The 288,358-nt window shown below is 42.1% G+C and overlaps 7 protein-coding genes and 1 long non-coding RNA gene across 15 annotated transcripts; 1 reads left to right on the forward strand and 7 right to left on the reverse strand.

The window, feature by feature from the left end:
- Nucleotides 1-7,430: 7,430 nt before the first annotated feature.
- BCL2L10 (BCL2 like 10) lies at nucleotides 7,431-10,578 on the reverse strand. The gene is made up of 2 exons (XM_027732133.2): nucleotides 10,086-10,578; nucleotides 7,431-8,602 (listed from the first exon to the last, which is right to left on the reverse strand). The coding sequence occupies exons 1-2, from the start codon at nucleotides 10,485-10,487 to the stop codon at nucleotides 8,471-8,473; spliced, it is 534 nt and encodes a 177-aa protein (XP_027587934.1). The 5' UTR covers nucleotides 10,488-10,578; the 3' UTR covers nucleotides 7,431-8,470.
- LOC120325007 lies at nucleotides 10,550-12,978 on the forward strand. The gene is made up of 2 exons (XR_005566765.1): nucleotides 10,550-11,127; nucleotides 12,027-12,978. It is a non-coding gene; the product is annotated as an uncharacterized LOC120325007 (long non-coding RNA).
- GNB5 (G protein subunit beta 5) lies at nucleotides 12,865-34,969 on the reverse strand. Its single transcript, XM_027732111.2, has 11 exons — nucleotides 34,756-34,969; nucleotides 30,580-30,716; nucleotides 28,887-28,928; nucleotides 28,031-28,107; nucleotides 26,383-26,515; nucleotides 22,465-22,608; nucleotides 19,246-19,337; nucleotides 19,076-19,124; nucleotides 16,480-16,576; nucleotides 15,284-15,450; nucleotides 12,865-14,961 (listed from the first exon to the last, which is right to left on the reverse strand). The coding sequence occupies exons 1-11, from the start codon at nucleotides 34,865-34,867 to the stop codon at nucleotides 14,950-14,952; spliced, it is 1,062 nt and encodes a 353-aa protein (XP_027587912.2). The 5' UTR covers nucleotides 34,868-34,969; the 3' UTR covers nucleotides 12,865-14,949.
- A 7,926-nt stretch (nucleotides 34,970-42,895) lies between these two features.
- On the reverse strand, nucleotides 42,896-76,237 carry MYO5C (myosin VC). The gene is made up of 41 exons (XM_039390081.1): nucleotides 76,082-76,237; nucleotides 73,794-73,904; nucleotides 72,786-72,951; nucleotides 72,371-72,515; nucleotides 71,805-71,961; nucleotides 71,118-71,261; nucleotides 70,095-70,176; nucleotides 69,418-69,525; nucleotides 68,787-68,893; nucleotides 67,883-68,148; nucleotides 67,362-67,443; nucleotides 66,892-67,032; nucleotides 65,700-65,825; nucleotides 65,200-65,283; nucleotides 64,217-64,351; nucleotides 63,761-63,858; nucleotides 63,133-63,219; nucleotides 62,935-63,046; nucleotides 61,775-61,986; nucleotides 60,888-61,053; nucleotides 60,364-60,510; nucleotides 59,611-59,775; nucleotides 59,282-59,375; nucleotides 58,656-58,719; nucleotides 57,263-57,443; nucleotides 56,586-56,679; nucleotides 55,639-55,702; nucleotides 55,471-55,551; nucleotides 54,897-55,077; nucleotides 53,877-53,970; nucleotides 53,055-53,106; nucleotides 52,682-52,847; nucleotides 52,342-52,429; nucleotides 51,537-51,632; nucleotides 50,394-50,548; nucleotides 49,215-49,304; nucleotides 47,762-47,912; nucleotides 47,059-47,341; nucleotides 45,825-45,999; nucleotides 45,296-45,376; nucleotides 42,896-45,037 (listed from the first exon to the last, which is right to left on the reverse strand). Exons 1-41 carry the CDS (start codon nucleotides 76,235-76,237, stop codon nucleotides 44,885-44,887), a joined length of 5,340 nt encoding a protein of 1,779 aa, XP_039246015.1. The 3' UTR covers nucleotides 42,896-44,884.
- An 819-nt stretch (nucleotides 76,238-77,056) lies between these two features.
- MYO5A (myosin VA) lies at nucleotides 77,057-175,390 on the reverse strand. 7 transcript variants are annotated; one of them, XM_027732094.2, is made up of 41 exons: nucleotides 175,264-175,389; nucleotides 155,675-155,785; nucleotides 154,447-154,618; nucleotides 149,251-149,395; nucleotides 133,560-133,716; nucleotides 129,368-129,511; nucleotides 128,498-128,579; nucleotides 126,922-127,029; nucleotides 126,346-126,452; nucleotides 123,295-123,560; nucleotides 122,652-122,733; nucleotides 120,077-120,217; nucleotides 119,210-119,335; nucleotides 117,129-117,212; nucleotides 115,804-115,806; nucleotides 113,546-113,707; nucleotides 112,982-113,079; nucleotides 112,208-112,294; nucleotides 112,005-112,113; nucleotides 110,397-110,608; nucleotides 109,343-109,499; nucleotides 105,575-105,814; nucleotides 104,811-105,059; nucleotides 103,617-103,710; nucleotides 102,760-102,908; nucleotides 101,915-102,028; nucleotides 99,632-99,775; nucleotides 98,806-98,859; nucleotides 97,860-98,087; nucleotides 96,786-96,794; nucleotides 95,120-95,220; nucleotides 92,386-92,584; nucleotides 88,764-88,857; nucleotides 87,539-87,685; nucleotides 87,010-87,164; nucleotides 85,712-85,801; nucleotides 84,841-84,991; nucleotides 83,737-84,019; nucleotides 82,744-82,918; nucleotides 81,313-81,393; nucleotides 77,057-80,404 (listed from the first exon to the last, which is right to left on the reverse strand). In XM_027732094.2, exons 1-41 carry the CDS (start codon nucleotides 175,288-175,290, stop codon nucleotides 80,252-80,254), a joined length of 5,490 nt encoding a protein of 1,829 aa, XP_027587895.2. In that variant the 5' UTR covers nucleotides 175,291-175,389; the 3' UTR covers nucleotides 77,057-80,251. The 7 variants fall into 7 exon arrangements, with proteins under 7 accessions (XP_027587895.2, XP_027587894.2, XP_027587896.2 ...); XM_027732093.2 differs by having other exon boundaries at nucleotides 99,632-99,778; XM_027732095.2 differs by lacking the exon at nucleotides 115,804-115,806.
- A 3,144-nt stretch (nucleotides 175,391-178,534) lies between these two features.
- On the reverse strand, nucleotides 178,535-190,367 carry ARPP19 (cAMP regulated phosphoprotein 19). 2 transcript variants are annotated; one of them, XM_027732061.2, is made up of 3 exons: nucleotides 190,203-190,367; nucleotides 185,452-185,574; nucleotides 178,535-182,052 (listed from the first exon to the last, which is right to left on the reverse strand). In XM_027732061.2, the coding sequence occupies exons 1-3, from the start codon at nucleotides 190,245-190,247 to the stop codon at nucleotides 181,882-181,884; spliced, it is 339 nt and encodes a 112-aa protein (XP_027587862.1). In that variant the 5' UTR covers nucleotides 190,248-190,367; the 3' UTR covers nucleotides 178,535-181,881. The 2 variants fall into 2 exon arrangements, with proteins under 2 accessions (XP_027587862.1, XP_027587864.1); XM_027732063.2 differs by lacking the exon at nucleotides 190,203-190,367 and adding an exon at nucleotides 187,655-187,994.
- A 3,774-nt stretch (nucleotides 190,368-194,141) lies between these two features.
- On the reverse strand, nucleotides 194,142-241,953 carry FAM214A (family with sequence similarity 214 member A). Its single transcript, XM_027732054.2, has 12 exons — nucleotides 241,626-241,953; nucleotides 211,141-211,325; nucleotides 210,106-210,308; nucleotides 209,540-209,665; nucleotides 207,421-209,266; nucleotides 206,628-206,744; nucleotides 205,590-205,669; nucleotides 204,696-204,804; nucleotides 203,693-203,851; nucleotides 201,798-201,866; nucleotides 200,764-200,963; nucleotides 194,142-195,390 (listed from the first exon to the last, which is right to left on the reverse strand). The coding sequence occupies exons 1-12, from the start codon at nucleotides 241,639-241,641 to the stop codon at nucleotides 195,237-195,239; spliced, it is 3,264 nt and encodes a 1,087-aa protein (XP_027587855.1). The 5' UTR covers nucleotides 241,642-241,953; the 3' UTR covers nucleotides 194,142-195,236.
- A 24,938-nt stretch (nucleotides 241,954-266,891) lies between these two features.
- ONECUT1 (one cut homeobox 1) lies at nucleotides 266,892-286,953 on the reverse strand. The gene is made up of 2 exons (XM_027732108.2): nucleotides 285,699-286,953; nucleotides 266,892-271,841 (listed from the first exon to the last, which is right to left on the reverse strand). Exons 1-2 carry the CDS (start codon nucleotides 286,777-286,779, stop codon nucleotides 271,549-271,551), a joined length of 1,374 nt encoding a protein of 457 aa, XP_027587909.1. The 5' UTR covers nucleotides 286,780-286,953; the 3' UTR covers nucleotides 266,892-271,548.
- Nucleotides 286,954-288,358: the final 1,405 nt, after the last annotated feature.

Genomic DNA, 288,358 nt, shown 5'->3' on the forward strand with positions numbered 1-288,358 from the left:
TCAACAAGGGAAACTTCAGAATTTCATTGAACAAAACCCATTGATTTTTGCCCTTGTTTATAAGCAGTATGCTATTTATGACTTGCCCAGAGTGCTCTGTAGCTCAGTAAACCAGCACACGGAGCAGAGCAGTTACCACCACTCCACGAGCTAGACAAGTGTGCTGCAAGCTGGGCTTCCAAACCACCACCAGCTGAACAGACTTGTTTGATCAATGTCCTGAAACTGGTGCCACCTCCATTCCCTCAGCATCCTCTTACTGCTCAGTTGGCATCCTGCGCCCAATCCTTCTGCAAGGGCCTGGATGAAACCATCACCTCCACAAGCTGGGAAAGCTGGAGTAATTCCAGAGAACTGGCACCAACCCCGCAGCAGGCAGGGAATGGCTTTGCAAGTGTATGCTTCATGGTCAACCCCTGTAGCCACACTTGCTGAGCAATTTCCCAGCAGCAGCAGGGAGGAGAGTGAGCTTCTGCCAGACCTTCAGCAGCCCCAGATCACTCTGCAGAGAGATCAAGCCATGGTGCACACTGAGCCAGACCAAGGGATTTGGCATAAGCACTCTTCCCACAGCAAAACAGGCACTGTCTGTGATCAAGTTTAGCTCTGTTGACAATGGCTGTGCTTACTCCCAAATAAAAGCTGAGCATACAGCCTTGCTCAGGACAACTCCTAGCCTGCAGGCACGTGAAGGCTTATGTTCCCTTACGTAAGGAAACCAGCACCAGCCAGGGACACCACGTCAGACCCATCCAAAACATCCAACGCTGCTGGAACCTGACAACTCACATTACTGTGCACAATGCACAGCTTTATGGCCTTCAGCAGCCACACGAAGGGGACGGCAGCCGTGCAAGGTCAAAGGCATGAGGGCTCTGCTCAGTGGGAAACCACCACCATGAGGCTTTCAGAAGTTCAGCTAGACAGAAGAACTGTCAGCAGTGGGAAAAGGGCAGCTGCTGGTCCTGCCAGTAAAAGCAAAAAAGGAGAAATCAGCCCACCACCGCTTCCGATCGGATGTGACAGCTCTGTCTGAGGTCCTCAGCAAACCCAGCCTGTGTTGCAAGCACAGCAGGAGATCCAGGAGCTCCCAGGCGAGGGGAAGTGGAGAAGTGGCTCCAGGGGCACAGGGCGGGGAGCCACACAGAGCACCCCTGATTCTGCACTAACCCACAGCCAGCACTCCACGCTGGCTCACACACACCTTGGGAAGGAGCCCAGGTCCTGGTTTTGTGTGTGCCACGGCCCTGTTAATGCTGGTGTCCCATCCTGGCAGCCTTCCCTGAGCAGGGGGTGGGTTTTTCCAAGAAAACCGGAGACAGATCGTTCCCTATAGCTGGGGAAACCAAGAGCCTCTAGCACCCCTGTGTTGGCCAGGGCAGATGGCTGCAGGCAGCCTGTTCCCAAACACAGCAAAGCGTTCCCACCAGGACCCCACGCCCCTTGGAATAATTTGGGTTTTGTGGAATTCAGTCACTTAAAAAAAAAAAAACAAACTAAAAAAACAACAGAAAACCCTTCCCCAGGCTTGCAGCAATATTTTGTCTGTAAATATTCTAGAGAGCAAGGTCACATTCCGAAGGGAGCACAGAGCGGGGAGGGTGGGCAGAGGGGGATGTGAAGCAGGGAATGCACAGCCCCCAGCACTGGGCACAGCCAGGCTGGGGACTGGGGAGAGCAAGAAAAGGGGGGTTGGGGGAAGGGGCAGAGCAGAAAGGGGCTCTAGGAGTAAGAGGCAAGATGATTTCACCATTCTTTCACCAGCTGTCCTTGAAGAGGGGACAAACCTCCATCCTCCCACACTGGCACATGTGCCAGGTCCCACAGCTGGCAGGATGGTGTGTGGCACAGAGCTGTGCAGGGCTCAGCCTGCCCTGCTGCTGGTGGCAGCATGTGGTGGTGGGCATGAGCTGCCCTTATGGTGCGTTGCTGCAATGATGGAACCATGAGCAGTTCCAGGCTGTCCTGCCCAAGAGCTCCTTGCAGGAATGGCAGAGATGTGCCAACCCCCATACCCCCAGCACTCACTCAGTTCACACCAAAGGCATTGATGTCTGGGCTTTTCTGGACTGCTGCTGGAGCGGGCTCTTGGCAGCAGCTTCAGTGTGGCCATCAGTACTGCCCACAGCTGCTGGCCAGGCCACAGCACCCAACTTCTGCCTGCCAAAGGGCAACTCCCCCAGGAGAAAGGGGATGCAGCTCCCACCCAGCTCTGTGGTGCCAGCTTGGGCAGTTCAAAGCCCTTCGCCAGCCATGCAGCAGCAAGGGGAGTAGGAGCACTCTGGGAAACCACCCACAGCCTCGATGGAGTATGGAGCAGATGGCAGAACAAACAGCACCGGGATTTCTGTTTCACATGATCTTTTGCCCTGCTCACTCCCACACTTCACCTTTTCCTCCCATGGAGCAGGCCTACGCCTGGAAAAAGCAACCAAAAAACCTGGAAGGGTTTCAGAGTGGCAGGTGTTCTCTGAACATCACCAAGGACAATACACAAGGCCCCAGAGGATTGTTCTTTAAAAACATACTCAGGCTAGGTTTGTGCTATTTTGTGCCCTTTCCAAAAGAGTTTATGAGTAATGAATTTTTTTTCCTTTTTCTAGACCAGGGGAAAGGTGATGTCAGTGTGGCAGAGAGCTGCTTCAGGACTGGCAGTGAGAACACTTAGGGACGGCGGGTTCTTCACAGCACAGTTGTGAGTGACCTGTGCTGAGGAGCAGGAGGGGTGCTCACGCTGGGACTGCCAGCCAGGCACTGCAGGTACATATCCTTCAGGGCATGTAAGAGTTTGGGGGGAAAAAAAGGAAAAAGAAAAGAGGAAAATATTAAAACCTTGCATATGTTTTACAGACTCCTCACACACCAGAAAGCTCAGGGATGTCTGTGGAGTTTTAGGACGTAAACCACTTACTGACTGGCTGGCAGCAGGTCCAGGTTTCCCCCTCAGCAGGCAGTGGCTGCATGACAGCTCCACACTCCCATCACAGGGATACTGTCCTAGCCCAGCCATCCCACCTCACTTAGGGCATGAGGATCCAGCACAGCCTGGGCAGGAATCCAGCACAATCACCTGTTGGACCACATCCCATGTTCTGCTTGAAAATGCCACCATCCCGGTTGAGTATGAAATGCTCAAGGAACCCCATCACTTTCAGACTCCCAATATAATTAGGTTCAACATTTAAAGCACTTGTCTGTAGCAAAGCACCCACCATCCATGTGCTGGATATCAGGAAACAAGTGTTTGCCTTACCTGTCAAGCACCATCAGCTCTCAGCTGCCACTGGTCACGCCACTGCCGTTTTACAAGGTTACACGACTGGTGGAATTTGTTCTTCCTCATGCATTATAATCATTAGAAAGTCATCTAACAACCACCCACCCAGTATAGCACCCATATGATCACTCCTTCACAGGCTTGTGCTTGGCACCAAGAGGCAGCACGCCCATGCTGCCGGGGCAGGACAGCACTGGGTGCATCTCAGCACGGCCATGCTCCCAGCAGGCAGGCTGCCGGGACCTTTGGGAGCACAACCTCTGCCTCAGGAGAGGTGGGAAAGCCCCAGGCTGGCGGTGGCACAAAGCAGCTGTGTCCAGCCAGATGAGCAGGAGGGTCCAGCCTGTGTGCCAGGAGGTCGGGCACCAAGTGAGCTTTTGCTGGCAGATCCCAGAGAGACAGGAGTTAACGCTGCCTGTCCTGCACCAACTCCTCCCCAGAGCCACATGGCTCTGCCTGTATTTCAGGAGTTCCCAATGGGCTCATCATAGAGCTTCACAACTAATGCTTAGAAATTAATTACAAGAGTCTGGGATTGTTATAAAGACAATAATACCTACAAGGAAAAAGCCAATCAGCCATTAGCTCTGCACACTAGAGACAGTGCTCTCTCCCCAGCACTTTGATGAAGCCAGGTGCTTTTGCCCTTTTACTATTATGCATTGCAAATTAATAGTGCCAGCAAGAACTCCTGGCTTTGGTGCCAGGCTGCAGAGCAGGCTGCCCAGGGCAGAGTTCCAGCTACCATGTCCAGTCCTCCCAAGGCACAATGCAGCAGGGACATCTTCCCTGTGGTTAGACTGAACCTGGACACCCTTCCCCACACACCCTATAAGGGTATAAGCCACATCTGAGAACAAAAAAAGCCAGTACCCAAACACCCTAAGCAGGGTGTGGGGTTCCTGCTGTTACTCACCATGTGCTGAGCTGTTCAGAGACAAACAAAAGAGCAGGTTGGGTCAAACACAGGAACTCCCTCAAGTGAACTGCAGTCACAGGTAAGAATCATTAACGGGATTAAATCCAGAGAGCACAAAATTTCTGCAGTGCCTACAGTGGCTTTCTGCATATAGCCTTTTCCAGCTCCCTGTGGTGTCTCTTACTACAGGCCATCACTGATTCAATCACCCCAATGGCCAATGGGGTCTCAACTGAATTAAAGCAGCCATTTTAATGGGTTTAATTCTTAACTGACATAAATGTGTAACACCCATCAGTTCTGACACAAAATGGGTGAACATCCAGAGACTATGAGATCACCAATGGGCAAGTATCAGTTCCAACTGGGCAGAAACACATCACCTGTTTGAAAGGAGACCTCCTTGACAAGGGAAGCCAGGTCCTCTCTTCCTCCTCTCATTTGAATTAAACAAATAGACCAAGCCCAGGCAGAGAAAAAATTCAACAAAACAATCCCATTAGTTCAGCACAGAGTTGATTTTTAGACTTCCTACATTTGACTTCAAGTAAACCAAGATTTTATGTTTATATTTTTAATCCTGTTCTCATTTAAGAACTTCAGTTGGTGACAGGATAATTGTTAACAGTTTGAAGGCAACATTTTAAAGCACTCCTAATAATGGCAGTATTTAAGAGGGAATCACACCGACACTTTTTAAACCTGAAAGCAAGTAATTTTCCAGCTGTGCCTACTCTCCCCACATGGCATCTTTTCCTGGCAAAGACAACCCAGTTCGAGTCTGGTACGGAAAGCAGCCAGAGAAATGGAAGTGAAACCCAGAAGTTTGTTTTCATTATCTAAACTGAATAAGCAGAAGAAGTGAAATTATGTGAATAAATGCCATGCACTTGACCTTTTTTCTTTCCAGTGATTCTCTGGGGGGTTTTTTGGCTGCCCAATTACTAAGTCATCTGTAACAGGGCTCTCCCATCCTACCCAGGCTTGGGTACCACCCTGCAGGTCAGACCCATGCTGCATGCAGGATACAGGACCAGCACCAATTCCTCCAGCCAGACATGCCAGACCAGATTTTTTGCATACCACAGCAAAGCAGCTCACCAACTGCCTTATAACACCATTCTGCAACTCACGTTTTTCAAGCTCTAACAGCGCCTCATTTTTTCCAAGTCAGAAAGAAACCCACTCGCTAGTTCAGCACCCTTAAGAAGCCTGATGAGTAGATTGCTTTTTCCTTTAATGAGCAGGCAGCTGGGCTCCTGCAACAGCACTGCAGCCTTGGCCCTGGTTACAATGGAAGCCCCTTCAGAAGGGAACTGTGTAGGCAGCAGGTGCAGCGCAAGCAGATAACGCCAACAGCTCCAGTGAGACCATTGTGAACATCCCTATAAGCTGGGAATGCTGCCTTCTCCGCCCCTCAGCCCTGCAAAGGTCCCTGTACACAGCAGAGCAGGAAAGACTCAAAACTGGTATGAGCAGCCAGGGGATGAAAGAGCTCAGCCAGCATCTTCACTCCTCTCCTTTTCCCTCAAACACAAGACCCTGCCAGCACCCAGTGCCTTGAAGCAACCCATGATTCTGCAGGCGTGGGCACGCTGGGGCCCCAGCAGAACCTGCAGCAATTACCACGTGCTAATCTTTAGATAGGATGAGCCTGTTGCATCCACCACATGCCCGGGAAGTACAGCAGCACTGGAGAGCCCAAAGATGTCATGAGGATTAGACACAGCCTTGTACTGAAACACCACCTACTCTCCTTCTGCATTTAAAGAAAGGAACAGCAGCATCTTGTTTCCCTTTTCTGAGGCAGAAAAGCGGACGAGCAGCAGTTTTGAATTGAAATAAAAGACTTCATTGAGACAAACTGTCAGGTTGAAACTGAAATAAAAATTAAAAAAAAAAATCAAGTCACGTAAATGTAAGTTAAACTGCCCTGAAATCAATGGGGTTTATTTTATCTTTGTTCTTCTTGGTACTGGAGAGACATTTGACCTCTGTTTAAAGCATTCCTTGCCCTGTTGTTTCCCATGCTTTTCATCATACATTCCCCTAAGCATCCCACGTTTTGGAAACTACCTTCACTTCCTAGCACCAGCCAGCTCACTTCCTCTGTAGACAAACTCCAGGCACTGCAGCCTCCTAGATGGCTGGAGGCAAATGACCAAGAGCATCCAACTGCCACAGGCAGGCATCATCCCTGTGGGAACTTGAGAGAGGAACCGAGCACAGCAGTCCCACACACTCTTAATCCTTTAGCTGAGGAGGCAGGCCAGAGTTTTAGAGAACTGGAAGTCAGAGAACAAGCAGACATTTATTCAGAGCGGGCAGTGTGAGGGGGAGGACCACCAGCTCCTTCCTGCCTCCGCGGGACTTACCGTCCCTGAATGTCCCTTTTTGTCCTGTCCCCACATCTGTGGCTGGCTGGCACAACGCTGCTCTGTCCAGCGCTGCAGGCCTGCCCCAGGGCCCAGTGGCCAGCAGAAGGAGAAGCAGGGTGGCCACTGCTGGCCACAGAGATGCTGAGCTGGCTGCCAGGCTGATTCCCAAGAGGAAGCATGCCACCCCACTCTTCCCACGAAGAGGCAGACCTTCTCAAATGGCAGGGCGGTGGGCCCACAGGCAGCCAGGGAGGGAGGCTGAACAACAGGCTTGCACTGTTTAACAGGCATCAGAGCCACCAACTTGGAGACAAGAGCATGAGACTGCTTTTTAAAAAAGTCCCACACCCTCAAAAATTACAGCTGCTCAGTATTACTAATCTGAGAAGGTTGAATTGCCACCTATTGCACAGCTGTCATCATAACATGTATCAGAAATTCCAGTTTCAGTAAAAAAACATGCATGTGTGAGAGAGAGAGGCAGCAGCAAGCCTTGGCAGAGAAGAAACGAGCTCTGTCACTCTCTACAAGCAGGAGCAGCTCTCAGAGGAGCCTGACTGCACTCAGCTATGTTAGTAAACTTTGGAAAGTTTTGGCCTACAAAACCACCAGGTTGTTTCCAGTTGCAGCAGTGAAGGTGGGCCTTTTGGACTGGATTTTCCCCTTAGGCTTTGTCAGCCCTAGTGTGGACTGCAGGACTGCATTGAAGACTGGTATCACACTGCTCTGGTGCTGCACAGCTCCTCATTTCAGGTCAAGGCACCAGCAAGGTGAATACAAAACTGATTCATCCAGGTAACCACCAAAACACTCACTGTCTGAGCACCATCACCCATCAGATCAAATAATCAGAAAGTTTTTTTAAAATAAAAATACTTAACATTTATTCACCTTTGAAGTCACCATAGTAAAATTGTACACGCTATGAGTAACCCAGCAACGTTATTAAAAAGCTACCAGAAACATAAGGCAATTTGTACAACCATTGAAAGAAATACACAGCATGTTGAAAACAGAGTGAAATATTACTCAAACAAGACAACGCTTGATACACACTAGAGTGACAAGAACCAGCATTAAGTTTTAAACAAAAATAAAGATGTCATGGCTACAAGTATTATACAGTGATAAATACTTCAAAAATATATTAAGATATATGGAAATTCTCATTTTGTCATGGAAATCCAGAGAAATTCCAGCCTCCACTGGATTTCAATATACCAATTAAGGTTTAATATTTAAGTTCCTTTCCTTTCAGTAAGAACCAGTACTGCAGCCATTACTGTCCTGTATCAATACTTATCTTCTTGTAGTGTAATGAAATCAAGCCTTATGTTACATTAAGCCCTAATGCCTCTTGCATCACAGGCACCAATTGCTCTAAATCAACCAATGAGTTGCCTTTTGGTAACAAGTGCTGTGCACAGCATTTGAAGCCATAAACCACGTTAAATCACAGTCGTTGTTCGCCCACTTTACAGTATTAATGGAAGGCGGGTTTGAAGACTTGCCCCCATGTAAATAAGACATCTCGAACAGAGGGTTTAGTAGCAAGTCCACCATAATGTTTTCCTAGCATAACATCAAGCACTCAGAAGTTACAGTACATGAACCATGCTATAGTTTAGGTTACACCTTCAAAAAGAAAGTCCAGAGGATGTTTGGAGACAACAACTTTTAAACACGCACAAATAGTGCTTTAGTACACGTTTGTTTGTGCTGTTACTGGGTAGCGAGTGAAGCAGTTTATAGCCAAGGGTTTGGTGAGGCAGTTTTCTGAGCCAGTTTAAAAATATAGACTTCTTCTTAGAGGGTCTGTTCTATAGAAAATAAAGTGAAATCTGGTAAATTGTCAGTTTTGAGAGTACTTTCCCGTGGCAAGATCCGTTCATCGGCCTACCGCACCAAGAGGAAAGCCAATCCTGCCATCCCAATCCCCGCTGCGGCTGCCATGATGGCATTGCCAATGGTGCTGCTCTGCTCAGCCGCCTCGGAGCCGTGCCTGCCGAAGAAGCGACAGAAGCCATCCTAGAACAGCAAGAGAAATGACATTGAGTTGCTTGGCTTGCTATTAACTGGATTTCTTTTAACAAGCCTTTGGGCACAGTTTGGTTCACGCTCCCAGCGCAGGGTTTGTCAGCTGTAGAAACCTCTGTTTTAACCATAGAAGTCCAAGCCCACTGCCTTGGGTACACACAAAAATGCTTTGTGAGAGCCCTTGCACAAGGCAACTGAAAGAAGTAGCTACAAGCATTTGCTCAACAGACAATTGCAAACTTCCTATTGAGATGCTCGGCCTATCATTACATTATTTTTGCCCTTTTAGGCAAGTTTCTGACGGAAGCTGCCAGCATTGTTCCCCCTTGAGTTTCAGAAAGCATCTGAAACACAGGATATGGAAATTTCCACTTGAGAGAGACAGTAGGCCCAAGCTGGTCCCATTTTGGTGGACATGGGGCTGATTACACACTCTCTTGGAAGGGCCGGGTGGACACTGCTCAGAGCTGACCTATGACAGAGCAAAGCTGGCAGCTGCTCTCCCAGATCGTTGTGATAATCAGAAGTGGCAGCAATACAACTCCAGATGGTCGTGTTTGAACTCTGCTCCGCAGATGTCTATGTAAACAAGTTATATTCTTAATTTCTTCCGGAACTTTGTTCTTTACACTTTAATTTGTGCGAACAGGCAGTGCGATTTTGCCAAGTGACAGTGTGCACTGCAGCCAACGACCACACTGTTCTGAGCAGTCAGATGGACCAGTGACCACTGGAAAACCAAATTCATTTTGGTCTCTGGAAAAGTCAACGAAACCAGAGGCTGCTTCCCCTCCTTTCTATTTTTAGTGCTTATTTGTATTGACACCAAGTATTCCACTAGGACTGAAAATAGGAAATGTGGACAGTTCTGCGGGATAGCTGACATTTTGTGCAGAAACGCAGGCAAAGCTGCACGGACTCCTTAAAAACCGTACCTTCAGTGTGCATCTCAAGGGACAGAAAGTCCACACCTTCCCCGGGCCCGACCTGACCTGACCGGCTTCGGGACAAGCAGGAACAAGAGCCTGGCGGGTGAGTGCCTCCACACACAGGTGTATTTAAGAACAGGCACATGGGCAGTTTTTCCTTACACCTGGGAGGGGACCTGTGCTAGCCTGCTCACCGACATCCGCAGGCTGCGGACCCAAGGGGGAAGGCAAACCTCGCCCCCTCAGCCAACAGCATCACTCCTGCGGTTCCAAGAGGCTGCACCCCGAGGGATCCGGCTGAGCCGCAGAACAGGGCACCCCCAGGCCCCTCGCTGAGCCACCAAGAGTCGCTGCGGCCAGGAGCCCCCGAGGATGCTCCGCTGGTCCCGCCGTGCCGCGCACGCCCATCGCCGGCAGCGACCCCGGCACGTCCCCTCGGCCGTACCCCACCGCTGCACGGCGCCCGGGGACCGCCCTGCCCCGCTAACCGGGGAGGGGGCGAGGGTTCCCGGCACCCACCCCAGGCCGCCCCCGTCCCCGCTCACCCATCCGCCGTGCGCCTCCAGCCACTCGCCCCGCTCCTCGGCCAGGTAGGCGGCCAGGTGCGCGGCCAGGCAGCGCGGCCCGTCTCCGCAGCCCCGCTCGGCCAGCGCGGCCGCCAGCGTGCCCGCGAACACCACCAGCGCCAGCAGCCGGCCCCAGTTGAGGCCGCCGTCGGCCTCCAGCTGCGCCGCCACCCGCCCCAGCAGCGCGGCCGCCTCCCGCGGCTCGGCCCGCGCCAGCGGCGCGCACGAGCGGAAGAAGGGCCGCTCCTGCCGCTCCAGCTCGGCCGCCGCCCGGCGCAGCGCGGCCGCCGTGGGGCTGGGGGGCAGCGCGGCGCCGCCGCCGCGGTGCTGGAAGTAATCCTCCAGCAGCAGCGCCGTCTCCTCCTTCAGAGAGCCCGGCATGGCGGCTGCCCACGGCGGCGGCCCCGCAGCAGCAGCTGCCGCCGACTAAGAGACGGGGCGGCCCCTTCGCCCGGCCCGGCCCGGCCCAGCCCGGGCGCTCCCCTCCTCCGGGGCGGGGCCAAGCGGGGCGGGGGCAGCGCGTTCCCCGCGGAGAAGGGTCCGCCCGCATGCCCCGGGAGGCGCTTGTGGAGCAGAGCTGCGGGTCTCTCTGGGCAGCCGAGGTTTTTTTTCACATTACTGCCCCAAACCTGTATTTTTTGCACCAAAGGAGATGCAGGTTTTCCAGGACCATGGGATGAATGCATTTGTGTATTTACTCAGCAAATGCAGTGGTGTTTGCTTTTTGATGGGCATATAGGAAAAATTTAGGATTAGGACCCGTCACGGGGCAAAGGGGGGGCCCTTCACACTGTTGGTGTAAAATAAAATGGATGAGAACAACATTGGTGTCATTTGCACAGCACCATGGCGCTATCTCAGCGAGACACCTTGCCTGCACCCCAGCTGTGCCCTTCCAGCTCTGAGTACCATCAGCTGCTTCACAGACTGGTGGGACTCCCATAATACCACCCCAAGACTGATGGTAGATCCAGCACGGGGTACATCCAGCCTGTGCTTCCTGGCCAGTGCTGGTTTGCAGGTGAGGTTCTGATGGTGACCTGGGGCAAAGTGAGGCTGTGACCCACTGTCACTGCACAGCCCTGCAGTGGGAGAAGCATTGCCACAGCTGCCTAGGACCGGGTCACTCTCACCTCTCATCCCACAACCGGCTCAAGGTGACCAACATGTCAGCACAGGACTGCTTGGCTTCATTCCACCTATATTGAGATACAGCTGTCTCCATTTTACATCCCTGTTAGAAAATCTAAAAATAGATGGTTGGAATCAATCCTGTTGCAATTTCTCAGATCGCTGTCAAGAATTGGAGTCGCTCCTAAGGCGAGCTCTTAGTTTTTCATCCCCGTATTTGGCTTTTGTTTTGTTTTGAAGCAGGGAAATACAATCTGTGTTTATGTGCTAGAGCAGTAGCTGGAATGATATCTTTACTTTTCACAAGAGCTTTACACACATGCTTTTTTAAACTATTTTTCCTTACGATTGTTAATCCTGGAGCAGGAATTTCCTATTGCATTCCTCACAGCAGGAGAGCAAGAGGGAGAGGCTGCTCTTTCTCTAGCAATATCCTCTTCCACCCTTCCTGTTTATATAGCATTTTTGTTTAACAGGACGGAGCCGTCCGATAGTGACTGCCCCAGCTATAGCTCCTTCTCTCCATATTATGAAATAAAGGTGTTTCTCACATAAATAGCTTGACAGACTAAGGGGGGGTCTCAAAGTGCTGGGATTTCCAAATCTTCCCTGGCCAGTCTTTAACAAGCAAGAAATACAATGGGTACTTCAGTGTCCTGTTCCTCTATCTGTCGTTTATCTGTCATTTATGATGGGAAGTTGAGTCATTTATCTGATGGGAAGTTGAGGCCTGTCCTGTTTCATGCTTTCACCACTATCTCAGGAACAAAAAAGATGATTTTTTCACAGGTGGCAAGACCATGCAGCCCAATACACAAGTCCATAGGCAGTGGCCCTGAAGTGAAAGAACCACGGGAATTTTCCTGTGTAAGAACCAATGCTAGATGCGATGTCAGCCTCATTCTCACTGGATCTGGTCACAGTTTGAGCACTGATGTCACTCAGAACAAGCTGGCTCAGCACTTTCCCCAGCCCCTGAGAGGAGAGGAAATGAAACAATGCACCTAAATTAAGGAGGTGTTTTTTCAGTGTCTAAACTGAGCACTTCCACCAAGCACCTTCATACTGACCACAAATTCTACACTGAGGTGGAGAGGACAGCTGGCCCCAGCACAGTTCTCTCCTGACAAGGCAGAAAGCTGAACTGCTGCATCTCAAGGTGATCTGCACATCTGGTTCACCCAAACAGTGACAACCCCAGCATTTCAGCGACCAGCTTTCTCTGGCATCCCACTGCAACTCGAGGAGAATCCTATGCTCCCACAAACACATACTCTGCATTTTCCAGATAAGGATCTGGAAAGAAAACATCACATTAGCTGCGATCCTTCTGAGCAGGAAAACAACCTGAATTCTGGCGTCCTGAATGCATGGGGAGCTCAGATGGTGTTTCAGGTACTTTCAAGGACTGCTCACTCTTAGTTGCTGTGGCTCTCCTTGGGTATTTCCAGAAAACATTCCAGAAGCAATTTTCTGGTAGATCTGGGCTTTGCCCTAGATTTTGCTGGAAAAATGATCTAAGGAGCTATATGGTACAAAAAGTGAATGTCAAAAAAAGCAAAAAAACCAACAAAACATAGCTACCATTGCAAGTACCTAACAGCTGGGAAAAACTACTACATACATGTTCTCAATATGTAAAATACAATTTATTGTATTTAGGCTGTTCATAAGTATCAACACAACAAACGTAGTATGTTTGAAACAAACATCTCTCCAATAAATACTATCTAAACATTAATATTAATCTTTTGATCAAATGTGTACAGTGTTTTGACTCAATATTGCACAGTGAGCTCTATATGACATTTCCATAGTGCATTCAGTTTGTTACAGGGATAGTTTGCCACAAATATTGCAAAGCATCAGAGTTGACTTTTCCAAGTGAAAACAGCTAAACTATTCCATTAGGGATGGAAGGCTGAGATAAATGTCAGTGTCCTAGGTTAATTGGTTATGGATTCACAGAACCTAATGTTTTCATAAATGAGGAGACTTTTGTTTCTTATATGATTTTTTTCTAAAAAAAAATCCACTTTCAAATAGAATGAGGATATTATCATCAAACTTATAACTCCAGTGATCAGTGAGCTTCTTTTCTCTTGTTTCAATCTAAATATGAATCATATATTTGATATTTTCAGAGCTGGATCTCACCACTTGCATTTCAAAGGCCAGACTGTGCAAGCCCCCAGCATTATTCCAGCCCTTTGCTCCCTGTATGCCTCTGCTCAAGTTAGACTCAGTACCTGTTGGTATGAGCAGAGCTGACACACTATAGTCTCAATAGTTTTCAATGTATAAATGCAGATATAATCTCACAATGGTTCTATAATTAATTCTCATATTTACCTGATTAAATCTTGATTCTACAGCATCAGCTCTGCAGGGGGTGGTCCTGCCAGTTTGTGTGGCATTCCCATGCTCACACAGAGGGTTGGGTGCTGCCAGCAATGTGGCCAGCTGTCCTGCTTCCCTGAAACCCAGAGGTTCCTGGATCAGATGGGCTCATGTGCTCTGGTCAGCACGGTATAAAACATTGGCAGGACTGTGGCTCACAGCAGGTTTTCAACAACTCACTGTTATTGATTCTCAAGTCCAAAACTATGTCTGTGGCAGTGGGAGATGACTGTTAAAATTAAGAACTGTATGATTTGGTTTTTAAGGTTTGACCCACATTTGCATGAACTTACACTGCTCTGACATTGCAGAAGGACCTTAAAATGGGATATACTGCCTTAATATACATTTAAGCTACATTGCCCTGCCAAAGTGGTATGAACTGCTCAAAATGCAAATAAGAATCATGATCATAGAACGACTATGACTGACTCGGAAAAGATTTGACCATAGGTATAATGGTGCTTAATGCTTAGCATGTAGCATCCCTTAGTGCTTAGCATGTAGTATTTTTTTAATTAAAAGAAAATTCACTCACCAAGTGATACAATTAAAAATTTCTAAGAAACTACTGGTTAAGTATTACCTCATGATTACGTAAATCATGTTTATATCCCTCCTCTTTGCCGTTTATCAGTTTGTATATATTTAGATTCTTTATATTCAGGTAACAGAGATGATATACTTATTTCTATCTAAAAAGATAGTAGAAAAAAAAGGGATTGAAAGAATTTCTTTTCTGTACAAAAAAATACATTTTTATGACAGCAGCCAGTACCTTCACAGTAGGTCCTTTGCTCCTCTATACCACCAAGGTTCAGTCATCCATAACACCATCATAAAGTATCAGAATTGTTTTTCTTTCCACTTTTCAACACTAAAATTCAATATGCTACTACGGAATGTTTCCAAAGCCTTATGCTACATCCTGATAAAATCAGGACTTTTTTTTTTTTTTTTTTTACTTTAAAAAGAAACTCAGTTCATGCAAATAAATACACAATGTGCACTGAAATAGTCAGTTCTCTGATACAGGAGACTTTGCAGAAAAGTCCCTTTATAATTAACTAAACTAGTTCTAATAAAAGAATATTGTTTCAAAACAGAATTTAAACCATTTCGTTCTACTACAAGTTGATGTTTGCTAAGTGTTCAAGCAGACTATATTTTCTACCTAGTTGTTTTAATCTGTTGGTTCAGTGTCACTCTTTTGTAATGTAGTGAATATTTGATTTTGAGGAACGGCTTCTTTATGCAGTTTTTGTAGTCCAGGGTTTCAGTCTTCATTTGATTCTGCAAGCAGGATCTCAGGTTAAGCCCAGATCTGTAGAAAGTGGAACAATCGTTTGTGACAGTGACTCTTCTATCAAACTTTTAATTAAAATTTGGCAAGGCAATCAGGTGAGCGGTACAGAGTATCAGCAGCAGTGATATTTTTAACCCATGAGTCCAAAACTTAACAGTTCTGCTAGCACTTTGTGGGGATTTTTACTAGACTTTCCAGTTCATGCTTTACACCGTGTTTTTATACCCTCGTTAGGTCCTCTAGAGTTAGTTATCCTGTAACAACCCTACCCCCTCACCCCCTTCTATTAACCCATCAAAGAAACAAAGAAGCACTCAAAGTGGGTGCTCCCAGCACTTACTCGGAGCGTGTGATCCCAGGAGCCTGAGCAGAACGCCGTCCCGTCGGGAGACACCCGCAAGGTGCTGACGCGATTTTCATGTCCAAACAGGATGGATACACGGGACCCTTTCAGCACATCCCAGACATTTATGGTGTAATCATTATAGCCTGCAAACAGCAGGCGACCTACAGAGCGAACGAGATTTTACACAGTGAGGTCTTAACGTGCCTTGACTGCAGCAAGAGCCTTCTGCAAGACATTCATCCCCCCGTGAGACACAACGCCGCTTTCCCGTGCCGCCCTCTGAGCACTGCTCCCCCCAGACTGGCTGTGCTCCTGTGGGACAGCCCTGCCCCACCGCTGAGCTGTCCGTACTAAATGCTGAAACAATTAAAAATAATGGGTTACAAACACAGCACATTTTACTTAAATTACACAGAATGTGTTCGGTCAATACAGATGGGAGATGACTCTTAATCGTGACAGACTGAAGAGCGCTTTAACAGCTATTGCAGGGTCATAATACTTTGCTCAGTCTTTGCACAAGAAGTTAAATATAAGTGGTCGAATGATTAGTAGGCAATTTGGTAAGTGATTCATTGCTAACGGGACGAGCTGGGGTGCTTGAGACCGTGACAGAGGCATTTGCCTCAGTCTCAGAGGGAGGGCAGTTCACCACCCACTCATCCCCCACCCAGGGTTACTGGGGAGCTCTGCATTTGTGCTGGGGCAGCAGAGAGAAGACCCGAGCTCATGGCTCAGGATCCGTAGTGAAAAGTGGTAATGTCTCTTTCTTCATGCCCCTCTAACATATTTTTACTATTAATCATTTACTCTCCTTTTAAAAACTATTTATGTAAGCGCGCTTAATAGTTTAGTTGCATTTCATGTTTCCTTTGAAATGTTTTTCATCATTATTGTGAAATTCTAGCCCAGCTGTAGTTAATGGTAAAATATTTCCTGCCTTCAGTAGGGCCAGGAAAATACTTTTCATCACTACAACGAAGCAGTAGCCAGCTAGGTTATTTAAAGAGTAATTATTTTTACAGAGGCAAAAAAAAAAAAAAAAAGCTTCCATGCATTAAATGTTTCTTTTGGCACTTATTACTTTTGGTAACTTTTAATAACAAATGCTTTATCAAATTAAACTGAAAAATTTTTCAGTTCCCCTCAAAATCTCAACACTAAGTTAACCTCCAAAGTTCAAGTCTCACCACTGAGAGAGAAGTCCACACTGGATGCTCCAAAAATGATGCTCTCTTTGGAATAAATTGCTACTTCTCTGTCTGCACGAAGGTCATATAAACGACACTAGGATTAAAACAAAACCAACAAACATGCCTCAGTAAAGGCTGGAGGCACTGGCTAAAATATTTTGAAAAAATGGGAGTGGGAAGTGCAGCCTAACAGGCATCACAGGAAGTGGCTGCTTGGCTTCTTTCCTTCTGCTATTTCTGCCTGCTGTTACTGGGACTCCTTTAACAGGGATCTAAGCAACACAAGGCTGTTTTGTATAAACTCTGTGAAGAATTTGCTTTTTCAAACCACTTCTCTAAGCCTCCTGCCTGTCCTGCTCTAAAGAGATGTGTGGTGGGCTTTGGACCATGGCTGCCCACTGAAAGTCCCCACACCCTCTTGCTTCCTCTCTGTGGTTTCCTACATATTAGGGCATCCTGCTACTGGGGAGGTGCATGGGGACACAATCTCTGAGTCTGGGAGACAGAGGATCAAATCTCTAATCATTGCTGAGAACACGGACCACGAACTAACGAGGCTATAAACACACAGTGTAAAACATGAACAGGAAAGTCAAAGAAAAAGATGGTAGCCCTTGCTCTGAGTAAGCTAGGATAGCAGTCCCTGCCCTTCTATGAGGCCTCTTTGTCTGAAAAACCTACAGGAAAGTAACTGAAGTGAAATAATGCCTTTTTGTACAGATCTTTGGTTTTTATTTCTCATGGAAAATCCCAAATCACCTCTAACAAGCTATACTTCCTGTTTTTATCATTTGCCAGCAAACTTTGACTTGTTTAACATGGAAATCATGCATCAGACTTCACTGCCATGCAGAAAGGCAGTCTGTTAGCCCTGAAATCAAAACACACTTTTGAAACTATTTCAATTGAAACTCCTCCTCAATAAGTTAAGCTTAAGCAAATACTGGTCAGATGGCTTTGCTACTACTAAGAGTTTACTATTGAAAAATGGCTGGTATTCAAGCCTGCACATAAAGAAGAGGCTTTTTGATTCCAAGGCAGTGGGGAGCTGCCAGGTGTGTGAAGTCCAGCTCACCCAATGCTCCAAGCTGATGAATAATTTCATCAGACTGTCCTGATGGGGAGTTGGGGTCACTGCAGGTGACAGCACTGTCATGTGAGCACACCTTTATGGTTTACCTCCAGACAGCCAGGATTATCTGTTACTCAAAATCCCCAAGTATATAAATCAGGTCAAGGATACCAGTCTGTAACACTGAAAACACCAACCTCTTCATTTAAAGAATGAGGTATAAGGAAACTGCCGAAACCTCTGTCAGAAGTACAGAGGTGGAATTTCCCATTCTCCTGCTTAAGGCAGGGGTGTCAAGAATAGTTAAGAAAGAAAAACCCCATCAAATAAACTAGTAAGAGCCTGTGATACTGGGCATAAAAAGAAAGTGCTCTCATCAGAATTTAATGATGGACAATTTCTCCCTATCACACTCTCAGCATCTCAAGAGCTCACAGTACCACATCCAAGTGTACAAAAAGCTGGGCTCACCACAGATATTAATTTACAATTGCAGTTTTTAAGACATAAAAGCAGGGTACACTCTCTCCAGAAGAGCCCTGGCAGGTCTCCACATCCAATGAAGATAAAAGGAATGTTTCTATTGAGTTTAGCTAGTATTGGAGCAGACTCAAAACATGCTCTGAGGGCAGAGTACTTTAGATAAAGTCTTCACCCTCACCCAACTCAGTGTGATGTTTGAATAAACAGAAGAAATAAGGTGCCAAGTGCTTCCCAAACATCTGCTCTCAAGTTACACTTAACTGCCGGCTCAGTCCCTGCAGGGTTGTGGTGGGGGCAGAGCCTGGTCCCCCATGGGGACCCATCAGCTGCAGGGAGAGCCACCAGCCATATGCCTCACTCAGGGTGGAGGGCACCAGGTAAATGTCATTTTGCTTACATTGTGCTGACCCAATTTACCTGTCAATATATTCTGTGCCCCTCCTAGCAGATTGCTCATAGATAACTAGGGTTCATTAAGAACTACTGTGTGATCCAGAATGACCTGGATGCAGTGACTCACTGCAGTGAAGAGTGCTGGCAGTGAGTCAGACCGACAGGGAGGAGATGAATGTGATCAAGGCCACCCTGGGGCTGCAGAGCCAGCTGCCCACATCTGCCCTGCTCTGTGCTGAGCCCACAGCCCCTCTGCTTGCTAGGACAAGCTGCTTCTCCTGACACAAGCTTCAGCATTTCAGCTGGTTCCTCCCATGCTGTGACCAACAGTTACACAAAGTCAAATATCTTCCGGTAAGACAACTATTTTTGGTCATGAAACTTCAAACATAGAAAATCTGAAATGAATATTTGGACAGTACCTCATGTAGACAACTTTGCAGAAGTGACCTACAGTGTTACTAGATTTTCCCTATAGCATACATAGTATTTAATATCTTATAGGAATTATTATTTCTGCAACTATGGTGTCACAGGCCCAGTTTAGTCACTGAAAGTCCTCTGTGGTTGTGACCTAATCTTCTAGGAGAATCTGACTTGGGAAGTAACAGAATTTCCCTAAATTAGGTTGCTGAATTAACATACCGTGGCATCGTCTGAACCAGAGGCAAAGGCATCTCCACTTGGATAATATCTGTGCACAAGTAAAAGAAGACCAGAACACATTACATTACTTGGATGAGGTCAGACTTCAAAAATAGAACCAGAACATTGCTCAACATTGCAAATGTGTCCTCTCCCAGAAACAAACTGACCTGACACTGTTGATATCTGAATCGTGGGTTTCAAATGACTGGATGCACTGACCAGACCGCATGTCCCACACCATGGCTTTCTTGTCACATCCCTAATAAGACAAAAAAAAAGACAGCAAAAATCACTACAGCAGAGTAAATGGTGATATTCACCCCTCATGTACCTGACATTTGTCATCAAGCCCAGCTACTTTTAAAGGCTCTGAACATCACAGCTCTGAGGGGATTTAACCAGCAAAGCAGCCCCAGAGCTGCCTGCACTGGTACCCCCAGCTGGTGCAGTTGCAGGTAGAAGAAGAGGACATCATGAAGGCTGAAGCCTCAGGACAGTGGGGTGCAGATAGCACTGGGTTGTCTGCACAGGCAGCCCCACACTGACCAGCACTCACAGCCCTGCTCTGTTTATGCTGCTGCCCTGCCTGTGTCTGCAGCCCCACCATGCCACAGAGCTGCGTAACTCACTCTTTCCCTTACCACATAACATGCCCAATATAAAAGGTTAATACCCAGCATTCAAAGTTTTATAACTAATTCTTTTCACACACTGAAACAGAAAATTAAATAGGTGCATCCAGAGGGGCTCTTGTCCAGCCTCCTACCAGAGTTAACCCCTGTCAGGGCTCTGCACCCTCAGGCTTGATGGTGTGGTTGGGAGAGAAAAGCAGCATAGCAGCACTTCATCTCATGGTCAAGCTCTAAGCTGCCCTTCCAAACTGTGCTTTGAAAAGATCATTTAACACTCAGTGCTCAGCACCCTGAATGCTTTGGGCAAGGGCCTCGCCCATCTTGTCTGCAATGTCCTTGGGGCAGGAACCATCTCATACCTGTAGGCTCATGCTCTCAGCAGCAGCGTCTCACTGCTGCCACAGTCACAGTGACAGGAAGAAGAACACGGTCTTTTCTTTTAAGAGTGACAGAAGATTTCAATAAATCTGCCCCTTCTGAGGGGCCGGCAGTGGGCAAGGCTCACCTCTGGGGGCTCGGCTTCTCAGGGGCTGTGTAGGAAGCACAGGGCAGACCAGGTGGCTGCTGCTTGTGCTGAGCCAGAGTGCCCTGCCCAGCAGACCATGCCACACATGTTGTTTATTTTAATCAAATATGATTGCTAATTAAACTAAACAGTCTCTTTACAATTCATATATTTCTCTCTTTTTTTTTTAATTCAAATTCCATTGTCAAAATGAAAACCCAATGTTTTTACTAATGATGTCATGATTTATGTTCCTTTGCACGGAATTGTGGTTTGGTTTAGTTTCGGGGAAACCGAACAGGATAGAGAATATTTTGGACTCAGCATATTTCCCTCTCAAGCCCCATCACAGTCCAAGCCCAGCCTTTCATATCACTTCCATGTGCACTTGTCCCCAACCTCTCTGGGAGGCTGGGGACAAGACCAATCTGACAAGCTGGTTCTTTGACTCCTAAGGTTTTGAAGGAGAAACCAGCAACCACCTGCGGAGAGATGGGCCCCCTGAGTGATATCCAACTCAGCCCAAGGAGCAGAGCTCAAGAGGGCACGGAGCACAACAGCCTGGGACACAGCCCTGAGCTCACCCAGGAGAGCTGGAATTTCGAGTTAAGCTGTTAAATGTAACATCACCCAGCCTCTATGCTGATGGACTGACATTGCTTATTCCAGCTCAGGGTTACTGTGTTGAAGAGGCACAGCATACAGGGAGTCTCTCCATGCTGCCATACCTTCAGGTTGCACTGTTCTGCCTATACCTGCATTGACACGACGTAAGACAGATCTGAAGAGGTGTTTTGCATCTGATGAATTGAGTGCCTGTAAGCACAGACATACCCAAGCTGCTGTATCAACACCAGTATGACATATTCTCTTAGCAGTACCATAGCTGCTTGTGATTCTTTGCCCTATAATAAGCTGAGCTGTTCCCAGGGAGAATGAATCTATCCTTTCTGGGAAGCAAACTCGGTGACAGGAAAACCCGAGAGAAGTAATGCACTTGGATGGAATTAGCTTTCAGTCACGCTTCAGAGCAGCTGTGCTAGCAGCAGGCAAACTGGGCCAGTGTGCTGGACCCTGCTCCTGATGGGCCAGCCAAATCTGATAAAACAGCCATAACAGAAGAGATCCAGGTTTATTGTGCAGGGATGGGACCATGACTCCAGGCACCCCTAATCCATGCTTGGCACCCTCTGGCACAAGGGCCATTTCCATCATCAAGCACAGGATCGGCCCTGGGCCAGTGCTTGTGGGGCTCAGAAACCAGGTACCTTCAGCAAAGTTACTGGTAGCAACCTGCTTCCAGCAAGAGAGGTCGTCTCTCAGCTGCTGCCAGCTCTCACCTGCACACTCAGTCTCTAATGTGGGAAAGACCAGGATCACCTTGAAAAGGAACAGAGCCTCATTTCACTCACCTTTATGCCTTGCCTGCCTCACTGCCAGGCTGTGTGCCAATGGCTCAGCTGCCTGGGAACAGCAATCCCTCGGCAGCACGACAAGACTTGGAAGATGCCCTGGGTACTTTCCCAGACCAGTCCAGTCCTGCAGTCCCAGTGAGGCTTGTGTGTTCCTCTGGGCCAGGACAGGGAGCGGGCAGTTTTTGACTGATAAAGGGGCTTTAAATGCCTCTGGTACCGCTGGAAGGCACAGAGGACTCAGCAACAGCTGAAGATGTGGCCACACCTCATGTCCCTGCTCCAACATGCACGAAGGTTTAGCCAGTGTCCAAGCTACCCCATGACTTCTGGGGAGTGGTTGAGGGACACAGTGACATGCACGTCATTTGCAGCTCCACTTTGATGCCCTGAGCACGACCTGATGCCTGTCACACCCCACCTCACTCCAGAGAGCTGGGCACAAGAAAGGAGCAATGTGTGGGAAGTCCTCTGCTGCTCCAGGCTCCAATCCACAGGGATTCACACCTCCTCTGTGGCAGGAGCCCACTGCTCTAACTCTGAGCCTTTCCCTTCCCTGGAGAGGCGTTGTTTTGATCTTGAGCTGGATTGCTTTGGTGTGGGGTGGAACTTGCTAAGTAAGCAGAACTGCAGTCAGACTGGCTGGGTGGGTTTGACCCCACTGTCAGGGGTTTAATTCGCTCCAGCTTGTAAAATGTGCTTGCAATGAGTGGATTGCACTGGGGCATCCAACATATACTCCAGCACTCACTCAGTAAGATCAGAAGCCTCCTGCTTTGCTGCCTTTTCATTTCCATATTCCTTAATTTTATATTATGAAAAGAAGCTCCTGCTTACCCCAGAGACAAATGTATTTCCTGTTTCAGAAGGGGCCAGGTCCAGGCACAGGACATCAGCTCCATGACCATGGAAACTCTGTAGAAGCTGCCCACTCTCAACATCCCACAGAGCACAAGTTCCATCTCCACTTGCTGTCAGGATCTATAGGATGTGAGAAGAATCACAATACAAAAATCAACAGTTACAAAGAAACAACTGACATCTCACACATACACCAAAGGACAGCTTTAAGTTAATGAAATATCAAAGCCATAAATCCACTGTGAATCTAAGTACTTTTCATGGCTTTTAGTTTTAAGGAAAGAAGTTAAGAGTGAAAAGGAGAGCTGTATTGACACCACTATACCTACACAATGTTTCTACAATGGCCCCTTTTGTGCAGTGGGGTTTGCAGAACTGATGCCACTAAGGACATGCTGGCATTTCCTTATTCTCCAAAAAGAAGGTAGAACCATACTGGTATTCCTGTCTGCCCCTGTATTTAACCCTATCCATATACAGGCTGCTGGAATTCAACCCAGGCAAAGGGAAGAATTGTTGGAGCTAAGTTTACCTGTTTAACTCTCTAATTTATTGTTTTTTTCTGCTTGAAATAGTCAGGTTAAACCCAATTAATTTGGCTTAAGACATGGATTTTCTGAAAGGGCTGTAAGCCTGTCTAGACAGTTGTTTGATAAGTCCATCAGCTCTCGCTTGTTCAAAACCATTTGTGTGTGAAAGGGCTTGAACAGACACTGACCGAACACAGCCCACAGCTTCCCATCTGCTACAGCACTTGTAGAAAGCGCATGTGATCAGAGCTTGTTATTGTGACTAAATCCTGATGATGCTCAATTGTTCAAAATTTCCCCTTGGCACCCGAAGCTGTTATGCAATCACAAATTTCATAGGTTGACAGGGTTCCTGTGCACTGGTGAGGAAGGAGACAAGGGTGAATGAAGGAGGGCTCTCGGTTTTGTACACAGGTTTTTCTCATGGTTGGTGAGGAAATTCAAGGGATCCCAGCGGGCAGTCAGAAGTTAAAAACAAAATACTCTTCAAGAAGAAAATGATCACGCAGTCACGAACCCATTCACAGAGTTGCATAAAGGTTAAACACTAAACATGTTTGACAGATGCTCCAAAAACTCTTCCCGTAAACAGAGGTCTGCAAAGCTGCAGAACAGACTGTTCTGAATCCTGCAGTAGAGAGACGCTAATGCTCTCAGATGATGATAGCAGAAGAAAGTCCTGACTTGTCTTTCTGGCCAGCTTTTGAGCCTGGATCAATGAACTTCTCTATTCTGAGAAATATTTGTACTTGGCTGACGAATGAAGCCTTTCAGCTCTGAGGATTTGCTCTTGCAATACTGTGTAAGAAAGACACGAGGGGAATAGGAGTAGCTAAAGGTGTAAGGGAAGGGTCTGTTGGCAACCCAGAGCTTCAGCTAATACTTAAAGAAAAAGGTTATGGACTCAACTTCAGGGTATTGCTATTGAAAACCAAACCAACTCTGAAAATCTAAAACCAGAAGGGAATTAACAATCTTTGCTGTTGGACTCTGGCTTGCTGCACTAGGGGCTCCTACAGCGCTGGATGGGGATCCTGCCTTGCCTGGCAGCAAGAGGCAGCACTTGCACAGGGCAAGGGACAGCAGGGACACAGCCCCTGCTCGCTGGGAGCACAGGCACCAGGGTTGGGAACAGCGGCGAGGGGAGAGGGGCCATCTTCACCTCCTCCACCACCACAGGCGTCATCCTGCTTCTCAGCCCTGCCACACTGGAGCATGGCTGCCTGCCCTATGCAAAACACTTGAGATCCCAATTAACTGTTGCTATTAATACACATGGAGCATTGTCACGTGGGGAGTATTATCACACTGCAGAGCTGCAGATACCTAATTTAGGAAGCGAGGCTCCCTGGCTCTGCTCACTGAGGTGGGGGAGGCTCTCTCAAGCAAGACTGATTTGGGGCACTGAGAACAAGGTGCATGGGTCACCCAGCTCTGCACTTCTGCACTTGTCTTGGCCCAGGTGGGAACGTGATCAGGAGTAAGGGTGGGACCCCTTCTTTCAGCATCCACACAGCCTGAGAGTGGCTTTAATGAATGATAAACCACCCCTAAACCTCCTCTCTTTCCCTTGCACTGCCAGATGCACATGGGCACATCAACCCCTAAACTCCAACCCAGCCTTTCGCTCCTTTGAGGGAAAACAGAGCTGTAGTTTAAGAAAGCAGTCAAGGCAGAGCAGCAGCCCTGACACCACCTAGCAGTGGGAGCTGGGGGAGCACTGGGCTGGGGGACACCTCCACCTCACACAAGAGCTGCTCCAGGACAGGGACCGCGTTCCGCCAGTGATGAAAACTGCTCTGAACATAGCTGGGAAAGCTCCCGCACCATGTGCTTGTTGCACTGTGCACCTTCAGAGCTCCTGAATAGTTCTAATTCTGAGGCCTTTGTGTAAGTGGAAAAAGATAAGAAATCTGGTATTCTCTAGGATCTCCTACATAACAGTGTCCTAATAGAAGCTTGGCCAACCCACTTGCTTGCATTTGTTTCAATGATAACATGCAGTGCCATAAATGATCATTTATAAGCCTAGCAATCATAAGAAAATTTCTTTTTAAAGACTTCAGAAAAATCTCTGAATCACTAAATATAAAACACCTGTGTATTATCTAACAATAGTTGTACATTACCTTCAATATCAATGCAGTTTGCTGTATTTAATATGAAGAAAAAATACCTAACCTTTCTTTTCTAGTATGAAAAAATAAATTGCTATTTTTCTATCATAGGATTTAAGCACAATGCATTTAGGTATGGAGAAGAAAAGAGGAAACCGGTTTTATGTCTCATGAAAAACCTTCCACTTAATTTAGACTGCTCTAATTCAGCGGGGTTCCTACACAGTAAGGTCAGGGCTAAGCAAGTCTGAGCACTGGGTACCTCCACCACTTGTTTCCATGGCAATGGACTTAAATTAGCACCTCAGAGTCATTACAGAAACCAGAGAGCGACAAACAACAACATACTCTGGGGCTTCACATGTCCTGAAATAGAAGCAATGAGAGCTGATATTTCCTTCAGAAGAGCTCCAAATATCTGGAAGAAGGGAACACGATAATCCCTTTCCAGCAGCTCTGTTGACACCGAAAGCAATGAAAATGCTCCATTCTGCTGCAGAGCTGCACTGAGCAGAGCTCTAATTAAATTCAGAAATCAGAGGACAAGGGGATTATCCTGGCTCCTTTCATCATCTTCCGTGTTCCTGCAGAATGAGATCTTTGAGATATTCACTACAGAGTGGCCTGGTCTCAGAAGATCTGCATTTAGTTCCTGGCTCTGCCATTGCCTCCCACTGTGGGCCTCTGTGCTCCACCCCACCGGCTGCGAGACGGGGACAGCATCACTCCTTTCCCTCGAGGGAACACACCACTGCACGTACAGACAACAGGGATGCCCCTATGGGGCCAAATGTATTACTTGGTACAAATAAAAAATACTAAGAATGAAAGTAAAAGCAAAGTTGTCCGGATGTCCAGGACAAAGGAGGCAAACAACACAGTCTCTATCAGCTGGTGTAGTATGTACCCAACCCAGTCCTAAGCAAACAGTGTTTTTAACTATTTGCAATAGTCTGAGCCCCTGAAAGCACAAACTGGCACAGATCAGGTGAGCAGAGAACACACAGGTACCAGCGAGCTCCCTCTGCAGAAGCAACAGGCCTTTGCAGGGTGCAGCCTGGCCACGGGCTGTGAGGAGCATCTCCTTACAGCAGCGTTTGCAGTACCTTCACTGCCCCCGAGAGGGTCTTCCAGCAGCCCCTGCATGGAGCAGGATATGGATCTGGGAGCAAGGAACATCATGTGCACCGTGTACGAGTGCAGCTCATGTTAGGTGGTGGTGAGCAGCGGGAAGGGAATGCGTTTACCTGCATGTCTGAGTTAGTGAAGCTGCAGGCAGACAAGTAGTTTGTGTGCATTGCAACCGATTTCTTCTTTGCAGCCATATTTTCATTTTTTTCAAATGTCAGAGGGTACACAGAACACTTGTTGTCCAGGCCACTGAAGAGAGTAATAATAGCAATAACAGAGAGAGGAGAACTGGTTAAAACTGCAACGACAAAAGGCGAGTGGTGATAAGAAGGAAACCACCTGTCAGTGCTGCGCTGCCAAACCCTTACAAGTACCGACTTCCCTGTATTGTGCTGTGTGGGATCTCCCTGTGCAGGGAAGCCCCAGCTGCCTCACCAGGCTGGCTGCTTTACAGAACTTGAACAGCTGCGCCTCAGTATTTTTTACCCTTACCGAGTTTATAAATGCCACTGAATGAAACCTCACGAAAGCATAAACTTGGAGGTGACAGCAGTCACCTCAGGGTTAATGTTTCACATACAGCCAAACTGCCATTTTTCTGCTGACATATGTCATTGCAAAGATCAGTATTTAAGCATAATTATTGATCTATCTTAATAAATTTGACCTGACTACAGAAGAGACGGTACAGCAAGTGGAGAGTGTGAAGACAGACCTTTTAGAAGAGTTTGGAAAAAAGGCAACAGAAGCACTGACGTCTGTAGCTGATGTGTCCCTCCTGGACAGTTCTACCAGTTAAGCTGTGTCAGATACAGGACTCATTTCTAAAGGCTCTGATCCTTTCCTCGAGCCGTGGTAGATCAGCCCTGCCCTGGTCCCTGGGATCCTGGCACACCAGCAATTGCTGGTTCTGTGCCTTACATTACATGTACAGCACTTAACTGACAGCACAACAGAAATATAGAATTAGGTAGTGCAATAAATGCATATGTGTATTCCCTCTCTCCCTTACATATGTGAATACAGAGTTTTCTTGCCATTCTTTGAGTTTTGTCAAAAACCCAGTTTCCAGACTTGCTCTCCACATATGATTATGGAGTCTGCCTGTCTGTCTCAGTCTGCTGCTTTCTAGATTTTCAGGCCACACAGTGAAGTCTCCCTTTGTTCCTTTCTCTTGCCCCAAGCTTGCTTTGTCTGTCTGATCCACCCAGTCACTTTTAAAAAGATGCTTTGCCAACATTTCATGTCTTTGTTTTTTCCCCTGCGTGAACTCAATGTTGTCAAACTTGAGCCTTCCAAGAAAAACTTGTAAAAGATTATCAAGGATGGGGTTTCTTTTCCCCACCCCATCTTAGCAAGATCTATTCACATACTGGTAATTGTTAGTGATGAACCTCTACCTCATAGAAGAATGAGTGCAAAGTAAGAACAGGATTAAAACCTCTTTCCCTTAGAATATATATCCAACATAGACAACCACACTGGAACAGGGAAGTAACATGCATGCAGAATTCCTAACCCATGATATAAATGCTGAAAGAGGATTATTTTCCATGCTTACACAACAAATGTTATTGCACTGAAGTCAGTGGAGATAATGTGTACAAGCCATTATAGGAATAGAATCAGAGACACTGAGTGTAGCCCTTCCACCCACAATCGCAGCACGCAAACTCCTATCTGTCAGCTTCTGAAGGCACCAGGACAGCACAAAAAAAAAATCAAACTTCTCTGTGTAAGCAGCTGTGGAAACTGGGAACTTACCCACAAGCAATGGCACATCCAGATGGGGCATATGCACATGCCATCACCCAGGTACACGGCATCGTCACCGCGTGTTCCTGAAACACAGCATCTCTTTAGACTGCGATGTCACTGTTTCTCTAATCATTGCAAGGAAAACAGCACAGAGTAATAAGTTCAGTATTTCTGTAAGACATTCTTAGGGTCAGTGAAAAGTAGAGGTGTTTCCCCCAGCCATAACTCACACGTCAGGCTGGGACAACTCTTACTGCAGAGCTCAGCAGAGTAGCAGGAGGATGGCTAGTCCTTCTCTGACGCTTTCCACCTTATTCATGAGCACCAAACTGATCACAGAGCATGTTTTATTTGGGTTATTCAGGGCTGTAAAAAGTCCCCATTGCTGCACATGAAAAAGTGAGTTAAAGGCATGTAGTTTTTTCTCATCTGTGTGGCACATAGTGCCACAAGGCAGCCAGGCAGGGCTTGGAGGAGCAGCAGCACCATTTCACAGTGAATACCACAGCTGAAGGATCCCAGGTGATCACACAGGACATATGGTACAATGGTTGCTCAGGAAGGACCTCTGTTTTGTTGGCTGGGCTTTGCCCAAGCCAGGAGCCCTCCCTTGTCAGCGAAGAGGCTGGATCAGAGTCTCACAATGGAGACCATGACAAACCCCAGTGCCCTGATAGGGACTTTGCTCAGAGACAGGTCAAGGCAGCTGACTTGCCCTCAGCTCCTTCTTTTTAGGTGCTAGTGGAGATCTGCATATTATCCCATCATCCCACTCTCCTGTGACACCTGTGGGCCCTTCATCTCATTCCACCGTCATTTGCCCTGGGCACAGAAATCTGAATTTTGCTGAAGTTTCACTTACCTTGTTGGTAGTGAAGGAATCCCACACAATCACCTTCCCATCCTAAAGGAAAGCACAGAGAGAGAGAAACTGAGGCCTTACAGAGACATGGCTGTAAGCCTGCTTCCCACTTTGGGGAAAGCACTGCTGCTCATTTCTATCCCCCAGTCTGTTATGGCCTGAAATTTTTGTCACCATCTTAACAACAGCACAATGGTCACAGTGAAGCATCAAGGAGACACTCCTCAACAGTGCCAGTTGTATCTACGACAAGAAAAGCATATCTCCTCCTCACCAAGATGACTCATGTTGGCTTAAAAGACCAATGTTTTTCCTGTTTTCTTCCCTCCCTTTTAGTGGGTTCATGAGAACTCCTTTCACTTGCAGCACATGCCACAACCAGGACCATCCCCTCAGGAACCTAGTGAGCCCTCAATTGCCTCCTTTAAGCCACAGTGTGTTTTTCCCAGCCTGTAACTACCACCTGCAAAGCTGGCCACCTCTCCCAAGTGATACCTGTCAGTGGCTCACTACAGGACCTTACAAATACAGAGGTGACCTGTATCACAAATCACTTAACTAGGTGGCAGCACTCATGGGGACTACTTATGGGCATTGCACTGTTTATTCATCTTCCCTTTCCTTTCCCTTCCTGGTTTTCCCTTTACTTCTCACTACACTTATATAACCTTTTATTATCCATTGATATGATCTGCTAAATAGCCATCCTAAGAACCCTCTACAGAGAGCAACACAATCACTTTGGGTATGGTAGCTACACCTGTGCCAGCTACTTTGCCTTACGCACATAATATTGTTATCCTCCCTGTAAGCTAAATGTTTATTACTGAGCAACAACTGCTGCTGTACCTGGACTTATATAGTTCTTAAAACAGAGTAAAAAATGCATTTCAACCTGCCTGTTCAGCTTTCTGATCTACACACTAACATTGTAACTACTTTAAAAAAAGGTGACATTAGTTATTTAAAATTATTCTCTTTGCTGAGATCACCATGAATGGTAAAAACTCATAGTAACTGAAGGTGGCTTGCAATGCAGATTGCCTATTTTTATCCCTCAAGTGAGACCCCTGACAGATTTCATGTAGGTCAATGAACAGCTGTGAGATGCAACAAGCACACTGAGTGCCATACTGGGCTCAGGAAGAACCAGGGGATCTAGAAAGTAATTATCTCATTACCTCCTCCAGCTTAGGAGACTGGTCTTGAGCAGGTGTTAGGACTGTTTCTCAAAATGCCCAACTAAATGCAGTAATTTTGGCAGGATATTTGAGGCTTTCAAGGTCACATCAATCATACAGACTGCAGAAGAAATTTCTGTGCACAGAAATCTCTGAAAGAATCAGCATTTCTTCCCTTCCCTTTATTTTCTCTGAACACGTAATCTGAGAAATTTACTACATATTTCATCTGTAAAGAACGAGGAAATAAAAGTGGCCTTACATGAGTTCTATTTTCTATTATAGTAGGGAATATGGGGAAACTGTGTATGACTGGACAAGAACAATTTAGGGTATTAACTACAACAGGGGTAGCAATGATCAGAAGCTTAGATTTAAGCTTTCTGAACAAATACATTGCCAATAAACTTCTTTCAGGGCATCTTGAAAACATTTACACTATTCACAGGTATCATGTGCAAAGAGTGGCACACAGCACAGCCAGAAGATCTGTATACTGCCCAACAGCATACCTGGGAAGAGCTCACAATTCTTCTCTTGTCTTTGCACCAGTCCATACAGAGAACTTTATTTCCATGGCCCTTTAGGGTCCTCCTGGTCTTCATCACAAACTGGCCCAGCGCCTCCACACGCTCTGCCACCTGATGAACTGCAAACAGCCGGTGGTTAGAGAGCCCTGCATCAAAGCTCTGCCCTGGCAAATCTCTGTGTTTAGGAGTAATGCCCCTGGAGGAATCAATCCATGAAGTTTGAGTCCATGGTGCAAGGCAATGAACTCTGTTTCAGAGGTGGCAGGTGGTAAAACCAAGGTGGGCGGCATATGAACATATTTACCAGATAAAGATAAGGATGAATTCACCCAGGGCTTAAATTCCAGGGATGTAGCAGCTGAAGGCCTTGCAGACCATCACACCTAAGTATAACTGGAAAACAGATTACCCCTTTGCCCCCTCCTACTGGGAAATCCTCAGGCCTGAAAGTGGACAGCCAGCCCCCAGTGCAACACATGCTTCAAAGTACTCAGCAGAAGTGAAGACCACTACTGGGTCTTAGAGGAAAAATCATACAGAAGAAGGGGGTAGGCATCAAATCTCCAGAGTTTTAATGGTAAAACAGTTGTTCTGGGTGTGAGACTCCCAACTGCAGTTGGCTCTCAGCACTGTGTGGTGATGGAGTGTGATACAGGTACTAACTGCCCTTCTGGTGGCCAGGGGAGCCCCCAGGGCCAGGACACAGCTCTGAGTGAGCAGTAAGCTTGGCATTTGCTATAAGAGCACACTACCCAACTTTTCAACAGTATCTATAGACATCACGGACTTCATGGGATGTATCAGCTTTTTCTTTTACAATAGAGAGCTTTCCTGAGTAGCATCCTCTGATGGAGAAATCAGTTCTTTCACACCTCATTTAATAGCAGTACTTTCACCTGATATTCTTATAAACCAAAAAAAATTGCATTTCCATTTGTGCCAATTGACTTTGACATAAAGCTGCACAGACACGTAGCTGACACAACTAAAAGGTGTCTCATGCAACCCTGATGCCTCATGCTGGGGTTATCTGTACATGTCTGGGACAAAGTGTCATCTGAGGAAACCTATTTGCTTTGCTCCAGCATTTTCATCCAGCATGGAGCTGAGGAGGGCCATGATTATTTTGGCACCCTGTAGCAGCTCTTCACACAGAGCATGAGGGAGGGTGAGATTTACTTCAAGTCTCATAGCAGAGTAGGGGTCCTGAGGCAGGAGACTGGCACCAGAAACAAAAATTACTCTGTCTAGAGAAGAGCTAATAGGATCCAGCACCTCTCTGCGTTGTGTGTTTGTCCACACTGAAACCTAAGATGGTCCAGCTGCTGTTAGCAATGGGGGCAATGCCTGACTCAAGCCTTTCGAAATTAATGCTGAAGCTCATGTGCTTTAATGAGCTGGTGCAGGAAATCTTAAGCTTTTCACTGCCAAGTTGGACACTGAGGTACACATCCCCCATGTCAGGTGATGCTCTGGAGCTCCATTGCCACTTCACCCTTCATCACTTTTCTAGGGCTGCAAGAAAGCTCACGGGCTAGGAAGGGCTGTGACAGTGACAGAGCAGGCATCCTGAACTTCGAGACCATTCCCTGGCACAGGCTCAGGGAAGCAATTTCTACCTAAGGAAGAGACTGATTTCTAGTGGATTACCTTTCCAAGAGTTGTCTTTCAAAGCCACCAGCCCCACAGGCTGTGCCAGAATAATGTTCTCACCTGAAATCTCTGCTCAACCAGTCTCACAGAGCCTGGGGATGGGTGCTGTCCACCATTCCTTACAACTTGTCCATAGGTCAGAAGCCAATTTCTGAGAAAGTACCATATAAATCCACTGAGGAAAAGATACATTCTCCCTATCATTGCCCATAGAAACCTGCCAAATGATCCAATCAAAAGACATGAAAACACAGGACAGGAGGTTATTATGGCAGCTGGAAAGATGCTTGTGTCCAGAACATATCTGAAAAAACAAATGTGGTGCAGACAATGAACAAAGCGTTTCCATTATGTCAATGCAGCTGAGACTCTGTGAAATTGTCTGGTTTAGCCTCACTGATTCTCTGAGGACGCTTATCTCCAACCACAGCCATAATAATCCTGCTCCCGTCCAGCACAGGTTCGAGAGTCAGATAATTATTTTTAAGCATTCTTCAATATTGTTCCAAGATAGTTGAAAATCATGCACTCAGACAAGTAGATCAGCTAAAGCCAGTAAGTAGCTTGAGTAGTTTTACAGAGGTCCAGATAAAACTGCCTATTTTTCTTAAAAATATTGTTTGGCCTGAACAGGAGGTGTGGACTTGATGCAGGTACTATTGGGTATTTGATCTTTTCCGTGCAGGAAGTCAATTAGGTCTAATGATCTGTCTGGCCTTAGAAATTTATAGACTGCACAAACAGAACAAACTTTTCTCTATGCCTAAAATTTTAAGCTATAGCACTGAATCCTTAAAACTGCAAGACTGCAAATCAAATGTATATTTGGTATTTCCTTTTTCTGTCCACATTTTTGAGAGCTGATGTTCCAAACCAGTTGAACAAATAAGGGCAATTCTATTTCAGCCAGTTGTTTGTTTTGGGAACCACACAGGGAAAGTCACAATCAAAAAAAATGCAAAAGATACAATTTTAGATTAGGAAAAAAAAACAACCACCCAACCAAGCAAAACCCAGAAAAGATGCTTTATTCTGAAAGTTACAAGCTCTGCAGAAATAGTACTTGGGAATATCTGAAGTGTAAAAAAGCTCTGATACAGAATTAATATAAAATATCATGAGGGAGCATTGCTCTACAGCAGCATAATACTTCTGTCTCAGAAATCCTGTCATGGCTATGCAAACACACCTTTCCAATGGAAGTTTACAGATTTCACATATGACAAAGACATGAGTATCTTATGACTATCAATGGCACACAGAGTTATGGTATCACTGCAACCACAGTTAAAACTCTGTGTGAGCAAAAATGGGTTTAAGAATATTCTTAAGAGGTGTGTTAAACAGAGGCCCTGCTAGTTCTGATACAGAAAATATACTGTAGAAATATGGTGATTTATGGTAATGTTTCTGTAATGAGGCTATCTCCATTTGTTTAATAATTCCAATTAATAGGACATTCATGTAACATATGATTGTCTCATTTGGACAAGAAATGCTCTATTTACTCCAGGAAAAAAAAAAAAATTTAACCCTTCCTCACCTTAAATTTACAAATGTTTGTCAGTCCCTCATTCTTAGAAAACATGAAAAACTGAATCATTGGATACAGGTTCAGATTCCTTTTCAATGTTTAGGACATCAAAACAGATAAAAAAAAGTTTTAATGATCCACTAATATTTCTAATAGAGTATGGTGTGTGATTTCAGAGGAAAAAAGTAATTTATATGTTTTTTAAAAAACACACCCCAAAATGCCCAAAAACCATGCAATAGATTATATCATTGTAATTATAAAAATGAAATTATGAAAACGAAAGGATTTTTATCTGTCTGGACAGGTGAATTAATACCTACTTGAGGAGCTCCATAAAGTAAGGTTAGCTTATTTTTCTTGAACTTGGAGGGAGGGTGATAGTGGGAGGGCAGAGTTGAGGTCTGTCCATATAATTTCTGTCACGTTATCCCTGGATCTTGAAGCTGCAGCTGAGAACGGTGAGTTACAGCATTGACAGCTCCAGCACTGACTCACCCCGCACCTCTGAATCAGCACTGCATCCCTGCAAGTTGTTTCCCTGGGGGAAGGGGGGCAGAGGAGCCGGTCTTTGAAATGATGCTCCTTTTTAAGCCCGTCCACACCTTGGGTAAAATCCCGGCCTCATCAAAGCAAATTCCTATCAACTCCCAGGCGGCTGGGGTTAATCTTTGTTCCTGACACCACATCGAGCGGCCGCAGACACATCCCGGGCTGCACCGAGGGTATTTCAGGGTCCCCGCCCCTCCCGGCCGCCCACCCCCGCCGGAGGCAGCGCAGCCCGGGCCGTGCCGCCGCGGTGCTCCGGGGATGCTGCGGGGTCCTGCCCGCCCCGGGCGGCCCCACCGCCCCCTGCCCGGGGGGAGCGATGTCCCGGCGCTGGGGCCGCGCTCCCCGCCCGCTCCCGGCCAGGCCCGTCCCGCGGTGCGGCCCCGCGGCGGCCCCCGCGCCCCGCGCCCGGCCCCACTCACGCTCCACGTCGTGCAGCTTGGCCCGCTCCTCCTCCAGCTTCCCCTTCAGGCTCTCGGCCTCGCTCTTCAGCGATGCCAAGGTCTCGTTCTCGCGCAGCCCCTCGGTTGCCATCTTTGCGGAGGAAGCAGGGAGAGCGGGGATGAGAGCGGGAGGGAGGAGTTTGCCCGCCCGGCTCTCGGGGATGCTGCCGAGGCTCCTGCTGCCTCAGCAACGGCGCCGGAGCCGGCCCGGGCTCCCCCTCCCCTCCCCGCTGACGTCCAGGCCGGATGGGATGCTGCCCAGCCCCGAGCATGCACACCATGGGGACCAGCATCCCCAGCCCTCTCCAGCATCAGCATCCATCCCACTGGCCTCCCGGCCGACAGCCGGGACCAGCCTCACCTCCTGCCCCGCTCCTACCCTACTGTGCATTCCAAGCCCTTTTCACAGCCTAAAGGCTTAGTTTCCCCAGAAACACACGCCAAAGAGTGTTTCTGCTTTGCATCCAAACTTCTTTGTACAAGTTGCGCACTCTGTGGGGGAAGGAGGCAAAAAAAAAAAGCCATCGGTCATTTTAAAACATCAGACTGGGAAGACAGAACCTGTGCCAGCTTAGATCCATCATTCCCTGATACTGAGATGGGTAGGGGTAGGAGATTCAGCCATGCAGGTCTGTGGCCCAGCTCCTGTTCCAGCAGTACAGATGCAGTGGTAAGAACCCTTCTCTCTACTATGCTTTGCATTCCTCATTTTTAAATTTGGTGTTATCAGGGTTTCTTTCTTTTTTCTTTTTTTTTTTTTTTCTTTTAACTCCGCTTTGAACAAGCTACTTCTTTCCCCTGCTCTTAGGTAAGCATATTATGGTCTGTGGCCTTCCCAGCTCTTGAAATGGACCAGTTTCCAAAATTCCAAAGGGTGAATAAAGAACCCTCCAGTTTGGTGTTGGTGTGAGCCCGGGGGCACAGCTCTGTGGGTTCTGCTTGGGTGCAGAGCAGGAGCTGTGCTGGGCACAAGGAGCAGCTGGTGCTTCCAGGGAAAGAGCCATGGCACATAGCCTGGCAGCTCCTTGTTCCCTGGGAGTTCCTTGAAAATGTCCTCTTGCTACAGAATTGTCCTTGATCTACAAGGAGTAACTTCATGCATATTGACTCCCATTGTCTCCTTTTAGCCAGAAAATAGACAATCCAATGGCTATTGTTCAATCTGGAGATGGGCCAAGATTGGAAAGGGAGATAAGAAAATGACTGTTTGCAGCTGTTGTTTGGACTCTGGGCACATCCTGGATGGAGAAAAGTCATTTCCCACACTGGGCTTGGAAGTAATGCTGCTGTCCAACAGGGATGCAAGGGCAGAGCTGCTGAGCTCTTCACCATCATTCTGGAGCTGAACTCAGGCCCTGATCTGGTCATGTCCTTAAGGTCTCCTTTAGTCAATGGATCTTCAGGCAGAAGCTGGGTTGCTTTGCTGCAGAGTCAAAGGCAGTGGATGTATTTTCAGACTTCTCATTGTCCACAGAAACTGGTGTGACGTAACCCCACCAGCCTGATGGCGATGCAGGCAGCCCTGAACTGATGAATCCAGTTGCATTCAGAATCACAAAAGCAAAAGTAGGTGGTGTAAACTATGGAATCCACATAGTGCTCAATAAAGGAACATCCTTCAAAGCCTCCTACAGTAATCAGCACATTGGAAATGCCTTCCAGCACAGACATTGCCAAGGAAATAAAAATTCCATATTTTTAAAGTGATACTAAAAGAACAAAAAACCCATCCCAAATGTCTTTTAGGAAAGTGACAGAAAGCTTCTTGTATTGCGTTATCTTCATGTCTGAAAAATTAAACCTACCTGTATTAAACTCAATAATACAGCTGTGTCCTGGGGCACTAGCAGGGGAAGACTGTGAAGAAGAAACTTTATTTTTGAAGGATTCTAATCTATGACAAATGCCTTACTTCTGACACCTGGTAAGTGTGAAGAGGCCCAGAAGTTAAATCCAACAAAAGCCATAGGAAATTTATTTACCTTGGTAGGAACGCATCAGCTCTCAGGAATTTGGCGTAGATAACACCTATGTGTCAGATACTTGGCACAGTCCTGACAGTGAAAAATTCAGAGTTTCTTGCCTTAACTGATGTGAACAGTCTCACTGCTTTAGGGAATGGGATTAAAAAGTCTACAAAGAACAGCTCAGAATGTGAGAGTCCTTGGGAACCACACGTGTAGGCTGATACATGGTACTAGTCCTGAGATGACAGGGGTAAGCAGATCCATAAGGTGAAAGGGAAGCCTGTACCAAACACAGTGAGCTGTAGAAGTGTGTGATACATATCATTAGTTTGAATAAAAAGGTAAAAAAAAAAAATATTTAGTTCATCTGACCAACTACTGCTTAACTACCCATGCTCTCATAAGCTAACCATGCAAAAACCACAGGTTAGAGTAAGGCCAGTTGGGAGCTTTTAATAAAATGGACCAGGGTTGAAATAATTTAGAGGATAACATAGTACTGGATTAATGAGTGCCACACATGGCAAATACATCAGATTGTAGTGATGAGATGATGGGATGGATGAAAAAAGTTGGTACTGTTCTGATAATAAGGACACTGGGGAAAATGAATGATCCATCAGTGTGTCACAAATTGTTGCCTATCTCAAAAGTTAGGCCTTTAAAATAAGTTTTCATTCTCACTAATTCACCAGCTGATCTCTTTTAAAATTGTAAGCTAATTTACTAATAGTTTTATGGGGAAATTAAACCAGCAAACATCGATTGAGTTTCTACTGATTAGCACCAAACTCCAAGGCAGGCAAAACCATAGAGGGACAAGATTATTTTGTCTAAAACAATTGAAGCAGGATGACCTCAACACTGAGAATCAGCAATTTCTAATTCTGTTATCCCTCAGCATATGTTGCTTTTGGGGAAATCACAAAGACTGGCTGATGAAAATGCATCTGTGCATCTGCTGGGCTGGAATCAGGAGTTTCACAAGCACATTGGGAAGTTGCAGAAAGATCAGCCAATTAGACACTACAATATGCACGTGCATCCACAAACACTTGCACAAGTGTGGCAAGGATATATTGTGCATTTTGATATAAGCCAGAGTGCTAAAAAATCAATTCAAAAAAGTAAAGAATATAATTTCCCTACCCATGTGTATTTCAGCACTAGTGCAAAGAGCTCTCTGTGTTCTGAATATTTGGTTTTAAATTTTTTGCTAAATATAAAGCAAGCTGAGGCCAGATCTACCAGATCCTACTGCAGTGCTAATAGGAAGCCTAACAGGCTGTTAGGTACTGAGGCAATTCTTCCTGAAGTCTCAGTCTGCTTCTAGCCAGCAGCTGTTCCAGTGGGTAAGAGCCTAACGTCCATAATACAAATAATAAGGAGAAAGTTGGTGGGACTGTAAATAACAAACAGCCTCTTTCCTGTAATTCCAGCATGCATTTATCAGGTCATGCAAAAATTTATTGGATAAATAGCCAAGAAGGCTGTTGGCCAAGAAGGACCTGAACAAAGCAGCAATTTCAAAGTCAGGAGAAGCAAATAAACCGGGAAGGGACTGTCTTTTGTCTTCCAGTCATTACATCTAAATTTCCTCCTAAACAATGTAAGGCATGACAATGTGCTGTGTCAGCCAGTGAATTGTACACATGCACCACCTAGGCCACCAAATCAGTGCTCTCATCTGCTTGTACAACAGTGTTTTGTAAACACAGCTTGCTAAACCTTTTAGCATTCCTGCAGACATCATTTAATCTGACAGTCAAATGCAACAAACAGTTGGACCCCATTCAGTCACAGTAGAGACCAGTTCTGGGGAGGAAACAGTGATGGATGTCTTCTCCAACTGATAATGCACAATGGTTTAGGAAGATGAAATAAAATGCTGCCAAGTTGGACAACAAAATCCTTAAGTTTACAAAAGGAGTTTTGCAGAGGAGCTCTTCAATAGCCACGTAGGTTCATGACCTTAGCTTTGTATTTCACCTAAAAAACCCCCACGGTGATCTCTCTAGAACAGTGCTTCCTACCAGGATAGTGGGATATAACCTCACCAGTAATTACTGGAGATTAGAAAGCCTCCAATATCGTTCCTTTTCAGGCAGGTATGTGGCAGGACCTGCTGGTCAGGCCAGCAGGTTTGCTAATCTCCTCCACTACCAAGTTCTGTGGTGCATGCCCATGGTGACAGAAGACACTCCACTCCTCTATCCAATGAGGATTAGCTTTTTCCCACCTTATTCTAATAGTAGGTACTTCTAGCTCTCACCCAGGTACTGCACATAGCATAGGAGACAATGTGGTTGCAGTGTGAAATGTGGGACATGAAAGAATTCTGACAGCACTTCACTGTGTCTTGTTTGTACTGAGACAGACTAGATGAACATCATGTTCCTAGTCACTAGTGAATGAGTTTATTGTAATGATATGGCATTTTTTTTAAAGTTCTGTTAAAGGTAAATGGGAAACACTTAAGAACTTAGGCCAAGCAGAGTTGCACACATGCATCTCAGAGAAGAGCTTAGACAGGCACATAACATTTGCACAGCTGAGGAACGTGGTACCATAAGGGAAAAAGCTTGAATTTTTTATGGTTTTTCAATCAAAAATTATAAAACATCCTTGAGCCCCAGGGCCACCTCTGTTGCAGGGTCATGGAAACACCAGGTGTCTGCAGAGGTGTTTGTTTGGCAGTCTGTGGGCCTAGCAATGCTTATTTGCAGTCCAGAAAAATCCAACCTAACAGACCAACCCCCGTTTTTTGCAGTCTTTCCACACTCTGGCTGATAGAATCAATAACGTACCATTTCCACACATAGCGAGCAGTAGCTGAGTTGTTCTGATTTGATGTAAACAGGCCTGAGGGGCTTCTCTTTGGAGCACTTGTCACAGGGACCAAACACAATTGCTAAAAAGGTCTGGTCACACATCTTTGCAGTTTGTGAGAGCTGAAAGAGATGGAGAAGAAGGAAAGGGTGCATTCCAGTCCAGCACAAAGCTTCTCACTACTGCTGTGCTAGCTAATGCAGCCTAGGCTTATATAGACATCTGTAGGCTGGATAATCTCCCTCCATGACTAATCTTTTGAGAATGATGAATTGTCACTATATACAAAACAGTCACATGCTCTGCAGATTCTAATTTTACGCAGAAAAATATAAAGCAAAATATATGTATATATACACATGCCATTATAATATGTGCTGTGCACATGGATCCACTACATGTGGGAAAGTAGTTTCAATTTTTACTCAACGTCTGTCAGCAGTCAATAACCAGAAATGCATAACAACAGCTGAACTTATGAGAAACTCCACTGTTTGATACTTATTGTTTTTCCCCTGCCTAATTAAATAGTCAGTATTATACAGTATTTTTAAAGCTGAAAAGATGAGCTAGGATTCCAGCAGCAGCAGCTAGAAAATATGAACAATATGCTTCTTGAGCAGAAATTGATGCTTCAAGCACACTGACAGCTGGGTCATTATGAAAACCCTTTTGTTCTGAAGCCAGGCACCTCTAGGATCAAAGAACTATCATCAACAGAGTATTAAAAACTACTTGAGAGTCAGAGAAACAAACAAGAATAATAATGTAGTGTCATTTTTCTCTGCACATTTTTCATAGGGAAAATAGGACCTTTCACCACTTCTAAAAATGGACGCTGTTAACATTACTTAGACATGTACATAAATAATGAATTTTTGGTAAACAATCAGAAGAAGCTATTGCAAGACAGATTTAAATGGAACAAAAGAAATTCAATCAGCTATGCAGATTTCAGAATTTGTTTGGCTGGCCATTATATAAAGCAAACTTTACTCTGTGTATCTGCCTCCATTCTGCTGTTTATTCTTATGTATTTCAGTGGACTACATGAAAAATGAGATAATAAACCCAGAAATCCTGCCCACACTTAAGTCAATAAAAGTTTTGCTGCTGTCTCCAGGGGATGCATAACTTCATCCCAACACATGCAGGAAGCAATCTGTCCTGAAAAGAACTACAGCACTTTAATCTAAAATCTGCATGGAGCTTTCAGTCAGCTCTATGCAGTCCAGGAGGTTTATATTCCATTTGATGAAAAGCAGCAAATATGTCCTAAAGTTTTTAATGTGTTCTTGTGCAAATGTGAGCCTGAGAACACAAGCTGCCATCCTTTCAGGGAGCAGGTATTGCTCATGGCTTTTAAGTGACTACAGCTCCTGGGCTCATTTCTGCTAGATTCTTAAAACTGGGCATTCACAACTGAATAACCTGTTAGTCCAAGGTTCTTAGAATTAGTGGTTCCCACTGAGGGCAACTCATGTGATATAATCAGGGATTTATATACTTGGTGTGAAGCCATCTTATTTGAACAAAACATCATCACTAGCTCTAGAGACTTTTGACAAGGATCTGTTAGGCTTGGAATGAATACTCTGGGCAGAATTAATCTTTGATAAAGTGTGAGAATTTCCAGTAATAACATACAGGGTAATCTACCTCCCTATCAGTATTTTACTTCAGATGAGATTATGACACATTACAGAATTTTGCTATAATAGAAGCCATCAAAACTTCTGAATAATTAAAAATCAGTATTATATCTGAGATTGTCATAATGACAGATTTGTATATTATTTTATAAAGATATTTAAACCCAAAAGGTCTAAAACCATTGCAACTTCTTGCATTGTAGCCTGAAATTTTAACCTTTTTAGGTTTTTAAAGTTACACTAGAAATCTAAAAATGGTAGCATGGTGAATCATTAAAAAATATGTTACTTACAGAGAAATTCTGTGCAATGAAGTTTGTTGATAAGTAAGAAAAATTACCCACCTTTTCAAAGAGCAAGAACCTGGAGAGTCTCAAGATGACTAAATAAGCTCTGTGCTACTGCTAATGCAGAGAGACAACCTTCCTACTAAGTCTACTTAAAGTGTATTTACAGCTCAGCCTCTCCAGTTGCATCACCTCGGATCAGCTACATGCTGATGATTACTGATGATAAAGACTTTAACTGCCCTCCTTCAGAATATAGAATAAAGGACAGAAACTAGATCTTACCTGCCTGTTCCATACAGCAGCAATTTTTGGGTGGTTTCGAAACAGCAAAGTTAAAACATACTGGGGAGGTGATTGACAACTGATTTTTCCAAATAGCAATTTGACATTCTGATGAATAGCACTGTTGATGTTTATCTCATATTCTTAACAAAATTTAAAAGTCAAACAAATTGATTAGTGTCCATGCTGGTTCCTCCTTGGTTATACTTTTACTATTTATCTGTTCTAAGACAATAAATTTAAAATCAATAGGACTAAAAATTTCTGCTTTTCTTGCACTCTTTGAAAAAATTTTGGGGAAATTCATGAAAACATGTCTGAAAAATTTAAAAAATGCTGAAGGTCATATCTACTATTAAGACTCTATGGAAGTCACTGAAATTATGCCATTAGGTATCTGCATTTGATAGTCAAGAGGATCTGAGAGAAAAAGAGAAAAAAAAGTAGGTCAGCCCAGCAGAGACCTGGGCAGAAATTTCTTTATTATAGTATTATTTTGTAATTCTCTTTTTTATTAGAGTATTATGGAAGCACAGGACTGAAAGGGACCACCTATGCTGCTGAGTTCTATTCCCAGAAACTGCAGGAGTCACATGTCTAAACACATGCAAAGATGCCAAGAGCAGCTCACACATCTCTCCACAAACCATTTCAACACTATGTCACTGCAGTAAGGATCACCATTCAACACCTGATGATCCCTGTGGGTCCCTTCCAAAGCGGCATATTCTGTGATTTTGTGATTTTCCCATTTGAACGAAATAGCTTTCACTTTTACTGTCATTCTAGGACAGTTAGCCTCAGTAACGCCTCTTCCATGTATCTGCCTTCACTAAAACTGCTCCTTATATTTAGAAGAATTACAGAGAACAAAAAGAATTTTGTACTTACATACTGGCTGAAGGCATTAATGTCAGCAAAAGCAAGGTCAGTTTCTGAGAGCATACAATAGACCCGATTATTTTTAACTTTCTTTAAAAATATATTTTGCTGTTTGCATACACAGTGTTAATAGCATACTTCACACAATCCTCTTAAAGTAACCAAGCATCAAATTGTCAGAACAATTTTTTCTTGATCAACAGTTTTTGTCATAAAGGACATCTATGCCTTGATGTTTCTGTGTGATGTGGCTGAAAGAGTGGGCTGTGATTTTACTCACATCATCCCAGGTAACATTCATTCATCTCCAGTAACTGTAAAAAAAGGCTATACACAAATTACAGCAACAAAAGTTGCTTGCATTAAAATATTTCCAGAAATTCCTGAGGAGCCAAGGAGAACATGCCATGCTGACAGGAAGATACACAATGTTACAGCAAAGCAACTGGACCATTAAATAAATGGTTATGGTGCAATACAAGACTGACTGTACTCACTAATGTTCACATAGTTCCAAGTAACTTCTTTCAAATGATTCCATACTGAGAACATAGCTGTTCATTCACACAGAGCACTACAAAGTGATTTAAAAGCTACTTTATTTAACACACTAAAATACCAGTCTACCTACATATGTGATCCTTTGTACAGCTTTGTTCATCCTTTGGTTGAACGAACCAAAAAATTTTTCCTTCATATATTTTGAGTATATGTCTGTGGATATCATGATGAGTATTACACTGTACATAGTAAACACCAAGAACACTAAATAGCAAGAATGATTCCTTCTTTATATTTACAGATTGTTCTGTGAAATTAAACAAGTAGTACTAACACTGTATAACAATAATAAAAATAAAATCAATTGTTCTTTCCTGCAATATTTAAATTAACTCAATTAGAGTCCATCAAATATTTCAAAGCTTTAGTACTTGATTTTAATAACTACGTCTAATAAAGTAGTTTAGAAAACCAGCATTATTTACTGAGGAATTTCTAAGGATAGTTATCATTGTGGTGAGGTGAATGCTGTTTCCCCAGTTGTTCTGACAGAGTCCAGAACTAAATAAAATTACTTTTACTCCCTGATTACACGGAGAAGACTGAACAAAGCAAAAAGGAGACGACTACTGCTTTTAAGGATCCTGAAATTGAAAAGAAATAAATAAAGATGAAATGTAAGGAATTAGGCTTGGTTTATCAGTAACAGCAGACCACAGTAACTGCATCTGCTCCTATTCAGTCTCTGGACTGGAGGAGGGAAACCAGCAAAAAGAGAAAAGGAGAAAGGTGATGTGCACATGTGCGTACTCAGTGTATATTCTGAAATACACTGCACTATAGATGGAACCAAACCAGGAGATGACTCCTGTCTTTTAGAGAACCAAGCTTATAATTCAAACCTGGATCAAAACATGAACTTTATATCTGACTTTTCCATTACAATAACTCATATTAAATCCAAACTTGTCACTGCAGAGAACAAAACTGAAACCTGTCTTGAAGAAGAGCACTCGAGTCCTTGCTTTGGCCAAAGATCTGTGCAGAGTCCCCAGGCTGCAATGCAAGCAGAGGGAGCCTAGCCAGCATGCCCACGAAAAGACAATGTGGGTTTGTAAACAGCAATTCTCTTGGATTGATCTCTGTTCCCCAGTTTCAATGTAGTCTTCTGGAAGAACTGTTGTGAAAGACTACTTTTGTAGTGAAAGAAATAAGGATATAAGAAGTGAAGATGAAAGCTACTCTCAAACAGATCCAGTATATCAAGGCAAAGAATAGAATTACCTTGGGAAGAAAAAAACCCTCTTGTTACAGGAAGCAAAGACAAGGAAAATTGTACAGCAGTAACATCTATCACATGGCAGTCTTCCCCTCTGACTGGTGCTGACAGGGCAGCAATACAAACCGGTCAGATAAATGCTTTTCTTGTCAGGTTTGGACTAAAAAACTGTGTGGTAAGCTTTGTGTCCAGTTGATGATATAAAGTCATCACTGTAGGACTGAAATGGAGGGAAAAGAGTAAGAACAGAGAGAAGGAAATAACAAGCCAAAATTATTCCTACTGTTTAAGTCTTGACTGAAGAAGAAGTCTCTAACAGTTTAATTCACTGCAAGCTGCCATACTATCCACCAGCAGGTGAAATGAACCATGAAAGTCTGCATGTCTTCACACAGTCTCTGAGGAAACATCAATTCATTGCTTTTATTAAACCCTTGTGAGAAAGCCAAGTTTGAAGCTGCTGGGGACTTGTATCATTTCCAAGGCATGTGGAGAGGGGGTGAAAGGAAACGTCACTTGAAAGAGATACTTGGTATCGAGCATCAACTGTGGAACCTCCTCACGGTTGTTTAGCATAGCCTGAAATCATAACAGAAAGGGTAAGAAAATACTGTATTAAGAATCAAAGCAAAAACAGTCCATTGTTTTCTTCCCATTGCAAATCTTGCTTTTACATTATGTTAAGCAGACTTGTTTGCATCACTTCCAAATGCCTAGAAGATGAACAACGTAGTAATAATATGATGTAAAGGTCGGGTACAACTACCTAACATCAAAAACTGTGTGTGTGAAGTATCTTGAAAGCTGAATATGAGAAATAATAGTTGTAGCTCTTACCTGGACTTTACGAACAAATGATGGAGTCACTCTTTTCTCAAAGTCGTCTATCGGAGTGTATGAGTTGAGGATCTTAACTATCTGTTCAAATTACAAAAGACTATTTTACTAATTAAGGTTTCAGTAAAACATTTTACAGTAAAGAGAGAATTTTGACTAGTCACCTAATTGTTTACATATATGATGATTGTTATGACTCATTTCCAGAGGTGTCAGCAGGATCAAGGAGATGTAGAAAAAGCTGAATTGATTAAGGGAAACAATAAAAAAAACCCTGTGGCAAAGTAAAGAAGATACATTGTGGAATAAAAATGCGGGATAGAACAAAGCAGGCAAGTATTCACCACAGTTAAAAATGCTAACAATCAGAAATAAGGAGTTAAAATTACAGTTGAGCTAGTGATGATTCAGAATGCTGACGAATGTTATTTTTATCAAATGAAAGGTCAACAGCCTTTTGCAACAAAATATTTTAGATGGCTAAGATTCTGCAATCAGTGCTGCCAGAAGAAAACAGATAGTTCATTACCTGCACAGTAGAGAGAGATGTGCAGTGCTCACATATTTCCTTGGCATCATCATCTGTGATCTTTTTAACCTGAAGGAGCCAGGCTGCTTGAGATAGTGGCTCCAAAGTTTCTTTGGCATTGCTGCTTTGAAGATTCTTGTCCTTAAGCCATTCTTCCAAGTAGCTGATATTACATCTGGGTTAAACCATGAGCAAAGAACAGAAACGTCAGGTTCGCCTTGGCAAGCAAGTTACTTTAAAGACTGCTAAAGAAGAAATACTCCTCTAATGCAGTGTTCAAATTAGTACATTTCAAGTTAAAAACCATAACCATAGCTCATAAAACCCAAACAACTAAAAGCTTATTGAACTGTCAGTTTACTCCTACTCTTTTGTATATTTCAAATTGGTGTGGGGTTTTTTTTAGAGGGGATTGTTTGTTTGGTTTAGTTTGTTTTTTTGTTTTTATTTTTTTATTTCTCAAAAGCTTGGCTAATAGAGAGTGAGTTATTAGCTGTTGTTTACAGAAAACTACTATTATATATACTGCATTGCCTATTGCACTGTATGTCATGAAAACATTCATTTACAACTGAGTTTGTACAGGAAATTAGAAAAGTCTTTGCATGTTACAAAGCAGGGCCAGCCTTACAACTCATGACCTAAAGGTTAAAGCAGCTTTCTTCCAGTAATTTCCCAGATGGGAGAAGATTTTACTGATTTTCTTTCACATTAGTCTGCAGACTGACTAATGGAGAATAAATGAACTGTATCTTCTGCAAAACAGGAGCATGTTTTCTTGGTGCTTGTAACAAGACAGATGATGCTCAATCTACATCCTCAAAGGCTCTGTCTCAGTGCTTTTCTTGTCACAGAGCATGAAACATGCAAGTCAGCTTTTGTCTCTCTGCCAGCCAGGGGACACTGCACCTGTTTACTACAGTAAGAAAGAATTAAAAATACTACTGGTCACATCACAAATGAGCTAGCATGGAAAGAATCCTAACCATGCCTGACTATAAACTTCAGATTGTAATTTTCTCTGCCTTTTCCTCCATTAGTGTTTCCATGGAAAGAACAATTTATAATTGTTATGTTGAGAAAGCTCAACCCAAAATGCAAAGATTTACTTTTTCAAAAGGAATAAAAAAACCAATAGGCTACTTCCATCAGAACGGCCACTTAGAGACAAAGGATATTACATGAAAGTGTTAAAAATTCATTCTCAAGCTTGTTGAAACTTTACTGGCTTTACCTTATCTGCATTCCTTTTCTACATGAGCACATGTCCTTGCGGAGGAAGAGACTATTGAGGGTGACAGCTCCAATTAGAAAGAAAAGCTGCTTCACTGCCTGCTTTAGAAGCTCAGAGTCCAAGCCATTCTGACACATAGTGCTATAAAAATAGCTGAGCTGTTGCAAGATAGAGGTCATTGTGTAGGTATCCGTGTCATCTATACTAGAAGAACGTTTACGGAACCCTGTAGGTTTCAAGCCAGAAATTCCCTGAAGACTTTCATATTCCAGCATGCCTGGTACTGAAATGCAACAGAAAATAACTGATAAGAACAAAACTCCCAAGGATGCTTTCAGTTACATTAGTTATTGAACAAAACCTACTTGCAGGGTATTTTAAAAGTTAAATGATAAAAGAAAAATGGGATACTGAAAAAGGCTTCTGGAGCACACGTTTTTTAAAAAGCCTTTTGTTTTTGTATGATGTTGCTCAGATTCGAAGCATTATCCCACGCCAGGAAGTGTTGTGAGGAAAAAGTCTTTCCAAACCCTGTGGGGATATACCACTCAGTGGAATTTATATGTGTGGAAACACACATGCTGGAACACATGTATAGATCAACAGGAGAAAGAAGTCTGTCCCACCCTTTGCCTCCATGTATAAGCTTTATTCATACAGTTCACAAGCTGCATTAGGTGTGTCTGGATTGGTGCTGTCTTACCAATCATGGGCTGAATGTTGTTCTCCATGACAAGAATGAACTGGTGGTATATTCGAATGGCCAAATCACTAAGAATTTGTCTGTATTCTGAGAGATCAAAATGCTTCAAACAGTTCTTATTCTGACGTGGAGTGTTACACTTCATAAATTCCTACAAGTGAGTTGTAAACATAATTATTAGAATCACATAACATTATAACTATAAATGATTCCCACAATGTAATGTATGTATTAGAGTAACTCATTCCACCTCTGGCTGAACACAGTCTCAGAATGAGTCAAAGCTACAGGTAATTTCAATGGATGCTTCCAGTACTTAATTTTCCAGTTTATGCTGACATTTACTCTGTTCCTAAAGCCAAGGGAAAGACATGCATAGACTTCAATGAACTTTGGAACAATTCCTAGATCACTTAAACAGAAAGAAAACTTCCCCTGCCCCCTTGTCAAAAAAAAAAAAAAAAAAAAAAAAAAAAAAAGGCAAAAATATAGTTATTTAAACTATGATGTCAAAAAAAAAATTATTGCAGCAAAGGGATATTATTTTCAGACTTTTCATTAGCAAAGTTCTGACTTCAAAAAGTCTACACGGAATCCTAACTTGTGTGAAGTCTTGAATATTCATTAGAAATATATATTAACAGTAAATTTGGATTCCAAATCAAATTTTTTGATTTGGAAACCTTTGCCTACTGCTGCAACCAAATTATAAAACACTTCGGTAACTAAGTTTAAATGTTTTCTGCGCTGCTCTGCAGCCGTTCCCGGTACGACCACGAGAGGGAGCGTTGCTGGTGACCCAGCACACACTGGGATGCCGAGGCTTTGAGGCATCTCTTTCCTTTAATCCTGAAGACTTTATTCTATTGTCTCTAATTTCATTCAGTCTATCTGAATCTATAAAACCTAGCCAAAAAAATATAGTAAGAGTTTTCAATTGAAAATAATTAAAAGAATTTTGAATCTCAGGATAAAACTTAGCTTAAAAAAGCAACTGAAATAAGGAAAAATCTGAACATTTTATTGTTTTGTTTCTTTCCCAAGGTTTTCTTCTATAGCCATATTTTGGTAGCAGTAGGTGCTTGAAAGGTCCCAATAATAAAATAGTAAAACTTTTTTTTATATTATAGATAGATAGATAGCTGGATATCTTAAGTCCAGCCTACATTAAACTCATGTGAAATAGTTCAAATTAAGGAGCAGTTCTCAGGCCATGTCTTTAACCTACTTCAGCACTTTGATGTTTCTTTGATTTCACTTCATCTGTTAGTTCTATACTGGTTTTTTTATTTGTATAAGACATATAATACCACTGCACAGCAATCTGAATATCTAAATACCTGGATGGAACAGTGGTGAGCTGGTGAATAATCATCTATTATCACTATTTTTAATTCCAATTAAAGTTTATTAAAAGTAAAGTAATGACATTATTTTATTAAATCAATCCTACCTCTTCCCCACTGTACTGTTTTAAACAGTTAAGGAAATAATATGTATTGGAAAGCCAAAAGGACAACATCTCAAAGTCTTCTGAATGTTCCTGAAAATAAGTAAAGCAATCTTATTATGGTATTGTCTCATGAAGTTAATTTAATAACTAAACTTAAGACCATTACAGCGTTGGCATAATGGAGTCAATCTACAGCAGAAGGAGCACACAGCACCTGTAACATCCTAGGTGAACAAATCATTTGTGTTTTCAGGCACACATAGCAAAGATCCCTCTTTTATTTGGTAAATACTGTTTAAGTATTCTGATATGACAGACTGGCTAAATGAATTAGCCTGAACAAACAGTTCTTTGCACATTCCTATGGATAGTGTAGTGTACTGGAGGGCTTCCTGCAAAGAAGTGTGAACAACACCTGCACACCCCAATGAAACTGAACTACAAATAATTAATTCTAACTATGTGCAAAAAAGCTTTTCTAACGGATAAACTGTGCTATAAATTTGTTTCTAAACAAACTATAGGCATTCTCTGTACAACATGTTCAACTGCATAAACCACAGTCTATTCCTGTCTGTGCTTGCTTGGTGTTTCCAGGCATAAATCCACAACAAAGCATTCACAGAGCTGAATTTGTTACGCAGATGAGACAACAGACTAACAATTCTTTACAACTTAATTTTTGTAAACTGGCTGGCAACAAATTTTAATATTTTGGTACTAGTGTTGCAGTACCAAATGACATATCAGAAAAAAACTATTACACTAGTAGAAGAGCAGTGTAAAAACCTCTAATAATTCTGCTATCTGCCTGCTACCAGACATACTAACCTTCATTTCTGTCCATCTGACTTTTACCAGTGCTGAAAGCATAGGTGCATTTCACCTAATTAGCTGCTCATTGTAAAATGAAAAATACTTTTAATTACTTTGTCAAGAGGTTCTTCAGATAAAAATAATTTATGTTAATGCATTCTGTGTTCAGCACAGCTGAACCTTACCTGGAGACTTTACAGGGATACTACTGCAAACTTCAAAGAGTGTCACTAATGATCATCATTCCATTACAGGACTAGCAGCAATGGAAGTGTTGGCATTCCCCAGGTACTATGCATGCATCTGATGCTTTATGTTAAAAATAAAAAAGTACAATATATTACAGCCAAACACAATTCCTACCTTAACAACTTGTTTGATACCATCAATGGTTACATTCATGAAAGACTTCAGCATGTCAGCATCATTCAGATAATCTGCATACCTCACACACATGAATAGGATGTGAGCTGGCAGGCCAGGTATCATATTAACTACAACTCCACGTGGCTTTAAATCTGCATAGAGATTATATAAGAATTATATATTTATAAGAATAATATAATAATAATCTTATATTTATTATATAAGAATTCAATGATTCAATCTATCATTCTGAAAAAGAAGCACTATGTGGTTCATGTCTTCAGGGACCAGACACTTCATAATTGATTTACTGATGAATTGCTGGTTTCTGAAAATTTCTGTAACAGTATTGCACACATAATAGTATTAATTAAGTTTTTCAGAGAGTTAGGAGAGTACTGTAGCAAATTCTGAGGTCTAGCATGGGCTATGCCAGGCAGAACAACTTCAAAAAGCAATTTGCATTTAACTACCTACTGGAGGCCCCACAAATTTAGGCATTGTTTAAAGACACACCTTTGTTCACAAAGATACACACATTCACAAGGCTGAAGTAGCTGATAAGAAAAGGCAGATATTGTTAATTTAATAACGGTACCAATGTGCATAGAAAATCTGCTGAATTTAATATTGATTGTAAGGTAATGCAAAAAGCTGATTTGGCAGCAAAATTGATATGGTAAAGTAACACAGATGAAGGACAAAATTCTTCTACAAGACAAACATGAAAGTACAGTTCCTTTCAGTGAAGAGAATGATATGGAAAGGACAGACAGGAGAGTAACCATCATACATGGATGTAAGCCCAGTGACTTACAGACTTAGTAGATGACCAGGAAGAACATAAATTCAAGTCCCTGGTGTGCTCTTGAGATTTAGAGCTTTAGAGGTGAATAAATAATAAAAAAGATAACAGAGTCAGCATTATGTGGAGTCAGACAAATGATTTTTACACAGATAAAGCACTTGAAATGTCTGGCAATAGAAAAAGAGCAATACAGAGCCTCCAAGTTGTATTGGTGGTAAGGGAGTGGGGAAAAAGGCAACTTTGAATGTAAGTGAAATATGGCCTTGTAGTTTTTGTTGTAGTGTTCTGAATATTGTTGACAACTTAGAAAATGTCAAGTTTTACTAAAATACCAAGGATCAGATTTTGAATGATCCTTTCTTCATCCTCTTTTTTGTACTCCATCATTCCAATGTACTCTTTGGACGAAGTTGGCACATGAGCTTCAGCTGTCAAACACAAAAGTACTGTTACTTCCAGGTTAGTGGCTGAGCTAATGGTCACATCAGAGCAAACTATTGGGGAAAAGCAGTTTTCTCTATAATAGAGTACAGGCCTGTTCACATTAATGTTCTTAGCTTATGCTTCCAAGCACTATGAGTTAAGTATTTATATTGTTCCTGAATAGTTTCGTTGGATTCAGTGGAATTACTTGTGTTAATAAGGCAAATAAACAGCAACAGTACATCTCTATGTTAAGGCACCTCTGCAATATTCATAAGAGGTTTCTATAGCAAACAACTACATTGTATATAAGAGCTTTATACAAACTAACTTCATATCAGGAACCACCTGCCACTTGAAGGATAATGGGAGGAGTTACTCATCCCACGCAAAACTAACTTTGTTGGCTCAGAGACAGTTTGTGTGAGGGTAGGTGTTAACTTCTGTTGACAGAACCTTATGCCTCTGGCTTAATATTTATCATATAGTCTGGGTCCCATATGTGTCTATTATTTAGCCTATTACAAAAAACCCCAATCAAACCAGGAAATGACTTTTATGTAATTTCTGTTGGTGGTTCCCCTGGCACATTTTCCTGAGGTTTTGAATTTCTAACCCCACCCCAAACTCCACCTCTTTAAATACATTTTTCTTCAAACAGACACTGACCATGCAAAGCTATTAAAAAAAACAGATCACATAACAATATCTTACCTTTTTCAAGAGTTTTGGTAAGAGTTTTGATCTGATCCTCCAATTTTTTTATTATTCTATCTTTCATGTCTAATTTTTCTTCAAGATCCTGTAATAATCCAAGTCAGTGAGTTCAGAGTAAACACAATTAAAAATTTGTTTTCTACTGCTCTATGTTATTGCCACAATTACAGTGTGCTATGATGTGCTTTTACTTATATTTGGTGGAAGAAACACCTTCATATTTTTTTCTCCCTCAATTAATTGAGAAAACATCCTATCCATACCACAAAATCATTATTTTATTCTTTTTATCTTTCATTTCAGGTACAATTTCTTAATGACAATTTCATTTCCTCACCATGTTTTCCACATGGAATCGAGTTGTCACTTGTTTTATCTTGCTTTGTACTTCATCCTGGACTTCATCTTGCACCAAACCATTGCTCAGACCCTCAATTTCTTGGGCTGTGCCCTTCAGAGTCTCTTTTTGTTTTATCTCCACTTCATTCTGAGCCTCATTAGTTCTAAAAATAGGTAGATAAGAAGTCTTGTCTCTTAATCTTTTGTTAAAGCATAGTTATATCATACTCATCCATTACTTATTAACTGTACACAACACTGTAAGGTAAATCTTACATGAAATGTAATACTTTAAGGTGTTTAACTGACTCTGTTACCACAGCTTATAGTGACTACATTTCTTAAATTAAAAAAAATAAAATCAAAATTACCGTCTTTGTGTTCTAGTCCCTTCTAGCTCATAATGCAGCCGATTAGACATCTCTTTCATTTTTTTTTCAGTAATAAATAGCAACAAAACCCAAAACAAAAGAGAAACAACAAAATCAAAGTCATTTACTGTTCTGTACTGGTATTCAGTTAATCTCTTCTTACGCTCATAATTTTGTTCCCTCTAATGAAACGGAATGACCTGCCAGATAATGTAGCAGAGAAATATGGGACATAAAGAAATTTACACGGGATGAAGAATTTTCATGCTACTAACTTCTTGGAGGTGGCAGTAAAAATACTTCTAAATTTTAAGTCAGTTGCCTAGGAAGACACTGCAGCTAGAGAGACTCAGAATGCTCAGCAGAGTATGCTTTCCTAAATTGAGAAGAACTTTCAAACAAGCAAACTCAGCAAGAACTTTTCCCTCTGACTCTGAATCTTCAGCACTCTCTTAAGTCCATCTCATGGAGTATGCCTTAAGTTCCAAATCATCTTTCCTTTTTATGACTGTTTCCAAAGGGCATACTGCACTCCACATATTCTCTGCAGAGCCCTATTGAATACATTTGTAGACATCCAAACTATAGAACTGAATGCCCTCAAAAAGGTAAAAAAAAAAAAGCACATGCTTGCATGTATTTTATTCTTTAATAAGAGATATAAAATATACAACATATTTTTTCATTGTGTCTTACATTTTACTAAGAAGAAAAGTAATACAGCAATGAAGCTGTCACAGAATATTGCTTCAACTTTTAAAAGTTCAAATATAGGGAATCCATTGAACAACTGAAAGACAAGGGATCATACTGGTACTTTACCTTTCAACTTTTCAGTCTGCTCTTGAAGACGGTTTTCAAGATCTAATTTTTGATTTTCAAGTTCAGAAACTTGCTGTTTAAGATCTGGGATCACCTTTTAGAGGAAAAGGAGATTTGTGTATCTCAGCATCTTCCTTCTTTTCAAATGCCTGCAGTAGTTCCTATAACACTTCAGGAGCTTCAACTGAAAATAGTCAAAACCAGAGGAGAGACTCTGGGGGAGCACTGCTACCTGCTTGCCTGACTTGTTTAACTTTGCTGGAGGCACCTGCTGCTGGCCACTGTTAAAAATGAAATAGTGAGCTAATCAAATTGTTTGACTGTCCCAGTAGTACCATTGTTCTGTTCCAGTTTAAAGGAAATTACACTGTGGCTTTAATTTCCCCAGCTCAATTAATAGTGGAAAAAAGCCCTCAATATGCCATAAAATGTTTTTTTTTTTTTTTTTTTTTTTTTTTTTTTTTTTTTTTTTTTTTTTTTTTTTTAAATAACATTGTAAATAACTTTTTATTATATTTTTAATTTTCATAACTTTGTTTTGAAAATATTTTTTCAATTATTTTTCAGAAAAATTATGCGGTATATGCTATTTTCTGGAATAATATCTGTTCCTTGTGTCAGACAGTTTTGCACAGCACCAATTACCACACTCTTCAGCCGTGCCTGCAGTTTGTTTGGTGTGTTTTGCTACGCTCAGCTGCCCTCTGGCGGGGAGAGTCTCAGAACTTCGAAGAGGCTTCTGAAGAAAAATCTCAAATGAAGTTTATGCAAAAGAAAAGGGAAGAGAATCTCTGTGAGGCTGCCCCAACAAACTGTAGAGCTGGACAAGAAATTTGGCTGCTTCCTTACGCACCACCCCAAGCAGACAGGGAAAGAGCCTTATGGATGTGCAATCTTAGATGGCCCCATTTGTTTGAGCCTTGAGGATTCAAGGACATGACTGCAAGATTTTGAGTGCTCTGTGCCACAAACACATTTGGATTGTACTACTACACTTTGATTACTACACCTTGATCTTACCAGGTTTTCTGAAGTCAGCCTGCTAACTTCAAGTCGAATACCATCATTTATGTCATTTTCCTCCCGGAATAATTTTTGTAGATGATTAATATCTTGACTAAGGTGTTCAACTTTAAAGTTCAAACCTTCAATCTCCTTCTCATATATTTCTTTCTGAGACTGGAAATGACTTTCCAATACTCTGTTAAAAAAAAAAAAGGGAGAAAGAACATGGCAGATGCAGAATGACCTTGGTGAAATGGGTCAAGTTTAATATGAAATGAAAACCAAGTACTGTGATTAACACAGAGATATTCCATTACCTCACCTGTGCATTAAGGGAGCTGAAAGTTATGCATGATATCTCAGAGGAAACACATTTCCTTGACTCATACATACACACTTACTCATTGACTTTAACTTAAAGATTGTTAAACTGATTTTAAGCTGCTCAGCCCATCATATAATGTAGTGTTTGTTCATTTCTTAAACAGAAGTTCAGTGCTGCACTGTCAAATTAGTTATTCACTGATCTTCCAATTTATTTTCTAGATCACAGTTTGGAGTTATGAAAACACTGAAGAACTGAACTAACCTTGTAGCTTTTTTCAAGCCCTCGTAAGCAAACCACAGTTCTCCATCCTCATTTAAGTGTTCCAAATCCTCCGCAGAGAGTCTGGAATGCAAGGCAGTACCATGAGTGTGCACGTGAACAAAACGCATCTCTTAAGGTTTTTTTTAAGAGACCTCAGGACAAAATTACCTGCTTCTCACATCTTCAAAATCATAACTTTCAAGAAGCTGCTTTGTAATTTCTGACATCTTTTCTGTAAAAAAAAAAAAAGAATTTTATTACATGAATAAACTAATAAAGTTTATTATATGAATTATTTTCTCTGCACATTTCAAATTACGCTTAATTACAAAAATTAAACAAACCTCTTCCTAAATCTATGAGGTTCTTTCCCGTTTCTTGGTTAAGTATCTGATTTACTACAAGAATACAATGAGGAACTTGGTTTTACTATGGGACATGCAGGTGCATTAGATTGGTGTACCACCAATAGTGCTTTTTTTTTCTAAACACACCAAACTTTCAGTGCAAAGTTACACCTTTCCAGTCTGAATCTGAACAACTGCTAGAGCTGTATAGATGATTTGTCATCTAGTGCTAGGTTACTACATTAAATGCTGCAGATACAGGTTTTCTCTATGAACAAAGTGAACAAAGTCCACAACAGTGGTGCTTCTTAAGTACCTTTTCCCAAAGGGAACCCAACTCAGCAAGTTATTTAAGCATATTTGACATTATTGGACCTAAGGCTAAAGATGAAGGAAAACTTCATCAGGTAATGTACTGTTTCCACATTCTTAGGTCTCTGCAAGATATTTGTTAAGCTTTAAGCGAAGTTTAAATTCTAAGTGAAGTTTAAATTATTAGTATTGATTTTTAAACACAAAGGAGAAATGTCTGAAATCAGAGGTTTTTCAAAGGGGTACACCAGATCTCAGTATTCAGTGATCACTTTGTAAAACTCACCTGTTGAGTCTTTTTTTCCCCCATGTGAGTAAATATATGAATAGAATGAAATCAGTATTGGATGGGAAAGAGAACAGGAGTTTCGTCAAAGCTAACACAGAAGAAAGCAATTTAAACTGTCTCCATGTCATAGTTGGTAAGTTCTCTGCATTATCTGGTGTGTATCTTACCCCTCAATTCTCGCTTCTGTGAGTGGGCCTGCTTTTCCACATCCAATTTTTGCGTCTGTAGCAGCTCGATTTCCTTTTGTAACTCAGGTATTTTCTGAATCAGAGAAAAATTATAGACTGAGACAAGTAGTGAAAAACAAGGGCTGAGTAACAATTAAATCATAAGGATAGTTATAATTAGGAACGGGTTCATACGGTAAAAGGCTTGAAATGTGTTCTATTTAAAGTATCTGGTTCTCAGGCATCAGAGCAGAAAAAAAATGTGATGTACTGAAAAAAATATGTGTTTGTGCCATGGAATTGACTCAGAGAAAAAAATGTGACTTTACACAAAAGTACTATTTTCAGGTTCAGTTTATAAACTACATTTATGAAAATCCCCTGAGAAACAAATACATTATCAGGAAAAGGAAGGAAAAAAGATCCACAGATTTAAATGCATAAATATTCAAGCACAATTATTCTTGAAAACATGCACTGCAGTAACATGTATTGTGTACTACATGAACACAATGTTACATAGTGGTGTATCAAATATAGTTTATTAATTATAACTTGTTCTAAAAGTGCACTGAAAATAAAAAAAATAGTGAAGATAATCTATAAATAAAACATGCACATTCTCTACTTGCTTTATCTAGCAAAGACTCCAAAATGAAATATGCATCATGCTTCACCTGTGCTTGTTTTGTAAGCTGTCCTACTTCCATTTTCAAGCCATCCTGAATGACACTTTCTTGCTGAATTTGATGTTGCAGCTGAGTTTTTTCTTCTTTCAGAATCTTAATTTCTCCCTTGAGCAATTCAATCTCCTTTTCATAGTCCTGCTTCTGATTTTGGAAGTTTTTCTCAAGTATCCTACAGAAGACAATGGAAAGGTGGTTTTATTTTTGTACAGTCATAAGTGAAAGGGTGGGCTTTGTTTTAGTTTTAATTTGAAGGACATGTCTCATTGAAGAAAATTTAAATGAACCATAATTACTTGAAAATGCATCCTATATGCTCAGAATCAATCTACAAAATGGATGATAATGGGAGAAGAATGTCCATAGACTTCACTACATGTAATTCAGATGTTGGGACAGAATTAAAGGCAAAACTGAGTTTATTCCACTTCAAGGTTAGTTCTCTAACTCTGTGAGTTAGCCTGCCTGAGTAACTTTCTACTACATTTATGGCCACAGTCAGCACTGAAGAAGGACAAAGAAACAGAAAGCCCTGTGTCCTGCTCAGTAAAACACTGCAAGCAGTTTTCCATTTTCCACTAGTCCCTGATGGATTGGACTGGCTTCCAACATAATATAGATAATGGGCAAAGCAGAAAAACTAGCAAAAGAAGTCCTTTTAGTACAGTCTGAAGTAATTGGCAGCTGAAATCAGACTGGGCTGGAATATGACACAGCTTCCAGACCTCAGGACTGTGATTGATTGCACTCTGCACTTCAGAAAACAGCATTTTTCTGGTACCTGAGGTTCTCTGTCTTACACTGGAAAAGAGTTATTGGGAAATAAGTACTTGATCTAAGAAAAGTATGCTGCAAAGCAACAACCATTTATTGAAAAATAACAGGATTTTTACTACTGCAAATGAAACACCAAAGGGAGGGGGAAAAGTTCTTTCCTTTATATCTTTAACCAAATGTCCTTTTACAAACACTGCCTTTCCTTATACTGAATATTTCAATTCTGCCCTTTAAAATTCACTTCACAGGAATTCTGACTGGCATGGCCAGCAGCTGCTCTTCCAGTCCTGACCAAATTCTGAGGATATTTCTAAAGAAACCATCAGATCAAGGTTGCCTTTCAATTCTTAGAAAGACACATGAAAAGACAGGAAACTGAAAAAGCAGGAACAGTCTCATCATGATTTCCTGCACATGACTGACCTACGAACTAGCATGTGCTTTCCTAAACTCTGCATGAAGTACTTCAGGACTAGCATTAATGCCCAAGAACTTGGATAGATTCATAAGGGATGTCAACATAACACATTCACAGCAGGAGAAAGAAAGGTAGGGAAAGAGAAAAAAATGAATGCTGTTTCAAAGCAATAAAATTCAGATTACATACATTCGCTGTTTTTCTTCTTTTTGTACATCATTGAAGAGTTGCTTTGTGAGGTCATCCATTTTCTCTGTCAAAAGATATTTCAATGTCTCAAAGACTTTCATGCAATTATGTACATTTATTAAAACAGTATGACCACAATGAGAAATTTTTGTTTAAGTAAGTAATCCTTAACATATTTTGAGGCTGAAATTACTCTCTCGAGTGCCAAAAAATCATCACAGTACACTTTATAAGGAATGCTATAGAATAGAAAAGGTTCTGAAACACTAAATTGTTATTCCTCTAAAGTATACTTGATCTCATGTGCTGCCTGTGTCCTTTGGAACTAGATTCCTAAAAGGAATCAATTAAAGGAACCAAGGATGAAGCTACACTTTGAAGGAATACATGTCCATAAGACAGGAAGCATAAGAGGAGGACCATTTTTGCTATTGAAAGAACAAATTTAATTTAATTATTAAATAAAAAGCATTTGCACTACACATTCTAAACATGAATTTCAATTAATGTAAATTCAGCATTTATATTGCTCTTATTAATACAAAAGTAATTTACTTTTGCTGAAAACTTGACTTTACAAATTTACCCCACTACAATGCCTTTGAAACTCCCTTTAGTTATTGTACCTTTCATTTCCTCAGTTTTTTCTTGGAGCTTTATTTCTAAGGTCTCTTTCTGTTCTTGCAATTCTTTATTCCGATTCTCAAGTTTTAAGATTTTCTGTACACACAAAAAGCAAGCATAATATACAAATTACAAAGGAGGAAAAAATAGGTCACAGAAGACGTTACATTTTAACAAGCATCTATGGACTTCCTTCCTTCTCTGCTGCCTCCCACACAAACACAAAAAAGTATAGTTACCTAGCAACTCTCAAATCATGCATCTGATAAATCCAGTAACTGAAAAAAAAGGATTTAAAAATAAAAGCACCCAGATGGCAATTATAATTTACCTGTTCACTGTCCTCTTTATACTTTTTCCCTTTCTCTTCGTATGTTCTCTTTTGAGCAGTTAACTTTTCGAGATCTGCTTCGAGTTTCTGAATTGTGTCCGTGTCACTCATATGAGCTGAAGCCAAATTGGTCAATCGTTCCAGCAAACCATGATTTTCTCTACTCTACAATGAGCAGGACAGGTTAAAAGGAAACAAAAAAATGCACACCTGAAACTGTTCCATAGAATTTTGAAGGGAGCACCTGACCTACTTCTGCTCACCATCCCATACCAGTCATGATTATTTCAACCAGGGACTGTTTCCCTCAATTAGATTAAAACTACCATTTTAAAGATGATTTGGCTGGTATGGCTCTCAAAAATAAAATGCAAAATAAACATAATGTGGAATTCCCAAAAATTACTAAATATGTTGTACCAGAGCAGTATCTCACACATCCTTCATACTAACAAGTAACCCCATCCAGAGACCGGACGGACTACTTAAGAAACAATTAAAAAAAAAAAGTTCATTGCAGATTCTTCTCATTTGCATAACTAACCCACAAATATAAGGAAATCCTAGGGGATTCTTTCTAGCCTGGATGTACGAAGTCTAGTAGTTTATTATAAGGGACCATACCCCTTGCATATTCTCCCGTCTTCTCAAGTAACATACAGATGTTTAAATTCACATAAGCCTCTAGTCAACATAAGCACTTTTACTAGAACAGATATGATAAAGTACAAATCATAAACTGGTTTCCCTCACCTGTTCCTCTATCTTCTTCTGCAGTTGCTGCACTCTGTATGAGAGCTGGATATTCAACACAAAGCGCCGAATATTCTGGAACCTGCGCCTGGCAAGCCACGCACGGGCGTATTTCTGAAGGACCACAGCCTTCTGTTCTTCACGCATCTTTAAAACAAAATATTAACATCTGTCTGTAATTATCTATGGCTCTGTCAGCAGCAATTACAACAGTCTGTGAGTCTACATGCACCAGTAAGCACGATGCTTCTCACGGACGTATCAAAATACTGAAATTACCAGACTGCAGACACATTTGAGCCACTGCAATAATCACACAAAATGATCTGCATTAAGTATAAACCAGACAATGTTCTTGGTATCTACTGTGATTCAGTGTTTTTATAGTAACAATATAAAAACAGAGTAGAAGATATGAGATATGCAAAAGGTAAAGTATTGGGGATCACTGTCCTTGTCTCCATTTTTCTTATAGAGTAACAGCTGTTTCTAGTCACTGAAATTAAATTTTTGATGGGCTGTACCTTCTGATATTTTTTTCTTGCTAGAAATCCTCTTGTATAAGCTTGTATTGTTACAGTAGCCACATGGATGAGCTGGCAAAGTCTACGGACCAGGTAACCCCGACAGTATTTCTGAATCGTTATAGCTGCCCACGTTTGCTTCAGATTTCTTGCAGTTATAGCTTGCCTTGATTCAAAAGACAACAAAGTTTACTTAGGTCACATTAGATTTCTCGTGCTCATTCCTTTGGTCAGTCAAATCAAACATACATACACACACACACACACAAAAGACATTGAAAAAGGATATTGAAAACAAAACAAAAAAAAAGATACTGAAAACAGGCATTTGCTATCTAAAATAAAGCTTTTTCTTCAAGCAAAGTGAAGGAGAGGGAGTTATCCACAGCCTTTGACATCTGTCCCCAAGCTGTTGTTCTGGTCTCTTTTTGAAAATTTCCAAGCCTACACAGAGCCCTCTTTCTCTCAGTCTGTTTTGTGAATGACTGGTGCAGTTTCCTTGTTGCATAACTCCTTGAAATAATTTGTGCATACTAATTTGTAGACCCCATAAACTGATTTTCCTTTCTGCTCCCTGATATCTTCTCTGGCCCTGAAGCTCAGCAGTAACCCCTTGCTGACAACTGGCTCACATATCATCAGCTAAGGACTGAGCTTACAGGTAGAGAGGCCTCTCAGGAATCTGACAGACAGCATTAGAAACCTGTTAAGAGTACATTCTTCGTATCAGCTGAATAACTTGAACATTTCCAAGTCCACAATTACAATCCAGTGAAAATACAGCCTGAATTGCTCTTTCATAAAAATGACACTCTGGGCTTTAGTTTGATCTTCTATCTGCCTTCAGACACACCCCAACAGCAAATTCATTTATCAGCCAAGAGTACCGTACTGTCCGCTGCCCCCGGAAATACTGCTGGATGGTGACAGCTGCTTGCTTCGTGTGAAGGTATTTCTTCCTCTGCAGCCAGCCTCGAATACTCTTTTGGATCATGATGCATGCATGTCTCAGCTTATCTGATCGCAGTTTTTCTAAGTAAGCAACCTGTCCTGCTCTGAAAAAAATTTTTGTTCTCCCAAACTGATACTGGTTATGATCCTGAAAAAGAAAACAGTAGGTATATTGAGTTTTTAGTTTATTATTGTAGCCCAGACATTCTCTTCCTTTTATAAATTGTCACTTCAGGCAAGCTCTTCTGAAATGACATGATCTTGCTACAGAAGAATATCCTCTCTGTCCTCTTTGTAGATAAGAGTATGTGGGGAGAAAATCCACTTAGCAGGAAAAGACCCAGAGAATTACATCAAAAGTTGCACACTAGTGATCTAAAATTAAAGGGAGGCTTTGGACTTATCATCAAAGCCTTGAAAACAACCTCTTCACCCCCTTCTACAAGTCTCCCAAGGTTCCATGGGCTCAACACTACCTTTTGATGCACAATTCCAGCCTTGAATCAGTGACCTGTGTGAGCAAAAACTCAGGGGTGAAGCTGCTTTCAAGTTCAGGCTCTTACCCTTGGCCTGTGCCAGAGCTATGCAGCAAGTGTGCCTGTGTTTGGTTTTACATATCCCTGAGTCTGAACTCACTCCTGACACGCTGACTTGAGTTGCTGGCTTGACTGAGACCAGCCTCACCACTACCAGCTCATCTAACGAATAGGAGAGATGTGCAAAATAGAACATTTTTAGAACAGTTCTCCAACATGCTGCATTCCACCATCAAAAGCCCTCTTGCGCTTGTAATACTTGACAAATCTATACCATTTACTGTTCACTGGTTTATAAATATAGGTAGAATATCTTCCATTTTGCAAGTGATAATGTTAAGCACAGAGTGCTTAAATTCTCTGTCTATGGCCACACCATGACTGTGCCACAACACAAGGTTACTGACTCACAAGCCTGTGTACAGCACACTAAATCAGGAAAAACAGTAATAACGTAAATATCTTCCCTATTTGAGGAGAAATACTACTCTTGGCAAAAGAGACCTTTTATTACTAATAGAAGCTGCAGTACACCTGTGGGTTGGTGCATACAAACTAACCTGGATTAGCCGCTGCAAAACAATCTTGCAAATCTGCTTCTTGTCATTGATGGAGAGCTCCTGCTGTGTCATAAGAATGCTGTAACGGCTGAAAAACTCAATGTAAGTCCACCTGGAAAATGAAAAGTTAACTAATTAATTTCATTTAACAGACAACTAAATATTTTTTGACCCAAGGAGGCTCACTGCCACCCCTACCTGGATGGATAGCTCTGTGCACTAATTCGAATAGTTTCCAAAACACCACAGGCTCGTAGCTGCTGAGTAACTCTTTTTGAATCAAACCTAAAAAAGCAGAGTTATATTTTACATTTCTGCTGGGTTTGGCATGCTGTAATAATTAGAACCATTCTACTAACGGGATTTCTATTTCAACACTGTTCACACTTTTTCTGATTTCTAAAGCTTTTTTAAGTACTTCTGTGGACAAAAGGTATGTTCACAAAGAAAATGGCAATGGGTTTTACTCCTTGAATATAAACTGGTGCTAGTCCATACCATTCAAAATATCCATCAACTTAAACCAAAGGTGGGCAACCTTACCCCTAAAAATGTTCTCACAAATACACAAACACTAATATACAACTTAAAAAATATTAGGATAATAAAGAATTTTTAAGGTATCAATAACTACTACTGAATTATTCTATTTTTGTAAAATGACAATTTTTTTCTACTTTAGTTATCTTGAAAGGAGAAATATGTTCCATATGGGAAGTTGCTCAACAATAAGAATTTAACTTGCAGACATGTTGCTACAGTGAAATGGAAAAATACTCTTAATTTTAAAGGTAATGGAACAGTTCAACACCACTAATGTACTTACTCAAAAGGCAACTTCTCATCATTTGGCTTTATGCACCGTACATAATGAGGGGTGGTTGCATTGAGTGTCACCATAAGCAAAGACAAAGAATTCCGGAACTAGAAAATATCAGACATAACAGTTTTGCTGATGAAACATTTCCAGCTAAGCAAAAAGTCAAATCTTAGTCTTTTAATTAATTATTAGGTTTTGGCTGGACACTGGGATATATATTCTTAGTGTTTACATCTTAAATGCAGGAAATTTAATTTGATGTACCTAGGAGTCTCCTATATTTAAGTTAAACACACCTACTCATACCCAGTCCTGGAGCACTGCACTGTGGGTGGTTCTGGCTGTCCTGAAAACTGGACAGTCCCCCATGAACAATAACAGGATCCAGTATCACACTCTCAGACTGCCCAGTACACTTCCTTGAAAGCACAAGCATCATAGACTGGCACGTTTCTGTAGTACCTTACTGCCAACGGTTGTCCGGAGCTGTTTGTTGGGTGACTTGAGAACAGGTCTTGCAGATTTGATGTTTATAGTTGAACTGAAAGGTGAAACGGACACTGGATTGTCTTGAAAAAAATTTGCACACAGATGAAACTAAAAGTGTGGTGAAAGAATCAGAGTTAAATACTGTGTAACTGTAGCAACATTTAAATAAAAACAACATTTACTACAGCATAAAGTGCAAACCCCTCAATGCTTAGGCCAGGTATTGCAGGACTTGGAACTGGGTATTTAAGCCACAAACAAACAACAACTGAAGAAAGAGCTGGAATGATTCTGAGCCTGTTGCAAAGCACTTACACGTTTCACAGACAAAATTCAGCAGCTGTTAAGGTAGCCTGCAAAAGCTATTTCAGTATGAGCAAACACGGACATAAACACAGAGCAGAGTTAAAAATAAGACCACTTAAGGTTATATTTTCACAACATGTAATTCAAAATTATGTTTTTTTGGTCAGATGAAGCTAACTTCTTAAGTTAACTCAAGGCTGTAGACTTCAAAGGGACAGGACCTTCCAGCAGACGGGAAGTGGCAGGCACATACAAGACATCTGATGTTTTCCTTGCCTTGGCATTCTCTTAATCTCTTTTGAAGAATAAACAAAGGCAGTTGTTAATGATAAACTACCTATCAAAGCTGCACATAATGACTACAGGAAAAAAAAGTTTTTCGGTTACAAGGATTACAAAATGGCCTTCAAGGGAGATATTAAAAAAACCTCCAACATAACTGGCAAAGTAAATGCACATATACGAAGAAGTTGAACACTGTGGTTTTTCATCTTCTATATTATTTTTATGTTAAAAATATATCCTTGGATAATATTAAAAAAAAATTAAGACTAGTTTTATATCAAAACAAATATTTTAAAACCAGATCTGAATTAATTCCAGTAAAATCAGATATTCAAAAAATTAGTCATTACTGATTGTTCACAAACCTTGCTCTCTTTCAAGATTTCAATCAATACTTCATGTACTGTATCTCTGTTTTTTTCCAGAAATCCTTCACATTTATATTCTACCTGTGCAAACAGGCAAAATCATTAACATTAATTTCTTTCCTCCTTTCTTCATTATACTATGGTTTCAAATCAAAATATCAAAAAAAGGAATACTACATTTGAAATGTAAATAACTGAGATTAAAATGTGTATAGACTACAATTGTAACTATTCTATTTATACACTCTACTCTTTTTCTGCTTTTTTATCTTGATGATTTATTTTTATACTCTCAAATTCATTATCTTAAGCACTTCTTATGTTTAAATAGCACATTACAGACACTATCACCAATAAATAAATAGCGCTATGTATTGAAGATCAATTTTATAGAAGTTCCAAACAAGTGTGGTTAATATTTCCTATTTTCTAATTCTGTTTCTTTTCTGAATGAGCTATTTCTAGAAACACGGTGAAACGGGTTGTTTACACTCTACCTTATCAGCAAAGTGTTGAATGATGAAAGACGTGTTTGACATCCTTGGCTTTTCAAAGAGTGCATTTTTAATGACAAAATTATTATACAGCTTTTGAAGCCAGTTTTCATCTTTTCCATGAGGTAACTGTAAAAGTGAGAAGGGTGATCTCTTTAGCAAACTTGTTGAACTGTTAAGGGCAGCAAAAACACTTACTGTCAATAAATACTCCAAATAAAACATCTTCAGTGAATTATGAGGCCTGACAACAACCAGTTTTTGCATCTTCAAACTAATCAGTGGTTCTCTGTAGCAAATCATTTTATGAAAGAGCGTTGTATTAATCCACAAATTTGCTGACTAGAGTAAATTCTCTGGTGAGTCATAAATAATTTTGTCCTGAGAGGATGCTACCTGCAAATGGGGACAATGTGACCCCTGAGAATGCTAGTGAGCAGAACATGTTACCCATATTACTCCACGGATTCCAAGAGGTACAGATTGCCAATATCACCCAAACACCTTTTAGAGACCATTTTAACAGGGTTTAACCTTCCCTGCCTGTTCCTCCCTGGCAAAGCTACTTCAGTAGGTTTGGAAGCCTAAAGGAACTACATATAACATAGAAAAAAAATAGATTAGGAATTTCTACAGTCAGGAGAGGACACAGAGAAAAAAAATAGTAACACTGAAGAAAGAAAAGTAAAGATGTAGGTTTGGTGCATTCAACAAGTACTTATTAAAAAGTGAGACTGTTGGGGGTTTTTTTGTATCAAAATTAGTGATTTGTAGAATACCTTCATTTTCAAAATACTGGTGGAATAGACCCCTGGAGATTGAATAGTCCAAATTCCTGCTTGGATAACTGCTGTTTGAACTAAAATTCAGAAAATGTCAAAGGATGAAGATCCCACTGCACCTCTGCTTAACCTGTTCTAGTACTGCACTATCCTCACAGTGAAGAACTCTAATTACTGGATTGTCTTCTAGCTAAGGATCTAGTTTCAGGTTCTTAGTTCTACAAGAGCAAAATAGACTAAGAGGTTTACAATTAAAATTACCAAATAGAGGGCAAATCTTAATGTTCCTTTTATGAGGAAAATGCTCTACTTCCCATATAAAAGGACAAAATATGGATTATAAGCCCAACTTGTAAAAATCTATGTAGGTTTTTTTTTTCTATGAGCTCTAAATGTAAGAATTTTTAAATTACCAAGCACTCTTCATCCAGAAGTTCTAAAATTCCCATTTTAGCTTCAATAAGGTCAATGACAGGCTGGTTGTCATAGAAGTCTATTAAAGTCCATGGGATATCTTCCTTCATATATTCTTCTTGTTCAAGTTTAAAGACATGCTGGATATGTGAAAATTATGCAAATGTAAGGTTATGACAATTAAGGAAGAAAATAAATACAGTGTGTGCATGTGCACGGTTGTATACATAAGACAGAAAAAATATTTTGGATTATATTACATGTCTGTCTTGTAAGAAAATAAACCCAGAAATTTTCATATGTATATGTGTATTTATGCATACATGTAAAAAAAAGTTTATTACTGGATAGTCATTATCCAGAAATATCCATTACTCAAGCACAAATAGCATTTGCTAATATCCATTATTGATAATCTAAAAACTGAAGTAAAGTAAGCTAAAGAACTGTAACAAATAAAAGAACATACCAGGTTAAATTGCTGCTGTAGCTTTTCATTAGCATAATTGATACAAAATTGTTCAAAACTGTTCACATCAAATGTTTCAAATCTGAAACACAATTCAAATAAGAAAAGAAAACATCCCTCGACATCAAAATCAAATGGTAGTATCCTTAAAAGATTTCAAGGCTATCCTGATGTTTCCAAGAAAATTAACTAAGCCATAAAACCAATGAAGATGTTAAGGCATTTCAAGACTTCTTTAGAAGTTAATGTTACCACACATAACAGAGCTAAAAAAATCCAGAGTTAAATTTAAAAGTATCATATCAGAAGTTAAATTTAAACCTCATTCACAGAAGATACTAATATTTATAGTAGCTGAACATTTCCACTACTCTGGATGCAAAAGAACTCATATGACCATGACCTTTTAGTAAAACAACCCCCTCCAAATCCATTACCAGCACAAACTGAAAAATGCCTCTTATGAACTCTAAAGAAAAGGCACAACTTAGAAGTTAATTTGTTTCCAGAGACTGTCTTACCCATAAATGTCCAAAACACCAATAAAAGTATGTTGCTTGCCAGAGAACTGCAAAGCTTGGTTAATTCTTTCCACAATAAAGTCAAATAAATGAGAGTAGATCTTCTTTGCCAGAGCATCCCTTGCATTAACAGCCTGAGCTCTTGTCATTGGCTTTATTACAGTCTCTGAGGTTGTGATAATCTTTCGGTGGCACAACCATCGGGACATTTTGTCACAGTTTAAATCCAGAAGTTCACAGAATATACTGAGATGTTTATCTTCCATCTTTAAAAAAGATTAGTAAATATTATTAGATTACATTTATTACATTAACTGTTATCTAGACAGTGAAATCCTTGCACTGCTGACATCAAACTATGATTTTTATTTTTAGATAGACAAGGGGCTGTGTTTACTACTTTGTCTGGCAAAATACCAAGATGAGCTGAAGCAAATAATACTAGATAGAACTCCTGATACAGGAGAGAAAAACTTGGACTGGGTGAGATGCTTCGGATTAAGACACTGAAAGAAAGTTACTTTAGTCTGTGTTTAGGTGTTCTTGCTTTTTGGATTTGCACAGCTTGCTGGGACACATTCTGAGAAGCTTTGACAAAGCTCTGTTTCCTGTATCCTGCAGAGAGTCCCAAATGGCTTTTCCAACAGCTGTGGATCAATTGGATATGGGGTACTCTTAGCCACATTTTGCCTTTTGTTAAGACTTTCTGAAGTTGGGCACAAAACAGCATCTGTGTTGACTCTCGCTGTGCCTCTGTACAGATGAAGATGGAGAAATCAATCAAGTTTAGTACACCAGATTTAACGCTGCTCAGAGCCCCAGATATGAGAGAAACTATTGCTAAAGGACTTCTGGCACAGAATATAATAGAAAATGTTGGTATATGAATGAGCTACTTCCTTACACTGATGGATGACCTTTCATCTCCAGCAGCTGCTATTTCCACGTTGCCCAAGTGTAGGATTGCTGCCAGCATTTTAAAAACATCCATCTGAAAATCCCCATTCAGACCTAAAAAAACAATTCTCAATTATTTTAAATACCCAGAAACAGTACAATTAATTAAAATAGAACAACGATGGACTACTTGCTTTGTTGTGTAGCCAAGAATTGTACAGCATCTCTGAGGAGTACTATGCAAATCCTTGGTTCTGCCAATTTTCTGCCTGTCTGATCCGATGAAAGATTAGGCATAAATTCCTGTACCTCCCCAAGTGCCAGCTCAAGTCTAATTTGGCTTTCACATAAGCCATACAGGGGCAAAGAAGCTTCCAATTCCACTTCTGTCACAGCATGTTAGCTTAAGGGCCAGGAAGACTCCAGCCGTCAGTGATTCTGACCATTAACAATTAACACCAATTGCTAATTGCTCCTGCCTAGTACTTTTAAAACAGACTAACAGCACAATAAATAAGCTATGAAAGAAATTATTTTGGTAATTACTACTAACATTTTGGATAGTTCAGAAACAAACCACTTTTGCCCATTGCATAAAAAAAGAAAAATCTATTGAAAATACATCCCCAACAATTTACCCAGTAAGGCAAATGTCTTCTGAGTTTCCACCATATTTGCTCTGTCATCAACTCCTTCTATTACAGTGCTGCCACCCATCCGTGTGTAGTTAAATTCTTCTGCGCTTCCTATAGATAAGAAGCAAAGCTTGTAATCCTGCAAAAATTAGGGACTGGGGATAGCCATTTGTTAAAACTCTTTACACCAAAAAATTAAAGAGGATGGCAGATGACAGCGTTTCAGTGATGAGCTGGAGGTCCCCTTTTCTCTGAGAGAAATCCATGAGCGTAACTCAGTTAAGCTGACAGAAACTAGTATTTATAATTCCTAGAAATCTTAATATTTCATCTAATAAACAATGGAGACTGAGTAAACACATACCTAAGGTCTGCTTCTCCCAGTTTCTCTGTAGACAAGTGAATCAAGCCCCTAAACTGTCAAGGCACCTGTCACTACAGAAAGTATAAGGTTTTCAAAGGCACTTAGGTACTTGATTGTGCACTACTTGAGTTACTAAGGATTTGCTACCAAGTTCAAAACAAACAGGATTAATAGCTAAGTGACTTAAAAATGCAGGTCCCATTTTAAGGCTGTGAGATTTATGCTATAAAGCACTTAACATCCTCTCATTTGAAATCCCAGCCTTAAAAATACTGCACTGCAAAAATGATGAGTAGATTATTTTCTTGAGACCTACCCAATTTAAGATGTTTATATTCAGGCTGCATAGCAGATGCACACAACTGATAAAATATATGGTAGTTTCTCTCATTCTCTGACTGTAAAATAAAGCAAAGAATAACACTACAGAAAAAAATAATTAACAACAGAACAAAGAAGCAAACAGAAAAACATTTGATATTCAAGACTATTGTAAAGTGATAATGATGCCTGAGGGCTAAATTCTGCTGCAACATAGTCTGGCAAAGAAATTGCTCTATATTAAAACGGCACATCTTAGATTTCAGCATGATCTTTGAAAGTGATACATTCAAGTATACTTTATTTCCATTACCAATATGCTGAGTTCTTTCCCCAAGGATGTTACTATAATAATTTCTTCAGCTCCAACAACCATCTACTAATATGAACTGGCAAATACTGTAAGGAACAACTGTGTAGGAGTGTCAGCTGAAACACTGCCCTGTGGTAACTCTGAAACCCCTCCATTTTCAAATCATCCTTCAGGCAGAAAATATATAGAAATATTTTTCAGTGTACTTAAAAAGTTGCAATACTATTAATAAAGAAACCTTTGTGAAAACAGTTTTATAAAATTAAATGCTTTCTTTAGGATATCATCACAATTATGCCCTGACCCTGTAGTGAGTCACATGCAATAAACCCTGGTCTTATAAATTTTCAGCCATTTTTTTACCAAGACTCTCTCTACCCTACCTATGCTGCTCCTTTCCAGATACAACTGGCATGTGTTACTGTTGTGACAGCATGTTACAGATTTCTCAAATACTTCTTGCACTTATCTCAGGGAATTGTCCCTGAGATGCATCCTTCACTTAACAGAAGGAAAAACACGAAGTAAAATGGTTTCTTTTTATAAATAATATAATCTCCTGTTAAAAAATAAATCAAATGCTCATTAGACACACTATTCAGAACTTCACATAATATTTTCTATATGAAATCAGGAAAGTATAGTAAAGTATAGTGCTTTTGTAGCTATACTGACAATGACTATTTTAAACTTTATTTTACCCACCTGAAAGACAACTCTGGATTTCTCAAGCAGGTATGTTCTCATGTTAGCTCCAATGATTTGGTAACTCTGATCAAAACTGATTTCAGTGTATTTTCCAAATCTACTGCTATTATCATTCCGTGTGGTTTTTGCATTGCCAACAGCCTACAAAAAATTATAAACTTTAATGATTTGATTTACTTGGGTCTCTCATAAGAATAACTTTGACAAAACTTGACTCAACTGCAACTTTCTAAAATCAAAGGTGCTCAGGGATCAATCTCAGCATTGAGTTGTGTTACTTAAATTTTGAGGCCCAAAACTGAAGACAAACCTCAAGTCAAACAGTATAATGTTACATGAGAAAGTATGTTTTTCCGTTATAAGGAACCTTAGCTGGTTTCTATTCCAACTAATAAAAACAAACAAACAACTTATTCAATACTGTTTTCTCATGATCTAATAGGTGGCCAGACAACACTCTGGAGGCAAACTAGTGCCTCCAAAGGGCCACTGGTAACTCAGACAGGACCTTCCTGAAGGTGACTACCTCTGTCCATCAGTAATATTCAGAGGCTAAACTTCTAAATTAGATATCTAACTCAAGCAGATAAAACATCTCGAAAGACTTCAAACAAAGATTCCCAGCAGCTCATGGAATTCTTTCCTTGATGAGTACAGGCTTGACAGACACCCTCTGAAAGTTACCTCAGTTATTGGATTGGATGCCAATACTTTATCCTCCACGTGTGCATTGCTGCTTGACTTGCTCACAGTGGCAAAGTACCTCATAGTGTATCTTGCAGACACAGTCTTTCCAGCTCCTGATTCCCCGCTGACTATAATGGACTGATTTTTGTTATTTCTAGAACCAAATAATCAGACAGTTTAAATCAGACAGTTCAAATCAGACATGTCTAAAATCATGTATAAATGCAGGAATTATAAATTTGAAACAGATGTTTGAAATCACAGCTATGGTCAACTCTCATATACATTTCCATCTTTCATCTATTCTCTTACACCAGTTGTAATCTCTAGGTTGGTGTCATTGCTATTCACTGAGCTAAGTCAGTGTTTTACCCCCCATCAAGAATGAAAATAGTTATGAACTCTAGAAATTCCTCAGCTGGTTAAGGAATTCGTCCTCCTTTAGTTAAGCCACCTATTCAAAGGTATTCTTAATAGCCAGTGGCACATACACAGTTAAATGACAATGAACACTGCCACTAGACTTCAAGTGTTATTTATGTACATTAAACAACATACTCAACCTTGCCATTTGCTTGTATGCTTCTTCTGCCACAGCAAATATATGTGGATCCATGTCCCCCATGTTTTGCCCACTATATGCATGGATAATAGCATCTCCATATATTGGCAACTCTTTATAGGGGTTTATTGCAACCAAAATTATTCCTACAACCAAGGGTGCAAAACAAAAATAAAACACAGGTTAATTAAATGAAATGCTCATTTTTGGCAACAGCACTTAAACTGATACAAAGCAGCAATATTTTATAAACTAGGTAGGAGATACTGATCAACAAACAAGTCTATGCTCATACATAAAACCAGTTAACATGAGTTAAAACATACTTGAGGAAAATATTACTCACATCATATTGAAAACTAACCCAAGATATTTTTTAAAATTTTTTTTTAAATACTGCATTTTACTTTGCTTACCACTATATGTGTAGATAAGTTTGGACTCCACAAAACGAACTTTGAGATTGTGTAGAACAGCTGGTTCATGGAGATAACTGAGTGCAGTGAGATCATTTTCACCAACAAGTATGTCAGGATTTCGTAGGGGTGGCAAAGCAGCTGGATCAACAGGGTAATTCAGTTCCTGTCAACAAAAACTACTTGAAACATCATAAAATGCATTATGTTTGCATAAACAGGAACTCATCTTTGACCTTTACACAAAGTTACAGAGTTGATGGAGCACTGTCTGATCTATTTCATCAATTCCATACATCCCACTGAAACTGGGGGACTTGGAGCTCTTTGTTGCTTATGAAAAAGAAAGTTACATTCTCTTTATTTACGTTATTTTGTATTGAAATCTGTAAAAATGGTAAACACGTTTAGCTCTCTAAACACATGCATATTTCAAGTACAGATAAAAGCAGCAGACCAGCTGCAACTGAATGAAAGCAAACACCTGGTCAGAACTCAAGGCAGCTCTATAACCACCCTTACTTGCAACCATTCAGTTTTCTTTACACAAAGATTAACACTCACTTCTGTTTCTTTCAACAAATCCATTTAATCATTCATTTAATACTTGTCTTTATGGAACAGGAATACAGAAATGCTGTTTTCAAAATATTAAATCTGTAAAGAACTTGGATACTAAAATTAACAGATCTTACATAAAGCAACAACTTTAGGGAAGAAAGAAGTACCAGCTAGCTCTGTGAGGATAACTGCTTTCCTCCAACTTAAGATGAGTTTCAGGGCTTGTTTCAAAAGTGATCTTTGAGGTATGTGCTATATACTTATGTTATACAGATAGTAGAATTGCACTCCTCATATTTTTGAGTAGCAGCTGTTTACTGTACAAATTTCAATATGATAAAAAAAGAAAATATGGACATGTTATTTAGATCTCATAATGATGAGTCCTATATTTCCACATAAATATATTTCAGCAAACCCCACAATAATTCAGGCTTTTCTCCTTACAGTTCCATCTTCTAATTGCACATGGAGAGAACGGTCTCCAGCTTTGTAGTTTTTTGTGATTTCTGCAGACTGCCAAACTTCTTCATTATCAGGGATCCAAACCCTATTGTACTAGAACAGAAAAACAAGATTATAGTTAGCTTAGCTATTATCATGATATTTGAATGTAAATATGCTGTTCAAACCATCTAGTTCTCCTTTGCTAAGGTAAAATGCTGAAGCATAAGCAAATTCTTCAAATGTTCTGCCTGAGAAGCCATCAGAAGCAGCACTTCTTAAAAGGACATAACACAGCTGTAAACCTCAGTAAGTAAGGAATTACTTCAGTGATGTGGAGTGTGTCCTTCTCATCCTGACAGGGTTTGACAAAGCAATCTCATCCATCCCTACTTACACAAGCAACCATAATGTATAATCTTTCAGCATCTTTATGTTTTGATAGACAGAACCCTTCATTTAATTCCCTTACCCTCGCTATATTCACGGTCAGTTTAAACTGTTTAAATAAACCCATGAGAACTGCTGCAGCTGCTTACTTGAAAAATTAACATTAGTCAAGGATTTCATGGAGTGTTAGCAGACCCACAGATACCTTGGGGACTCATATACCTTCTCATTTTGGTGCCACAACTGTTAGTTTTAGCACAAGTGACTTTTTTCCTCTCTTAATTTGGGATAAGCCTTGGAAGCTCCAGTAGATCCTCAGAACATGAGGGTCTCTGCCCCAAGAACCCTTACTGAATGATGGTGGGTGCCCACACAGGTCCCTACAAACTGCACTGTACAACAGCCTTCTTAATTCTTATTCCCAAGGATCAACACCAAACAATTCAGGGTAAGAGGGACTTTTGCAGGGACATTCTGCAACTTAGCTTGTCTTGCTCAGTGACTTCTCCAGGTGAGTTTTCAGGATCCCCGAGGACAGAAACTGATCTTTCTAGTCAGCCATACGCCAAACTGGTTTGCACATCAGGTGATGATCAACCGAAACCTCAGCCTCTTCCATGATACCTCTTTGCTGATGCTTTCAGCAGGATTGCATTTTTTCATGCAACATCCAAAATCACAAGGACATTTTCTGAACAACCCCAAGCCCCTATGATGTCAATGTTTTCGTCTATCCCACCAAAAGAGATAAAAGCCCAGCTTCACAAATATCTATTTAATGGCCAAATGAAAAACATGGCTAAACTAGTTTTCAGTTTTCCATGTGTACCTAAGTATAAATTTTCTTTTGTGTCATTCCTATGGTATGTTGACTTCCTGGTGTACAAAAATGCTTGTTAAATTGAGTTCTTTCACAGAATCAGAGAATATGCTGAGTTGCAAATGACCCACAAGGATCACTGAGTCCAACTCTTAGCCCTGTAGGACCCCACCCAACAGTCACACCACGTGAGAGTACCACCCAAACATCTGGAACTCTGTCAGGCTTGGTGTTGTGACCACTTCTCTGGGGAGACTGTTCCAGCACCCAACCACCCTCTGGGTGGTTGTTGTTTTATTTATTTGTTTTTATGCAAGTCGGAATATCACCACCAAACAGCCTCAGGGGCACATAGTGCGTTCCCATGTAAGAAGGTGAACTGCACGGACGAGAAAGAGAGGGAAAACAACGTGACAAAAGCACTGATTCTTCAGAAAAGGCCCCTGGAGTTGCAGGAGCCTCCATTGGCAAATGCACCCAGCCTACAGAGCTGGCTGTCTCCAAACCCTGCCTCACAGGTAAACAGAAGGGAGTTTGCTCATTCCCGTGTCGGGTTACACCCGCGCTCCTTCCTCCCTTCAGCTCCCTGACAATATTCCAGTGAAAACTGCCGTTTGTTCTTCCAGCGGCTCCGATTGCGGCACCAACACTAAGAACGAAGAGCTCTGCAGCACCGGGCTCAATGGGAGCTCGTTACGGCAGCTGCTGTTGCAACAGAGGAGACATGGGCTTATAAATCACTAACATATCCATGTTGGTTTTGCTATTTAAAGCTAAGCAAACAAATTATACGCCACGACAATCCAGCGACTTACAGGAAAAGTGGGGAAAGTTGTGCAAAAACTTCAGCAGGTGCACCAAGGAGGAAGAATCTTTGTTTCAAGGCCAAGTTCTGCCACACACATTCAATATTTGCCCAGCAGAAAGCGCAGCGCTCCGAAACTGAGTGCCCAGGGGAAGGGCTTTGTTAAACCTTAAAGTTGCCTAACCGCTGGCTAGCACAGCAGAGACCTACTCCTGAAGGCCAAGAGTCTCAGAAAAAGGTGTGTTTTCCGCAAAAAGGAGTATTTCTCCCCGGTGCCCTGGGACCTGTGGGATGATCCCAGTCAGCCAGCGCGGACAGCCACAGGCGGTCCCGACAGAGCGCGATCCGCTCCCGCCGGGGCTCGGCACGGCCGACCCGCCCCGCTGCCCCCCGTGCCCCGCTCACCTGCGTGTAGAGCTCGGCCAGCGCCATCGGGACTGCAGGTTCCGCAGGTGGCCGCGGTCCGGCCCCGGCCCCCGCCCCGGGGCGTGGGGAGCGGCCCGGCCCCGCTCCCGGCCGGCCCCGCCCGCCGCAGTGCCCTCAGTGCCCGCTCACCCCGCGGGGCTCGTCCCGCGGCCACCGCCCGGTTCTCACTGCTCTGCACCTACAGTGGAGCTGAGCGGCACTCCCAGGTACCGCACTGGCACAGCTGGCACCCGGAATACACCTTTAGGGAGCGGGAATAATGTCCCTTCCGACGGCCAGAAGGGTCCCGAGGGGAGCGGTCCGGACCCAGCAGAGAAAACCAACAGAAACATTTATCATCTTCCTACAAGGCGTTTCTTTAGCAATCTTGGAATAAAATAAACAAATCTGAATGCATTTAGTAAGCTGAAGGCACTAACCGGTATTACATCGAAATTGCCTTTATGAGGAAGAAGATTTGAATAACCACAGAGCCAAGTTTTGGCAGGTGGCCCACCAGCCCTCCTTGCCTGGCACCAAAGGAGCTTTCATGGCACAGAATGTAATGTCTAAGTGAAGGACAAATCTTATTTCAGTAGCAGGTAATATTAGGTGACAAAATATCATAACAGAAATGAGCTACGTCGAACAAAGTATTTTGCAATACGCACAGCAGTTTATGGCACGCTGCTGCTATCTGGGTGTGTATTTACACATCCTCAGATTTTAACCAACTCCCCTGGCAGTCAACACCGAGCCTGCCATGGAGGTAGAGGGAACCATGTGACTGTCTGAGGACTATATCAGCACACAGCTCAGGAACTACCAACCAACCAACCAAAAAAATTCCAAAGCAAATAGTACAGTTGTACTTTTATTTGGACATTTTCCAGTGATAGCTATTAGGCTACAGTTTTTATGATGCATACATTTACTAAGTACAACATCAGACACTACCACAGATCAGAGCTCAGGTCATTCTGACAATGTTTTGTTTTTCATCTATGTACTGTAGTGGCATCGAGTGAAAACCTATGTTTAAAGGCTTTTATTTATCACATGAAGTATCAGCATCTTAAAAAATCCAAGTGTTTACTCATAGTTTTAGTATGGTATTTGAAATGTGTTCAGTTTAAATCACGCATAGACTTTCAAATTGCAAATGCTGGTGTTTCCAAGTTGGGAACAAATGTTACCGGATAGCAATCCACCTTCAACAAAGAAGTTGATCTTATTTTTTTTCTGTGATAGAACAGATTAATCACATTTAACAGACTTAAGCACTTTCATGATCCATCTCAGATTGAAGTGTGAGAAGTAATTTTTCAAAATTTGGAGAGAAGACTGTATCCTAAACATCGGAATAAAATTATCACTGGAATAAAAATACACCAAACTGAATGAGGTAATTATTGTGCAAAATCTCTAGAATAACTGTATATAATTCTAAGGGGTCACTGACAAGTATTTTTCCAGCATCTGATAAAATCTATCATCTCAATAGATAATAAATTAAAATATAAAAGATATGTCCACATTAAAAGAGCATAACAATGATTCAAAGGAAAAAAAAAGTTGTTAAAATAATTCTGCATTCTATTCCATGGTTAAAGAGATTTTAGTCCTAAGGTGAAAGATATATTATACACTGACACTAAAATTTTACTTTTGAAAAGTGCATGTAAAATACTGCCATGTAAAATGTTAGATGAATTACCAACTACACATCTATTCCAACTCAAAAATATTTTCCTTTAAAACATGTCAAGCAGCATATACTTTTAATGTGATATAAAAGTAATACCAGTCAAACCACTGAGTTTAAGGATAATACCTATAAATTACTAACCACTACTTTTTTTAAGGAAACAATACAATAAGGCTTTTTACAGGTAAACAAACTTAAAAAATAAACAAAAATACATTTAGGCATACATTTTAAACACTTAAAACGCTTAAGTAGTGGATACATTTCCTGATCTACAGTATGAACATACTGTTATGCCAATTGTTTGTTTTTCAATAGGAGAAAAAAAATTTGTAGGTCAGCATGTTCTCTTGTATTTTCTTTCCTAACCCTGTTACTGGGTGAGAAGGCTTTCCTATTACATTCTCCCAAGTACAGTACCCCTAACAGTCTGAAAACTACCTTACACCTTATGTGGAGCCACGTAACAGTAGCCGTAGTTTCAGAAATCAAGTAATATTTTTAAAAAGAGTGTTTGGTATACCATGCAGAGGAAAACAATCTCAATCATTTAGCAAAGATCATTCAAAACATTTTTGCAATGCAGTCATAGCTTCTTGGAAGTACTGGCATGATCCATCAAATGTAATATGGGCTGTACATATTTGAAAATAAGATTACATGAGCATCTTAAAATGATACTGACAAACTTTAGGTTGTCTTTACTTCTGATTTTAGCAACCATACAAACAGCATGTCTGCCTCTCAAGTAAAACAAAACCGAAATGTTTCAGTCTGCTTAACAGCAAATCTTTTTTTCTGTGAATTTGCAGGCAAACAGATTAGTACCAAACAGTCTAACAGTGTACCTCTAGATTATTTATCAATATTCTAGAAGAAATTAATGTCAATGCTAAGATGATAATTATTATAATACATTAGAAATATTGCACAATGCAATTAAGCAATGTGTGTGGCTTTTTTTTTTTACATGTATATTTGAGCCATACACCACAGAACTGGATCCTTAAGCAAGGCTTCTGCTGCACATTGTGAAATGTGAATTCTGTATAGCAGATCCAAGATGTGTGAGACAGAAAAATCTTTCCAGTAAGATGTGCAATATCCAAAATAACTCAGTCTCTCATTATGAACCCTGGATTTCCAACCATTAAATCAGCATGAATCATAGTCAAATGACAGCATCATAGTCAAAAACTACTTAACGTTCTTGTTAGTCAACCTTTCAAAGAATGAGAGCCTTGGGCTACTGCAGAAATTTCCCATTAAAGTTTTTCCTCTCAAATTCCAGCGTGAAAGAAGACTTTTTATTTAAGTGGCAACAAACGAAAAGAGATTATACTCAAAATACACTCAGTCAACTCTGGGGTCTACGAACAAAGGACAACATTTGACAGACTATATAATCTAAATAAATACTAAAATCATTACTGACTTCTGATCATTTGCTTCAAGATTCTGTATTTTTAGCTACCTACTTTCAAAAATAACTAGTTTAAAAATAATGAAACATATAATTTCCAGTGTGCTACTTGTGCTTAGTTACCATTTTCCTCTACAGGTGTTATTCGATACCATGTGCAAAAATCCACTTAAAATAACAGACTGCTACAGACTGTAAAAAATGAAGTATCTTATTTTTAGTGCTTAGTATGATGCTGTCGTACATTTGAAAGAACAAAAGAATATGCAGCAGCGATTTAGTATGTTTGGTAAACCACAGTACTAACAAATGAACACCTAAGTTATAGCATATAGTGAGCTGTAAGACTTATCACTACAATTTATGTCAAACTGACATAAATGAGGAAGTGGTTTAAGAAATAATTTTATATATTGCCAGTTTGTGTTTTTCCATTCCAGTTTTTACAAATTAAATGTAACAGGCTCCCAAGTGACTGTGTATTCTACTACAAAATGCCTTACTTTCAAGTCTTCCATGTTCAGGACTGTGACTGTCCCTGTTGGTTCCCGCCTATGAGAAGATTACATATGGAGTTTAATTTACACTATTTAAATATGTTACTAAAGATCTAAAAATGTCTCTAGACAGCTGAAGACACAATTTTTGTCCAAGCCCGATTTCCATACTCTGGAAATGTATGAATCAGTGAAGTCCTCATAAATGCAATGACCGAGCACAAATGCACATCCTTCTCTTAGCCTTCAGTCTGTGATGCTGTTGTGCAGTTTTCCAGCTACCTTAACTACAGATCTGGGCTTATACAGGCTGTTTGTTCGGAAAATGTGTTTTTAGTGGCTCACTATGTTTTAACAAGTAAAGGTATCAGGCAACCGGTTCTCCACTTAACACTGACGGTACATCCTTGGGATCAGACACGTGATATGAAGCCCAGGCCCAAGCTGGCTGGGATCTGAATGGTTTCTAATGCCAGAGAGGATGGATTAAACGGAAAAGTAACAGGAAAGATGTGTTTAGCATCCATGAGCAACTGAGGAGAGTCCTTCCTGTCTCGCAGACGCACCTGCAAAGATAAGAAAGTGATTACATTATCACTCATTGATAATAATCATCTTTCAAAGAGGGAGTGTTTCATCTGTGCTCAGACACACGTGTGTGTACAAACACACGCTCCACAGTAACTTGAGCCAACATATTTGCAAGAATTGTGACACTGAACTGTAGTTACGTTCATTGGCTTCAGTTCTGAATATCTTCCCCTTACAATGCAATCTGAAAGTGTTCAGATTCCCTGCAAAAGGAAGATTTAGCCCAGCATCTGGTAACAGTGTCTATTCAGTAAGTGATCTATTCAGCAAGTAACTTTAATTCAGGAATTAAAGTTTTATCTCAGTTCCACCTTCCCAATTTCCCTTATCCTGCTGAAACGTAATTCAACTTTTAACAGACCAGAAAGATCATATTTCTTTCCTTTATTTTGCTCTACTGTCTGCTTTTCTTTGGAGTTTTCAAAACTTTTAATTTTCATCAATATATATAAAACCAGAAGGGGTACATTAAGATCTCTGGTATGAGCACAGGCCTCAGTTTTCAAAGCAGTTGGAACTTCTCTTGAAGATACAGGTCTGACTAAAGTAAATTTGCATGTATAAATGTTATCACTTGAAAAGCTGGCATACATGTGTATTTAAATACACAAAGGTGTATAAGCACAAAAACCTCTCACCTTCCAAAACCCTCATACATATGACAGAGAAACTAACATTTTCATGCAAGTCTGGAGGCAGTAACCTGTGACTGCTTAAAATTTTAAGGCTGACATCACCTTTTCAACATAGTTAAAAAGCAACAGCTAAAAAGCATAGTTTAATTCATAATCCTGAATGTATTTCAGGATGCAAGCTATTTTGGCTCATCAGAGGTTTTCACAGACATAGTCAAATGATTTTTGATGAAAAGATAGAGACATACCTGTATTGTACGTATAAATGATACCAAGACTCTCTCTTCAAACTCATTAACTGGAGTATACAAATTCAGAACTTTTACAATCTGTGAAGAAGAACAATCACTATTAGGTTCATTTTACTGCTCACTCAACAGATGCATCCATGGTTATGAATAAAATAATTTTAAAATCAGCTATTTAAAAAATAAAATTATTTACAAGTATCTGTTATTTTTTGCTTTATTGATTCATACAGAATTCCATCACCTGCTCAATGCTATGTTATACAACTGCCTCCTTCAGAACATGTGTTCTTCTGAGGTAAAAACTCTAAATTTCTACAAATGTGAGGAAAATATCAAAGGATGGAAAAATCACATGAGAATTAACTGATTGTGTTTCTAGCCCACCCCCCTCCCCAGAAACATTATGTAATTCTCACCCTAATTTTGACACTGTAATTATGACCTTCTGTAGTCTTACAACTTCACTGTTCTTCAAGAGTGAGCTATTTCTCTAAAAATAGGGCTAAAACCACCAAAGGCCAGAACTGCATCACAAAGACTTTAAATAATAATATGGGCTTAATGTGTAAAACCTATTAAAAATTCTCTTTGCTTTTTTACCATTCTCTTTTTTAAAAAACAAAACACTCTGAACACTTTGTTAAAAAGTTAAAACACTTCAAGCACATGGAATTCTAACTTCTTATTCAGTAGAAAATTAGGAGATTTTCCAGTAATGTGAATTACTAAATCAAAACAGCTGTATCAATGCAACTGCTCACGCTGACACCATTATGAAAAAATAGAGAAATTTCTTCCTTTTCTTGGTGAGAATTGTTCAGTAAGCATCAAAGATGCTTGGATCCCTTTATTCCTGTACAAGCTGTATGCAAATGTAGCATGGTTTAAAAAAAAAAGTGCAAGTTATTTGTACAAAATCTATGCTTTCATGAACAGAGGTCTGTTTACAGAGATACACTGGGTTCAGCCTTCTGAGGCTAATGGGTACAGTAACTTAACACTTTTGTTTGCAGACTTGGAGATAACAGCTCTGTTTGAATTGTCCATTAACTTGACTGGACACTAACTCTGATGGCAGAAAGATCATTTCCTAGTATCCCAGGCAGAGCTGTCTGGACTACAGAGATGTCTTTGAATAAGAGTTTTCTCAGAGGATTTTCACAAACAGAGATTATGTATAGTACTACACCCTGAACATTCTATTGAGACTCCTCTCATTTGTTCTAAACTTATCTTGAACATAAGATGGTAAAAGGGTCTGGTCCCTTTTTAATCCCTCCAATGTAATCTGTTTCAGTTGTACTAATGCAAAATGAAGTAAGAAACCTCCAATTCATGTGTGACAGCAGTGTTGGCAGGCAACAGCAACACCAACAGAGCAGAGCTGCTCAAGAGTGACAGCAGGACAGACAAGGAGAGTTTCCTTACCTGGGCAGTAGTCAGTGCATTGCACATTGAACAAATGGCTTCTGCATCTTCATCCGTTTTCTTTTTTACTTGCAACAACTGTGCAGCCTGGATGAGGGGTTCCAGTGTTTCTTTAGCCCCACTATTCATCAAATTTTTATCACGTAGCCATTCTTCCAGTTGACTCACATTGTATCTGTACAAAGAGGTAAGAGTATCAAGACATTAACCCTTGATTATTGCTAAATGGAGAGCATATGCAATTTCTCTTTCCCAGTGTTTCTTCTCTGTCCTTACATGCTTTTCCTTCACACTTCTAATTTCCTTTAATTTTGCCTTTGTACTGTTTTTATCTGATTAAGGTAGGAAATTTTGATTTTCATAACAGTTAGGAACTATGGTCAGACTTTCAGTAACTAGCTTTTCTCATTTGTTTCTGTTCCTATTAATTGTAGGAATGTGACAAGAACAAAGGCAAATGAGATTTTGTTCGTGTTAAAGTACAGTGAGGCTTTGTGAAGTCACCTGAGGGACTGAAATGCCCTGGACAAATTTCCTGACATATGCCAGTAGAGTCCATTGGACAACTGATGCCAAAATGATTAAGATGGCTTTATCTTAGAATGCAGCACACTAGGGTGGATGAACAGGTATTCATTGCACCACCACTATACAAAAAAATGCAGCAGGTATGTTTGCTATTCTTCTCTAAAAACTGAGAGAGCAATTACCAACCTTTCACCTACAGTTTTGATTCCCACTTGAGGATGAAATACTTTTGGTTTCCTTCTACCACATGTACTTGGAAGTCAGGTAAGATGTGGCCTAAGGCAACCAAGCTCTTTGTAAACGAACCTCACAAAATCAGTTTAGCAGCATCTGAAACTGTTTGTGTGTGGGAAAATAAATATTCCAGATGTATCTGCGGTTCCATCAAAATGATGTTCAACAATGTCAAGAGTTCACTACAATTTCCAGCAGTGCACACAAGAAAAGTATAACGAGCTCTCCCACCTTATCTGCATTCCTTTGCTCCACGAGCACATGTCCTTGCGCAGGAGAAGGTTATTAAGTGTTACGGCCCCAATGATGTAGAACATCTGCTTGACAACCTGTTTGATCAGCTCTGGATCCATTCCATGCTGGCACATCACTGAATGGAAGGAGTTCAGCTGCCGAATGATGGAGTCCAAAGTGTAGGTTCCTTCATCAGCAATGCTGGACGTTCTCTTCCGCAGTCCTGTTGGTTTCACCCCTGAGACACCTTGGATGGTCTCATGCTCCAGCATCCCTGAAACTGCATTTGAGTGGCAACATTATTATAATGACTTAAACCTACTGATACTCAAGTGTATTGTGGAAGAGAGCAAAACACAAAGAGCAGGCTAGGCTTTCTGCTAGCCACAGTTTACCATGATTTCCAGAAATTGCGTGTCCCACTATGTTCTGCAAAATCTAAATTTACAGGGTTTTTACAAAGAATCCAGCATGTGTGTTTGAAAGAAATATCTAACTCTAGCTCAGCAAAATACTTTCTTCCTCCCAGGATCATATGAGCAGCAGAGTCAGCAAAACCAAGAGCTGCTCCATTCTTCTAAATGTTGTGATTGGAAACTATAATGAAAATTTCTGTAAGAGTAGTGTCTGAACAGAAAATGGAAAGTACTTTTAATGAGAAAAGATCTCTGAATCTGAGCTTCACCACTGCTAGTTATTTCATTCCTCATTGCTGCCCATAATAACAACTAAATATTTTTTCCATATTATTTTCAATTATGAGTTCTCAAGTAAATTGTCTAATTTTTCCATCGTATATTTTCCAACAGACAGAGCAATAAATATCAGATTGTCCTGACAGCTTTTTCCTGCAAATGTATGATTTATGACAAGTATGAATAAGGTATATTGATTTATTCTGTCACTGCCAGAAGAACCAATCACAGTTTTAGTTTTTCCTCTAATCCAACCTGTCTTTGTCATTTATGAACACAGTACCGCAAGAACTATTAAAGAAATTCTACTGGTTAGGAAGAAATACAAGATATAGTACATTACCACCATCATAATTTTCATTTTAGTGCTACGTTGTGAAGTTTAAGGAATTCAGCTTTGCCTTACCAATCATCGGTTGCAGAATATTTTCCAACACTCGGACAAGTTGTTGGTAAATCTGAATGGCCAAGTCACTCAGTACTTGTCTGTATTCAGCCAAATCAAAATTAGTGAGGCAGTGCTCATTTTGACGAGGTGTATTATGCTTCATAAACCCCTGAATTCATAAAATAACAGAAATCAATGATTCAATGGAGTACAAAAATATTACACAAACCCTGTATTTTCATTTTTTTTCATGTAACTACAAGTAATACCTTTAAAGTAATAGTTACAGCCCCAAATTTTAATTTGGAAATTCTGATTGAGACTAATGTTAGGATTTGCTTTTGAACTATGATGTCCACAGCATCTGCTTCCTTAACTTGAAACTTCAGGTATCTGACACAGGAACAAACTCTTGCCAGCTTTCTGGTGGGTAAGACCCTTCTGTCTCACTCCAGCATGGGCATTCTCACCTGGCCAGTTATGGCCAAAAGCCCAGTTAAGTTTGAAAAAGGAATTAGGCATTCCACAGCCTCCAAATGTAGACTGGTCTGCCATACCATGGTTAAAGGGCTTAATACAGCCTTTTTCGCAGGGAGTGCAGTGAATCATTACTAAACAACATAATGGTAGCAGCCAGATTCCTCTACTTAATCTGAGTTGGCACTTTTGTGAGCACAATGTCATTTAGCCTCTGGGCCCCCAGCCTGCAAGAAAGGGAAGCTGGTTCAAATCTTATCTTCCTGTGCTTTCCACTGATGTCGTCGTTCCAAAAAGGTGTAGCTATTTTAAGACTTTGACTAGATTTTGAGATATTACAGGGATTTGTTAAAGAGCAGTGCTGACAGAAGTACTGGAGAGCAAGACACACCAGAGTAGGAGCAGTTCTTACCTCTTCTCCACTATACTGCTTCAAACAGTGCAAAAATCGGCAGGTGTTCGATAGCCAGAAGGACACTGTTTCAAAGTCATCTCCTCTTTTCTGAAGATAAAAACAAACACAGTTCAACAAAGATTGGTAGGAGGAATAAAATAAAGAAATGCTAGATAAACAGTTAAACATTTAAAATACATTTTCTTGTAGCTACTCATTCTGTTGTTTTGCAAAACTGTATTTCAGTTGTGTATTAGAAAAACAAGGTTTTTGGCAAAATACCATTAAACACCCTCCCTGTTTTCTGTGGTATTTTTCAAGAACTTTCAGGATATGATTTCCTCCACAGATATGATATTTCTGGTTTTACAGACCCATCCTAAATGTTCTGTGAAGAAATCACATGGCAATATGACTATTCCCAAAACACCCATTCTGTGGCACAATGACTCCTGTTAAGACCCCAACAGGGAGGATGGGAATGATGCAGAGGCAGCAGGAGGAACAGGGAACAATTCAGTTTTGATGAATGTCACTTACATCATAACCATTTTGGCAGCCTGATATGGAAAACAAAACAACAAACTCTTCTCACCAAGGAACACAGAATCTAGTATATGCTGAGTAATATGCTGAGTAGTTCTAGACCTCCATAGCATACACTCCATTCACTTAAATATGTTCAGAAATTCCTATGAATACCTAAGCTCCTGCAGGATTGTTTATGAAATATTTTTTCAAAACACGTGGTTTGATTAAAGGCTTGGCTTTTGAACACATCTGTCTCATTTAAAAACCAGAAAACTATATAAGCACAAAGCATATTTATATCTTAATAATGCCTTCAGGATACACCTGGCCTAAACTCTCCTAGCCAACTCATTGCAAAGACTTTAGGCAGTAACATATTATCATCATTGTAATCTGTAGGTAAAGCAAATGAGGGAATCTGTTAACCAAAACTGCAAATGAAACTATTTAATCAAGCGCTCTGGAGAAAATTAACAAAGACTCATTCTGCAAACTTTGACTACATCCAAAACATCAGAAGCATAGCTTCAGAGGATGGAGACTATTCAAAACAAAAGGAAGGTAATTGTTTTCCCACTAATTCAAAGCACCTCTGGTACTATATGGATAAAATCCCAGCAATGTAATTTGTTCCCTTTTAAGACAACTCTTTTGTGACTTCGGTGGGAGTTCATTGATCAGAAATCCAGAGGCAATTAACTGAAAGCCTTTTCCTCATTCCTCTTACATAAAACCAAAAGCAAATTTTAAATTAATGTTTTTCTAAACCAAGCAGACTAACTAACCTTCAACACTTTTTTGATGCCATTGATAGTGGAAGTCAACAATGACCGCACTTTTTGGTCATCATTAAGGTAATCTGCATGGCGAACACACATGAACAAAATATATGCTGGTAGTCCTGGAATCAGGTTGACAGCTACCCCACGTGGCTTCAGCTCTTGGGAAAAACAAACACACATTGTTTTGTTAAGTTATGAGGTAATTGCAACCTCCCCAGTTAATAGCACATACACATACATATATGGCCTGTGAAAACACAGCAAAACTAGGAAGAGCCACTTTCTTGGTAAAATGTGAGAACAGAATAAGAAAACATAACTGCCTGCTAAAAATATGCAGACACTTTAATATGTACTATGCTCATCAGGAAGGAAAAGTAGATTACAATAGACATTTAGGTATTTCAGATAAACTGAACACTGACAAAACCAAAATAAGCTATCAATTTCCTAATGCAAATTCTGTGTTCTTATCATTCATTTTTCAGAGTGCATGGGAGCAGAGAAGGCCACAAATGAGAAAGATGCTTACCTAAAATAAGATTCTTGACAAGTTTTTGTTCATCCTCCCTCTTATATTCCAACATCCCTTGGAAGTCCTTTTCTTTCCGTGGAATGTTAACTGGACGAATAGGCTCATCAATGATTTGTCCAGGTGATATGTTCTCCATCTGACCCACTTCAGAGAGAGAATGAAAAGAAATTGTATTATATTTTCCAGTGAAGCCAATGCATACACGAGACATTACTGTGACATTTCTAAGGAACATCCTGGCTCCAGCAGGACAGGGGAGAGAATATTAACAGCAAGAGTGAGAAAACCTGTGGGTTGAAATGAAGGTGGCTTAACAAGTGAAGGAAAGGGGGGGGGGGTGGGAAGCAAAGCAAAGGCAATTACTCATGACAACTCCTCATCCCAAGGGGACTGATGCCCAGCCAATCTCAAACAACAGCTACCTTGTATGCAAAAACCCCCTCTTCTGCTTCCTGATATTAGGAGGTACAGAATATGGAATATTCCTTTGGCCAGTCTGGGTCAGCTGTGTGCCCATATGCCCTTCCACCCCCAGCTTTCTGAGGGGGCAGAGCAGGAAAAAAGAGAAAACCTTGACACTGTGCCAGCTCTGTTCAGTAGCTGTCAAAACACTAGTGTGTTCCCAACACTTTTGTAGCCTCAAATCCAAAACACAGCATCATACAGGCTGTTATGAGGAAAGCTAACTCCATCCCAGCCAGATCTACTACATCTTTCTAAGTTAATTAGGCAAAAAAACTCACATAACACTGTGTTTTTAGAAACATTTTCCCACTCTGTATTATGTATCAATATTACTATGGTCTTGTCCACAGCACTAAACAAACAATACTGAAAGGCTTTTTAAAAAACAAACTTAGTTTCAGTAACTAAACCTCACATTCAAAGGAAAACTGGGTAATTTTTTTCTGCCTAGTTCATATTCAGTATTACTTTTGTCTTGACAAAACCAGATACTGTCTTTGACATTCCTTTATGTTTAAATATTTGTTTGCCTTCAGAGAAATATCAATCTCCTTTTCTTATTGCTCCATAGTAAGACAGATCTTTTAAAAGTTCATAAAGGAACATAGAGCTCTGAATGTACTTCCTGTTTCTGCAATCAGCAGGAGCTAATCCTACTGAAGACCTCAAGCCCTCATAACTGCTAAAACAGATGCATATGATGACAATCAGATCACAAAAAGTAAACCAAAATCTTTCTCTCAAAATATAAAAGTACCTTCAAGTTCCCCGATCTTCTTAGCAAATACTTTCAACTGTTTCTTTAACTTGCGAACAGTTTTGTCCTGCTTTTCCAGCTGCTCCATTAAATCCTGTAAATTAAAATGAGAGAAAGATTACAATATGAGCAAAATCCCATCATGTGACAGAGACAAAATCAGTGCTGTTAGAATTACGAGGCAGTGAGGAAAGCTGACAGAAGTGTCATCCTCTGGCCAAGGGTTGCAAGCTGGTACAGTGCCTATAACACAAGCCAAATACTGCAAATATTATTGTTATGTGCAGTAAGATAAAGGCAAAGCTCTTAGGCAGGCAGATTCTGCAGATACTCAGAACTAGGTCAGTTCTTACAGTAGAAGACATTTTGCTGCAAACATATCTTCCTAATGCTTCCTCCCTGCTCTTCCAAATACCCCATGGAAATAATTTTCTTTATTATTTAACAGCTATCCTGCATCATTTCTGCATCATTTATTCATGCCTTAAGGACTGACTCCTTATTCAGGCCTATCCATGTTATGAGACAATAAGAGAGAGATCTGCAGAAAGACCATAACTCGCACTCAAACTTACCAAAACCAAACACCCAAACATGCACCATTTCTTGTGATGCTTTGCCACTTCTCCTGCTGTGATCACATTTTCTGACACTGAAACTGGTGTCTTACAACTTTTTATTCTGTACCTAAACAACATCTAGCACCTAAAAGTCCTACTCTTGCAATAAACCTGTATTTTTCATTCAAGGGAGCACTCCTCAGAAATCTATGTTTGAATAATCCTGACATATTTATCATAGTACATTCATAAAATAATCATGTAAACATTCATAAAATAATCATGTAATTAAAAAACGGAGAGTCTTTCTAAAGGAAGCAAAACCTCAAGCTCAAAAAACCTGAAAGCCATTTCAGGTTAAGTTTTGGAAAGCAGCTTAAAAGAAAAATCTCATAAGCATGATGATTCTTCATGGCACTGGTAAGAATGTAAGGGATCGTGAACTCCTTGCATCAAAAACATCATCTGGGAAACTACATCTCCCCTAAAGTACTGAAAAAAATTAGGGCAGCATGGGCAACAACTTAGAATTAGGCACAAACTGTTCTTAATCATGTACTAAAGAGTTTACAACCTAATATAATATACTTGAATAGTAAGATATTAGGCCTGTTGACATGAACCATGCTTCATATCCAAAGCAGTATTCAATTCTACAACAGAAATCCTGCTAACACAATATACTTATTGTCGATACAACAATTTTTCTTGAAATTAATAAAAAAAATACATGTAAGTTCAACAGACTGTTTCAAATGTATCAGTGAAGGGATATGATTTCAGAACCACCAGTATGTGAGAAGAATAAAGTGCTTTCTATGGTTCCTCTAAACAAATTGAACAGATCTCACATTTCATTAAGATCTGTAAACTCATACATTATATTCTTTCAAGCTTACATATGGTGCTATCTTTAATTATTATGGAAATATTATTTCCAATGTCATCAATGTCCATATTTTGCATTTTTGAAAAACACTAAAATAAGAACAAACTCAGGCTATGACTATATTGCTGGCATTATTCACCTTGGTAAGGACCTGTATGATCAGTCCTTTGCTGAACTGAATTTAAATGCATCAAAGTTTTAAACCAAAGAGTAGTTTTGAACCAAAGAGTAGTTTTGAAAATTGAGCATCTTTTGCATCATGCATCTCTTTTTCAGGGCAGTATCAAGCAGTATTCAAAAAGAAAGGGCTTTGCTCACAGTGCAAGATTTGTATTAGTAACAAAACTGTGCATCAAAAAGAGACGCAGATTACACAAAGGACACTAAGACTAACAAAAAAAGCAGTGAGGGAAGTAATTGGCATCGTGAAGCTCTCTGCAGGGGGATTTCCTCTGAAAGGGAGAAAAGGAGGCAGCCTGCTTTTCAATTAGTGCTTCAGAAACAGCGACCGAGACAACAGAGAAAGAGGATTCACGTGATCTACATACAATCATCCGCTTGTAAAGTGAAATCCGGTACAACTGATACTTCTTGGGATCATCTGCATACAACTCCTCATAAAACTGTAAAAACAGGTACAGGATTGTTTTACCCCCTCCCTTTGAGACACTGAAGCTTCAGTAAGCACTGTATAGATTAAATCAGAATAAAAAAAGATCAAGTAATCTCTTATTTTTAGGTAGTCTAGGGCCTTAGTTGTGGTGTCCATGTCAGCATCTCCCAGAGAGAAGCTGATACAGATGAGTTGCAGAACAGTCAGATCTTTTAAAAATGGGCTGTACTAGCACTGTGAAAGCCTGGAATATAACCTTTGTGAGAATCAGGACAGGACATTTTCTTATGCTAATCAAGATGGGATTGCAGTGAACACCACAATTCTACTATGACATCTGGAAAGCCCGTAAATTATTTCCACTCCAGGGCTAGGAGTGGAACAGAAACATACACCCAACTTGGAGTGGACTTGCAATGCCCAAACATCAGAAGTGAAACACTAAGGAATTGAGTCTATATTTAACAAGTAAAATTACATTTGATGTATTTGAAAACAAAGAGAACTCCTGTGGGATATAATTACATGACTGTGTCTTGTCTTGGGAACACAGAGTGTGATGAGTAGGTCTCTGGGGAAAAAAAGGCTAAAAAGTGTAACATGACTCAGCAGCAGGATTGAGCTGTCGGAGACAAAAACATTCACCATTTACCTTTGCCAGTGGGAGACTGCTGCTGCTGAGGCAAACTTATAATTTACTTTCAATCAGTTTTCCAGTATCAATTAGCTGAATGATCTGATGCTTTCCTCAAAATCTTTGGCATTAAGACAAGAGGCTGACAATGATAACTTCTGTAATGTACGTAAGCAGGAAACACTTTGCCTTGGCTTGTTTAGAGGAAGCAATGACACTCACAGCATGTGAATAGCATGTTTCCCTTTACCAATATCAAGCCAATCATATTCTAACACAGGCCTCTTTGGAAAATTTCCCCAGAAATTAAGTAGCCCAAGCACGATGAACATGGGGAAAGGCAAGGAGTTTCACCCAATCCTTTCTTCCTTCGTACAAAAATGTTGGACAGTAAACAAGGAATACCAATATTAGCTAAGTGACTTTAACCAAGTTTCTTTTTCTCTAGTTATTTCTTTTTTCAAAATATACTGAACAGCTGGAGCTCATAACACAGTGGATTATCTGTGTTGCTTCAGGCAGGGAAGAGAGAAATGGGAAGTAAAGTGATCTTAGTCAAAGAATTACATCAGCATTTTCCAACAAAATAAAAAACTAACATATTTCAGACCAAACGTTACTCCTTGGCACTAATAGCTTTTATGACTTTGCTGGACACCAACCATTTAGCCATGATTAAACTCATTGGTTGAAAGCTGGGATCCACAAGCTTTCTCCATGCTCCAAACTTCAAACAAATTCCCTGAAACATTATTATGTCCTGAGCAATCACAAGTCTCTCTCTCCCATTAGCTTACACACAAAAAACCCACTAACCCTCGTGCAATTTTTTTACAGGAAGTTGCCATCTGAAAAGTGATAAGAACCTACAGGTGTGGCAAGTCAGTAAGTCCCCTGGCCTGCTCCTGCAGCAGCATTTGTCTTACCAAGTTCTCATTAGTCAGCCGGGTGATCTCATGCTGCAGACTGGCTTCAATCCGGGCCTCTGGAGGCAGCTGTAGGTTCTGGGCCAGGAGCTGCTGCTGGCGATTGTTTTCCTCCTTCAGACTTTGGATCTCACCTCGCAGCGATTCCAGTTCATTCTCGTGGCTCTTCTTCTGCGACTGAAGCTGAGACTCCAGCAGCCTAAGGAGGTTGAGCAACAGTTTGTGTGAACACACTCAGAAAGTTGCATCCCCAATTCTCAGAGGGAGTGTAAAGCTTTAGCTGCTGCTCAGGAACAATTAGCCATGGCTTGCAAAGGAAAATGAAAAAGGCAGAGTACTCTTTAAACCCTTCAGTATGCCTTCTAATTAAATTAAGTTTGCATGATCAAAAAGTGGAGAGGGAGAGAAGCTAATTGTGGCACTGCTTTGCATTTCCCTTGATTGAACACACACTGGGCATGGTGCCACTGTGGCAATAAATGTAAAGCTAACTCTTCACAGATTGTCACTGCTTTTAAAGGGGCTCTAAAGAGGTTTTACCTCTAAACAAATCAAATAATCTAAGATGAAGATGACACTGTGTTTGCTTAAGCTAGCACCCTGCATTATTAACAAAGGACAACATTTTTAGAGTTAACTTTTTCAGTCAGAAACCATTTAATTGCAAATGCACATAAACGATCTTTATTTTTACATTAAAGCCAACATTTTGCAAAGGGTTGTCCTTAGTGCACAAAAGGTCAGCAACAGAACCAAACTCAGGACTGGAATCTGGGAGCTCTGTGTATCCTCACCACTGACCTGCTCTTTCCCCTTGGGCACATCACATCTTAAAATATTCTCATGTGAAACAGGGATAATGTGTACCAGCCTCCTCCTGAGCAGTGCTGGGTGGATCTACTCCTGCTTCCAAGGCACTGTCCAAGTGCTCTGAATCATCATTTCGTACATACACACACAGGAAATGACAATACTAGTGACTACCAGTGTTCAATTAGACAATCTTTCAGGGTTTAAATATGCATAAGGCAAGAACATTCATTAGTAACCAGACTGATCAGGCACGTAAGGGCAAACAGTCATTTACCTGCACGGCTCTGCCATTTAATATAAAGCTTCTTGTCCCTACAGTGCTAGGACAAGAAGCAAGAGGTGCAGAGCAAACAAATTCCCATCCTGCTCTGCAGAACACTTACTGCAAGTTAGGTCTTCACAGGCTTACACAACAATGTTAGGTGTAGAATTTGTTAGCACAAGAAAAGGAAAGACTAGTTAGTAGCACTCCTTGCAAAATATCACCTTCTGTAGTTACTGCTACCAAACGCATACAATGAAGAACATCGGCAGTGCTGAACTATTGAATTAGTTGTCAATGCAGGACAAGGAACCATTTTGGAAGTCTGGGACAAGGGTATGGACATGGGGCACAGATGTGCACAGGGAGCCAGAGCTGCATTTCCTGAGGAGGTGACTCTCACCCATTCCAGTGTGCGGATCTCAGTGACTGCACTGAGGCCTGGGCAGCACCTCGAGGCACTAAAGATTACTTCTGTTTCTTGGTTATTTCGTGACTTACGTTTTGGATGTGGCACAGGGAGACATGGGAGAAGAATGTTTAATTTACTGAACTTGAGTCACAACAAGGAGACTAAGATTCATTTCTGCTTGAAAGTTAACAGTACACTGAAGCTGCTTAAACAATAGTTTTATAATTACTAAAATGATGGTACTTCTTTAGGCTGAAAATCTGTAAGGAACATCAATTTGGAAATCTGGTGTAAAGGCAGACAAATAATACATGGCTACAAATATTTTCAGTTGTGGAGCTTCTGGTATTTTACAGTCTATTTTTGTGCAAGTATTCTTATGAATTATGTATTGGTTGTTCCACCATCTTTAATTTTTAAATGCTAAAACCTGACAAGTAAAAAGGTTTAGGGACTAGGTTTGAGGAAACTCTTTTAATTTGTATAGTTTGTGTTGCATTTTTTTCTAACCATTAAAGCAATAGAAGTACTGTAGCTAAAGCAAACCCATAGCAAGGGGCACAGTTAGCTAGACAAGAAGATGCAAATAAAGAAAAAAAAACATTCTGAGAAGTCTGGTAACCTGTTGGCTTGTTTTAACCCTTCATAAGCCAGCCAAAGTTCTCCGTCCTCATTCAGCATATGATAGTCCTGGGGAGATTGCCTTTCAAGAAACGTGTTTAAAAAAATACAAGAGATATATGTGATGGTGATGAGGTGACATTTAAAGATATTACACACTAAGTTACTACAAAAGAGAAACAAAAAATTCTCTAAAACAACTTAGCAAATTACTTTTTCTGTTTATGTGTTTTTCTTCTTAATAATGAAATTCAGTTCTCAGTGACAGCCCAACTGGTTACAGTATTTCGTGCTGTTACAATAAACGTATTGTGACAGACTCTTGTGACCACTGCGGTACAGAGGGTAACAAACCACCCTGGGGAACGGCACCCAGGTTTGGGCAATGCAGCAATTAAAGGCTAAGAAGACGGAAATCCAGAAAGCTTGATTTTGCACTTCCCCATTATTTCCAAATCCTTTCAAATATTGCATACAACAATTTTACTAATCAAATCAAATTATAACCCCACCTGTGAGTGTTCTCTGAGTATCTAGACATACATGGATGGAACTTACTGAACACGATACACGCAGTGTCACAGCAGATCCCAACTGATCACAGATTAAAGAAAGAGAACTTGTACCTGTTTGTTTCCTTCAGTCCAATATATGCCTGTGCGATTTCTCCTTTGTCTTTCATCTTTTGTACATCCTCCAAGAGGAGTGTAGCATCTGTCATTGTATTCTGGAAAAAGAATGATGATTTCCACAGTAAGTTTAAACAACAAAACTGCTCTTTGAATCTATGTTTTCTTCACTTTATCATCGTGGAACACTAATCCTTGAGTAGCCACATTAAAATCAGTGTGGGTACCTGAGCAGGAGGTTGGTCCATAATTTCTATGTCTATTTGGTGTATCTTTCAAAATAAATGCATGCAACAGAGTCAAATATCAGACTGTCTAATAAGTGGGTACATGCATTAATCCTTTTTCATTTGTTCAGCATGTAAAAGGAACAAAATAAATTTGAAGAAATGATGAATTTTCATTTTATGTCAAATTACCAGAAACAGCTGCTAATACTGAAACTGAAGAACGATTTTGCCAGCTTAATTCTATTAATATTTCTTAAACACAGCCTTGCATGGAGTCTTTCAAATCTCATAAATAAGGTCTATTTCTCACTTCATATATTTTAAGTACTCTGTCAAAGCTGGAAATAATTTACGAGGGTTTGAGATTTCCTAAGCTAGAGAGCATTGTAGTACCATTTTGTTTCAGTTTTAATATTTACAATGGCACTTCTGCTTTTCTTCAGTAAAACCTGAAATACTTAATAGGTGTTTACAGTCACCTCGGCCAGTCTGATCTGAGTCATCGCTGTGGAATACTTACAGTGGAACTACAGGACTCTAATGAACATAAGAGATGGAATTCTGACCTTCCTTTTTGACTTTCAAAACAAGCAGATGTTATTTTCCTGAGCACAGTTTGCAAAGTATTTAAAATAACAACTTTGTGGACATAAATTTCGGAGCCTAGATCTCCATTTCTAGTATGATTTCTGCTATCTAATATCAAAACTAATAAAATATGTAAGCTCCTCAAACAGTTATTCCCAACATGATTACAAGATCTTTGGGTTCTTCTACTATTAATTTACCACACAGTAAAACTGCTATATCTCATCAGCCAATCTATCAAGCTTTAACAGTCTGAACATCTTTCATTTAGAGCAGTTCAGTTTGTCATACTCCTAAATACTATGTATTCAACTACATTTTCTAGTCAAACATGCAGCAATTCCTCTCCAATATCTGCAGATCACAGTGTGAGTCCATAATGTCTGTTGCATGTCAAGGATAACAAACACTCCAAAGAAAGGTACTTCTTTGTACCATAGACTTTTTTCTTGTTGTGAAATTTGTGGATCTTGCAAGTTAACAGAGGTCTGATTCCTGGATCACAATGCTGTTACTCCCCAGACATATTCAGCAAGAAGCATTGATGGAGCTGACTAGACCAATTCCTAAATCAATCCTTTCATGTTCAGGTTCCCATAAAACAACAGTTCAAAATTATTAAACCTGCTTGTTTTGAAGTAATTGTTTCCTTGCATGGACCCTGAAGATAGGGATGTGGGGGACACAGAATTATGAGAAAAGTTTTTCAGTAACAGCAAAGTAAAGTGCAAGAACTTGAAATACATGTAGGTTACTTAAAAGGCAGGGAAACCACAGCTCGAGTATCGTTGAGGGATTTTTTAGCATTTAAAAAATGGTTTATAACTGTAAAAGAATATGTGTACCTTATCCTCCTGGCAATCAAATTGGTAGGCAAGAAAGAAGAAAAACAAATCATTAAAAATAAAATATGTCTGTTCTGCAGCTGTTCAACCTAACAAGCAGAAGCTATCTGCAAACTGGCTGTAAGCCATCCCACAGGTCACCTTCATGTTTCCCTCATACCCATAATTGCTATAAAATCAACACTTGTATCCCATCGTTGCTGAGAAAAATAGTAAATCCTTGAATAACATATTCTAAGTATTTCTTTACAATGTTCTAAATATTGCAGAAAAATGAGTTTTTTCTTTATAATTAGCCATTCAAAACAAGATATATGCACCTTCATGCATCACAGACTTCCAATTTATTTAGGACAAATATAGATATAACTTTGCAGTAGCAAAGGAAAGATGACATATCTGTTCATTCCTTGCAGTGGTTATGAAACACTAGATAGCTCAGTTCAATGGAAATTACAAGTTCTTTGAGTTACGTGATACATTTTCAGGTTGAATGATTCTTATTTTCAAAGCTATTACTTCCCTAACTATCTCATCAGAATTGGAGCTTTTTAGAAGATAGCATTTCAGTGGGCATAATCTACTCTTCTCAATAAAAGCACAGAGCACCTATCAAGCAATAATACAGAATTTACATATCTTCATAGGTCATCTTTATGAAATGTTATTGATTTGCATGCATCTCTGATCCCAAACAGATTTAGAAGAAATTGCTCCTAAGAACTCCTTTAAATTTTCCAGTCAAACCACACAGATAGTAGAGAAATGACACTGCTCCAAATGAGAATTATTTCTGCATTGCTAAAGAAGTCTTGGGGGACCCTGGCCAGACTTTGGTACCTGACAGCTTGTACACCTTTACATGAATGTTGGTAGAGAAACCCCAAATTGGTTTACTAATCCAATCTCCCAATTCAGACTGTCACAATTTGAGTGGACCAACAGATTAACTTAAAAAGGCTTTCAAACCCACACCATTTTCTTCTGCCCTTTCAGGCATGCTATTAAATTAACACAGTCAGTGATGCAATGTAACTTCACCACGCAGTAAAGCTGACTGTGACTGGGATTTACCTTGGGTTGAATAGCCTCTTTCTGGCTAACAAGCTGAGACCTCAGGATGAGAACTTCTTCCTTGCGTACTTCGAGCTCTTCACTGACTGAGGTCAGCTGGTCCAGGAGGACTCTGTATGCAGGGGCACCAGGGGCAGTTACCTCTGGAGCTCGTGTCTCTGTGAGGGCCTTCTGCAGCTCATTCAACTCATTCTTCAGCTTTTTATTCTCAGATTCAAGTTCTTGACGCTGCAAGAAATAGGGACAATTCTGTCACCCAGCAGTGTTGCAACATAACTATAACTCACAAGTACAAAACTATGGATAAAAATGGTAAAAAATGATGACTAACTGCAACAAATCAATCAATCCCTCCTGTATCCCTGCCTCTTGACTACGGTCAATAGTGCCTGGGAGGATTTCACTAACTGGGCTAACCTCCTGCCTGAAGTGCAAAACCAGAACACATACACATGAATCAAACAGATTTGATGGGAAAAAAATTACCAATCCCTTTTCCCTCTTATTCTCCCCTTAAGAAAAAGAAATAAAGTTCACAACAAATAGTAGTCATCAAGTTAAGAAGATTCTGGATTACTCAGGGATATTAGAAAATATTTGCAGTTTTAGTGGTCTAAGATATGCATTAATTTAAATAATATTTTTGAAAAAGAGGGCTACATTTATTGCTGTATTTTTGCTCAAATTAACTTGCAATTTGTACTAAGTGCTTCAACAGAGAACTCCCCCTAGTTTAGGGGATCTTTTTGTTTTGTAGCCCAAGCTACACATCCTACACCTCAAAAGGAGCAGTCCTGCAATGAAATGACTGTTGGGGAATATTTGTTCTAGTTTCTCCAGCTAATATTCAGAAACAGAAGGGCTGAAGTAATTACCTATGCCAGCACATACAATTGGTGGCAAGAGTTTCACTAGAAAATAATAGAAAACTCTGTTTTAGAGTTACCTTGAGTGACTCATACTCCAGCTCAGCACCTCTCATCGGAGGCCTTTCTTCTTCCTATGAAAGAAAACAAGTGTGAAAACTAAAAATTCAATCCCTTCTATTCTTTGATTTAGTGGAGGCAGGAAAAGGAAAGGGAGCTGAAATGATTTTCCTATAAAACTGGAAAACACTCATTCTGGTACTGCTAAGTGCTTTAGTTTGAATATTGCCTTTGTCTCTTTTCATTTAATTATGAGTTTATGACACATAATTGGCTAATATAAATAAAATCACATACAAATCACACTACTGTCACTGGTAATGAAAGAGGGCAGGATGAATCCCAGCATGCTAAGGAAATTCACTGGTACAAAAGTAGTGAGAACCAATTGGCAAAACTGGTTTCATAATTTTATAAGAACTCATGGAGACTAAATCAGAGGAGAATTTAAATTATAATTTGCTAAACATGTCTAAGACCACTGCTTTGGCTCTGCATCCTGGTTGAAACACTTCTGCCTAAAATGCACAATTACTCATTCTCCCCAACATTTAAGTAGATTTCCATACTGCTTTTCCTTAACAAAAACAGCCTTTTTTTTTTTTTTTTAAGTGAAGTCCCAAGCACTTTTTGCTGCTGTTGACTTCAATCAGAGGATCTCAAGGACCTTGGAAAACTAAATAACCAGTCCCTAGAACTAAGCACCAGTATAAAACTTGTCATTAAATAAAGCAGGTACTGGCGGACGATGAAGATTTAGTAAAAAAGCCAGCCAGCATTCACACAGCTACTGTTTCACATGAAGGGACACTGGTGTCAGCATTTGATCAGCAAGAAGGAGTCCACCTTAGCTTTAGCACGAAGAGCCTGTTCTTCCTTTCTGTCCAGTTCATCCTGCAGGGATTGCTTTTCTTGCTCCAGTTCTGTAACCCGTTTCTGCAGTTTGAGGAACAGAGACATATCCAGCGGTGCCTTTTTCTCACTTGGTTCCTGCTTTAGAAAGAACAGAAGGAAGTCAAGAAGTTTTCCCCTTCCACATGACAAGGAAGCATAACAGTGAGTAAAGATGGGAAACAGACTAGGGAAAGAGAGGAACACAGAAATATTGCTTTATTCTGAGACTTGACTATCTAAAATATTTTATCTGCTATCAAACGCTATTTTAAAAAAAGGTTCTAGTAATAGAAAATGTTTCTAAGCCTAAAGCCTAACAAAAGAAAGCACTAGAGACTACCTAGCAGACAGGAGGTCTATAACTAAGCATACCTTATAGTCTTACTTGTTTGGAGGGGGGAAAGAAGAAAAAGAAAGTCTGTGGTTAGACTCACCTGGAAACAACTTTTTTGTTTGTTTGTTTTTAGTTTCAAATTATTTCTGTAGTAACTTCTTCAGCTACAGAGAAATCTCTCTGGTGATTTACAGGTTAATTTAGTGGGATGTGACACAAAAAATAAGTACCAGAAAATATACTTTATGCCCTTTTCCTTTTATTATGGTAATTATACAGCCTGTTCTGAACCTAATCCACTAGCTTCTTCCCATTTTTCTGGGCAAGGACCAGCATTTGCACTCTGAAGGTGCATTAGAAATTGTCCATCAGCCTTTTTGTACTTTATGTACTGAGAAGATCAAAGTATTTACTATGAACTGTACCATAAAATTTTAAAGCCTAAAAAAGGAACTAGGAAATTAATATTAATGACTGAAGCAGACAAGCAAGCACAGCCATTTCCACTTCATCTCCTTTTACTGTTGAGGGGAAGAGTCATAAACCACACCAACAGCTCAGAAAAAGAAAACACACTTTGAGTTTTCTGGCTTTACTGGTTTGCATTGAGGTGGACTCTGTTTTTTAATGTGGTTTTGAATAATTAATCTATATTTTTGGTCTAGAGTCAAACTGGAGTTTGAAATGTTAAGGGGTTAAACAAATACAGTTCTGCATTCATTCACTCTTGCGTTCATCCTTTTCATTCATATTCTAAAACCCCAAACTGGCTCTAGAACAGCAATTCAGTAAGTCTATTAGCCAAAGGCAAAGATGACGTTTGGCTCATACGTGAAATGCAACCACGTGTAGTCACACTGTCCTTTTCCTGGCTATCCATGAAGGTAGGGAGCATCATTCTGGAACAATTACACAAAGTGAAAAATATAAGTGGGAAGGCACGTTATGAAAGACTCCGCACAGGATCTGTGCCAACATCAATGCGTCAGGGATTTGCATCCAGAGTAGAAAATAATTCTCTGCGGAGGCTTTCAAAAGCGGCAATGACAGAGGCTGTCAAAAGCAGCTCTTGGAGATCCCTATCCCAGGCAGAGGGCAAACAGAGCGTGCTGTGCTCTTGCTCACATTTAAGAAGATCTCCAGAATGCACAGAAAAAGCTTTGAGTCTGCAAAGTGCCAAGGACAGCCAGACCACCAACCTGAGGGCTCTGTGTTAGCAGTCCCGCTGCTCTGGGAAGGGCCAAAAGGGGGAGTTATCTTGGAAAGACTAAGCAATGGCTTGGAGTTGCATCACAAATTATTCATGAATGTTATTCATTAGCTGAATCAAGAGAGTAATCTTTCTGCACATTTTTCAGTATCCTGGGATTTGTATCACTGCATATGCAAAAGAATAGTACATTCTGGGAGTTTTATTAATCTCTATGAACTAGAGGAAAACTGATCCAACGTGAGTTTCTCATCCCTAACAGGAAACTCATTCCATGTAGCTAATAAAAATACGGCTTGCCAGTTTTAATCCTTGAATATACAGTATGCAGACTCCTCAGGAAAGTCTCACTGGTTTTCTAAATTCCCACTTTGTGCTGAAGAAGTGATTGTGCTTACCAACACTGACAAGCAAATGTTTCACATGCAAATCAACTGGATGGCCAAGTATCTAATCTATGTGTACTGTAACGCAAAGAGGAATTCAAAGCATACTTTGACAAAGCCTTTTTACACAGGATCACAACTAACTAGGGAATGAGTGTTTTCTCAAAAGAAATGGAAAAAGTTGGATTAAAGCATTAGATATCTCAATATAAGGATATGGTTTTCAGAAACACTTATGAAAAAAAAGAGAGAGGAATGAGTTCAACCATGGAACAATAAGAAGTTGTGGGGATTTTTAACATTACCTCCATCCTCACTGGTAAGTCTTCTGCTTCTGTGATCTCAGAGCTGAAAGTATATTCAGATTCATTGCTACTGTGAGTTGAATCCGTTCTTTTGTGTCCAGGTTTGGGGATGCTCTGAAGTGCAAATGAAACAAATCAATACCACTGTATGGTTTTCCCTGTAACTGTCTCTTCACAACCTGTAATTTAGCTTGTAATGTTTGGTGTTATTTCAGAGCTATTAAAATTTATAAGAAAAGATTTTTGATTCTGGTCTCTCATGCTACCTAAAACCTCTGAGATGCAGTTCACAATCAAATCTATGGAGATAGGTCAGATACTACACCATCAAGAACTGCTGCAGAAAGCAGAATCAGGCAACAGTGCAGCACTTCCTGGGAAAGAAAAGCTCCATTTACAGGAAGCACAGGCAGCAATTCTCTAACTTCCTAGACATTCTATTGAGGAATATTTTTTCTTCCTGACACATAAATTCCTAGAACTACTTAAAATTTAACACTGGATGAAGGTGGTACAAACAACTCCAGGACATGTGAACAAACTTCAAATCAAAATAAGGGCAGCAGCATGAGCAATACCACTAGCAAAGTCACAGCAGAAATTTAGTGTTGTCAGAGATGTGACAATTAATTATTTTTTTTTTTAAAGTCAACAACAAATTGTAAATGTATTTGTTTTGGCTGAACTAATCTAAGTAATCAGCATTTAAAAGGACAAACTCTCTTTTCAGGTACAGGTAACCACCACACAGCTGACAGCAGATTCAGTTACTAACCTATCCCACTAGACTCTGCCTAAACACGGTTGTGAACAGCTTATGGTTTCTCAGATGTTGAGCCACTCACCACCATCAAGTTCATTTCATCCTTGAGATCATCATACCGCTCCTCCAAACGGCTGAACTCATTCAGCAGGTTCTGGTACCGTAACCGCTCGTCATTCAGATCCAGCTCCAGCTGTTTTGTCTCCTCCACAAGCTTCCTCTCCATCGACTCTGTCACAGAGAACAGGAATCCAAAGTGAGAATTCCAGCTCTACCCACCATGCAGTGCATCCATGCTGGAGGTACAGGCAAGTCTGCACCAGCGGAACAGCCTGATGTTTGAAGATGGTGTTTGTGCTTCTGTAGGCAAACATTTAGCCAAAAATACGAAGGGCCAAGGCATTATTCTGTGGTAACCACAGAAGGGCTCACTCAGTCAAGTTAGTCATTCTGATGATACCTTCTAGTAATTCCGGAGGTAGGAAGAAGGGGTGTTAGCCCACTGTTTGCTGTGTTGCATTAGCCTCACATGCTGTGCTGCATGTGAGGTGCTTTACGCCTCACATGCACTGACCCCTCTCATCACAGCTCCCTCCACCACAGTCTTCACATCTAGAGTTTATGCCTTCCTGGATGCTTCTACAGGCACAGCATCCAGAAAAGTTGTAGTAGATCAACTGTATTAAATATCAGAGCCTCCTTTTTTAAAACTGAATTGCTTTGGAGCAATCACCCCTCAAAAAAAGACCCCAAACTCCTAGGATTTCATGGAAATTCAAGTGGTAAATAATTCTGATGCGAGCTCTTAAAACACAAAAATGAAACCACTAGACCAAAAAGGGAAGCAAACTAAGGCAAATTAGCCCAATCTATGCAGTACAGTGTTGCTTAACACGGTAACCCGAAGCAGAAAGTCTGAATGAAGAGAGCAGAGCCAACCTGTTATTTCCCTCGCCTGGTCATGGATGCGGCGGTTCAGCTCCTCCTTTTCTGTTTTCAGTAATGTGTTCTGCTCTTTCAGCTCCGATACCAGCTAGAGAAAGAGAGTAAAATATTTGACTCAGAATGCAGTTCACCTTTCATCAATAGTTCTAATAGCAATGACATCTTTAACAGTTCAAATACTTAAACTTTTCTTCAGAGAATGAAACTGGTGAACTAAGTTATATCTTCATGGCCCAAATTACATTTCTTAAATATGTCACACTGCAGATTTCCCTGTATGTTCTGCACTGCATTTCTGATCAGATGCCAAAATTGCCTTGAACCACTCCACAGTGCCATATATTTTTCAGTAAAGTCCCAAGGATGTAACTGGTTCATTAAAACAGAAATACTCACAAAATAGTTACACATTTGGTAGTTCTGTATATTCTATTGCATTGGCTAACATCACAATCTACCATCTTGCCTCTGCCCTAAAGCTGTGCCACTTTACCAGTACCCAGGTTTGCCAATTACTAATTTGTCTCTGATTTTGGTTACTATGCATTCACTTTGCTTAATCAATTAATATTTTTCCTTATGCTTATCTGATCTTGAAATATATCACAGCAGCATCACATAATGATGGATTGGTTCTTCCAACATTCAACCCTTGCACCATTATCAGCAAGTACTCTTGCCAGGAAACAACCTGTTTGATATGTTTGTGGTTAAAGCAAAGATAAGAGGTTAGCTGAAACCTGTTGAACTAGACTGTGCACACATACATGTGTTGAATAAGCTGGCTGTTTAAATTAGGTAGGATATGGCAGTACCTTTGAATACTGAGTATGGGATTTCTGATACCTATGTGATTACTCTCTCTAGGTAGGTAAAATGATTTCTTTTTATGAATGCACTACCTCTAATTCAGAGTGCTTAAGCATTTGGATTTGCAAATACTTTCAATATCAAAATCTGAATAGATTGGATACATATATTACATACAGTATATGGATTGAGCATATTCTTCTACCATAGTTGCAGTCATTTAGGTATCAAGCCTATTTAGGATTGTACAGGTATAACATTGCTTAAAAACACAGTAAAAATACCAGCCACACAACTGAAGCAATTAAGCCTGGGCAAAACCTGAGTGGACACCAGGCCTCTGTAAATGTCCCCATGCACCTGAGACCCCATACGTGCCTGCTCGGTGTCGTGTTTGTATTTGTCTGCCCATTCCTCGATGGTCTTCTTCTCCGACTGAGTTTGGTGCAGCTCCTTGCGGAGCTTGGCAATCTCCTCCTGAAGGCTGATGACACGGTTGGTGGCGTTCTTGGCCTCCTCCTCACTCATCCGAAGCCTTTCCACATCATTCCGCAGCTTCTCTGTCTCCGTACTGTACGTGATCTCCAGGTTGCTCATTTTCTCCAGCAGAGATTTGTACTCTTTGTTCTTTGCAAAACACAACACAGACAGAGCAACTGTTGGAGAGGTTCTGGTTTAAGTGAGCCTTTTTGTTCCCTACAGAATATACCCAGACAGGGGAGCAAAAGAGCAGCTTCCCCATTTCAAAAAGGTTTTGGTCTGCTTCTGCAGAATTGCTTGATGGAGGTGACAGAATAGTCCAGCCTCTAAGCCTGCACATCCCAAAATAAAATCGGTTGGAGAGCCCACACACGTCAAACAGGATCACCTCGCCTTCCCTTAAACAGAGCAACTGACGTACTTCAAATGAAATACTGGCGTTAAAGGAGCAGATGTTTTCTCTCAGTGCTGCTGAGAGACAAAAATGGATGCTTGACTGTCAAAGTTCTGCTGCGGTCTCTCCTTCTATCACTATTCTTTATCAGAAGAGAGAACTGAGCCCTTACAATGAAAATTCATTGCATTCTGTGAATTCCCACAGCGCTGCTGAGAAAGGTAATCAAGATTTTGACACATCTTCCCTGAGGCCAGGGAGCTTTTACCTGCTCATCAATTTTTCGCTGCAGCTGCATGATCTTGTTCTCCAAGCCAATGTGAAGCTTCTTGTAGCGTTCTACAGAGCGGGCCTCTATCTTCAGTTTCTTGAGCTCCCTCTTGGCCATCATGCGCCGGTAACAGCATTGCAAGTAAACAATGGCCTTCAAGATCCGACGGTAGTGCAGTCGGGCCAGCCAGCCCCTCACATGCTTCTGAATAATAACAGTCTTGTGCTCCCGAAGCATCTACAGTCAAGAAAAAAACATGACAAGGGGTGTTAGTGCTCCAAATGACACCTGTGCAGTTAAACAGACACCATGACGAGGGGTGTAAAGGTGATGTACATAGATACACCTCAGCCTGCAAAGAGAAAATTCTGATGAAGAGTAACACGAAATGGAATTAATTTAAAGAAAAAAAGAAGAGGAAAAGAAGACTGTAATATGGAAAACGAAAAGGAGCAAAATGAAAGGGAACCAGAAGGAAAAACATGGTAAGAAAGAACTGGAGGCACACTGAAGCACCAGGCATTCCTTTGTGTTGATGTCAGATGCCAGCTAATTACAAAAATACATGGTACCTGTTGGCAGGATTACAAATATAATCCTTTTTTTTTTTTTTTACTGCATCTTTATCTTAAACATTTTTGAATCACTGACATATGCTGCATGGGGTTCATCAATGCAAAGTTTAAAATTACCACACTCGATATTCAATGCAGCCAGTACACACCAGAACCTGGAAGAAATTGTGACAGTTGTTGAAAAGTCTGGGGCTTTTGTTTTGTTTGTTTGTGTTTATTTTGTTTTGATTTTTTGTTGTCTTTTTTGTCATATCTTAGACTTGCCAGCATGGAAAAATTTCTGTTTATTTTCATAAGAAATTTATATTTTAATAATTCCTACTTATTTGATGGCAGAAATTTCAACCATAGCTTTGAGGTGTTAAAAAAAAAAAAGGTAATATTTTTTTAAAATAACTTTTAACATGAAACAGTCAAGAATGCCAGCAACCTTTATCAGTGTGTTAGCCACAGACTTTCACTAGGAAGAGTCTTCTAGTTGGTTTTGGATCTTTCACCAACAAATTCAGTCAGACATCCCCCAGGTCTGGAGCATCTGAATTCTAGCAGACCACAGTTGTGATCGGAGAGCCTGCCCATACCCATAAGGCTTCTGGGACTTTGACAGCATTAGAGTTCACTTAATAAAGCTTCTGCAAATTAAACAGTTTATTTTAAAGAACAAAACTATTAAAGATTTCATGTTAATGCTTGGATTTGATGGCTCAAAGATCATACAAAGCTCAAAGTCTTACACTGATTTACCATGAAGCTGATAAGACAAATTAGTTAGGTAACAACAACTTTATTTTCTTTTATACTTCTTAGCAAATGAACTGCAATGTGTTAGAAGCGTTACAGTTTCAGATCAATGAATTTAAAATTCACTGGTAAAGTGGTAAGGTTATAAGATATACATAATTTCTCCCTTAGCATTTATTTCTGAATTAAAAACAAGACTTGAAATACCAGCACCCAGATAAACAGCACACCAACGTAAGGAAGCAGCTCTCTGAGAAGCACAGCAAGGTCAAAAGCCAAAGTCTGTCTGACTGCTTGCCATGCAGCTGGCACTCCTCCTTCTTATATGTTTTCTGGAACACTCCTTCAGGTTCCCTGCAGGTGCCTGAACACTTGAATACAACTGCCTTTCAACAACACTTTCACCTCAAGTTTGAAAGCAACAAGTCCTGTAAAATACCTCCATCGTGTAAGGATGGTCCTCATCTGCCAGTGAATTCTTGCACTCATATAATCCAGTGAGGAAGCAAGCCACTCCAATGTAGGGAGAGAGGATCAGAAAAGTCACTTAATTTACCAGGAAAGCTTATGTAAAAGCTATGGAGGAACTAAACTCCTTCTCAAGCAGAGAAGCACATCGCAATGTCTCAGGAAGAAGCTCTCCCCAGGACGTGTGAAACAGATGATTCAACCATCTTAAATTCCTTGCACTGGCCACGTGACTCAACATATGCCCTCTCTTCTAACAACAACAGGTACCTTTCACAATCCTAAGGAACAACACGTGTACCACACATTACTGGCAGAGTCACTGCTCAGCCCAGGTGTCCTGTCACAGGGCAACCTTCGGTTTCACTCATTGCAATCGTCACAAACTTCAGGACAACCGTGTTTACCTTCCCACGGCACACAGAGCCTGTGCTTCTCTCTCTGACCATCCCTGTACCTCAGCTTTAATAAAATTCCACCTCAGGAGGACCACACATACACAGCACACCGCAGGGGCACTTGTCAGACTGTCATGTTTTACTGTGGTGAACAATTCACCGCTCGAGGGGGATCCTCCTGACAGGCAAGTCTGACCACCCCTTACGGGGACTCCTCCAGAAACCTGCCATCTCTATTAAGAGGAAATATAACAGGTTTATTAAACTCCATGCTCCAAGACAGATGGGGTGTGTATTACTCATAGGACTAACCAGGCACAGAGAAACATCTCCTATTTTCCTAACCACGGCTTTTAGGTCACCTATTGCTGTGACCCATGTGTCACTTCGTCACATCTGTCAGACCACTGTTAAAAACACATCTTATATAATCTCACAACATAAAATATGGTTTGTAATAATGAAAATGCTAAGAATTTCAATAAAAAGGCGAGTAGATACCCACACAAAAGAACAGAAGTCAAACATAGGGGTCTACTACTAAGAAATTCTTACCAAGGATTACTTGTTTTCCAACTTTGTGGTTAGTGTATGTTAGAATTCCATAATTTAGACACGCTCACATGTGACTGTGTAAGCAACTTTAATACAAATGAAAAAGATACAGAAACTTCAAATATAAAAGAGAAAGATATAGAACATAAGCATCAGCTGGTTTTTGGTTGCGTGCCTTCAGTATCTACCTGCTCATCAAAAACCAGAATTCCTTCAGCTACTTTTTCAGAGAAACATAGGCTGACTTTTGAGTCTAGTCAAAACAATTCATGTAGACAAAACTGCCATCATACATGTTGGCATTTTGCATTTTGAATCATAAATCTGTTTCCAGCCCTGTAACCACTGAAGACCAAATTCTAATTTCTCTATTGAATTATTTTTTTATCAAGCATAATCAGGAAAGTATTATCAATATCACTAGGACATGTTCATATTGATTTTTTCCCCAAACAAAACCAACATCAATATATTAAAAAATTAGAACAAAAAAAGCCCCACCCATGCATAAGTTTCAACCTCCTATTCTTTGCTAAAATTAGTCTCCTTCAGTATATTCTGTCAGCCTTTTCAGATTACCAGTTAGGGACTGGGAGGAACAGTAGAGCATCACATAGGTACAATGATGTAAACAATTATGATTTGGACTCATGGAGGCAGATAAATACAAGGCCATCTTCAGTATTTATTTTAAGTGCCTCAACATTCTATATAACAAATGAAAAAGTGTGAAATACTGTAAATCCCTGTTAGATTCTCCACTGACTGCACGGAAAGTCTAGGTACATCCATAGTAGATGACAACGAAAATATCTCTAAAATGACAGGCTAATTGAAGGCAATATCAGATCCTTCTAATTTCCAGGTGCTGTCCCTCAATCCATGCTCTGGTATCTCGTTCATGCATTATAACAGCACGCACGCAAACATTTCAGATTCCCAACGGGACACCACAGAGCAGCTTTATCCTGAAGGTATGTGGAAATAAAGCTAGAGTGAAGAGTGAAGAAGAGCTTACAATTTCTTACCATTTGGTACTTGTTTCTGACCATGTAGCCTCTCAGGAGAGCCTGAAGAGCAATGGTAGTAGCTCGCATGCGCTGGTATCTTTTGCGCACCACATACATGCGCTGGAACTTCTGGATAGTGATGGCAGCTCGTGTTCTCCGCAGGAACTTGGCATAGCTTAGCAAGAAAAAGATTACAAATAATACCTGTAATTATGTTCCAGTGCTTGAATGCTATTGGTTTTTTTTACATCCTATATCTTCAGTTTCTTCTTAACACTGTCAGTAATACAGAATATTTACTTGCTATTCTACTATGTGGCGTACAACTGAACGACAAATTAACAGAAAGCTTGCAAGGCTTTACTGGGAAACATTTTCACTTGCTCTGAGAACTGTACTGTAGAACTGACAAGACAAACTCAGCTTAATTTCTCATCACCTTTAAAGCTGTTTCCACTGTGTCATCTTCCAGATCTCCTAACCTCAACTTGTAGAAAAAGTTTGCTTGTTCTTGGCTCTCTGTGTAAGACAATTACAAAGCATCTTAACATAAGTGTCTTTCCAAAGGTCAGTTCTTACAGTCTTCATCACCATCTTGTCTTTGAACAATATCACCTGTACTCCACCCTTTTCTCTGGCCCATCCATGGCCATCCCTCAGAAGTCAATCCAAAGAAAGCACTGACTGATGTATCTCCATTCAGAGCTGCACCCTGGATGAGGAATGGTTTCTCCAGCAGGACAGACCCAGCTGGAAGGGCACATGGAAACTGGGCATTAAGGACTCAGACTAAAGTCCTGCTTTACCTCACCTGCAACATATCTCCTAGTACTTGTTCTCTGCTCCCAATAATAATGTACTATTCTAAGCATTATACAGCCAGGGTGCTACTGTCCTCTCAGGAAGGTCAAAATCAGGCAGGACAGACACACTCATTATATTCAATTTCCTTCATTTCCATGGAAAATCATTTCCTCTCAGACAGTAAAGGAAGGAGAAAACAAATTTAAATGCCCTACTTAAATGGATGTGAATTGAGGCTGGTGTGGGATTTCCCATGAGCACTGCTTACCATCGTGCCTGGTACCCTCGGACGTGTCTCTGGATGGTGATGGCAGCCTTCCTCATGCGCATGTACTTCTTCCTCATCAGCCAGCCCCGGATCGTCTTTTGGATGCGGATACAGGCAGCTCTCAACTTATCTGCCCTTATTTTTTCCAGATAGGCTACTTGACCAGCCCGGAAAAATATTTTTGTCTTACCAAACTGGTACTTATCCTTGTCCTATTTTCAGAGGTAAAAAGAGGATAAGTTACAGCAGTAAGTGTTAGTGCATATAAAAAGGCACGAAGGGCTAAACGAAAATACAAGTTAGTAAAGAGGCAAAATTATCTGCGTAACATTTCGGATAAACTGAGACTTAAATTAAATAGTGGAGAAGGGTATTTTGTCTGTATGATCCTGTCAAAAAATTAATACAATAAGGCCACAAGCATGGCCCAAAGGAGCAAGGTGAGATTTTTGCTTAGATGAGAATGCCATGAAGATAATAACATGGAAGGCTACAGGAGGTGACAAAGGTGCACAGAGGATTAAAGCAATACAGGCAATGCACATGTACAATTTTCTGTTTAAATTGTAGCTGACCCCTCTGAACAGTCCATCTTCAACCACATTACACAGTACAAACAAAACAGCTGGGGCCTCAGACATGTACACATCGCTTATTGCATCAAGGCTAAAGCAGAACAAAGCTTCTCACTGCTGCTCAAACACATCTGGAATTTCACAACTAAACCAGAAAGAGCATAATATTTTATCTCTACAGGCTCTATTACTCCTTGGAGGGAAAAACTGAGAACATACAAAGACATAGAAATTAATTTTGTGGGCTGTTTGATGCTAAGTTGAAAGGAACAGCAGTGAAAGAGCTACAGCTTAGGATACACTTAACACTATATATTAACACTATACATTAACACTACACATATACATAAACCAAAAGATTTTACTTAGGTCCATCCAATGCCACAGAACTTAAAGTCGAGCCCCAAGCTGCCAGCACAGTATTTATATTTTCCACAGATATCCTGTATCTCCAGTAAGCTTTGTCTCTTTCTCTTCCTAACCCCCCTTCTCCTGAGAACTGACTGGAACTGTCTCCCGGGAGCCTGTTCATAGCTCATTAACAAATTCCAGGAAACACAGTTCAAGTGTAATGTCAGCAGTGTGGATGGGAATGCAGAGCTGCAGCTGGAGGTAGGAGGCAAAGCCAGAGGCTGCTGAGGTATGAGGGCAACCACAGTGCCAAGCAGGGAGACATCACAAGGATCAAAGGAGTGAAAAACTTTGATTTCAGCAGAGGAGCTGAGAGGAGCAGTGTGAAAGACACACACAGACAGAAACATCCACATTAGGAAATCTCTAGATAACTATACCTTACTGAAGGTGTAGTTAATGCATCTTGCCCTTAAGCAAGGTAAGGCTCACCTTCAACCCACTCACACTTAAAATCACTGTGTTTCTTTCCTGTGATACACTGGGAAATCCTACACTTCCTGTGCCAGTATTAGTGGTTTAGTAGTTTGCAGAAGTACTAAAATAGGGTGGCTATGAGAGAGTAAGCCACACCGTCTTTATTCCTTTGGATTCCAAATGCTCTCAGTGCTAAGTCTAGTACCTGAATCAGCTTCTCTAGGACATTTTTGCATGTCTGCTTACGGTCTCCAAGTACATCTCTCTGTTTCATCAGAACACGGTAACGGCTGAAGAACTCTTGGTATGTCCACCTGTCCCAAAACCAGACACAGTGTCAGTCCCAGCAGTGAATATTACCTTAAAAAGAACTGCAGCTGAAAGCAATCCAAAAAGCAGTAAACACACCTGGAGGGGAAGCCAGCTGCACTGATTCGGATGGTCTCCAGGACACCACAAGCTCTCAGCTGCTGCACTGCCCGTTTTTCATCAAATCTAGGTAGGAATAAAAAGAGCCTGTGGGTGTGGGACTAGTTTTGGATTACTTAGGACTCCCGGTAATGTGTATGCCCAGGACAGGAGTGGCACAGTGGGGAGCAGAGGGGGGCTGTGATGGGTGGTGAACAAGTCCAGGAAGCACTTTTGAAACTCAAGGGTAACAGAGGACAGCCTGGCCAGGGAACACTTCGAGCCCATTGGCACTGGAAGCAGCTCACCCTGCCCTGCTCCCTGCTGGCCAGCCCAACAGCCATGGGAGTCTTTGTGTGCCCAGGTTTTAAGCAGACTTTTGAGAAAAGCTCTAAGCAAGTTCATATATGAAAACAAAGATAAGGAAAAAGACATTTGTGTCTGCAAAAAGAAATTCCATCAAATGAGCTCAAGGACTGCAAACTGTCAGTTACACTTGAAACAGTTCGCAATGAAAATGATGTAATTTTTTTATCATGTATCACCATAAACAAAAAAAAAACCATCAGAAGTATTTCTCCCTCTATTCATCCCCAAACACCTCCTGCTGTAATACATGTACACACACCCACCCCGTGAATCCATAGCCAGAGAAAGGAGACACAGCACTTCACTCCTGAGCAAAGAGGGTTTAGAAGAGCCTTGACCCTCCAGGACCCCAGGCAACCCCCCTCCCATACACGGGCTACTTGAGCCACACATGAACCAACTTACGTGAACGGAAACTTGAAGTCGTTTGGCTTAATACAGCGCACGTAGTGTGGGGTTGTGGCATTCAGGGTTTCCATCAGCAGATGAAGAGAGTTCCGAAACTTTTTGAAAGACAAAATGAAAAAAATATCAGGGAACAGCCTCAATAAGCTCAGTCATGCTTGAGATAACCTCAGAAGAAAGACCTGATCTGCACACTTTTAGTTTAATTATGGCACATATATGTGGATATTTTATGTTTGGCCCATTGGGAACCAAACCACACTTTTGATTCGAGTCAGACAATGTAGCACGTGATCAAGAAGACTCAGCATAAGATTTTCAACGCTTCTCAGCTTTCAGCATGTTACATTTGTTTTGAAAAGCATCAGTTTTGGGTTTGGCACCACAATAAGAACTGGGTTGCCTGAAATTGTGCCCCCACGGTGTATTAGTAATTAGGGATTATTTTTCTTCCAAACCGTAAGTCATAATCAGCTGCATCTCTCTTAAAATCACAAGGGATCCCGAGAGGCACCAGCAGATAGAGGGAAGGATTATTTAATAGAGCTGCATCTTCAAACTCACCTGATGTCCCACAGTTTTCTTATGCTCCTTGCTGGCTTGACCTGGCCTGGCCTTGGCTGGTTTGACAGCTGTTCGAGACAGAGGCACACGCCCTGAAGGGGTTGCTGATGTGGGACTGAGGACCTTCTCCTCATCCTGGAATAACTCTGGTAGCAGCTTAAACTGGTATAACAGCATAAAAATACACAGAGGGTAAGAATCCAGCATGTCATTGCACCTGTTTGTGCTTAAGGTTAAAATCTAGGCTCAGCTTTCAAAAGCACTGCATTTTTGTTGAACTCCAAAAGGGACAAATGCAAAAAAGCAGACGAGCTAGTGGTAGAGTGAGTGGTCCATGATTTAATACTAAAAATTTTGTGGGTTTGATCAGTGAGTTTCCTTCTGAAGATAAAATTCTGATTTCAGGCTTTTTCATAGAGCAGCAATAGCTTCCATGTGAAACTGTTAGATACTGACAGCAGTTTCATAAGTACCAACTGCAATTATATCTGGCTGCTTTGATCTAAGAAGGACACAACAGGGTCCTCTCATATTCCACTGGTGCATCAGACTCCTTTGTGGTTGACAGGTATCTGGGACACTGAATAAGGCAGCAGGCAACAAAGATGACTGCTGCTTTATTACTCCAAATTGAAATAATCGACTTAAAAGAGGAACCATTAATGAAAAAAAACCATTGACCAAATTTATCTGACTGAGATCTGCTCTCTGTAAGTGGGAGTGGAGGAAAAACCTGAAATATCCTTCCAAATAGCACACAGGACTTCTACTTCCCTTTCTCTAATGGCTACAAAATACACAGCTGCTTTGAAGTAACCTGTAACTAAAAATAACATCACCAGATCTTTCTACTGACAACTACAGCACTTCAGAATCATTATAGAAGTAAGAAAATCTGAACTTCTCTACCTGTCCATGAATAATCTTTTATCTAGCATCTGTGCATTTTGTCCCAAGAGATAGGAGCATTCATTTTTCACTATTAGAAAGTGCTTGGGCTAAGTAAAACCTAAAAAATAAAAAACATGGGTTTGCCTTACAAAACTTGGTGAGCATGCATGGGTAACCAATGAAACATACTGCACAACAAAATGGTACCTGCGCTCTGTGGTTGTGCCAGACAGGCTACCAGAAGGCATCAAACATTCCCCAGGAGCACCCAAGCATAGCACTTCAGCATAAAAGAATGACTAAGAATGCTACAAAGGTATCCTAAATTCCTGAACTTAAAAAGGAGCATCACAGCTTAGCTTTTATCTCACCTGAGTCTACCTCTGTAGCTGGTGGAAGAATGACGTTTCCAGAGGGTGATTTACCCTTCTCCTTCCACTGACTCCACACAGAGCTGAGGATGACTGGGTCACCACCTCCTCACTCAGCTGCCCGTGGTTGGATGGAGTTGGTACACACAGGCATCTGAGCTACAGAACCAGGTCTTTTCATCCCATACCAAAACTTATCTGAACTTAATAGGCTTTTTCTAAAACACCTGATGCTCCCACACACCAGGCGTGAGGGTAGGAAAGGGGTCCCCAGTGCCTCGATCGCAGACAGATGAGGTCTCCTAAGCTGTCCATATCTAAGTCTCATTCCCTTTATCCAACCCCGGAAAAATCTGCCTGCAAAAGCAGACAAGTGCATATTAAAGGCACCATTTTCATCAACATCATCCCAGTTACTGCAAGTAGAAGAAAGGAGCAACATCTGGCCTCTGCAGCACAGGTCAGCAACAGGAGAGCAGTGCTGTGATGATCCACACTGTGGGGGCATTCCTGTTCCTGTTTGGTTTTGGATTTTAGTATCTTATCAATTTTCTTTGTTTCACAGAACACTAGGAGTGTTCAAAGAGAAGGAAAACACTGATCAAAGGCTAGATAATTCACGTGGCAGAAAACAAGCAAGCAAGCATTTCTTCCTCGTAATTTCTTCAGACAACTTAACAGACATGCTGCTAACAATCTTACAGATCATTTCTTTCAATACAGAGCCACAACAGAAGATTTTAACAACCATTCCAGTAGCAAGCATAAATGCCCAGGACTGTTGTATTGCTTTCATGATACATGCATGGAAACGGAACTAGTTCAAAGAGGTCCTGTGGGTGGACTTACAGAGAAGGCCAAAATAAACAGTTAAACTCTACAGTGCCTGCCAAGAGCAGTGTGTGTCATGCACTTTGGAGAGCAAAGAAGCATCCAAGCTGTATGTGAGAGTGGGCATGGCCAGGATGACAGATGATGCATTCAGTTTAGAATTACCTTCTGTTGGATGTGCACAGCAAACCCAGAAAACAGCAACAACAACAACAAAAAATAAAAATCAGAAATGCAGTCCCACCACAATTACTAATAAAGAAGGGCTGCTGAAAAATAAAAATGGAACATTCTTCTTTGGAAAATCCATTTTCTTCACAGCAGAATTTATTTTTTTTTTTAAACACTGGTTTTGGCAAGGACAAAACCATGTTGTTTTTTAGTATTTAGACGGAACTGACTCAGCCTACACTGAGCATGTCTGAGCTGCTGTCATGCTCTTATGGCAGCTCTGTCCCCACTGTCTGTCCCTCATTCACTGGCTGACATCCCTTGGAGCACCCCTCTCCTTCCACCCTGCACAGCTGGAGCCACACAGGCACAGCCAGAGCCACGTGGGTGGCTGGCCCCTGCCAGCTTCCCAAGGATGCCACCTGCCTTCCCTCCCACCTCCAGCAACTGGCTTCACTGAAATCACTCCAACACTTTCCTCAGGGGAAAGTCTGCTGTGTTTTTTTCATTATACCACGTTTTAATGATTTAGCTTCGTATTATCTGCTCAGAACAGAAACAGGAGAGAAAAATGTTGGTTTTCCTGATAGAATAGCATAATTTTAAATAGCCTGTCCTTGATACCCAGCTTCCTGGGCCATTAGAGCTAGCAAATTCCCAACAGCCATCGCAGTGCAATGTCAAGTTAATTGCCTTTACATTTCCGAGAGCACAACCAGCGTTTTTGCCATTAAAAAAAGCAGACAATGCCACTGAAGACCTGTTCTATAATATTCCTTCACACAGTATTTTCCAATTCAGATGTTATTTTCTTCCATAGATATGAAGAAGGTAAGACTCTATGAATTTTGGTTTGTGTCCTTAGGGTCTATATATTTTATTCCTCTCTCTTTTTGCTTCTGGAACAGAACTTATCTCTCCACAAACAAGGAGCTTCTGTTTTCAGGTTACAAAATTAAGGGCTTAACTATTAAGCACTCTAATACTACTACAGTATAATCAGAAGTCCATGATACCTTTACAGAAAATATAGTGAAGTTTTGTGAAAAAGAATTCCCCCTCCCCAAAACCACATCCCCTGACAAAAAAACCCCCACACCTAAACACTGAAATTAGTGGCTAAATATGGACTGATCTCACACGGAGCAAAATAAGGATACAGGACTTTTTAAATTCAGATAGCCAAGTAAAACACAAACTATGTTCAATTTCAGTTCATCTAAGGCAGAAATATTTCCTAAGTTTATAAGAAGTTTTATATGACCTTTAAGTCAGGGCTTCATAACTGCAAAGGAAGAAAAAGAAATCCTTATACTAACCTTACTTGATTTTAGGACCTTAATTTGTTCTTCATAAACTGTGTCTTTATTCTTTTCCAAAAAGCCTTCACATTGATATTCTACCTGAAAGCCATCATTTTACAAAAACAAGTGTTAAAAGTATTTAACAAGAATACTTTGCATAGAATTTACCAGCTGTAACATTCACATTTAAAACATAATTCTTGTGGGTGCCGAAAATATCAGTTCCCAAGTGCATCTTTGTTAAATATAGATCTTCCTTAAAGAGCGTGCTTTCCAGTAACATGTAGAACATTAAAAGACATAGATGAATACTGCTATTGCATTGTACCAGATATATTTCTCTGCTGAGAGATGCTTGTGGTAAGGCAGCATGACTGAATGGTTACTGTAAAGGTGAAGAACCAAAATGTGTGTTGAGCATCTTCTTCACTGAAGTTATCAGGGCTGCAGAACTGTGTGAAATCCAGATGCAACTGAGAACAAAGTATCTCATCTCATCTCATCTCATTAGCTGAGAGGCTGTAAGTACATCTGCCTGCAGCTGATTATGGAAATGCCTCATTTGTGCTCAGAAAGACTATTTTTACCAGAAGCAATAAAATGTCTGAATGTTGTGATAATACATAACAATCCTCTATCACAGGGCCATAGGGTGTCTTGGGCCAAAGAACATCCAGAATGTTTGATAAAACCCCACTGTTTATTTCACTGTCCTAATTCAAGGATGAAAGAAAACCAAAACTGTTGTCAAAAGTCTATTTATCAGTGCTTGCACAACGACACAGGATATACCCTGATCTGCAAAACATTTCAAAGAATTCCTAGGGGGAAGAAGGCAGAGGATGTCCCCAAGGTTTCTCTGCAGCTGAAAGCCCACTCTTGAGCACTACCTGGGGCACCATTCATGTTCTTAGCGCGGGAGACCGTGCCAGGAGAGGGCAGCAGAATCCCTGCCTTATGCAGAGAGGACAACCTCAGGGCACAGAGACTGCTGACCCACCAGCTGCAGCTTGATTTTTCCCTTCAGGATGTCTGTATGCATTCCCGTAAGTACACAGAAAACATAAAATTCTTAGCACAGACAGCACATCAGAGCTTAGAGCTTTGCCACTACCTGATAGGAGCTACTGGCCCTTGCTGCTCAGACTAGGCATAGAAAAGCCTTGTTTTCAAATATCAAAGTTTAGCCTAATGAAGAAATTATGAAATATCAATTAAATCCTTCTTGTTCTCTCATGCAACAAATAAAACAGAACTCATGAATCTAAACAGTTACAGAGATGTTCTTGCTGCTTACATTAAGGTAACGCTAGATGCAACAAGAACATGACCCCACTTCTATGCATAAACTCAAGAGCCCAGAAGAAACAAAGTGGAAGAAAATAAAGGCCTTCAAAACCCTGCACATCAGCATGTCCACACCTACTAATGAGAATCCCAGATCTTCTTGCAAGCTTTTTTGACAAAGCTGACAATATTCTGAGGCAGTTTCTTTGCTGAACAGGACAATTGTATTAAATGGGGATTTTAGATTTTTTTTGTTTTAACCCGAAGAGTTGCTCAGTTTGATGAGCACTGTGGGAGCTGAACAACACATGCACTCCACTGAGACACTCCTCAGCCAGCTCCCTAGAAATAGCTGTTCCCTGAGCAGCCGAGGCGAGGGTGGGAGCAGCACATACTGCTCCAGCGATAAAAAGGGTGTGTTAGCCTCTTTCCTCTTTGCACATTGAGATGGCAGCAAAACCAGCATTATTTTGTTGCTGCCCTTTGGCCAAAATGAGCAAGATACATTATTTCCTACTATGTGCATTTCTGTTGCATAACTGGAATTGATACAATTATGCTGAGAGCTGCAAATACACTAAGCTTCCATGTTTGGAAAAAGGATGGTTAGTGGTTACAGCATGTGACGGGAGTCAGGAGCTCTTGTTTGTGTTCCTGGCTCTGCACAGCTGCCAGGTCAATTTTCTCCTCCTGACTGGGTGTTCAGGCAGGCACACTTTTTACAAGAACTGAGTAGAAGAGTCTCTGCCTGCCCCAGGATCCCCTCCCACGCTCCAGCCAGAAAGAGGTACCAGAGCAAGAGTCCTTACCTTGTCAGCAAAGTGCTTGATGATAAAAGCTTTATTTGACAGGCGTGGTTTTTCAAAGAGGGTACATTTATTCAAATGAGTATTGTATAGTTTTTGGGCCCAAGAGTCATCTGAGCCCTTTGGCATCTACAAAAGAGAATACAGAGCTATTTAAAAAGTCTTGAAAACTTTTCAGCAGCAAAAGAAACTAAGATAGGGGACAACACTTTTGTGGTTTGATTTCAAATTTCAGCTCTTTCCCTTTCCAGCACTGCCATAAGCAAGGAAGCAGTAACCAGCTGTGTGTTGCCTGTTTTCACACTTGGCAGCAGGTGTAGCTGCTGTGACACAACACTCCCAGCGTCACACACCTGAAGGTGGGGAACCCAGAGGCACGTTATCTGACTGAGCAGAACTCATCCACCACCATTAGAGATTTCTTGTGATGCTTTGTGTGATACACAAGAACCCCAAGCTGGGTTTCCACTGAAGCAGACACCAGGGGCCACCCCCTGTACATGGCTTGGCATAAACCAAGATAAAAGGCAAAAGGTGAGACACAAAGTGAGAGGCAACTTGGGGAAATCTGACAGGACCACAGACTACACTTATTGTGTTTGGGAAAGAGAAAATTGCCAAAGTCAAAACAAAGGTTGATCAGAGACCCAGGAACAGATACAGATACATGATGGAGGGGAGGGGGCAAAAAATGTGACTAAACCCATTTTTTTCTCCTCCTGTAATTGCCAATTCTGTTTGTATGTTCTCCGAATCCTTTCACCAGCAGTCTCAAAATGACTGGTTGTCTGCAGATGACTTTTCCCTGTGAGGGCCCAGAGGTAGAACAACTGATGTCCTCTTTCTCTATGAAAGCCCTTAAACACACACCTTGCACTCCTCATCCAACAGATCCAGAACTCCCATTTTGGCCTCTATGAGGTTGATGCAAGGCTGATTGTCATAGAAATCAATCAAGGTCCACGGTATTTGTTCCTTCATATATTCTTCTTGTTCCAGCTTAAAGACATGCTACAGGGCAAAAAGAAAAGAGTTTTCTGTGAAATAAAATGCAGATTAAATACACTGAACTCTCAATTGAATTCCTCTTGGCACATGAATTCAGGTTGTCAAGTGACACACTAGTTCAACTGAATAAACCCTTTAACAAGTAAGTGAAAAATAAATTAACCTTTTTTCCTGGCCTAAAAACAACAGACTAAATTAAAACACTCCATATTCTCTGCAAATAAGGTCTATTTTTTCCAACCTTTTTACTATATTGTCCCACAATTACCATAAGCTCTTTTTTCTTATAAAAAACCAACACAAACCCCAGAAAAAGCTTCAAGTGCAGGAACAGTGACTTATAAAGTGGGATGCGCCATGCTTTTATGATATTAAAGTTATGAACACTGCTCTATTTCAAGTAAAATTTCACTATAAATACTTTTGTGCTTCCTTGTAAAAGAACAGAGCTCCATTTCCTCTTAAATGGTTGAAGATTTTTTTTCTAAGATGACGCACTGCATTAAAATTTACTCTTCAGCAAAAAACTTGCAAGAATGACTGTAGGAGTATTAGCACAAGAAACCCTTTAAGCAAAATTCTGTGACAGATTTATCTGGCACAAAGATCAATAACCATGTACTTGCATATTTATTCAAAAATAACATCACAAACAACCTGCTCAGTTTTAATGAAATGTGCACAGGAGATGAATTAAAACTCGAGGAAGAAACAGAATAAGATATTAAACAGGCAAACTGCGGTTTTAACAGCACAAGCGCTCTAAAAAACCAAAAAGACTGCTGACTCCAGTTATTTCTGACGACGTTTCATCCCCCATTTGCAGTTTTCTGCACACTCGATGCTGCTGTGCCAGGCAGGCCCACGCTGGGAGTGTGCCCCACCGCCAGCACCGAGCAGCAGGGTCTGGGTGTCACCTGTCCTGCCGCACTGTCCCCAGCTGCCCCGAGCACAGTGCACAGCTCACACACCTGTCACAGTTCCCTCAGCACACATCTGCCAGCCAGCAGCAGCAAACCATCCTGACAAAGCAGTTTATCCCTTGTATTTCATTAGCCTAACGCCATCCTTTCCAATGGAAAGTGCTCCTTAACTGTGCCCATGGGAGCCATTCCCACCCCGCCGCTTAACAGCCGCGTTACACAACGAGTTAATTCCTGACAGGAAAGCCAATGGCGGCGTTCTGTTGGTGAGTCACATCTAACCCAAGACCTGAAAGAAAACAGAAACCCGTTTCTTCACTGTGAAGGACCTAGCAATTAGGTGGTGAAAAATGCCTTCAGACCCGATTCTCCCTGTGTGCTGTGGGTGCCAGGAAGGGGCAGGGTGGTTGGGCTGTCCCCAGGCAGCCTGTCCTCAGCCAGGCTTGGGCCACCAGACACAAGGCTTTAATTTAAAGCAACCTCCACCCCTGTACTTGCATGGCAGCCCAACAGGTCTGTGTCCAGCAGTGCTGGGTTTGGTAGCTTGGCAGGGCACCAACACAACAGCCCTGTTGCTCCTTCCTTTGTGCTTACAGCAACGGCGTGAGAGGGAAGGGAATACAGGGACAGTGATCTTTACTAAAGAAGCAAACCTTTACAGCTCTTACAGTGACTAGATTTTGCTGTAGAGCTGAGAAAACTCCAAGATTTTTACGACAGTTACAACATCCTGCTCACGGAGTTGAATCCAGTCTGGTCCTGATCAACATGGAAAGGGCATGTCAGGGCCAGAAAGCCCAGCCTCTGCTCCAGCACCCTGCTTACTCCCTGACACACATCCCCTGGGATGAACAGGGGTGCAGGGGATCCAGTTCTGTGAGCACACACTACCATGAAGCTACGCTCATCAAGAGAGCTCAGAGCTATCCCGGTGCTGCAGCAGAGCCTAGCAACAGACCTGGCAGAAATAACTTGCCTCATCATTATGCAGGTAAGATATGTAATTGCAAACGTCACTAAGGCTGAGGAGAGAATCGTGATCTCTCCGGAGGAGGGGGAAGAGGTGCCTTCTGCCACACGTCATTCAACTTCAGGATGCAGCTCAAAAGCCTCAAAAAATAACACCGGGGAGGAAGCGCGGGCGGCAAATCTCCAGCAGCGGAGTTGTGCTCTGCCCATCCAAGGGCTCTGGGAGGTTACGGAGACACCACTAACTCCGACTTCATCCACATGGTGCTCTCACCGACAGGCAATCTCAGGGTCTTAATTGCCAAGCACTGCTTCTGTCTTATAATTGTTACTGTGATCGGAATTTCAAATAGTCCCAGAGCAGCAGTTAGTCATAAAATCTATTTCGAGGTGATAGTCGATCTTTCCCCATCCCTCAAAGCCCACGGCCAGGACAGCTGGTTAATAGACTGAAGGAATTCATCCTAACCACCGGGGACCCAATTAGCAGAATGGACTTGGGTGAGGGGAAAGGGAAGAGGAAATGCCAGTCATTTCCTACTTACCATATTGAACTGCTGCTGCAGTTTTTCGTTGGCATAGTTGATACAGAACTGTTCAAAGCTGTTGATTTCGAATGTTTCAAATCTAAAATACGCATATACCCAAAATTACTAGTGTAGTGAAAAGAAAAAGATTAAATGACCCAGAAATTTTAAATTCCATCCCTCCAGTTAAATTCATTGAATTATGTCAGGCATAAACAACACAATCAAGCAACAAAACACACAGGGAAATGGTAAATTACACGACATGGGCAATTCACTGATGCTCCCTCTCTAGGCAGGGATGAGGAACTCAGGGAAAGGACTGATGTTCCTGGAGAGCACATTAGTTATCTTTGTCTTCTCTGTAAGTGCCATCTTGGAGGAACCATGAGATGACAATTTCCCTTGCAACTTTCCACAATGCAATGCATAAGTGAACTACCAGCAGTAAAAATCTGAAATCCCACTATAAATGTCAAAGTCATGACAAAGATCTTAGATGGCATGTCAAAACTAAACACCTACTTCCTTCAGCTGGAATAAGCTGCTGCTAAGGGTTTGGGGGTTTCTGTGTAATCCATGCAGCACTACATGATAAAGACAAAGAGGCTTTGCAGTCAGATAATTACATAAGAGTGTCATATCCCTGACAAAAACTCACCCATAGATGTCCAACACCCCGATGAAAGAATGCTGTTTTACAGTAGCGTGAAGGGCTTTGTTCACATGATCTACAATCCAGTTAAAGAGATTAGCATAGATATGTTTGGCAAGTGCATCTCTGGCATTGATGGCATGAAGTTTAGAAATCGGCTTGATGTAGGTTTCAGTGGCAGTGGCGAGCTTTCTATGGCAAAGCCAGTGGGCCATCTCCTCATACTCCACACCCATGAGGTCACAGAAGATGATGAGGGGTTCATGCTTGGGCTAATAAAAACAGTCTCATTAGGTCTGGAAACAATATTACCAACAGTAAGCATACAATCATGCAACCAGAAGAACTGCCTGCCTGCAGTGATCCTACAATAAGCAGCAGCAGCAGCTTCCTCAGCTCTTCTTCCTTCAAAACGTAACAAGTTCCCTACCCACTTAGCACATTCACATCGCTGAAGTAAATTAGTGAATAAGTTTCCCCAAGGGCTTTTAATTTTACTGTACTTGTGTTCACCAAAATGTTTCACACAGGGAACCTGCAACCTTCAGAAAAATTAATCACCTGGCTTCACAGGAACGGACTTGAGATTTTGAATTCTTACAGCTAACTGTCTCAGACCAAATGGACAGTAGCTCCTGAGTGGTGCTCTCATCTGCCCACAGACATCCATGGCAGAGAGTGATAGGAATGGGGCATCATAGCATGAGCCAAGAAAGAAGAGGAAGTGTGGAAAGGCTTTAGTGCTCTTGTTTCAGTACTTACAGTATTTTTCTCAGTGAATTCCTAGGACAAACACTAAGAGATTGCAGCACACGAATGTTGTTCTCTAACTCTCAAACTGGACTGTACAAGTGAAAAAATTGGCCTTTGTTTAATTGGGTAAAATCAACCAGCAAGGCTTGCATGCTGAGATGGGTATATAAGATTTCTGCATAAAAACCCCTGCAGTGCATGTACCGCTCAATGAGCTAAGATACTACACCTTGTGACTAACATGCAAACTCATCACTAGCAATCAAGGAGGACAGACAGGTCTTTCCTCCTAAGAAACTCCCCTAGCACTGCTTCCTCATCACACTCCTTGCACCCAGTGGCTCAACAGCATGCTGATAGTGTCTTGACAAGGACAGTGTAGTGGTTTGAACCTTGTTTTCCCCAGAGACTAAGAGAAGTGGTAGACCCCAAGGGGTGGAAACCCCTGGAAGTTTTGAAGTTCTGCCCAATGGACGCTCCTGCAGAAATGTAAACATATCACAACCAGACCGGAAAAGAAGAGTTGTAGTTTGGTTGTTGTTGGAGAGGTGGCCATGTTGTAGAGCCACGAGATAGGGGCTCTGAGCCCCTTGGGGCCTCTGGCCCCCTCCCAGCCCCTACATCAGTTGTATCTATTTCCACATCCTTCTGACTTCTCTGGGATTTCTTCCAGTCCTTACAGCATGCAGGTCCCATGGCCATGCTGTTACACTTCCAAAATCCAGTTAGCTGAGCATGTCTTACTGGCTCAGGAGACAATGATAAAGTAATAATAATAATGATGAACTCTGCACAAAAGAGTGTCACATTAGGGTTGCTCAAGCTGCAGAGGACTGTTACTACACGTCCAGAAGCTCCAGGATACATCAGTTGTATCTATTTCCACATCCTTCTGACTTCTCTGGGACTTCTTCCAGTCCTTACAGCATGCAGGTCCCATGGCCATGCTGTTACACTTCCAAAATCCAGTTAGCTGAGCATGTCTTACTGGCTCAGGAGACAATGATAAAGTAATAATAATAATGATGAACTGCACAAAAGAGTGTCACATTAGGGTTGCTCAAGCTGCCGTTAAACAAACTGAATCATTCACATTGCAGCACACAGAGCCCTTTGCTGAGCTCCCTGAAGCACTGCTATTTCATCACCACACCAGAGCATCCCCAGCAGAGCACAGAGCTCTGGGATGACACAGCTCAGGTAGCAATGCCATTGAGCAGACATTCATCACTGCCTGCTGGGTACTGTCACATCAGGATAGAGTTGCACAGGAACTTGCAGCTTTGTACTTGCTCAGTCAGTGGGATTCCTGCATGGGAGATACTCATCACAACATAGGTAAGCTTATCATGTCCTGAGGCTCATCAGCTTTCTACCTGTGATCATTAAATGAGCTTTGTTTATAGTGAAAACCTTTTTAAGACACACCAAAGAGCCAGACTATTGCTGCGGTTTCCATTAGATCCCATGGACAGGTGGTGTCAGACCTGGCACACCTGTGGCCCCATGAAGGACCCATTCTCAGCTCCAGAAACTGCCACTGCAGATTCTTCAGAAAAGGACTGAGAGTGACATGAGAAAAAAGCCCTACAAGTGTTGCTATTATTCAAAACAACAGAAAGAGGAAGTCCAACAGGAGACATTCAAAGAAATGCAAAGGAAGAAGCTGGCCATTGTGAATCCAAAGAAAAGAAGGCTGTTTTGCTTCTCATCTCCAGAATATGGACTTTGGTAAGAAGCCTTGGCCCTCACTGAAAGAGGAGGGTTTTTCAAATCAAACTATATAGCTCTTGTCACTGATCTTAACAAAGGCAAAAAAGAACCATGACACTTAGATGAGTCACACAAATCATATCTGTATATCCTATGCTCATGTTTAGACATCCCAGAGGACTTTGTGAAGCATTTGCTTTGCAATTATTTAAGCATTTTGGCATTTAATGGCAAAAAAACCCCATCCAGCAAAGCATTTACTGTGCGCAGGGAAGATATTTATGTAGGAATATAAAGATCTAGACACCTGCTCAGGACTTCAAAGCTGGCCTGTCTGGTAGACTTTTCTAGGACAGATCAATTACAGTTATAATTGTATAACCACTGTTACAATAGAGTACTGTCTAAAGCCTCTAAACTGAGAAGAGTTGAATCTATCTCCAAAGAGAATTGTGAAAATGTTAACAAATTAGAAATAAACAGATTCCTTTCATTTTCATATTATTACTCTTATTCAGATGTTCCTGCAAACAAGCAGAAGGCAGAACTGGCAGAGTGGAAAGCATGCCCTTCAGCTCATCTACTACTCACAGGAACAGTGCAGCTGTCAGAATCCCGAGACACAAACTCCACGTTGCCCAAGTGAAGGATGCCAGCAAGGATTCGAAAAATTCCCATCTGGTAGGAATCACTAATCCCTGAAAAGGGATGAATAAAATGTTTTGAATGGAGAGAGCTGCAGTTGATGAAAAAATTTATTAAAGAGAGAAAAGCAGTGACCCCTGTGTGTGACTTTGATATTTGACAGTACCAATTGGCTCCACTTCTATTAAAAACATTTTACAACCAGATGAAAAAAAATCCATTAAAATTAATAATTTAATTTGCTGTATCAAAGTGCTTTGTCAGGGACCTCCAACACTGCATATGCTACACCAAGGGAATTCACCATTTATATTCCCATAATGTGTGCTCCTCCTACACTAGATTCATGATTCCACTGCAATTTAAACACGTTCTTAATGCAAGACAAGTATCTCACTCACAAAGTTTATCAAACTCTCCTGTTTTTAAACACAACAAAATATGAAGAAAATATACATAAACAATGTAGAAAACACTTGCTAGTATATCAGAATTGGGATATGACTGTATTTTACAAATTACCTAGCAAAGTGCAGGCCTGCCTGGTGTTCACCATTTCCTTAGCATCATCAACACCATCAATCACAGGGCTTCCACCTTGCTTCGTATAGTGAAAGTAATTTGCATTCCCTGTAATAGAAAAAAACACACATTGTACACACATTGATGCAGAAATTCACAGCACATCTGTAAAGCTGTGTTATGATTAAGTTGCTCTTGGCAGAATCCAAGATTTGACATGTGTCAGTAGGTTTTTGCCTTCTGGCTCATAAGACACGTTTATTCTAGAGAAGATTTTTTCAAGATTTAACAGTGCAAGTAGGTACTCTTAAGCTACCTGGTTCCTGCAGTAGGCCCTCAAGCATATTCTCTACCTAACCTTGGTTCAGACTTCCACACCTGTGGAATAATCACTTGGGAAGCAGTTATTCTCCAAGTCTGAGCCAAGTGGCAGGTGCAGAGTTGACAGCAGCAGCACTTTGGAATTATACGGCAGGTATTCTGCTATTAATGCATCAGGATATTGTATAATATATTTTGCCCATTTTCTTCTCTTCTCTCATTTATGCTCTGGCTCACTCTTATGACTATCTGTGATCCCTTCTGGCTGAGAAGTCGTGGTTGGAGAACGGAGAGCTTCACACAACTCTGGACAGCACTGGGCTCCACTGGGAGAGCAGCAGCTCTCCTGGGTACTGTGTAAATTCCTACGGTTTCAGTGGCCATGCTTCCAGCTGCACTAAAAGACTCCTTTTCTTCTCATCTGCTAAGGTTCCAAGAATGCTCAAAGAGAAGTCTGCTAAATGGCTTCTTTAGTTATAATGACATCAGTTCCTTTCTTTCCTGTGTCAGCAGATGTGAATCCTAAATGTGCCAGGATGGTGCAGAAGAGCAGAGAAACACTTTAGAACTATATTTCAGAAACCAGCACTGACAGGCTGTGCAGTTTTCCCACTATGAAACTGACTTTTAAAAACATACAAGAAGCACTGAAATTTATACTGAGTTTTTAAAATGATAAGGTGATTGCCAGTCTTAAAGTCATCATCATGCCTTTCTTTTACAAAGCACCAATTCCTGTCAAATGAGCATCCTTTCCTTTATTAACATTTTGATTTGAAAAATGAAAAATTTCACTTATTAGTTTTGTGATCACCAGGTTAGCAGAGAGGGTAAAGTAATTGTTGGTAACAGCCCAAGTGAAAGTATGTACATGCAAAATAAGCTTTTCAGGTGCTTATATGAGAAAGGGTAAAATTCTCTACTGGCTGGAGCAATGGAAAAAAAGTTTTAAAGGACCAAGAGAAGAGAATTTCACCCTCTCCACTGGAAAACTACCCTGGAATCCAGGACACAGTAAGTCCTAGTGATTACAACTGCAGTGTATTAGAGTAAATCTGTTACTTTTATTTTAACAGAAAACCACAAAGTTTGAGTTCTGCCATTTTAGATATTTTCAATATATTTTAGTACTTGAAGGTTTAAGAGTTTAGAATTTAAGAGGCAGCAATTCTTCTTTTGGCTTTTTGGCTCAAAAAGGTCAGAGATGCTGCTTTGTTCCTACAATCCCACAACACAATGAACTTGAATTTCATACCTAATCGTAGAGTTTTAAACTCGGGTAATGCTGCAGAGGCACAAAGCTGGTAAAAGATGTGGTAATTTCTCTCCTCTTCTGCCTTTAAAAAGAAAGGGATTCATTATTTTTCACCACTTAACAAGTGGCAGGAACAACCATGAGCAGGATGAATTACTATGTATAATGCTTTCTCTAGCAATACATTAAGAGCACAGTAGTCACACAGAAAAAGGAAAGATAAATCAGCATCTATCATTTCCTTCTTGGTTAATTTAATCCACTTTCAACAGCAGGAAGCATGCAGACATTTTCACTTGCAAAAAAAAGTATGATTTCACTTTTCAGAGCTGTGGATTACTATTAAATATAGATCAGGATTCTACATGTGGGTGAAATGATCATACTTAAAAGCCTTTCATTTTCCAAAAATAACTAATACCATTCACCTCAGCATTTATAGTAAGTTGGTAAAGGGAGTAAAGGGAGTAAAGGGAGTATCTTCCTTGCCAAGGCAAAGCTTGAATTTTAAAATGAAGGACAAACACAGCTCAGAAGGTTATGACTCATGACCACCACCATAATTCTGAACTTAAGCATCTAAAGTTCAAAACTTCAAGCAAAAAAAAAAAAAAGAAAACCACTCTCTTCCAGCTAAACCATGTGGAATAAGTCTCTCATTTTTAAAATATATGACAGCACTTCATGTAACATCCCTACATGGTACAAAGTGTAATTATTATTTTTATACCTTTAGGCAGCCAGTCAAGGATAAGTCCACTTTTACTGAGCTCTAGACTATAAGGTAGGCAAAGATGGAGAGGAAGTGTGGGAGATGGTGGATTGGTTCAAGTATGAAATAACAAAATGAAGAGATTACATCAGTATTACCTGAAACACCACTCTTGATTTTTCCAAGAGGTAAGTTCTCATGTTAGCACCAATGATTCGATACCTCTTATCAAAACCAATTTCAATGTATTTCCCAAAGCGACTGCTGTTGTCATTCCTTGTAGTTTTGGCATTTCCAATAGACTGAAAAAAGGGAAAATTGTGAAAGTTAGACACCTTTTAGAAATTATCACATTTATTTAATCATCTACATGGCTCATAAACACTTAATATTAATCTAGTCCTGATTTAAAAATAATCAAGAATTTAATAAAGAACAATCTCCACCTAGTCAACAAGTTACACCAAAACATGGTTACTTCATTAATGCAACATCAGGAGCTGATCTTCCTAGCAATTATTTCACTTTCACATCGTCTGATTTTCCAGCTAAATATCCTTCATTGCTCTCAAAAGTCTTTTAAAGGAAATAAAAAGTCTAACAGAAAGCTCATACATACAGATTTTTTCCAAGGACCTAATAAAACTATAACAGTTATTCCACCTGTATATATTCATACATGTAGGGGTACAGATATATGTATAGTACTCACAACCTCTGTAGATTGACCTATCATAAACTCACAGTCAGCAAACAGCCCCTCTGTTCTCCCTGGCTTACAGTTTGTTATTATTATTACTCTCTAATCACCACATTCCCAAGCTACTTCTACAAACATGTAATTTAAAAATATTTACAGTGTGCCTATGTACAATCTAAACATTAACATGCACAATCTGATGTAATTTGCCTGCAACTGAACCCCTTCCATTGCAGTTTGGTCACTGACCCAGAAATATCTTCAGTGATGCCCTTTGTGCCTAACTTTCTCAGATTAATTCAATGCAGCTTCATTCACAACAAACAGTATTTCATGCATTTCCTCTATAGTTCATGTCTTGGGACGCCCAGGGCAAATAATGACTGTGGTTCCTACCTGGCCTTGGTGCACCTTTGCCTTACCTCATCAGCATCGGGGTTCACCCCACAACAGGCACCAGCTGGATGTATCAGAACTCAAGGCATGCAAATCACAACATGCTAAACTTCTAAGAAAAGCATTTTCTGTTCTCAATGGTTTAGACATGACATTGTAATTCACTTTCCAAAAAATTCCTCAAGATATCTCTGTATCAAAAGGACTGGCATTTGGAATAATTCAGGTGGAGCATACTGCCTTTTATCACATGCCACTGTGTGCATGTTATCAAGCACCTAACTCTGAGGTGCACCACAGTTGTATCTATGTCCTAGTTTCCCAGTTCCTGTAGCCATCCACAGGAACTCTGTACTGAAATAAACTTGAGAAAAACAAATGAGAGCAAGCAGCACTGCTGAGTATCCCAAATCTGGAAGGAAAAGGCCAGTGAATGGGTCAGTGCCAGCTGGTACAGCCTGGAAAATGGGGATTAGACTGTCAGAACCCCATGACAGCAGCAGCACACACACACCCAGCCGAGCAGATGTCAAAGTGGGCATCAGATGGACAGTGGCTGTAAAGGATCTAGGAACAAACTGCATCTCTGCAGTTCTAAGAAATACCGAATTCATTCAAACTGAACGTACCTTAACTGCATTCCTGTGTTTAAAATTATTGGTCCTGTGATATATTTTGTTGTTCATGGGAGCAATATAATATTACAATATTTTCAGAAACCAATTATTGCTTTGAAAGGTATTACTGATAAAAATAGTTAAGAAAGCCTTTGGGATTATAAGATTGCTTACTAGAGTACATATGAAGCTGTACCATTAGCACAGCTATAGAGGGTAAGGAGGAATGAGAGGCAGAAAACTACATATAAAGATGTGTTTTATGATTTGTCAGTTTCTATACTTGCAATAGGAAAAATGTATATAGTTGCTGACTACAAAAGTAATCACTTAAATAGTTGCTAGAAATGTACAGTGGTCTCTTGACATTACAAAGTATTTAGTAGGCAAAGATGTGAAATTCTGAGACGAATTATGGTAGCTCATAAAATACTGATGTTTAGGTTGTCCAAACAGAAATTTAAAAATAAAATTAGCTTCTGCTCCTAAGATTTTACAGTCAGCTCAGCAAATGAGGAGATTCCTGTTTTTAAAATGAATTACTCATTTTCTTCTTTGTTAATTTGTGTTTCTACTTATTTATCAACTGAAGAATTCAAAACACTAATTATGCTATCAGAGTCTGTCTCAACACTAGATTTTACAACACTCACTCTAAAGCTTACTTAAAGTTTAAGAGTTTGAAGTTAAAAGGATAACTTTCATCCAAGTATAATAATCTTCGAAGTAATTTAAATATATATTTAGATATATCCGTGTTCATGAAATTGTTGTTATCCCAAGAAAATAAAAATAAATCATCATCATTGATTTTTAGTGAATGAAAAAAGGTATGGATGGAAAGCTCACTTTTAGTCCTCAACTTCCTCGCTTTGGGAAATTAACTCCATTAGTGTTTGAGCTGATGGCCACTGACTAGGATGTGGGGTCCAAGGAGTGAGAGAGGAGAGAGTAGGATGTTTGCTTTAGGTTTTGAGACCAAACAAAAGAAGTGGCACAGGAAAACCTGTAGGGAGTTTGTATTTCACCCAGCAAACAGCCAACCACAGACCAGTCCTGCAGAGCCTCTTCCCAGAGCTGGCCCTTGGCAGGCTGATGGTGAGGATGGGACCACCACCATGGGGGGCAGGGGAGGCAGGAGGGGCCCTCAGCACCCCTGTTATCCACACACCGGATCTCAGCGTGGCCCTGGATGGTGTGCTGCACTTACTGCAAACACTGGAGCAGTGCAAGGTGTGCTCTGGGCTCAGCTCACACCTCCAACAATGCCACTGCTCCCCAGGGCACAGGTTGCTCCCCAGCCACTGGGGCAGGTCCAGCTCCAGGCAAGGTTCAGCTTCCCTGGCTTGTTCCCATAGCTGGACATTTGGATGAGTCACTGCACAACACAGCTTGTTTTATCACACAAAAGTTTCAAAACACCACACAGCACCACAAACCAGGCACTATTACCTTGAGACAGACACACACAACTGTGATGGGGCAGCTACAGTTTGACTATCATGAACTCCTCATGCCAGGAGGAAAGAAGGAATAAAACATAGTTCATTTTTTAAAATATCTGAGAAAGAAAACAATGGCAGCATTTTGCATTTCAATTTCACTGCATGCAGTCTATTTACTCATAATACTTCACACTACTGCACAGAGATGCCCAACATCTACCAAGTGGTCCTAAGCATTTTCTTAGGCTGCTCACAGGCATGAGCACGTGTGTGCCTATGGGCAGTGCTACTTCTCTTGAGAAATTCCCCCAAGACTTTCTGGTGAATCATTTCTTAATGTAGTTCCTTAACTTCAGCCACAACTTGAATCTACACAGGTAGGCAAAACCACAAGAAACAATTCAGATAAGGTTAAGAAATCTTTTCTGCTTGGCCATGACATCAGAATTGCACCACCTCCTGAGTTTCCCAGAGAACAGGGATCCTGAAGCAGGAGGAACTGTACATGTCCTCTCACAGTGTATTGTCAGCACCTGTGCTCCCAAGCCAATGGCCTTGAGACTTGACTATAGTTAGTTAAACAAATTTCCCGAACTGAAACACTAGTCTGAGGTAATTATAGCAAAATTACTTCCTCTGATGTGTTTTTTCTCCTCTGAAAGAAACGGTGTACATCCCATGTAACTTCGTTTTCTCAGTCTCTCTCCCCTAATTTTATTTCCTAAAATTTAACATTTGCTTTACTTAACAACTCTCTTCACTTAAAAGTATAATCTACCTGCCCCCAATGTGTGATGTACATATTCAGTGGGTAAGAACAAAAGTTTTATCCTCTTTGGAATTTTACACACCAACCCAGTCTTCTGCAATTGCATTTGTCCAGCAGTCTGGGAACTACCAGTGTTGCAAAGCTGAAGAGATTTAAAGCAGTTTTCATATAAAAATTACTTTGTTATGTAAAATACATTAACAATACTGAAACATTACCTCCCACCTTTTCTCAGTCTTTCATAAATGCTACACTGAATGATGCCTAAAGCACCTCCTTGTAAATGGATGAAACACAAAATTTTAATATATGTTTATATATGTTTTTAAAAAGTATGGATTGCTCTCTCTATTGAATTCTTATGTTAGACTCAGAATAATAACTGCAGCTGGGGTGGGGGGCTTAGTGCTGTAGCTCTCTTACCTCCATGATGGGGTTGGAGGCCAAGACTTTCTCCTCAACATTGGCTTCACTGGCAGATCCACTGACCGTGGCAAAGTACCTCATGGCATACTTAGCAGAGACAGTCTTTCCAGCTCCAGATTCCCCACTGACAATGATTGACTGATTTCGCTCATCTCTGAAACACAAAGACATGTTAATTCCCAGCTATTCTCTCAAGGACACTTATTTTCTGCATCCCCAGCTTGGCAACAACCCTTCCACCACAAATGTTAGGAAAACAGCAATAAGGTAAATGCACATGGCAGAGACAAGGCAGTTAGTTACCAAGCTGCCTGAATGGCTGACTGGACTGCCTTCAACCACGATGCTCCATCAGGATGGATGCTGCCAGGACAGCCCAGCCAGCCAGCAGAGCTGCTTTAGAGAACCTGGCTACACAAAGGACCTGTTACCACTATTCACTAGGTGCTTCTGCAGCTACTTCTATCCAGAGTCTGTGGTATAGTGCTCCACTAAATTATCAGTGTTCATTAGTAAAGATCATGAATGCCATCTTACAGATAGAGAAATCAACAGCAGAGTCAGCCACAGAAACTTTTCGTCCTTCTGATCTAATCACCAGCTTTTCCCAGAATTGTTCTGGATCTGAAAAATTCAAGCATGGCTGTTCAGGACACAAATACCAGCTTTGGAGTGAAGACAGTCCCTTTGTTGTGAAACAATTTATTTTCATTTAAAAAAAAATATTTCCATTTGCTACTAAAACAACTTTCTCTCAACTCAAAGGGCATAAACTCCAACTGTATGACTAAACAGCACGCTACAAAAAAACAAGGAGAGAAATTAGCATTTATAGAGCCTGAAACTTCTAAAATAAAGACCATATTTGCTTTATACAGTATTTCACATTTTCAAAGCAAACTAAGTTAAAATGAAAGATATTTCAAAGTACTCCTCTGAGCTGGGTGAGCTTAACTCTATCTTACACACTGGAAAGTGCAGAAAGGAGGAGTGATACTTTCCCCCAAAGCTTTACAAAGCTGAGTATAGCCAGGCTGCAGACCAGGCTGCCCACCAGGCTGCCCTTACAGCACAGGAGCTGTGAGCAACACTTCAGGGACACACATATTCAGGCAGCACATACACAACAGGACCTGCCAATGCCTGCTGAGGCCATCAGTAAATGCTATGCAGGGGGAACAAAGATATTCGCATGGAGAAACTATCTGTGGTTTCTGTATACCCTAAAGGTCCTCTAGAAGATCTGTGGTTCTATTTCTGGGATGGTAAAAAAAAAAAGCTGCTGATGAAATGTTGAAGCTATTTATCAAACACGTATAAATTATACATGTTCCTTTTCCAAGTGATGCATAGGCAGCCTGTCCACCTCAGTCAGAATGGGTGGTTTTGTCTCAAATTGGTGTTCCAGGTGACATGTCAGGCTTATGAGCCTGTTGGTATCCCTACATTCTATGAGCCCCCAATGGAAACTGGATAATGCATCCATAGCATATGTCCCTTGGCAGGGCCCATGGCCCCAGAGGTGAGAGCCCCTCCTCCTCATTGCTTTCTTCCTCTCTCTCTCCCAGGTCCATGTCAATCAGTGTCTGTGGGCACAGGCCCTGGGTAATAACTATTTACAGATGGTGTTGCTGTTCTCAAGCTGCTACCTGTCTTCAAAAAGAACACCAAGCCCCCAGATAAGAGCACAGCTCCATCATCCACTTTGTGCTGCTCAAAGCCACAGGCTCAAGGAGCCTCTGGTTCTGTCACCCATCCCTGGAAGAGCCAAGGTGGTACTTGTTTAACCGAATGAAGGTATCACTTGAAGCAGATTTTCCATGTTTTGGTTAAAGGAAATTATTTTAAATGGCTCAAGTGCTGCTTTAAATTTAATAGCAAAGTGTTAAGAAGATCAAAGCAACCTAATTTTACATTCTCAACTTCCATGTAACACATGCAATAGATGTGAATGACTACAGCACAGTTCACACATTCATACACACTAAGCTGTCTGTCTCAGTGGGAAAGTTGTGGGAAAGCAGAACTGTGCAGCTTGATACTGGGTTTGTGTAGTCCAGGTTACAAAGACTGAACTACCAGAGATGCCAGCCTTGGCCACAGGTCTCATGTGACAGGGGCCATCACACCTCTGTGCAAGCTCCCAAGGGAGGTCTGTGTGTCAGGGATAGTTTGCAGTAGCAATGAAGATTTCCAGCTGGAAAATGTACGAGAAAAATTCTTGTTTCTTCCCTATTCCACCTCCCAGAGTCCACTAATGGTAGACAGAGGTGTGGAGGAGAGAGCCTGCAGCTCTGCACGTCAGGAGACCTCCTGGTTAAATAGAGCAGCAGCAGGATGTGGGAGAAGTCCAACCAAATGCCCAGCATCCAGGCTTAACTGGGACAACTGATAACAAACAATTTTCCTCTCCCGCAGACAGTTCCTGCAGCGAGTCAAAACCAACCACTTCTTCACAGGACTGGCACTACTCTCTCTTTTATTTCTCCTATGCTCTTTCAAATAGAAAAAAATTCCATGCCATTCTAAAATACAAAACTTCTGGTCTGATTTCAGGAGTTGCCTAACACAGGAGACACCAACATAACAAGCTTTTCATTTGTAGATCACCAGCTTTGTTTCATGTATTAAATATCATTAAATATATGAATACTCAAGAACCTCAAGTCCTATGAAATAGATCCTTTGATGGTTAAGCTTATTTTTAGCTCAGTTCTCAGAGTACAAAAGGCTTTCAGAAAACCAAGGAATGTAAACTCAGTAAGACAGACTTCTGACAAAACTGTCAACAAAAAACAAACTCTGTTGCCAAGAGAGAAACATGGAAGTAGAGGTGTCTCATCCTAACTGTCACATCCCTCAAGGACATGTGTGGGAGCATGGAAAGTGCACACTGGTTTAGCAGCCCCTACTCCCTTCTCGGGATCTTGATATTTACAAAGACACTAACGAAAAAATGAGTTTGAAATAATTTCCCCTTAGGGATACTGTTGCTAATTAGCCTAGAGTTTCCTTCCCCCATGTCATAAGATACGAAGATATACTCTCCTCCTTAGCACTCATTCATGTGCTCAGGAATAAGGGATTCATTATTATATTACTAAGTACATATACACATTTCATAGGTTTGCCTAGGGAAGATACAGCTCGCTCTGTGTGAGCTGAAAACATTGCTGCTGTCTCTTCTGCAATGACTCTCTGTCTGCAGCAGCTACAGCCATCATGAGAAACAAAGGGCTCCCTCAGCGTCCTCTCGCCAGCGCTCCATCCACGCTCAGGGCTGCTCTTGTCTTCAACAGGACATTAGTCCATTGTTTTGCTTTAACACACTAGAGTGGCCATCCTCGAGCATATTATTCTTTCTGCTTTTTGGCGGAGGGAAAGGAAAACACAACAAAACGCCCCAAGATCACACTGGACACTTAAAGGAGAAAGGACAACGTAACACAAACACCACAGCGGGATGAGCTGTTACTGCCACAACCCCGGGGAAGACTTGTCTTACAGATGTCCTACCACAGGCAGCATGATACTTAGTCCATCAAGAAGGAGGGTGGAGTGGTCCTGCCAGGCAGCTGTGCCAGCTCAGCAGAGGGATCTTTTATGTCATTAAACTTCAAAGAAACAAAACGCCAAATTTAAAAGAAAAATAACAAGTAAACTAGAATCAAAGTACCTTGGGTAATGTATGAAACGTAGTGAGAATTATTGTTAATGATTTGTTATAAGCAGTGGTCCTTCCAAAATATAACCTCTGCTTATGTCAAATTAAATTTCCATAGTCAGGCTGCACTAAAGACAAAACAAAATTTAAAAAGTGCCAAACAAAACAAAGGAAAAAAATCTCTACAAAGCAAAAGTAACATCCTCCCTGAGTTCTTTCTCAGGTATAAATAACACCTTTAGAGTTATTTTTAGTTAAATCATTAGCCCCTGACCTTTGACCTGACATTTTGAGCACTTAACATGTCACCAGTCAGAAAAAAAAAGCTATAATTAAAACTTTCAGCCAATGAAACAAGTAAGTAGGGCAGCAGCTTTATGTGACACCACTGTGCAGCCAGATGCCACAAGCCATTATCTGTGCAATACTTCATCTCCTTGCAGTTGTTTCTCTGCATAAAACACATAATTAGATGATTTTAAAATTAAGATTACTCCTGAGTAGAGGGAACATTTTAATTACGCTTTTACAAACAGAAATGAGGAAAAGCAATCTGGGAGATGAGAGGTGGAGCAGTCCTCTTTCACCCCAAACTGTTTAACAATCAGATCCTGCTATACAGAACTACATCACAGCGAAGCAATACTAAGCCAAATTATCCTGAAAAGAGGTATTTAACCCCAGCACACTGAAAGAGTTTGACTGGGAGCAGTTTATCACTCATGGAAACACCTCATGTTATACTCAGGCATTGGTCAGGATTACATTCAGCTTCTGCCACTTCTGTACAGTGCAGAAGAATAAAGGAATGACAAAACCACATTAAAACTTCCATTTTAAGATGACAGGCTCAGACATTTCAGAAGCTGGAATGTGAAATGATAGGCCGAGATTGCTTACAGGATCAGGGGACTTGGATCAGAAACCTTCTATATAGTTCTTTCAGGCCTATACTTTAGGAATCATGTGAGGGTAACAGCTATTTCTTGACAAATAAAAGAGTGAAAACACACTACAGAATAAATAACTGATAATTTAAAGTACTGTTATCTATGACAAAAATAATGCAGAAACAGATTTTTGCACAGGCTGGTAATTTTTAAAGAAAATTTTGCTTTATCTACAGAATTCTGTCAACAGGCAATATGTTTCTGAGGAAATTCACTGTCAGAGTGCCAAAGCAGAATAGATGTAGACTTACCTAACTCCTGAAAGCTTGAGATTACAGCCTACATACCAGCAGGGCTTTTTCATGCTTTGAAAAAATGCTGCAAAATTTAACACTGAAGATAGCTTCTGCTCAAAGGAGGTTCAGCTTTGAGGAAAACAGAGTGCAGCAAACTGACTTGAGATACCTTACACGCAGAAAAGGGTTTTGCAGATTATGAATGAAATGATGATGCACAAGAAACCAGCAAGTGGTTTTAAAAAAATAACCTTGCTTTCAAGAGGTGAAAAACACCTTTTGTTGAGGATGTACATATATCCTAAAGCAATGCTTCTAATAGCAGTGACTACTACTAACTTTTAATTCTGTATTTCACAGAAATCTATGGTAGATGCTTTCAGAAGAGCTCAGGATGAAGGAACTGCTACTCCCACGAGGTCACAGCTGTCAGATAAATTGGAAGCAAGAGCAAGACTGTCACTGGGCACCTTCAATGTGTACAGAGTGCTGCAACAACACTGACTGATCATTGACAGCTGTCATCATCCAAGGCAGCTTTTAATGATTTCAGTTGACCAATGGAAAAATTGAGGCAAAAAAGAAAAAACAGTGCAAGAAATGAAACATTGAAGTTACTAACATTAAAGGCAGAGTTGTCAATTTTCAAACAATTTTCATTCAAGATCACTGCACCCACTTAAGCTGGTTCCCACAAAAATCAAAACAGCTTACTGCATCAAAGCCATTACCTCCACAGCAAACTGTCCAAACAGATCAGGATAATCAAGACATATAGACTAAAAAATCCCTACAGATATCTTTGTTTACCTTCTTCCTCTATACCAACTGAAATTTCCTCTCTGAAGCAGGAACACTAAAACAGTTAAAAACCTCTCCATCAATAAGTATTTCAGAAGGGATTAAAGAAGCCTGGAGCTATTCAATTTAATCATCAAAGCACAAGACTGTTTTTGTGCTTTTTTTGCTTCCTACGACTCATGCATCGGATGTACCACTTGATCTTGTCTTTCAGACTCATGACTCCACAGCAAATAATGTCAAATAAATGTATATAAGCAGACACACCACAAAAACATCAGCCTGGGAAAACAAACAAAAGGAATATAGAACTACTGACAAAAAAAGTAACATCAATCTCAATATTCCTATCAATTCATTCCTACCCAAGCTACCAGCATCTCTCCCTGGCAAAAGTGTATCATTAACAGCTGATTTTAAAAGATTCTGATATGGACTTTGAAATGCTCGCCTGTGATGAACTACATCAAAGCTGAGTTGTCTCAATGTCACAGCACAGATGAGATTGGCAGAAAAGATCAGAGTGTAATATCCTCGATATATCATGAAGAGAGGAAATAACAGGGCAATTTGATGAGAAGAACATTAGTACTTTGCCTTTGATCCTAAATCATCTATGTTCGTTAACCTTGAGGACACTGCCAAGGTGCTGATGTTTTTAAGGAAGCTTTTTGTCAGGGTGATTTGAAGGCCACCACCTTCAGGACATCTTCCCCCCTCACTGCTTCAGTGCTAAAAGGTTAAAATAAATCTACTACCCTTTCTTTTTTTTTGGGGGGGGGGGGGAGGAGGTGGTACTGACTTACTCTTTTCCTTTGGAATAAACAGGTTTAGGTTATGGCTAAGGGCACCAACCCCATTGCATATGACAGTTTCGTTTTTTATTTAACTCAAAACAGCACAAACTGCTGCTAAAGGCCTGATCCTGTGATCTTCAAACATTGAAATCTCCTACTGCTTCAATGCAAGAGCACAATAAATAGCTTTTACTTAATCCAGCAGTGACAGTCTGGTCTTCTTTATCTCACTGCTGTTCTTCTACTGCAGTTGTGTAGTGATAAGGTAGACTTGTAAGCCTGAAATTGCTTTACATTTTCAAAACAGTGAATTTTGAATGATCAAAGTACCTGACATAAACTCCCAGAGAAGGAACCTGTGACTCAGGGAACATTTGGGACAGATCTTGTCCTCAGCACACACACGTAATTACCACTAACATGGGTATGTGCGTCATACCCATCGAAGACAGAAAAGGAACTTAGTGCTTTGCCATCCTACAGCTAAATTATGGTAGCAGGATAAACAACCCAAGAAAATAACTTAAAAACTAATGACACTGCTGAAAGGTCAGAAGGTCAGATAGGATTCACTCTGAAATGCTGTCAAGGTTTGAAATCTTGCTGTACTTCCATCAGCTGCAGCTGCTCTGACAGCCATAGGATTAACCAGGGACCAACAAAAACCTACTTTAAGCTTTGTTTCATGCTATACACTCTACACCATAAAGTAGATTTCCAAACCCCTCAAGGATAAACATACATACATTTGACATGATTTAATGTCTCCAGCAATACAAACATAACTCTGACCTAAGTAAACATCCTATTTTTTGCAATCTCTGAGCATCCCCATTGCACGTTTGTGGCAGCATATGACTAAAATAACCTGCAGTATCCACAGTTAGAACATTCACACGTCTTTGTATCTGAGAGCATGACTAAAAAAACCTGTATAATAATTACTGTTTTCCCTCCGTGAGGTTCTCATAACAAAGCCAAAATAAATGAAGTTTACACAATGCCACTTACAATAAAAGCAGTGTGAAAGTGCTAAATATCATTGTAACTGCTTTACTGATGTTCCCAAATAACTCAGAAGTACTGCTGTTGATCAAAGAATCACAGAATAGAAAAATACATCTAATACTGCACATGTTCCAAATAGCTCATTCAGTCTTGGAATAATTACCCACAGAACAGATTTTGAACTCCTTTTTGTGAAACCCATCAGATTTCATCAGGTATCAATATAAAGGCAAGAGTTCTCTGTAGTGTTCAATGTTTTGTGAGCTTCACAGAAAGCAGCTTGATTAACTCATTAAGAAATTTAGGAAGGACTTCCCAGCTGCAGGTGGCCAGGCCCAGCAGGCTAAAGGGAGCACTGTCTCCAAGGGACTGGCATCTTCCAATGCAGGAAAGAGGATGCACAGCAGACAAATGCAGGGAAAAGAATAAAGCACCAGAAGGACAAATCCATGGTATAAGATGAATAAGGTTTTGTACAGCTCATCTGAAGGCTCACTAAATAGGTCTGATTTCAATAAATGTTGAGATAAATAGAGTGTTTCCTAAAAATATCAGTAATCATAAACTTGAAACCAAAATGTACTTTTTTTCCTAGGACACACTTCTTTTTTCAGCTCAAAATGTGGTTTGGGAGAGATACAAGGAGGTTTTTTTTGCAGACTCACCAGTCTGTGCTCTCCCCAAGATCTGTCCTCCCAGCCCCTTGCCAGGGTAAGTCCCAGGTTCACTCTTTGGGCCATTTTGCTCCACTTTTCTGTGATGCTCCCACTGTTACAGTTACTCGTTTTTCTAAAAGACCAAAAGTGCTTCTACACTAATCCTAAAATAAAAGGCAGCTGTAAAACCCACCAGTGCTGGGAGGTTTAACACGAGTCAATGCAATATATTTAGCTTCACCCTTGCCTAAGGGTGGTGTTGTGTGGCAGCAAACAAGGCTGTGCATGCTCAGCCACACTCCTTCAGCGCAAAGGCCTTTGAAACTCAGCCCAGGGCATGCAGCATCTGTTAGAAGCCATTATAAAACCTGGCAGCTCTACAAACCCAGGATTTGCTTTTCAAACAGAAGTAATTTAACTGTTCAATAAATAAATAAATAAATAAGCAAGAATTCATTCAGCAGTTTTCTAATGCTCTTGGACTGATGCAGAGCAGCAGCAGCCAGCTCCAGGCTGCCTTCCCGGCACCTCTCACATCGAGGGCAGGAGGCAACATCTTGTCCTTCGTCAACCTTCTGAACAAGCTACTTTAATACCACAGCTCTTTGCAGCCCTAAATAAATTGTTATGCCCTGTTTTCTGGATTTGAGTGGTGACCTCCCTAACATGGGAAAGCACCCTCCTTTGTCCTCTTACTTTCCAACTTCTTCCTCGAGCCCACATCGCACAGGTACACCCTGCCATTCTCTCCACTGCTGCTGAGCCCCTCTCCCTGGGAGGTGACCTTCCTCTGGAAAAGTTCTTCCCTGCAACCAGGCAGCCCTGACAAGTGCCACCCCAGTGCTCTACCTTCGCCCCTACTGCAGGAAACCCTTTCCCTTAATTTTTGAAGTTTCCTTCTTGCAGTGCTGCATTGAACAGCAGGCACAGCCCCTCCCTGCCTGCAGAGCAGTGTCATCACGGCGTTCCCAGTGCCAAAGCCTCCAAATCCACTTGTATTGGCACATCCCAAAAGGTGCGGCCTGACACAGATACATTTTCCACCCTCAAAGGGCTGGTGTGCGGACTGACAAAGTAACTGTAAAACGCCCAGAATGTGCAAAGTGCTATGTAAGTGCTCAGGATTATTATCAGAGACTAAAGCACTTTGAACCGTTCTGTGATGGGGGGAAAACAAAAGCAATGAAAAAGTGAGTCACTAGTGCTTTCGCCCCAGGAGCAAGTGTCACTTCTCACACAGAACAGCAGCCACATTTCTGGGTCTGTTGCACCTGCACACCCTGTACCCATCGGTTTACTTTGTCTATGTGGATCTAACACGCCTGACACATCCCAGTCTTCACAGGTGCCATGCATTAATGATTCAGAGGATTCTCCAGCTGCAACCTTGAGTCACAACAATTGCTCCCGACTAAGCAGTAAATGAATTCTTTGTAAAATCATTCACTTTTAATAGGCATGAAGCATCAATGCAATAAAACATGCTCTTTAATCACATTTATAAACGTATTTCCAGTTTAGCTTGTTCTTTTAAGCCTAGCAGCATTTCTCACTGACATCTTTAACTGCTGGAGAAAAAAGGATGTTCTGAGCACAGGACAGGGACTGGAAGCTCAGTGCCTGGGACCAACTGTGGGCTGATCCAGGCACAGCCACAGCACACCACCTCTGCTTTACTCGTCTTCTAAACAAGCAGAAATTAATACACTAGTATTAGAGGAGAAAGACTTTGGTGAATGCTTGTAAAGTGCCTGGAACACATGAAGTCTTCTGTGAAAGCAAATGTTATTACGCAATAGTTGTTACCTGGCACAGAGACCCCTTAATGCTGCAGGAAAGGAAGGCATGAAAAGTACAGTATGCTCATTTTTGTACATTGAAAGCACTGAACTGAACTGTTGCACTATCAGTTATGTACTTTATTCTCAAGTACTTTATTGTCAAGCTGATTTGATTGAGGCATCAGACACAGGACCAAGACTTTGAATTCAGGGGCTCTGTGCCCTCCTTTTGCTGCCTTGCTGAACTCAAAGCTGCCTTCCCACTCCCCATGCCCATTTCAACTTACAAAATGGAAATAATGATACTAATCTCTTCTGTAGAGGACTTTTAAATCTGCTCCTGGAACGTGTCAAACAAAAGTGAAATATTACTGTTACGCATAACCTGATTTCTCACAAGTCTGTTCCAGCTCCAAACTCAGCCACTCCAAAACACCTCAGGTTGTTAAGCATCTTTGCTCCTCTTCAACAAGAGTCTGGTAAAAGCATTCTGTAATACTCTCACGAACAGAAGATGCACCTTTTTTTTTTAATTAAAAAAATGCACCACTTGCCACTGTAATTGTACCCAGGAAACACAGCTCTTGACTGTAAAAACGTCAAAAGACCATGAATTGTCGGTAACATCTCCCAACACATACAAATGAAGAAAACTGAGGTCAGCACATGCTACAAACCCATGACAGATTGCACTCCAGAGGAGCACAAAGATGAGCCAGCACTATGCAACTGATTTATCCAGGGATTAGTCAGAGATCGCTCCTGCAACAGTTTAGGAAAGCTCATTGCTTAGCTACCAGCAGGACACCTCACATGAACTCCAGCTTCCAGCAGGGACCATACTCAACCCTTTTGTTGCCTAAAAACAATCACTGCATAGAGAAGTAGGTCCCTTATGTTATATCAAGTTGATTCCCCCACCTGCTGTCTTGTACCTGTAACACCACGAAACGTCAGACCCAAAGTATTAGAGACTACTCCAAAATCATCTCATCAGAAAGGACCATTTTCCCCTTTTCATTCTAATTTTATCATCAGAAGCCCAAAAATACCACTTCTTTTCAAGGTAGATATTTAATTTAAGAAGTCCTATGTCAAGGCCAAAAGTGGAAGAAGGCTGTTGTATGTTTGTCCAGCACCCACTGCAGCAGGTTCTCATTCCATTGTTAATCATCCCCTTCCTGACTTCTGCCAGTGGAGAACAGAGTATCCATTTATCGCTGGGAAGCAAAGCAGCAGCTGATCAGATGGGATAAGCTGGGATGCCTAAGGTAACTGGATGCCTAAGGTAACTGGATGTCTAAGGTAACTGGAGACTGTCAGTCAAGTCACCTGCTTTTAAAACACCTACTCAACAGCTCACCAAGCTTTCTTTTGAACAAAAAGTGATAGAAAAAAAAACCTTCCTGTAGGTGAAAGCCATCAGACACACGCTGAAAATCTGACAAAACAGAGAGGCAGCCTGCTGATTACAGGTAATTTAATGAAAAGATACACACTAACATTGAATAAATAATTATATTTTGTCCAAATTGAAAAAAGCAAAATTTTGGAAATTGACACTAAAAACTGTTGCTTTTCACACTGGTATTCATTAAGTTTTATATAGATCTCATCAGTATGTAATTCTGTTTGCAAACATTACTTTCAACTTGCATGATGCTAGACAACTTTACTAATTAATCAGAAGGTAATCTCACAGTTAATTTATTAAATTGAATCTGCTCTATCCGTCATCAACCACAAGTGGGATGGAACGAATCAGACCAACAAAGTTCTGATAAAAAAATTCATTATCTTAGTTACTGCAATATACCCTTAACAAGGCAGGGGAAGGAATCCTGTGCAAGAGTGATTTTGAACTTCTTTCCCTAATAGTGTTAGGACACTGGTAATCATAAGTCTTATACATTAATGCAGGTCTCATGCAATTCTTAACAGTTTCAAGAGTATAATCATCAGTGTCTTACTGCAAACCACACAGTTAAAAATGGAGGCTTCTTTGAATTACAAAGAAAATGAGCCACCCCTGCTGATGGTTATGATTCCTACTGAAGCTGTAATGCTTTCCAAAAAAAACAGAGGAAGAGACCTGCTCCAAACCCTCACACCTGTGGTCTGGAGGCTCATACAACCCAAACCAACACAGTTACTGGTAAATATGAAGCACACATAAACCTAAGTCTAACACAATTAAAGTGCAGTTGTGAAACTAGTTCATTGCTTGTTTTGGGCACAGCAGAGGAAAGGTGTTGGAAACAAAGCTGTCAGTCTGTGCAGAGGAGCCAAAGGAGGTGGAGAGAGAAAAGGAAAAAGGTACAAAGGCACAGATGAGAAGGGAAGAGCAGGGAAGAAAAGAAATAATAATTCCAAGTGAGATTAGTCTTAAAAGAGCTGTACACATCTTCCTGCACTGAAAAAGACAAGAAGCTACCGAGCAAACAGTAACCACTTATTTCACTGTCAGCTATGTCACACTGTCACAGATGAGCCTTGTTCCTTTCCACTAACCCTCCACTGGAAACTGGTGATGGAACTGCTGTTGGAAGAGGCAATACTGGCTGCTAAAATGGGCCCACCACCCCACAGCCACAAATACCACGTCATTTGGCTCCTGCTGCACAAGAAATGTCACATGCAAAGGTATCCTTATGTGCTGCTTTACACTGCAGTTAACCCCAAGCAGTTGCTGAATATCATTTTTCATGCCAGATGTGTGCTCCAACCATGGCATTCCAGTGGTCAACATTTTTGCACTGTATTTTTCTGAGCATGCAATGCAAATATTTATGGTGCAATCACTAGCTTTCCTGGTTGCTGCCATGGGGCATTTTCTTCAGATGAAGACTACACAGATCACTTAGTTATAACCATGCACACAGAAGGACTTTCTCAGCACAGCAGATAAATTAATGGAGCTGGAAAGAACAAATTCTAAATCACTAAATTATAAATTAACAAAAAGACCTAAGGAGTAAATATTTAGAAGAGCTCCCTGAAGTCTTACGGATAGGAGCATCATGACTAATTATTCCAGTGATCATTTAAACATGGAGTTAGGAAATATTATAAACAAGAGAAAAATAAATCTCACCAATTTCATGCATAAATGCAGATTAATGCCATATGAGTAGCTACCATATGAATATTCAATGCACTTATTAAAGCATTAATAAAACAGTCACAGACAATCTGATTTTCATTTTTAAATAACCAGTTGCAGAAATGTAAAACTGCACACTTTTTTTCTTTAACGTCATAATTCAGAAGTAACAGGTGATTTGTTCAGAGGGTAGAAAGTATTGGTGAAGTTAAAGTACTGTCAGTCATAAAAGAATAACAAATTGTTTCTAACACGTAGTCACACAAAGGAATTAATTAAATAATGCAGAAGGACTATTTAAGATAATTTCCATGGTTACATAATTTCTCATCATTTGTTTCAAAAACGAACTTCTACCACGTCTTATTTGTTGTTATTCAGGACAGAACTGCCGCAGGGTGCAGCGAGAGCTGGAGAGCAGGCAGTTAAAACAAAAAGGAAAAACCACAGTGGAAACTCCAGCCAAAATCTCAGTCCCCCGAGTCTTCCCCTGAGAGCAGAGAATGCCAGTGATGGCAGACAGACATCTCCATTGCACAGGCTCCAGCTGACAGGCCACAGAACACAGGCAATGCAGCAACTTGAAATTTCAGCACCAGTGAGAGGTAAACCCCCTTCACACAGTGGTAGAGTCAGCCAGTGGAGAGAGATCCCTCTTCAACCTCTTACTTCCACTGGTTAATATTAAGAACGACAATTCTGGGAATTTGGATGACATCCCTTACTGACATGGTCCCTGTACCGTGCCTCAGACATAAAATAAGGCTAATAAATTATTTTGTAGAGCTTTTAGAGGGACTTGAGCAGCAAGCCTGTATGAAAGAGCAGTGATGAAAGAGCCATGATACAGATGTGCCTGTCATTACACACAGTTCTGCCTTTGTATTTCCGTACCAGACTGTATGCCTATTTTCTCAGCAAAAAGGAAGCAAAGCAAATATCTCTGCCACTCGACAGTGCAGATGTAGGGTTGTCCTGGTTTCAGCTGGAAGAGAGGCAATTTTCTTCCTGGTGGCTGGTGCAGTGCTGTGTTTTGGATTTAGTACGAGAATAATGTTGATAACACAGAGACATCTTGGTTGGTGCTGGGCAGCGCTTACCTGAAGTCCAGGACTTGTCAGACTCTCACGCTCTGCCAGTGAGCAGGTGCACAGGAAGCTGAGAGGGAGCACAGCCAGGACAGCTGACCCGAACTGGCCAGGGGATTTTCCATACTGGGGAAGGTCATGCCCAGTATATAAAGTGGGGGGAGTTGGCTGTGAGCAGCTGATGGCTGAGGGCTGCTGGGGGACACGCTGGGCATCGGTCAGCGGGTGGTGAGCAATTTTACTGTGCATCACTTCTTTTTCTTGGGTTTTATCCCTTTTTCTCTCTCTCCTTTTCGTTATTATTGTTGTTGCTGTTGTTATTATTTTATATTATTTTACTTTATTTCAATTATTAACCTGCTCTTATCTCAACCCACAAGTTCCTCCTCCCCATCCCAGCAGGAGAGGGAGGGAGTAACTGAGCAGCTGTTTGGTACTTAGTTGCTGGCTGGAGTTAAACCACAACAAGGGTATTTTTGAAACACTGGCTCTTTTGCATAAAATGCTGTACTGCATTGTACTGTTTTCTTCAGAAATTATCAATTATGTGGGTATTGTGAATCGCTGTATTCACATATACACCTGATTAACTTCACAGCCTAGGGAGCATTTTATTCATTCTAGTTTTTATGCAGATTCTTAAATGAACAGATAGCTAATTTCAAAGATGAAGATTTTATCGTTTTCAATCCATTCTCCCCTTGACTCCCCTACCTGCAGTACAGCTTAAGGGTCATCACAATTAATCCAGAGATCTCCCTCTCTTTCACTTGATTAATTTAATCACAGGCTATATTGTCAACAAGGAAAACTATATCAATAGCTGGCAGCTATCCAGCGAGGATACCAGGGACCATCTTGTTAACCAAAGTCCACACAGTAGCCCAAAAGATCTTTATCCTAGAAACGAAATATTTCAAAAGCTCCCCAAACTGCAGGCTCTTGGGGTGAAGGGGAAGAAGTTTCTGATAACCACTGCCCTTGGGTGACAAGTTCATTTCATGCAACATCTAAAGAAATGAGGATTTCCTGCACAGCTGTTACAGTGTCCTTAGACACTCAGTTTTCAGGCGCTCTGTGCCATCGTCCCTCTGCTCCCTCTTAATTCCAGTCAACAACAGCCACAGGCAGATTACGTAGCTGGGACATGACCAACACGACCAGGAGCCTATAATAGCACTCATAAGCCGAATGATTTCTTTTCTCTTGTCAGCATGACATATAAATACAAAACAGCCAAGAATCTGGCACTTTTCTCTTTGATAATCCACTGTTGATTAAAAAGTACCTCCTCATTTTGCTAATCAAAGTAAAACAACATAATCATATAAAGCACATGGCTAATTTTAGCCCTAAATACTGACGAGATCTGTGGTAATTCCTGTTAACTGTCAGTGGCCATGAACTCCACAGCACTTATAATGCTTTACTGTTCACTAACTTAGGCAATTTATCCTCTTGTGAAATGTACTAAAGCACTGGATAAAAGATGGATCTTGCAAAATATTTCACAAGCTATAAATTAAAGAGAAGGCCGTTGGCCAGCAACTTTGTTCTATTCCTTTCAGAAAAACAATGACTTAAAAGACTTGTGGTGTACAAACCTGGCCATCTGCTTGTATGCTTCCTCAGCCACTGCAAAGATATGTGGATCCATATCCCCCATATTTTGGCCACTGTATGCATTGATGATATCTTCGCCATAGATAGGCAGCTGTTCATAAGGATTTATGGCCACTAAAACGATACCTACAAAGGAAATGAAACAAAAGGAAGTAGTAATAGTTGTTTCAAAATAAATGCAACCAAAAATGGCTTTAACATCAACTATTGTTCAAACCTTTCTAAAAGTACTAACTAAAGAATAAGGATCTGATATTACTGACTTCAACAGATATTTACTGACTACAGTTTTGTGTATAAAAAGTGTCACAAGAGTTTACTTCCTCTCTCCTTTGGTAAACACATCAGGGACAACTTTTTACATTTTCTCTCTATCTGCCTTTTCTAAAGCTAGCATGCACAAAACAAACAGATTGAGAATGTGTCAACTTGAAACACTGCCTGTTTGGTGCAGTAAACCAATGCATGTGCATTGTACTTCCCTGTGTTTTACTGTGAATTACAGATGATAATGTGATTTGTGAATTATAAGGACCTTGCTGACTGCCAGTTCGGGTATGTGATGTGTGTTAACCCTTCAGCTGTTGTACTGTGCCCAGGAATAACTCCTTTGGTTTTTGTGTCAAGCAATGAAGTAGAGACATGGTGTAATCTGCCAGTCAGGCAGGACAACCTCCTGCTCAAAGGGATCAGAAAATCCAAACAGTAGACACATTTCATAGGGCTAACACAGTGTGATAAAGTCATGTCAGGAAATTAGGTAATTACAGCTCTAGAAGGCTTCATAAAACATTTATCTTACACATCTGTGTGTGTAACTACTTACACCTTTCATTTTCTTCCATTTTCCATACCAATTTAACACATATCTGGCTTTGTTAACACCATTCATCATTACAGCACTTCTGAACTCATGCCATTATTTCACTCTCTCCACATAGGAAAACTTAAGTCTTACTCTTTACAAACTTCCTAGACACAAAGTGAGACCTCAAATGCTTTTGGGAACATTTTATTTTTCATGAGAAATGAGAACTACTCTGCCCACAGAGATAATCTGACAAAGATTCCTTACACATCTCTCCCCTGCAGCATTTACAATGGGTAGGGAACACTTATTTGCCCCGTGCAGGAGTGAAAACACTGATCACTGCCATGTGAGACCCAGCTGTGCTCTCCTCACATGGCAATTCCTCCTCACTTTGAGAGTGTGATAAGGGGGGGGGAAAACAGAAACTCTAATTTTAACTGTAGACGTTTTAAAAATATAATTCCTTCTTACATATATGTTTTGGTGCCTAAAAGTGACAATGCAGGTGCAGATGGCTGCACAGTGACTACAGCAAGCCAGATACACATGCGCCTTGGACAAGCCATCCCCGAAGAACCTGCACCAGAAGCGTTTCCATAGCACTCAACTCGCTTCTAAATTTGCTCAGAAATTCAGCCTTACACGCACAGACTTCCTCAGTGCAGATCTCAGCTCTCTGCTCTGTGCAGATCACAGTGTTGTGATGTCTATCTAAGAAATTTTCCACCGAAAAACTGGGAGAAGGGAAATGAAAGCATCTACAGTCTGGCACTGCTGCTGGGAGCATTATCCCATTTTTAAATCCTGTCATGCATTTATATATCAAGCACAAGCCATAGCAAAAACATTATAAACAACAGAATATATTTCAGGAACGGATCTGAGAGATCTCAATCTATTTCCTCATATATATGGCAAGTTTAATGTCTCGACACGCCCATGCAGGGAGAGGTTGTGTTTTTCCATCAGCCATGACTTCACTGAAATGACTCAGGAACTCCAGTGAAAAGTCTCTATAAACGTTTATGCCAAGTTCTAGTGCTGTAATGAAGACCCAGAAAACAAGAGGGGGGTTAGGGAGGGGAAGCAACCTCAGTACTAGAAGACTCGAGGAATATTTTCCATGTTGATGTTTAACATCTGCCCATTCTGACCGTGAAAAAGTAGTAAAAAATGAAGTACGGCTGCACCACCAAGCTGAGCCTCCCAGGCTTGCAAGTCTCATCCAAGAGACTTAAAAAAAAAATCTGTGTGAGACTTCAGACAGTTCCCTCCTGCTTTTGACTATGCTGGTAAAAATAAACCCTTGAATTCGAAAAAAACAGCCCTGTGACAAGTCTCCATCATATAAAACATTTAACTTCAGTAGCGATCTGTAAAATCAACGAGCAACTACCATCTGGAAATAACCAAAACAAGTGAGTTAGGAATTATTTGCTTCCTGCAGAACTTTGAAATCAGTCTGTCTCACAGGGCTATAATCCAGATTAATTTACATATAACTTCTTTTTATCTCCACTAAATCATATTGCTATTTTAAGAAATATGGCCTTTCCTAAATCAGATTTATGTGTGTTTTTGTTCCACTAAACTGAACTCTGGCTACTCTTTGTGCCATTCCTCTTATATATAACCAAAGTAAGTGCATCTAGTTCTTTTATCTTGAACGTACTCACCCATCTGAGGCCATATTGGACATAAACATAAATAATTTATTAATTTAAATTAAAGTTCACTCTCCTGCACAGCAGGCAGTACTTTTTACCAATCTGAACTAACCAGCAGTATTCACTGAGTTCTCATCACAGCCATAGCAGTTTTTCCATGTAAGCAAATTTTCCTTTGTCACTTTTCAACCTCCTTCATTAATTCCTCAGTTCATATTCCCAATAGTAAAGCAAAGTTATAAATCACCTCTGAATTGCTGGTGAAAAGCTGTCTTGAAATTATGAAATCAGGTTTTCTGTTTAAAAGTTTGCATTACTTCAAGGTGAAATTTTGAAGAATTTAATATCAATTTGACATATTACACTAAGACAGCATGGTTGAATTCATTTCTAGGGCCTTGGACATCCATCCATCCATCCATGCATTTCAGTTCTAGTTCTGCTGGTTGAGAATAATGTTACCCTGATTCTCCTGGTGGATTGAAGTGGTTTTAATTTCCTTTGGGCTACATCAGCTGTGTTAGCTGAAACCACCTTCACGGGGTATTTAAACTAACCTGGCTAATGTGTGAGTGAGATTAAGGAGGCAAATGCAGTCCCTCCTGCAGGCAGAGCTCTAAGGCAATAATCTTTGTAGAGGGGAAGTAACCTCTACTCACGCTGGAAACTGATGGAGAAGTTTGCAAGGTGGATGTCTGTGGCCAAAGGATCAGGTTTTTAAAGGCTGGCATGCCAACTCTGTTTTCCTTAGTTTATAAGATAACATACACTTCCTACATCCCAAGAGAATAAATCCACAGCACACTGTTCAGCAGGGCTGAACCTCCATCACAGCCTTCTCCTTGACCACCAGGAACTCCCACCCCACTGGATCCACACGTTTCTGATAAACCCACATGTAGCTCCCAGAATCATTTGAGTCTTGCTTGGAAGCAAACCAGCTGACCAAGCTCCACCATCCCAGGCCCTCTGGCAGACCCATCCTTGAAGAGCTAAAGGCCTTCCAGCTCCATGAGAAATGACAAAACCAGCCAAAAACACCACTACAGCTGCACTGGGGAAAACATGAAACGTGCTGTTTTCATGTTTTCCCAAACACAGCGAAACACAACTAGCAGACAGCACATTCCTTCTGAAAGCCTTTCAAATGCTGCCAAACACAGAGCAGCCGGAACACAGTCTGGGCAGGCTGTCTGATGGGAGGGCTATGGTGGTGCTTAGCAGGCATGAGACCACCAAACTGAGACTGAAAACCCCTTGCAAGCTCAGGCCATGAGACTCCAGTTGCACAAAAGCCCTTTCACAGAAGAGCTTTGCCATGGGGGCACTAGGGAGAGAAACACAGATGATGTCTCCACTGGGGGAACTGAGGTGGTTTCCCAGGGCTGGGACCACAACACGCACACTCAGCAGGGGCTGCCCAGAGAGGCTATGGTGTATCTCCAGCCATCACTGGTGATACTCCAATACTCTGATACTTTGACTGGTCCAAGCCCTGAGCAACCTGATCTGGTCAGACCTGTTTTAAGCAGGGAGCTTCACTGAAGACTTCCAGAGGTCTCCTCCAACCTAAATTATTCTGCGCTCTGACTGCATGATGGGATGAGATGTGGTATGAGTCATCTCCCACTCCTACAGGAGTGAAGTCTGGCTGCAAGTAGGGGGTGGCAAAGTCTGATCCAGTCCTCTGTGATCTGGCCACTGCTGAGAGCAGGACTGGGAACAGATGCACTCTGCCGAGAATCTGCAGATTAGGAACAGCCGGAGTGAGCAAAATGCAGCAGGATGTTAATGCCTGCAGTCTGTCTGTCACAACATGTTTAACGTGCTGCTTGTCATAGCTCTCCATACCCATCACCATGGGTGGAGCTATAACAGATGTCAGAAGTACAGATAAACTAGAGAAATATTTAAAAAAATTGCAAAGTTTAGGTATACTGAAAGATTATATTAAAAGCCAGCAATGTGTTTTGTCTAAACACTGAGATTTAAAAGAAACATATGCACACAGAGAAAAAAATCTCAGAAGCATCAAGTCTAAATTTTGAGGCTAAACTACCTCACAGTGCTTTAAAATAGACCACTCAGTTACAATTTTGCACTTATGATAAAAGTGATCATTAAAGTAACTTTTCCCCATTCTGGCCATCTGAAAGTACCACAGGCAATTACAAGTTTGGGTAACCTCTACTGTGAGTTAAACAGTACTTTTAAAACCAAAATCGATTGTAACTGTGATAGGACAAGCACTGCCTCAGGAACTGTTACCTTCCAACAGATATCTTCCAACAGAGATGGAGGAACAGAGGTTATAGCTGGGCAACAAATTCACCAACCACCAAGGCATCATCTATCTGCACCCTGTGAGGCCCCTCCTCCAGCCCATGCTGACCTAAGCAATCCTAAGGGGAACACCAACCAGACAGGAATCCTACTGGCAAGCTAAAATTGCTGAATATACATTTTACAAACAGAGTCCCTTGGGAAGCTAGAGGAACACACAGTGAAGTCAGTTTTCTCTGAACCTTAATATTCTCAAGCCGACGTGACCACAAACATGGGGGTTTTCCTAAGAACAGCCCAACATGCCCTATCATTAAACGATTTTAAGTTAAAGGCAGACATATCAACAAACTACTCTCCTCTTCCTGTCTAGGGCATTCTCTGTAAAGATGATGGTATGAAAAGACAGTACTTGCCACAATAGGTATAGATGAGCTTAGAGTCTATAAATCGAACTTTGAGGTTGTGCAGAACGGCAGGTTCGTGGAGATAACTGAGCGCTGTGAGGTCATTTTCACCAACAAGTATGTCAGGGTTTCGCAAGGGAGGGAGTTCCTTTGTCTTCGGATCTAGGCAATATTCTAGGTCCTGAAAATCAATTGGAGACACTTGCTGAAAGAGCTGCTATTTCCGTTTCTAATTCAGTCCCTCCAGCCGTTCTTCCCAGCAAAACATGCCCAAGTTACAGAAACACAATGCAAGATTTAAATTTTCTGGTTATTTGATTAAGCTGTTCTTTCTCAAAAAATGTCATTTAAAATTTTCTCAAAGGGTTTTCTACATGTACAATGTGCAACCGTATAGAGATGCCATCTTTCTAAACTATTACTTAAGCAAACGCCATGCTTTTGCTGCCATACCTTTTTATTAAATAAACCAAAATACACTGTATCATAAATCTGACCAGTTTTCCCCTATTATTTTCCTCTTGAGCAGAACAGGCAGGGGAAGCAGACTCCCACCAACCTATAGCCAGCTTCATACACACTAACACAACACAAGAACACTGGCAGAACGCCGTGAAGAATGCAAAAATGGAAAAAAAATGCTACTTACAGTTTTTGCAGATACAAATTAATCTCTAACACAGATGTTTTAACTGCATCTGTCTCTAGGTCTAAAATCACTTTATTTACCTGCTACTGCCATGACAAAATCCAACTAGAAGGATGTGAGCTTCTTGTAGACATGTCACCATTTCTCAGCACAGCACACAGCATCATTTTTGCAATGCCCTTAATCCTTGCCCTTTTTATCTTTATTCATTTTCTGATGGTTATGCTCCACCTAAAAGTCACTGTTCCTTCCCTGCACCACTGTTCTCCTAGCAACACTGTTCTCCCTGGAACATCAAACCAGGGTTATAGCTTTGATGGCATAAGTAGAAAAAGGTGATGTGATTGAACATAAGAGAGTGGATAGAAGCAACTATTTTTAAATTTACTTTAAAAATAAGGCAAAATTGATTTTTGTAACTAAACAGTAAAATTCAGCACACCAAAAGGCTACAGGAAGTGAGTGGACAAGACTAATTGCACACACCTAAAACCAGATATATTTTGACAGTAAAGCTTCCTGCATTAGGTGCATCAGTCTCTGGTTGAGAACAAGAACAATCAACCTACAAACAACACACAGACCTACCTTGCCTTCTTCAAGTCGAAGCTGGAGGACTTTATCTCCAGGTTTATAATCTTTGAGAAGTTCTGCTGACTTCCAGACCTCCTCTGGATCAGGGATCCAAACCCTGGCATACTGCAATACAACAATAACAGCAAAAGATCAGTGAGTTTTTGTTGCACTATAGTTAAATCATCAATATAAAGGACAACAAAACTGGTTTTTTTTTCTTTTTTAAATACATGTTTAACAGACAGACCCTTAAGCAAGAAAAGTTAATTAGTACATCTGAGGTGAGTAAGTTGTTCTACTGATAAAAGGCTACACAAGCTCCATTTTATTGCCTACACAGAGAGAAAAATGCATTTTCCATGCAGAAAGTGTTCCAAGATACACATTCAATGCTGAAAATCTACAAAGAAAAAAACCAGTGTTTTCAGAGAGATTTAAAGCTCTTTCCTTTGTAGTTACAAATAGAGCAAGCTTAAAATGGTTTATATCTGGGATGCCAAAGGAAAAAAACTGAAAATATTTGGTTGAAAAAGCCTCCAAACAGTAGAAAAAACACCACAGCAAACAAGATTCCCATTAATGGCCATTTTCAATGAAACTTTATTCATAAAAGTAACCCAGTACAAACATATGACTTGTTTTCAAAAACAGAAAGAATATTCATATTTTTGAATGAGTGAAGATATAATGGTTATCTCATATTCAAGAATGAATTAAAGGTGTATGGAAACCATCTAGTTACTTATACAGTTGCATGTACATGCAAAACCACACAAATGAAAACAGCTCTTGAGTAACACAAGGAAAAGGCTGTGACACTTTTAATGTAATAAAGCTTCTGAACTTAAATGCCTAGAGAGCACTGAGATCACCCCACACCCACCACCTTTGCAAACAAAACAGGTTCTTGGCTTTAGAGGTATAGTCACTCTCACCTCATTGCAAAACATTCTCAACCCACTAAATTATTTCAAAATAACTACATTGTATTTGTCAAAGCACGGCATTTCATGGCAGAGAAAACTGCATTTGGTCATACAGCTTCACCACCTAATCTTACACAATTTATTTTTGTATGGCATCCTCCGCCTCAAAGAATGCTGAAGGGTTTTTTTTCCCCTCTTATTAACCCAGTTTTCCCACTACTGAAAATTACAAACTGCTTTTTTCTGTTAGGGATTTTCTGCAAGATTGCATGCCAAACTTCAGATTGCTTTCCTGTTGCAAGACAATACACGACAAAATGTGTTGCTTTTACCCTTAACAACCCAACACAAAACGTGCTGCTTCTACCCTTAACACATGGCAGCCTTTAAAGCAGTGCTGCTGAAAGCTCCCAAACTCCTGAGAAGCTTAAGCCACACATAAATCAATTCTCTCTACTGAGACAGATAATGAACTAAGTAAATAAAAATTCACTTTCATTGTTCCCATTACACAATATGTCACGCTCCCACACCTGCTCTTTCTTCATCATCTTCATTGGATGTTTGACAGCCCTAAGAATGTACTTTATACAAATACAAGAAACTTTTCTCCTTGTAATAAACTTGTGGTTGTGTGGCTTATTTTTTTCTTTGACCTTTATTAGTTTCATACCTATTTGTTAGTGTTTTCAGTACAAAAGTGCCACACTACTTCAGTATTTACATACACTTTTCCTCACTCCCCAAAATATTGACAAATTATTTGAAAAATGAAAGATACCCCAAAACAATTCTTCAGTACATGCTGCTGCCATTCACAGAGCATTGTATATGACAACAACGGAGGAAAGCAGCAGCAGAAGCCATGATTTGGGCACTTGGGATTGGTTGTTTTCAATCCTGTGTCCACAATTCACAAGGTAAGAAACCTTGTTTGAGCTGAAACAAAGGTGTGTGCTAACAAGTGTATGTGCAATGCAAGTACAAACCCACAGGAACTACAGAACAGTTCCAAAACAATTAACCAGCACTTGATGACAGAGATGCAGCATTCAAGTGCTCAGGAGGAATGTTTTCTTTCCTTTCTGCTTGGTTTTTAAACAAAGGATTCCCTATAAAACTTCATAAATCATAAACTCATTATTTCATATAATAATAATAATTTCAATTCACAATTTCGTATCATAATTTCAAATCATAAAATCAGTATTTCATAAACTCCATACATCCAAACATACCACAATGTACCTGCTCAGAGAACTCTCTATTACTAAAAAAGATCCAAAACACAACAAAACAAAATCCAAAAAATCGAAACCCTGCCAGAAATCAGGGAAGTTTTTTTAGTTTAACACAAAGATGCTACAGCATCAGACACAGCTGAAGACTGAATGCATACCACACTTTGACCAGGTTCTACTCCCAAGCTGTAGCAGAAATTTCCCCATCCCCAATATTTCTGATGGGATATTCCTTCCAAGGAATTAACAGAAAGCAAAGCAAATGTAACACGAAAAGAGGAAAGCATTTAATTGCTGTCTAGCAAAACAGATCAGCAGGCTGGTTTCCTCTAGGCTACACAAAGAAACGTTTCCTGATGTGAAAAAGGAGCAGCCTGTAAGACACAAATGCTGTTTAACTTGAGGCAGCAAATGCTGCGTAGCAGTTTCTAACTGTGTGATCTGTGGCACCATGAAATAGGCACCTTTAATTTATTCAGCTGAAACTGTACATTTTCTACTGTCTAGAGAAGGGAAAGAGAAAGCAGAAAACAGATCACCATAGAAACTGGGTTACTACAGACAGCTGAACCTTCCACATGACATAACCCTACAGACATTAAAGTCATCCTATGAGCACTAGGCTGTAGCTTTTCATCTCTAGCATCAGTGCCTAGCCTTAAATCCCTGCCAAAGAAAACACCTGGTAAAAAGAACGGGTGGGAGGAAAGAGAGAGATGTTCCTAATTACAAGCACTGAGTCATTTCACAACATTTTCACCTTGTTAATTTAGCAGAATGATTAGCAAAATCAGATTTTCATGCTATCTTTTATATAATCAGTTGACACTAAAATCCCATTGCTGCCTAGCCTGTAGTGGGATTCAACCCTATAGAGTTAAACAAAGCACCACCACTGGTGGAAACAGGACCAAGGGCCTCTCTCTTAGGAAATATCTTACTCTGGTATCTGCTATTCATCCCTCTTTATTTACTAGTATATAAAACCATGTTTATGACAACGTTAAAATAAGACTAAAATAAGACAAACTTCTAGAGACACTGACACAAATCAGCCTTCTAAAAAGGAAGTTCTAGTCTAAAAATGACAATAATGTCTAAAATTCTAGCACTGAAATGACAATAAAAGTTACAGCAAGAATCAAATGAACGTTAGTGTAATTGTGCCTGATTATGATCCATGAATACATTACTCGTTATGGCAGTTCAAGGCAAATTTTGAATAAAACATCTGATAGGGGAGATACAAGTATGATTTACTCAAGGAAAGGTAGTGAAATTAAACTTTACATAAGTATTGCTACCTTTCATGTCAGCCCAAGCTTATCAATAGTGTCACTTGCACTTTATATTTCAGTATTGGTTTGGCTCAAATAAATTTAGCTTTGCTATCCAGATAATAATGTTGTCCTTTCTCTGTGAGTGTGATTCTGGCTCACCACTGATGACTTCTTCCTCTCCTCACTGGAAATGTAGGACTGAAAGAGGCATGGGAAGGACATGCAGCACATCCTTCCACCCTATGACAAAGGTATATTTCCAGCCCAGCCTTCAAAGGACCATTCCTTAATCTAAAATAGTTTAAAAGTCAGAGTGAAAATATTAAGGGTAAACAGATGAGATGCCCTTGAATTCAGAAGGAAAACAAATAATTAAATGCATAGTGACAGGACTATTTCAAATCTCAGTTTCCTGCCTAGACTCTCTTCCAGCCTCATCCAATTAATGTAAAAAACCCCAATATTTCCAAAATCCCATGGAAGTGTGGAGCACCATACATTGTCCAAGGAAGGTCAAGTGGGCTGCTGAAAGCCAACAGTTTATTGATATCTACAGAAAGACTCTAAAATAGAGTTCACAGCAGAGAAGAAACAGAAGTTTTCATGTTTTACTGGTGGGTCAGAAGATTGGCTGGATTATTACAATTTTATATAATAAGAAAACATAATAGGAAAACACAGCATTCTGTCATACCTCATGATTTCTTCTTAGATCACATGAAGAAATCAGCAGACTATAATAATTATCTATCAAATGAGACCATATGACTCACAAAGCCTCTCTTCTGAGATATTAACCTCTTGAAGTACTAATTGACATTGCTGACAGAACTGAATTAGCAATGCAAGCAGCTCAGCAGTCACTTCAGCAGTCAAATAGTTTTCTACTTCCCTTGCATCATCACAGACACAGAAGGAGGAGATATAGCTATGTTTCCAGCTTAACTGCTCTTTGGGTAAGAGTTGAAAGAGTTCATGAAATGATCAACATTCTAGAACGAAAAAGGAAATTTCAGCTCACAGAAAATTGTCCCTGGTTTCTCAGTGAGATCTACCCATACAAATGAAATTGTACAATTTTCACTCCAGCAGAGATCATCTCTTTTTTTATTTACAGACAGCCTCAATAACCACAGTCTTTCACCATGAAAAAAATACAAGGGACATTGCCCCCTTTGCTTTCAAGAATGACCTTGGTTTTGGGTAGGAATAAAGCAGTTCATTCATGTCTGGATCAAAGAGATACCGGATCAAAGAGATCAATTCTGGCAGCAGGAGCTGAAGGAGCCAATGGAACAGCAACAGCTGGTGAAAGTCAAAGCCAAATTTCACCAAAATCATTCAGTGTGAATCTGTTGCTGACTGAACATGGCCACCTGGACAGAGCTGGTTGCATTATTAAGCTGGTAAAAGAAAAGTATCTCTGCCAGTAAGTCATAACAACAAAACAGAGCACAAAGTCGTCAGAGTTGACAGGCTTGCTCTGACCACACAATCTGATGCTATTAGAATAATTTCCTTTCAGCTTTATAGTTTCCCCTATGCCTGGTTCACAGTGCCACTGCCAAGGATGACAATACTGAGCCTGGAAACACCTGAAACAGCAAAGTTTAGCTTTTATAGTATCAAAATAAGCAGATGGACGGCCAGGTGAGTAACAGTCAAACACAAGTCATAACTTGACCAACCTGGATCTCCTACAAAGGGATCATGATCACTCACACAGGAGGTGGGAGGAAGTCCTGCTTCTTCCACTGCTGAAACCATTAAAATTTGTGCCATCCTGTGACACATGGGCAGTCCCAAGGACACACTGCACCCCTGTTAACAAAGTGGCTGCACTCTGCAAAGACACACAGGACTTTACTCGCCTTTCATAAAAATGCCAGGTGACCAGGGAGGACTGGAAAGCAGAGTATCTTCATGACAAGTGGGCTGCTGCAAAACCTCTGACCAACCCATCTCAATTCTTCTTATGGCCCGAGGGAAACAGAATCATTAATATTTGGAAAAAAATCCAAGAAGAAATTATCGATTTTCTTAAAGGCAATAGCACTCTTTGGGCATGGAGTGCATTTTCTGTCTTGTTGCTCAGCAACAGCCATTTATAGACCTTTTGTACAGTTTAAGGCCTGATATTTGGAAAGCATTAATTTAAAAAGACATTCAATCATGATATATAGGCAGGGAAATGTAAGTGACAATTTGTATTAATGTTTTAACTGAGAAACAATCTCACACAGTTAGTCCACCTAATAGGAAGATCAAAAGCCCAGTGTTACTCTGTCTCATGGGAATTCCCTGACCAGCCAAACAGCATCCAGGGGACAGCAGTGACCCAGGCTCCGAGCTACCCCCTAAGACACCACCACTGTGAGTTTGCATACCACTGACACTGGGTTTGCACATTTGGGTCACAGCACCCGCAGTGCTCATGGTTAGGCAGGTAAGGCACTGCATCCTTCACCACGCAAGAGGAAACTCCTTGAATCACAGCTCAATGAAAAAAAAAAAATCTGTTGTACTTGAGCACTTCATCTACCCTATAAATATCCACTACATTTGAATCATAAAGACATAAAAAGCTTTTTTTTTCCCCCTCCTTTCTTTCCTTCTTTTAAGCATTTTTATAAGGCATTCTTTGTATTTAGGGCCTGGGGACTTGCAGCAACAAAAGCAACTTGTATGTCATTTGCCAAACATCCCTTGAATGTACAAGGTACGGTCAAAAACTACCAGCATCCCACACGGAATCACTGCAGCAAGATCTGCATCTTCAGTCACTGGAAAAATGTCCATTGACTTACATCTACCTGAAACTTCACCTTACTTCAAATTGATGCAAAAAACCTTAAATCCCAAACACAGGATATCTATACACATGCAGACAAATTTGATCAGCAAACAGAAATGTATATTTTTATATTTCTTTAAATATTACAATTACTAGCAACCTTTGCACTGAAATTCAGAGAAAATTGTCACCCAGCAAACCTACACACTGGGCCTGACATCCAGGTCAAAAAACTCAGTGTTTTGCTTTAAACTATCAAATCTATCAAAGAACAGTTATATTCCGAGGTTGTAATTGATACGATTTTCATAAGAAACATTTGTAAGGAGCTAAAACACATGAAATGTTTAAAAGTTGTGAATTTACTTCATCTTTAAAAACATTGCTTTCTACATTTTATGTTGATTGTACTTGACCTTCTCTTCAAAATGTCACACAGAGGGAGACAGATGTGGTTTATAATCAGCTGTTATTAACCCAGACAATACTTTAGCTATCAAAATACTGCCCATTCACCCCCCTAAGCTGCTGCATACGAGAACAGCACTTGTTAGCTCCTGTTGTATTTCACAGATCCCCTTTCACGGGCTCTTCTCCACCCTCCCCAAGCAGCCACTCAGCCAGCGGCCACGGTTACATCCTGCACTCCGTGACTTACTCAGCACATGATGCCAGTAGCACTCGCAGCTGAAACCACTGGGCAGGGGTGGGAAGCCACCACCCACTGCCTGGGCACACCATGAATTTGCCTACCTGATGCTTCTGACAGGGCTCAGTCAAGGCTGTGTACGCTCAATGACAGAAAAAGGAAACATGTTTCACGAAGTGGCCTGGCCAGTCTGTTACAAGGGAAGCGCAGCCACGTCTTTCCCTACATCCCTGCCACCATTACGAGGACAAGGACTGATGCTCCTGCACCACTGACCTGTGGCTCCCCACCTGCCCCATCTGCCCACAGGACTCCTCATATTCCACCAGTCATCAGCAAACCTGCAGCGTAATAACCCACCATAAACCCTCAGTGAAACAGCAGTGCTGCTGTCTTACTTCCTGCACTGTGCTGTTCTCATTTAATTCAGTAAACTCCTCAAAAAAAAAAAAGCTCTTTTAAAGTAAACAGGATTAAAAAAAAATATTCACAGAAATATCAACGCTGAAGAAAATTTTGTGTTTGAAACAGTTTTGGTTTCTAGACCTATCAAAGGAATGAACGCGGCTCTGCAAGATCTTTGAAAAATAAGGCAATTACAGCTACACCAAACCCACCAATGTCTTGGTCACCGCTTGAGACACAAAACAGCTGAATAACCACAATAAGATCTGCAAAAACATTGAGCAGCAGAGTGACGCCTACCCCAGGCAGAGTGACAGGAAAATATTCTGACTCATGTAAAACTTCATTTGGGGTCATATCCACAGAGAGAGGCATCTGCTGTAGTGCATTTCGATCCATACCACCAAAAGGAAGGCCAAAGCCGAATTACATGCTATGATTTCAAAAAGAAGTTAATTATAAGTCTTCCTTAAAACTCAAAATTCATGCAACCTGAAAAACATGTTACAAGAGTTGTAGAAGAGTGCCCACAAAAATTTAAGGGCAAATGAAAAAACTGCAGTTCCCCTGAATATTAAGCTAATGAGACACATTGCACCAAAGAAAGATTATTAGGAAAAGGATACATGATTTCATGTTTGTGTGCTTAGAGTGAATGCCGACAGTATATTATGAAAATTCTCCAATTTAAAATTTTTTAAAAAGTCTATACACTTAAGGAATGCACACACACAAACAAAAATACTCAATGTTATGATTAAATTCATGGGGGCCCAAATTTAAGATTCAAGAACACAAACACTTTTAAGGGCAATTGAAACAAAAGGAAACACTGAGATGATGTAAGTCATAACACAGACTTCACAGCATAATTACCTAAATGCATAAATAAGTATTGTTTCCAGACCCTGGTACAAATTCAGCCCAGACCCTCATATTTTTCAGGGCACAGCCCTGGTTTTGCTCGTGGGTGGAACAGGCCCATAGCTCTGGCTGCAGCTGGGAGTCCATCCTGGGCTCACACACACACAAGGAGGAAGTGCTCTCTTTAGTCTCAGTGTCTCTGCTTCACCACTGAGCCATCTGCATCGCTGCCATGAGATTATCTGGTGTATCTACAACTTGCTTAGGCAGGAAGGGAAAATAAAGGGCTGTATTGATCAGACAGATGCACCATGCCGTGCTACAGCAAGGGAGTTTGAAACAATGAGTTACTGAGGAAGTGGCGGAGCCATAACTGATCACCTAGCCCACAGAAGTGAAATGAGGCTACATTTTCTCATATCTGTAAAACATCTGGAGCATGGACAATTGCTGACTTAACTGTGAAGGTTTAATTTGAAAGTTAAAAAGGAAATATATTCGACACAAACTTTGATAGCAGATAAGGCTGTACTTCTCCGAGTCTTTTTCGGTAAAGTTGAGCTCATGTCCAACAGCACTCCCTTGCATTTACTTAATCCTAGCCCCCCAGAAAAGTCACATTTAAAGCAAAACACCAAATTGAGGTTTTAAATATCAAAGATTAACTGAGTATTTTTCGATAGACCAACACAGAAGCCCCAGGCTGACATGTAGCTTCATCATTAAAATGGAGTTTAATTGACTTAGCTTGAGTTATTCAGGGAAAACTAGTTTTACTTAGCAAACCCAGACTGTATTATGGTCCAGTCCACACCACAGACACCCTTCTGCCATATTAAAACAGCAACCTGACTCCACTGAAGCACATCTAATGAAGCTGTATTTAGTTTCACCATTTTTTCATGGGAAATTAACAGTAATTAACAGTAAGTCCCCACACCAGGAAACCAGAATGACCTGGTACGAATGACCTGGGCAAGCTCAAACTCAAAACCAGCGAGCAGAGATAAACCTCCCTCCGGGACTCTCCACAAGAACTGGGGGAAGCTGTGAAAGCAGAACTGGGGTTAACAGCCACGGTGTCACCGGAAACTCTCCAGCGAGAGCAGCTGCATTTCTTCCCGTGGGATGTCCAGCCCTGCCCTCACCAGTCCCCCCAGTGGAATGGGGCAGAGGAGCAGTGGGGCTGCAAGTCCTGCCTGTACCAGCCCATTTCATCAGTGCAATGCTAACCTTGATTAGCATGGGAAGTTATGGGAAACACCTCTGTGTTGGAGAGGGAAGTGAAATTAAAGCCGTTCACACAAGCTGAAGCATACTTTCAATCATACCATATCTAGCCTTAGAGAAACTACTCCACTCCTCTTCTCTACAAGTGTTACCTGTTTGACTGTTTGCAAAAGGTTTATATCACCTTTACACTTCCGATACATAAGACTGTCACAAGGAAGAAGTGCACTCTGACATCAAATTCTAACAACTTCTGCAAATATTTCTCCTCTTGTCCTTTTTTTTCCTAAGGGAGATAATCTCCTGAACAATGAAATGAATGTCTGGCATGTTTGAAAAATTCTTCTTTATGTATCTCCAAAATCATAAGTCGAAACTCTACTTACTATAAACCTTTATTAATAAACTATTATACTACAATATTATGATAGTAATAAGCAATTATATGCTTGGCTATACAGACCTATATGCTTATGTTAAAACCAAGAAGACAATCAAACATATTCTACTTACTTTAACATACATATAGTCTAAAACATCTATTTCTGTCCCAGATCTCCTGTAACACCGACTTTCAGCACTTTCAGAGGCAGTTGGTGTTTCCTTTCCAGGCAAAATAGGCTCAATCTCCATGGAATATACTTCCATATATCTTGTTTTGGTGTATACTAACTCATAAGGCAACTTGGGAACCTCTCTCTCTGGTTTCCTCAGCAAAACAACTGAGGTCATCTGCTTTAAAGATACTTATGAATAACCCATGGAGTCTGCAGAGAGTAACGTGTGACAAGCCATGTTGGGGCAATGAATTCCCTCATTGTTAGACTGACTCATAGTATTTTTAGGTTATTTCTCTGTCTCTACAAAGAGGAAGAGTGTCCTCCTGTAAATCACAAACTAATCACAAAATTCTCTTGTCTTGTGATAATCAAATGGAAGAACTCAAAGACACCATTGGTAATTGAGGAAGACTTCATGATTTTTCATATCCATTTACAAAAAACAGACCATACGGGTATGAAAGTCACTCTGTTGAGAAGTCTCTGTTCTTCTACATTTAGGACTGTCCAGCTAGAAATGTGCAGTTTACACCTACCCATACAACAATCCTGGAAAATGACACAACAAATCACATGTCAAATCTCGCCCCATGTTAACACAGAATGAGAGCTCTTCAAAGCAATGCTGCTTTAGCCTTTACATTTAATCTTCAAGTGATGAAGGGCTCTCATCAGACCACAGTGTAAGTAAATAGCCCGGAAGAGTCTGCTCTCAATCATCCTCACTGTCTCCTAAGAGTTAAACTCAACAAGCCACTTTCACTAATTGCTAGAGGCAGCTTCTATTCTATGTGAATTACCCTGGCAGCCTTACCTACAGCCACACCTGAAGCAGGGTTACATGGCAAAAATGGAGACTCGATGAGCAACGAGGGAAGTGCAACAGCTTTCAAGATGTTCAGAAAACAGCCACAACTTTCACCAAACAGCACGGAGGTGACACACACAAAAACACAGATGCATTCTGCATTCCTGACTGATTCTCCTCCAGTTTAATCTTCATGCTGCTCCCTCAAACCATTCATCAGCATGGTGACTTCTCATTCATACTTGCTTTTTGATGTTAGGTTTGCACCTTCTTCTCCCTTAACATTTTAAGAAGCTTTACCCCAGCCTTGAGTACTTCCATAGCTATTGAAAGATCTGTGACAGTTCTTGCTATTGTCCCTGACTAACAGGCCAAAGAAATTAAATCCATGCCACTAAGGAGAACAGAAGGCGTAAAGCACAAGGTCTATGCTTCCATAAGTAATCCATCTGGACCTTCTTCAAAATAAACATTAGAATTTGCACATACATTAAAAGCTGGGTCAGTATCTGCAGTCCACAGACATTCAGTAGAACTGAAGTATTTAAATTTCATTTTTGGTGCCTAATGTTCCCTGTGCCTACATTCCAGCTGCTTAATGCCCAGAATTCAGCAAGAAAGGCAGTTCTCTAATGCAACCACACTAACTACTCAGCCTCTTTTTAAAAACAAATGAGAAACCGAACCAAAACACACAAAACCCCACATACAAACCGTTTAGCCAGCACTGATCTCTTCTTCACATTTTATTTGAATATAAACAGACCAATACATAGAAACAAAACTATTAAATACTGTAACTAACTGCAAGCAGCTGTACTGCTCCTGCTGTGATCTGGACTGCCAGGAACAGGAAGACCCCAAAACCATCAAGATCATCAGCTTGATAATGGTGCTTTTCACGTTTGTGCAGTGCTGGGCAGCCCAGGTGATCCATCTCACACAGGGTTGCACGTTAGGCTGCTGCCTGGAGCAAACTGAAAAAATGGACCTAAACTAAAAGATGAGGGGCAACATGAGATGGCAGGGGTCCTCAAAGGGGAAGCTCCTCCTGAAAATACAGCTATTAAACATTAAAACTGGGTTTTAAGTAGACAGGTCCTAACTTGCTGCAACACTGAGAACACAGAGCTATCCACAGAGAACTTGACAAGAGACATACTTAGGGTGTTTTAATTTGTTTTCCTGCACAAATTATTCCAAGCATATGTATATGACAGCAAAATTATTTCCCTGCAATAAGAAGAAATAGAGAACAAAAGGTTTGATCTTTCAGATTTATGTGCTTGATTTCAAAGCACAAAATTAAGCAATGTATGATTACTCACATGGGATAACGATAAATCTTTGCAGAATCAGGCTTAAGCAAACCCAGAGTTAAGCAAAGCCAAGCAACCCTGAGAACGAGGAGGAAATGATGCAGTCCTAAGCAAAGGGTGGCACACAGGCGTGTGAGTGCTGTTCTCTGCCAGGAAAGCCACTAAAAGCCTTGCCATTAGTGTTGGTAAACAAGGCCTTAGCAACCCAATCACACAACTCACTGCCCTGGATGCAGCTCAAAAGTAAAGCCAACAAAAGGAAAAAGCTGCTGTATGAAGAGCCTTTGAATTCAAAACAGCTTGAATTTTTCTCTGTCTCACATGAATTTTAGAGAACAGGTTTAATTTCATGCCTAATGTTTTTCCACGTACTTAAAAGTTTTGATACCGATTTAAACCAATCAAACTTCCAGAAGCATCACCCCCAAAACAAAAAGATACATCTGCTGTAGCATATCATGAGTGGGGTTATGGTATATGAAAATAAGCAGAAAGACTTAGTTTGATGAAAAAGTCAACGTCACAGACATGATGAAAATTTCCAAGAACCATGGGATTATTTCTGACCCTAACTCCATATTTTCTGCAACAAGAACATCCTATTATTGATGGGAAGTAGGAAGTTCTTCCCTTGCTATTTCTGCAGCAGAGAAGACAAGCAGAAGGTGCATTCTGCTGCTTCAACTCATTCGAGTAGCTTGCTAATGAAGCATCAGGAACAAAAGCCTTGCCCAAATGCCGCTTCTTGGCCCTGGGCCCAACTGTACAAATACTCACTATCGGAGTCAAGCTCAATACACGCAGGAGTAAACACTGCTCCACTACAGTGAGCACAAAATTAGATCAGAGATAACCTCTGCACCTTCAAGCCTGTGAAAGAAAACACAGCTAAGCAAAGGACTCTGCTCGTCTCTACATGCACACCAAGGTAAGCTGACTTGAATCAAGAGGCATAAAACAAATCACTGACTCTTCTCAGAGGAGCTCTTCCTGTGTGACAGCATAAAGCAAACCTGCATCCATCATCTTCCCTCCAGCCAAGATGCCTTTCAAACCAGCCACATCTGTAAGTATGCTCATATATATGTGCAGGTGTCAAAGTCTCCAGTAACGCAAGCAAAACTTCAAACAATTAAATACTTCTTTTGTGTATGCTTTGTGCTGTCAAGGAATGAAACCTGAATTCAATTAATGTGTATAAATTAACATATGAATATAATATATTATTATGCATTGATGTGTATACATATCTGTGCCAAGAAGATGGAGCCAGGCTGTTCTTGGTGGTGCCGATCTCTAGGACACAAGGCAGTGGGCAGAAACTGATGCACAGGAAGTTCCATCTGAATATGAGGAAAAACTTCTCTATTGTGCAAGTGGAACAGTTTGCCCAGAGAGGGTGTGGAGTTTCCCGTCACTGGAGGTTTCCAAGAACTATCTGGACACAATCCTGTGCCATGTGCTCTAGGACGACTCTGCCTGAGCAGGGAGGTTGGACCGGATGTCCCACTGTGGTCCCCTCCAACCTGACCCATTCTGAGATTCTGTGAATGTCCCTGTAGGCCACCCCAAACTCCTCCAGGGTCTGGTGCAGAGCCTAATCCAGGCACAGGCCCACAGACTTGCCAGCTGCACACTGCTTTTCCTGCACAGCAGAGACACCACCTGTGGTTAACCTCACTGTCGCTTCTTGCTTTTTTGAAATCCTATTAAAAATAGACCATCCAGAAACAGTGCAACCATGTGACACTGGACATTTGTGTGACTTCCTCCAATTCAGCTGCCTCAATGAGCCCATTTCAATAACAAAAATGCTTTTTTTTTTCTACGGAGATTAAGCAATGAGTCTCATAAAGAGAGAGACAAATTACTTTGTTATTAGAACACATGGAGAGGATTAAACTCCCAAAGGCCCTACAAAGAGACCCTAGAAGATAGGTAAATCTGCCCCACAGGCTGCCTATCCCTTACAACTCAACCTGGAGCTCAGTGGCTCAACAAAAGATAATGGTGGTCATTACACATATTTTCTGACATAGCAGGAGCTCAACAGCACTTTCTTTGATTATTTATTTATCTAAAAAATAATAGTAATCCATTACCCAAGCCATCTGGTACATGCTATAAAATCCCTACAGTAGGAACAGACTGCAAATAATCAGTGACAGTTCCATGTACAGACATTACTATTCTGCAAGGATTGCTGATGACAGTTTGAGGGGGATCCCATGTAATCCACTAATATTATTAGGTAAATGTTTTAACATGATAATCAAAGAACTAAACAAATAAGACCAATTATTATAAATGAGACCTTCACAGTTCTTTACATGTAACAAAGAATTCCTACAACTTTCAAGATCAGATCTACAGGAAAAAAATAAGAACATCTTAAAACATAAAGCTATGATCTCCCCTTCCCAAAAGTAGCTCCCAGTGATGCTACACTTTCAGTGTTTCTTTAGGACTACAGGATACACCCTCCCAAAAACTATCTCTGGGCTGTGAGAAGCTTTCACAAACAGCTTGGTGTGTCCCTGCCCACACCAGGGTGGCATCGTTTCCTGCTCCAGACACACTCAGCACCCAGGGGGGCAGCTCCAGTGCAGACTGGGCTCCAACTTAAACCATCACTCATCCTGCTTCCCAAGGCTCAAGTGTATTTTAACAAGATGATAGACTGCTGACATGTCACAAAACTGCTGTCAGAAAGCTAAGAGCTTTTTAATTTCTTAGGCTGCTTTGGTTGACATTTGACTACAGGAAATTTCTTTTACACAAACAAAAATGTCAAGGTTAGGTTAAACCAACTATTGTTAGACTGTTGGGTAATTATATCCTCAGCACCTTCAGTTTTAAGGCAATAGGAATAAAGTTGGGTGCACAGTGTTGTGAGCTGTGACTGGCAGGGCTGCCATTCCAGTGAAACAGCAGGTCCCTGAAGCAGGGAAGCAAGTGAAATATTCCCTCTTCCGCTGCTGCTGCACTAGATTTTAAGAAGAGGCAGAGGTGCAGTTATAAAGTATCCTGTGAAGGCTCACTGTCATGTGCAGATGCAATAGCTTGACAGTGCACATCTGATTTCTGCAACAGCTTCTCTGGTCTGAACTGTCCCACTCAGACCCAGAGCAGGACACCCAACCTGTGCATGGAGACAACCCCATCTCTGCACTGATGGGCAGCAGGGTTCTGGAAGGACAAAGCAGTGACCTACTGAGACAAGTGGTTACTGTTTAATGCTTAGAAAACACTCAGGTCCCATGCAATAGTTTTGTTGCAAAATGCGGAATATGTAAACATTTTGTTAAAAAAGAATGTTCTTTGATGTTTGATCTTTGTGTACTTTCAAGCCTAATCAACAAGAAAGGAGATTTAATCCACGAAACAGCAGCTAACAAGCTCTAAAGTGATGTCTAGGTGTTAGAAATTATTTGTTGGTAGAATAGTCTTATTAAGGTTTAGGGCTTGACACGGCTTCAATGTTCTCAGACCTAGGGGGAGGCTAACAAAGCTTAGAAAGAAGGCTGTCCACTGATAGAGGACACAAAGAATACAGAATTTACAGGCCACAAGGACATTTGGCAGAACCCCTGATAAGGAAGAAATTAATAAAGCCAACTCATCAACTGTGCTGAATCAGCTCTGATTGGGTAAAACATAATTTTGGCAGGGGAAGATCATGACCAACTCAAAGACCACCGGCCCAAGAAACCCAACAACCCAAAAGAAGAGAAAGACTGAGCATGTGACTAATTAGCACAAAAAATGAGACTCATTAACCAACAGAAGATAGAATACAAACTATTAAGAGAACTAGATAACTTGTAGCCAATGAACATTAATGCCTTTGTTTGCTAAAATGTATACATAATGAAGAGTTTTGGTAGTCATAGTGCTGGCTTGGTGGATTTCCCCCCAGCCCACTTTCTGTAAATAAGTCAAATACCTCAACTCTGTGTGTGGATTGGCCTCTTGCACACTGGGTGGAAGAACCTATTCTGGGACAACAGTTTGAACAGCAATATACAGGACTATATAATCAAGGCAGCTTTTTTTTCACATCCCAGGAAAAGCCCAATAATAGGCACAGAAATTTTGAAACAGTTATATTTTCTCCCTTATGCTCAGCTTGGTTTTTTGCTGTATTTCCCTGCCCATGTACCACAAACATACCCAAGAAGAGCCATAACCTGGTCAGAATCTGCCATTTGCCATTTTTGCTTGCAAGGACCCAGCACAACTGAAGAAGAGCAAGTCTTGGAACACCCTTGGCTTCACACTCAGCAGCTGCTGCAAACAGCCCCGGGAAAGCAAGAAAGGGCCACTTGCGATGCTGAGGACTGCACAAGCAGCTTTTTGTTCTATGCAGTTTCCTCTGACACTTCCCTAACTCAATTTACTGCTCATAAATCCCCAAACTGAACCATTTCAAGGTCAGCTGCTGAGTTCAGCTTGCCCAGACCATGCTGCCCAGCAAAAACTGTTTACTGATTCCTCTATGTTCAAAGGAACATTCCCACTCACTTTAACTGAAATTGGATCAGGCCCTAAGTTAGGACCAATCTAGCTGGAGCTAGCTAGCCCTCATCTCCAAGATAATGGAAAGGGAGGAGCATATTGGTAGCAGCAAGAATGAAAATAAATTAATGTATAAGTAAATAAATCAGCACACTGCATACAAAAGGGAAACAGAAATCCCGGGAGGGCAAAGCAGCACGCTCTAGGAAAGCACAGCATGAAACAAAAACAACTCAAACCCAGGGAAAAATAGATGGAAACGGAGAACAAAAATGACTGAATTATGTCAACTCTCCGCTAAGACTTTAAAAGAGGTGGCACAAACGTAGTGTCTCATCTGTTTTGTTGATTTTTGTGTATAGGCAGCAAGAGCATGTGTTGGAGCTTGGTTTCACCCCCCTGAAACTCACAAAGGCAACATCTAACATAAACATGGTGCTCTCAGCAGTGTGGAAGTCATGTGAGTTCCAGTTCTAGGCAAAGCATTCTCACTTGTTCTTAATTTCCAAGGAAAGCAAACTACACTTAACAAAAGCTGACACATGGCCTAGATTGTCCCTGTCAATTTTTATGGGTCAGCAGAAGTAGGTACATATCTGGTGTTGGTCAACAGTTACTGAAATGCTTATCAACTATGCCCCAGCATCACTCAGCAGAGCAACGATGATCCAGAAAACACATCAAGATTCTTTGAAGTTTGTTTCCCAAGTCAAAGAACCAAAACTTTTAGAAATTACCTTACAGCAGGACCACACACCTGCCACTGATATATATCCAACAGAACAAGGCTCAAAGGCATAATATTTTAAATAAGAAAACCTGGGATATAACCCATGGAGCAATTTTAAGCTGCTGCACCCAAAAATTGAAGCTGCTGCCCTCAAGTAGAGTCTGTGTTTGCAGTATCACTGGGCACAGGAATACAAAGCCTGCATGGTTTGGGCCCATTGCTCACAACCAGCAATACTGAAAGCTCTGGTACTTTAAGCAGCTGCTCTGAATGAATATCTTGACTCTGCCTACCAATATAAAAAAGATGTGAAATTCGCTCTTTCTGTGCCTACATATGTCTCTAAAGAGGACAAGAACAGCCTGTGGTGTGAGAGTAAAGCACAGAGGCAATTTCACTGGCCTTCATCACCCAGCAAGTCCCTACTGCAGGATCATCCCAGCGCCTCTTTGACTTTGTGTTTGCTCTCTTTACCTCTGTGTGCTACCACCTTAAATCCATTGTTTATGTTACCTAATCAAGGATAAGTTACTGAATGGGATTTAAACAGCATGCAGCCATTACTTGGGGAAAAAGCCAGCAGAGAGGGAAGACAGCAGAGAGTCTCTCTTGAACACCCAGCAGGTTTCCTATCCTGACCTGCCTGATTCTGAGCCAGGCCTTCCTTAGGAACTACAAGGGGCCTTGAGCTTTCCACTGTAATGCGGTTCCAACACAACAGCACGCCCACATTTTTGGAGCAGCTTCTGACCAAAGAATTCAACCACTCAAGGAAGGGAATTCAAGGTCAGACAGGGTTGGAAATTAAAAAAAAAAAAAAAAAAAAAAAAAAAAAAAAAAAAAAAAAAAAAAAAGAAAGAAAAAAGAAAGTATTCTGATCAACACTTTATGAGAGATTTCAATTCCATAAGGAGAACATCTACAGAGAGAGATAAATCAAGAACACCTTTCCAAAATAACTCCTTACATAGAGAAGGTCTATTGGACACTTGGGAACAACTCTGCAGTACCATGGCTCTCTTGACCAGAAAGGTAATTTTCATCCCTTCGGGCAACGATAGTTCAAAGAGATAGTTCTGTGACACACAAGACACCAAGATGTCATATACCACTAATGTAACAGCATTCTTTAGGGGGTGCTGGCATGCACCTCACCTCCTCCCATTTAGTCTCTCTTACACAAATATACTACTCAGATACAGTCAAGCCTGTTGAAGGGATGCCCGGTTTGATTTGTCCTGATGCACAGTCAGTGTCCTGTCCCATCACTTCTGAGTGGGAGGACTCTACCCATGAAGTGACCTATTCATGCCAAAACAAAAAGTCTGTTTCCTTTCCTTCCTCACCCAACGTGCTAGACTGGGGATAATTTGGGAGCATTTCATGAAGTGGCTCAAGAATCTAGATGGCATGGCTTTCCTAATGACACACTTTGTGCAAGCTTTTTGAAAGAAGTATTTGCAGTTTGTCATGTTATACTGTACACCCAGTTCTGGTGACCCCAGTCATTCCTCCTGCCCTTAAAAACCTGTTGTCTGTCGTTTTTTCCAGATTTTTGCCCTAGCTCAAGGCAGAGTAATGAAAATAACGCATGGCTAGGGCACAAAACAACCATTTCCACATCTCCATTTGCAGCCTTTGCCCATCATCAAGATGCATAGGGCAGGAACTGTTTCCAGGTGGGAGCTGACGAGATACTAACACACAGGACTAAAAAGATTAGAAAAACGTCTGATTAAAGAGCATATGAGAGTCACGCTGCGCATCACTGCTGACTGCAGGGCTTCTGAACGGCTGCCAAAAGAATAAATATAATCCGAAGGTGCAGTGTCACCAGAAAAGGGTAGTTGAATATCAAAGCGCTCATGTCGTAGAAGTCGTTTTTCCTCAGGGATGGGGAAGGTGTTCCCGAAGGCGATAACCGAGCGGCCGTGCTGACCCGCCGCGCTTCCCCCCGGGCGCGTCCCCGCCGCGCTGCCGGAGCCGCCCCGGCCGCTCCCCTCGGGCCGGCCCCGCCGCCCCCCGCCCGGCCCGGGGCGCGGAGCCCCTCCGGTACAGCGGGGACCGGCCCCGCGTCCGCCGGGATGCGGGCCCACCGCGGGGAGCGCCGCCGGCTCCCGCCGGGGCCGCGGGCGGCAGCGCCGGTCCCTGCCCGCGGCCCCCCATCGCTCCGCCGGGATGCTCGCCCGGGATGCTCGCCCGGGCCGCGCCGCTCCCGCCTCCCCCGCCCCGCGGTCCGGCCGCCCCCGCGCAGCCCCGGCCCCGCCGCCGCCCTACCTTCGTGTAGAGCTCGGAGGCTGCCATGGCGCAGGGCGCGGGCGGGCGGCCCCTCTGCGGCAGCCCGGCGGCGGGAGGCGGAGGCGGGCGGGAGGAGGAGGAGGAGGAGGAGGAGGAGGAGAAGGAGGAGGATGCTCAGGCGGCGGCCCGCGCCATGTTGCTGCTACCTGGAGGGCTCTGTGCATTGTGGGAGCGGCGGCGGGGACGGGCAGGGACGGGCAGGACGGAGGGCGGCGGGAGCGCGATTCCTCCCCCCGGCGGGCGGGACGCGGCCCCGGCACCGCGCCCAGGGCGCTCCGACGGGGGAGCCGGCGCTGCCGCTCCCGGACCCCGAGGGGGTTGCGCGCCCCCCACTTTGTGCCAGGACCGGTATTCCTCCTCTCCCTCGGGATACGGCTTTTTTTTTTCTTTTCTTTCTTTTCTTTTTTTTTTTTTTTTTTTTTTTTCTCCTAGACGGAGCAAATCACTTGTTTCGTCGTCAGGGATGTTTATCATTTTCGCTGCTCCCCAGCCCGTGCCCTGCTCGAGGCTCCGCACTCCGGACACCACCAGGCTCAGGGAACGGCCCCTTCTTTCCCCAGGGACCTCTCCTCTCAAGGCAGGCGGGAGAAGAACCTTCTGTGCAGCTGCCTAATCTTTCTGGATTTACATCTGTGTCACAGCCTGCTGAAGCCTCTTGTGTGCCTCGCTGCCATCCTGCCAGTTATTCCCATTGTGTGTTTTGACTTGAATTTCTCAGGTGCCAGGGTTTTTTCTCTCCGATTCTGATCCCATCCTTCAAACTGTTTACAGCCTCTTTCAGCTTGACTGAAACCACTACTGAAAGTACTGAAGAGAACTGGGCCCAAACCAGCTCCTTCAATAAGTCCAGTTCTCACCAAGACATGGAGGTACACACCTTTGAAAAGTTTAACATCCATGTCAAAATGGAAGGAAAAACATAACCCATGTCCAGCTAGGTCTCAAGATGACACCTCCTTGCTTTATGAATAATTAAAGAGTGTTTTTTACAGCAAGAGTTCTTTGACAGCACAACTGAAGCTATCACTATCTTTCCCCCCCTTTTTACCTTGGAAATGCATCCTACTAGTTCAAGTGGTCCAAAATACAGAACAAGTTGAAACAGGTATGTTTGCCACACTGTCCACCAAAGTGTTTTTGACTATTTATCCTCTCTCAAAATTCACCTGTTTAGAAAACAGCTGTGTATTGAGTGGGTAGTATCTGTACTTCCCCTGAAACTCACTGTGACCATTAAAGAAACAGACAAACCTGTTTACAGAGAAAATAAGCCACGAAAGAGATGGGTCAAAAATCACTCATCAATTTAGTAAACAGCCAGAGATACAACACCACTTTGATTCCCAAAACAAACACTCCAAATAAACGCCATAACCCAGCTATACATTACTGCTGCTATCTAAAAGAAAGAAGATGGAGAAAGCAGCAAGCACAAATGAAAAATAACCAAGATGAAAATATGGAGCCTTACCCAGAGCTGTTTGTATTAGGTGCAGATATATATGGCCTTCACAGCTAGGAAACTAAGGTTAGTAAATCGAGAATAGAGATTAAAAAAATTCTTGATTCTCCTGGGAGTTCAAAATACTGTGAGCTGAATGTAATACCTCTTCCTGCGTTCTACCAGTATGCCCAGGATTATCAACCACAATTGCTGTTACTGTCTCGTGCCAGGAGGGTCAGTCCCATCAGCAGAACTGGACATTCAGTGCTACGAGAAGCTCAGAATGGGTTCCTGGGAACTGCAGTCCAGGTCAGGGGTGAGGTTTTGGCTAAGCAGTTTGCATAGCTGCTCTTCATCTGTATGCTAAGGCAAAACAGATCTATACTAAAGCTACAGGTCATCTTTCTTTCATGTATAACAAAGAAGTGACTTGTTTGTGGTTAAGAGTGTAATCATGTCTCCTGAACACCCTTAATCTCAGAATCTGCTTGTACAAACAACTGAAATTTCAAGTTTTGTTCTCAGAAGGGACCTGAACCTCCCCTCTGACTGTGCTGCTTCATATTCAATATTTCATACCCTTTCTTTAGGGTATCTATTCTAAATTCAAAGACTCTCATTTCAGGAGTTCGCTTGGTGGTGAATTACTGATCTCAGCCATTCACAGATGGAGCTCAGGAGCCAAATGTAATTATAAGCCACAGCAAAAAATAGATATCTGAGTCCAAAATATGCTATGATTTGACACAATTTGCATAAACCAGGATTTCAAATCTGTCATTAAGGACAGAAATTGGGGGCACCGAAAGTTGCCAAGAAGCAACCTGTTTGTAATATATCCAGACTGACTACTTAATTATTAAGATGCATCTCCTGCATCAAATATTTGTTGATAAGATTTTAAATGACATAATCTCTTATCTTGCACAACATCATTTCAAAAGATGGCATTTTTTTTCGGAGAATATATCTTGGATATGCCAGATGACAACGTATAGTTGATGCAGCTGATACAGTCCACATGCAGAATTTTACACTGAATTTTTATGTAATTTTTTTTCAGAAAAAAATTACAAAGCATCTGTCCTATCTCTTTTCTTACATCTGTGGTCTGTTCGCATCCATGATCTGTTAAACTGTGGCAGAAAAATTCCCTTCTCACACAGGACTTCCTATTCTGTTGTCACTGTTCCGCAAGTGAGCAGCGAGTTCTCTCTTTGCCAAACAAAAAGGGAAATCATTAAAGGCACAGCAATAATATTTAGTACCTGGCCAGTGCATGGGCCTACCCACTCCTTCAGAAAAGCACTGTATATTCAACACTGACCATCAGTTTAACTCCACGTGCCTTTCACCGGCAAGACAGACAAAGCCGAGGGATTTACAGGCTAAAATCGTTCTCCTACCCTTTCTCATATTCTCACAATACAAGGACTAGGCCTGGAGCTTTTAGCTGTAGAACTCTGGTTGAACGGTAAAGAACTCTGAAATGTAATGCAACAGATATGTAGGGAGAGAAAAAAATCATGTGCCATGCAGGTATGCAGAGCAGAGAGGGCGTTACTATAACCTTGGTGACTGAGCTCACTGTGCAAATACAACACAGGGGTCTTGGAGCTATGCAAACATCAGCACCTAAGTCACAGGATAACTATGAAATTAGTTGGACTTTTTCCAGCATTTTGATTTCTGGAAGTGTTGCCATATTTAGGCCAACTGTCTATAGCAACAGTGCAAACTTCTATATGCCAAGCTACCTCCCAGACATCCCCTTCACTCACTGCAAGGGACCAAAACAATCATCTGTTACGGAGTTTTCAAACAATAAGCTTTAATTGCCTTATTAGAAAAATAAGCACTGAAATATATATAAATGTGATTACATTAAAGTAATTCTGTAGTCTAACATACTAGAAACCAAAGCCCAGTCATATTTTTAATGATACAGAGTAGCAAGATTTAGGATTTAGAAGTTTTCCATAGAGAATACCGAAGTATCCAGTATTGTTTAGGAAACCACAGTAAAGATGAGACAAACCTCCACGTTGCAATAAAAACTAAGTAAATCAATTTATTCTGTATACTATACAATGTGTAAGTTTGTAAAGAACAATTGACATTTTTATCACCTTAACATCTTGACTGGGTGTAAATATGTCCAACAAAATGTACTCCTGTGGCCTTTACACAAACACTGTCCTACTACACCAAGAACAATGAGAGGGAAGCCTTTGGTGTTACAGATTTGGGGACATATCTGTGAAGTTGTAATTAATTCACTTAACTATCTCAAATAAAATGTTGGTGCTAGCTGCTATTATAAGTCTACATGAGTACTACTCTAACAACTAAACACTGTCTATCTTTAAAGGCAAGATATGAAAGGGACTGCCAGTCTACAGTGTGGACAGGTTTTCTTTGAAAAAGGCAATTATCAAATGGTAAAACTCATATAATACATTATGTACATCAGTTTGGATAGCTGAGTTAATCTTGCTGGAGTAAGCTGAAAGTAAGCATCGATTTGCAGTCATGTCTGATTTACTGTTAAGTGATTATTGGACTTTAATTTTTATACAGTGTATGGAATCAAAATAGCTGTGCCTGCTGCTGAGGTCTGTCAGATGTGAAGGCTCATAATCAGTCACTGACCTAGTTAGTATTACAGTACTTCAAATATACACATGGATAATATGTTCATAGCTGAATCTGTGGTAATCCTAAGAACTCCAAGTCACCGAGTGAGAATCGAAGAGCTTGTGTTGTCCAACCAGCAGGACAAGCTGAGTCACAGCTGAGTGAGTGGAATGTTTAAATTTAAATGGCTATCTTTTTAAACCTTCCCAAACATCAAGAAAACTCACCTTACGGGAGCTACAGAGTAGTGGCACCAGACAATACACAGCAAGTCACCTTAAGTTGTTCAACATTTGTTTCAGGCCCAGTCCTATCATTAAGTTTCAATTTCATTTATGCATAGAAAAATAAAGAGGGATTTTGACATTAGAATAAACATCTATAAAAAGTAGCTTGCTTCAATATTTCCAGTTTCCCTGTCATTCTTCCAGCCTGATTTCTTAAAGCAGTAGGTCCATTTCTTCAACCTGTTCTTTAAAAATCACAAATTTTTTATAGTACTAGTGGAGGATAAGGAATAAGGACAGGCCTGACAGAGCCCATGTAATTACTAGAAAAGGGCTATACAGAAAAGAATCAGTTTAGCAATTCTGAAATTCTCTGGAATGACTTTTCTGAATCAAAGACATTATGCAGACACTGATATTTTCTGATCAAAACCGGACCAAATAAAGACTATTCATTTTCTCTTGGCCATTTTATCTTTGCCTTTAGAGAGAGCATTGCAGAAGATATGGGCCAGCATTGTTTTTGACTAGCAGTCCTTTATACTGCAAGACCTTTCTGAATAAGTCAACACAAAGTACAAGATTCTAAAAACATGCATCTTTAAGAAAAGTGTTTCTCTTATCATACCTACACTGGTTCTTTATTTTTAATAGGCTGTTTCAGGACTATTTATTTAAAGAAAAAGGTATTCAGCAAACCGGTCTTTTTAAAGAGTTTCTGGTTCTCCCAAAGAACATGAGGGCTGTGACTACCGACATGAAAATCAATTACATTATGGATCATACTGCACTTTTAATATTCTGATTTCACTGAACTAACACACTTTTAAATGCATCAAGTCACCTGTCTAATATCAACTATGTATTTTGTCTATCTAGTGCTTACAATCTGCATCATAAACCTGAGCAGGAGTTCATTCCTATTTTCTGATATGACAAGTTACCTATTTCTCACTAGGTCGTTATAGAAATACTATTTCCAGGTATTTGTTTCCCCAAAGCCAATGAGGGGCTGCTGTATAACAAAGAGAAAAGGAGACAGTTCATTACGTCCTCAGGAGTCCAAGAGAAAAGAAATTACACCCTTCTGCTTCCTGAAGTCTAAAATAGCCCAAACACAACTGCATATCAAACGTCAGTGAGCCTAGATGTGATGTTTGTCACACAGGGAACTCTCTAGAATAGTACATTTAGCCATATTCCATGTCATCAGACAGAGCATTTCAGCTTTTAAAGCTTAAACAGCTGCTGAACAAAAAGGGCACTTGCCTGCAAATGTAGGTACAAATTCCAGACTTATATTTGAATGCCGGATATTGTTGCAAAACAATATTTAGAACTGCAAAAGCATAAGGTTGAGTCAAGTGTCAATGTGTTTCACAAATTTCAGGTACACAATTTTTACTTTCAGTAGCAAGATTCTGGGCTCTTAGTTTCAGGACAAGACTTTGAAAGATACAGAATCACTTGTGCTTTGATTGGCACATTATCTGCTTTTTAAAATGTAAAACTAATAGACGTTTGCAAAAGGTTGTGCAAAACTATTGTATTTACAAAAAATGGCACAAGAGTGAATTCAACAGTCTATGCACATGCACACTTCATTCACATCTTCAACAAAAGTGTGTCCTAAGCTACGGAACTGAAAAGAATACCAGCTTCAACAGGCAGTTGTCAATAAGCACTAGGTTCACAAGAGTTACACCAGAATGGGCAAATATTGCCCAAGTAAAAACTCTATTGTTAAAGCTGAAACAGGTTTAAGGCCGTTCAAGTTCAAAAGCAGAAACAAAATTCAATCAGAGCCCTGTCTTTGTTTTTGTACATGCTTTACCATCTAGCAACTTGTGGTCTAAACCTCTATTTTAGACAACAAACCCAAACACGGAAGAAAAACCCAACACAACTGGAGGTTATATTAAATACAAATATGCTGTAATTAAGATGAAATAACAAAAGCAGAAACATTAGAAGTTGTAAAACTTGCGATGTCACTTGCTGGAACCAGTCCTACACTAGGAAATGGGCAATATGTACATTTTCAAGTAGATTACATTGCTCTAACCAAACTTGTCCTTTTTAATCAGTGCATTGTTCTCAACTAGTCCAAATACTACATTTTACTCTTAACAGTATTCCCTTACAATAGCAGCACATGCTATCGCTACCTGCAAAGCTGTCAGTCTCATGACTTAGTGTAAGAAAGAAAAAGGGTGATGTGAGGGTGAGAAATAACTATTAAGGAGAAATAACAGGAATGAGAATAATCATGCAGTTCAGCTGTTCTCGTCAGCCAGCCAGCTTGCTAGCAACAAGAGATGGTTTCCGCTGTGGAAGATCCTGTGGAGTAGGAATATGGTCACCAGTGACTTCTGTCTTGTCAGGAGCTGCAGTAGGCAGTTGCTTATTCTTCATCTTTGCTTTAGCCATGTTGTAATCACCAGAATCAAAGTATTTTTGCTAGAAGACAAAAGCATACATATATTTAAAATCCTGAAATCTTATGACGTGTATACACTGAATTACATCATTCAATAGGTAGTTTTAATTTTGAAAACAATTATAAAACCTCCCCAATTCATCAAGTGGCTCTACGTCAATTAAAAAAAAATATGATCAAGATTATTAAGCACAGACAGCTAAACTCTTAACATCAGGTAAATATACAGTTAAGGTTCTATATATGCCATTAAACTCACACCATACATGAACATTATTCTTGCCTTAGTTTTCCCACAAGTTCGTCTTTGACAATTGAAACCTTGAGGTTTATAAATTTTGTTGCAGTGAACAAGTTCTGCTACACAGAATAACCAAACAATGCATGAAGTAAAGCTGGAGAACAGAGCCTGCTCTATCATATCAGAAGATGAAAGTAGCAGGAAACTGCATGATAACAAGAAAACCAGTTTTCTGCATACACTAAAGCAGTGAAACTATCATCCCTAAAATTCCCAAACCAATTATTTAGCAAAGTCAAATCTACAATACAGTCCTTCTGAAAAGCACTGTGTGAAGGAAATTCCTACCCCACATTCCAGGGCTTAATACAAAACTAAATTAAGTTTGAATTTCTAAAACAGTGTTCCTTAATCCATCAGCAAATTTTTATTAGCAATGCCTTTTAAGAGTTGTCAGATTTCTCAAAATATTAAGTTATCTATGGATGTTAAGGCCAAATTACTTATTTATCCACATCATGGTAAGATGAGGCATGGAATTTCATCCAAGCTCTGCATCAAGTCTTCAACTGCTCACTGACACATCTTGCAGGAAAAGTTGTATTTTTTTACATCTTACCATGAGGTCTGCCATTTAGGCACTTGTAACCCATGACCTGGAACAGATTTCATATGAGGCCAAAAAAAATTAGAATCAGTATTAAGATTCACACCACTAACTGTTGGTTACAATCACAATCATCTCTGAAAAGAAGGCCCCCCAGTCAGCTTTGTATAGGCTTAGTCCTCAGTAAGCTGAAGAAGAGCCATCACTACCTACTATGTTTAAGTGCTTCCAGGCAGCATATTATTACCACACTCTTTATTCTGCAGCAGTATTAACCAGCTGCAAAATGTTCAGTAGCAGCAGTTGTTAGACAGAAGTAATGTGAACACCTGATTTAACAGGCCTTTACCAAAAGGGGAGGAGGTTGCTCAGGCAAGGCCTCCCGAAAGTGGCTTTAAATATTCCCTGTCAGAGCCTTAAAGTTACCAAACCTCTTTCTCCCATGCAGTCAGTAATACATCTGAATCACACACTTTTATTCAAAAATTCAATTTTATTCCCAATTCAATCTTTTTGATGGTGTAATCCCTGTTCACACAACAATGTTCTAGCGCTACACCTGCAGCCTACACCTCAAGTTAGAACATAATCTGATTTGGAAAAAGGCTTTCACATTTTGCCCTTCAAAACTGAAGCAACCAAAAGAAACTTTTAAACAGCAATTAGGTAATAACAGAATCACTCAATCTTTAGATGTGTTGCAGCTGTTAACAGATCTATTTCTGTCCATGTAAGAGTTCCAAATAGAATCCCTCCACAGGAGCATGGTGGAACATTGTTCTCGTCTACCATTATTCTGGAGAAAGTGTGCTAATAATGGTGTGTGCACACAAGGCAGAACATTTCTGGACAGCAAATATGAACTGGCAGAGTGTGTCCTAGTTGCCAAATTGAAGATGATTTGGGCTACAGCTGCCCATATACATTTACAAGAATATCTGAGAAAACCTACCATCCTTTATGCATTAGCATATCAGTCCATTTCTTCCTTCAACTCATTCCTGTATTTTCCTGATTTATTCTAGCTTCTCACACATGGCCTGTATTTGATCATCCCTTTCAAACTGACAGTGTCTGTCCAGTGTCTGTCTTTGTGTCACAAACACTATCTGAAAGCACACTCACTACCCTCACCCTATTTTAAACTTCATCAATGCAGGCAGCCCGAAGTACATCAGGACCTGTATCAAGTAAAGATGACTCCTCATTTAAGACAGTGAGCCCATAAACAGAAATAATAGAAAACAAAATGGAAGAAAGTTATTACACCACATCAGGAACTGAAGGAGACATATCAAGAATTGGAATCCACAATTTTATGCCATCTTTCATCAAAGTAGCAAAAGTCAATTAAGATGGCCGTTGATCTGCCTCTGCTCAAATTTAAAAGTACATGTTGCAACAGCCTTTACATTCCACAGTGTATAATCAAGATGAAGATTTGTACAGGTTGTTATTGCTGGTGGAGAGTTTTTCTCACATTTGCACCAAGTGCAAGAGGTCATAATTCCTTTATGGCTATCAATCCTTGGTGAGTGAATGCTGGTCTGTTTTCCTGAATTATCACCACAATCCACACTTACCTGTCCCTCCTGTGTCTATACATACACTGAACCAAATGGAGTGTCATTTAGGCTGCCTTTGACCCACGTAACTCAGAAGAGTCACCTCATCTCCCACCTGCCCATGCCCAGCAGCCATTAACTATGCTGCATAAGCTGCAGCTTATGAGAGAAAGATTATCCAAAAAACCTGCCAACGGTAAACATTCCCAGGAGATGTTACCAAATAGCATAGAACTAGATCAGCACTGAACTCCAGCAGCTGGTTTGCGAAGGATTTATACTTGGAAACACTGCATGTACTGAAAGGGCCTAGACAATAGCAAAAAAAACAAGTGTGACAGCAATGAAAGCACCATCAGAAGTAGTGACATACCAGGATTATTCCAAGAACAGAGTTCTAGCATGCCTGAAAGGCATTACATAATCACTTTATGAATAATTAAACTAAAAAAATAAACAGCTGAATAACTAAAAAAATAAAGAGACACTGGTTAGATGTGGAACGGTACCGAAATATTAACTCACTCTTCATTCTTCTCTCACTATTTTTTGGTCAGGGTGTATATCCAGAACTATACCACCATTTTCAAACCACTGATGTCAGGTGATGCCTGGTCCAAGAGCAGACGCTAAACATTCATGTGCTAAAAACATGGATAAAAGGAGTGAACGTACATTTTGGGGTCACAAGAACGGGCGAGATAAAACCCCTACAAAATAGGGATAAGGTTCTAACCCTTGGTGTTTGCTGTAATGTTTTTTATTAGGTCTATCACCGCAGCTTCTAAATTTAATTTTTTATAACAAGTGTGTTTGAGCCCCTGACGCTGTAAACATCTATCCTGCCAACTCAGCATTCCTTTTGCGGAAACAAATTTCTCTTCCTTGTGCTTTCTCAAAATTTAAAGTTCTTACCACACAAAAGCCTGTGGAGAGGAAAAAAATCAACCAGACATATAAATCTTGGCATTTTTTGTCCACACCCTATAGACAAAAAAGAACTCACTCCTTTTTGAAGCCTCTTCCTCAAGAAGTCTGAGCCTCCTGGCTTCTGGCCCAGATGAGGATATCTTGCTTTCAATTTTGCTTCTTCAGCTTTTTCTGGACTGATCACCTTATCCTCCATTTCCTGAAAGACAAGAGATACTGTAAATTAAATATAGAACAATGTATATTTATGCAGAATACCTCTGCAGGTAATACACCCACATGCTGCTACCAAGTGAGGCATCTCTCAAATCCTGACAGCAACTGTAGGAGTTCAGCCTCCCATCTTAGATACTCCTCCTGGAGATGTGCGCATTTCCCTCTCAAAGAAAAACAGTCTATTCTAAATTTGTATTGTTCCATTTTGAAAAAGAAAAACTCTCAAACAAAACTAATTTTTTTTTGCCAAAACAAGGATTCCACTAAGAACAAATGCTGAATACTTTTTTTTTCCAAATGTCCCTGTTTCATTGCCACGCTGATCTGTGTGGCTGCTCTAACTGTACTGTGTTGATATCCACTGTAAAAGCCCCCCAAACCACACCTGCTGTCACATTAATAGCAATACTGTGTTTCTCTATATATGTCTACAATGATCCTAAAATTATGAGGATGAAGACAGTTGGACAGTGCATTTGTGTAAAATAAAATGTCTGTTTTATGAGTATACTGTAAAATATGGATGCTCAAAATAATAATTTGAAGATACTTATTTGGCAAAACTGTAATTTGTTCACTGACCTCTACTTTACACTCATCTGTTCCTGTCCACGTAGCAATTTGATGTATGAACTATGATTTATTCTACTGGATCATTTCTAAAATATCTTTCAATCAAAATTCTTGTTTTGCTCTTTCCAGTATTTGGCCATGGCCATTTATTTTTTTTTAACGCAAAACCATTGCTAGTTCAGGGAAAATATATAATGATTTGCACTGACTGCTGTAGTGTTGGAATTATCATCTGAAGTCACAAGAAGACTTTTAGGTAGGAAATAAGAATTGCCATTGAAATCAGGAGAGCCTCATTCATATGTGACTAAGGTTTCATGTCCACTTAGAGCTGCTTAGGCAGCCCCTTCACACTCTTTTCCATGCCTGTCATCATCCTTTGCATTGCATCAATCAGCATGACTGCCTGTACTCCCCAGTAATGGGTTAAAGAAACTAATTCAACAGAAAAATAACCATTCATCTTTTTTTTTTCCTTCTCCCCTTGTTGGGCTGTTTTATTTGGATCCATTTCCACAGTCTGGATCACCAAGCAGCTACACAAACAGGTATGTTAGCACAGCAGCAGTGAGGACAGAGGAACACAAGGAGCTGGGAGCTACTTAAGCGAGAACTGCCAAAGAACTGGAGCCACCACACTCGCCTATCCTAGGTGCTCTCCCATCTCTCTTAAAAAAGCTCCAAGTTGTATAATATTCAATATCTTTCTGGTAAGAAGCCTCAGAAACAAAGATTATAACAACAGATTTAAAATATAACATTGTCTTGTTCCTCCGTTAGGCCAAGACATCTCAAGGACAGCTTTGCACAATACAGCAGGAACCTGAATCAACAGCTCTCCCAAGGAAAGACAGAAATTCCCATAACAGGTTAAGAGAAACTTCTGTGATGACAGGCACCAGTGCTTTTTATTAGATCAAAATGCAGCTGGGCAATACAATGCAAAATACAAATACAAATAAAGGGCAAAGTTCCCCTGATTCTACTGAACATAAAACTACACCATTTCTCACTATATAATGTCATACTAGCCAAGACCACAGTTTTCATGCATTATAGATCATTCAACTGCTGTTATTCCTATTGTAGTTCATTAACATGCCGACAGAGACTGGATTTTCTCAAAAGTAATCTTTTCAGCTCAACACACTCAACATCTAATGCTGAATCACTGGGTCCTTGCTGCTGAGCCAACAAAGCATTTGAGGGGGAATATTTTGCCACTAAAATCCAAACAGAGATATTTTTTAAGAACACCGGACCAACAATAAATAGCTTATATAAATATGCATTCATGGTTCATCAAAGGAGACATTTATGCAAACTCACAGGGCTGACAAATTATCGCACAGCAGGCAATCCAAACACAAAACACTGTGTTACGCATCAATGCAGCTCAAAAGGATACAGACCACAGTCTATCACTCTTGATGACCAAAACCAACTAAGGCTCAAAAAACTATGGAAGACGAATTAAAGAATTTCAATACCGTGACTTGGGGTGTCAAACAAAACCAGCTGAAGGAAGGTTCAACTTAAGACAACAGATTTCCACGTAAAATATAGTTAAGCTGCAGAACTCCTTGCTGAAGGATACAGGGGGTGCCAAGAATTTAGATGGATTCAAAAAGCAATTTGATGTGTTCATTCGCTGCTCAGAAGGCTTCTAAACTCCAGACTGCTGAGACCTTGGAGCGTTTTCTTGGGAAGATCACTGCCTGCACATCCTGGTCTTATACTCTTCTGTGGACTAGATGGTATTGAGCACTCCTGGAGATGTGTTGCTGAACCACAAAGACTTTAACCCAAGCCACTCCTACATTTAGAACATTCTCCCCTGAGTTACAGAAGCAACAACCAAGTGACTAACAAATGATTGGGAAGTGGGCGGAAATCAAGATATACCATGCTCTTCTTCCTAGTGACAACCACACAAAAGTTATAATTTTAGTTCTCTACAGGAATCTGACACAGCTCATGAAGTCATTAAAATGCTATACCAGGAAGGCTGTAGTTACCTAACTCATTTAAAGACAGATTTTGCTTTTAGAGAGGTACTAGCAGCATAAAGTTACATATCTGGTGGACTACTGAACTGCATGGCTAAAAAAGGAGCCATCAGCCTTTTATAACTGTGGTATGAACAGCTCATCCTCTTTAACAGAGGACATTAGACAAAATGCAAAGCAGAAAATGGGAAAACAGCCCAACCTACAGCAAACTGATGTGGCAAAAGCCAGTTCAGCAACAAAATGCACCACCTTTAACAGCTTCCTGAAAAATACAGGCTTTTAAGGCAAAAAGAGTCAGTCACCCAAGCATATATTGTCCTACGCCTGAAGTTTCTTTGTTTCTGAACTTCCCCCTGCCACTGTCCTGAGTTTTCACACCGAGAACAGGAAACGCTGGTCCTTGGCCAATTTTCAATTTTCATCACTCTATAGTTCAAAACCTTTCTCACTCAGCACATGCACAAGCTTCTTACAGCACATTAGAAAAGTTTAGAAAAGAGCCTGTGATCATGAAAGTGCTGCCTCAAAGTTCATTTAGGGGTGTCATCTTTTTTAAGCATACATATAAATAAGTACTGGAAAATGGGCTGTTTATGTAAGTATTTCAGAGGTAAGCATTAAATGTTCAATTCTGCCTACTCGGACCAACAGTTTTAGTGGAAGTTAATATTGCAATGTCATAATGGCACTGATACCACATCAGGACATAATCTCACAGAACACAAGAGTTTTATTTTATTCGTATTATATAATTTTTCTTGAACACCTTACCAGATTAAAACTAAGTCAGCAGACCAATAAGGAACTCCTGTCTCTCATATAATTTTTCCAAACACTGCATTTCAAGACTTAGCCTGAAACTTCGCTAGCAGAACTGGCCACAATCACCCGACTTCATCAGAACACACTAGAAGGCATCACAATAAACTTGCTACCACATATTTAACTATGCTCTTATTACAGAGCTATTCTAGGAGTGCTGCATAGGCCAGGGACTTATTTTTATAGGCTTTGAACAGGAACAGTATCCCCCAGCAGCCTACCTGGCATGAGCGTTAAGTCACGCTGCAGAACACACCTATTTAAGAGCAGATTACAGCCCTGCCAAAGCAGCTGGTTCTGATTACTGCACCTATTGAGAAGGTATCCTTCCGGATTAACCCCCAAAGCTCCACCTGTACGACTAACTCATATTACAAACTGTAAATTATTAAAAAAAACTCCCTGACATCTGAAGTAGATTAAGCTTTTTTTTTTCTTTTTTTTTTTTTTTTTTTTAGCGCCCTTCAAAGCAGTACTTGTGTTTCGTAACTTCTCCCGATCGGAAATAGCCGTGGGGATTGCGACTGGGCTCACACGGCAATGACAAGACTGAAAAACAAACGGCTTCTTAAAGTCACAGCACAGTCATCCCTAAGGCCGAATCCCACTTAAGAAACGATACGATTATTACCGACAGAGATGACATAACAGGGATACCCTAAGATAGCCCAGCCAGCCATTCTTTATGAAAGCTGTAACTAGCACAGGCCACGCTCGTTGTGTTTTGGGTTTTTCTCCTCTTAAACAGCTCATATTAAAAGCTAAACGTTTTCTAAAAGTGAAACAAACGTTTAGCTCCCGGATTCCCGCTGCTCTCCCTCCCGCCGCTGCGACTGAGCCCAAACCCACCGCGCCGGGTGGCGCGGCCCGCGGGGCACCCGAGGGGAGCGAGGCCGGGCCGGGGAACGAACGGGAAAGGCCATCGGCCCGTGCAGGCCCGCGGGCCGAGCGGGAACGCCAACATGGTGGAGCGGCCCCCCCGCCTCGGCGGGGCCCACACTGCCCGGGGAGACCGCCCGGGCCCTGCTGCGCGGCGGCGGCGGGCCTGGGGCAGCCGGTGCTGTGCGGGGCGGCCGGACCGTGACGCGGGACGGCCCGCGGGGCTCCCCGCGCCGGGGGATGGGGAAGAAGAGGCCCGGGCGCGCCGATGGCGGCGGGAGGAGCCCCGCGGGGGTCCCTTGTGCCCCTCGGCCCGGCCACCCACCTTCTGCTCCTCGGCCGAGGCGGGCTCGGGGCTCTCGGCAGACATGGCGCCGCGGCAGGGGACGGCGGGGCTGGGCAGGAGGGACGGGGGCGGGCGGGAGGCGCGGCCGCGGCTCCTCCGCGGCGCTGCTGCTGCTGCTGCCGCCTCCTCCTCCCGCACAAGATGGCGGCGCGCGCGCGGGACGGCGCGCCGGCGGGGTCACACTTCCTCCGCCTCGGCCCCCGCGTGCGCGGGAGTGGGACCCGCCTCCGCCCCCGCACGTCACGTCCGGGGCCGCGGGTTCGAGGTCGGGCCCGCCCGAGGCACCCTGTAGGGACTGAGCCAGGGCTGTGTCGGGACCGGCCGGGCTCCGGCGGGGAACGCCCTGCTGCTGCCCTGGGGGTGCCGGGATCGGCCGGGCTCTACCGGGCAGCGTGAGGCGGCTTTCAGAGCTGGAAGCTCGGCCGCACGGCGCCGGTGCCCCACCCCTGTTAGAATAATAAAACCATAGATTCATCAAGGTTGGAAAAGGCCTTTAGGATCATCCAGTCCCACACTGCCTCTGTAAACACTAAACCACATCACCCGGTGCCACATCCAGACCTCCAGAGAGGGTGACTCCACCACCTCCCTGGGCTGCCTGTTCAATCCCTGACCACCCTAACAGTGAAAAAAGTCGTTATAGTATCTGACTTGAATCTCCTCTGTCTTTACAATATCTAATTTGAATCTCCCCAACGTCAGTTTCAGGCCATTTCCTCTGGTCCTCTCACTGAAGAGAGCGGCCCCACCTCACCACCACCTCATCACCCACACCTCCCCCCTGTGGCCTCCCCGGCCCAGCATCGGCGTAAAGGGAAAAAAAAGACCTTTGCTGCTTGGCTAGAATGGCTACTTTTGGTGATGAAAACATGAGGAGCCGAGTCCTCAGCAGCATTATTAGAGGATCTCCTGAATCCCAGACACAGCTGGCAGGATAGGAGGTCTTGCCATTGGAACTTCTTAACAGCACAGTATCACATTATACAGGGTATTTTTTCCCCTCCCTATCTACTTTTCCCTGTCTTCTTCTTGGCTGAACAATAACCTCCCCTAGACACTCTTTAAGAGCATAAAGGAGGGTTTTAAATAGCCCACTGTTAATAAATCTTTGGAGATCCCAAATACAGGGATTATGTGAATGGCAGGTATGGCTTCCACTTGGTAGTTAACTGCATGTGTGCTCCCACTTCTGCTATACAAAAGCTCTTTCCTTACCATCTTTCACCACTTTCCCATAATGTTGACCTCCAGCTCTGCCACCACTGTGTATCCCCACATTCCACATGCCCTCTGGCTCAGAAGTCCCCCCTGCAGACCCTGCCAGGTGTGGAGAACCAGCTGGAGCACAGCTCAGGAAGGACAAGCAAGGACAGGCTTTGTGGGATTATGGTCGGGAAGGCCACAGGAGACAAGTCAGAAAAGTCTATCAAAACAGAAGCAGTCAAATTGTACTGAAAGCCCCACAAACCAGTAGTTGGAAGTGGGTTTCTTGTCCAAGAGAGATTTGTTCAAAGAGCAGGATTGTGTAGTTGCGAGGAAGCCGAGGAATGTGCATATCCCTCATTCAGAAAGGGATACTGCTGGTCAGATAGCACAGCAAAAATCACAGAACACACTAGTGTTGTTTGCCTTATGACAGAAAAAGCCATGATAGTAGTGGGTGTGCCACATTTCCTTCTAGCAAAACCAGGGAGAAATGGTCTGAAGGTGTAAAAAACAGAGCAACATAGAAAAATGCTCATAGAAAAAAGTTCATAGATTTTGAAAGGAAGCAGAACAACAAAGCAGTGACAGCGGACAAGAATTGCAAACTTCAGGAATTTCTTTCAATTCTCTTAGGAAATTAATCTGAGGGAAAACACAGTTTTGAGGATTCAGCAGTTCCTTAATGAAATTATTTCTTTAAGGGAACAAACTCTACAATGCAGAGGAAGGATGGGAAGTAAATTCAGAACCACAGGAAAAGCCCAAGTTCTTCAATGTCTTCAAATACAAGAAAGCCTACAGAAACTAGGTCAGTTTTTTAAGGATGTGTATCTAAAGCAGATCATGAAGACAAGGGGGCACAGAAACATTACTGAAAATTACTGAACAAACCTTATAAAAACCAATGGGTTTAATGTTTCTTTTTGTTCAATCTGGCCTGATCAAGGTAGCTAGTAACAAACTATAATCTCTGACACTTCCCAATGCAAATTAGGGAAACTTAATGATGAAACTTTAATGTGGTGGATGCAAGCTTTGTTGGAAACGGCTATCAATTGTTCCAATGGCAATGCTGTGTTTAGTATATAAAATCTTGGGTAGTAAGAGAACAAAGTTCCATAAGGAGAGATACTATATGGAGAATAGCAGGTAGGACACCTCTTATACTGGGTAACAAGATGAATGCAAGTTGACATCTCCTGATACTGAAAAACCACACATTACAACGGGATGTATGAAGAGGACTTTAAGCCATAAGACTTACCAACCAATTCTTCCAGTCTGATTGGCACAGAGAGGCTCTGCTTCGGGTGCTCTGTCCAGCCTCAGACACTTCAAGATTGATTCAGACCAAAAGAAGAAAGCCAGAATGATGAGGGGTGCAGAAAATGAAATCTACGAGGCAAGGCTGACTGAACAGGCTGGGGTTGTCTTAGATAAAGAAAAAAAGGCTGAGAAGGGAGATACAAGAACTAAATTGCTTTCTTTGCTTATAGTGAAAAGGTCAAGTAGTATTTGACTGAGTAAAGAGTCTGTGACTTCTCAAAAATTAGTCTAGTCTCATTTCTTAGCCTGTGCATAGAAGGTCATGTGGAATTTAGTTAATAGTTTATGAGCATTCAGCCTTTCTTCAGGTGCGTCCTTAATGGAAAGTGTTTACTCAGATCAAGCTGTAAATGGAGAATGACTCAGTAAAATCAAAGATGTTCTCAGATAATCTAAGGTAACTTTCATTCCAAATCCATATAGGGACTAAGTGTAGTTTGACTATTTAAGTCAATACAAATTTATTTCCTAGACATGACTTCTAGTAACAACATATTCAAAATTCACACTTCTTTGCTGTTCAAAGCAAATTTATATATTACTCTGAAGGGAGATGGCTTGAAGAAGTCTATTTAAATAAGGTTATCAAGATACAAACATTGCATAATGTCAGTGTAAAATAAAAGGTTAATCTACTAGAGGGGAATGGTGACTTTTCATTAGAAGTGTGTCCTTTTCTCATCAAGTATGCAAGCAGCTGTGCACCATGACACAAATAAGTACTTTGAGGATATGTAGTTTGCTTATGACTCAATAGCAGCTACACAGGAACTAGGACACATTCTTGATATACTAGTCCAGACTCTAGTTCTGCACACAGTACAACTGCAGTTGTATTTGACTCTTCTGCTAGCAAAAGAAACCTTTTCTCAATTTTAAAGGGCACACAAATGACTAGAAACTGGAAGCAATGTCTTCCTGTAGAGTTTTCCCCAAGCCTTTATGAAATAAATGATAGGTAACCTTTGAAAACCTGGTGTAACCTGAGGGGAAGATACTGTTTAAGTGGGGAACAAACTCTAATATCTGAGCTTTGCCCTTTTGTAGCAGCAGGCATTTGCATATACAAGATAGTTGATAAGCATCATCTGGAAAGTCCAGTCTCCCTTACGATCCCTGGCAGACTTCCTGGAGATTTCACAATACACTGACTTCTCTCATCTAAGGGCAGTGCTGAATATACAAGATGCACATTCATTCTTTCTTTCTCCAGAGTCTTCATCAGATAACTCTCAAATACGAAGGTCACCTTTCATATTACTGACACTCTAAAAACCTACAGCAATGCAAAGAAAAACATATAAATCAAGGTGAGACGGTTGAGAAACTCAGATCTTCAGCAAACATCATAAAGCTTCATTTTCATTATTAAATATATACCTCAAATATAATCAAATGCTTCTAACTTTATTTCTCTCAGTTACACAGTTAAACACTTAGCATAAACTGTTCATCTGACTGTGTTTTCTTTTAGGAATACACATACGTATCGGAAAATATTCATATTCCCAGTGTAGCATTGCTAGTAAAACTTCCTATGGCCACCTAGTGGCTTACATGGAATTGACCTATGAAAAATATTTAGGATTACATGAAGATCCTTCTCATCTAAAAATAAAACAAAAAGTACAAGTTTCATAGCTCTTGCATATATTTAAGATATAAATACTAATTTGTTCGCACAGTACATCCTTTAACACAATCTGAGAAATCAAATGGGGGAGGGCGTGAATTTTATGTGAGAAAAACTAGTAACAGAAAGCAAAATTAAAATGGCCCTTAAGGAAAGAAAAGAAATTGAGGGAGCAAAATGTGAATTGAATTAATGATCCGAATGCATGAGTAAGTAAATAAACAATCTGCACTATGATCACAAGTGTTATTAAATCTGTATATGAGAAAAAATGGAAACGGATACCATTAAAGAGAAAAAAAGCAGCTAAATGCTTGCATAGTATGAAATGTTATGGAAATTCACCTGTTGTCCCCATTTTCAATAACTTAAATGAATATCACTTAAAACAGCACACAGATTAAAGACATCTGTATATATTTCAGATTTCAATATTAATGCCAAAAATACATAGTATGATTTTACATAAGATTTATGCTACATTAGAACACTAAAGACAAACATCACTTGAGTATTAAATGAAACATTAAATATTAAATAACTGAAAAATAAAATAAAAAGTGTAAACACTAAACTAACTTGGGAATTTGCTATTGCAACACATCCAATGAAGTGGTTTTAAACAGTACAAAAAGATTAGATTTAAGTATGTTTCCAGTCTACTTGGAATACACAAAGCTCATTCCAGAAACCTTTTAAAAACTGGTCCAGGATCACATAGAACCTTCTTTCTCTTGAGCGCTATTTTCCTTCCTTTACAGACTTAACTTTATACTGTTGTCTCTACCGATCTTCGCTTGTAAGAAGTAATCAACAGTAAAATGAATACTTTAGTTTGCCATTGTTTGCTAGCATCTTGGTGAAAACTGAGGATTTGTTGGAGATTCAGTGTAAGATTTGAGTTCATATGCAGCGCCGCTATCAACTTCCATGGATTTCCGAGAGAATAGGAGCCTTACATCTCTGTGGAGGTAGATCTTTCCAGATTTAGAACTCTGGAACCTGAAAAGATACAAATACCTGTATTATCTAAAACAAAACTTGATCTTTAGCTATTATTGAATAAAATGCATTCCTTTAAGACGTTAAGGCCAAAACACATTTGAACTAACGAAATGAGTCAGTTAAAATGGAAGAAGAAAGTATAACCTAACGCTTTCATTCTACTTTGTTTCTTTTGACATTTAAAAGTTCTGTTCCTAATCACCAATGCAGTGCACAGCTTTGAAAGTGCCATGGAATATGTGAAGTTCACACTGCAATTACGTACGTTGATGATTAAAGTTCTCAGTAATCTGAGAAAAAAATGCTCTTCCGTGAGCACTCCTGAAGATGTCCAAAGAGGCATCCTAAGCACACAGAAGAGGGAAAGTTCAAATATATACATATCAAATATATATTTCAGTGCTTATAGACATATTTCATTGCTGTCTTTATGAATGTAAAACTAAGAAGTTTACTACTGCTTTATACCACACACCAAATTTAAGTCCAGCTTGAGAAGGAGTAGGTACAGGGATCTCTGCAGGCAGACAGAAGTTTTTCTGCACAGCATAGGGAGCTATTTCAAAGACACTACAGTTCACTGGCCCAATCACCAATGTAAACAGTGGTCAATTCCTAGGCTCATTCATCTTTTATGCTGCAGCTAAACAGCCTAATTCAGGTCCTCCAAACCTGCCAGGAATGTGTCAGTTCCACTTTCCCTGAGATTTAACAACTGTATATAGTGAGAAAAGATCTGCATTTCAGAGAACTGTATTCTATAGTCTTCATCTGGCAGAACTCCTTAATTTCCTTCCCTCATTTCAGAGAACTGTATTCTATAGTCTTCATCTGGCAGAACTCCTTAATTTCCTTCCCTCGACCAGGAAAGGCAGGAGAGCCCAAGGACCATTTCTTAGGGCAACTGAACTTTATGTCACTACCTCCATGCCATGGTGAGGGAGAAATGTATTCCTACTGTAACAGAAACAGAAAAGCTACTGCTGTTGTCCTGACAAAATGGTACCATTACAAATGCTGAGAGCAGTGCATGCTGTATTACCACGTGTATTACAATCTGCACAGATTTTTAATAGGCATTTAGTTATTGATACCGTTGAAGCAAAAGTAGTATCTCTAAAATAAACCTCTCCATGATCCAACTGAAATTGTGAGAAGTAGGAGAAAGACAGACAACTGTGGAAGATCCATCAAGGTTTCATCATCTGAGGAAGGCAGGTTGTTGAAATGGGTTCTGTGCCACTGTTCTGTTCAGAGGAGTGATGCAGAATAGCCTGTAGTCATCCCCACAGCCAGACAAAGGAAAAGTCTGTTCTCCCAGATACAGCTGTCAAGGGCATTAAATGCAGCAGGGTCCAGCAGAACACTCCTACTGGCTCCCACAGAGCTCTCATCCATCACTATTTATTCGCTCAGTGCTGTCAGTGTGAAAGCCCTTTACCTGGTAGGCAAAGGGGAGAAGATGATACCTTAAGAGAGGACTCGAGGAGGGCACAAGAAGGAAGAGTGAAAGGGACAGAGTATAGAGTGAACACCACAAACAGTTAATTCAGCATGTAGCTCATAAGACATTTTAAAAGGGAAAATTTTACTGAAAAGTCTATTGCAGCAGAAGTATGACTGAAATTAATTCATATAGAATAGATCTAGTTATCAAAGCACCATCATAAAATAGATCTCAATTCCCATTTTACACATGGATCTTTCAAAAAAATTATCAGCAATTATTCTGAAGCTTGCTCTTTCCTATTGGTGATAATCCTGCAAGACTCGCTTTGCTCAGTAGATAATGGTTCCCTGTGGTGTTTCTGAGTGTGACATTTCACAAAGACTGAAGAAAGATAAGTGGGAGACAGCATCAGAGTTGAGGGGATTCTTCTCATCTCTGCATCCATCACCTAATTTTTTGCTTTTAGGCATGTTTGCTGTAGTAATTGGGATTTAGAAATGTTGCTTTTTATAAAACAAATACATTGGAATAATCAAGAGACAACCATTACCTACAGCCCTGGGAAGTGGTGATGGAGTGGCCAGCATGAGACTGGCTCCAGAGCTGTGGCAGCTCCAGTAGTTTTGCGTAAAGAAATTAAAAAAACCCCAACAAAACCTGCCATCTCTGACAGATGATGCCCCATGAAAAGTAACAGCAGATAAATATAGGAAGGTTTAAACACAAAATGATGAGCTAGAAAGTCTGGCAGAGGAAAGAAAGTGATACATATTACTGAAGAAATTATAAATACAAGCACAAAGCCCCTGTATGTATTTTACAGGCCATCAAAATTCACAGAGAATAAAGTCACAGAAATGGGATGATCACAAAAACATATGTAACAAGACAAGTTTTGTAAGTGGAAAAGACTATACAGCACAACCTATAACATCTGTAAGGAAAATCATCAGGACAAGGATACAAATAAGGAAAAATGGTGAGAGACCAGAAAGATCGAAAGCAACTAGTAAATCATTAATAGGAGGTGTCTTCAGCTTCCACCAATAAAGGTATCATATGTTGCATAAGAAAAATATTTAAAAAAAAACTTTCCCAACTCCTTGAGGAATCACTACTTTTAACAACCAGTTTCAAGCTTACCCTCCACTAAGCCTGCAGTAACAACCCCTGTTTAGCTGTTAAGCAACAACAATTGTGCTCCATGCAATTCCTGGCAATGTGTCAGTAACTAAGGCTGTTGACCAAGCTTTAAGGACTTGGAAAGCACTGAGCTGTGGGCAGGTTGGCTGTTTAACTGCCTTTCACAAGGGTGCCAGAACGTGACCTAGAAACCAAGGGATGGTCACCATCCTCACAACACCAGGCAAAAATGAGGCACAAACAGAGCTGAACTCACGGCTCTTATGCTCAAGTAGGTTAATTACAACACAAAAAATCATTGCTTCACAGAAAAGTTATCCCCAAAACATCTTCAAAAACCAACTTTTAAACTGCAGGTGCAACTCTTGATTTTTTATTTTAATAGCGAATAAAGCTCTGCTGTCTGTGCAAGTTACATTTTGTATTTCAATAGTGTAGCTGTGGGTACAAGTACAGTCTAATGGTGTATTGAACAGGATCTCAAACATACAGAACTGCATGCAGAAGCTGCATGTACAATAAATCTGACACTTTAAAGACTGTTGTAGAAAATCTGGCCGCCAATGTTAAGCTCCAGACCTATGCAAGCACTTTTGCTGAATTACCACTTGAAAAGGAGCTTTCATAATGTGAGTGCTGACAACTGTGATTAAGGCCTCGCGAGCAGATGCGACCACAATGCAGCTCACTGGTGGTGACTTCATTTGTTTTTTTGAGCAAAATTTCAACATGTAAGCTTAAGATGCTCATGTTCAATAACTACTGCAACTACAACTGAAAGGCTGTTCTAAGTCGACTTGAGTAACAACAAATCTTAAATAATTAAATAAATCTTAATAATTAAAATTTTTTAGGTTTGTGTAAGGTTTCAGTAAAATGGGCTTCAGGAAACATTGCTGCTTTTAAAAATTAAGTTTTAAAAACCAATGCATTAATATACTACTAAGATTTTTAAAGCTTTCCTAATTAAAATTCATCTTTAGTAAAGAAGGCTACTAAATGGACAACTGAATATTTTGTAAAATCGTAAGTGCTCAGTATAACAAAACACAAGACAGATCAACAGAAGCTACTGTAATATTTCAAGGAGTTCTGCTATTCTTACATTATGAGAAAGGACCCACTGCTTGGATTCATTGCTGAAGAAAAAACTTGTGGCATACTCTGCAGTTACTCACTTTCCAAAGTAAGCAGATAAGCATCATAATTATGAGAGCTTTTTTTCCAGTCAGAAGTAGATGCATTTCCAATTACACATTATAAATCCATGAGCTGATTCCTACCAGAGGTCTGAAAGCTGAGCTAAATTGTACAAATATTCAAAATGAGAAGCATTGGAACAGCTACGTTTCTGTCTCTCAGCAGGTATCAGAAATAGGAAGCTCTTAAAAAAGACCTCTAGCTGTAAAAGATGACAGAGCAGAAAGCATACTTGCCTTCAAACTGCATTAAAGTAGAAACTGAAAGGGACAGAAGTGCACCACTCTTCGTGCCTGTACACCACACCCCGCTGGCCACAGACTTTTACCCACCACTGCAGCTGGTGCCTGTCCCCAGTTCCTCTGCACGGGTAGACCAATATTACAAGTGAACAGAGCCTTTTATTGGGGCTACACACTTTTTCAGAATTTACCCCTGAAGAAAATTTTTAGAAGGTGGTTAAGTTAGACATGACAAGTTAGTGTGACCTGAAAGGATTAATTTCAATCCAGGCTAAAATTCATAATTAAAACACAGTTCCACAGCCTTATCATCACACTATTTTCACACTCCAGTAAACCAACCCACTTTTTTTTATGCCTGTCAACTTTCACTTCATGGGAGAACTTGGCCTGGAATCACTGCTCTAGACAAAGCAGAGTTTGAAAAGTCTGCTGGTTAGAATTCAATGCTGCTAAATAGGAAAAGTAATATGTAGCAGAAATAATTCTAAAGAAGAGGGAAATGTAAGATATTTGATTTTGTTCTGCTTGCTCACTTCAGAATGTCAACCACTGCTGGATTTCCAAGTGCTGCAGTGAAAGCACTGGGTCTGCACGTACAGGCTTTGGTTACTACAAAAATGCAGGCAAAAAATCTGCAAACTGCAGGAGGACAGAGCAAATTCATCATTCCCTCCTTTGTTTCCAACTGCAGTCTCCAGAACATCCTGAGAGCAGCAGCACAGCGTCTGGTTTCAGGCAGTGCTTTGTAAATCATTTAAGGAAGATTGAGTGAATATTTTATAAAGTGAAAGGCATTATCAGCGGTGTTGTATCATGAAATAGGTATTTACATTTTTGCTACTAAACACTGCATTTTTAGGAGTAACTCAGACTGCTTTTCATGTTACAAGCTATTCTGGTAAAGAGGTATGTGTGAAGCACTCTGGGTACCTTCCCTACCTTGATCCTTAGTTTGGCTTTTGCCCATATAACATCTACACTCACTATTTCCCTTAGCCTCAAAAAAAGTACATTGATTCAGCCAGAACAATATCTCTCTTGCTAAGAAAAGATTTAAGCTTTACAAAGCTATACAAAATACTTCAATGCCAAGAGAGAGCTTTATATTTTGTGTTAACTTTGTTTCTACCAAGCAGAATCCAAATTATTCATTAGCTCTTCTTCCTCTACTGTCTAGCTTAAAGACCAAGTTAAAGGCATTCTTTTTTCCATATAAGTCTGTATACAGAAAGGTTGGCTGGGAAAGGAATTATGAATTAAATTTTGGCAGGTACTTGATTTTTGTGGGTTTGTTTGTTTGGTTTTGTGTTGGGTTAACTCGAAGGAGCTTACCTCAAATGTATGAGGTAGCGTAGTAGCCTTTCTTCAGTCTGTTGACTATTTTCTTTATTGACAGTTCTCTTGATTTCTCGTCGCACAGGAACAGAAAAAGTTCTTTGCCGTAGGAATGTTTGATGATTAGCTGGCATTTCTCTCAAGTCATAGATCACCACAAACATCTTCACCACAGTTTTGTTAGGGTTAAATAAGGTCTGAAAAGACAAACAGTTCAATAAAAAACACTCTTTAGAGATGACAAATTTTAAAAAAACCCCAACGAACCTAACCCAAACTCGATCTGCCAAAGTAGTTCCCCATGCACTTCATTCCCCTGTCACATAGAATCTTTGATGGAAAAACACTGTGAAGTTTTCCTGTTAATCAACACTTCAGCTACTTGCAATTCCCATTTTAAAATATAATGCTAAAAACAATCTATTCTGGATGAAACACTAGTATATGACTACTCTTACTTTGCTAATCTGCATTCCCGTTTTTGTTTATTTTTCCAGTCAGTTTTTTGTCTACACTGTTTTCCAGACACAACACACTCGCAGGAAGCACAGGGCTGGCTCCACTCTTAAACCTGAAATTATGAATGTGTTACCTTGGATTGGGTTCTTAAAAGAATGGGTCAGTTCATTGATTCTAAGCAATGACTGTGATTTACTTTCTGTTTTTATAACAAAATAAAGGGTGGTGTTACAAAATGTAGATACAATTATTCAATCTTAATCGCCTCAGAAGAATTTCAGGACTTGCACTGTGGCCTAATTACTTCCCCATCACTTCTTCAAAGGCACAGTGTCCCCAAGTATTCTGAATCCCCTGTAATTGATTTTAAGTCTCTTCAGAGCACAGATGGGTTCAAAGGTTGGGAGTCTTTTTTATGCCACACACAGATTTCTGTTTTGAATAACTACAGTACCTACAGAGATGCACATTTCCACTGCTAGCTTCATGCTCATCTCCAACAACCTCATCTCCTCTGCATGACTTTCTTGATATTAGTGGTTTCAAGATACCCTTATCTGCTGAGTACGTACCACTTGTATTGTTCCTGAAGGCGGTACCCGATAACCCCTTTTACCAAGGGACTCTAAAGTAATTACACCCTAGAAAAACAAAACAAAACACACATTTAGTTCACAGAGAGATAAACAAATCAAAATGTTCTATTCATGTAATTGTATTTATTTGAAATGCAATCAGTAACGTATAAAAACTAAAAATAGAGAAGACAATGCATTTAAGATGCAGTTAAAAATCAACAGTAAGGGCCTTAAAGATACTTTGGCAGACCATTAAAAGCTGTGCAATAAGGGGTACATTCTCCTCTTGAAACCAGATCCAAGTTTCCACATCTTCTCCACATCAGGGAGCTATGAGGAAACAGAGCTTTCTTTTCAAAGCAGCTGGTAAGTTAAAACAAAAGATTTGTCTCCTCCTTTCCGTTTCTGTATCATCTACGGTCGCACCAATAATACTCCAAATCTCACAGAACTCATTTCTGCTTTTCAAAGGCAGCAGATGCACTTAATCTTCCATTCTAATCCAAACTTCAGGAACAATGACATCTGGTTTTGTACCAGCTGTGATCCCGAGTGCCTCACATGGCGCTGAAATGCTGCTGAGGCCTCCCTCAGGTACTGCCCCAGAGCGTGTCTGATCAACCTGCAGGGCACCGCTCTTGTACCCCACTGCTCTGGACTTAAAAAAAACCCACCAAACAAACAAACAAAAAAAAAAAAGACCCCAAAGCAGAGAAACTAGCTATACAAACAGGAACAATGTTTCTGATGATGGAGGCACTGCACAAATGCTGTATTAATCCTGGGAGACTCAGTCATAATAGCATATTTAGAGCATGTGGGAAAGCCTGGAACAATGAAACCCAGCTAGGAGAATAAGCAATGCTACTTTAACCATTTGAGGAACATCAGAATCCCTTCACCTCCTGGAAAATCACGTGAAATAATCTAGAAAGATGAAAGCAAAACAACAGATACTTCTTTGCAGTGGTTAAGACATACACAAGTTTAAACTCAAAATTCAAAGCCCTTACTTAAACTCTAAGCAATTTCATTTTCTGAATACTTTTCAAAATCTAAGGTCATAAATATGGTAACTGCTGTGAATTTAAAATCTAAATATTGGGATAATCAGATGTTCATTGCTTTACTTAACATGTTTAAACAGACCCTTTACCATATATTAGACAGATATACACATATGAAAACCTCTGAAAATTGGATCAGTCACCTAGGTAAAACTGAGATTCCTTAATGGGCATTCAGAACAAATCTAGCCTCTAATTCAATGCTGGCACTGTTTGCTTTTTACACTCGTGCTGTCATTGTAGAAATGTGGAACAGAATTAGCACCCAGAGACAGAGAACACAAATATCATGTTGGTGCAAACATCAGCAAACCAGGCAGCTTGTGAGAGTGCCACGTGTCATGACAGCTCAGATAGTATTTGATTTAAAAGAAAGGGCTGAATAACTTTCCAAAGTCTAAGGTCTCCCTCAGCAATTGTACCTTGGGCTGCACCTAGGCCACTTGGGCAGAGTGGTTAGTGTCCCAGGGCAGCTGCTTGTTGGGACAACAAGATGTATCCCATTAAGTCCACCTATTGCCTCATGGCCTATTTTAAGTTAGATGGATAAATGGAGATGGTGGGGGTTGATCACTGCAGTGCAGAGGAAGACAAATACGTTCAATATCCCAAGATGAGAACAGTTGAATGGAGGGGCAGAGAAATAAAGGAAAAGTACTAGTTTGGGAAAGGAAGGAGAAACAAGAGAACTCCATCACAGAGAGTTGAAAATAACCCAGGTCCCTGCAAATCTTCACTTCCTGAACCTTCTACTCACCAAGCTTTTGTTCTTCACCTCCACATATCAGAATTTATTTAAAATAAATCCAACCACACACTTACCATGTAAGGAGAGGGCGCATTGTCATCTGAAACGCTGTAGAATGACACTTCAACTGGCAGAGTCATGTGCGTGGGACAAAAGACTCCACTTGCTCCCACTTCTGCTGTGAAACCCTCCACGACGCCAAGTGGGTCCAAGCGAAAATTCAGGACAGACTCCTGAAAAACAAAACACATACAGCTTAGCTTGGGAATGCCTCAAATAAAATACAGCAAAAATAGGCAGCAAACAAGGAAACAAGCCTGTATAAGAATTTGGATCTTTCATAAGATGACCTGCCAAAAATCAACACTAAGGCAAAAATCATGAACGGCAGAACATTTGGTATGATGATAGTGGTTTAAGAGAAAGCATCACCCAAATCCTGTCTTCATCCTACTGAAACTGGTGCAAAAGCCCACAGAGAACTTTACTGCATCAGGATCTATGCACAATTTTTGACATACACTAACTGAAAAAAAAAATAACTAGAATCTGTAACTTTTCTCAACATCTTCAACTCCGTATTTCACAAAACAGTACAATAAAACCCGTTAATGCACTAGCTGTTAGTTGCTGTTATTTGACATGCTACATGAAGTAAAGAGCTGGAGATTACACTTCAAAAACATTCTGTTCACTACACTCATTTAACACAGCTTTTGTGACATATTAAGTAGACTTTAAGAGGAAAAATGTAAATCCTTTTTTTAGGTAAGTACATTATAAACATGAACAATTACAGGTTATTAAATCTCATTTAAGGCAACAGAACATCTTCTAACTTGACCATAGTGGGAAATAAAAGCTTAAGCAACTCATTGTATCTGACTCTCTGAAACAGAAGATGTCTGGGGCATGAAAGAAGTGCCTTTACAGCTGGAAATTAAAACAAATTTTATTCAATTTAGTTAGGAACTTTTACATTCTAATAAGGCTGGAATTATTCAAAGAAATGTACTTTTAAAAGCAGTACAGAAGAATACTAAAAATACCACAAGAATTCTAGAGAATATGCAATACCTCAAAGTTTCCCAGAAGGCTAAGACTTGTTACTGGTGGAGCACTAGAACTTAGAAATGGTTTCCCATGGCTGTCTGGATCATCGTCTCTGTTTATACATTGTTGTGGGCTATTAAAAAAAGACAGAATAAATATAAAGGATAAACACATTTGCTTTTGTCTTCTGGGTATACGCAGCTCTAGAAAGAATAATTTACTTAGGGTATTACACAATGCTGTCCTAAAGAAGTAACAGTTGAACACTGCCTGTTAATACTTGAGCAAAACATTTTCTAGTTAACCGAAAAAAATATTTTCACTAGTTTTACATTACAAGGAATAAGGACAATAAAAATGCAACTTGTTCATTAACTCCATTAGCTGGAATCAAAGTATCAGATTATTTTCTCTTGTATGCAGATACTTTTGTCTCATATCCTTAAGTTTCCAACATCAAACTACCATACTAAAAACTGTTTATGTTACATGTAGTAACATATAAAGGGTCATGGCTGGCTCCTTTTAAAAGTTTAGTTTTCTGAACAATTTAAGGCAAAATGCTTAACATGTTCAACATTAAGAACAAAATATAAAACAAAAATAACACTGATTTCAAGAAGAATCAAAAATTACTTTCTTTTCTGTTTGAAAATTCAAGTGTATATGACAGCATATCTACCCCTGCATGGGACAGAATTCATTCTGGCAGCAGCTCTCATACCATGGTCATGTCCCAGAGTTGTGCTAACCTGGAAACTCCCAAGGACAACTCAGCTGCCAAGCCTTGTGTCTAAATAAGGATTCTTTTGAACAGCATTTTTTGTCCTTGCTAATGTGCTTTGTTGTTGCATATAGGTATGAACATACATTATGCCTCCCTCAAAATTCTTAATGTTTCTGGTAAATAAAACATACCTTCTTGCAGACAGACATTTCAAGTGCAGCAGTGATGAATCCAGATCAAAGCACCCAGACTGTGTTTTCCTTTGAGGAACCTCAAGAAGGAAAGAAGATGCTAATTTGAAAACTGAACTGCCAGTACAGGCAATTTTGCCAAGTAAGCACATTTTGCCAGGACTTTTCATGACATTACAAAATTATAAAAACAGAGCAGAAGAGAGTAATTCCTATACGTTTTAATCTTAGTGAAGAAAATTCTAGAATTATTAATGATGAGACTGTAAATTCTGATTAACAGGAAGTACCTAAATAAAGACATTCAGGAGGCTGATGTCTCTTCGAACAGTACAGAACATTACTAATAAACAGGCTGTAACAATTTCCATCCAATTTCCCTGAAAATATGACAGCCTTTATAAGCACTAAAGAATAAAGCATATTATGTGTTGATTACAGAATGTCACTACTTCAGTAATTTTAACTGGGACTGCCTGTTTCTTTAAAACTCCCAATAACCCACCAAGAACTGTAACAGTTCCCCAATGTCTGTCTTGTCACAGCAGCTTTGTATCACTAAGTCATTCAGTGACATCTCTGGTTGCTGAAAATGTACAGTACAAACTGTTCACAGAAACAAAAGCTTTGGAATAATAGGCAATCAGGTGTTAAAAATTCACCCAAAAACTCTTAAATGACAAAATGTTAACTTACACTTAAAATACAAATCTTCAAAATGCTTTTCTTTGTGCTCTAAAATAGCATTAAAGCATTTTTTTCTATGGATTTTTCTAATGCCATCTTTCGTTAATCTTGATCGGATCTCAACAACTACCTCTTTAATATTTTCTTTTCCAAAATTATTGTTCAGCTTCATTTAAGTGTTAACTCTCACTTAAGTGTTAATTTCCACTCAAAAGAGTATTATTCACTGTGACACAAAGTAAGGACACACACTTCACCTAAGTATTTTGTCAAATTTTATACCATACACAGACATTATAATAACAAAATACTCCCTTTCTCAGTTAAAAGATAATTTCAACAATAACTTACAGGACTTGAAAGCAGAGGCAGCCCAGTTCTGGGATGAAAAGCCCTGGTTGAAGTTCCATCCAGGGATCGAAAATTATGCTTCCGCCACGTATTTGTGTGTTTTAGAGATGGTGCCTTCTGTCACCAAAACAAATTTACTCAGGTTATCAATGGGATATTTCAATGGCCCATCATGATAATGCTTGCTGTAACAGAGAAGACTCCTGCCCCAGGTGGATCTGCATCACACCAGCACGTTATGAAACATTCAGCATAAATTCCCCTTGACTCAATCTACAACTACACAGACTGCTCACTATAGATCACATACCATACTCAGACACTGGTGTATTTACAAAAAACCAGGATGCCTAACAACCTATGGAAACCGTCATTTGTAACACTATCAACCACAAGCAGGGTGAAAACCTGTTCTTCTCAATGTTACACTTCTGAAGGTGTAGGGGAGGCACTACCGACCAAGCTACAGAATCACACAAAATCATTTAGGTTGGAAAAGACCTCCAAGATCACCGAGTCCAACCTCTGACTGATCACCTTGTCAACTAGACCATGGCACTGGTCCTTTCTTGAGCACCTCCAGGGACAGTGACTCTGTCACCTGCCTGGGGAGTCCATTCCAATGCTTCCTGTGAAGAAATTCTTCCTGAGTTACTTCAGACCAAGAAGACAATAGTAACATACTGCTTCCTACAAGATCAGCTTAAATCCCTCTTCATATTGGTCCTTAGAAGATATAGGGTACAAGCTATCTGACAGCTACAGGAATTAGTCTCTTCCCCCACGTATTTACCTGTATGTCTGGGTTCTTCTGCCGCTCGCACTTTACTACATTGTCTTCTGTAGGTTTCTTCTGAGAAGTGCTTTGAAAATCGAGGCCTGTTGGGTCTTCATTCTCATCATGTGCAGTTTTTGTTTTATCTTGTTTGGTTTTGTTTTTGAAACTGTCATGGTCTTTACTTAAATAATTTTCAATACTAATAAGCTGAGTATTTTGCTCATAAATATTTGGGTTTTTTGAGTCTTTATCTAAACACTTGAGATCATTTTTGTGCAAAGAGTCAGATACCGGCATCACGTTTGCTTTTTTTGTACCTTCAAGTATTCTGCATTTATCTATCTGTAAATTGTTAAAACTGTCTGTGCCATTGTTCTCACAAACAACTGTTCTTTCTTTAAGTTTATTTGTGCAAATCTGTTCATCAATGCTGATGGAATTTGAACCCTGTTTAACTCTATTGGTTATCTGGTCTTTCTGTGTGTAACCAGAATGTACTGTTTCCAATTTATCTGGAAATTCAGACTTATTTTCTTTAATACATGATGATGACGAGTGAATGTTACTAAATGCATGAGAAGTTTTATTTGGAGTCTGATGAAATGCATTTTGGACAGCTTCACTGGGTTTTGCTAAAACCAATTTTCTTCTTGCTTGGAGTTTCAGAGAAGTCTTCGATTCTCCATCAAACCTAGAAGGACTGATGGGAGTATCAGGTGTCTTTGTCCCTGATTTACTGCTGTCTTCTGACAAAGAAAAATTGGATTTAGCAAAAGAAACAGGCTCCTTGCCTTTCTTCAGCAAATTTTCATCCTCATATGTACTTCGGAAAATTTTTGAAGTAGTTGGACTCGCCTCGTGCACTTTGAATGGACGTCCAGCAACATGAGAAGTAGCTGGATCACAATGAATCAAGTGTTGGGCAATCCTTGCTATCACCTCCTGCCGCTCCTGGAGCAGAGAATCGATCAGGGGATTACTCTCTCCTGCCGACTGACGGCCGCAGTGGTTCATTGGAACACGGGCATCGAGCAGTGTGACCTCTGGTACTGCTCTAGTTTTGCCTTCACCACCATCTTCTTGTATTGCATTGTCTAAGTTGGCAGTAGGAACAGGGGAGGTCTCCTTGCCTTTCCTTGGCAAGTTTTCATCTTCATAAGTACTCCGAAAAGCTTTTGGTGTACGTGAGATGTTCTCATGTGTGTTGAATGGACGTCCAGCAACAACTGGTGAAGTAGCTGGATCACAGTGAATCAAGTGCTGAGCAATCCTTGCAATGACCTCTTGTCGCTCCTGAAGTAAAGAGCCTATCAAAGGATTGGTTTCTCCTGTGGGCTGATGAGAGCAATGACTATTTGAAACACGGGAATCAACTAGAGAAAAGGATTTCAAAGTTCTGACTGGTGTTTCATGAGATTGTGTCTTACTGTCTGCTGTAGCATTATAGCACTGAACTTTAGACTGCGATGCCCCAAAGTCAGATCCAAGTCTGGTAGATGGATAAAGTTTTAAATTTCTGATAGATGTAGTAAATTCAGGCATCTTTTTTCCATTAAGTAGGCCTTCAGATGTCCTTGTCCACGTCTGTTTCCCATGGAAACACTGTGGACTGGAAGTACTGCCTTGCTGTGCAGCACTGGAGTCACTGTGCTGACGTAACTTGCGCTCCTGCATTCGCTTTTCATAAAAGCTGAGGTTGGTGTGAATACTGCAGGTCAAAACTGGGTAGTTCGATTGTCTGGGCAAGGACTGGACGCTGACTCTCAAGGCCACATTGTGAGAAACATTAGGAACAGGAAAGACATGCTCAGTGGGTGTCTGGGAGAACGTCCACTGCAAGTCCACATCTGCAGCGCTCACCCTGAAACAATACAGAAGGGCATTTACAGAAATTGCTAAATGAAGAGTCTTTAATTATCTACTTCACAACACAAATGTCTAAGAAAAAGCACTAGAGAGATCAGCAACTGCTGTACTTTGCAAGGTTTATGAATCCTATAAAACTGCCAAAGTACCAGGCCAACAACATGGCACCTTCTAAAAACAAACAGGAAAACAGGAGAGAAGAATGATTTTGAGACAAGCTGCAACAATCTGCAAACAACAAATGAGTTTTTTTCCATTCTGGGCATACCTGTACAGGATGTTTCGGGGAACAGCACCATGTGAAACACTCAGCCACGCGCTCAGCTGAGAGAAGAAAACAAAGGAGCGAACTGCCAGCAAAAGGGTTTTCTCCTCAATAAATCTATCTCCACTCCTAAGACATTTAAGGAGAAATACATGGACATTGGTCAGAATATTCAGAGAACTATTAGAACTAGAACACTCTCAGATCTTCGGCCGGAAATGAGACACAGCTGAATCAAGCAAAACAATGAAGTTTTGAAGATTTCAGAGCCCGATTTGTTTTTATCCACATTAGAATTTACACCACTTAACATAACAAAAGTTAAATGTATTAAAAGGACAGTTTTCAGCTAGGAGCTTTTCATACTCTGCATTGCACAATGTGCACTGCAGAAAGTCTGAGCACAGGAAGACTAAAACTGAAGTGCTTAGATTTCACTAGTAAACAGTGGTTTTCTTACATCAGTCCTCATGGCAAAGGGCCAGTTCAAAACTACTAACCCATTACTTTAAGAACTTAAACATGACAAGATTCTTGCAACTATCAGCTAATCCTAATATCCAACTTACTGTCGAGGAACTGGCTCCAAAATCCACCTTTCTAAGAGCAATGCATCTTGTTTGATTGCAGGATCATTTAAATCATTCCCCTCGGTGGTGGGCCCTTCATCACTATAGCAACAATCTGGAAGTAGCATCACTTCTACCATGATTGGAATATTGTTCTTCCACAGTAGCATAACCTCTGATCTGGTTCGCCTGGCCTGACGACACTGAGGGAAAGAAAAATGTCAACATACACAAGCCATAAAAATACTAGCCAGATTTAAATCTAATTTAAAAGCATATTCCAAAGTCCTAGAAAAGGGTAAGGGTTGAATTGTGTAAATCAGGCTCCACCAAATCAGAGATAGGATGCCAGAGCTATTAAATGAAAAATAATTAACAAATCTTTCACGGCTACCATTTGAGCAACTTCTGCAGAAAATTAAAAAAGCTCATAAAAATACATTTCCCCAACCACTACACTTTGCTACCTTGTAGCTTTCTCTCCACAAGGCATCTTCTTGGATAGACACACTCAAGCAGTATCTTTATAAATTCTGTCTTAGAGCAGGCTAACTTCTGCATGAATATAACTCAAATTCCCACAGGACTTAAGAACTTTTATTTGAGAGATGGGATGCTCCGACCTTACTCCCAAACAAACTGGCTAGATTTGATGTGCTGGTGTTTTTTGGATCACTAACTTTTCAAGAACACCTAGAAAAGCAAAAAGTTAGGCAAGTCAGCCTACATTTTCTCCAGAGAAACCCCAGACCAAGAATGCTAAGTATAGCACTTGCCATTTGCATAATAAAGACTCAAATAGGTACTGCATTCAGGTAGTCGTGCAGAATTTCATGTTCAAGGATAAAAGGCTTAATGATCTCTCATTTTCAGGACAGATCTATTATTAGTAGGATACTGAATTACATACTCCTTTAAATGCAGGACTGACAGAAAGCAGTTGTTGCTCATGTTTAACTGTGAGTGCACTCTGGGGTTCTGGCTGACTTTAATCAAGGATGCACACCAGGACACTTGAAATGGGTCCCACCATACCTGGGCCAGTTTGTCGCTGCATTCATGCTTAGTTGTTGGTGGCTGACTCGACTGTGCTGGGGGGCAGTGAAAGCCCTCTGTCCTGCCCTTGATGGAATACTCTGGTGTCCGACCTTCCGTGATCAACAGGGCCAAGGATACCAGGAACTCCTCAGCTTCATACTCAAAGTATTCATCCAAAGTATCTGCCATTTCAAAAAGACAAAAATTAATGACATCTGCTGTATAACAAGCTTTCAGCTGTTGGCTGACCCTGCAGTTTGTTTCAACTTACACTTAAAATGAGAGAGGAAAATGGATCTTTTTAGCAGACTGGCTTCACTCCCCATAAAGCCCACCACCCCCTGCTCTACCACCACAAAACAACTTTCTTCATCTCATAACGTTGTCACTACAAGCAAAGTTCGAAATACTCTAAAGAAAGCTTCATGTAACTGGTCAATGCACCACATTTCAGCAGAGCTGAGAAACAACCATTTGTGTTTCCACAGCTTCTCTAGAAGACAAAAGGTTTCCTGGGCTCTAGTGGGATGAGAGTATGAATTGCCATTGTTAGTATCGTGTGACAGATGGAAAGAGAAGGCACAATATATAATAAAATAGATTAAAAATTTAAGAACAAAAAAAAAGAAATATTTAATTCTATTAGAGAAAAAGTGGGACACAGTGTTCTTTAAGATTTTTACTGCAAGCCCCTCCTGCTGAGAGCAAGGCTTACTTCAGAGGTCCATTTTTAGTTACCATTAACACACAGGAAATGTTCCCAAGAAACATACGGGGGTATTCATTGTTTTGTACCATGGTCAGTGTAAACTTGTGCAAAGAATTAAAACTCAACAAGTCTCTGTAGACAAAGCAGCAGCTGGCAATGTTCTTCATGAAGAACCCTGGCACACTCAGTTCCTGCAGTTAGGATGCACCATTTTATGTGTGAAGGGTGTTTTGTAGAGCACCCTTCTCCTCCTCCTCCCTCATCACAAGGATGTCAGACATCATTCCAGAAGATTTAAGTACAACCAGATCATGTCGTTCTCCTCTCTGCTTTGAAACACTTCAAGCTTCAAAATTATTTAATTACTGAAGAGGTTACAGAAAACTCTTTTCCAAGAAAGCTAAAATACATTAACTTCAAAGTCTATTTTAAGAGCAGCAAAGAAAAGCAGGTGGAGGCAAGGCTGCCAGCAATTCTTTACCTTTATTTTTATGCTCTAGGGGAACAAAAGCACATGACATCTTCACAACTTTATCTTAAATGTCCTATATCATCCAGCAAAACAAAACTGCCACAGGGACAGAGTTAATTTCCATTCGTGTTTCAATTGCCATGCACAAAATACCTTTCAGAAGTGTTTTTTGTCTTGGCTCCCTAACAGCAGAGCATTTGGCAAACATTGCAGGGCAGACTTGAGAGATCCACACAAGAATGGATGCATGAAACAAAAGCTCCAATTAAATGTGCAATTATCTGCATATGCAAATCGTAAAGTGTGTAAAACCAGATTTTGCATGTACATATTTGCCTAGCCCAGGCTTGTACACCATGGACCCCAGGGCTTACAGCCTATTTTGAGGGATCTACTTAAGGTAAATAAGAGAAATCAGCCCACTGCCAAGGAACTCTGTTCATTGCACAGGAGCCCTCATCTTTACCGACTCTTTCTTCCCCTCCTTTCTACAGGAATGCACTTACAGAGCTGCCCTGGGTGGCAGGGACAGTCTGTAACTAGACGCAGCCAAGGGTAAGGCACTCCTGACCCACACTGCACGTGCCACATCTGCACCCACACATCCATGAAAAGGTGCCAGGTGCTGAAGAACAGGGTGCTTCCAGGACAATTCATCTGGACACCACCTGCCCTCAGGCAGAAGAAAAGCCAAGGGACAGATGAATTATCCTGGAGGACCCCATAAGGCATGTGAACAACACATTAATTCATCTGGCATAAGTTAAAATGGTCTTTCCCCTGACGGGTGGCAGAAAATGACTAATAAAGGGTGCATGAAAGATTAAAGGAATGGTAAATAACAGAGATGACAACACTTAGGCAGTGATATGAGTCAACTACAAAATTAGACACCTGCCATTTTTTTTTTCGGCTGAAAGTCTGGTGAACAATAGGCAAGTCATACCTGGGAATAGGAAAAAGGAATTTGGGAAGACTCTGAAAAGGATTTGGATATACAACAGACAAAGAAATAGTAATAAATAGTAATTGAAGCATTATCTTGCTGCTAAGATGATCTTTTTATGTCCAAAGGCCATGGTAATTTCAAGAAAGCCACAGCAGGAAGGATTGTTACTGGAGTATTTTCCCTACTCTGACACAGAAGTTCCAAAAATCTAGAAAGTGTTCAACAAAATCTAGAAAGTGTTCAAATTAAACAAGAATTGTCTCATGTCTAGCAGACTAAACAAAGCTAATTCATCCTTAAGAAAATATGCAAGAAGAGTTCTTTCTAGTTAAAATATGTAAAATCATCTACGGTTTTTAAGAAAAAAGTAAAGAGTGCGATCAAGTTCTGCATGTGCACAGTAAGATGTAATACCTGAAAATTTACACTGAAGAATTTTAAATGGCAAATAACAGTGAAATAAACATGCCCTTTAATTAACAGCAGTTTACCACGTGAAGCAGTAGAACTTCTATTATTTAGCTCCCTTTTTAAAAAGATGATTCATATGTTATCAAAATCTTCTGGACTTGGCACAAATTGATAGATAAATCCTATGGCCTGAGTGCTTGTGCTGAGCAGGTTAGATTTAGGTAAAAAACCCACCCCTTTTTTTGCATTAAAAACCATCTGATATCAAAGCTTATATTGCACACTTGAAGTGCTCAGTGTCTTCACAGATATATATCACAAGTTGGTACAACAAGCCATAGACAGTTTAAGCATGTCCAAATGCAAGTTCCAGTGAATACTAAATAAGCCAGATCTAGTGAATAGAGCAGGGTACATAAATCTGAAATGATCATCGCTCCAGATCCAGATTACATACACAGTATTACTTTATGGAAACAGATAAAATTTGCTTCTAAGTTCAATTTGCAAATACTGCCTCTGTTCCTGTATCAGACCTATCATTTCAGAAGCACCCAGTTTCTTGCCTTAAGGAGGATGGAAGAGAAGACCCAACTAGAGAGACATTTATATATTTATATTGGCTGCAGTTACAAAAACACCACATTGTTTCAAAATAAAAACTGCATCACTTTAAAGGGTGATAAACAGCAAGTTTATCTGAACTAGGAAAAGCTACTGTTTTCATAACAGCATTATAAAGACAGGGCCAGCACTGTAAAATCATGTCAGCAATGTAACAGACCAGTTATTTGATCTAGACTTAAAAAAAAGAAAAAAAGAAAGCACAAACAGCAGTAGATATTGAAGAAATATATTCTCCTATAAACTTGATGTGGCATAGTTTTTTTTTAACTCCACTAGATCTCTACATCATTTAGCAACTTCTAAGAGTTTTCATAAATAAAAAATCTTGTGACTATTGAGAAGCCTGGTAATTGTTCCTATACAACAGACAGAGATGATGCAAGTTGATGTAATTGAGGACAAGGGTGGAAAGACATTTATAGAAACAGCAAACTCAGTGTTCAGTTAAAAAAGTCTTACTCTGTGTGTGCTGCAACTGTTTGGTTTTGTGTATGAATCAGGCCTAAGATACATCATATATTGTGTATACAATAACCTCAATCCTATAACTTGACTATAAAATATGAGTTATTCTGCTTCATCTCTAGCAATGGAACATACAAGTATATAGCATAAAATATGCATCCCAGCAGTGTCTAGGGTTTATTCCCCTTAAAATAGAAAAAAATCCAGTTCCTAGTCACAAGTACATAGGAATTAAAGTAATAAGGCGCTATAGCCCTTTAATCAATACATTGAAACTAAAGTTTATTGACCAGGTGGTCACAAGAGATAGCAGCAGATGTCAGAGTACTCTAGGAGGAAAAAGGAGAAAACTATAAATTTAGACTGAAGCTACTATACACAGACCAAAGTGCAGAACACTGGAGAACTGAAACCTAAAGGCACATCCTTTTGTCTTCTTTTGCCTCTTCACATACCAACCTCAACAAAGGCTGATTTTCTACACCTTCTGGACAAACAGAGAAGTCCATTTAACCAGAGATGTCAAAGAGAGTCTTCAATCCCTGTCCTCCCCCATCCACTACACACAGGTACATAAGCACTGCAATAAAGAATACTCACAATTCACTCCCACCCCTTCCCCCCAAGAAAAATTAAATTGGCTCACATCCTGAAACATCAATTAAAGTTAGTTATGGGGTAGTAGGGATTCACAAATCCACTTAACTGTAACCCAAGGACTCTCCTAAAACTTCAGTTAATCCATTTATGCCCAGCTGACTCCTTTCCCAACTAGGTCACACTAGTGCAGACCAACTCCCTTCCCTTTCCTATTACAGCATTTTCTGTAGTAATTACAGAAAATGTTTTCCTGAAATACGTGTATTAGAAAAGCATTTAATCTGTTCTCTAGGCTTAGGCAGGAAACAAAGACATTTGGTATCATGTAACCCATTGTGCTCCAGGTGCCATCAGAAGACACATTTGGAAGCTGCTGCCTTGTCCTGCCTGGGGACAGCAAGGCACTGAATGGCCCCAGCAGAGCCTCCTCTGCCCTGTGCCACCCTCCCATCATGACCAGGCAGTGATACAACTGCAGTCTTTCTTATTTTATTGTCCCAGCACCTTTCATACTGCACTGCTCACCACAACTGTCTACCAAGCTCGTCCTCTCCTCAGAAAAAGAGCTCATTTTTGTAAAGTGCCTTTCTTCAAAGAAAGGCAAATTTGTTTAACTCGAAGTATCCATTACTCCTCACCTTCCCCAGTTGAGGGCTAATTTCTTCAAGAGTTCATGAAACAACTAAAAATTTCCTTTGAATATGTTCTGTAACAGTCTAGACCCTTTCTAAAAGACTTTAGGTACCCATAACAAATTTTGAAGGCCACCAATTTAAAGTAATCACATTTCTATTTCACTTCTTAGGAAGTTGAAACCTAGTAAGCAAAATGAAATATGGAGTGCATGGTGTAGGCTGTTGGGATTCCTAGCTGATGCAAGCCCTGCTCCTGCTCTACCCAGGCTGTCCAGTGGGCTCTGTGGCACGGTTGCCAACATCTGCTCTCTGGTTCCTTTTTGAGAGACTAAAAGCATGGCTTAAGTACTTGGATCTTATTTTTTGTACTTGTAGTACAGGCAGTCCATAAGGAGACACTTCAGTCCGAGAGTCCCATGGCAGGAGAGTCAGGTACACTGGAGAAAAAGGGGCTGCACCATCAACATCCAGAACCCATCACAACCTAGCAAAGGCACTGTTCTGCATTGAAAAAATTACAGGAGAAGCTCTTCTCCCAAAACAGTCAATTCTGAACAAGTTTTAGTATCTTCCTATTCCAAGAAATAGGTTAAAGGTAGTTCCACATTTTAAGAGTAAGGCAGGGATTCAAGAAACTACTGTAAAGGAAATGAAACACAATGTAAACGTTTGACTAACAGCTTCTCTTCTGGAATTAGAAACACCTACGGATGCTTTGGTTAACTAATTCCATGTTGTGCTTCACTTCAAAAGAAAGTTGCCCTTGAATCCCCCAAATTCATGATTCGCTAAATGAGCAGTCATGTTGTGTCTGCATATTATAAACCCATAATTATATCTGAAGTCACACGCTTCAAAAGCTCTGCAATATTAACAGTTTAGGTTTAATTTAAGCTATCAAGAGTTAAAGTCATGAGATGGCCTACTTGTTTCAAGAAACAAGCTATTAGCTACTTAAACTCAAGCAATGAATTCAAATGTAATGAACTGGTTACTCACCTTAACTTAGGAAAAATCCTATACAGATATTTTTTTTTTACCCACATTGACAACTGTCTCACATTCCTATGGCTCAAGATCTTTGAGCTTGGGGACAGTCATTGTGAAAACACGAGGAGAGCAGCACAGTACATCTTACTGTTACTGTCTCCTTACTTTTTCCAGGGTACCAAACTGAACCACTACGTGATTATCGAAGCATTTCAGCTGTAGGCAGAAAACTGCAGCACAGGAATTTGTATTAGAACAGATGCATACCTGCTATTCAAAGAAAATAACAGTATAAGCTATAAAAAGTTGCTGGATCTACATTAGGTTCATGTAGAACAGGAAGAAATTCACCCACTTTTGTGCCGTTATGCCAGTTTATAACTAGAAAAACAAAACAAAGCACACCATCTAATAAGTCAGGGGGGAGTTTTAAAAATCAAGACACAGCTACGTGGCAGCTGATGAAGTTACTCCAGAGTTCCAGAGCAGTAAAAATCAATCAGTGCCATCAGCTGCACTCCAGGGTGCAGTGCTGCAGTAACTCCCCTGGTATGTGTGTATCCTTCCTATCTACCGCACGTTCCTGCTGGACGCCTCTCACAGCATCCAGAGCTAATCTCGAGGCAGTTTTACTGTAAATAGAGACTGGTCTTAGAAATGGGCTGGGAGAAAGTAAAAGTACAATTTTACTAAAACTCATTCAAGTTCAAACAGCTTAATAATTAAATCCAGTTACATTCATGTAAAGCCTAAGTTCCCCGCAGTCACCTCAGAAACCACCGCTCTCTCTCGAGTGTAAAAGGCAGATTGTTAAACTGATCTGGGTGTTCCCATCTTGCTTCCTGCGTTTTGGCTGACATCCTATTTTGCCATCACCATACTGCTTACTGAGTCACTTCTCTTCTTCCAACTGTAGCTTTCTATTTTTACCTAAGCAACAACAGTTTAACGTGCTTCTTCTGATTTGTGGGCATTAAACCAGATTCTAAATCCAATATTTGCATTTTCATCAGGGAAACTGGTTTTATTTTCTCCTAACTGGACAAAGAAAAGGAGTATGTAAGAATCACAAATTGTGAAGTAGGTCAATCATTACAATTTCAACATCTGTATTTAGTACAAGGAAAGCAGTACCTGAAAACATGAACTTTGAGGCTTGTTTCATACCTCGGGTCACCAAAAGTCAGAAGAGAACATGTATATTCTAAAATACAACTGTCCCACTTTATCCTGACACGGGTATATAAGTGCTGAAATGTTGATATAAAGCTGTAAGATTATCAGTGCTGCAATCTTTAGCATTTTAAATAGAATAGAAATATTTAAATAGAATAGAAATGTTCTGTTGGGGGAACAGAACATTTATTTTTTGCTGATCCCTAAACTAGAGGTTGTATTTGTACCAACATGCTATAACTGGACAGGCCCTGAAAGCAAAGAGGACTTGGCTCAGCTAATGTCCTTACTTAACCAATTTTCTGTTTTCCTTCATATTACAGTTTCCTACATTGTGATTACATTAAATGTGACTACACAAAAAAATCTGAAGTTGCACTATAATGAAACAAAGATGCCTATCAGAAGCAGACCAATTAATTTATATTCATTCTTGTCTAGCTTTTCACATTTTCCCTTACTTAGCTGATGCCTCTGCCTAAATTAGACTGTGTTTGAACAAACTGCCTGACTTGATAAACCTACCTGAACCAAAAAAAAAAAAATAAAAAAAATTAAATCCCAACAAAGCAATAGGATTTCTAATTCTGCTACTCAAAACTATTTGTCAGGTATTTCTGTTAATTTCCGAAAGAAAATAATTAGAGAAAACATCTTTTTTTTAATTAGTATGTGGCTCTCAGTATAGAACAGACACTCAGCTGTAATTGGAAGGGAATAAAGGATTTATATTTAGCCTTCACTCACCACCAATGCAATGATTTATCACCCTTGTAAATATGCTGATATAAATTTTGCAGAATTATATTGCAAACAAATTACTGGAATGCTCCTGTTTTAAATCCCACCCTAGTTCACAGCAGGGAGCAAGGGCAAGGTGGAGCTCAGCCCTAGGGCAGCTTCACAGGCACTGGCACCACAGTGTGAAACCACATCCAAGAAGGTCAGTTTGGGGGGCTGAAGGAGCCAGGTGCCACCCTGGAACAGAAAGCAGAGCACACCTGAGCTTACAGAATATGTGAACATTTCTTCCTAACAAGTTTTCTGGGAAAACTACTGACAACATTTGTATTAAAATAGAGATTTTCCAATATGAATCTTCTACATATATATGTTTATGTTTTTTCCATACTTCCTTCACTGATGTTGAGGACTTTCATAAAGGCTTCCCCAGCCAAAGGAACTTTGGAGATGAGAATGATGACCATCTTCACTATGGCTACTCATTAACTCAAGAACAAGCTTAGCAGCAACTACATGGCTAAGACACACAGCCTGAAGGCTTTCATCAACTCACTAAACTTTATGTTTGCTCTAAATATCATACTGCAGTGGCTCCAAAGCTGCTGCTTTCTTTCCAAAGGAAACCAAACACGAATTTACATTGAAAAAGCACAAATATTTAGTTAAGCCTCATCTCTTTCTGAAGGCATATCATCCATATGACAGTTGCAGCACTGAATTAGGAAGTATAACTCTATTTGGAAGCCAAGGCATCCCTCCCATTAAACAGGTTGATGGCAGCTCTGCATCAAATTCCAGCTGCGATAGCATTTTTATAATACATAAATAAAAGTGTGTGCCAGAAATTTTATTTGAGGCCCTAAACACAATACAATTCAGGATGACAGGCATAAGTTTCCACTTTAATTTGTTTAACAATCCAGCTTGACAAAGATTCAACTATTTGCAGACTTCTGTAATATTTTACACAAAGATTGGTTTAAAGATGGAAAGCAGTAATTTGTGATAATAAATCGCTTTCAGATGTTACTAGAAAACAACAAAGACCTATTTAAAAACCCTACAGTAGGTATTTCAATGCTTATGACAGCAGCCCTCTACGTAAAACACAACGTTTTCATCTTTTGCTGACCAGATTTTTGCTAAAGTATTACTCAGTTTATCCCTCTGTAGCTTATCATTTTCACAGCAGACACAAGTACCTTTGGGAAGAGCATTCATAGGGATGTAGGGTTACGCGGGCCAAAAAATGCTGGTTTCTAAAATTTCCGCACTACCACCAAGAATTTTTCCCTTTGGGGTATTTCATGCTTTATCTCCTCACCTTAAATATTTATGGTGCTTAGAAACTTTGACAATATACTTTCAAGTGTTCTTGTGCTTATTTTTCCATTAATACTGATAAAATAACACTTCTGAGGAGGACTGTGAAGTAGACTTCAGCTGTCAAAAGGATTTTCAGCAAATGATTTCGGAAGAGTTAATGACAAAGGGGGCCTGACAAAACTCCAGTGGGAGCACAAAAAACTCACTGGGAAAGGCCAGCTACACCGTGTGTGCACAGGTTCCACTCTGGTTTACAACCACCAGGCACAAACTGGAATTCTTCTTCCATAAGACTGTTGCAAGAAAAGTAACTGTTACATCATGTGCTCTTTGCTTCAGACCATAGATGGACTTCTTGGAAAATAAACCAGAGAGAATTTGAAAAGTGTTATGTGAGAGCACTGACTCATTTTTGGGTGGAATCAGCAGGGATGCCACAGCCACTGGAGTCAAGGAAACCCCCTAAAAAAAGTACCACGTTGACTTACGGGATCACCCATTATGGAAACCTTTCACTAAGCACTCAGCCCTCAACACAGTATTGTTGTCAAGGCAAGTGAGGTTTTATAAGTACCAAAATGCTCAGCCTTCCACACACTCCAAAAACTTTCAAAAGCAGTAGTCAAACTCATCTTCCCACTATGGTCAGGTGCCCAAACTATGTTTTTTGATAACCATACTACTGAGGAAGCTCTTGTATATTGAAAATATCCTCAAAGATACCTACCAGTATCTATTTTTAATAGATATTGCAATTTCTCAGTTTTACCGTGGTTACAAAAAAAACACAAAAAAACCAAACCAAACCAAAAAAAACCCATACATACACAAAAATCCCCAACAAACAAACAAACAAAAAAACCAAAACAAAACCCCAACCAAACAACAGTAAGCCAGAGGACATTGTGGGATAGGGGTGGGCAGAAGTCCAGATGTTTTTGGAAAAAGAACCCCAACATCTATGACCAGATCCAATTTTTGGTGAATGGCTATAAAAACAACCCAGACAAACAACTGAGGCCTCTCCCATGCATGATTAGTATGTCATTTCTTCACAGGTAAGAATTTTGATCATCATCTACATGGCATGTTTTAAAAAGGTTTGCATTACAAATTTGGTAAGAGCGCAAAAAAGATGCTATCAGCAACTCACCCGTGAGGCAATAAGCCCTGCACCCACCCAAAAAGCAACCCCTCTCCCTCAAGGACACACCACACTCAATTTCAAATATTCTGTTGTCTTAGAGGAGCCTGTAAAAACTATAAAGCTATGAATGAATGCCAGCACTGTTACTCAGGTCAGCCAATGGCCCTGATCCAGATAAATGAAGGTTAATTTGCTTTATTTTTAAATTCTATAGAAGATGACAGTCTGTGCAGTTTTCCACAGGGCTGAAAAGACCTCATGGGCCGGGAATAAAAAAATCTGCAACTGCCTGGGCAGTAATGAACTTTTAGTTCAATCTAAATCATCAAAATAGTCATTTTACATGTCTAGACCTATTTCATCTGTGCAAGTACTGAATACCTTGATGTATTGCATGCAGATTTTGTTCCTCTTTGTTTTCATGCAATTTGAAGAACTGACAGGATCTAGCTGAGTGACATTTATCTTGTTACAGTTCAGATTTACTTTAAGATTTTAAAAAACCCCGAAACAATCAGACTAATGAAACTCATACATGTATCTTGGAAAGCACCTTTTTAAAAACTGGGCCCACTTGAACACTGAAATTTCAAATAGCACTTGCTTGCTTACAAAATTCAAGTGTCTGCTTTCCCTCTCCCCTTGATTCAACCATCCTGCCAGGCTTGCTTTGCAGCTTTGAAGGCTACCAGAAACATCCAGCCACCAGGCACCTCACAGAACAAAACAAGTTTATGACAATCCGAGATGCAAGACACTCGTGCAAAGTGCCAAAATTAACAAGAGCAAGAATAATAACGTGTATTCATAACGTATCTGTTCAAAACAATTCTCCCTTCAAGAGGAAAAAGTGAGTTCACGGCTGACTGCGCTGCTGCTGGCACGGAGCGAGGGCAGGCACGGTGAGGCCAGCAGGCAAAAGTCTCCCTGCACAGCGCTGACCTCGAGTCACCCACTATCCCCGGCCTCCTCTCCAAGTTTATTGGCTGCACGTGTGTTTTGTAACACCCTGTACTGCGTATTCTTAGAACGTACTTTCCAGAGAACCAAGGGGACAGGGCTCACCCCTCCACGATCACCTCCAACCCAATCTCACCAGCAGCAGCAGCATCCTGCTCCTCAAGATAAACTATCAGTTCATAGAACAGTAAAGGATCCAAACCCCTACGTTCGCGTGCTCTAAAGTCAGGTGACCTGTGAGTCAAGAGGCAAGGCAATAAATTATTAGGAAAAACAAAACACTGCGCTAAAAATAGAGTACACAAGCAGCGTATGAAGAACAACAGTTTTTACCCAGTCAAAGCTCAAGGCCCTCCCCAGCCTCTTTTGTATCTGTATAAAAACAACTCATATAAGCAAAGACAGATAAACAAATAAAACCTAACTTTACTTCCTCCTTGATAATTTGCAAATACATATTTAATTAAAAGTACACATCAGAGGCAGAAAAAAAAGCTGAATCTTGGACCAGCAGAAAAAGTAATAATGTCCAAAGTAAATATTCAATGAAACTTCAATCAGAAGATGTCAGAATTAGTTTATTTCAGGGAAAATTGCTCCAAGCTGACTTCAGCTCAGATATGCCAAAAAGTCACTATCTGCTACACATCAGCTATCAGTATAGTTCAGGCAACATTAAGGATTTGCCCACTTGTCAGGTTTAATAGATTTAATAAATTATTCTGAATGCTCAAGTTAAGCATCAGGTAAAAAAAAAAAAAGACCCTCATGAACATTCCAGAACCCATACAGATGACAGTCCTACTTATTTTGTCAACCCTCTCATTACCAAAAACATGATATAGAGATTTTCTACTAGAAATCAATAAAGAAAATAAATGTTGTTACTGTCAAGTGACAACAATGCATAATTTTGTTGGAGGAAGACGATCTTTTCTTAAGAGATAACAAAGCAGTAAGCATAGAAGAGTACAGTCAAAGAAATTTTAAATTTCCATTTAGAAATATATGACTACATTGGCTATTACTGTAAACAGCTGGTTTTTTACAATCTTCAAGGACTAATTAAAAACACATCTGAGAAATTTTTAGCACAGAACATTTTATTCTTACCATCTGAATTAGTGGTTGATCTTGAAAGGATCAGAATCTGGCACGGGAATCCAGACAACAAGCAACCTGCCCTCTTTATCCCCAGAAAAACAGGCAAATTGGGTTCACTACACCCTTCTTGCTGGGCTGAATCCCTAGGAAATAGCACCTAGAGAATTAATTTCGGCATGAGTTGGTTTTCCTCTTGACTATGGAAAAACACTGTCTGAAATCCAAAGATTTTCCTCAGAGACAAATTCCAAGCTGTGATGAAGCTGGAAACAAGCCCTGCCAGTGGGGACCTCTGGGCCGGGCACGGCCCACGTGAATGCCACCCAGGCTTTGGCTAACAGATGGCAGTGCCTTATCTGCCTGCTTGGGAAGTGCCAGCAGAGCCCACAGGATTTCTCATGGAATTCGTCACCAAAAACCAGTGTGAAAAAGACACAGACCAGTTAGGGCCTCACAACCATCCAGCCTCATAAGGAAGGTACGTCTGGCCGGTGTCTAACAGGAAACCCTATTTTCCTGTTGTCTCTTTTGTCTCTTTTACTCTTTTTTTTTTCTCAAGCTTTCAAGATCCTCCATGGCTTACCACCGTTCCTGTTGTCACCCACTCACTACTGCAGTAAACTGGCCTCTGATTACTTCAATCACTAGTACTTACTCCCCCTGTATTGTCCTGCAGTGGGGAAGAACACTTGATTAAAATGACTCTACTTTTCAGCTTCTGGGTTATGGTGATAAAGGCTTGTTAGCCTGTATGCTGGGAGCACAGTTTATCTGTCTCATCAGTATTATCCCTTTGTTTCCTCACAGCCCTCTGTTGGAAGCCATTGATTTTACATTTGATACTTGCATAAGGTCTGAGGTGAGGGTAGTCTTTTGTTCCATGCTTGTATAATACCCAGCAAAACATGATACCCAAGCGTGACTCTTAATTTGTATCACAGATAACGAATAATAATCTTCAGGAATTCGCTTCCCTTCTCTTTAAGTGCCATTATGACTGAGTTACACACCTGGAGGCTGAAGAAGTCCTTGATCCATCTAACACAGCAACATGACACACTTTGAAAACACAGTCTGAGAATATAGTGGCTTGGTACACATCTACATGAAGTACTTCCTTAATTCTGTAAAGAAGCCACTGGTGTAGTGCAAGACCACAAGTAGAGAGGTACCTGACAAACACAGCAAAAGCTGGGGAAACTACAAGTTCTTAACAGTTTTGATAAAACAGACTTACAAAGGGCTGTTTATGCTTTATGAGAAGTGATCTATACTCAGTAACAGACACAGGTCTTGTTCATGACTTTCCAGACCAAAACCTGCCCTCCCATAGTTTCGGTGCCATGAAGTTTAGTCTATACCAACAATCCTTCAGGTGCCCTACCCTAAAAAGAGATATTGACGCTTCAGATTGAATTTAACTGCAGTAGGTACAGAACTTGTAGAGTATCTTTGCTATAAAAACAAGAAAGAGAGCACTTGGGGTCCTTCTAGCATCCTGCTCACACAGCCAAAGGTAAGCACCTCAGCAAAAAGGGCACAGAAAAGCAGGGCTGTAGCAACAGATCTCCAGAATACTTACCCATTCTTAAACAGTTGAGCCAAAGGGGCAGAGAAGGTCCTACCCTGTCCAGCAGCAGCTTCAAGCCCCTCTGTGGCCGCTGCTACAGACTTCTACAGTCCTATGGTGACATTCCCCAACTTCCACAAGGAGGACAAATGCCTGCCTGTACGTGCAAGTCAGATGAAAAGCCAGATCCACCCCACCAGCTACAGGCCCTTCCTCACCTCTCTGTACCATACCCAGGTCAAATGCACAGAGCTTCCTAACTCCTTCTCTCTTTCCCCCTTGCAATGCTATTCGAGTTAAACGAATGTTATAAGTTAAATGAAAAGGATTCAGAGAGATCTGCTCAGACTATAAGCTTTTGTATTTAAACTAATGCTTTAACTGCCAGGCACTTTAAAGTATACAGTACTTCAAACATCTTTTAGAAAGAAGTTATAGGAACTAAAATATGCAAGGCCTCTAGGAATTCATATCCACTTTCTCTTAGTTTACTTTTTCTCCTTCGGCAGCTGGTTTGCTTTGCCTTTTAAAATTTATTTTAAAGTCATAAAACCAACAAGTTATCTTCAGTTTCATAAACTTTGCTAAAACTGAAGAGAAAAAAGTGTTAGTTACCATGGCAGCAGTGAGGAGTCCCTGGGTCAGGATGTAGAGAACTTCTCTTGTTTTGTCTCATCATTTGCATCAGAAGTTCAGCCATCTGTTATTAACTATTTAACAACAGTCTTGCTTGTTAGCACTGGTGCTTGCTATTTAAGTCTCCCCACCTTCAACCCTTTTGTAAATCTCCTAATTAATGTGGAAATTCATCTGAGGGCTCAGTTATCTTTCAGGTAGGATGACCACCATTACTTCAACTTGGTCAATATTCTCCTTTCTCACCAAGGAAAAAGCATACACTTAGGCAGACACCAACCTCCAGAAGCAGCAGCTTTATTGTTAGACATCAATTTGAAAAGAATTTCATCAGACAGTAGATGATGTGGCTGAATTCCAAGACAGGCTATATCCCTCCTATTTAAGCATACTTCACTACACATGATATTCCCAAGTTCCACAGCATCTCTCAATCTTCTTTATCCCATCTGCTTGATATGACAAAAGAAAACAGTTTTGCAATTTTATTTCAAAGGATAAATAGCAGACTCAACTGTGTTGCTATCAAGTAAATATTGCCTTTTATCCTCTGAGGAAATCTGAAATATATTTATCTACTAGCTGTATACACTAAGAAAACAAAAACTTGGTTGTACATTTCCAAGCTTAGAATTTTGGAGTTAAAAATATTTTACCTTATCTTGACTTCAGTATCTTCATTCAAATCTGCATGACCTAAAACAATATACTGGCTCTTTCTGAATCTAGTCCTAGGAAAGCAGGCCAGTCTTGTTGCTCCTCACTCATCACACCCTCAGAAGAAAGTGGGAGGCTTACAATGACAAAAGGGGAACAACATGGCTGTTGCTTTTACTGTTCCTAAAACTATTTCACAAAAGAAAAAAAAAAAGGTACTATTAGGAGCAAGAGGCCTTCAGCAGGAAGTCCTTGTTTCAGTCACTTAACACCCTGACATATGCTAAGAACACTCTGTTCACAGATACAGCCGGTAAAACTCAGATCCTCAAAACTTACAAAGTGGAAGAAAAATCTGAAAAATACTTATGTGGGAATATGAAAAGAGAGTTGCAGAGCATCAGAAGGCTAATTCACACATCCAAATAACGAGACAGGATTTTCCAGGCTGGTCTTTCATTCAGATGACAAGCAGACCAGCAGCCTGTTATATGCACTAGCAATTTCAGTGCAGCGTGACACGGTGCAGAGACAGCACTGGCCAAGATGCCTTCTCAGACTACAGAGATGAGAGATTTGATAGATACAACCACACATACATAGGATAGATCTGATATAATGCGATGGTTTAGAGACCCAAAACAAGAACACAGTATCATTACTTCTGGGTCCAATGAGAATGATTCAACTGAACAATCTAGAAGTGCCTGAAAAGGTTTTCCTTTCAGCACGTTCAGGGAAATTGTCCATTACAGATACTCAACTTCTCCTGTGAAGGCTTGGTGAATTACATCCAGGGCATCTTTCTGGCTATAAGACCGCGTCAACTCGAGAGACTTGGTCCAATTCCAAGAAGCTATGTGAACACTGATGGCATACCTAAGCCCAAGATAAATACAGTCATGGGGACGAACTGTTGAGCACATTTTCTACCTATATACGAGGCACCTACCAATGCCACTGAGCTGGAATTTTTTTTTTCCCTACGGAGTAACTGAAAAACAAGAATATGAGAAATAAACCAAAGAGTGGAAATGCACTGATAATAATAAAGCTTTTAAAGAGAATTCACAAGGAGAAGAGATAGAAACACTCAAGAATTCAATAGTTTTATTTTAATGGACAACACATTAAACATTGTAGTATGCAGATTAAGTAGGAGCTGATACTTCTGTAACTTTATTACAACATTATGTTAGTTAGAAATCACACCTACAAGCTGGAAACTTCTGCAGCACTGCTGCAAGAACAGAACTAGCTATCAGGGTAATCAAAAAAGCATACAGGAAAAAAAGCACAGGACTTGTTAGGAAGTGTCCTCAGGTGAGGAATGTAGATTAAGAATTCCATTATTTTATCTGAAATACAGAAAAAGACAAAACAAAAAGCCCAGAGCAAACTATTTTCATAACATCTGACCTCTTCTACAGCAGTTTCCTTTTGTATTCCTCTTCTCTTTGTGCTACTTGATCTCCCAAAACTTTGATGTTACCAACCATTCATTGTCATCTAAGTGGTGGGTAATTTATCTTGTGGAACTTTGTCAGAACATGTTTGACCACCCAAAATCCTCCTCCTAGCTAGGGAGGCTACCTCCAGCTCCAGTAGGTTTGTTTCAGTATTTGTAGTCCAGACTATTAGAGGGTGGGGTGGAGGGAAAGTCCTAAGCTTAGCAGACCCAAGGGAGAAGCTGTACTTCTTCATGAGAAATGCAAGGAGCTCTGAGAGGTGAAACTGCCGACGGTGGAGCAGCATGAAGCTCCTCAGGTAATTTTTCCAATGCTATTAACCTTCACCTACAATGCCTGCCCTTAAGCGGTTAAACAGTAACCTGCAAAAGTAAAAAAGTTACAAAAGAGACAATATATGCTTCCCATTTGAAAAAATTCTGGGAGAGTGGCCAGGCCTGTAAAATTGTTTTTAAATTTTATTTGAGAGGATAAATGAGGACATTAGAACTCTCAAGCTGTGTAAAAGACTGCACATTTTAAAATGGACACCAGAGCCTACAATGGAATTTTGAATGCATAAGACAAAAGAATATTTTTGATAGTTTTAGAATTGAACTGTGTCACACAGCACAATGCAGCTATTTACAAGTTTCCACATTATAAGTCATGTTATTAAGCCTTAGTAGTCTTCTGGTACTCCAAAGAAGAAAACATGAGATAGGGGCAAAATTGAAAGGCCTAATAGAATTTCAGCCAAGAATTTAGTTTGCCCCCCTCTTTCCTAATACATGGTAATTTTCCACATAGCAAAATGGCAGATTCACATATTTAAAATTTAATATATTCAAGTATGAAATTTCACTTTGTCCTCTCAAAAATTCCTTACTACTTTATAAAGCAATGCTTCAGTGACTCAAGGCCAATTTTCCCACACAAAATACAAGAGTACACTAGTGGAATCATTCCTCCTTCTGTGTCAGGAGGTGGACATCTCATGTCAGCAGGCTCACTTAAAACTAGAGCTCTGGTGCTTTTCAGAGAAATATCAACAAGGTCTATACACGAGATAAAAATACATGCAAGTACTTGATCCAAGCAACATTCACATTTTTAGATAACAAGTTTGCATAAGAAGTAATGGATAATGCTCAATTCTGCATTGAGTTCAGTATGCTATTTAATTAGCTTTAAACATGCCATATAGTTGAACAACCAGTAAGCTGCTAATTAAAAATACATATTTTTATTGCCCCCAAAGCTGACATATTTGCATCAGCTTCATTTGCCCCGAGACAAACAAGTAGTGGCAAAGAGCTGATAATGTTTCATGCATTGTTTCTAGCAGAAATCAAAATACTGTAATAGTTTCCTCCTGTTGGAGGAAAAAAAAAAATAAAAAAGAGGAGAGAGAAACTTGACCTACATAACAAGGCACAGAAGAAACTCAGTTAAGCTTCAGGGTGTTTTTGGGAGGGGGGAGAGGTGATGTTTTTTCTCCATAACAATGAAGAGTCAAACAGTTACATATGGCTACACTAACTACAACTGTTAGCACATCTGACACTTAACTACACGTCTCACTTCTAGGGCTTAGAAGTCCTCCCCTCCTGTTCCAGGACATTTAATATTCTTGCCCTAACAATGTAGTGAATAAACAGATTTAATTTTTAGGCTGTCCATCACCTTTCTCTAAAAAGAGGTTAAAATAAAAAAAAAAAAAGAACAAGAAAACAAACCCCACAACTCACAGAAATCCAGCCTTTCACAGGCTCAGTATACGGAAGGAAAGGGAGAATGTCTGGTTTGGGTTTCTAAAGGAACTGTTTACAGACTTAACCGGAGAGGCAAACTTTTAGTACAGGGTGGGTTTTAAACCACCTTCCACAGACAACCACCACCAACAGCTGCCGATTACTCTTTAGTTACACAGCTTGAACTTGTTCCACGCCCGGGAAAGCCTGTCCGGGCCGGTGCCACCGGCCCTCCAGCCTCCCCCCGCCCCTCCCCGCACAGCCCCCGGCCCCGGGGTCGGTGACACCTCTGCGCGGGGACCCCGCGGGGCTCCCCGCCGTACACACCTTGTCGGCGCGGCCCGGCGCTCCCGCAGCGAGCCCCGCAGCGCCGGCGCGGGTGGGAGGGTGCCCACGGCATCCTCCACAAAGGAGGCAGAGTAGGGGCGCGCATAGCAACAGGCCCGGCCGCCGATTGGCCCCGCCGGGCGAGCGCCGGCCCCTCGGCCCGGCCCGGCCCCGCCCGCACGGCCGGGCAGGTGAGCGGCGGGGGCACGGCCCGCAGGGACCGCGGGACCGGTCACCCCGCACCGCCGGGGTGAGCTGCCGTGGGTCCGTGCGCCTGGCACCATGCACGGAATGTTCCCGCACAGCACCGGTTCGAGGAGCCAGCCCGAGCTGCAGTGTGTGCGTGTGCGTGTGTGTGCGAGGTGATGAATATTTACATCTGGAGTGGAAAAAGCCGCCAGCCCGCCCTCCTGCCAGCCAGCGCCAGCTAACTTCCCACTGCGCTTTTTTCCACTGCTCAGCCCACTCGGGAGTGGCTCGGCTGCCTCATTCCTCTGACCCTCACGGCACACATAGTGCCGAGGAGATCCCATCCCCAGCTCTCCTTGCACTACCGTAGTTCTTACTTCAGTATTTTTAATGGGTACTTTTGAGGACTAATTTACGAGGTTGTTTCACAAGAGCAGTCTCAAAACAGCATGTACTATTCTAGTTGCAGTCTAAACATGTTGTCCACATTAAACAATTTCATCCAGTTCTTACCTATTTACAAGTACTCGAGTCAGATGACATTCACCATATTAACAGAATCATCACAAAAAACCTATCTTACTCTCAGCCTAACCTCATCACAAAACAACACTAAAACTCTTGTTCTGTAATTAGATACCATAAAACTACGAGAAGTCCAGATCAAACCAGACTTCACAACCACATTCAATATCCAGTACCACTCACTAACCCATTCCAGAGCATGGAAAACATGCCACTTCACAGAATGACTTTTCCCCACTCACATTTTATACAACAGTATCATTTAGCTGTGGTTACAAGAAAACATAGTCTATACAAGATTTCTAAGTAGAAATTTTATCTGAGGAAGGTCGGATACCTTTTAATAGTTGGCCCATTTAAAGATGGCAGATACAGATACTGCCTTACAGAAAGTTATATGCAAAACATACCATTTCATTAGTCACTGACATTCAAGCTTCCTGTATATTTTATCTCAGTTTGCTTTCCAAGTATTTTTCTTTCACGGAACATTTACTTCTACAAAAACACCGGACTTTACACAGTTGTCTGAAAAAGCGATTTTAAGTTTTCTTATTCAAGGAACTACCTAGCTCTTGAGAAAAGTATTCAGACGATTTTCTATGAAAGTTATTGAATATCTACAGGAGGAATGGGAGGGGCAAGAGGAATATTTACCATGTTGATAAAAACAGTATGTTTCAAAGTTTTGCTAACAAGAGGCAGAAGCAACAACACCCAAGTCAATTCCCACAGGGACCAGCAGAGACAGCATTCAGGAACGACCAGCTGTTTTTACAGGCCAACTAACAATGCTTTAGTGATGAGCAGCTGCCTCTAGATGACAGGCATACCTACACACTATACTGCTCCAGAACAGTCTCCCCACACTGGGCTACTGGAGTGCAACTGCAAAGATCCTTTTCACACCAGATATTTTTCAAATACAGTAGAAGTAGGACAGCACGTTGACACTCCAGCTTTTAAGTCCTAAATCAGCCATAGGTACACAGAGCTGAGCTCTGTGCCTGTGGAAGAACACCCCAGAAATGAATGCATCTGGCCTAATAAAATGCTAAATTTAGAAAGTGCAATATTAGAAGTTCCACCAAAAAGCTCCATCTCGAAGCACGCTACTCATTTATCAGCTGGATCTCTTCCACAGATTTCAGAGGCACAAGGTACTTAACGTGACTGAACATAAGAGAACACAGCAGCACATAGAGATATACACAGGACTTTATCCTAAGCTGCAGATTTCATCATAATAAAGTCGCTGCACTTAAAGTACTATTTGCAGTTTTAATACTGTGCAAAACGATGAGAAATTATTAAGATAAACAGATTGTCTTTTGACCCACCTTCTGCCACAAACAGGATAACACTTCTAAAAATAAAAAAAGATGATATCTTCATAACAATGGATTTTATCCCAAGACAAACTTTGGAAGTAAGCGGTCCTACACATCTCACAAAGCAGGAAATCAGAGCCAAGTGAGTTTCATCTCGGTATCAACTGAACTACACATTGATTCAGCAGCACTTGCCAGTAGATATAATTGGCATCATGCCTACATTACAAAAAACACCCAATTTCAGCCTTTGGAGGGCCATGCCAAAGCACAGGATGTCCAGTAACGAGCCAGTTCATAAAAACACTCTCTTTCAGATTCCAGCCCTGCCTTGTGCAGGAAAAGCAAGGTGTACACGTGACTCCAAGGAGCAAAGCCTAAGTGACTTCAAGGCACCTTATGCTTACACAGCCTAGTTGTAGAGACAAGCTAAAAATAAAAATACACTTCTACTAACACATCCCTTCCATGAAACAAACATTTTGGATTGAGTTATTAATTTGCAGAACACAAAACCAGCAACAGGTCTCATGTAGACGGCCTATTCCCTTTCTCCCACTGCAGACCCACAGATGCTCAACTGCTCAGAACAAAGCTGAAGTCAGTTCTTGATGGTTGCAATGCATATTAAAGAGATGATTAGATATACCACTCACATTCTTAATTTATGTCTATTTTCCTTTTACTGATGTTTAAACTCAAGATTTCTTGAGCAAGAAAAACTACATAGCATACCTAGAGAAGCTGAAAGCATCAGATGCTAATAGTTCCACTATGATTTTAAAACAAACAAAAAATTAAAAAAATCAGTGCATATCATAAAGCTGCTCAAAATTTCATAGTAGAAACTAAAACAAGAATGAATAACACCAGCTTATAAAAAGTGTCCTAAAACATTTATAAAACACCATTACATATTCTCAACATGAAGATGGGATGAAAGAACATACAATGCACATCAAGCATCTTCACTTTTCTGCTAGTGGATCCAAAACACTTTCTCATAGAAACTTGTTAATTCAGTGAGGCTATAATAGGAAACATCCAAAAGCAGTACAATAACAGCCAGTTATTGCTGTCTTAAGCTAAGTGAACTTAACCCCTCAATGTAAGGTGAGGCAGGTGTGTATTCTAGGAGTTTGATATCGATCTTTGCCTTCAAACTTTTCTAGTATTACCAACTATTCCTCCCATTTCACGCACATAAACATAGTTTCATTCCTTCACTTTTTAACACCATGCAGACTCCTAAAGGGGTCCTCCACACCTTGCCTGTGCCATCCTGGTGTAAGCAGTTACACTGTGAGTATTGCTGTTAGTATTGTTATGGTAGTATCACCCAGCTCCCTCCTCCGATTCTAGCCCTCCAGACACTTTGTTTCTCATGGCTTCTCCACAGTAAACAAAACTTCTTTGGCCATTCAAACAGCATGTGCTTCAAAAGGAAGACCCTGCTTCCCCCACAAAATAAAAAAAAAAACAAAATCATACTTTTCAGTAAAATGCAACTGAAGTGGGGAAACTTGCATAGAAAATATGCCTGAAGACTTATTTTTAAAGAATTTTACAGCAGAGAAAAAAGGATTTACCTTTCAGCAGCGTCCGTGTTGATATCCCTCTCTTTGACCTACCTGTACATTCCTAGTCCATGCTGATCTTGACAATTTTGTCCCTGTTCAGTTCCTACCAGTACAAAACTCCTCTTTAACTCCACATCACTGTAATATTTACTAAAGTTGTTCTCTTCTTGATGCACCTATTCTCTTCCCCCTCTCAGATACAACTACTTAATCAAAATTAAAAGCTCAAATGAAAAAAGAGCAAGTAAATAGGAGTCTTACTGGGCTGTGTTTTAAAGATTAAGATCTAACATGAGAAGGAAATGCACCGATACTTGTGGCTTTCAAGAAAACTGCAAGGAAAAAAAAGCATTAGCCCAACATACCAAAACTTCCCTCTCTGCTAACACAGAAGTTATGCCTTCAGTAAGTAGTCACCATAGACATTTACACAGATATTGCTCTTACGCACCCTCTCTGCCCCCCTAAGTCTGCAAACAAAGCCTTCTATCAAACTTGCTGCCCCGCCTGGACGGGTGAGTTTGAGCCACGGTTTGTTTCACTTGTATGCTGGGCTGCTGCCCTGGCAGGGAATCAAGGAGAACAATACCTGGCAGGGGAGAAGGGCTTCCCATCGCTCTGAAAAAAGAGCGTGCTGACCACAGCAGCTCTTCCTGCACCTCTCCTTCTCCTTCCCTTGTCCCTCAGAAGAAACCAGCTACCACCCTACCACCTCCCACTGAGGTACTGACTGTACTGAGGATACGGGATAATACTTGCCATCTTCAACTCTACCAAAATTCTCTCTTTCTGCCCTTCCCTCTCCCATTACACCCAACAACAAGATGACACTAGCACAGCACCCTGAGAAAGAAGCTTAATTTGTTGCAGCACAGAGAAGTGTGAAATATGCCCTAGAAATCCTGAAGGCTCATCAGTGGGCAAAAGGAATCCCTGCATACATAGCAAGCACCATTAAGAGGTTAAACTAGCACAAACAGTCACCTGCTTATGGACTTACTAAAGTAGTTCAAAATGGACTTACTTACCAACCTGGTTCCCAGGGATCTTAATGGAAAAAAAAAATCACTAACTTGTGTAATGTAAAACAGATGACATGGTTCATAGGCAACCAGAGAGTCCTTATTTCAGATACATTCTCTTTTTTTATACCTCAGAAGAAAAACCAACTTGGTTTTTTTCGCTAGGAGAATCCAACAGTTTCAGGAAATGCATTGATCATTGCTAAGAGGGAAATCTAAGTGCCCCACAGTTACTGGGTACTACATACCTGGACAGAGAGAGATTGCATGCCTGCCCACAAAAAGAAAAGTGGTCAAATCAAAACAAATGTATATGAGGGGAGAAAAACTCTCCTTAGTGCTCTTAAACAAAGTTGTTCAGAAGATTTCTCAGTAAGACTACTTTGTTTACCTTTATTCATTACAAGGATTCTTACAATCAGCACAGACATGAAAGTATCCTTAGTATTTCATGTCATGGAGTGCTTCCTTCCCGGTGTGTTCAGCTGCCTCCATTGATTCACACTCAGCTCTCCCCTCCAAATTATCCCCAAGAACATCCTCATACTATCCTATTACATCTCTGCATTTTGAGTTAAGGTAATGTAGTAATAGTATCCCAGATAGCAACTTTAAATAGCTCTGGTCCCAAAGCTAGCATTAAAAATCACTAGCCAAAAGAACCAATTAGGCCCATTTAACAAGGAAGAAAATGTATTAATACAAGTGAGTTAAATTTGATTTGGTCAGAATAATTCTGAATTGTTAAGAAAAGCTGAAGAATTTTCATGATTTACAACTCAACTATACTGTTTACAAGTAGCCTTTACAAAAAAAAATCTCTCTTCCAATCCCAGTACAGTTATGCACGGAGAGCAAGAATAGCTCACATGGCTTTGGCCACGTGCCTGTAGCTATAGTCAGAAAAAGGAATATGTAATGCAAGTGAAGTCTTCCAAAGTCTGTCTAACTACCTATGCAGGTCCAAGAGGTACTCTTCTGTATTTGCATTCGTCCTTAATTGCCTACTTATACACGGAGTTTCAGTACTAGGTAGTACAAAGGTAACCATGCAATTGTACATGCACTTCTAAAACAATTTTAACTTAAAAACTGGCTTCTGCCTAAACATTAAATATAAATGACCTGCAAAGACTGAAAAATTTACTATCTCCTTGAAAGACAATGATGTGGGACAGTGAAAAATCTAAAAAACTTGGTTTATCAAGTATCATGTCAGAATGGAGATAGCAATTACAGCTATATTTACAGTTAAACTGCAAGACCTTACTGACTAAAAGAATACAGTAACTGTTGGACTGTTATCCTAAACTTGTTGCTGAGAAGATAAAGGGCTATGGCTATTTCACCGCCTGTAAACAGCTGCTATTAGTAGAAGTTTGTCAAAATAACAAGGAAACATATTGTAAACAGTGAGGCAGATAGAGCAAGTTCTTTTAACAAATGTCATATAGCTGGTTTGTTCTCGTCAGTTACTCTGTTTTCACAGGAGATTTCTAATTTTAATAAGCAGAATTTCATTTGGCAACAAACTCTTGTCTCTCATGAGAATCTGTATTTATAACTGTTAGCTTATTTTTAAAAACATTTAGGAGCTGGCAGACCTCAGATCCAATAATAGTTTCAACACTGCCCTTAACAATAAAGTCCAATCTAATACACTTCGGTCCAGGGATCTGAGCTGGCACGCCAAAGTTTCTCACTTCAGCAAGTAAAGAATATGGTCAGAAGGGTCAGTTTATACAGCCCAGGCCTATGGGCTTGGCATACCCACAAGCCCCAAAATATCCACCTAAATGCCACTCCAGTAGCGTCTGTTGTAGCAACAAGAGCCCCTCTGAAGGCAAGTATGGACAACACCACGCAAACAAAAAGAAAACGGCCAAGTTGTTACCAGTGTGGTCCTCTCTGAAAAACAGGTATGCCATGAAGAACTCTCACTGTTGAACAGCGATGAAAGCAGCCTTCCAACCCAAGAAATACTTTTACAATAGGAGGTCTTGCCTTACTGTCAATAGTGAGGCACAAGTTGCAGAACAGGTCAGAAAACTAACATAAGCAGGGGTTTCAAACTAAAACTTGGAATTTTCCATTCTACAAATTAATATACTTTGATTTTTTTTTTGGGGGGGGTGCCTAACTTTTTTAAAAAGTTAAGCACCTAAAAGCTAAGAATTCTTCTGAGTTAAATTTTTGAGGTAGAAGTTTAATAAAAGAGTTGATATTGTCGTTTCTTGGGTGCAAGGACAGAGTTGTATTGAAAGCATCAAGACTCCACCCTCAATGAAAAAAAAGGCTTATGTTCCTGTTCACTCATACACTGCATCTATATATTATATGTTATCAGGGCAAATCTGCTCTCCCCAAAGACTAGAGCTCGATGGCTTCACACCTTACAAATGGAATCTGAGCGCAATATCCTGACCACCTGTCTGTTTGGTTGGGTTGGTTGGGTTTTTTCCATCCTAAATAGTTTCAGCTTTTCTTTCTTTCAGAGAAAATAAGATGGGTTTATTTGAAAGTAATCCACATAGGAAAAGCAGAGCCCCCCAGCCCTTCCTGCCTGTCAGAGGGAGCCTCCCCCCCCTCACGCCCCTTCCCGCACGTGCAGAGCGTGTTTGCCCGCACGGCTCCCCCGGGCCAGGCAGCAGCGTCACCTCCAGCTCATTAGCACCCAACCTGCACTTACCTGTGGCAACCAAGCCCGAAGCATTGCCCAAACACTTTTGGAGTGACAACTCCACTAAGCAGGAAGCAGCTCATTTCCAGTTTATTACTTTGTTTACTGGCTACACCATTCCACCATGGAAAAGTTTAAGTGCTTTGTGACATTTCACTGAGAAGATACTATAAAATTAAAGTGTCTGTATCACAGTGCAATACAGGACACTAAAATAACATTCATTCTTTTTCAATATATATTTTCACTTCCTAATCTGCATACTCTGTAGCACATTATCTTTGCTAAAAAGTTTTCCACAAAATCTTCCACAATTAATATAGAGCATAAAACTAACTCTTGTTTTTAGAAACAAGGGCCTTATCCAGATCTCCTAACTTAACAACCAACTCCTCAACTGAACACATTGGTTGAACTCATTTTCCCTCAAACTCATGCTTCCTCATCCCTCCTCCTAAGAACCTGAAGAAAAGCATTCCATTAACTGTTCATCTCCATTAATCTTTCCTCCACCTTTCCCCACAGATACATCCAGGAATCCTTCAGCTATGTTTCCAACAGGAGGTAGTAAACAGACTTTTGCTGAAACAAGAGTTAGCTTTTTCCATATCAAATCACCAAGTAACGTGGAAGAAAGTCCCTTAACCCAGCTACTACAAACAGACCCAGAGGCACATATCGGAGTTTGACTTGCAAAGAAGGAAGGAGAAGAGAAGAAGCAATCTTCAGACTGATTGTTCCTCTCTTGTAGACAGAAGGCCATTTCTGTAAATTAGGATAATCACAAGGAGGGAATTAATGCTTCAAAAAGTAAGAGACAACTGCTTTTTGCTTAAATTGTGAGTGAAAACAAAATAATCTCTATACAGAGGACACACAATAAGGAATAAACAAAGCAAGGTAATAAAAATTTAAGAAAATACTAGAATAAGGTGATAAAAACCAGCCAGAATGCATTTAGAGACAAACAAGCCTGTCTTCCTCAACTGATCCTTCATGCAGTGAGGGGGAGGGAGGAAAAAGGAGCAGTAACTTTGAGCTATTTAGACTATAGTAGGACTTTTGATGTCTTGTAACATTCCCACAGTAAAATATGACTATACTGTAGATTCATTTAAACCACAAGATTTTTTCCAGTTGTGCACCAAGTGTACTCTAAGAGTACATAACAAGCCTTCTGAGTTTGGCAGCAAGCTATCACCCTGACATTATGCAATGTTTTCATTAACTCTGATGGTGAAACAGTGTGTTTATACAGTTTATGAACAAAGCCGAGCTGGAAGAGTTTGCAAGCCCTCTGCTACGAAGTCTAGTTCTGTCTTCCAAACTCAATAAACTGGTGAAGCGATCAGAAGTCATCAGAACGAAGTTCAATAGAAGCAAGAGCAAAGCTCCGTACTTGAGAAAGGAAACAGCAGTCCAAATATGCAGTGCGAAGCAGCTGACTAGGCAGCTGTACTGCAGAAACTAAATCGTGGTGATATCATGGATCAAAGCCAGGTAACCTGATATGTTGTTACTGCAGAAAGACAAAAAAACACCCCAAAACTCAAATGTCACTCCAAAAACACTGTATGTAAGAAAGGGAGATAAATCACTCTTCTCCCTGGCACCAGTGAAGCCTCAACTGAAGCAACGTGACCACTGTATTTTAAGATGCTTCAATACTTTGCTTTAAGAATGGCAGCACAGGAAAGGTAAAGCCAAGCAGCTGCCATCAGCATTTTAGTTACTGCACTTCCTAGACACAGTACAGAGGTAGTTATGAGAATGTGCTCATGACTGTCTGTCCACACTCACACCTCACCTGATGGGTAAGATCTGAGTGATGCTCATGAGATACATCCTGGGAATGCCCCGTGCCTTTGAATGCCAAAGGAATAAGTCCTCATTTTTACCTGCACTTTCAAACCCCTCTTCCTGCTCTTCCTCACCTGCAAAACTGCTCCACAGGTTTGCTATGCAGAACTCCACACTGCATCTCCTCCATACTGCTCTCACATATTACATGTTTATATCTGCAATTTTCAAACTTTCCTTACTACAAAGGCAGGTAAGTACCTTAGGGCCAAATTCCCATATTTTCTTGATTTCTCCTCATCCGTCTCACCTCCTTAAATTTAAACATTCTATAACACTTCCCACTGATAAAAGTGGTTGCACATTTAGATCTCCTCTTTCTTCTCTTGAACACCCATCTTTGCTGGGGATAACAAGAATCTTATTGGTAGTATGACAAAGGCTAAACCATACCTCTCCCAACATGCCTGGGCATTACAACCTAAAGTGTAGTGCTGAGCTTAATTCTAACAACACGAGCTGCATCCCTCTGCTCCAAACTGATTCTGACATAATTATTTATAAGTCTTTTTAAGTCTGTTTCTTTATGCTTCACTTGGTCTGTGAATTTACACTCTTCTGGGGATTTTGAGGATCTGTAGAGAAGTGACAAACTGAGTGCTCTGCTTCTCCTCTGTCCTTTGCTGTTAATTTGCGACGATTGGAAGCAGGTGACTGCACACTTGACTGCTTGTATCCTGTGGTACAGCTGCTATGCAGAAATCAGCACATGTAAACATTTCCATGATTCGTGCCTCCTAAGAGCCTCTGTGGGCCGCATGTGGCATTTAGGCAGCACTTTCACAACCCCCTTTGTGCATGGTATTGCTCTATTACATTAGCCCACAGTTAAGCTAAAGGGATCTACTGAAATGGTTGGAGATACCCTTCGATGTTTAGCAAAACCCATGGTTTATTTTAAGATTTTCGATAATTATCTTAAAAGGATTTCAAAACATTACTTCTGAAGGATTTTACCTAGTTCAAGGTAAACATTTTTGAATGGATAAGAATCACAATTTATTAACTGCCAGCTGGGGGGAGGAGGGGAAACCACAAAAAAAATACCCCAGCAACCTTTCTGTTGGTTCCCTCTACACCAGACTGGTTAAAAAAAGGCATCTGATCACTTATCATACACCAACTAAAAATGTCCCCAGTGTTCTAACTTCAGCCTAAAAATTAAAGAAAGGAATAGACAAAGGTCATACAGATGTTCTGAATGCTAGAGCAGATAGTTTTAAAGCTGTAAATATTGAACTTGGGTTTTTACCTGTCTATTTTGAAATTTAATTTAACCTTGACAGTAAACAGTTTTCAAATTTTAGGGTCTAGTATTAAAATCTAAAGAGGTTCTAAAAACAACCATCCTTGCTGCAATCGATCGTGTGAAGGTTTAAGCAGTTGAGAAACAAGAAGGAAAGCAATGAGGAAAGCCCATTTCAAATCCCTAGTACTTAAATTCCATTAATTTATGATCATTTCTGTACTATCTGTGCTATCATCACACCATATAATCCTTGCAGCATATACTGACAAGAAATCCACCTAAGCGTGGTCATTTATGTGGTGTCGCTATTAGCAAACATGTCATTAACAAACCTAATTAACATGTGTATGTCATGTAAGTGTTAGTATTTCATACACAGATATCTGAGCTATATTAAAGTGTTTCTCAAAACATCAAAGTGATTCTAACACAAACAGAATGTGTTTTTAAACTGAAAGCAACTAGGTAAACAATAGAATCATCAAAACTTTCAGAAAGACGGATCATTGTTTTTAATTAACAGTACGATGAGCACTCATAAGATTTGCTTAAAAAAATAGTCTTGCTCTAACTAAGAGGAATCAATAATCACTGTTCCTGTGGATCAAAATAGAAGTCATGACATATTTCCAACTCTAGGGGCATCAGCAGCTGTTGCTATACGGCAAAAGAGCTCAAGTATTATAAACATATACGCAGACTGTCGACTTTATTTTTCTGTAAAACCAGATGTCAGTAATCCAGATGTGATGTAACCAAATGATCGTGAAAAATTTATATTTCGCCATGCCTGTTATGATATATCTCCATTAAAACTGGGGGGAGGGGTGGGGGGGGGGAAAGCACTGTCAGTTTATAAAACAAGACAGATATAAGTTATGGTTATTTTCAGGGTGGTTTTCGGCTATATTTGGACATTTCTGTACATCTGCTGGCATTGTCTGCCGATGCCCGATTTGCCTTTGACCGACTCTCGGCTCAGCACTGCGGGTCTGTGCTAACGAGCCGGCTGTGTCTGACACACAAACTGCAGCATTCCCACAGCTAAAGCAGTTCGCTACGGCGCTTGTCTCCCTTCCAACCAGCCAAGACAATGGAAAATCGAAGGGCAGGCAGGACATGGGGCTGTAACCCCCTTCGAGGGGCACCTTCCGCATCCCACTCCCACTGGCATTTCCCGAGTTGAGCCCGAGTACCTGGATTCTTTCCCAGCCCTCAAAACGACAGGGTAGGGGGATAAGGAAACAGAGCGATAACACCGAAACAAAACACCGGGCTACTTCTAATCCTAGAGACAAAAAAACAAACAAAAAAAGAAATAGACTGATAAGCCGTTTACCTCGTTCCGGCTTCATCTTCCCTGCTGCCTCGGCGAGGTCTGGCAGGGCCGGGGTGCTGCGTCCCCGCGGGGCCGGGCTGTGGCTGCCCGGGCCGGCGGTGTGAACTGTGCTGCGGGAGGGGGGACAGCGGGCGGGAGGCGGCCCCGCCACGGCAGCTGGGCCCGCCCGGCCGGGGGAGGCTGCGCGCCGGCGGCCTCTGCCCGCGCCCGGCCAGGGTGTCCTTCCGTGACACGGCGCCGCGCGGGGCTATTTATAACCTGCCGGGGAAAAAAATCCCACAACAGACCTCGGCTCACCCCCGGCCGCGCCGGCTCTGAGTCACCGCGGCCCCGGGCGACGGCAGCCCCTGCCGGAGTCCCCTCCCTCCCCGCCCGCCCCGAGGAAGGCAGCGAGCGGCCCCCCGCCCGCCCCGTCGGGGCCGCGGCCCCCGCCCCGTCACGGGCCGTGGGCTGGCGGCGGGGGGCGGCGCGGTTCTTCCATCCCCAGCCCCGCCGCTGCCGCCCGGGCTGCCGGGCCGTGCCCCCGCGCTGCGCCCCGGTCAGACAGCCCGCCCCGCCCGCCCAGAGCCGCTCTCCATGGCTCTGCCTCCGGCCCTGCCTCCGCCTCCTCCTCCTCCTCCTCGCTGACTAACCCCCCTCCTTTCCGCCAGGCACTCTCCGCCTCCCACCGCGCGGGGCACACACATCACAGCCCGCCGGCGGGCAAAGCACGGCTGGGCTGTGCTGTGCTGGGCTGGGCTGAGCTGAGCTGAGCTGCTCGGCCGGGGCCACCCGCTTGGCCCGGCCGCCGAAAAGGGGTAACACAAACCCCGCTGCGCGCCCGCCCCGCGCCGCGCTCATCCCGCCCCGGGGCGGGCCCGCCCGGCCCCCGCCCGGCCCCCGCCCGCCACACGTGCCCACGGCGGCCAATGCCCCGCGCCCGCCGGGCAGCGCCGTTGTCACGGCAACGGAGCGCGGCCCCGCCACGGCTCGGCCCGGCCCGGCAGCGCCCCGTGCCCTGCGCTCGGAAAGCGCTGCTGGGTCTGTCGGTTCACCCAAACAGCCTCCTCCCGTCCCCCCTAACGCGACCCCCCCGCCAAGTGCTTTGGCAGTCGCGCCCCGTGGAGGGGAGCGCCCCTCACTCACCCAGCTCCTCACCCGCACCTCTCCGGCACCGCCGTCAGCCGCTGCCCGGCTCCTGCTCTCCGCCCCGCACAGCTACACTGTGTGTCCTGCCACGCTGGCCCTCCGTGTGCCCGCGGGAGCCCGCGCCCATGGCCGCAGGGGTTTATATGCGCGCGTATATCGGCGATTCCAGGTGTGAAGTGCCCGATCCGCACGGGAGGCCGATGCCCCGCCCGCTCGCACCCGCTGGCGGACCGGGGAGAAGGGCTGTGAGCGTCCCTGGCCCCGGGGCAGCCCCTGCCCGCCCTGCCCGGCGGCGCCGTGCTGGGCGCTCACTTCACACTGATAACTAAACTGTGCGGAGGAACAATGGAGTCAGCCGGGCTGCAGTTACACAACCGCCTTAATCCGGCAGAAATTCAGGTTTCACCGAAACGTCAGGCCCGCGCGGCTGCCTGGCAAAGCAGGGCAGGGCCGGGGCTGCTGGGTGCAGATCTCCCCCACCGTCAGTGCCCCGCGCCCCTCCACCGCAGCAGGAGCACTGCTGATGCACCACGAGCAAGCTGCAGTGCTGATGGGGATCCCTATTTCAGCAAGGGCCCACATGTAGGCCGGCTGAAGTGGCCTCTAGACAGCAGAAGGAACTGCCTGAGACGGGAAGTTGTACTGCCAAAGAGCTGGAGTGTTCACGGCTCGCCTGGAGACTGTGGCAGGCCAACTCTGTTACTTGAATTCGGACTCGGTCAGAAAGACCAGTGATCAAGGCGTCTCGTGCTTTAATGTGGTCCCCTAGTCGGGACACAGACACTGCCACACCTCCGGTCGTTATGCTGGCAATTCCCTCCACTGTGACTGTTGTTTACAAACATCGCCATCTTATAGCCTTGAGCCCTATGGGAGGCACTCACTCCCTACAACAGGGTAATTTAGAAATACATGTATCTTCTGCCCCCTGTGCGTGGACTAATCAACTCCCCATCCTCTCCTGTGTGCCAGGATCCCTGCAGGTGTGGATACATATAGGCTCTGTGTAGCCACTCTCTTTCTCACAGCTAGCTGAGCAGCCACTGAAAGCTATTGCAAAGATTGTAAAATTCCACAACAACTGAATTCTACGCTTTTCGGCTTGTATGAACTGCACCTCTTTCCCCGTCTCATTTATCAGTTGCATATCATTACACTGGGAGGGTGCTTCACAGAATAAACTGTGCAGTAAACACCTCTCAGTTCAGTCATAGGCAGGTAGGAGGGTATCACATGCGGTGCTTTGATTTTACACCCGTAAGTACATGAGTGTCACTTCTGTTGCTGTGTGACTGCTGTAAACGTGTTTGGTAATTACAGATCTCAGAGCTCTCTGCCGGATGCAATGTAATTGCAAATGTGGCAATCCAGAATTATAAAAGGAAGAATTTGACTGAGCAATAAATACTGTGGGTGCATGTATAGGGAGTTCAGCATAACTACAGTGGGCATGATTCAGCCACCTGTCAGATCCTTCTAGTCATCCTAATGAAAAGTCACATCCTTTAGGACACTAATTGTTGCTGTAAGACACTGCAAATTAGTTTGTACTTGTTCTAATATTGGTTTTACAGCCAAAACCAAATCTGCCTTTCTACTGTTTAGCTTACAATTGTAGCTATTTAGCTGTTATGCTTCACGTAGTATTTTTTAATAGTTTTAAAAATTTTAATCTCACTTTAGCACTTTTTAAAAAACAGCTCACCAGACACAAATAGGCCCAACTTCCAAGAACATGCTCTCTCAAAGTGCTTTTTCCATAGTGTTTTCTTAATTAATGAGCCAACTAGTTTCCCATTACCTCATACTTTTTAGGAGTTTAAACCATTAGGAAATTAGATGCCAGCCTGAAAACCAGTTATCATTTAAAAAGTTCTAAGGGATATAAAAGAGAAAGCCAGGCCTGGCATGCAGTCCTACTCCACTGACCATGTAGGAGATTTCAGGTTGAGCTTCCCCCCTTGAGTTGGAGCATTCCTGGAACCAGAGATCCATGGGTATGTCTGAGGTATGTCCTTCAGGTTCTGCTTCACTTCAGATGAAGAAGGACTGTTTCTCTTTTGATCACATAGGCATATAACTGATCTGAAAAAAAGCAGAATATAAAATTTAAAATTACAAAAAATATCTAATTATACAGTATTTCATGTACAATAATAAATGCAAAATAAAGATAAGCATCCCAAACAAATTTGTGGACTTAGTTTGAGTAAAATAGCTTAAAATGGCCTTGAACTACTAGTCACCAAAAAAATGGTGAGCACTGCATGAATACACAGAGAAAATATGGGATAAGTGGCTTCAGCCATGGGAATTCGCTTACACATGCTTGGAAATCTTATTAGAACAATGACACTACTGAAATGCATTTTTGACCTCGGAAGTTTAATATCAACTTAAAACATCTGAAAAGCACATAGCTGCATCACGCATCACACAAAAGCAGGATTAGCTTAGAAACACAAACAGAACTTTAACTGCCCTCCCACTGCCAAGTCTAGACCAACACACACTTCTGGGAGCACAAGCAGAGACAAAAACAGGTTTCTTATCAGTTTCTGTCCCATGGTTGATTAACTTCAGTGTCTAGACAGGTGAGAGCTTAGCCTGCAGCATCCAAGCAGACAAAGTGGCTCTTGCACATACAGCACATGAGTTTTGATGGCAGCCTCTTTTTTGGTGGAAACTTTAAAAGGGCCACCCTACGTCCTTTTCCTGAAATGTGTCAGATCCTTATTTCTTTTCTGAACAGTGACCATGCCTGAAACGTGCTTGTCTGAAACTGGCCATTGGATTTTTAAAAATCCTCACTTGAGGCAGCATGGCACAGTGTAGTCATATAAACCTTATTCATATAGAAATGAAGTTTAAAAAAAAAATCAAAATAAATGTATGGTTGTGTTTTCTTCAGCAGTTTACACTTTTGGCACAGCCCCTGCAACCTGGGACAGAGTCTATTTTAGGTTACATCCCAAGTACCTTTTCAGCTTTAGCTGTCAAAGAAATAATGTCTGATGCAGCAGATCAAGATTCCTGTGATTCCTGGAGACAATTACTGCCTGTTAAGTGATGTGGCACAACTGCTTTTGACATGGCTGCCACCTCTGTGATATAAAGCCACCGCACTTGGGAGAATATTATTGCAAAAGAATGAAGACAATCAGAAATAGCCTGGAAGGTACAGTATGCACTGGAACAAATTTGAAGTGTGCTAAAAAAAAACACCTATGAAGAATCAACTATCATTTAATTGTCACCAGCAGTAACCACTTTGGAAAGAAATGAGTTATGTGCTTATAGGAATTTATTAGTCCACAAGAACTAATAAATTCCTACAAGCTGTTACAGAAACTGAGAGAATTTAAAATCAAATGTAATTAAAACATCAATATGTTGTAAAAAGTTTAGTTTTAGGCGTTATAGGCATTCTGAGTTTGGTTTTTGATTCAGCAATATATATAGATAAGTGGATCTAGTTGAATGGAAGAGATTTCATCATAATTCTTTCTCAAGATACCTGTAAACAGCTTGATTTAAGTATTTGAATAGCATCAATGCAGTAAGATTTAAAAATACTTAAAAGATGGTGAAACTGCATTTCCCATCCTTAGAGTTTTCAGGTAATATGCCTCATTATGTCATGCAGAGATATATCAGTGGCATTAAAGCAGTGCTTCCAGAGCTCCTCAGCCTCCTTTGTTTCAAGCGGCTCTCGGAGGCAGGAAGACCTTGTCGGTGGGTGCTTCAGAGCAGGTTTTGTTCTGTATTCATCACCAGCCCAAGCAGAAGTTCCTCCACAAAACTTTTCACCAGCATCCTTTGGAACAGCTCTTAGGCCTCTTTTACATTTGTGGTTTGCCTCGGGATCAAAGTGAGGAAAGTGTATTCATCTAATCTTTTTGTTTTGAGTTCCCAAACACTGATTCATACCAGAATGTCTGTCAAGATGGGACACGTTCATATTCTAGAGTACTACATGATGAGAGCTCTGTGCACTGGGTACATGCTGATCCAGTTATGCATTGGGATGGGAAATTAGAACCTTCAACCCACGATGTCCAACATGCCCATAACAATATCCAGGCACGGCCTGATTTTCAAAGGAAGGCTCATCTCCAACTGACTTCAGCAGAATTTGTCAGCCCAGAGTGTTTTTAAAAACCAGTTCACTTCTACTCAGGTTTCCAATTATGGAATTAGGCACCTAATTTTAGATACTTATTTTTGAAAATTTTGGCCTGTGGGCTTAATTCTCATCTTACGACATCAGCTCTCCCTGATGCAAATGGGTCACTTAAGTCAATGGAGTTACTTCTACAGGAAGTCTGTCCCATCATTGGAAAATCAGAACCTGTGACAGAGTAGGAACAGCAACATTTTAGTTTTCTTTCTAAGAAATACACAAATTTTGGACATAGTGCTAAATGTTTTGAAGAGAGTAAACAAACATGGAAGGTGTAAACCAACAGAGGCTCTACTGTTAGACTCTTGTTTTCTAACTTACAGAGGTTCTTCTTTACATGCAGTTCCCACCAAAATCCTCCATTGCTTAATTTCACTACTAACTGTCCCTTTCAAAGTAATATAGCTATTATCATGTTCTTGCTGCCTAAATTCACTTTTTGAAATTAGTCAAATGACATCTTGTTGGTTTTTTTTTTCCTCTCTGTGTTCTCTCAAAGTCCTTTATTTTCCAAGTAGTACTTTCTCACTGGAGACACAGCCAAGTTAAGTTGGGAAGGAACTAGGAGAACAATAGAGAAGTAATTGCACTTCTCTCAAAAGGAAAGCTTATCCTCCTCACCAGAAATAATTTCCTGGACTCAACACTTTGCTACTAAACCTTGTTTACATACAGAAGATTCCTTTAGTTGGAAGCAACCCGGTCCATGTCCTGTGCTGCTCCTCAAGTTTCCCATGTCACATGGGACACCTTGTGCCTTCTTTACTCTTCTGGCAGCAGCAACAGGAGCTTAACACCTCTCAGGATGGAATCTCTCCTGCAGCTCTTCCAGACGCTAAGGTCTAGCAGTGAGGCCTTCTTGCCAACAGAAATTATACCCTTCCTGCATGTCTATAATTCACATTGGGAAAAGTAACTTGCTTAATCACTTCTCTATTTGGAGCAACTCCTAAACTGATATTTTATAAACTTTGCATGCTTCTTAAATAGCTGATCTGTGGTGTGCAATTAGATACCAGCCCCCAAGGAGAATAATGTAATCTCATCTGAAGTGGTGACTGGTGGCAATGGAAATATAGAAGTATGATGATAAAAACAAAGAAAAGTTCTGCTTTACAAAAATACTTACTACCCATCCTTTTAAAATGTCAATCTAAGCAGACTTAGTAAGATCATTAAGTTTAATTGCATCAGCACTTGACTAATCAGGCAATAATGCACTGAAAAGTAAGTGATTGACTTGTGAATAGATCGTTAATTTCTGAAAGAGAAGGAAACTGTTCTCTTTTACATAGAAGATCTTTTCTGTGACTGCAATATTCATTCTAGACTGAAAGCAGGTTTGGGGGATTTTTTGGGGGATGTTTCTTCAAGGGGACTGTGCAAGTTCACTGATGAACGCTAATGTTACACAATGTTTACCCAGGACTAAGCTCGATGAAAACATTAATCAGAAAATATATAGGTTTCCACACTGAAGTTGAAGTTTTTCTAGCAACGGCAAGCCCTGATGTCCCCTGACCAGAAGCTGGAGATGTATGTTTGCCAAGAGAAACAGCAAGATGATGCCAACAGCAGAAGGTTTTGGGAAAATAGAAGTATAAGAACTGTTTCCAGTCTAGATCATCACTCTTTACTTTTGAGCAGCTACATCCAGAAGCTAATTACTCAATGCAGCGATTCATCAGGAATTCAGGCAGCCCATTTGTGTCATTTCCATTAATTTCAGTGGAAAGTGAGTGCATAACACTTGGAAGGAGGTGTTTGGAGTTTTGCAATGCTGTTTTCCTATTGCTAATGACTTGATCTATCTCGCAATAATTTCCAATGCAGTTCTGTGCCAGTAATTGCACCAAATTAATTGCTGGTGTAACTCCATCTAGTAGGAGTTCACAAAGTTCAACTTCTGATGCCTCCGCCAGCCCTGTTTACTTTCCCTGTCCTGCTGCAGCAGCTGGGTCGTGGTTTAGCACTGTATCAACAAGTTGGTGGCACATCCCAGCCAGCCTCTCCTGCTTGGGCAGCTCCCTCATCACCTACAGCAGGACTCACCTCCACAGCCTTTGCCCTCAAGCGCCTCCACTGCTACTGGCTGCTCATCTGGAGCTTGTACCACAACCACAGTTTGCCAGGTTTTTCCACAGGGCTCTCTGCAGACTTCCCATCCCATTCAGCCTGTCAGGAAGGCCTTTGGACTTTCCATTTTCAGGAATGCTTATCTTCCATCACGTTAGTACCCATTTGGTGGAAGAGACCAGCGGTGAGCAGAGCCAGCATCCCTGCAAAGGGCCAGCTTGCCGTACAGCTTACCCTGCAAGCGCAGCTGCTGCACCTGGGACAAAACCAACACAGTGAGCATGTTCACAACATGGTAAAGAATTGCTACAGCTACACTGAGGAGCGCATTGAAATTGCACACAACTTTCCATGGGCCCTATAAATGAAAAGGATAATTCATTTCTGTAGAGAAGCAATTACCTTGCTGGAACAACAAGTCCAGCCTACAGCTCCACCCAAGCTGAATTAAGGCCACAACTCCTACTAGACTTATGAGAGTAGGGCAGGAAAGTAGCACGTAGTTAAATACAGGCCAATATTTAATGTAACCCCATGCCAGGTTTACAAGAGACGTTGTGTATCATTTACTAAAGTAGTCAGTGAGTTGGGGCTTAATAGGTAAATGCCAGAGCTATTGCAAAACTGCCATGGCCTTGTTCTAAAAATTTTAATTGCATAGTTATTAGCCATAGTCTTTCTAATATATTCATGGCCATTTAGTGACCTGTTAATAGTAAAGACTAAATGGAATGGGCTGCACATAGTCCTCAGGACTGATTTTTTTTAATACAAAAATATGAAATTTACCCATATTCAGGTTTAGCTGGTTCCAAATTTTTGTGGGGTTATTTTTCTTCTTTTCTTTTAGATAAAAAGTATTCCCTAATATTCCACTCATTAGCTGCTGTCCTGTAATCAGATGACTACAGTGAATAATGCTGTGGCTCACCTCACTTGTTGGCAAGGTTGATTATATCCATCCTGGGCCCGGCTCCACTCTCTTCATACACCAAAATTCACTTGATGCAGGCCAAGCCTATATCTCTTACCCCAAGCATTGTGTTTGTAAGCTTTACTGTACCTAAATCAAAACAATTGTTCTTTTCAGGAGTTTGACATCCTCTGAAAGTGAGAGCATGATAACAATTACAGCAAAAATAAATTAGCATTAAAGTTGAATATTGAGAGGACTGATTGTACTTCACTGTGTAATAAATAAATAAATAAATAAATAAATAAAATATGTCTATATGGCATGCCTGCCAAATGTCATCAATGGTGAAATCCTTGGCCCATACACAAAGGTCAACTCCCCTTCCTACAGAAGGAGCTAGGTTTTCAACTCAGGCTGTGTTGGATAGTACTTTTTTTGCTACTTTCACACTAGACCAATTATAATTTTAATCCTTACAGTTGATTTATTCTCATGTTGTATAACTTTAATTGAGTAGAAAGGGAAGCTTACATTCATTCAAGGATCTCAAAGACAATAAAGTACTGTATGTATACTAAAAAATAAACAAAGTTGCAGAAAGTTATTAAATTGCTCACCTTTGCATGTTAACTAAAACTTGAAAATTAGAGAGATCAGTGTACATATTTATGGCAGAGGCACTCTTCTCTTAATTAGGCTAGGTATTTTTTTCAAAGTAGCAATACAGTTAGAATATTGTAGCTGTATCTGTGCTTATATTGCTTTTGGCTTCTTCTAAATTTCTTGGTTAATTTATTTCCCTTAAAGTTGTTTGACTGAGTTTCTTTCTTTACACAAAACATAAGCAGCTTCACTGCCTGGAAAACACAGAGCCCAATTGTTCTGCTTACACCAGTGCAAATCAGCAGTGATCCCACCACTCTATAGAATTACATCAAGGTAAAGCTGATGTCAGAGAGATAGCAATCAAAGCCTTGTTTCAAAGTTAATTTAATTGTTTCTGCTAAAAAAAAAAAAAAAAGAAAATATGAGTACAGAACACATTTGTCCTTCTTCTCAACTGAAATGTCAAAGAACACTGCAGTTTTGACATCTGATCTGTGTGGGATTTGCACACATGGATCATGTTTCAAAAACAGGGCCCTAGTCACAACCCATCATGCTAAGGGTCCATTTCCTTGATCCAGTTTTAAGGAAGGGGAGGGTTTTTTCCTTGTTTGTTTGCTATCACTGAGACTGCTTATTTCACTATCTAGAGCCAGTAGCAAACTGCCATCAGCTATCAGCAATAAAGCTCCAGTGAGGAATATGTGGTCCATTTAAAGTCATTCTTCAGCTTTGCTTCACCAAGTCAAGCACTCTGCACATTTAACACTTCATAATTTTCCTCGGCAAATGAAAGAAGCATCATAAGACTTGCAAACATATCCCCGCTTTAAATACATAGATATGTTGTTTGTGAAAGAGACTGAGTGGGGATTCTGGGAAGAGGATCCATTCAGAGAGCTCCTGGGCTCTGGTCTGCCTTAGGAGACTGCTACAGACCACAGCATCTTTAGGGCTGCTCTAACTTACAGCAGGTACCTTCCTGCCATAAACCACATGAAGTTGCTTTTCTCTGTGTCCTCCATGGCTCTGGTCACTGTAGCACTGAATCTTCATCACTGCTTTGTTATCAGCCTTCTGGATTCACCTCCCTTATGTTTAAAAATCTGGAACACAAGTCCCTGTAGCAATGGAAACTTGCCCTGGTGACAGCTGTCCATTGCCAAAGCACATCCAGTCATGCAGGGCAGAAGGGAGCTGGGCTGGCACAGACACTGTGTCAGCTCAGGCACAGAGGGTGCTGCCAAGGCACCTGTGAACCCACACCAGCACCACTCACACTGTGCCACACACCCACTTGCTGCCACCTGCCTCTGCCGAATCCGAGTGCTGACGGGAGCGCTGGTTCTACCTTGTGCTGGGGGACTTCCCCTTCTGATAACAGACTCCTCCAGCTACACAATAGGCACCCAAAAGCTTTACCTGGCAGCAGTTCCAGGTGGTTGTATAACAGTCTCGACAACACTTGTCAGGCATTAGCAGAGATTAAGCCTGCACTTGTTACACAAGTCAGAGCCCCACAACCTAATTGACATATACCCTGCCCCTCCATCAGCTTTCATTTGAAACTGCTGATGGAGTGATCTAGAAGCTACATCCAAATCAAGGTGTTGGCCTGATTTGCATCGTTACTCAAACACCAAAATACTTGGGTGCTAATCAGTTCTTTACATACATGTTATCTAGCAAAACAGTAACTTGAAATTTATTTATAAAATACAGCACTTGAGCTGCCACATCATGTGGAGAAGCTACAGCATATGTTGAAGAAAAAACCCAAAGATTCCCTCACACTTCTTCACGGTTAGGGGAGATATATTTTCAGTTGTATAGTTAGAAGGAGAAAAATAAGCAAACCAGAGGTGAAGAAAACAAGGGGAAAACACACTAAGTTACAGATGAGAAGAAGCTGCTGAATCTAAATACAAAAGTAGGAGTGATCAGCTCTGATCAGACAGTGGTGGGGTCCTCACTGGCCCCCCAAATTCTGTTCTTACCCACGTTGCTAGGAATTGCCAGTGCAGCACTGCCAGCATTGACCTCAGAACTGTGGAGATGGAGAGTCCCAGGTAGGCAGGAATGCATTTCTTCTCTCTTTCAGTGGAAGCTTAACAGCATTTCATCCTTCTAGAGTATTTGTGTGAAACTCCCAGGCCATGTACCATGCCAGCTATCCTAAAGCCAATCTTTGTTGAGCTGGAGGGAAAACATGAGTGAACACCTGCCTAGCACATAGAGAAGCTACAGCTCTAGGAGGGTCCCTGAGGACATTTACATGTACAAACATGTGGTTTTGTTGTAAACTTCCCCCACCGTTGTCTCCAGCCCAGCAGCCAGAGCAGGTGGTGGGCACCCACATCCCAATTGACTCCCTGCCCTTTGCCCCAGGACAGTCCCAGGAGTGACACACAGTGTGTCAGCACGTTAAGGTTTCATGCCAGAGGACTTTGAGGAGGCTGAACTCCCAGAAGAGATCAGTGCCAGGTGTGGAACACTGGCTGCTTTATGTGCAGGGGTGAGAAAGGCAGTATTTACCTAGTGAAATAGCTTGAGTTTAATTATTTATTTTTCATGGCACATAGAGTTTCTGTTGAGTAATGAGACTCCATTGTGTGCCACTTGCAGAAGGCATAGAAGAGGAAATAGTATTTCCATAAAGAGGTTGTATCCTGGAAAGACAGAGCAGAAACACATACACAAACAGAGAAAGTTGTCAATGGTCATACTTAAAAATTAAAGTTTTTAAAAAATCACTCATTCATGACTTGGTATTATTGCCTTGTCATGTACTCTAGAAATTTCTTAAAACTCATTTTCATTGTAAGAATTTTACAATGAATGAAACACACAGTAAGCATAAACAATGCCAAAGGAGGATCTATGATTCTCAATGTCTCCTTTGTGGTAGTTTAAGTATCATTTGTCATTAAAAGAAGACAAAAATAAGAAAAACCCATTAAGTTTAGTCAGAATAAAACATTCAGAAATGTAGGTAGGAAACAAGGATTCACAGCAACTACCTGTGAAGAACTTTATGTTTTCAGTGATTTGTTTTTATGGGGGGGAGAGTTTGCGAGTGTCTGTTTTTTGCAGGCAATGCAGTATACTTGTATTTCAATGCATGAAATTTCAATGCAGAGATTAAAAATATATGAAATACTGGTGCTTAGCTATAGTGATATCACTGAACCTTAAGGAAAATGTGTGTTGCCTGCAATACTCTGTCCCGAACAGTACTTTCAACATGTTTAAATGCAGAAAAACAATTAGAGGGTTTAAAAAAAAAAAATCCACCCTACCCTAACCTCTCCCATTCTGGCTTCGCTTGATGGCCTCTCCTTGGCAGCAGTTCCCTTGTCTTCAGCTAACTCTGGCTGCCTCTGAAGTCAGATCCAGATTTTCCCAATCCAATGAAGAAAATCTGAAATAAGAGAGCAGTGTCAGAGTACAGTTTGCTAACTTACAGAAGACCAGAAAAACTGAAAAGCGATCAGTAAAGGCCATAAAAAAGAATGAGGAATAAAAAATACATTACTGGAGAAACAACCCTTTTCCTGTCATTGCTCTGAAGTCACACACACGTTTTTGCACTAAAATGCCTTAAAATCTCTGACTTTTCCATCTTTTCAGGTTTGGAATTGTCATCAGGTGTTAGCAGATTACATGGACCACAAGCCTCCTAAACAGCCTCTTTTGGTTTATATACATTACTTGCTCCTGCTGTCAGCCAGAGGGAGATGCATCACCAGCAGGACAATATATAAAGCTAAGTGCTGTCTTGCTAGGGAGTGTAGAATAATATTCTGATTTTTATAACACCTTTTCCCTAAGGCCCTCAAGGCACTTTACAAGTAAGATTGAATTAAGCTTGTCAGCACTTTGTATGGGAAGTAAATATTTCTTTTCTATGTTGGAAAAGGGAAACTGAGGCATTAATATTAAGTCCCCAGCAAAGCATTTAGCTGCATGCTTTCAAACCCTTTAAACTTCTCACATGATTTAATTAAGCACATACTCAAGTGTTTTGCTGGAATAGTGCCTAAGAAAGATGCTACAGCCACGCTGCCAATTCAGACTGCAGCTGGGAAAACAACACGGGTTCCCCATCACTCACTCTGCAACAAGAGCTTTTTTTTTAATCTCCTGGTTTTCCCTTCAAGTCCCACCTATGGTGTGTTGTTGCCTAGGCCTGGATGAGTCGTGGGATGTGACTTCCCAAGAGGAAACCTGGTCTGCAGGGTTACTGCAGCACCGATCTCTGACATTGCTGCCTGTCTGTGGGCTGCCGTGGAGAAGTGCAGTTTACCCTGGGACAGTTTGGTGTCCACAACGCCAGGCTGCACTGATTTGATTAAGCTCACAGATATGAAATTCTTCAACACTTCAGTACACAGTAGTATTTCTGGTCTGTGAACATTTTTGATGATTCAGGTTTCTGTGCATGGTTAAAACCCCGTGCAGCAGGATGCTAAGCACAGGTCAGCTCTGTTCAGATGTAACCACAGACCTTCCCTGAGTTCCCACAGCAGCTCAGAGGAGGCCACTGTGTCTCAAACCTGCTCTTTGGTGTCTCTCTCCAATCCTGGTTTTCCCAGGTTTGCCTAGCTTGCCTCTGATCAGACGGATGTGCCTTTCCTCCTCCAGTTTGGCTGTTGAAGGTAAAAACAAGATCTACAGTTCTCCTTAAGGCTGCTACTCAGCTGGAGGGCTTGTGGCAGATCCTTGAGGAGCGACAAACCCACTGTGTACCCCACCACACAGCGCTTCTGGGCTGAAATCCTTAAAACCTGGCAGTAAATCTACATCCAAATACCATATATATTCTATCTGTTCTCACTTTCCAAAGGATCTAATGGCTATTTGCAGGCAGCCTGGTGAGATTGTGGAGATGCAGAGTTTACAGCTGTGTATTAATGAAGACTGGAATCAGCCCTGGTTTTTTGTTACTGCACCAGGCTATGAAGAGCAGAAGAGACTCAGGAGCAGCTACACTTGCGTGGGAAGGACATAACTGCTGACCCATTTAGGTCACTCTGAACGTGAGTGGGAGTCCCAAGGCTCCCGCACTGGGGGACATGGTAACCACCAGTGTCAGCACCCCAGCAGCTCAGCCAGTGCCCAGAAGGTTCTCATTAGACACTGGATGTCAGATCCTCCTCCGGATGTGCCCTTGAACTCACCACATTATTGTGGTTGTGAACACATGTGCCCAGGCCCCCTCTCAGGGCATGGCAGGCTGCAGCCCACTCTGGAGTGCCCAGCAGTGTCAGTGCAGGCAGCAAGGGAACACTTTGCACACCCTTCCTGCACGCTCAGACTGGGAACATTTTCTGGAGAGCCAGAAAGGATGGCTTTTCAGACAGACTTTCTGGAGGCAGCCAGCATCAGCCTCCAGCTTAACATTGCTCTTGTTCTAGAAATGCCTCAAAACCTCTGCCCAAGCTGGGGTTTTACTCTGCTGGCACAGATGTGGCTGTCCCAGCCCCAAAGTACCACCTGCCAGGGATGCACCTCCTGAAGGATCTGCACTCCCTCGGTGGTGCCGGCCTGGACCAGAGAGCATTTGCCTCACAAGATGTGGTGAGGGTACAGCAAACAACATATGAGCAACCCCAGGCTCCAAATGAATACTGAGCTTGAGAAAAACAGATCAAATGCTGAAGTGATCCCAGCTGAGGAACACCTAGGCACATGTTCCTGAACTGAGGGAGCTCATCCTCAGATGAAGGCTGAGGGTCCCCTCCAGCATTTCAGATGCTGTCATTCTCTTCTTCATCGTGCCAATGACCACACTAACAGCCAAATAAAGTGACCTTGTTTCTCTCCCTTATTGCACACCACTTCCTGCAATTTAGTGTTTGCCAAGTGAGGCGCAATGTAAGAAATAAGTAAACAGAAGAAAGGAGCAACCTAAAGCACTTTTAAGGTCAAGTGCTTTGAAAAAAGCAGGGCTGTATAACTCTTCAGGGATTTTAAATCTCTTTTTAATGCATATCCTCATACTGATGACCCTACATAAGCAAGCCTGACATCAAAACAATCCTATTAAATGAATATATAGATAATACATCATTACTAACATTATATATACTCTAATTAAAGAGATAAGGAACATATAATTTCTGTTAGATGTGAATGACACTCCTTGTGAGCTAGTTGCTCTAGGTAAGCCTCCTTTAGAAGCGAGTGGTGCTGAAAAAGCTGCCAACACCCAGCTAATGCAAAGCCCACTAAAGTTAGTTGAAAGCCTCATGTGTCACAGTCAGCCTTGCACTGGCCACTAATTTCTCCCACCAGAGGTGAATGGAAACCTCCACCAACTTGAGAAAACTATTATTAATCCCAGATGTTAATATCATTAAATAAACTTTAAAAGTTCACTGCATTGATTTTCAGTGAGAGAGAATTTCAGTTGATAGAATTTGGCATGTCTTATGTGCCTTCTGGTTCTGAAGCTTTTCTGATTTTTTCATGACATTTTTCTGATTTTCACAAACACGACAACTTAAAGCATCATCCCAAGAGAAATTTACGGTATTAATTTGTCTGCTTCTAGCCAGTGAGACTTCTGACAAAACTGGGAGCAGGCACTCATAAATCTGAAGGCAAGCTGTTCCTGTGAGCATCCAAAAAGGACTTCAGTGGAGCAGGACAGGTTTGGGAACAGACAAGAGGCTGGGGTCAGCCCAGCACCTCATGGGATTGCTCTTCAGCCAGGCTTGTACTTTACAGTCTTTAAAAACCCTTTAAATAGAATATATGGTCATCATTAGGGATGTACACTCATTGCAAAATGTTCCATGACTGAGTCAGAGCAGTTTGGACCATACCAGCTGTACTCTGCAAGAGAAGCTGCTAAAATGTCTGGTGCACATCCAAGCCCTTTTCTGAACTTGCTGGCAGAGCCGTGGCTGTGATTACAGCCCATCCCTTGCATCTTCCACTTGTGAATCACCACCTATTTGAGCTGTTCCCAGAGGGATGGCTGCCCTAGCTGCACTCCTGGCTTGGCAGAGCCATCTCCTCCATGCAGCCCCTTGCCTTCCTGGAAGAAGTAGGCATTGAACTGGGAAGTAAGGCTGGGAATCAAACATGTAGCTGCCTTCCAAGTGGGGGCCTGGCTCCCACACAGTTCCCAGCACCCCAGCATGCTTATCACCTTCACTGAGAAATTGCTTTAGTCATCTCCAGCCTGGCTGCAAGGGGCAGACAGAGGAGCCTGGCACTTGTATACCTTTTCCAATTGCCAAGGGCCTGATCCACAACTTGGCATGGGAGCTCCTCCACATGCAGAGACCCGACTCATTCTGCAGTCATTCTGCCTAACTCCACGAATTAGGCTCCAGTGTCTCATTTCTCCTCTAAATATTTGTGCCTTCCCCATGCTGCCTTTCCTGCTTCTGTCTTTGTCATTACCTGCACCTCCTCATCTGCACGTTCCTATTCAAAATGAACATGCAAAGTTTCCTTGCAGTTTCACAAAGCACAGGGGTGAGGACTGCACAGAAAGGAAAAATGATGGCTTTTCCTTCTTGTGTAAAGGAACACTTTCAGCCACATTTTCCCTTTGGGCTTTCATTCAGAATATTTTCTAAACAGATTTCTTGTCTCATTTACTCACTCTGGGACTCCAGTGATCCAGACAAGCTGGGTAACTGGCAAAGTGAATCGTGCTGGTAACTGCACACAGCCTTACCACAGCATGTAATCCTCCAAGGACATGAGAACAGATCACCAGAAACCACTTGTACGTCAGGCAATCCAAGCCTGACTGTTAACAGAGGTCCTGAAGAATATCCCAGGGTGTAATGACCAGAGGATGAACCACAAGTTTGGAGTGATGATTCTGTACACTTTTCATTGTGACACTAACCCCCATGTGCATTATTTGGGGGCCATGCTTTTCTGCAAAAATCTATTTACTTTTACTTTCTATATCCACCCCTTAACAGGAGTGCCTGGGCCCCACAGCTCAGGAGTGTGCTGGGTAGAGCAGCACAGACACATCTGCCAAGAGCTGCTCCCAAGCACCTCAAGCCCTCACCAGAGAGCATCTGTGTGTGCCCCAGGGTGCTTGCCCACTCCCAGCACCACCAGGTTCCACTGGGAGTTGGCCCTTTCCAGGCTGCTGAGCTCAGCAGTGGAAATGGTTGGTGTTTTCCAACGCGAATCACAACGGTTCAGTTTCTATTTTCAGTGATTGCTAAGAATATGACAAATTTTCTCTCTTATTCCTACAAATCCAGCAACCACATAGTCTTTCACTACCATAAACAGCCAAAAAAAAAATCCAATCCAGGATTTAAATTAGATCCAGGAAACCTCTGCTGTCTTTTCCTGTATAAGAGAGGGTTTTAAAATAAAAAGCAGTTTGAATGTGGCTTTACAGTCCCAAACTGCAGCCCTAGATCTGTCATTATGAGAAGTGTCAAATTTCACGGAGGTTTGTTTAAAAGGGAAATTACTGAAGTTACTTGTATTTTTAGTAATATACCTACATGGAGCCAGGGTTTCTCTAGATGGGTGGAGTGGGAGGGTTGCAGTGAGCAGGATGGCTGTGGGCTGCAGGCAGAGCTCTGCCCCTGCCCGAGGGACCAGCAGGGAGAACCAACCTCAGCAGCAGCATGACATGAAAACCACTTGTGGGCACAGCCCTGTGTGGTGTCCAGTCGTGTCATCTGGGAAGGAGACAGCCATGGGGCACCAAGTCAGTTCTGCTGGCTGGCTGCTACTACATCAACCTCCTTTTCATATTTAATTTTTTTCCTTGGTGATGTACAAATATTTTTCTCAGATGAAATTAGGATATGGTCAGCAAGCTGGGGAACCTTCAAGACTTCTCTCTCCCAGTACACTGGCAAACTCCTTCACAGTTCACTTGGCAAAAAAAAAAAAAAAAACTTCTTTGCCTAAATAGTTGATACTTCAGCTTCAAAAACTGTGAACTTCTGCAAACTTACCCTTGCTAAACCTGAGCCTGAAATAACACTGCAGCCTGTTCTGCCTGCTTTTGTGTTCCTGCAAATGATTTAATGTTTTGCCAACACAGTAAATCAGAAAACCTTCCTATTGTGCATGTTCATCCAAACCGGTGCTCACCTGACAGCAGCACTTGTTCTCATTCTTAGACCTTTACAAACCAATGATTTGCTTGTAACATTTTTCCAATACACTCTTAGGTATTTTAATTACTTTATTTGATACTAAATCTGTTTTACAAGTGATTGGGAAAGCAGAATTAAGCAACAGTATCTAAAATCCATATTAAAATTGCAAACTCCCTTGTAATCTCTAAAGCACTTGGAGACAACCGAAGGTTTTCAGAGTCTGCATAGCAGCATGTGCTTGTTCCTACATGGAATTTCCCTAATTCCTCAATCAATTACCTGGAAAAAGCAGCCATTTTAATCAAAACCCTAAGGGTAGATGAAATCATGAGAAAACACGAGCTTTATTGCAATGGATATTGACTGTAACTCATTAAGATGTTAAAGTATTGACATCCCGTTTGATGAGAAAAATGTCTGATAGCGAGTGTACATAACTGTGTTACAGAGAATGCCGGCATCAACACATCATAATGAGTAACTAATGATGTCTGTGGCCTAACGAGGTGATTAAAGCAGTATCCTTTGATCTATGTCACTGACTTGATTTAATGCCACGCCGAGATTGAATCTCCGTGCACCACTGGGGAGATTCAAGTAATTTGAGTAATTCACTCACCTTGTCCCCGCATCACCAGGGATATTTGTGATGAACACAGTTGCTTCTATGGCTAAGTCACCCCAGGCAGCACACATTGTCAGGGGAGAGGCCACTGCTCCCTGCCTGCTGGTGGCCCCTTGCAGGACTCTCTCACTGCTGCAGAGCAGGGGCCTCACACAGCCTCCTGCCATGGCCACACACCTTCCTTTTGCCTCACAGTGCCCTCACTGTGAGGGCAAATTTTGGAAGCAAATTTGCACCACTGGCAAATTTTGGAAGCATCCTTCACCAAGAGAAGCTCATAGTAAAATGCTTTGTTACCATTCACCCACCCCTGTTGTACCAAGCACAACAGGGGAGAGTCACACCACACAGAAACACAGGGCTTTGTGCCTGCCACGTGCTAAGCATCCTATTCAAACCACTGTGCTTGTCCAGCAGGAGAAAAGCTTAAGCATCAGTTCTTTGGGACAACAACCAGAGTGCCAGGATCCCAAACCTGCAGATGACACCAGGGGTGTAAAAGCTTTGAGCACGTTCACAAAGTGACATAGCCTGGCCACCAGGACCAGCTTAAAGCCTGCTTCCACTTTCAAACAGTGGAAAATCTTCACGCCCTTGTTGGGGAAAGGACTTGTTAACCCTGTCATTTGCACCACAGCAGCCCTTCCTACCTGTGCAGGCAGACTTTGGCTGAGCAGTGTTGTCTTGGGGAGACAGTTGCTAAGTTTGGGGTTGTATTTTCCTCATGAGGCTACCAAAACAAAAGTGTGGCCACTCTCAGTCAGACCAGAAGTGTGTTTGTGTGACAGAGGTGACAACTGGGTACCCAGGGCAGAGCACACAGGCTGGGTGGGCATGTGGCTACAGCACTACTTGGTACTCTTCCCACTGCCAACCATTTTCAGAGATGCTCTGAGCTCTGCATGGTTTATGTATTAGCAGCCACTGTGGATTCACTTACATTAAGTGTCTATACTTTGCATTGCTGTACTTCTTCCTAATGAAGCTGATAACAAGGATTAATTTTCCCTCCCAATCATCTCTAACCTTAAGCAATAATTAGTACCAAAAGCATAACTGAAACTCAAATTCTGGGCACCTCCCTTGGGCAGGAAATTATTTTGCTTGATGAATAGACCATTTTTAACAAAGGGCTTTTTCCTGTACATAAATAACTGTGCTGGCTGCCAGATGTGTGGGTGTGATACTGCCATCCCCCTCCAAGCAGCAATTGTCACCCAGGGAGAAAAATGGCCCCACAGCCCCAGCACAGGGGCTGGGCAGTGCACAGCTCCCTCTTCCCCCAGCTGTGCCCTAAAAGGAAGAAGATTTCTCAGGTTTCATCCAGATACTGTCCCAGATTTCAGGCAGCCCCAGCACAGCCACCCCTCCATGCTTGCTGGGGACCTCCCTGCCCCTGCCACAGAGACATGCCCTGCTGGAGGCCCCAGCCCTACAGGCAGCACGTCCTTCCAGCTCTGTCCCCTGCCTCATTACCCATCTCCCCTCCATGACCCTGCTTTAGGCTTTTAGTGCTTATTGGTAATTTATAACATTGACAGCAGCACTGCCCCATCCCACACAGGGCACCTGAGCCACCCCCACCTAAACACAAAACCCTAAGGAGCTCAAATCTCAGCTCAAATCAGACCATACTTACCCCCAAACATGCCATGCCCCCTTACCACACAGAGCTCCTCCTGGGTAGGAAGTAGGGCCCAGCTCAGACAGCCTTTATTGCCCTGGGACCGTCACATACAAATGGGCTGCAGCTGCTGCATCACCTGTGCTGCCAGTGCTGCCACCAAGAGTGGCCTCATGCCATGGTGGGTGAAAGCAGCCTCCAGCTGCTGTTGTTGTCTTTGTCCTTGGGAAGGTCTGGGTGCAACTGAGGCAAGAGCAACTCCTCTCCTAGTTCTGGGGAGCTGGTTTCCTCTGCTTTGCTCACTGGCTGTGTTCCTTGCTTTCTGCCAGTGCTCAGGAAATAAAGTTTATGAAGCTCATTTTGGTGTTTGGGTTGTGGGCACCTGTGGTAAGCCCAGCTGGCTCCCCTGAGCATGCTGACAGAAATGGTGTACACACCAGAGTTAAATATATCTCAAATATAAAAATAAAGTTCTGATATGATGAAGTAACTGGAAAACTGTGCACCAGGGGCACCCTGGCTGTCCCTCCCTGCAACTGGCCTGTTCCTATAGCACAGACTGGGTGGCCAGGGGTGCCCAAGGACATGGGGCAATGAGCTGCTGTGTGGGATGGGTCATCCCAGGGGCACCCTCCCATGCCTGGAGTCAGGGAGATTAGTGACCAAAATGATTCACATGAGAAGGAAATAAGGGACAGGAGGTATAGAGAGAGGTCACAGCAAGGGGACATGATGTGGCTGTGCCAGGCTTTGTCCTTAAGCTGCCCATCATCCTCTCCTCACCCATGGGATGAGAACCTGGGAAACAGCAGGTGCCTGATGTGCTTCAACCCCTGTGGCACGTCCTGATTATTTTTTCTAGAAAAAGCATTTTGCTGTGTCCCTTTGTCTGCCAGGTAACACAACAGGGTTTGCTGGAGCCCTCACTTTGCACCGTGGCCCTGCCCAGCACCATCCCATGGAGTTACTGACCTGAGTCAGTGCTGAGTTATCCCAGGCCTGGCCAGTAGAATGCTGTGGATGAGCAAATCCCAGAGGCACTCCTTCTGGGGATGGGGACATTTCAGGCTTCCCATCTCCCTTTGCCTTTGTGCTTGCCCTGGACATTGGTTCCTGGTGATGCTTTGGCTTCTGACATTGTCTTGGGACACCAAGCGCAAGGGGAGCCCTCCAAAGGGGTGTGCTCACTGCCTCTCTCAGCTTAGCAGTAAAAAGAAATTGCACATCAGGGCACAGGCTGCAGGCACTTCCAGAGATAAAATATTGTCAGCAGAGTCCAGACTATCCATCAGAAAAAATGTAGCTGATGCCATGATTTATGGGACAAAGATGAAGGTTTAATCCTCCTCTCAGCAGTGCAAGCTGATTTGCTACAAAACCCTGTTAAATTTTGTGGCACACGCTTCATCACTTCATTAGGAGATAGAGAGAAAACGGTTCAATGCATTGCTGAATCTTTTATGGCTGGGACTCTCCTCCCACCACTCCCGAGTGATGGGTAATCTCTCTGATCAGATCCCCAGGAAAAGACCCCGTGGGATTACAGAGCGTGGAGGCATTAACAACAGTGACAGGAAAGGAATACAATATCCCTTTAAACAATTAAATATTGATCCTGCGGGCCTGGGGTGGACTCCATCACACAGAAGGAAACACCTCTGCGAATTAGTTTGGTGACATCCATACCCTTAGATGATACAAAGGAAACCGAGATTATTTGCTTCACCTATTTTCTTAATGTTTTTTTCCCTCAATTAGAGAAATGCATCTGGTATGAACCGCGCTCACCCCTCAGACACTTGGTGCTCGTCTCCCTGGAGCCCACCATGCCGGGAAGGGATGGACCGGGGAGCACAGGCAGATGGGGGGTGCTTGCTGAGGGCTGCGGACCTCAGCACAGATGGAGGGAAGAAGACACAGTGCTGTGAAGCCTGAAGAGCCCTTTAGTGTTCCCCTTCCATGGATGTCCCCCCCATGACTCCACCGAATGCTGCCCATCCCACAGCAGAGCTGGGGCTGCCCTTGTCTCAGCTCAGTGCCTGGTGGCTGCACACAGAGAAACAAAAGAAGGCAAGAAATATCTAAATTTAAAGTGCTGGAAAATCCAACCTTTTATTTACTACATTTTTGTGACTACATAAACGCTGAAACATTGTAACGCTGAAACATTGTAACACTGAAAAGCATGATGACATCATCACTTGCTTTTTTCTTTTTTTTTTTCTTTTTCTCTTTTTTTTTTTTTTTTTTTCTTTTCGCTTAGCAAACACAGCAGATGATATTGCACGGCATAAAGTGAGAACAGTAGCAAAGCTTAAAAAAAGTAACTTAAGGAAATCTTAACGCAGTACAGGAGATACTCATACCCAACCCAGGGCAATGCCTAGCGCACTGCACTTGTCATCGCTACACACAAAAATACAGAAGAAGCGCTTGACTAAGAGAGAGAGTGAGGAAATATCAGCAATCAACTGTAATTAGGTACAATAATCACTTAGTCTGAAATGCAGATGCAACGCATAAACTACTGCTGCTTCCTAATGGGCGAACTAAAGATGGCAGCAAAGGGCTTTAGCAAAATCTTCGCTTTGTTTTCGTTGCGGGTTTTTTTTTTTCTTTCTTTTTTTTTTTTTTTTTTTTTTTTTTTTTTTTTTTTTTTCTTTTTTTTTTTTTTTTTTTTGGTTTTGTTCCGTTGCTCTGGAAGAACTCCCGCTTGCTCTGGGAAGATTTCCTACCCCTACGGAGCTGGGACCTGTGATTGTCTCTGTCGCCCCCTCTGCGGCGGGAGCCGGGGGAGGGCGGGCCGGGCGGGGGTCCGGGGGGCGCCGGGGGTCCCGGGCTGCGGGCGGGGGTGCGCAGGCCCGAGCGAGTCAAAGACAAGGCTGTACCCTACATTCCCTGTCCTCCACTTCAGGCTGCAAAACTAACGCGGCTCCACAGTGAGGATGCAGTAAATGCAGAACATTCCGTGAAATACCAAACTACCGGAACAGGACAGGAAACCGCGGCTCCCTAAGCACAGTTTGTCCAGGGCTCGATGGCTCATGCTGGATTCACAGACTAATACTTTGCCTCCCCCTCCACGTGAAGCGTAACTCATTGCACAGCATTAGCTCCTGTATTAAAAGCAGACACTGAGCCAATGCACAACAACAGACCATTTAATGATCCTGCATTTCAGAGCGTCTTTATTGCCCCATTTCAATACTTGAAGTATAAAAAATGTACCTAGAAAGTGTAACTTCTGACCAAAAGCTTAGACCCTGCCCTTGTCCTTCCCTCCCTCAACCCCTTCACTATCCCCTCAAAGGAAAATGAGGTACACCTGGGGCTCACCTACTGCATGGGAAAGGAAATATTTACAGCCATCACAAACTGTGTCAGTACACAACACTCAGCTGAAACAGAACCTATTCTTTATGCAAAATAAAACACAGGTGAGTGGCATCTTATTCTCTGTGCCATGATGCCATCATCAGCTTTGCAGAATTATCATTGTCATTACCCTTTTCTTTTTGCTTTTTGACTCAAAACTGCCTTGTCGTCCCTCGAGATGTGGGGGTACCGGAGCAGGGGCTGTGCCTGGGTCCCTGGGAGGGACACAGCACAGCTCCCCCCGTGCTCACCTGCACCCGAGGCACCACAGTTCTGCCTGGATGAAGCTGCAGCTCCTTGGGGGACTCAGCTGTGCCCCATGGACCCTGTCCCATCCCCTGCAGGCCCTGGCTGGAGAGCAGGTGACCCAGTGGTGTCCCGCGGGTGGCCCCAACCCCGGAGAGCTCTCCAAACCCGCGCCATCCCATCGCCCGCCGCAAAGGCCTTCCCGTGAGCAAGGATTCCAGAGTCAAGTCAGCTTTTCTCCCAAGGCCTGCGCCCGCCGCTTGCTTGCGCTACCCGTGCGAATGGCGAAGGAAAACAAAAACTCAGCAAAATCTCTCACAAATGCCAGTGCTTTTTAAACATTAAACGACTTTTAAATTCTTTGGATGTGTGGGTCTCACCCACAAAGCAACCTTTCTAGAAAAAAGACAAATAAATTAAAGAAAAAACACGCTAATAATGTCCTTCTGCTTCCTAAGTGACAAAAGTACTACCTTGAAACACTCATTTTGGCATGTACAAGTTGGGGGGAAGGGAGGCCTGGAGGGGGTAACCTGGCAGTGTTTGTAACACAGGTGGAAGTGCATGCCAAGACAAGGCTGAAGATACACCCTGCAGTCAAGAGAAGCACTCTCCTTCAGTTCATCTCAGCATCAAGAATGAAAAGATTGTAACATAAAGCTTTGGCCATTTTTGAATCTACTATATACAATTTTTTTTTAAACTACATAGTCATAAATTAAAGCAGTGATTAAATAAGTGTATACAAAAGGTAATTAAATTAAAAGTCACAGCACATTATAGAGAAAAAATAGGAACCATTTATCACAGCAGAGAATATTTTTTTTTTACCCTGTGAAAAGAACATCAACTAGCAAACACAAAGTATCCTAGTTGAAACAAAAGTAATCAAAGCCATGTTTCCCTTTCTTGCATTCATTGCAAACAGCGATCTTTACCCACTTTGAAACATTCCCAGGAATAAGATCTTCCTTGAGTATAACAGAGAAGTTCTGCCAAAAAAAAAAGGAAAAAAGAAGAAACCCAAACCAAACAATATAAAAGGAATATACAAACAAAACAACCCCTACAAAATAAATAAGAATTATAAAGCTTTTTTTTAAGTAACCTTAACAATTATCAAACTAGTAAGTTCTGCCTTATCACATAGACTCTCTATACAACATAACCCTAAAGATTTATTACTATGAGGTATTTGGAGGAATTGGTAAAAGCGATGCACGGCCTGTCTGGGCTGAGGGACTCAAGCTGCTTTGGGGAAGGAAGAGGGAACCTTTGGTTTGTCAGCAAGAAAGTGGAAAAAAACATTTTCCTTTGGTATCAAAGAAAGTTTCATTGCATGGTTGCACGGCAAAAAGCACCACGGTGAAGAATTATTCCTTTTTTTCATTAGTGGCCTTTCTAACAGGCTGAGGTATTCAAAGAGTATAAGGTGAGAGATAAAGAGGTCAACAGCGGTTTAACACTTTGGTTCAAGCAAGGCACTCGTCCTATGAGTTTACAAAGTTTGCAACATGTTTGCCTAGAGCTTTATTATTATTATTATTATTATCCTTATCATCGTCAGTAGTAGCAGTTGTAGCAAGAGAAGTATTCGTAAGGTTATTAGCATTACCACTAAGAATGAAGACAAGGTTACACACTGAGTGAAGGTGAAGAAGGGGGATGAGGGGAATGGAGGTAAGAAGGAGGATGAGTTCCCTTTCCAGACCAAGGCCGTGCATGAAAAATCTTTGGTATTCTTTGGTATCATCATGTGATTAAAATCACCAATGGAAATCGAGTGAGGTAGCGTCTTTGGTTCACACTATAAATAGTAGATCTTTACACACTTTTTTTTCTTTTTTTTTTCTTTTTTTTTTTTAACACGTGGAAGTAGCTATTCCTTACCTTTTGCTTCTTTGTCTTTAGCAAATAGTTACCAAATGTATTGTAAAGCTAACCACACCACAATAATAAACCAGGAGGCTAAGCAAAGTCTCAAAATTAGCCCCTGGGCCTTTGAATGCACCCAAACGCAGTGAGATAGAAAAGGGTAAGTGCTTTCTCTTTGTTTGCTAAATGCATAGTTTTCATCCCTATGTACAAAGGAGGAGGAAGAGGAGGAAGATAGGAGGAAGAGTAGTAGAAAGAAGGACTGTTTTTTGGGGTAAAAATGTCTTGTTTACAACTCAGGTGAGGAGAGGTGTCCTAAGACTCTTTGGTATAAGCTCAGCAGTGTTTCCGAGCCCTCTGGGCAGCAGTAGCCCCTGGGGCAGCACCCACCACCACCACGTCCTTATCCTGAAATCTCAGGAGAAGAGTGGTGCCCATGGGCAGCCCTGGGGCTGGTCTCATGCCAGGGCACCCCTGGCCACTCAGATGCTTGGGAATTTGCTCCTGGCACTGGTTGTGCAGGAGCAACTTCTCAAGCGAAAGCCCCGTTGCTGGCTGGCTCGCTCTGGTTGGGTTTGCTTTACCTGAGTAAGGAGAGGAGGCTGCGGCCCTGGGAAGCCATGCAGGGCTAACAGAGTGGTGTGAGTCGGTCTGAATGGGGATTTTTTTTGTTTGGTTTTTTTTTTGTTGTTGTTGTTTTGTTTTTTTTATTTTCCTGGAAATCTAATAATGCCATTTACAATGGGAATGGATGCGGACAGTTCACCTCTTGGCCAGCCTCCCCTTGTGGGTCACTGCGGTCAGTTTGGGATGCAGCCTGTGAGCTGAATGCATGTTCCTAATGCCCTCTTGCCCGTGGGGTCACCTTTGACTGAAGCCTCATCTCCTGATGCTCCCAAACTGTTTCAGGTTCTGCTCCCTCTCCTAACCCTTCCTGGCAGAGTTTTAGATGCTTTTTGTTGCATTTGAAACTAATTTCCATTTAGTCAGGAATGAAATGAACCAAAAGACTGACACTAATAGGACAGAGGCAGGTTCCTTGTGTAATGTTAAACGCAGCATTAGAAGAAGCTCCCCTTCAAGAGTGCCCTGTTGAGTAATGGCACCAGTCAGAGCCAGGGAGCACCAGGTAACCTGTCCATGCTTCAGTCGGTGCAGCTGGGCAGTCTGCTCAGAGGTAACACAGCTTTACAGGTAGAATGAGCAGTTCCATAGTTATTTGCTTCACGTTTTGAAAGCAATCAAAGAAAAGTGTGTTCTTTGCCTATTCAGAGTATGAGGCGCATATTGCTTATGGGAAGAGTGGTTTGTTCCTAATGGCTTATAGAAAACCAAAAGGTTTATATATACTTAAACAGACATGTAAAAAACCCAAAACACTTAAAAGCTATAACTTGTGCATCAGTTTTAGTGTGTGTGGACGTGTGTGTGCACATGTATACATACATACACCTCATAAAAATGTGTGTGCATGTACATATACACAGTCCTACTTAGGGGCTTGCATGTGTGTGTATCAGAGATCCTGAAATTGCATATTGGGTGCAAATTTAATGCTGGTATGAAAGTTCTCTTTGGTTTCAGCAAGTAGTCTATAAAGACAATACAATGAAAATACTAAAAAATGCGGCAATGTACTTTGAATTTCCCTGCATTTTTAAATTCTCAAGTTTTAAATAAATAAGGCTTTCTTTTCTAAACTATAGGTACGTTACAAAGCAGCGTTTGCTGGAAAAAACTAAACCATTAGTTATCACTGTCCTTTATCAACCTTACACTAGTGAGACTGCATTCATAAGGTATTTTATATGTGAGCTTACTAAGGATGCCATGTCAATGTCTCCGTGGGGATGGAACACTTCAAAAGAAAGCTTGCTAAAATTTAAGGTAAGCTAGAGACTCAAAAAACTCCCAAATCAGATTCCGTTTTCCTAGACAATTGCTTTGTGAGTCTTAAAGTGGGTTTAACATACTGAAATATGGAGAAATATTGAATGCCAAAAATCTTGTTTTTATTTTACTTTATTTTAATAAAGAGATATTTCATCTGTTTTCTAAACACTTAGTGGAAATTACCTGTACACCCTGAACCTTGACTAGACCCTGTCCTCTTGGGAAGTAACTGGTGCTACAAAGTTGTTCAGCTTTGGTGTCACTGGTATTTTGAGTGGGCTTCATCCCCATACCAGTATCTGGTACAGTTGATAGTGTTTGGATTCTAGTTTACCTTGAATTTTCCTTTTTCTTTTTTTTTTTAATTAAAAAAAAAAAAAGGTTGTAATTAAGATTACCTATTTCTAGTCCTTGCATTGGGCCTATGACTGCATATTTGGTTACTTTGGAATTTAATATACCTAGCATAATTACTACAGTAATTTGAAACACCGGTTAGAAATCTAACAGGCACATGTATGGTTTTTAAAATCTATTTTCCCCTTACACTAAAATTTAATATGCAGATGTTGCACTCTTTTCTTTTTAATTTTATCAGAGTAGGAACGGGATGATTTTTCTCCTATGGGTCTGTTAGCAACAGAGCATATAAAGCTTTTCAGCTACAAACTTTAAACTATTTCATGCATTATCCTGACTAATAGATGAGCAAGAAAGAATGCATGGGACAGAAGCTCAGCCTGCTACACACAGATACGAAGCCACAAAACATCAGGCTGTGTCTCAATGTCATGGGAATTTTGCTCTTGAATTCAGAGGGATCACAATTTCTCTTTCCAAAAGCACTACTAGAGCTCCTCTTGGAGCTCTTCCCACCAGCATTACCTGATGTTGTACCACTGTTTTCAATAGGAAAAGACCACAAGCCTTCAAAGCTATTACTATTCCTTTGCCTGGTAAAGCCAATAGGTAAAAAAAGGCTCACTAATGTCAATGAGTATTGATCAGACACTGAGCCCTGTGGTTTTGCATCTCTCAATTCGTTTCATTTTTGCATACTGAGTGCCTCAGGTCTCCTGTTCGCAGGCTAGATGGCAGAGCGGAGCCACATTGAAATACAGCGCACGGTTCGCGCCGGGCTTCCAGCACTGCCAGCCTGGGAGAGCGCCTGGGGATGCAGCACGGCGGCTCCCACAGCCTCACACACGGCTGGAACACGTGGCTCCTTTTTTTTCGCTCCCGTTGAAGTCAGTGACCAAAAGGCCCACTGAGTTCAACGGCAGCAGCATCCCATCCTCAGTACCTGTGCTCTGCCGGGGGCTGCGATCTCCTCGGGTGACATTCTTTCTTGCCAATCATGGAAAGAAACGATAATGTGGTTTTACTAATTGCAAATAACAGTCTTGATTACAAGTTTTATGTGTTATACAGTTAGATTAGTTTATACCTATAACTCTACATAGTATTTTGTGTAAAAATAGCTTTGGAATATTAAAATCATTGCAATAAAATACCTGCAATATAATTATTAAATGTGTTCTTTGGTAGCTAGTCGATTTTTTTTTTATGGATGGAATAGTTTTCCTTTTTTAAATCTGAACATTCCTTAACAAACAAAGAGAATGCACTGGTTTAGGTACCATTCAAAATTTCTTTGCCTAGTTTGAACTTGTTCCCGGGCGTTGCACCGGTTTAAGTTCAAACTGTGAAACAGCAAAAATCACACTACCGTTCAAAGGAATTCAGACGACTCCACGCTCTGTCAGCTGTGCCATGGCACAACCCTCTCTGAAGACCAGCCCTGACTAAGTCCCTAACCACCGGTGTGTACGCAGAACAGATACACTATACACCTTCATGGCAATTGCTGTGGAAATGAAGAGCTGTATCCAAAGAGATGTCTGTTCAATGACAGGAAATCACTATGCTCCAAACCACTAAACAGCCAAGTACGGTGAAGATGATAATGGGCAAAGGTGTAAGACCAGTGGTCTGTTTCTCTTCTCTTTGCATTCTGTTTTGTTCCCTCCGTTTCGCTTTCTTCTTCCTCTCTGTTTTTTCGCAAGTCGTCATCCTACTAAAGTGTGTGTCTTAGAACAAAGTCATAATGCAGGTGAAATAAGTCTTTGGTTTCTTTGGACTTATAAATATTTTTTTTTCAAATAGTTCTAAGTATAAACCTGCTATTTTGAGGTCCTGGTCTGTATTTATTTATTTATTTATTTATTTTTAAAGCTTTTCCACCGAGGTTTAGTTCGTGGTTATTCCTTCATGCTTTGGTACAAGTGCTTGATGAAGAAGATGAGTTGCCTGAATTGGAGCTGCCCTCGTCTTGCCACTTATCCAGACTCCTCCTCCGTGCATTCATGAAAAAGTTGCTGACGGTGCTCAGCTCCAACCCGAGCTGCTGGGAAATGGTGATTTGTAACTCTTTGGATGGACGCTTATTTTCCTTGAATATTGCATGTAGAGTTCGACGCTGGACATCAGTGAAGACCAACCGAGGCTTTTTGGGTGTATTCCCTCTATCCTTCCCGTGCTCTTGTTCTTTCCTCTTGCACGCTGCAAGAAAGGGGAGGACAGTTAGAGAGGGCTGGCAGAGGAGCACACGGGCACACAGCACAGGACAAACTAGGGAAAAAGGATCATTCATGTCAGCTTCCAACTTTGAAGAGGATGTGTGACACTGATTTTTCTAACTCATTATAAACTATAAAAAGTATGAGGAATAAAAGTTAGAAAATACCTTTGTTGTTGTCTGCTAAAACTCAGCAAATTCTATTACTGAGAGCTTACACTTTGATAGCACCCACTAGTGCTGGGAATTTAACTATTTAATATCTCTATGAGGAAGAGGGGAAATACACTGAACTCTAAAGTAAACATTGCCCATATTTTTTACCTTCATTAGTTGCTTTCAATCCATTTCTGTAGCTTTTTGCTGACTAAGGAATAAAGAACTGTGAGAAACCAGGGTACTACAGGCAGATGTATTCTGAACAAAATAAACATGTTTTGACATGAAAAACAATGGTATAGTAAATTTTCTTTATAGAATTGCACCTTATTTCATCTATCATCCCTCCTTTCCATTTCAGAATGTTATTTTGCTCTACATTATTGAAGGCTGCTTGCAATTTGAAATCTGCCTCACAGATCACCTGCTAGGCAGGATCTGACGGGATGTGAGGAAGACTCCCAGATCCCCCTGTCAGCCTTTTACTGTCTGCCAGCTCATCTTGTTAGCATTTTGCTAGATAAAGGCTTCCTTGGGAGGACAGACTCCTCTGTCTCACTTTCAGAAGTGTCTGAAGTTGTCTGTTTCCCCTTTTTTTTCTCTAACAATGTCCTTTAATAACAATTGAGAGATGTATTTCTGAAGGTGATATGAATGTTCTGTCTCTGAGCCTGTCTAGTCCTGGTTTCTGTGGAGACCAGCGCTGATCATATGAAAAACTTTGTGCAGTATCTCCACCTATTCCATGGTTATTGGAATGAAAACAGCAAATTACTTTACAAAGGTTCTTCCTATAAATCCTATTGTTACCAAGCGCCAGCCTGCAGTCGGTAACAAAATTGCTCGAGGGAGGTGTAAAAATACCTTTTGTACTTGAGAAATAGGAACTGCACAGATCAGGATCCAGGAGCTGCAAAGGCTCCTTCTGCTGGCCCAGGGAGGCCAAGGGACCAAGATACTGGTGGCTCAGCCCCCTCTGAGGAGAAGCTTTTGAAGAGCTCCCTAACAATATATATTCCAGCTACATGTTCTTTCATAAGTAATGACACATCAATCAAATAGTCTGGGATTCCAAACTCATATCTACAAGGGTTATTTTTATCTGAAAACCTTTGAAGAACGCTTTGAAGTTACATCCTGACCTGTAAAACCGGGGAGCTTCTGAGCTGAAAAACAGGTTTCCTCATGCACACAAGCCCCTGCTGAAGTCAAACTGCTGAATTCACGGTGGGGATTGGAGCCTACTGAAATAATCTGCATCCCCACTGGAAGTTAACATCGAAAAATCAAGAGTTAAAAATATTTTTTCAAGAATAGTCTGTTATTTACTGACAAATATTAAGAATGAGGAGCAAAGAAGATACTAATAGCATCTCAATCTTTTTTACACCTCTAACCGTTCGACAATCAGAAATTCCCAGGAAAGCAGCTGCAGGAGCTTGGCTCTGTAACAGCCTCAGCCTCCAGCTTTTACTGCCCCTTCTAACAAGCCTAGTGCTTGATTTCTGCTCACACTGGTTTACACCTTCCTTTTTCCAAGACTAAACAAATTTCATCTTCCACCTAGATACAGATCATAATTTGTCACAAAATCCTAACGGCACAAATAGCATGATCCGAGTCAGCGCTGTGCAGTCCTTCAGACTGAATCATCACATCCCAAATGACAGTCACAGCAGTAGGTACAAAGCTAGCTCAATTAGCCATGCGAGCCTCTGGGGCTTCAATCACAAACTAGTACATGAGTTCTCTGAAATAGTACAGAATAACAAAAAAACAACCATCTGTTGTGAAACCAGTTTGCATTATCTTCCTGAACTTGCACGCATTTCCTGAAATATGTTATTCCTGAACAACTATTTCCTTAGAAAATGTCCCAAGAATTACAATATACCTTGTTTCTCAACTTCAGTTGTATCAGAGACCTCATGATTACTGCTAGAGACATCACAAAAGTAAGAAAAAAGTGCTCGTTGCTGAGGAGAAGAAAATAAAACCTATCCAGTCTATGATACAAATAAACCCATTTCAGTATTTTGTGAATAAAACTTCATTTTTCTCAAGCCCATCAGAAAGCGAGCATTGAGGTTCCTGTGGTGCTCCCCATAAAAGCTGGGAGCCATCTCTTCATTCTGCAGACCAAACTGAGCTTTATTTTTTTAACACACTATCATGTTGGACTGTTGGTTTCCTCAGGCTTGGTTCACAGCTGGTGGGAACAACTGGTGATACACTCTGGCTTAGCCTATGAAATAAGTCACTTCTTGTCCTCACATCCAAGTTGGAGCAACTCTGCTTCGGATTCAGGACTAATGATGCATTGGTTCAGAGAGAGAGAGATTGGCTCAGTTGCAATGTGGGACTGTACCTGAGACACAGAGACCCACATGGAATGGGTTCAGTCCTTGCTGGACGTGACACACCCACCCCAGTGGGTGAAGTTGGGGCTGCCAAGCAGAGACCCCCAGCTTAGCCCTGATCCTTCCATCCCCTTGGTGCCTGCTGAGCCACATGCTGGACCTGTCCCTGCCCAGCACTGCTTGCAGAGCTCTCTTCTACCTTGGGGAGACTGGGAACAGCTTTGGTATCTGGATCACTTTTAGGCAATGCAAAACTTGTTTCTTTTTCAGCTCTACTCCCATTAACATTTGCCAGAGGCAGATTGAGGGCAAAAATTTTCCAATATGCTCGGTTGTTCCAAGAACCCTTTCAGAGACAGCACTGCCAGGCCTCGGGTTGTGAGCAGCAGGGGTGGATATCACCTCTCATCTTCTGCCTTGTCCAGACTCAGGAATATTAATAGCACTTAAAAATAAATAATGGCGATAATGAAAAACCGTAATAGGGTTTCCTTGCAATCGTTTTCCCTGCACTGGAGCCAATCAATTTTAATAATAAATTGTAGCTTCCAGCTTGCCAGAGAACAAATGTACACCATGGGATAAAATCTGCTCCAACGTGAGAGCGTATCCAGAGCAGGCACAGAGACCAGCCAGCTCACACTGCGAGGGTGGACAGCAGCCTGAGCCAGGTCACACTCAGGCACAGCAGCTATGCCTGCTCTGTTCAGGTCCTCCCCTCATGCCAGTGAGGGTGTCTGCTGAGGGCAGGCTCCAGAGACATCAACTGAAACGCTTTTTTGGAAAAGCACCAGACCCTGTCTTCACAACAGTTCATCGCACACTTCATCTCGGTTTTACTTTATGTAGGAGAAGATAATAACAGTAATTTGCACTGATGTCCTTCTCTTCCCCTTGCCCTTGAGCACCGTTAACAGACACCCTCCCACAGCACAGACACTGAATTTGGGTGCTTTGTGGGGTGCTGTGCTCCCCAGAGGGGTGCACCTCTCCCACAGCAATGCCTGCTCACAGGCTGCCCTCGCTCCCTGCTGCAGACAGCCCTGCTTTGTCTCCGGGCTGCCCTGCCTGAGCGATGCTCCATGTGATGCCTTCTGAAAAAGCCTTTTAAGAAAATCTCGTTAGGAAAAAAGCAAAGCAGAGGATAAAGAAAGAGTCGCCCTGACTCTGGCAACACACGTGCAGATACGACATTGTAATATTATCAGTGCCAGAAGGAACCTTATAAATCCACTCCTGAACTCTGGCCTGTTCCAGTCACTTCCATCTTCCTCTGCCCTGAGCAACAGATATTTTTGACACTTGCAATTCTCCTGACACAGTCCATCAATCTATTTTTGTCTCCCTTTGTTCCTTCTAAGTCACCCGAGGGATTTGGTCAAGTAAACTTGCCAAACCTTGTAAGATCTGTACATCTCACTGAGGCCCAGCTGCCTGTGTCTGGTACAGATTTGTGGTCTCACCTCTGCAGCTCCAGTCTATTGATGGTCTTCTGCAGCACCTGGCTGTGTGCAGCACAGTGGGATCAGTCCTGCTCTGCCAAGAGGTGTGAGCAGGATTGTGCCCCCTATGAAAATGCACTAATTGCATCTTTAGGTCGAGACAGTGAAGAGGATATTTTGCCCACCTGTGATGTGAACTACACTGTTCAGTCAGTCTAAAAGTCAAGATTACAGTAAGCTCAGGTGTTAACCCTGACACTTGATCTAGTCTTTCATCCCTAGAGGGTGTATTTCTTTTTAAAATCTGAGGCAAAAACCCTGATTACCATAAATCAATTTTCAGGAGCAGTTGGTGTGTGCACGTGTGCCTAGCTGTTTCTGGCAAACACAAATTTTCCTTCCTATAAACCAGAAGCAAAGAATGGAACTGGTAATGCTCTCAATAAAACTGGTATCTGCTGGTTTGGTTTGGGCATGCAATAAAGTATCACCACAAATTCTGCTGGCTGCTTTTCTTGAAAAGTGGCACTGGAGCAGGGGGAACAACAAAAGAAAATTCTACTTGGGCAAACCCTGCCCCAAGCCCTGTGGCTAGTTTTGATGGCAGAGGGCAACTCTCCCTGTGAGAGGCATTGCTCAACTGGTGGTCCACTGTGGTGCAATCATTGAATGTGCAGACACTGAGGAAGAAGATGGATTTGGGTGGTTTCAGACCTGGCACTGGTAGAGCTGTGCCCTTACAAGCACACCAACAGGCACTCCGAGGGTCACAGTGCTCACCAGCTGCCTGCAGCGGTTCCCACAGCTCCAGGACAAGTGCATACAATGGCCATGGCCAGGATTTTGCCTGTACAAGGTGGCTGGAAGAGGAACAGGGATGCAGCACAACAGGAGGGGAGTGTGCCTGCCTGAGTGCACCACAGCATGGCATCACAGCTGCTTTTGGAAGGTGAGGGTACAGCCCCACTGGTGCCTTGGTAATGAGTCTTCTCACCCTGCGGAGGAGGAAGCCAGTTCACACAGTGGGTCTCTGCTTTCAGGGAGTCCTTTTCCCCTCTGTTTGCACACAGAGCGGGTCCAAGAGCAAGATCTGGACACCTGCACAACGTCTCCAGCCATGCTGAATTCAGAGCCTGTTGACATGGAGAGGAGATGTGTGCTGGCCGCCAACAAGGGATACAGGACCTTTCACCCTGAGGTGATGGGCCACATTTCCAGCTCTGGCCTAGGTCACTGCTGACCACAAGCCATTATTACTTGATGGTCATCAAGTACCCTGCATGAGATGATGCAGTGGTCTTGGTTCAGCTCCCTGTGAGCAAGTTCACACCATGCTAATTCCCATCACATTTCACACTGTTTGACACCAATTAGTGCTGTGGCTGGGAGGCTGAGCTGGACACTATGGGCAGAAGGAGTCTGTAGGAACCTGGTTTGTAGCTGAAATGTTCATTTTGGGGAAAAAAGAGAACTGAGGATCTCTCATGACTGTAGTCTCAGCTCTGTCTTGCCTGAGGATGCACTTTCTGGTTGCTTCACATCAGAAGGTAAACTCAACACTGAGCTCTGGGGTCTTCACCACCACCCTCACTTGACTGGTTTAGCTTTGAGGACTATCTCACCCTCAGTCTTCATGAGCATTATACTTGCTTCAGACAGGTAGGAATAAAAAAACAACTGCTTTACCCTTTTCTCAAAGACCCCAGTGCAAGGCTCCTAGAAAACAATGGGGAGCTTTGTAACAAAGCCAACAGCTTTGTTACTGTGGGTTTAGAGCAGTCATCCTTCCTGTGAGTGGAAAAACCCCAAGAAATGGTGCAGTCTAGCTCAAAGAATTGCCAACAAAAGCTCTGCATTTCTATATGTGCCATGGGAGAAACAGAGGCATATTTTAGACTGACTTGAGAGAATTCTCAGGAGTTTTGTGATGATCATCTGTTCCCCCTCCTCTCACAAAGCCTAGTTATTTAGTTATCCCAACTTCGTGCGTACAGGACTGTCTTAAAGACATAAAAAGCCCTTCCAGACGTCTCTCCATATATGTATTTTCTGTATCTTCTGTATCAGGTTATATTTTCTAATATGTCATGTAAAGGCTGAGATGTGTCACAGTTCAGACTGCAGGTGTTTCCATATACTCAGAGATCTTTTGATTTGTGCCTCATTTCTCTGCCATCAAATCCAGGGAATACTCTTTTGTTGTTTCATAACATAAAGAGAGATGAACACATGTTCCTATATGGGAAGCTCACAGAATGACATCAGCCTGCCAACACACAGATCCCAGCTGAGCCAGAATGGCAAACACCTCACTCCTGTGCACTGTATTAAAATGAGTGACCTTAATTTGCTGCCCCTGGAATAATGAAGTGAATCTGACTGAGGAGCGCTGACTCAGCACTGGGGGATAGGGGGGTTTACACAAACTTGGTGTTGATGGATCTGTAACCACTTCAGCGATTTGACATCACCGTTATAGAATATGTTGCTAAGTGGATCAATCACGGGAAAGCACCCGATTTTCCTGCGGTATCATTTGAAGTAAATGTTAAATTTCTTTAGCTGGGTCTTTAGTTAACCATATTACTGTGACAAATATTTCTTTGTCTAGCATAAGTAATTAGAATTTAATCACTTAAACTGCATCTTAATTACCTCAAATGAATTGAAAGGACATTTAATAGCAAAGATTAAATTGCCTTAATGAACGATTTTTGCGACTACATCAATATTTTAATCGCGTCAGCCGGGTCCGGCTTCCCCCCCGCAACGCCGCAGCGGCACAGGCAGCCCCCGGCCGCTGGATGGCCCCCGCTCCCCGCTCCCCGCCGCCCGCGGGAGGGGGCGCGCACCGCGCTGTGCGCTCTGCACCGCATCAAACCGCTCCGCTCCGCACTACATCGCATCCCACCGCACCGCTCCGTGCCCTCCGCACCGCTCAGCACCTCTCCGTCCCATGCGCTCCGCACCTCACCGCTCCGCATTGCACCGCACCGCTCCGCACCTCACCGCTCCACTCCGCGCCGTGGGCTGCGCACTGCACCGCATCGTACCGCGCCATGGGCTCCGCACCTCATCTCACCGCACCGTGGGCTCCGGATCGCATCGAACCGCACCGCATCGTATCGCATCGCACTGTGCGCTCCGCACCGCGCTATAGGCTCCGCACCATGGGCTCCCGCACCGCTCCGCACCGCGCCGTGAGGTCTGCATCGCACCGCACCGTGCACTCCGCACCGCACCGTGCACTCCGCACCGCGCCGTGCGCTCTGCAGCCGCGCTGCCTCTCCGTACCGCACCACTCCACGCCGCCCCGCCGGGGAGCGCCAGCCGCTCCGCAGCGCTCTGCTCCGCACACCCCAAGCTGGAACACGCTGCCCGCCCCGCCCCGCCCCGTCCGCCCTGCACCTGCCCGCTCCGCTCCTCAGCCCGCTCCGTGCTCTTCACACCGCGCCGCGCCGGCAGGGAGCGGCTGCCCCGCCCCGCCCCGCCCCGCCCCTCCCCCGGGCAGCGCCAGCAGCCCCGCCCCGCCCCGCCCATCTCCCGCCCGCGCGGGTTCGCGGGACAGACCCGGGCGCGGACGCCGAATTCAGCCGTGGGACTGAATTCGCCCGTGCGTGGCTCGGCGTCAAGCCGGGTTATTCTGTCCCTCCCCGCGGTCCCAGCCCGGGGCTCTGCTGCAGCCGCCGAAAATGGAGTTTCTGAGCAGCTGCAAATCTGTTGCAAAACCTTCACTGGAACACTGAGGGTTGAACATACTGAAAAACCTGGGCAGCTTCCCTAGTTCCGTTCCCAAGGACCCGACTGCCGGCTCCCGCTTCCCCAGTTTTTAAGTTCTCGGTTAATTCCAATATATTCAAAATAACGAAATATGTCTCACATGAACAATAAATGTGTCAGTGATGACATAAAGGAGTTCCTCCATTTTAGGGGGCATCGGAGCAGCCGTATGGCAGCCTGTGCCGGGGAGAGGATGGAAAGGGGCTGGGGGAAACCCGCCCGTATTAACTTCACCACCTGTGGGTCCCGTCTTACCTACGAGTTTGTAATGCATGCCACAACGTGTGCATTCTTCTGTATCCCAAAAATATCCAAAATCTGAGCGCGGGCTCACTTCAGTGGCTTCTGCACCCAAGCACTAAGGAAGAGCGCCCCGTGCCATCTGATTTAATACTTTTCACTATCTGAAGCAGCAGCATTTCTAGCTCCACCAGTCAGCACCCACACACGCCAGAGCCCTGCTCCACATCCTGCAGCAGCTCGCGGTGCTGCCGCGGACACCGGCGGAACAGCATCCATCCATCGCGCCTTAATTGCCGTTTAGGCTGTACAGAAAATGTCACCACTGAGACTTCCTATTGCCCTAAAATGGGAAAAAATGAAAACTACTGTTGAGCTAATAAATTGTTCCTATAAATTAAGCTTTCGGCATCATAAAACTGACTCCTTCTTAAGCAAAACGGCTGAAGTCAGCTGCGTTTCCAAAGACAGTCTGCAAGCATCGGTCACTTCTCAGTCCGTGTATGATTAATCCAGATAGATTTACGTTTGAAACGTGAATCAACATTTATCGATTTGACCATGACACACTGCCATGCTGGGTCCCTCTCAGTCCTCAGGAAAAACTCCCTTCGATGCCTGCAGTCTTCAGGCGAAAGTCACCAGCAAATCAGCAACAGCTCCTGCGCTTCAGCCACCTTAGGACTCCCTTGAAACCACCTTGTCCCTTGTGTGGAGCTTATTCGAACCCTTCGGCTACACAGACAGGTGAAGGCTGTCTGAGGCAAAGCAGAACCTGTCGTTTAGTGCCGGTACAGGCAAACCCAAGCACAGACTCATACCTGGCCTGCGCGTTTCCAGACGATTTTGTCTCAATCCGACCATCGAGCTCCTTTCCGGCCCTGTAAAACGCAGACCGCACACGCCAGCACCCAGCTGCAGCACCGGCAGCGCCCGTGGTCCCCACTGGTGGCACCTGCGGCGGGCACAGTCCTTGCGCCACGCACCTCTCCTCTCCTCCTAGGGCATCCCGACCACTCTGTCTTGCAAATTACCATGCTGGGGGGAGCTCGCTTCTCCTCTGGCCACGCACCAGTTCGAAGGGACCCATCCCCAAACAGGTCCCCTCGAGCCGCCCCCGCCGCCGCAGCGGGGCCGCTCAGCCCGGCGCATCCCGCGGCACTAATTGCCGGCTGCCGCTGCGTACAATCGATGCGATGCTGCTCCCCATCGGGGCCGGCAGCCGCGGGGCAGTTGACCAAGCACCTGCGCCCGGGCTGCGGGCGGCCCCGTCCATGAACCGGGAGCGGGGGCTGGCCTGGCCCCGGCCCGCGCGAGGCTCGCCCGGGAGCGGGGCCGCCGGGGCGGAGGCGGGGCCGGTCCGTGACGGAGATCGCTGTCCGCGGTGCTGAAGTCAGGCCGGGCTGCGCTCCCGGGAATCAGCGGACGGAGTCAGCAGCGGGCCCTCCACCCGCAGGGCTCCCCGGACCCACCGCCTCCCGGCCCGGGGAGCCACCGCCGCCGCCCGGTGCAGGAGGGGTGCCCGGTCTGGCGGGGCCGCTCCCGCCCACCGGCGGTCAGTAGATGGCGCAGAGGCCCCGGGAACAGAGGGGCAACGAGCGAGGGCTGCGGGGGACGCGGTGGCCCCGGCCGGTCGGGGCGGGCATCGCGCCCACAGCCCGGCTGTGAGACCCCCGGGGCGGCCCCGGCGGTGCCCACGGGCGGGAGCGGCCCTGCCTTGAGCCTGTTTCATCCAGCGAAGGTGGGAGCGGGACACGGCCCCCCGGTGCCGCCCCACCACGCGGCGGGTAATTAAAACAAACAAACAAAACGAACGAACGCACGAACGAACAAACAAGCAGGAGCCGAGCTGCGCTGCGGGGGCGGGGGCTGCGCGGGGACGGGCTCGGGGCGGGCCCGGCCCAGTGTGGAGGAACGCGGCTCGCCCGGCCCCGCTCCTCCTCCTCCCGCTGGGCAAACATTAACGAAGGGCAAACGCGGCTGTAAATCAATCCTGCCGAAGGACACGGCCGGCAAACAAGTGCGTCCCAGGCTCCCCCGAATGCGCACCGGGCGCTGCGGCGGCTGGCACGACCGCGCCGGGGGCATCACGGGGACTGTTCTCCTGCCCTCCGATCCCACCGGGACGGGGCACCTTGCCTCGGCCCAAGCACCGCGCCGCTGTCATCGCTCAAGATGCGCGGGGCCAGGCTCGGGCCGTCCCCGCGGTGTCCGGGCGGTCCGCAGGGCCGGGAGGGGCAGGGTCTGTCCCCCGGGCCCCGGCCGCGCTCGGAGTGTCGCCGGTGAAGGCCCCGGTCGATGCCCTCCACCTCCCTGATGCAAATGCGTTTATGCAAAGTCCCCGCCGGGTAAATATTAAACAGCCCCTAATGAGGCCACAGGGGCCGGGGCGGCCCCGACCTTCCCGGAGAGCGCGGGGGCGGCGGCGGGCGAGAGGTGCAAACGGCGTCATTAGATTTCATATTTAATGTGGAAAACGCTCTGATTACTCCATCGATTTCTCTACAGTTAATTTGGCGAGAATTTCTCGCCGGCTTCCCAAGGCTTCAGCTTAGCCGAGATTCACATCGGGAGGGAGAAAGGATAAGAGGAGAGGAGGAAAGGAGGTGCAGCTACGAAAAATACCAGTCAGGTCGCAGGCAAAGATCTAGCAGCTTTGGAGGGACTGCCTGAGCGCCGGTCCCCACGGCCCCTTCCCCGCTAACGCCAGCCCGGGGACCCACCACGGAGGGGCTCTTCGGGACGAGCTCGCTCAGAGGGCTCATCTCAGCAAAGCAGCCACCCCTTACAGCAGATCCAAAGGAGCCCTGGGGTCTCCTATACCACTCTCGTCCGTTCCTGAAACGTGTCTCTGCCCCGTTTCTCTCTGGCTGCTGCCCTCCCTCCCGACCTGCGGGCAGCCCGTGCGGGACTGGTGGACAGACGCGGTTCTAACAATAAACGGCTCGAAGCAGATTATTTTTCCTGAACAAGACGAGTCGGGTTTTTTTCCTTCTTTATCCCTTCTTGTTTCCTCTCTCATACACACACACACGAAAATAACCTCAAATAAATTCACCCTTAAATCCCAGCAGGCTGAACAAGTGATGTACTTTTTCTTTTAATTATATTTATTTTTTTTGGCGCCCCTTCACAGCCCTTCCAAATGTCAGTGAAGGCGGGGGGAGGTAGGGAAGACTAACAGAGAAACGGTCAAATAGATAAATATTCAGTGATAGAGAGGAGAGAGAGAGTGGGACAGACAAAGGAAAAGAGAACAGAGAAGAGAAGGGAGATGGGAGGAATAAGATGGAGGCTGGAAGAGGTCAGCTTTGCAATTAGCAGTTCTGCTTACATTTCAAGAGACAGCCCAGGAAGTGTCAAGACCTCAATCCTGCTTCCATGTAACTACCAATTTTTCCTCTATTTGTCGGAGCTTCTGTAATCTGGGAGGTAGGAATCCCCCAGGGATGGCTGGAAGGGGCAAATACTCAAGATAAAGTGCTAGGCGAGACCGCGAGGCCTAAAATAAGCAGGCTCCATCCCCCTCACTGCCTGTCGGTTGTTGTCTGCAGGAAATCAGAAAGGGAAGAAATGAAGGCGGCTCTGGGTATTTATCTACCTGATAATTCTCTAAACGCCCTGGAGTGAGTTATAATTTGGACAGTGAAATTTAATTTGCACCGGCCGCAGTAATTTATGTTATTTTGAATTGATGTTCATACATCAATATCAATCGGGGCAGATTTTTTTTTTTTTTTTTACCACTTAGTAAGATCATCGCACATTTAAAACCTGCACGAAAAATAAAATCGATACATTATACATTTACATACAGCGGGTCTCCGGCAGCGCGGGGGTGCGCGGGGGCGCGCAGGCTGCGCGGGGAGGGGCGGGGCGGGGGGCTTCCGGGCCGCCCCCATTGGCTGGGACGCAGCGTTATGCAAATGCCCACGTGCTGCCTGCGCCCGGGTGGGCAGCGCCGGGCGAGGCCGCGGAGCCCCCGGTACGCGGGGACAGCCCTGCGGGGCCCGGCTGCGAGCGTCTTTTCCCTCCCCCCCCGGGCTGCGAGCCCCGTTTCGCCCCGGGGAAGACGTTTCTGCAAGGTGCCAGCTTTCGAGTTTCATCGGAAAGGGAAGGCGGAATAATGAGGCTTTGTCTCTCTAACGGGATTACCGGGATCCGTTTATGCTGAGGTGGTTGGAGGAAGGGGCGGTTTGGGGGCAGAAGCGAACAATGGGACCCTCCGGACCCGGCAGCTGGGCAGAGCACGGCCACCTCCCTCCTGCCCGGCCCTGCAGCAGCTGGGGCTGGCAATGCTTCCCGGCTGACAGCGCCAGGGAAGGGATGCCAGCAGGCTCCGAAGCGAGGGGTTGTTTCCAGTATCGATCTATGCAAATGAGATTCAGGTCGACCGTATTGTCGTAAAAATACGCTCCAAATCGAAGAAAGTTCGCCTTAGCAATCGTTACAGGGATATTGGAAACACAAACTCCATCCTCCTCTCCAGGGTAGCACCAGCAAGACGAGGGTTTTCTCCTGGTGGGGTGGCTGCTGAGGAAGGGAAGGCGGAAAGGGCATTTTCTGAGAACTCAGACCTTTGAAACTGAGTCGCAGGAGTGGAAGCCAAAGAGAGCAACGTCCTCCCACTGGCGAGCACCGAGGAGGATGGTCCTGCCCCGGGCCTTTCCTAGCTCTGCTTTAGGTTTCAGGAACGGGTAGGTTAGCTGAAAATAGGCACGGAGCACGCTGGTGGCCCAGCTGCGTCCTCGCACGCTCGGGAAACGGTTCCAAATTCCCACCGTCGTGGTAGTCGAAAGCACAAGACCGGTTGTGCTTTTGAAAGGAGAAAGATTTGGCCCTTCCCTTATTTTTGTCTGTGAAACGGATCAGTGACCCCGGCTCCAACTCGGATTGACTGTCTCGCGTTCTCCAGGGACAAATTAATGGAGACCTATCACTTAATTAACAAACCCTCACTCACGGTATATTAAACGCGGGCTCTGCACCGGGAGCGCAGACGGGTGGGTTTGGGGCAGCGGGGCACAGGTACGGACCGGGACGGTCATGTCCGAGCAGACAATACGGGACCCGCTCGGAATTACACCGGACAGCAAGTGCCGAGAGCGGGGTGAAGCACTGGAGCAGCGAAGCCGAGTCACGGACGGCTCGTTTCACGCAGAGACATCCACGCGAAACTCAAACTCCGCGGCCTAATGATAATTACAACCAGTAAAAAAAAAAATAATTAAAAAATCTAACGATTTTAGCCAACAGCGTTTCTCAGCCACCGCTCACCCGCCGGGCTCGGCTCATTCGTGCGAAACCCCTGTCCCGGCTCACCTAACCCGAACGGGCCGCTGGCCCCGAGCCCCACCAGCCGCTGCGACCGGAGCCCGCCGCCCCCGACACAAAGCAGACACACCGAACGACTCCTCTCGGCGGGGCATTACCGGGTCTTCCCGCACCCCGCCCGTGGGCCCCGCACCCCGTCCCTGGGCTCAGCCGCCAATTCAAGCATTTCCGCCTCACCCTCCGCGCTCCGGCAGCGCTCCCGCCGGTGCGGCTTTCGGCGGTGCCCCGTTACCGGCGGCGGGCGAGCCTGGCGGGTGCGCCCCGGCCGGGGAATGGGCAGAGCCGGGACGCCGCAGTGCGCAGCCCGAGCCCCAGCTCGGCTTTGTCTGGCAGGCGGGAGCGCGGCGTGCAGGAACCGGACAGTGCCGGTGCGCGGAGCCGGGAGAGGGAGCGGGGAGAGGACAGAAACGGAGCGGCGGAATGGGGGGTCGGGGCTGCTCTTCAGAGGCAGGCAGGGACTGGGACGGCCTGCCCAGGCCCGGAGCCCCGCCGCCGCCGTGCCCCGACCACCCCGCAGTGGGCTCACCTGCAAGCCGCAGAGCAGACATCCGCTGAAACTCCGGCTCCTGGAGCCACTTCCACATCCTGCGGAAGGTCTCCCGGCCGGATTTGAGCTTGCTCCAGGGCTTGGGGTTCCTCAGCAGGTCTGAGAGCGTCCCTTGAGAGCGGCACAGCACCCTCTGGGCGAAGATAGCCTGGGGGATGCTGTACCGTTTGAGCTCGGTGGTGATCCTCTGAGCTACTTCTTTGGTATTGATTTCTTCCATTTGCCCTGAATTACTTCCACTGTTGACCTGCGAACCAGTTACAGAAGGGTTTTGCTCCCTGGCAGAGCCCAGGATCTGCCCGTGGCTCTGGGCATTCAAGTGGGCATGGGGATGGTGTGGGATCCCGTTGATAGGCACCATGCCAGCGGAGGTGGGGGTGAGGTGTTGGTCGCCATGCCTGGCTAACATGGCAGGGTGGTGGGCTTCAAATCCATTTGGGGTGAGCATTTTCTCGGCGGGCATGGTGGCACTGGGGTGAGCGTAGTGGGGCAGCCCTTGCTGGGAGTTGTGGATGCTCCCCAGGCCCGATCCAGACAACGGAGAGAGGCTCTGCCCCATGCCGGTAACATCCTTGTGGTAGGGGGTGTAGAGATTGTTCATAGACGCCAGACCCCTCTCGTCCCGCATGAGCGTGAAGCTGCCGCTCACGTTGCCCGGTATCCGCTGGTGGGGATGGTGGTGGTGGTGATGGTGGTGGTGGTGGTGAGGAAACTTGTCCGAGACCGTCGAGATGGGAGGTAGAGGCTGCAGAGGGGTTAACGTGGTGTAGGTGCTGCTCATGCTCATGCCGGGGGGTGTCTCGCAGGCCATGGTCATGGTGGGGTGCAGGGGGCCCGTCAGCGCGTGCTCGGGCGGCCGGTGGTGGTGGTGGTAGTCGCCGCCGTCGAGGATGGACGCCATGCCCATGGAGCGCGGGTGGGCCGGCAGGTGGCTGCCGCGGTGGGCCACCGCGCTCCGGTGGTGCGGGCTGCCGCTCATCAGGTCGGCGGCGGCGGGCACCGGCTCATGGCTCACCCCGTGCAGATCGCCAATGTTCTCCATCGCCAGCTGCGCGTTCATCGTCGGCCGTGCGGGCGGCGGGACCGCACATCTATCTGGTGGGCGGCGGGGCGTCCCGGAGCTCTTGGCGGCGGCCGGTTGCTCCCGCGGGCAGGCGGGCAGGCGCTGCGGGCTGGTGGCGGTGCTGCTGCTGCTGCTGCTGCTGTTGCCGGGCTGGCTGGCTGGCTGGCTTTCCCTTTCCCTTTTTTTAATTTTTTTTTTATTATTATTATTTCGTGGCAATGTATTTATTTGGTTTTTTTGTTTTTTGGTTGGTTTTTCCCCCCCCTCCCCCGCTTCTGGCTGGCGCCGCCGGGCCGGTCCTAGGGCCGCCGCTCCCTCAGGCCGGGCCCCGCAGCCGCGGCCGCGGCGGGTGTGTGTCCGCGTCCCTCGCCATCCCCAGCCATGGCTCTCTGTGCGCGCCGCGCTCCCGCTCCGCTCCTGCTGCTGCAGCGCCGCCGCCGCCCGCACCGCGCCTGCGCACCGCCCGGCACCGCCCCCGTGACGTCAGCGCCCCTTTTAAGCGCGCGGGCCGCGCGCGGCGGCGCCCAGAGCTGGGGGTGTCGCTGCCCCGCGAGGGCCGGACGGGCCCCGCAGCCCCCGCAGCCTCCACAGCCTCCACAGCCCCCGCCCCGGGCACAAAGGGGCCGCCCCGCCTCCCGCCGGGCTCGCGGGGAGCAGGGACACCCGCCCCGCCCCTTCGGTGACTCCGCGTTTTTCCGTGAGCGCGGAGCCTCCTAACCTCACCCGTGAGCTTCCGGCCGCCCTGCCCCGGGGCGCCCGCGGGGGCCGTGCCCGCCGTGTCCCCCCGCGCTGTCCCGGGTGTCGTTCCTCTCAGGTGCCCCGTCGGGAAACTTCCCGCTGCCCGGCCTGGGGACGAGCGGCGGGAGCCCCGTGGCGCTGCGCTCCGGGTCCGATCGGGGTCACCCGTGCGGCTCAGCTCCCGCACCCCTCCGTCCCCAGGGATCCCGCGGGGTCCGGCCCGGCGATGCGATGGGGGGGACGCCCCCTTGCAGCCCCCGAGCGTGCCCGGCGGTGCAAGGCGAACATATGCCCCGAGGCGCCGAGCAGCCAGACATGCCGCTGGTTTTCTTTTATTTTTTCCCCCAAAAAGAAAGAAAAGGAGGCGGAGGAGAAAGAACAAGCGAGCCCACCCGCCGGCCCCCCTCGTTAGCTAAGGTGCCTTTATGCTGGAAGAAAGGGCAGATGTGCCTATTGTTCGCCCATTAACAATAACGAACCACGCCGGGCAGAGTGCGGCGTGTGCGCGGCGCTGAGCGGCGGGAGGGACGGGCCGAGCCGAGCCGAGCCGCGGGAGAGCCGCGGGGCCGCAGCCGGGCAGCCCCGGGCCGGCGGCGCACAAAGGCCGCTGCTGCTTCCCCCCGCTCCGCCGTCGGGGCCCGCGGTTGTTCCCGGCGCCCCGCGGAGCCGCGTGCCCCCCACATCGCCCCGCCGAGGCTCTAGGACAGCAAGCGGGTCCCCGCAGCGCTGGGACTCAGGCCAGGACCTGGATGTCTTTTCCACGGAGAGAGGGATAGGGCTTGAGCACCTGTCCTGGCAAAGTCCCGGAGCGAGGCAAACTGCTTCGCCCCGCGGGACC

The sequence above is a fragment of the Pipra filicauda genome, unplaced genomic scaffold (genome assembly GCF_003945595.2).
Source record: "Pipra filicauda isolate LSUMZ 115617 unplaced genomic scaffold, ASM394559v2 scaffold7_size6619720_pilon, whole genome shotgun sequence".
Classification (NCBI taxonomy): domain Eukaryota; kingdom Metazoa; phylum Chordata; class Aves; order Passeriformes; family Pipridae; genus Pipra; species Pipra filicauda.

Bases quoted from the DNA above. Each gene is read 5' to 3' on its own strand.
- BCL2L10 (XM_027732133.2), bottom strand. From the start codon at position 10,487: ATGCCGGGCTCTCTGAAGGAGGAGACGGCGCTGCTGCTGGAGGATTAC. The intron at 8,603-10,085 runs GTGAGCGGGGAC...TTGCTGTTCTAG, and splicing joins TGGAGGCGCACGGCGGATGG to GATGGCTTCTGTCGCTTCTT.
- GNB5 (XM_027732111.2), bottom strand. From the start codon at position 34,867: ATGGCAACCGAGGGGCTGCGCGAGAACGAGACCTTGGCATCGCTGAAG. The intron at 19,338-22,464 runs GTAAGCAGGAGC...TTGTCTTATTAG, and splicing joins GAAATACATTTGTCTCTGGG to GGATGTGACAAGAAAGCCAT. The intron at 15,451-16,479 runs GTGAGACTTGAA...TTCGCTCTGTAG, and splicing joins TGTGGACTTCTCTCTCAGTG to GTCGCCTGCTGTTTGCAGGC.
- MYO5C (XM_039390081.1), bottom strand. From the start codon at position 76,237: ATGGCGCTGGCCGAGCTCTACACGCAGGTGAGCGGGGCACGGGGGGCA. The intron at 72,952-73,793 runs GTAAGGAGAAAA...TTTTGTTGACAG, and splicing joins TGCAATTAGAAGATGGAACT to GAACTGAATTACCCTGTTGA. The intron at 55,078-55,470 runs GTTAGTTCAGTT...TTTTTTTAACAG, and splicing joins GGCTTGAAAAAAGCTACAAG to AGTATTGGAAAGTCATTTCC.
- MYO5A (XM_027732093.2), bottom strand. From the start codon at position 175,290: ATGGCAGCCTCCGAGCTCTACACGAAG. The intron at 128,580-129,367 runs GTAATACTGATG...TTCTTTTTAAAG, and splicing joins AATCAAGAGTGGTGTTTCAG to GCAGAAGAGGAGAGAAATTA. The intron at 122,734-123,294 runs GTGAGTTTTTGT...TGCGTATTTTAG, and splicing joins GGGGTGTTGGACATCTATGG to ATTTGAAACATTCGAAATCA.
- ARPP19 (XM_027732061.2), bottom strand. From the start codon at position 190,247: ATGTCTGCCGAGAGCCCCGAGCCCGCCTCGGCCGAGGAGCAGAAG. The intron at 185,575-190,202 runs GTGGGTGGCCGG...CTTGTCTTTCAG, and splicing joins CCTCGGCCGAGGAGCAGAAG to GAAATGGAGGATAAGGTGAT. The intron at 182,053-185,451 runs GTGAGTTCTTTT...TTTGTCTTCTAG, and splicing joins GGAAGAGGCTTCAAAAAGGA to CAAAAATACTTTGATTCTGG.
- FAM214A (XM_027732054.2), bottom strand. The intron at 209,267-209,539 runs GTATGCCCAGAA...GTATTGTTTCAG, and splicing joins CCCCGAAACATCCTGTACAG to GGTGAGCGCTGCAGATGTGG. The intron at 206,745-207,420 runs GTAAATACGTGG...TTTTGGTGACAG, and splicing joins AGAAGAACCCAGACATACAG to AAGGCACCATCTCTAAAACA.
- ONECUT1 (XM_027732108.2), bottom strand. From the start codon at position 286,779: ATGAACGCGCAGCTGGCGATGGAGAACATTGGCGATCTGCACGGGGTG. The intron at 271,842-285,698 runs GTGAGCCCACTG...CCTTTCTTGCAG, and splicing joins GTCTGCTCTGCGGCTTGCAG to CGTGCAAGAGGAAAGAACAA.